We start from the raw sequence: 288,358 nt of genomic DNA, 5'->3' as shown, positions 1-288,358 counted from the left end.
GTTCTGCGGGCTCTGCCCCAGTGGGGATCAAGTGTGGAGGTGGCACAGTTGCTTGGATCCTGGGGAATACGCAGGAGTACCGGTGGCTATTGTCCCAGGAGATACGGTGCTATTACGGCTTTTCCTAGCCTCTAACATTTCTGCCCCAGTGAGAATTGAGCGTGGAGGTGGCATGGCTCTGCTTGGACTGAGGGGACCCTGATGGCATCAAGTGTTCAGGGACACCGACTGCCTCAGCCACAGGAGCTATGGCCCTAGTAGAGTCTTTCTAGCCTCTGGCAGCTGGTGGTCAGAGGGCCTATTGACTGGCCCTTCTCTGTTGCTTGGCCCATTCAGGTACTTAAAGGGCCCCCCCCCACCGCCCCGGCTGGGGTCCTTCTCTGTTGCTCAACACATAAGGCACTCAAAGAGCCACGCTCTTTGGGGTCTACCGTGATGGCTCCAGTCAGCAGGATCCCCTTGCCTCCACAGCCGCCTGGTTCTCCTCCACAGGCATTTCCCACCACGATCTCCTCCCTCAGGTCCCCGCGGGCCGTCTACCTACAGTCAGCAGCAGCCCTCTCCCTGTGATTGCCCTCCAATCCCTGCACTCCAGCTCCCAGCCGCTGTGCTTTCTAGGGGACTTGTGTCCCTGTCTGGGGTAGATAGGGCTGGGGAGAGGATAGTCCGGGTGATTCTCATTCCATTCAGACTGTCACAAATCAGCTCCTACACTCTCCAAAAGCCTTAAATGCTTCCCCTCTGTCCCAAACAGTTGCCCTGATGTAGGGTTCTGACCCCTGCTTCAGGTCCCCCACCCCCCAGGAGCAGTCCAGGCCTGCTCACTCTCTTCTTTTTCTCCCTTCTTCTTTCATCCTCCTGAGTTTTGTGTAGGTCTGTGTGTTCGTCTCCAGTGGTCAGGTACTCCTGCATGCTCTCAGCTTTTATTCTTCAAGATCTTCTGTGTGTGAAGGTGTTTTCCTGATGCATCTGAGGAGAGAGATGTACTCCATGTCCACCCACACCTCTGCCATCTTGTCAAGTCTCCCCAGTTACTCTCAGTTACTAAAGATCGAGCTGTAAATAGATGTGATTAGGTTCTTTGGCAAAATAAATTCCTCTCTATGCAATCATTTGAGAGCAGGGATAGTCTAAAGTAGGATGATAGCATTTTGTGGCACATTAAAGCATGTCATATTTTAATTGAAGAATGACTGTAACAGAATTCCCAATCAGAGACACCTCAAAGATTCTTTTAACTCTGAAATAGCAGCCCAGGGACTTCCCTGGTGGTCCAGTGGCTAAGATTCCATGCTGTCAATGCAGAGGATCCAGGTTCAATCCCTGGTCATGGAACTAGATCCCACAGGCCACAACTAAGAGTCTGCACCCTGCAAATAAATATTCTGCATGCTGCAACAAAGACTGAAGATCCGGCAAGTCACAACTAAGACACGGAGCAGCCAAATAAAATAAAAAATGATAATAAATAAAGTAAAATAAATATTAAAAATAAAATAGCAGCCCTTAGGTATCAGTAATTTTTAGTATTATAAGAAAAACAGTCTTGGATTTTGGGTTTGGATGTGGTATATCTCAGGCTGTAAACGTATTATGTGGAACATATTTTGTAAAGTCATATCATTTAATTTTTCTATTCTCTGGGTTTGATGAAGCCTAGGAAATAGCAATTAGATGACATTTGCTAGCACTCAGATTATATCTACCACAATACCACCTCTCCCCACCATTGTGACTAGGTGCTAAGTGCCCTTGTGTTCAAGTATATGAAGTCATAAATAGGCCCCAAGTGCCACGCGAATCCAAAAGCAGACAAAGCACTTTTCCTTGCATATGGGAACCATCTCTTATGAATTTAATTTCAATCAAGATAGGCAGTTTGATTTGTTTCTCTATTTCCTTTGTTAAGAAACTCTATATTCTTGAAAACAAGCTTTCACTTTTGGTTCTTGTATAAACATAGTGGACAACTTAAATATTTTGCAAACTGGAGAGTTTGGGTCCAATGGTGTTTGTCTCAAGCACTTTTTGAAAGTGTATGAGGATTATTATGACTTTGAATATTTCAGGTGCTGTAAAGATTAGGCTCCACAGTCAGTCCCAGGCTGTCCCTGCGCTGACGTTATTAAGTTTAGGCAAATGTGTGCAGTGAGTGAGGGGAATGTTTGGAAATGGGCCATGCAGAAGGGGTGAGGAAAAGCCAGACATGTAGGCTGTTGCCATCAGCACTTCCTCAGTGCAAGACTATTTAATGAACTTAGCCTTCACAGATTTTTAATAAGTGTCAACATTTTGGAAGGCGTCTGTTTGAATATTAACGCGATTTTGCTTTTCTCATAAAAAAAAGAATTGAAGGAACATTTGCTACATCTCTGGATTGTCAGGACTTTACAGTAGTTGCAAGGTAGCACCTTATTTTTTGTTTATTTTTGCCTGTTTTTATGTTGTACCCTAAATGAGCCTAAGAATATTGTTTCTCTGACATGCAGAATTGCACGTTGATAGTCATTAAAACTTGGGAAATGAGTGGTGTTTGGTATTAACCAGCTGTGGCCTTGAGTGATGAAATTCTGGAAATATGTAGTGTGCCTTCTCAGAAAGCATATGCCTTAAATATGTAGAAGTAATTAAACACATAAGAGCAACCTTCAGGCAAAGTTGGCTGAAGGTGGTATAAGCATTCGGTTCTCGACTCCAGGGACTATGGTTCAGGAGCTGGAGACTTTGATATGTAAATGGTAATAATTGCATAACTAACAATTCTCAAATAAGCAATAAATAAAAACATTCCTATTTTATTTTATATGTAGATATAATAAAAATGAGCACATGCACACACCCAAAGAATGCCATAACTAGGTCAGATCTATTAAAGGAGTCTTGATTTCAGAAAGGTTGATGCAAGATAGAAACAAAGTCAGTGACCCTCGGTATGTATATCTCTTGCCTAAATTCATTTGCTACTTATTATTTCATATTGTTGATCTTTCAAATAGCTTAGGAATTTAGGTTTTGAAGAATCACAATAAGATAGCTAGTCACCACAGCATTAAAAAAAAAATCCAGCATACATTAGTCAGCTAGAACATAGCCACTGACACCTGAGAAGATTCATAATTTACTCCAAGAATGAAAAACATTTTATTGTTACAAGCAGTGTTAATATCAGTATAATCTGAAAGAATAAGAATAGACCAGATAAAAATGTTTCCATTTTTTCTTTCACTTTTGTGAAAATAAAAAATTTATTCTTGAAACGCCCTGTAAATAGTTTTTAGTACATTCTATGCTAAGTCTCTATTAATTCTATGTTCTACTTTATGGCTATATTTACATGGAAATTTTCATTTAAGTACTTTAATGAAAGTATTCCTTTAGCATATTATCAGATGATGTAACAAAAAATACTACTTAGGCACAAGTAAATGTTTTTGTTTCCTTCCTGGAGAATGCATTGGAGAGAGTGGGGTTTTGTTTTTTATGAAATTCTTTACAAATATTTTAAAACATTAATTCATAGATTTTTTCTTCTTTTTTTTTTTTAACTTCCAAAAATATGGAGTCTTTATGTCAACTCAGCAGATGTCAACTCTAAATTTCTCTTGCCACAATTGAAGCCTGTCTCCTCTTCCTCCTGGTTCACTGGAAAAAGAGAACAGCTGTTGGATATTACCATCTAATAATAATAATTCCCCTCTTAACTTTCTCTTTTTCAGCTCATTTGAGAACTCCAAGCCCTAATTTTTCTCATAGGTCATATTATTGTTGCTAAAACTGTTGGATGCAATCTTAGAGTCACACTGCCATGGTCTAACATGTGCAGAGCCCAAAATTGGGAAAAGTTGCCTCACAAAGACCATGTTTATCACAAAGGTACTAAGATCATGGCTTCCGGTCCCATCACTTCATGGCAAATAGATGGGAAACAGTGGCTGACTTTGTTTTTCTGGGCTCCAAGATTGCTGCAGATGGTGATTGCAGCCATGAAATTAAAAGACGCTTATTCCTTGGAAGGAAAGTTATGACCAGCCTCGACAGCATATCTAGGATCTTCCCTGGTGGCTCAGACGGTAAAGCATCTGCCTACAATCCCTACCATGTGGGAGACCCGGGTTCAATCCCTGGGTCAGGAAGATCTCCTGGAGAAGGAAATGGCAACCCACAGTATTATTGCCTGGAAAATCCCATAGATGGTGGAACCTGGTAGGTTACAGTCCATGGGGCCGCAAAGAGTCAGACACGACTGAGCGACTTCACTTTCACTTTCAGACAGCATATTAAAAAGCAGAGACTTGACTTTACCAACAAAGGTCCGTCTAGACAAGGCTATGGTTTTTCCAGTGGTCATGTATGGATGTGAGAGTTGGACTATAAAGAAAGCTGAGCACCGAAGAATTGATGCTTTAGAACTGTGGTGTTGGAGAAGGCTCTTGAGAGTCCCTTGGACTGCAAGGAGATCCAACCAGTCCATTCTAAAGGAGATCAGTCCTGGGTGTTCATTGGAAGGACTGATGTTGAAGCTGAAACTCCAATACTTTGGCCACCTGATGCGAAGAGCTGACTCATTTGAAAAGACCATGATCCTGTGAAAGATTGAAGGCAGGAGGAGAAGGGGACGACAGAGGATGAGATGGTTGGATGGCATCACCGACTCGATGGACATGGGTTTGGGTAAACTCCGGGAGTTGGTGATGGACAGGGAGGCCTGGCATGCTGCTGTTTATGGGGTCACAAAGAGTTGGACATGACTGAGTGGCTGAACTGAACTGAACTGAATGGTTGCCTAGCTCATTTGCATAGCATTTCAAGTTTGATAAGACTATAGAGAGGGCTTCCCTGGTGGCTCAGTGCTAAAGCATATGCCTGCCAATGCAGGAGACAAGGGTTCAATCCCTGACCCGGGAAGACCTCACATGCAGCAGAACAACTACGTCCATGTACCACAACTGTTAAGCCTGTGCTCTAGATCCTGGAAGCCACAGCTGCTGAAGTGAAAGGCCACGCGCTTCAACTACCGAAGCCCGCAGCTTGGAGCCAGTGCTCCATAACAAGAAGAACCACGCAATGAGAAGCTCATGCACTGCAACTAGAGAATAGCCCTTGCTTGCTGCAACTGGAGAACAGGCCCATGCAGCAATGAAGGCCCAGCACAGCCAAGTAGAAATAAATAGAAATGTATGTATATATATAGAATTGTGTGCAGTGCAAGAAACATGGGTTTGATCCCTGGATCAGAAAGATTCCCTGGAGAAAGAAAATGGCAACCTAGTCCAGTATTCTTGCCTGAAAAATCCCATGGACAGAGGAGCTTGGTGGGCAATAGTTCAAAGGGTAGAAAAGGGTTGGACAGGACTGAACAACTAAGCATGCACTTCACCTGTAAAATGGCAAAACCAAAGCTGACCACAATATCACAGTGTGGCTGCTAGAATTAATTTAATTTAATTTAATTAATTTAAATTCATTTAAATTAATTTAATAAATTTAAATTAATTAAATTCATATATATATGAATGGTACATTTAGATTCCATGTTATCCTTTCATTGCTTTTCATGATTTTGTATTTCATTTCATTTCAGTGAGGTATTCTTGTGACTTAGATCAATTTTTTTTTCAAATTATCCATTCCATTTTAGATTAGGTATTTCATTTATAAATAGGGGCCAGAATGACTCATAGGGCACCTCACTTTTCCTGAAAAGGTATCTGATTGACTTAATGAAGTCCTTGCTGGAGTTAGGATGTATAAAAATGATGACATTGTGAGAATAATTTGAAAATGGTGATAATATATCTACATCATTTTCATATACAAACATTGTGAAATACTAGTAACTTTTGAAGTAATTGCTTTCTTCCCTCATCGCTCTCAAACTTATGAATCTATTTTTATTCTATTTGTATTCATAGATGCTAGCAGTATGTATACTATACATATGTGCATGTAGAGTAGTTAATAGTGTGGGTTTTGAGTTTTACCTTTGACATTTACTACCTCTCTTATACACATGGATGTTCTGAGTATTTTTCAACTTTGGATAAAGAATTGTGTGCAGTGCAAGAAACATGGGTTTGATCCCTGGATCAGAAAGATCCCCTGGAGAAAGAAAATGGCAACCTAGTCCAGTATTCTTGCCTGAAAAATCCCATGGACAGAGGAGCTTGGTGGGCAATAGTTCAAAGGGTAGAAAAGGGTTGGACAGGACTGAACAACTAAGCATGCACTTCACCTGTAAAATGGCAAAACCAAAGCTGACCACAATATCACAGCGTGGCTGCTAGAATTAAATTATTTGAAAAACTTGGAAGATACCTGACACAATGAGCATGCAATACATATTATCACAAGCCCTGCAATTCTATTATTTTTATTACTATCATTATCCCCTAAGTGACATCATCACTAACATAGAGTTCTCTGTTACACATCACTCAAGCCAAGGCTGTTGTGTATTAGTGACTTTACAAATATTTTAATGTGGTTGCTTTCTCATCCTACATTTTAATTGCTATTTTATTTGTTGTTTTATTTGCTTGTTTCATTCTGTTGATGGTTCTTTACTATCTTCTCACAAACTATTTGCCCTAGTACAGTTTAAACTGTTATTTCTAACTTGGTTTTATATATATTTTTTCTTTTCTTTTTTTTTTTTTGCACTGCATTTATCTTTATGTGGGTAATTTTTTTTTTTTAAGTTTGATAATTGTATAACACAGGAAGAGGACAATCACCATGGAAAACACTGAGAACAGCTGGATTTCCCACAAAGAAAGAGACCCAATTTCCTCTCTCTGACATTTACACAGGACCTATGAGGAGGCAGAGCCTCGTTTGACAGAGTTGGAAAACTCTGGACTTTCAAACTGACTCTAAAATCTTGTTAGCGTGAGAAACATTTTCTATTTCTATTTGGACAATGACTTCCTGGGAAGTTTGCATATTAGTATTTATATCAATGTGGCCTTGGAGTCCACTTTGCTAAACTACTATTTTTTTTTATTGGAGGATAATTGCTTTAGAATGTTGTGTTGGTTTCTCCCATAGGACAGTGTGAATCAGTCATAAGTATACATATATCTCCTCCCTCTTGGTCTTCCCTCCCATCCCTCACTCCATCCCACCCTTTTACGTCACCATAGACTGCTGGGCTGGGCTTCCTGTCTTAGATAGTAGCTCCCTACCAGCTTTCTATTTTACACATGATGGTGTATATATGTCAATGTTTCTCTTTCAATTCCTGCCACCCTCTCCTTCCCCCATCGTGTCCCCACAAGACCATTGTCTACATCTGCATCTCTATTCCTGCCCTGTAAAGCAGTTCATCAGTAACATTTTTCTAGATTCCACATGTATGCATTTATATACGATATTTGTTTTTCTCTTTCTGACTTACTTCGCTCTGTTTAACAGGTTCTAGGTTAATCCATCTCATTTCAACTAATTCAAATCTGTTCCTTCTTATGGCTGAGTAATATTCCATTGTATATATGTACCACAACTTCTTTATCCATTCATCTGTCAATGACCATCTAGGTTTCTCCCAGGTCCTGGCTATTGTAAATAGTGCTGCAATGAACACAGTGGTACATGTGTCTTTTTGAATTACAGTTTTTTCAGGGTATATGCCCACTAATGGGCATATGGGTCATATGGCCATTTTATTCCTAGTTTTTTAAGGAATTTCCATACCATTCTCCGCAGTGGTTTTATCAATTTACATTTCCACCAACAGTGTAAAAATAATTCCCTTTTTCTGCTAAGCAGCCTTTTTTTTAGAACTTCCTAGGAAGAGTTAGGGTCATCCAGGGGCTAAACTGAGTTATCAATGATGACTGTTGGTTGAGAAAATTGAAATTTTAGTCTGGCAAAACTTAGAAAATAATTCCAACATCCATGTTCCTAAAAGTTTCCTTGCTAATGACTAATATGCACTTATAATCCAATAGTTTCTATGGAAAAATCAATCATTTTACATTTAGCCTGCATGAGTACTAATTATTAATAATACAAATTGGAAAATTCAAGTGAGATATAGGTTCCTATAAACAGTAAAATCTGTAAAGATTTTATATAATTATGAAATAGTATATAACTACATAATAATAATTTTAGTGAGGTATATGCATGCTTGAATAGTTCTCCTTATGTTTAAAGATGATGTTTGATAACAAGACACATTGGTGAGTGTCAGTTGCAAAGTGTCTACATCCCAACTTGGTCTGTTCTTTTCTTTTTCACTATTATATGCCTTAATCTCTGAAAGAAACAAGTTTGTGTGTGTGTGTGATTTTTTTTTTTTTTTTTTTTTTGAGAATTAGTATGCCTGAGCTCTTTGGCAAGAATATACAAGACGTATTCCAGGAAAGAGGAAGTTTTTCCATTTGATTATAATAGGAGGCTTATTAGGTCAGTTAGGAAGATAGATTAGGTATAAATGATCCAAAATCTGGACTGCTAAAGAAGGAATTAAAGTGTACTCTTTAAGTAAAGAATTTGAGTATAATAAATATACTTTATTTTATAAAACTTAAATTCATAAATTTATTTTTAAAGTTTATTCTAGGCTACATGGAAGACATGGAAAAGTATGTGGACTAAATATTAAGGAGTCAGAAAATGTTAAAAGTAGCACAGTAGTTTATTTCTCTTTCCTCTCTTTTCTATAAATGTAATTTTAAACATGATCAGGATAACACTGATTTTTAAAAAAATAAAATTAGGTATTGATATTTGAAAAGGTAATAATCTCTCAAGGTTTAAAATTCAGAAAGCACAGACAGGGTGTGCACTGAAAATCTCCCTCTTAACTTCATTCCCTGGCACCCAGGTATGTCCCCCAGTGTCAATTCACTTGCTTCCCAGGCAAATCACGAGCATCTGTCCTCACAGCACAGACATGCGTCCTGCTAGCTGATGTTTACTTTCTTTTGCACCATATCATTTTCAACTAGTAATGTATCTTCAAGATCAGTCCACATCAATATGAGACCTATCTCATTATCTCATGTTCATATAGAATGTTATTATGTGAATGTTTTGTCCTTATTTAAATAGTACCCCATTGATGGACTGTACTGACCAAGAAATGCTAGATATTATTGTATTGAGAACAACAAAAATCCCCAAGTCTTAGTTGCTTATATAACAGAAGTTTCATCTGGGTATCAAGCTCCATCTATTTCTTCTTCCAAGGACTGAGTTGAAAGTCTTCATCATTTAAATGTGAATAAATGACAAATCTCAAGATTAAGCTCTTACATATTTTTACTTGTTTTGTATATACTAGTTCTATCTATTACTGAGAAAGGAGTGTTGAAGTCTTCAACTAGAGAATAACATCATGAATTCCAGTTCCATCAATTTTTGCATTATGTCAAAGTTCTTTCCTTATGTGTTTGCATTACTTTTCTATTGCTTATAACAAATTACACAAACTTAGTGGCTGCAGTCCACTTCCATTTATGACCTGGAGTCTTAGGAGGGCTCATCTAGGAAGCAACAAGGCCAGGAGGGCTCATCTTGGTTCCAAAGAGAAGGGAAGAAATGCTCCAGTCATCATACATTTGGTGATACTTTCAATTCTGGGTCATTTCTTCTGCCTACCTGGTATATGCACTTTGCAGAGTCCTCCAAGGTGACACATTAAACCTGTGCATTCTTTGTAGTTGTTCTCATGGAGGAAAGCAGGGTGCCATATGTTCACTCCCCTTGTATCCAGAACTTGGACCCCAACTCAGGGTTCTTAGAAGCATCAGGCTAGATGCCATGCTCCAGGGATGAAGCTCTTAATCCCATGATGGAATCCTCCTGGGTCAGGGAACAGAAACTCATATTCCACAGTGGCTGCTGCTGTCCATAGGAAGTCAGTCTCCAAATCCAGAACCCAAACCAATGTTCATCTTTGTCTGCAATGCGTTCTTGCTCAAGCCACTCACTTCTAAATCCATGCTGTCATAGATAAATCTAATCTGTGAGAATTATAACACATGCCTCTATGTGCAAATCAAGTCACACACTTGTTATTTCTAACATTGAAATCCCAGGATGTGGAAGTGAGTTCTAGGGTCCTGCCCTATGAAGGGAAATTCCCCTAGCACACCCAGGGTGTTCAAAATATGCTGGGCAACCAGGATATGTGACAAGTATCTACTGCACTTTGAGTATATTGTATAAAACAAAAGCAACTTTGATCCTGCCTATTTAATAACAATGTGTGATCAATTTTGTAGTTAAAACTATCGATGCTAAAGTGCTTTATATACCTAGAATGTTTAATGAAATCACTTGATATTTTTAAATGCTTTTCTTGTGACATTGAACATAGGTAGATGAGAAAAATATATTAATAGATTTTTGTATTATTTTGCTTAAGAATTCATTATGCCAAGTTTTTATTATAGGGCTGTGCTATAAACAAACAACAAACACACACTGGATTCTTGCCTTCTGAAGTGTTTATGTCTTCACATATTTGTTATTGTTCAGTCACTCAGTCATACCCAACTCTTTGCGACCCTGTGGACTACAGCACGCCAGGCTTCCGTACCCTTCACCGCCTCCCAGAGCTTGCTCAAACTCATGTCCGTTGAGTCATTGATGCCATCCAACCATCTCATCCTCTGTGTCCACTTCTCCTCCCGCCTTCAATCTTCCCCAGCATCAAGGTCTTTTCCGATGAGTCAGCTCTTCACATCCGGTCAGTTCAGTTCAGTCGCTCAGTCATGGCCGTCTCTTGGCGATCCCATGGACGGCAGCACTCCAGGCCTCCCTGTCCATTGCCAACTCCCGGAGTTTACTCAAATCCATGTCCACTGTGTCGGTGATGGCATCCAACCATCTTGTCCTTGGTCATCCCCTTCTCCTCCCACCTTCAATCTTTCCCAGCATCAGGGTCTTTTCAAATGAGTTAGTTCTTCGCATCAGGTGGCCAAAGTACTGGAGTTTCAGCTTCAGCATCAGTCCTTCCAATGAATATTCAGGACTGATTTCCTTTAGGATGGACTGGTTCGATCTCCTTGCAGTCCAAGCGACTCAAGAGTCTTCTCCAACATCACAGTTCAAAAGCATCAATTCTTCGGTGCTCAGCTTTCTTTATAGTCCCACTCTCACATCCATACGTGACTACTGGAAAAACCATAGCTTTGGCTAGATGGACCTTTGTTGGTAAAGTAATGTCTCTGCTTTTGAATATGCTGTCTATGTTGGTCATAACTTTCCTTCCAAGGAACAAGAGTCTTTCAATTTTCAGTTCTTCTTCGCTTTCTGCCATAAGAGTGGTGTCCTCTGCATATCTGAGGTTATTGAAATTTCTCCCGGAAATCTTGATTCCAGCTTGTGCCTCATCCAGCCCAGCATTTCTCATGATGTACTCTGCATAGAAGTTAAATAAGCAGGGTGACAATATATAGGCTTGACATACTCCTTTCCCTATTTGGAACCAGTCTGTTCGATGTCCAGTTCTAACTGTTGCTTCCTGACCTGCATATAGATTTTTCAGGAGGCAGGTTAGGCAGTCTGGTATTCCCACCTCTTTAAGAATTTTCACATCAGACTCTGAAATAAAAAAAAAAAAAAAAGGCTGCCTTATATCCTTACCTGCTACTTAATAGCTGAATAATCTTGAGCAAGTTAGTCAACATCTCGACATCATGCTTAGCTTCTGTAAAATGAGGCTGATAATACCAGTTTCAAGCTTGTAGAATTACTGAGGGGATGAATGGGGATAAAGGTAAAGCTTGCTACATAGAAAATGTTCAGTAAATGTTGTTGCTGCTGCTGCTGCTGCTAAATCACTTCAGTCGTGTCTGACTCTGTGTGACCCCATAGATGGCAGCCCACCAGGCTCCCCCGTCCCTGGGATTCTCCAGGCAAGAACACTGGAGTGGGTTGCCATTTCCTTCTCCAATGCATGAAAGGGAAAAGTGAAAGTGAAGTTGCTCAGTCGTGTCCGACTCCTAGCGGCCCCATGGACTGCAGCTTACCAGGCTCCTCCAACCATGGGATTTTCCAGGCAAGAGTACTGGAGTGGGGTGCCATTGCCTTCTCCAAATGTTAGGTATGCTTAATGTTTTGGGTGCCTTTTTTCTTTTATATGATAATAAAATGTATTCATTTTACCTTCTAAGATACTGAAAAATATCTTCCATGTTGAGTAAAATGAAACCATCTGCTGCAACCAGTGGATATATCCTGATTCACTGTGCACTCTTGAAAAATGATTAGAAATAAATTGAAAGCCTTCTAAATGTTCAACAGGTTCACCTTCTTGTATGTGGCGGTCTTAGCAAGTAGCTAAAATATGGATTCTCTCTCCTGGAAACCTGCTTATGTTTATCTTCAAACACACGCCACAGGACTGTTCAAAGTTAAGAAGCCAGGGCAAAGGTCAATGGATAACCTAGTCTGTATAAACCCATGATGTGCAGAATGTTGAGTCTTGCCCCAAGGCCACAGGTGCAGGACTTTGTACCAAAGCCACAGAAGTGGAGCCCAGAATCAAAGTCAGCTCCAAAGCTGACCGAGCCCCTTTGCAACTGTTGCCAAAAGCCCCCCGATCATCACCAGAAGGCTTCCAGACCCCAAATTAGGCAAAAATGCCCACCCTGGTAGTCACCGTATAGCAACCTAATCAATCGCTAATCCCAGCCTCCCAGCAGGAATCTTCCTGAGGTCACCGGCTCCTAACCCGTGAAACACGTCGACTCTCCCTGGCCTGTCAGGAGCTTGGCCTGCTGTGCTCTCAGTGTCCACACTATCTCTGTCCTTTGTTCCGAATAAACTCATTACTTTCTGAAATGCTCTGTGTCTGGAAATTCTTTTCCAACCCGTGCTTGGACTGCCTCAACACAGAAGTCCAAACTTTTGAAAAAAAAAAAAAAAAATTGTGAATGTTTCTTGGCTTCTGTGTCTCATGTTATGATAAGAGAGATTCAACTGCAATGTCTTTTGGTCCTTCCCCTCTGTCTGTTTAAGGGTGTTTCATGCTGCTTTGGCAGATGATGCTTCCAAAATTATGAAATGTTTAACTGGTGCAGCTTTCTGAACTGGCTGCTACCCATGCAGTAGGATTTGTTTCCTTTTGGTATAAATCAAACGTTTAAGATGATAGCTCAGAGAAAATAATTGGAGTTTTATTGCTTTGGAAAGTATCTGTGTGAGTCCTTCATGCTCCGTTAGTCAGAAAATATTAACAAAGTGTATGAGTCCTGCTATGAATCTGGGATAACGTGTGGACCAACCTCCCATAATAAAAAAAATAAAAACTCTAATCTTTACAAGGCTTTAACATGTAACATTAGATGTAATAACATGTAAGGTTTCTTTTCCCCCCCTTTCACATGGGAACAAGTGAAAAAAAGAGAATGTAACCGCTTTTGCTTAAGGTCTTAGAAAATACCTCCCCTGACTAACTCAGACACTTCACAAAGATCACTGACTTTTGATACTTTGAGTGGATAAAAATGTGGTTTTCCATGAAGAGGGTTAACTTATTACTGAGGACCCTGTGGGTTAATTCTTGAAATGGGAGCCTATTTCTGGCATATTGCACAGTTTAGTTAATGCTGGTTTTAGGCCCTCTTTGTAAAAATTATTTGCATGGCTGGGTCAGGTTGGCCCCATTACATTTTAGCATACAGCTGGGCCTGCAGAGTCTCCACACGATTCAGAACCAAAGAATAGGGTTTATAAAAATGTGTTCCTGTGGAGGGAAAGCTTGGGAGCTGAGAATTTATGAGCACAGGGGTTTCTTTCCTCTGCTTCTCTATGTCCCGTCATTCTCAGAAGCTTATATTCTTGTCAAGGGAGCAGTAGATTCTTGTGTGGATATTATGGGGCCATGTGGCCCTTCCTGTAGGTTTCAGTTATTTAATAATTTACCAACTTTTCCAACTTCATAGTGGCTATATTGCATTGTTTTGTCTTTAGAACTAAATATATATACATTTTGTTGAAAAATAATTCAGTTATAATGTGGTAGTTTCAGGTTTATAGTACTGTGATTCAACTATACATACATGTCTATTTTTTCAGATTATTTTCCTTTATAGATTATTGCAAAATGTTGAATATAGTTATAGTTCCCTGTGCTATGAAATATATACTTGTTGTTCAGTCACTAAGTGGTGTTTGATTCTTTGCAACCCCATGTATTGCAGCACGCCAAAGATAAACATCGCAATGATACTTTCCAATTACTTTGAGAAATTTTAGAATAAGCTACATTTTAAAGAATTATTTTTAACAATAATTTTAAAAACTTCCTTCTGTAACTAGATCAGTTCACAGGACAATCTTTTGCACCACGGCTGAGATTGGAGACAGATGACTTTTCAGTAATGTTTTAATTCCAGTTAAAAGCTCAAGAGGATTTCCCAGCAAGAACAAAAGGAAGGGTTTGGAGCTGGCCTTGGATGAGGAAGCAACTTCCCCAGCTGCAAAACTGTCACATGGGGGAAGCAGACAGATCACGTGCCAGGGGCATTAGCAAGAGAGGGGCGCCCCTTGTTTCTGCCTTGAGTCTCCCCCTAAATCGTATATTCCCCAGTCAACCATAATCTGACTGCCATTTTCCCTGTCTACAACATAAAGGAAATGTGTGCACTTGAAAATCACCTTGTAGCTGCTGTGATGAATGAAAACATCAATGACTCAGCCACGGAGTATATTCTTACTTAACAGTCACAACCCTATTTGGAGTAAATCACATCACCTAACACTGCTGCTGCTGCTGCTAAGTCGCTTCAGTTGTGTCCAACTCTGTGCAATCCCATAGATGGCAGCCCACCAGGCTCCCCTGTCCCTGGGATTCTCCAGGCAAGAACACTGGAGTGGGTTGCCATTTCCTTCTCCAATGCATGAATGTGAAAAGTGAAAGGGAAGTCGCTCAGTCGTGTCCAACTCTTCGCGAACCCATGGACAGCAGCCAACCAGGCTACTCCATCCATGGGACCCTCCAGGCAAGAGCACCGGAGTGGGTTGCCATTGCCTTCTCCATCACCTAACACTATTCACCAAATTTTTCAGTTTCAATTTAAGGAGATAACTGTTTGTCTCAAAAAATCAAGCCAAAATCATCAAAAAGATAGCCCATGAAGCCAAAACTAAAATTCTCTTTCGTGATTTCAATATACATCTATTCCCTTAACATACAGATGTAAAACCATGTAGTAGGCAGCTTCTAAATGGCCCCTTGTATTCATGTCCTTGTGTAACCCCTTCTGCTTGCGTATAGGCTAAACCTATTCACTCACTTCTAAATGACTGTATGTGGTGGAAGGAATAGGATGACACTTATAAGCTTTGCTTATTAAAGCATCAGGGCTTTGTCTTCATCGCTCATTCTTATTCTCCCTCTGGGAGAAGCCAGCGGCCATGTGGGTGAGGGGTTGCTATGTGTGTGGACAGACCAATGTAGGAAAGGACTAAGGGCTGCAAGCGACTATATAAGTGAGCTTGAAAGTGGATCCTTAAGCTAATGAAGTTTTGATATGACTGCAGCCTGGATATTAATCTATACAGTATCTTGAGAGACCTTAACTGAGACACGTTCCGGCTAAGCCTCATCCCAGGTACTAAACCCGGAGAAATTGGTACATACATGTTTGTTGTTCTAAGGCTCCAAGAACAATCAGATCAGATCAGATCAGTCACTCGGTCGTGTCTGACTCTTTGCGACCCCATGAACCGCAGCATGCCAGGCCTCCCTGTCCCTCACCAACTCCCGGAGTTCACCCAGACTCATGTCCATCGAGTCAGTGATGCCATCCAGCCATCTCATCCTCTGTCATCCCCTTCTCCTCCTGCCCGCAGTCCCTCCCAGCAACAGAGTCTTTTCCAATGAGTCAACTCTTCGCATGAGGTGGCCAAAGTACTGGAATTTCAACTTTAGCATCATTCCTTCCAAAGAAATCCCAGGGCTGATCTCCTTCAGAATGAACTGGTTGGATTTCCTTGCAGTCCAAGGGACTCTCAAGAGTCTTCTCCAACACCACAGTTCAAAATCATCAATTCTTCGGCACTCAGCCTTCTTCACAGTCCAACTCTCATATCCATACATGACCACTGGAAAAACCATAGCCTTGACTAGACTAACATTTGTTGGCAAAGTAATGTCTCTGCTTTTGAATATGCTATCTAGGTTGGTCATAACTTTCCTTCCAAGGAGTAAGCGTCTTAATTTCATGGCTGCAGTCACCATCTGTAGTGATTTTGGAGCCCAGAAAAATAAAGTCAGAAAAAAGCCAGAAAAAAAAATGTTTCCACTGCTTCCCCATCTAGTTCCCATGAAGTGATGGGACCAGATGCCATGATCTTCGTTTTCTGAATGTTGAGCTTTAAGCCAACTTTTTCACTCTCCACTTTCACTTTCATCAAGAGGCTTTTGAGTTCCTCTTCACTTTCTGCCATAAGGGTGGTGTCATCTGCATATCTGAGGTTATTGATATTTCTCCAGGCAATCTTGATTCCAGCTTGTGTTTCTTCCAGTCCAGCGTTTCTCATGACGTACTCTGCATATAAGTTAAATAAGCAGGGTGACAATATACAGCCTTGATGTACTCCTTTTCCTATTTGGAACCAGTCTGTTGTTCCATGTCCAGTTCTAACTGTTGCTTCCTGACCTGCATACAAATTTCTCAAGAGGCAGATCAGGTGTTCTGGTATTCCCATCTCTTTCAGAATTTTCCACAGTTTATTGTGATCCAGACAGTCAAAGGCTTTGGCATAGTCAATAAAGCAGAAATAGATGTTTTTCTGGAACTCTCTTGCTTTTCCCATGATCCAGCGGATGTTGGCAATTTGATTTCTGGTTCCTCTGCCTTTTCTAAAACCAGCTTGAACTTCCTGATGTTCAAGCTGGTTTTAGAAAAGGCAGAGGAACTAAGAACAATAATTGGGGATATTTGTTACAGGCCATAATAGACAGCTCAGTTCAGTTCAGTTTAGTTCAGTCGCTCAATTGTGTCCAACTCTTTGTGACCCCATGGACAGCAGCATGCCAGGCCTCCTTGTCCATCACCAACTCCCAGGGTTTGCTCAAACTCATGTCCATAGAGTTGGTGATGCCATCCAACCATCTAATCCCCTGTCGTCCCCTTCTCCTCCTGCCTTCAATCTTCCCCAGCATCAGGGTCTTTTCCAGTGAGCCAATTCTTCATATCAGGTGGCCAAAGTGTTGGAGCTTCAGCTTCAGCATATAGATAGCTAAAAAATCAAAATACTTAAGTTGATTGTTTAAAAATTCAATGTTTTACTTCATAGACATAGGTTTAATAGTATTTTCACTAATGCATATCTGCACGTATGTAATTCATCTCTGTAGATATTTGGAAAGTAAGTTTCTCTCTCATTCTGTGCTCTTCATTCTCCAGTGCTCTTTCCAAGATGTAACCACTGCTACTATTTCATGTATCCATCTGAATATCCTCCATGCTGCTGCTAAGTCGCTTCAGTCGTGTTCGACTCTGTGCGACCCCATAGATGGCAGCCCACCAGGTCCCCCATCCCTGGGATTCTCCAGGCAAGAACACTGGAGTGGGTTGCCATTTCCTTCTCCAATGCATGAAAGGGAAAAGTGAAAGTGAAGTCGCTCAGTCGTGTCCAACTCTTCACGACCCCATGGACTGCAGCCCACCAGGCCCCTCCATCCATGGGATTTTCCAGGCAAGAGTACTGGAGTGGGGTGCCATTGCCTTCTCCAATATCCTCCATACATACAAGTAGTTATGGCATGTAGACATTAAAAACAATAAGGCAATTGATAACTTGATTCAAGAATATGTCAGTAAGCTAGAAAGCAACATGTATAATTGTTATGTGGATGGCTCCTGTTTATCTTTATGATTATACATCTTTTAAAGATGTACAGCAGCCATCCACGTAACGATTATACATGTTGCTTTCTAGCTTACTGACATATTCTTGAATCAAGTTATCAATTGCCTTATTGTTTTTAATGTCTACATGCCATAATTTATCCATCAAATTCTGAACCAATTAACATTTTGATTTATAGTATTTTGCTGTCACAAAAATACCAAAATGAACATCTTGTATTTATTCCTATAGGACAACTTTTTAGAAATAAAACTGCTTTGTCCAAAAATTAAAAAAAAAATTTAGTGTAGATAGATGTTGCCCAGTTTTCTATGTAAACTTTGTTCCAATTTACACCCCCACCGACAAAGTAAGACAATTCCCCACAATTGTATTAACATGGTTCTCCAATTTTTATCTTTGCCAGTCTCAAAGTCTAGATAAATAAGTTCTTATAATCTAATATTAATTAAAAGTGTGGTTGGACATTTCCTAAGATATTTAAAAACCCTTTCATTTCCTTTCCTAAGGACTGCATATTCATATTCTTTGACCCTTTGTTAAAATCTGATCACTAACTTACATTTCTTTGTGGTTTATAGAAGCATTTCATATATAAGGACATCAGTCTTTTATGTTCAAAACATTTGCCCTCATTTTTCATCTGTTTTACTATTGTGGGCATAAGGACATGGAATATTGAGATAACTGAATCAGGCATGAAAACATGGTTAATGGGAGTTCATCTGTGCTTAGATCACTTTGTGTGTTTTAAAGGCTACCTACAAAGTCTCGGTTGCAGGGATCTACGTATGAGCCAGGCCTGGTCGCTTTCCTTTGACCATATCAATGTGTGGGGCATAGTGAAGACCTCAGGAAAGTGCTGTACTTAGCATTGCATTTTGAAGAAGCCACAACAAAAGGAAGACAAAACTGTTCAGCAAAGGGAGAAAAGAACATGTGTACACCCGTGGCAGATTCATGTTGATGTATGGTAAAACCAATATAATATTGTAATTAGCCTCCAATTAAAATAAATAAATTTATATTAAAAAAAAGATATCTGAAGAGACCTGGGCAAACATTAAAAAAAAAAATTAAGAAGAAAAAGCAAACTGAGAGGCATTAAGTACACTGGTTTTATACTTCAGGAAAGTGTAGAAAGAATTCTGAACTACTCATTAATTACATAACTAAACTTACATAACTACTAACTAAATACTTACTAAATATTTGTTAGTCATTCACATATGTCGGGTGCATTACTGAGAATTCAGTTCACTAACCAGTTGTTCACTCAATTGTCTCCTTCCTGAAATAAGGAAGGTCTAGGCCAAATGAAAATTTTAAAAGATTGCACTCTGTGGATCACAACAAACTATGGAAAATTCTTAAAGAGATGGGAATATCAGACCAACTGACTGGCCTCCTGAGAAATCTGTATGCAGGTCAAGAAGCAACAGTGAGAACTGGACACGGAACAACAGACTGGTTCCAAATAGGAAAAGGAGTATGTCAACGCTGTATATTGTCACCCTGCTTATTTAATTTATATGCAGAGTACATCATGAGAAATGCTGGGCTAGATGAAGCACAAGCTGGAATCAAGATTGCAAGGAGAAATTTCAATAAACTCAGATACACAGATGACACCACCCTTATGGCAGAAAGCAAATAAGAACTGAAGAGCCTCTTAATGAAAGTGAGAGAGGAGGGTGAAAAAGTTGGCTTAAAACTCAACATTCAGAAAATTAAGATCATGGCATCTGGACCCATCACTTCATGGCAAATAGATGGAGAAACAGTGGAAACAGTGGCTGACTTTATTTTCTTGGGCTCCAAAATCACTGCAGATGGTGACTGCTGCTGCTGCTAAGTCGCTTCAGTTGTGTCTGACTCTGTGCAACCCCCATGGACAGCAGCCCACCAGGCTCCGCCATCCCTGTGATTCTCCAGGCAAGAATACTGGAGTGGATTGCCATTTCCTTCTCCAATGCAAGAAAGTGAAAAGTGAAAGTGAAGTCACTCAGTCGTGCCCGACTCTTAGCGATCCCATGGACTGCAGCCTACCAGGCTCCTCCGTCCATGGGATTTTCCAGGCAAGAGTACTGGAGTGGGGTGCCATTGCCTTCTCTGGCAGATGATGACTACAGCCATGAAATTAAAAGACTCTTGCTCCTTGGAAGAAAAGCTGTGTCAAACCTAGGCAGTATATTAAAAAGCAGAGACATTACTTTACCAACAAAGGTCTGACTAGTCAAAGCTATGGTTTTTCCAGTGGTCATGTATGGATGTGAGAGTTGGACTATAAAGAAAGCTGAGCATCGAAGAATTGATGCTTTTGAACTGTAGTGTTGGAGAAGACTCTTGAGAGTCCCTTGGACTGCAAGAAGATCCAACCAGTCCATCCTAAAGGAAATCAGTCTTGAATATTCATTGGAAGCTGAAACTGAACCTCCAAAATTTGGCTACCTTATGTGAAGAACCAACTCATTATAAAAGACCCTGTTTTGGGGAAAGATTGATGAGGGGAGAAAAAGGGGATGAGAGAGAGAATGAGATGGTTGGATGGCATCACCAACACGGTGGACTTGAGTTTGAGTAAACTTCAGGAGCCTGGTGTGCTGCAGTCCATAGGGTCAGAAAAATTCGGACAGAATTGACTGACTGAACTAAACTGAAGTGGTGTGAGGAATAGGATGACAATTTTAAGTTTAATTTATTAAAGGATCAGGGCTTTGAATTTACTTTTGAAGTAACATTGTGCTTCCTTGATACTGGTACCATAATACCCTGTGAATGCAGTGAATTAAACAAATTGTGAATTCTGTATCTCTCTGTTATGTGGTCAGAGAATGATATTTCCAAAATGTAAAGAGAGTTTGGTAGCTATTTGATCTTAGAGCTATATTATAAATTGCCATATCTCTGAGAAATGTTTTGGTATGCTTGGAGGTTATTGTGGGGTCATTTACTCTCTCAGGAAGGAATTATCTGGTACCTACGCAGCATAAACTGAAGATGCATGTCTGTGGAACTTCAGGATAAGTCACTATTATACAAGAAAATCAACATGTCAGAAAAATGAAATACATATAAATATATCAGTACATCAGTCAATGAAAATTATACTTCTTGCACACCTCTTGGACAGAGGAAGAAAGAATATGATAGATATCTGAAAGTATGGAAAATTACCAAACTCTAATTACATTTCCTTCCCTCCTCACTTACTTGACAACCACCAATTAAGCAATTACACCAGTTATTTTCTTTAGCTTTCACTTTGACGTCTAAGACATATGTTTCTGATTCTATCTCTATAGACTGGATTGCCCCTTCAGAGAGAAAGAAAGAGAGACAGACAGACAGAGAGATAGATACAGAGAGGAAATAGACCATCAGGTTTTCATTCCTGAGGGTCTTTGAGATAATATCTAATGAAGTCATAAACTATTTCAGTTAGGTGTATCATATACTTCTAATTCATTATTCATTCAATAAATATTTGCCCCTCCCTGCTCCCACTTTCTATTTTTTTTCTGTATCCTCTCTCTCAAGGAATAATATCTTCATACACTAAATTACATATGCCAGAAACATTGGCATGACATTAACATGACATACTCTAACCACCTACATCCATCAATGCATGACAGATTGCTTCTCCCAAATGTCCTTTGATCTCTCTACTTCATTTTGCTTCCCAAAATCGATCAGAATCAATCTATTACTATATGTATGTATGTATGTGTATGTATATATATATATATATATTTAGTTGTATTTATGTTATGAGCTAGTGAGTGAAAGTTGCTCAGTCGTGTCCAATTCTTTGAGACTCCATGGACTCTAGCCCATCAGACTCCTCTGCCTGTGGAATTCTCTAGGCAAGAATACTGGAGTGGGTTGCCATTCCCTTCTCCAGGGGATCTTCCCTACCCAGGAAATCCCACTTGGGTCTCCTGCATGACAGGCAGACTCTTTACCATTTGAGCCACAAGGGAAGCTCATATACATTTAATTTCTGGAGAATTCCATGGAGAGAGGAGCCTGATGGGCTACAGTCCTTGAGGTCTCAAAGAGTTGGGCACGACTGAGCAATTAACACTTTCATTTTTTGCACACACACATTAATAGTATGTGTGTGTGTGTGTGCAGTAACTCAGTCAGTAAAGAATCCACCTGCAATGTGGGAGTCCTGGGTTCAATCTCTGGGTTGGCAAGATCCCCTGAAGAAAGGCATGGCAGTCCACTCCAGTATTCTTGCATGGAGAATTCCCACAGACACAGGAGCCTTGCAGGCCACAGTCCATAAGGTCGCAAAGAGTTGGACATAACTGAGCTACTAAGCATAGCATAAACTCAAAGACAGAAGACAACAATGCTGAGAAAGATGTGGAGTAAAGCATATTCTGTGCACTGTTGAGGGGAATGTAAATTGGTGCAGACATTATCAAAATATGTATAGGTTTTCCTCAAAATATTAAAAATAGAACCACCATATAATCAAGCAATCCTACTTCTTGGTATATACACAAAGGAAATGCAAATTTTGAAGAGATATTCATTGCTGAATTATTCACAAGAGCCAAGATATGGAAACAGACTAAGTGTCCATTAATGGATGAATAGATAAAGAACATTGTACAGCAGGCAGGGATCAAGACCATCCCCAAGAAAAAGAAATGCAAAAAGGCAAAATGGTTGTCTGAGGAGGCCTTACAAACAGCAGAGGCTAAGGAGAAGTGAAAGGAAAAGGAGAAAAGGAAAGATATACCCATTTGAATGTAGAGTTCCAAAGAATAGCAAGGAGAGATAAGAAAGCCTTCCTCAGTGATTAGTGCAAAGAAATGATCAGAAGAAAACAATGGGAAAGACTAGAGATATCTTCAAGAAAATTAGAGATAACAAGGGAACATTTCATGCAAAGATGGGTACACTAAAGAACAGAAATGGTATGGACCTAACAGAAGCAGAAGATATTAAGAAGAGGTGGCAAGAATACACAGAACTGTACAAAAAAGATCATGACCCAGATAACCAAGATGGTGTGATCACTCACCTAGAGCCAGACATCCTGGAATGTGAAGTCAAGTGGGCCTTAGGAAGCATCACTACAAACAAAGCTAGTGGAGGTGATGGACTTTCAGTTGAACTATTTCAAATCCTAAAAGATGATGCTGTGAGAGTGCTGTACTCAATATGCCAGCAAATTTGGAAAACTCAGCAGTGGCCACAGGACTGGAAAAGTTCAGTTTTCATTCCAATCCCAAAGAAACAATGCCAACGAATGCTCAAACTACTGCACAACTGCACTTATCTCACACGCTAGAAAGTAATGCTCAAAATTCTCCAAGCCAGGCTCCAAAGTTTTCAAGCCAATTTTTCAACAGTTTGTGAAACATGAACTTCCAGATGTTCAAGCTGGATTAAGAAAAGGCAGAGGAACCAGAGATCAAATTGAAAACATCCACTGGATCATTGAAAAAGCAAGAGAGTTCCAGAAAAACATCTATTTCTGCTTTATTGACTATACCAAAAGCCTTTCTGCGTGGATCACAGCAAACTGTGGAAAATTCTGAAAGAGATGGGAATACCAGACCACCTGACCTGCCTCTTGAGAAATCTGTGTGCAGGTCAGGAAGCAACAGTTAGAACTGAACATGGAACAACAGACCGGTTCCAAATAGGGAAAGGATGTCAAGGCTGTATATTGTCACCTTGCTTATTCAACTTATATGCAGAGTACATCATGAGAAACACTGGGCTGAATGAAGCACAAACTGGAATCAAAATTTCTGGGATAAATGTCAATGACCTCAGATATGCAGATGACACCACCCTTATGGCAGAAAGCAAAGAAGAACTAAAGAGCTTCTTGATGAAAGTGAGAGAGGAGAGTGAAAAAGTTGGCTTAAAGCTCAACATTCAGAAAACTAAGATCATGGCCTCCAGTCCCATCACTTCATGGCAAACTGATGGGAAACAATAGAAACAGTGACAGACTTTATTTTGGGGGGCTCCAAAATCACTGCAGATGGTGACTGCAGCCATGGGGAGAAAAGCTATGATGCACCTAGACAGCATATTAACAAACAGAGACATTACCTTACCAACAAAAGTCCTTCTGGTCTCAGCTATGGTTTTTTCCAGTAGTCATGTATGGATGTGAGAGCTGGACTATAAAGAAAGCTGAGTGCCAAAGAATTGATGCTTTTGAACTGTGGTATTGGAGAAGCCTCTTGAGAGTCCCTTGGACTGCAAGGAGATCCAACCAGTCCATCCTAAAGGAGATCAGTCCTGGGTGTTCATTGGAGGGACTGATGTTGAAGCTGAAACTCCAATACTTTGGCCACCTCATGCGAAGAGCTGACTCATTGGAAAAGACTCTGGTGCTGGGGACGATTGAGGGCAGGAGGAGAAGGGGACGACAGAGGACGAGATGTTTGGATGGCATCACCAACTCAATGGACGTGAGTTTGAGTAAACTCCGGGAGTTGGTGACGGACAGGGAGGCCTGGTGTGCTGCGGTCCATGGGATCACAAAGAGTCGGACACGACTGAGTAAATGAACTGAACTGAGATAAAGAAAATGTATGTGTGTGTGTATGCACACACATATACTATATATGTGTGTGCTGTGCTGTTCTTAGATTCTTTATCATCTGAGCCACCAGGGAATAGTCCTCCTAACAGGCATGAGGTGATATCTTACTGTAGTTTTGATTTGCATTTCTGTGATCATTAGTGATATGAAACATTAAAAAAAAATGCCTATTCACCATTTGTATGTGTTTTTTGAAAAACATCCAAACAAGTTATTTTCCCACTTTTTAACTGAGTTTTATACACACACACACACACACACACACACACACACAGGCTATTGAGGTAACTTCCTTGTTTATTTGGATATTGACTTCCTATCAGATGTAAGGTTTACAAAAATTTCTTTCGTTCCATGGTTAGCTCCTAACTTGATTATTTCCTTAGCTCTTCAGAAAGCTTTTAGTTTGATGCAATCTCACTTGTCTACTTTTTTTGTTGTTGCCTGTGCTTTTGGGGTTATAGTCAAAAAACATTGCTCAGACCAGTGTCAAGATTCATAGGTAAAAAGAGTTTCATGGTTTCAGGTCTTACACTCATGTCTTTAATCTATTTTGTTTTGATTTTTATAAATGGGGTGAGATAAGGACCTCAGTTCATTGTTCTGCATATGGATATTCACTTTTCCCAACACTATTTTTTAAATAGTCATTTTTCTGTTGCATCTTCTTGACATTCTTCTTACAGATTTCTTTTAAAATCAGAAAGTGTGGCGCCTCCAGCTTTGTTCTTCTTGCTCAAACTAATTTTTGCTAATTGGGGTCTTTTGTGGTTCCATATTGGAGAAGGCAATGGCACCCCACTCCAGGACTCTTGCCTGGAAAATCCCATTGATGGAGGAGCCTGGTGGGCTGCAGTCCATGGGGTCACTAAGAGTCGTACACGACTGAACGACTTCACTTTCACTTTTCACTTTCATGCATTGGAGAAGGAAATGGCAACCCACTCCAGTGTTCTTGCCTGGAGAATCCCAGGGACGGGGGATCCTGGCGGGCTGCCGTCTATGGGGTCGCACAGAGTCGGACACGACTGAAGCGACTTATCAGTAGCAGCAGCAGTGGTTCCATATGAATTTTTGGATTTTTTTTTTCTTTTTCTGTTCAAAATGGCAATGGAATTTTGATAGGAATTTTATTGAATCTGTAGATGACTTAGAGATATCATGAACATATTTAGATTATTCCAGTCCATACAGTACATGGGGTATTTTCCACGTATTCGTATTTTCTTAAAATTTTTTCATCAGTGTCTTATAGTTTTCAGTGTATGGATCTTTCACCTCCTTGGTTAAACTTATTCCTAAGTCACTCAACAGGAAAATTCTAAAAGCTTTTCCTTTAAGGTCAGGAACAAGTCAGGGATGCCTACCCTCACCACTTCTATTCAAAATAGTAGTGAAAGTCCTAGCCAGAGCAATTAGACAAGGAATAAAGAAAGCATTCAAATTAGAAAAGAAGAGGTAAAATTGTCTCTGCTTGCAGATGCATGATATTATATACAGAAAATCTTGAAGACTCCAGAGATACACACACACAACTGTTAAAACTAAGAAATTTGGTAAAGGTTTTTTTTTTTTTCAGTTTTATTTATTTATTTATTTATTTTACCTCACAGTATTGTAGTGGTTTTTGACATACATTGACATGAATCCACCATGGGTGTACATGTGTTCCCCATCCTGAACCCCCCTACCACCTCCCTCCCCATACCATCCCTCTGGGTCATCCCAGTGCACCAGCCCCGAGCACCCTGTCTCATGCATTGAACCTGGACTGGCAATTCGTTTCACATATGATAATTTATGGGTTTCAACGCCATTCTCCCATATCATCCTGCCCTCGCCCTCTCCCACAGAGTCCAAAAGTCTATTCTATACATCTGTGTCTCTTTTGCTGCCTCGCATACAGGGTTATCATTACCATCTTTCTAAATTCCATATATATGCATTAGTATACTGTATTGGTGTTTTTCTTTCTGGCTTACTTCACTCTGTATAATAGGCTCCAGTTTCATCCACCTCATTAGAACTGATTCAAATGTATTCTTTTTAATGACTGAGTAATACTCCATTGTGTATATGTACCACTGCTTTCTTATCCATTCGTCTGCTGATGGACATCTAGGTTGCTTCCATGTCCTGGCTATTATAAACAGTGCTGCGATGAACATTGGGGTACACGTGTCTCTTTCAATTCTGGTTTCCTCAGTGTGTATGCCCAGCAGTGGGATTGCTGGGTCATAAGGCAGTTCTATTTCCAGTTTTTTAAGGAATTTCCACACTGTTCTCCATAGTGGCTGTACTAGTTTGCATTCCCACCAACAGTGTAAGAGGGTTCCCTTTTCTCCACACCCTCTTCAGCATTTATTGCTTGTAGACTTTTGGATAGCAGCCATTCTGACTGGAGTGAAATGGTACCTCATTGTGGTTTTGATTTGCATTTCTCTGATAATGAGTGGTGTTGAGCATCTCTTCATGTGTTTTTTAGCCATCTGTGTGTCTTCTTTGGAGAACTGTCTGTTTAGTTCTTTGGCCCACTTCTTGACTGGGTCGTTTATTTTTCTGGAATTTAGCTGCAGGAGTTGCTTGTATATTTTTGAGATTAGTTCTTTGTCAGTTGCTTCACTTGCCATTATTTTCTCCCATTCTGAAGGCTGTCTTTTCACCTTGCTTATAGTTTCCTTTGTTGTGCAGAAGCTTTTAATTTTAACTAGGTCCCATTTGTTTATTTTTGCTTTTATTTCCATTTCTCTGCTCAGAAATTTCTGATAGATAAACTAGTAGATAAATTGTTTGCTGCTAAATATTGTCCTGCTAGTAATCGAAGCATTAGTGGTAGTAAAATGTTATCAGTGAAAGTAGGGACAGACGTGCCGGTGTCACTGATGGCAATGTTGTTCTTTGTACTAACAATGCCTAGTATTTAGTGAAATTGCACTATATGTCAGGAGTGTGAATTATTTAATGCAATTATTTAATTTCAATAAGTATACTTATCTCATTCAGTAGGTATAATGATCATTTCATGAATAAGAAAACTGAGTAAAGAAAGCATAAATAATTATCACTAATTACAATTAGAATTTACAGAGTAATTACACATGAACTAAAAAAAAAATAGTCTTAATCCTTCAGATACTGGTAAACATCATTTCAGAGTTTGCTTGGGCTGCTAGGAAACACAGATTGAGAAATACAGCTCATCTTTAACAAAATTTCAGACTGTATGGTATAAATTTAGTGCTTATCATACACCTGGCTTTATTTCCCTGTTTCTATTTTTTGCTTGTGTTAATTTTCTAAATACTTTAATTAGTCTGTCTTACTGTATATACTTTTGAAAGTTACCAAGTTACCTTCAAAAAAAAAAAAGAAAAGGTCAGGAATAGCTAAAAATAAAATTTCCCCTTGTCCTATTTCTTGTCATTTGTGCAAATACCCATGGATTAGGTAGGCTTACTATCTACATTTTACAAATGAAGAAACTTAGTTTTCAAGAAGTTCATGTGACTTTTGTATGATAGTAACAGCTGAAAATGAAAAATTTACAACTCGATTCAGTGAACTTTTCTTTTTTTTTTTTTTTTTCTGTTTTTTTTTTAATTTAATTTTATTTTTTAAACTTTACATAATTGTATTAGTTTTGCCAAATATCAAAATGAATCCGCCACAGGTATACATGTGTTCCCCATCCTGAACCCTCCTCCCTCCTCCCTCCCCACACCATCCCTCTGGGTCGTCCCAGTGCACCAGCCCCAAGCATCCAGTATCGTGCATGGAACCTGGACTGGCAAGTCGTTTCATACATGACATTTTACATGTTTCAATACCATTCTCGCAAATCTTCCCACCCTCTCCCTTTTTCTTCTTCTTCTTTTTTTTTTTTAATTTGCTGCTTTGTTTTGTTTTTAGGTTTATTTTTATGGTATTGAACTTCCATTTGTTATTTAAGCTAGTTTGTAGAAGGCAACTATTGATACATTTCTCAGTAGGATAAAGTTTCTGTTTCTAAAAGACTTTTTATTTCCAAAGTCTAGTATCACCTTGTCCTCCTCTGTACTGCAACCAAAAATGTGGTCCCATGATCCAGACTGCAACACTGACATAGCCGAATCAGTTTTGCTGTGCTGTGCTGAGTCACCTCAGTCGTGCCCGACTCTGTGCCACCCCATAGACGGCAGCCCACCAGGCTCCACCGTCCCTGGGATTCTCCAGGCAAGGACACTGGAGTGGGTTGCCATTTCCTTCTCCAATGCATGCAAGTGAAAATGAAAGTGAAGTCGCTCAGTTGTGTCCGACTCTTAGTGACCCCATGAACTGCAGCCTACCAGGCTCCTCCATCCATGGGATTTTCCAAGCAAGAGTACTGGAGTGGGGTGCATTCTCCGGAATCAGTTTTAGACACTGAATTCCAAGGGCAGAGTTATGTGCAACATGGGAAGATGAGCTTTGTAGCTCCACCGTTTGGCAGTGGTAGGGGTAAAATAAGTCATGCCTTGGGTGGCCACGGGACACTCTTCCCTTAAGGCCTCCACGCTGCTCTTTGCCTTGAACTCAAAACGCACTATCATGACAAATGATTTACTCCCAATTCCCTCCTGGGCAATTCTGTCAACTACACTGTACACGTATTATGTGTGCATATCAAATTGTAGGAAAGAGACCAGGAGAACTGCATCGCTCTTCGTCCTGCTCATGACGCCAATGGTCTTGCTCTATCTCATTGTGCACACTGTTCCGTGAACCCAGGGAAGGCAAAATACGAGCTAAGAGGCTAAAAGACTCGATGAGCCGTAGGAACTGCAGACACATTTATTCCCTCTCCTGCCTGACACAGCAGCCGTGGCAGAAGACACACTATAGACGGTCCTCTAGTGGCTGACCCAACTGACACAGCTGTGATGCAGCAATAACAATGCCGCTTATTTAGGTGAAGCTCACCTACGCACCATACACGGTAACCTGAGATGAAGCCAGCTCCTTGTGAGGCACGGGGCAGTGCTATATTTGATCTCAGCTGTTGTAGGCATTATTTACAGAACATGGGAGGAGAGAGCCTGCACACGCCGTTTTAGCTAACTTGCTCTCTCCCCGCACTGCACCCCTTTAGGGTCTCTCGCTCACATTCTATGCAGCGTCCATCTGTGATATTCCCTTGGTGAGTAATGCTGACCCTTGGATTTGCATCTTGCCACGGCAGTAGCCACAACAACAAACAATTACATCCCCAACACATAGCAAAACCCAACACCAGGTATCACTTGGGACTCCTGTTGCAGTCCTTGCCCTCATGGTGCTAGAAGGGTCACCCACCGCATTTGGAGTGCCTTTATGGTTCACGGCCAAGTCCAGTCCACTGTCTGTCCTTGTGAGATTGTAGGAAAGCCTCCAAAGGGGCAACTCCACTCCTGCAGAATTTTATTAAGGACCCGCAAAACCTCCCACAGGCGCTGGGCCCACTCCTTCAAGGAAGGGATCTGTGCAGCCTTCACAGACCACCCACTGATTACACTTTTCTAAATCTGCTAGAGAATCAGAGGTTAGTGTCCAAGGACATAGCCTTTATACATGATAGGATACAGCCTAAATCTACACTACCCATCATAGGATACAGCCTTTACAGTGTACCTTCGCACAAATCAGCCTGCAGTTGCCTCCAGGTAACCTGTACGGCCTGCTTTCGGGTCTTCACACTTTCAAAGTGGGGTCTCGTGTGCCAGCCCTCTACGTCTCTCAGTGAAGTGAAGTGAAAGTCACTCCATCGTGTCTGATTGTGCGACCCCATGGACTATACAGTCCATGGAATTCTCCAGGCCAGAATACTGGAGTGGGTAGCTGTTCCCTTCTCCAGGGAATCTTCCTGACCCAGGGATCAAACCCAGGTCTCTCGTGTTGCAGGCGGACTCTTTATCAGCTGAGCCACCAGGGAAGCCCAAGAATAATGTTTAAGAAAACCTTCACTGGGGCTGGGCCCACCCCTGTGTCCCAGAGTCACAAAAGTCATGCTGCCAAGGGGTCCTCTTGCTTTTTTTTTTGCTGAAACTGCTTACCCAATCAACTCTGCCTGAGTATGTGGCCCATACATTGTGAATCAGTCATACTGGGGACCCCTTGAGGATGACCCCCTTGGCCTTAGGCTGCTCATGCTTCACTTTCTGCTGCACAATGGGCCTCACTGTTGAGTGGGGACCCGCAGTCTCATAACCTTTATCATCAGTCACTTACCGCCTCGCTGTCAGAGATGCTGGGTTCTTCAGGGCCATGGGGTTCTTGCTCTAATGCCAATATGCGTTGTTCTAGTTCTTTCAAGCATCTCTGCACATTGCACACAGGCACAGCACCACGGAGAGTACAGTCCATATTTGCCCTTAGGGTGGTCAGGAAAATCTACCCCACAGTGCCAGCGACAGTCCCCTGCCACCTTGTTCAGCAAACGGGAACTCACCACCTGTAACACCTTTTCAGTGCTATCCAGTGAACCATCCAGCACAGCCCAAGCCCAGATGATAACAGCCACATGGAACCACATGGTGGCCACTGGCTTCCTCCATCCAGGGAGCCTCAGGCTTCTCTACTTGCTGGGTATCCTGCCGACTACGCCAATTGTATTGCTGATCGTCCTGTTCGTGACACCAATTGTCTTGCTGTATCTCGCTGTTTGCTGAATCCGGGTAGGCAAGGAGCCATAGAACTGCAGGCACCTTTATTCTCGAATGGCACAGCAGCCGTAGCAACAGCCTTAGCATAACCTAACACAACACAACCTTTCTTTTGGCTGGTGCAGCAGCCATAACCGTGTTCTCTCCTGGCTGAAGCAGCAGCTGGAGAAGCAGCAGGCAGGCTATATCCTCTCCTCTTGTGGCTGACCCAATGGACATACCAGTGACACAGCAGTAAATGCCGCTGCTTCTTTAGGTGGAGCTCATGGATCCCTTGGAAAAGGCAATGGCACCCCACTCCAGTACTCTTGCCTGGAAAATCCCATGGACGGAGGAGCCTGGTAGGCTGCAGTCCATGGGGTCGCTAAGAGTCGGACACGACTGAGCGACTTCACTTTCACTTTTCACTTTCATGCATTGGAGAAGGAAATGGCAACCCACTCCAGTGTTCTTGCCTGGAGAATCCCAGGGACGGCGGAGCCTGGTGGGCTGCCGTCTATGGGGTCGCACAGAGTCGGACACTACTGAAGCGACTTAGCAGCAGCAGCAGCAGCATGGATCCCTACCGCCCAGAGCAACCCACGATTAAGGAAGTGCCTGGTGGCGTGCATGCGCAGTGCTATCTATAGATCTCCACTGTTGCACAGTCATTATTTACAAATCTGGGGCGAGAGAGCCTGAACACGCCATCTTGGCTAATTTGCTATTTCCCTACAGGAACATACGTGTCATTTTAATATTTATCCTTTGCTTCTTTATCCCGGGAGAAATACAGGAGAGTTGATGATCAAATATGGTCTCAACTCAGAGAATGGTTAGCTAGTTTTCTGACTGAAACATTTAAATGGAAGGACTAATGCTGAAGCTGAAGCTCCAGTACTTTGGCCACCTGATGCGAAGAGCTGACTCAGTGGAAAAGACCCTGATGCTGGGAAAGATTGAAGGGAGGAGGAGAAGGGGGTGACAGAGGATGGGATGATTGGATGGAATCACAAACTCAAAGGACATGAATTTGAGCAAACTCTATGTGATAGTAAAGGACGGGGAACCTGGCATGCTGCAGGGGGTCCCTGGTATTACAAAGAGTGGGATACATCTTAGCAACTGAACAATGAACAACAGGGATGTTCTGAGAAGAGATATGTTTAACATGCATATTTCAAGCAGAATGATCTCTTTGTTTTTGTTTTTCAACTGACTTTTTAAAGTCACTTTTCAAATGTGCTTTTGTGGAAGAAGTAATTTTATTATCACACTTCTTTCAACTTTTCCAGACAACTGAGTCAGGGTTTTAAAAGCTTATATTGCTGCAGGAAACTGCTCACAGCATCCCTCACCCCAGGGAATCTGTCAGACGTGAGTAATGATGCCAGGAACCCTCTTCCAGTCACTTTCTTTTACAGCACTTGTTTCCTTTTATTAAATTTGTTAAACAGTTCATCACCCTGGTTGCTCAACTTTCTTTCTTTACTGTTGCTTAGATTTTGAAGTAATACTATTTGGTCTGTAATTATTATGAGAAAAATACCTGGGAAACCTGGTGTGAGTACAAGGCACCTCTTGGTTTGAAGTCCCCGGAGGCATATTATTCACATGTTAGTTTAACACATCCCCATAGGCAACAACTCATTGCTTGAACTTAAGAAATATGAATCCCATACACTAAGCCATAATCTATTTAGCTTACCAGCCATTGAATTGAAAAGATTTAGGTTGTGAGTCCAGCTGTAACACTGGAAACAAACCATGTATAGTAAGAAGGACATTCAAGGGAGCTAGTAAAGGCAAGGCCAGAAAATATCGACTGCCCGTGGTCAGTGAGAACGTGTTGCTGTGCACTGAACTCATTCTTCACGTCAGCCTTCAAAGCCCTGTTGCTGTCTCTACTGAATTCTATCAAGATCTATATCTGAAGATTGATGTCTACACTAAGCCTGATATTTATATAATATTGCTGACTGACTCGGACAGGAAAGAATCTGCCTGCAATGCAGGAGATGCAGGAGACTGGATTTGAAATCTGGTCTAGAAGATCCCCTGGAGAAGGGCATGGCTACCTACTCCAGTATTCTTGCCTGGAGAATTCCATTGACAGAGGAGCCTGGTTGGCTAGAGTCCATGGGGTTGCAAAGAACTGGACACGGCTGAGCAACAACACTTTCACTTTCACACTGACACATCAAACTTTTCAGTTCAGTTCAGTTCAGTTGCTCAGTCGTGTCCAACTCTTTGCGACCCCATGAACCGCAGCACGCCAGGCCTCCCTGTTCATCACCAACTCCCGGAATTTACCCAAACTTATGTCCATCGAGTCGGTGATGCCATCCAACCATCTCATCCTGTCATCACCTTCTCCCGCCTTCAATCTTTTCCAACATCAGGGTCTTTTCCAATGAGTCAGCTCTTCACATCAGGTGGCCAAAGTATTGGAGTTTCAGCTTCAACATCAGTCCTTCCAATGAACACCCAGGACTGATTTCCTTTAGGACTGATTGGATTTCCTTGCAGTCCAAGGGACTCTCAAGAGGCTTCTCCAACACCACAGTTCAAAAGCATCATTTCTTCTGAGCTCAGCTTTCTTTATAGTCCAACTCTCACATCCATTCACACTGACACATGTTTTTGACCTTCCTCTTGAAGACGGTCTCAGTTTTATTGTAGTTTCTGTGATGTATCCTGAGTTATACTACTGATGGGTTGTGAGGATGAAACACACATCTCCAAAGTCAAGGGTACCAGTGATGATGAGACTCACAGTTTCAGGGTTTCAGAGTGGGATCTGGCCCTATCCAGGGGTCTATGTCCTGTGATGGAACTTCTGGGTGCCTCCCGTAGACAACCATCTGGGTCCGAGGGCAGGAGGTGCAAGCAGACAAGCTACATTCCCAGAGTAGCTTCTGTGCTCTGTTCTTTTGGTCACAACATTTCCCCAAAAGTTTAACCCTGCTACTGTGGTCTCACTGCTTATTACACATCACCATCTCTCTGTATTCAGGGTCAAAAAGCCTAGGACAAAAAATCCTTCATTCAGAGTTTTCACCCTAGCACTTGTGCCCCTTTATTCTGCCCCTGCCACCTTCCCCAGGGATGGAATAAAGAAGAAATCTTGCCAGAAATGCCTTGCAGAGAATGCAAAATGACGGCCCTTTTCCAAAAATGTAAGCAAAAGTGAAAACTGACCCTCTGAAAAAATGGCACGTAATTGACAACCAATACCCACTCCAGTATTCATGCCTGGAGAATCCCATGGACAGAGCAGCCTGACGGGCTACAGTCCACAGGGTTGCAAGAGTTGGACACGACTCGGAGACTAAACAACCGCCCCCATGGATTTTTGAGAAGAAGGTACATAGTCTTAGTAACTTGATATCATCATCAAATCAACTATAGAAAAATAATTTTAAAATATATGCACTTCAGTGTTTTGTTTTCAGCTGGTATATTTCACTAAAACGAGAGGAGTGTTTCTCACAGAGGACCTTTGGCTGGGCTTGTAATACCTGCTCTTCATCATATATAACTTCCGAGAACATCTCTCGTTTTCCTGTATCTGATGTTTTGGACTAAGTTTCAGGTTTCCTTTACCTAGTCAGTGTTTCCCTTTACTCTATAGTTACATAAATTCACAGCTAGGTCTCAGGTGTCTGTTTAGCTTTCTATTGCACACGAATGGAGAGATAAAATTTACTTGGAAAAAAGTTCCATATATTGTTCAATTTTTCTATTTTTGTTCTCAGGGCATACATTTTTTCCCCGCCTGTAAATTACAGATCCTCCAGAATGATGTGAAAACACATGTATTAGAATCAGATCATTTTGTCTATCCAGATGATACAGTTTAAACGTTATGTCTAGGTCAGTTTAATTCCAGTTTGTAGGAACATCCAACATCCCTTAGGGAAAATTAAGTTATTTTATTCAGAGGTCTGTTTACTTGGAAACTCAGGATATGTGTTCCTTTACAGATAATAAACTCAGTTATTTTTAGAATGTGTAAAAATTCTCATCTCCAATTTACCTTCATAGGATGCAGTTTTCCACCCTCTCATTAAATAGTGTTTGATTATATTCACCAAAAGCCCCCTTAGGTGGTGAGCAAGGAAATTAAAACATATTCTAGGGACTAAAATGATCTCCCAAGTAATCTTCCTTTTCTGAGACAGAAACCATGAGCCACAAATGGATGTGTGTTTTATCCAGAGTGCCTCAGGGGTTAGTACTGCTTTAACCAAGTGAGATTTTGGAATTTGGGAGAGACCTCAACAGAGTGATCTAACTGGGAAGGAGGTATGATGTGTTTCCCTTCATTACCACAGACATTCGGCTGCAAAAACATTGGGGAGAAGCATTTTAGTCATTTGAGAAATGTCATTGATCACTTCCATCTACATGGATTAAGATGTTCCAAGTCATTTCTCCAGTTCCTCTTTTTGTCTTAAATTCCTGCTGAGTTCACAGTAGTAATCTTAAAGAAAGAGCACTAAAGTCAAGCAAAAGCATGCACAGGAATTCTGAAGTTTCAGAGATGAAGTTTCTCTTTTATCTCCCCTTCCTTCCCATTTCTTTTACTCTTGCTGGATGTTGTAGCCGAACAGACATTTCAGCAAACATTGCATGCTCGCACACACACGTTGCAGTAAAATTTAGATCTATCCATGTCATTAATTGGGCCTCCCTGGTGGCTCAGCTGATAAAGAATCAGCCTGCAATGTGGGAGACCTGGGTTCTATCCTGGGTTAGGAAGCTCCCCAGAGAAGGAAAAGGCTACCTACTCCAGTGTTCTGGCCTGAAGAATTCCACAGTGTCACAAAGAGTAGGACATGACTGAGCCCTTTCATTCATGTCATTAACATCCGGCATCTGGTTAATGGCCTCCCTCTTTTGTTTTTCCTTTATTTAGTGGCATATGGTTGCTTTATAATATTGTATTAGTTTCTGCTGCACAGCAAAGCTAATCAACCAAATATACCCTTCTATCCCCTATCCCTTGGATTTCCTCCCATTAAGTCCCCACAGAGCACGGAGTAGAGCTCCCTGTGCTGTACAGGAGGTTCTTATTGGTCATCTGTTCTACACATAGTAGCAACAGTGTGTATATGCCAATCCTAACCTCCCAATCCATTCCACTCCCTCTTCCTCTCTTTGTATTCATACATGTGTTCTCTATGTCTCTGTATCTATTTTTTAAATTTTTAAAAATTTATTTATTTTAACTGGAGGCTAATTACTTTACAAAATTGTATTGGTTTTGCCATACATCAACATGAATCCACCACAGGTGTACACATATTCCCAATCCTGAACCCCACTCCCACCTCCCTCCCCATACCATCCCTCTGGGTCATCCCAGTGCACCAGCCCCAAGCATCCTATATCCTGCATTGAACCTGGACTGGTGATTCCTTTGCAAATAAGTTTGTCTGTACCATCTTTCTATATTCTCTCTTTTAAAACCAGATTGGCACTGAATCTAGGATGCCCTGCTCTGAGACCCACTCATCACACATCAGCATTGCTTTCTCCCTTTGACAAAGGGGCTTCAACGCTGGGCTCAGCAAAACTCTCACCTTCTTCCAGCTAAAATGAAGCGATAGCAACACTATAGAAAAAATTAAAAATATAATCCTTTTCTGGGTGTGAAAGTGTTGACAGTAATTAATATATGAGAATACATCATTGATTTGAGTGGAATATTTGCCAGAAGACTGGCTGAAGCAATTGTCCAAATTAGATGTACTGTTAATTGTAAATTTAGTCAGAAAATATTCCCAGCACCTAAGGAAACTGACTTAAAAGTAAAACGAGATTTTTGGCACTTTTATCTCCCCTTCTCCAAATCCAGTCAGCATGATTTGACCATAATTTAATTTTAATGTCTTTTAAATTTGCATATTTCTCCTCACTTCTCATTGCCCATAATTTAATGAGTCATTTCAGAGCTTTTCAAGTGATTATTCTTGCCATAAAGTTGTAATCTCTTGGGTCTGTTCTGTTCACCTACATTGACTTACTTTTTCTAAAACATGTTCTTGGATCACTTTATTTTTTTATGTTTATTTTTCACATCGTTGTATCTTGCCAAAAAAACCAAAATGTTGCTTAATGCCTGGTGTATCAAGGATGAACTTCTTAGACGAACTTTAATGACTTCTTTTTGCATAATATCACTCCTTGAGAGCTTCCTGACTCTACTTTCCATCATTGCATCCTACTTGCATTAAATTTATTTCTTCATTGTTTCATGGTCATCATTCTCATTTTGATCTTTATTCCTAAATTGTGCTGATTTATGTACTTGGAATTCTCTCTTTGCTGATTCAAACACGCCCTTCTTCTGAGACTATGTATATGTCCTCCATGAACAATTAATGACTAGGCAAGCTCATTTTGGCCTAACCATTGTTTTGATTCCTGTAACTCAAGGGCACACTTGACCATATATTAGACCGTAGACATTCTCATATTTACATTGGTGATTTTGACATCTGTGAGATCACACAAGTCCACACAATTTGGTGGGGCAGACCTCTGAATCACCCAGGCTGGAGGCTGGTGTGGGCTAATGAGTCACTCACTAGTCAGCAAATTGGCTGATACCTTCGTCCTTTGCTTTATATTTACACTACAGTCCTTTGTAAAGTAATAAAATGCAATACTCTCCCAAATGAAAATGTTTGCAAATATGGAGATTCAGCTAGGACTCTAGATGATTCTCCCAGAGATGTTAAGAGCCCATGTGCTTTATGTGGCTTCTTTGTTCCTTCAAGTAGAGTATGTGGTCTCCTAGCCAGTCGATAGAATTCCTGGGGAAATGAACTCTGCACCGAAATTCTCTACTCCAGAAATCTCTAGAAGAGTCTAAGGAAGAATACCATAATACCTTTACAGAAACAAAATGTATTGATTATCCACCTGGCATGGTATCTGTTACTGTATTTTATTCATCCTCAGGACCTCAGCTTCCACTTTGATATGATACATGGTATAATATAAAGATGCACAAAATTCACATCTCTCAACTGATGCGGAGTACATCCCTTCACAAGAAAGGTTAGTGCTTCCAGAAAATGTAAATTGACATGAATTTTACTATAAAGAACTAAAATAGAGCAAGAAATCTATTCTGCTAGTTTTATTCAAAGTGTCAGTGTTTCTTTTTTGATCTTTTACACAAAAATACATTTTCAATTAATAAATTATATATAATTTATATATATGTATATATGCATATACATATGTAAATGTTGTTTTCTTTAGCTGCTAAGTTGTGTCTGACTCTTTCGTGACCCCATGGACTGTAGCCCGCTAAACTTCTTCTGTCCATGGAGTTTCCCAGGCAAGATTATGGGAGTAGGTTGCCATTTCCTTCTCCAGGGGAACTTCCCAAACCAGGAATCGAAACTATGTCTCCTGCATTAGCAGATTCTTACCACTTATTAGATTAGATTCTTTACCACTGAGCTACCAGGGAAGCCCATATATATTATAGAGAGCTTTATTTAAAATTAAATACTGATAATGCTTATTAATTAGTAAAACTACATCTATAGTATAGACATAGTAAAATATGTTCACTCAATTAATAAAGATACAGTGGTTATGACCTGATTCTTTAGCTTATTATGACTTGCTACCTTACTCTCCACTATCTCTCAGTATCAAATTTCTTAGATATGATGGATTAGGACTTTATTGCTCTTCTCTAGATTGCTGCCATATGGTATGTCTTTACTAAGGTGAAATGTGAGGAAAGTAAAACGGCCCTCAAGCCTTTTTGTTTGTTTGTTTTAAGTGCATCATGCACTAACCTTTCTCTTGGCTCAAGTGTTACATATTCACTGCTTCTGTATATGGGGGTCTCCTTGAGGTATTGATTTGTTTCAGTCGTAACATCAGTTAAAATTTTTAAAAACAAACAAAAACTTCAGTGCTTGGGAAACACAGGTATTCATAGAGATTGTTCTCAAAGCAGAAGTGTGAGAATGCAAACAAGACAAATAGAATCCACATCCTAGAACTGTTCTGCCCTCTGCTTTGCTATTCTTCAGGATTTCTAAACTACCCTGTCAGCATCAGACCTAACACAAGAGGACAGGGCATAGAAACGTGATTATACCAAACAATGTGCGTATTTAAAATATGTTATTTTACTTATCACCTTGGACTCAAAACACATAAATGAATGCCAGAGTGAATCATGGAGGTGATTCCCAGTAATACTACAAAGGAAATAAATCGTTACTGGTTTTCATATGAATTATTTTATTTTAAGTTTACATTTTTAAATGGAAAAGATGATTGCTGTAACCATAGCACCATTAGTTCTCATTTAGAATCAGGGGACTTCATGGCAGGTGCCCTGTGTGGTAGGGACCCGGGGTGCAAAGGCCAGGTGTGAACTCCCCATGGGACAGCACCACTCTGACTCTGCCTGGCCTCTCAGCTTTGGACAGACAATCGTGATCTTACTGTCTTTACAGTGTTATTTCCTTCCTAGGGAAATTGTTGTTAGTTATAGTGGTGTGAACAGTTCATTGCAAAGTACTCATTAATTCCATGGTTTGTGGAGGAATCAAGTGTATGTCATTGATCAAATTTAAATCTAGGTGGTCTACCAAAATTTCCACTCTTTTGGTTTGAATCTAAAATCTGTGAAAAGGCATTAGAATCAGTTGCCTCATTAACTAGGCAGAAATATAAATTTCAGTTTATATTACAAGCAAAATTACATTTCTTAGAAATGCTATTTTATAGGAAGTATGCATTGATGCATTTATGCACAATTCTTTTAGATCGAAGCAGTTTTCATTACGAGTACTACACGTACTCAGTCTAAAACCCATGCATGCACAGAACCAGGCATGAAAGCTCCCTACTCCCCATCCATGTTTCCAAATGCATCTAGCATCCTATCCATTTCATCTTCTCTGTGCCTTCTGTCTTAGAGTCCTGTCACCTCCCACCTCAGCGCTGCTGGCTTGCTCTGGAGGCCTGCCCATCCCGTAGTCAAGTCATCGTTTCTGAAATCCATGTTTTTCCTTTTTCTGGTTTTACCTTCTTTTTGGAGGAAGCACCTCTTCCAGTAACTTCCTGAGAAAAGTTGAGTGAGAAGTCAGAACTTCAAAACCGTGTACACCTGAGAATGTCATTATCTCCTTCTATATTGGATACAGGTTCACTGGGTGTATAATTCTGGTTGAATGATTCTGATTGAATATTTCTCCTTGGCATTTTTCAATCTGGTTAGTTTTCAGTTCTTTTAAACTTTCAATGGTTTTAGGCTTTTTAATCTCCAGTACACTAAAAAGTTACCTTTGTTACTAAAAAGGTAACTAAAAAGTTACTTTTGTTGCTAAAAAAAAAGTTATTTACCTAAAAATCCTGTAACATTCTCACTCCAAATATTTTGCTTATGAATTTCTCCCCCTTTGCTCCCTTCTCTGTAAATTTGTAGGATCTTTGTTGCTAGAGTTTTAAGATTTCAAAATCATATAATTTATGTCAGTCTTTTTTAAGCCATTGTGTATATTTTAAGCCAATATTTTAAGTAATATTTTAAGCTGATATTTTAATCCAATATTTCAGTAATCTGAAATATTGATGTTCTTAACTTCTAAAATAATTCTTGAATAATTTGAAAATTCCATCTCTATATGTTTTCCTGACTCTCTTTCTTAGATGTTTATTACTTATAATCAGATTCTTAAACTGATCCTCAAATTTTGTTACCCTTTTCTGTTGTTTTTCTGTCTTGTCGTTTTGTATTCTGGAGGATTTTCTCAGTTGTATCTTCCAACGTTTCTATTCAAGATTTCATTTCTGTTATTTTATTTTAAATTTGCAGTAGCACATTTTTGTTCTTAAAGACTTTGTTTCTATAACTGTATCTTCTTGTTACATAGTGAAATATCGTTTCTTATCTCTCCAAGGATATTAAATAAGTTTTCATGGTATTTTATTATGTTTTCTTTACTGGTTTTGTGTTTTCCTCCTGAAAATTTTTTAAAATCTGTTTTAGTCTCAGTTTTCTTATTAAGTGCTTCTTTCATATGTGAGTTAAGACTATCCTTGACTTTTTTTCCTAATTAGAAATTAGCTCCTATATGACTAGTAGGAAGTTCCATGTTCAAAAATGACATAGAAAATAAACTTACAGTTACCAAAGGAGAGGAGGGACAAATTCAAATTTTGAAATTAAAATGTATACACTACTATATATAAAATAGATAAGCATGTCATGTTAGTATTTAATCATCCTGATTATTTTTCAGAACATAAATAACATCATTTGTACAGTAAACAGAAATATTAGTGCTTTCAATATACCTATATGCAACATTATTCAAGAAAACTTACAATACTCTAGTATTTCCACAGTGTGAGTTTTAGAAATTATTTTAGGTGAGACTGGAAAGAAGACAAATTATTTTTCTCTAATTTTCAGACATTAATTGGAGTTTAAAAAATAGGGAAAGAGACAGTATCTCACCAGAATGAGTTAACTTTTTTTCCCTCCTCTTTCTTTTGATGCACTTTTTCTGAATGGTCTTGGCTGCCCTAAGCTCAACTTTGGATCAGAGTTAACTTGGTGTTCTTCTAACTTCTTTTCCATTCTCAACACCTTTGTCTAAATGATCTGATTTTCTAGCAGAAATACAGAGCCGGATTTCCTTTCAATTTGGAGGTAAGCAAGGGGGAACCTAAACATCTGCAAACTTTCCAAACCCACGGACTTAGTCACCAGTAAACTTAGAATTTATCTCTGACAGAGACAAGTGCAGGGTGCTGACTGTTGATAAAGATAATATATGTAACTATGTATTAATGGGACCATGAAGGAGATATTAAAAAACACTCTAAGACTTTTGAAGGAAGGTCAGAAGTTAAGTGCTGGCAATAGATTCTAGTTGACCAAGGAAATGGTTTAGAATAGGACCAACTCTTTATAATAATTGGCAAAACTGAGGAGGCTGCCAAGATTTATATCCTCAATGCTTACTAAAGTAAGAAGTAAATTAATGCATACAAGAAGATAGGAAACGATGATGGTCCAGGAGGAAGAAAGATTAAAGTTAGCTTCCTTGAAAGAAAAAAACATTTAAAAATATTATTTTTCTTATGAAGGCAGAAATCAAAATTGGGGAGCAGGAAGGCTTACTTTCCTTCAACTCACAAACATTTTTGATAGAGAATTTCAAAGATACTTCTGTCTTGCAGGTTGGATTCTGAAAGAAGCAGTTTTTTTGGTTTGTTTTATTGTGTGTTTGGGGGGGAGTTGTTTGCTTTCTGCTTTGTTTTTTGTTTGGGGATTTTCTTTATTTTTTGTTTTGTTTGTCTTGTTTTAGTTTGGCTGTGCAGGCCCTTAGTTGCAGCACGAGGGTTTCCTGGGCTTTCTCTAGTTCACTGAGCAGGCATCTCTTTTTGTGCAGCATGGGCTCCAGAACCTGCAGTCTACAGCTTAGTACTTAGAGCTGCCTACTAAGTAGTTACAGGAACCCCTCAGTAGTTATAGCTTAGCTGCCCCATGGCATATGGGATCTTGGGGGCTACTCAGCTGGCAAAGTGGTAAAGAGTCTGCCTGCCAATGCAGGAGATGCAGGAGACATGGGTTCAATCCCTGGGTCAGGAAGATTCCCTGGAGTAGGATATGGTGACCCACAGCACTATTTTGGCTTGGAAAATTCCATGGACAGAGGAGCCTGGTGGGCTATAGTCCAAGGGGTGGCAAAGAGCTGGGCATGACTGAGCATGCACACAGATGGGATCTTATTGCCCTGACCAAAAACTGAACCAGCAGCTCCTACACTGGAAGGTGGTTTCTTAACCACTGGAACACCAGGAAAGTTCCAGGAGCCGAGTTTAGAGATGTAGTTTAGCTGAAAGATATTTCTTAAGAGTGCTCTTGGGATTAACACGTGGTAAAGGAAGGAGATAAAAACAAGACTAAGTAGAGAGGAAAACCAGGTCTCGTGACAATTACAGCCGACCCCAAGCTCTGGTGCTGGTGGTCTTGGCTTTGTCTCCAGTTGGCAAGGTGCCAGGTCATTATACTCATCCTTTGATGTAGAAATATAGATCAGCCTTTTTGGAGGATACCTGCCAAAAATTCCTTAGAAAAACTTGCTTAATTCTTAGTTCATACTGTGCCAAAGATTAAATGAGGAACTGTGATTAGGTAGTCCCTGAAATGCTGATTGACTAATGAAAGAACTTTGGACTAGGAATTGAGATATTTGCGTTTGAATCTTGCCTCTGCCACGAACTGATTGTGAAAACACACAGTTCTTCGTTTCTCTTTCTAAATGTAAGGTGGTTCATTAGAGGCATAAAATATAACAAGATCTTTTCCTACAAAATTGTAATGGGTTATTTTTCCTAATTATGGACATATGTGCATTTAAAAATCACTGGATGTTTCAAATTTCATGTTTTTTCAAATTGTAATATCCTTCAACCAAAGCTTTGATTAGAGGAATGAACTTCGCTCAGCAGCTCAAATTCTCCCTTCCTGTTTCCCTTAAGACTCTTTTGGCTTACCAGGAAGTGGAGGCCTTACAGAGCAATGAAGTACTCAAAAGACAGCAACAGAAGTATGGAGAAGGATGCTCTTCATATTGGATGACTAGCCTTCCAATAACCTGTGTGTTTTCAATCTATCTAATAAGAACATTGGGCTTCCCCGGTGGCGCTAGTGGTAAAGAACACACCCAACAATGCAGGAGACGTAAGAAACACGGGTTCTTTCCCTGGGCTGGGAAGATCCCCTGAAGAAGGAAATGGCAACCCACTCCAGTGTTCTTGCCTGGAGAATCCCATGGACAGAGAAGACTGGCGGGCTACAGTCCATGGGGTTGCAAAGAGTTGGACACTGAAGCTACGTCACACACACGCAATGGGAAAATTATGAGCTGCTACTAGTTTGTCTATTTCAAGCAAGTAAACATTATAAGTTGTACTGCCATGTGATTTTGCTGGAGTAAAATTGCAAAGCACCTACAATATTGATGAAAACCTAATCCTAAATGAAAACCTATTTATATAATATTTAGGAATGATTTATGAAAAAAATAGTAGTACAACATTTGAAATGGATTTCTAAGGCACGTGCTTGGAGAGGGGATTATGAGAATTGCTGCCTTGGGGATGTGGATCACTCATTACTGTAGAAAATGGCACCTAGAGAATAGATAAGGAGATCAATAATTTTAAAAGATTTACTGTTTGGGCTTGTGGGGAGATTTACAATTAGAAAACTATTGAGTTAAGTTGGGATTAACAGATACACATCACTGTCTATAAAATAGATAACCAACAAAGACTTAATGTATAGCACAGTGAGCCATACTTAATAATTGTCATACTTAATATTTTATAACAATAATCTATAAAGGAAAAGACTCTGAAAATGTTATGCTGCTGCTGCTGCTGCTAAGTCGCTTCAGTCATGTCCGACTCTGTGCGACCCCAGAGATGGCAGCCCACCAGGCCCCTCCGTCCATGGGATTTTCCAGGCAAAAGTACTGGAGTGGGATACCATTGTGCAAATTATTTTCAGATTCTTTTCCCTTATAGATTTTATATATATATATACACACACACATATATATAGTATACATTATATGTTCTCTATCTATCTGAATTGCTGAACTGTGCACCTGAAAATAACATGATATTGTAAATCACCATACTTCAATTTAAATTTTTTCAGCCACTATGGAAAACAGTGTGGAGATTCCTTAAAAAACTGGAAATAGAACTGCCATAAGGCTCAGCAATCCCACTGCTGGGCATACACACCAAGGAAACCAGAATTGAAAGAGACACATGTACCCCAATGTTCATTGCAGCACTGTTTATAATAGCCAGGACATGGAAGCAACCTAGATGTCCATCAGCAGATGAATGGATAAGAAAGCTGTGGTACATATACACAATGGAGTATTACTCAGCCATTAAAAGAATACATTTGAATCAGTTCTAATGAGGTGGATGAAACTGGAGCCTATTATACAGAGTGAAGTAAGCCAGAAAGGAAAACACCAATACAGTATACTAATGCATATATATGGAATTTAGAAAGATGGTAATGATAACCCTGTATGCAAGGCAGCAAAAGAGATACAGATGTACAGAACAGTCTTTTGGACTCTGTGGGAGAGGGTGAGAGTGGGATGATTTGGGAGAATGGCATTGAAACATGTATAATATCATATGTGAAATGAATCGCCAGTCCAGGTTCGATGCATGATACGGGGTGCTTGGGGCTGGTGCACTGGGATGACCCAGAGGGATGGGATGGGGAAGGAGGTGGGAGGAGGGTTCAGGATGGGGAACATGTGTATACCCGTGGTGCATTCATGTTGATGTATGGCAAAACCAATACAATATTGTAAAGTAATTAGCCTCCAATTAAAATAAATAAATTTATATTAAAAAAAAGAAATTATGTGACTTGCAAATCAGAATATGATAATAAGTCTTTAGGATAGACTATGGAATACTAAGTGTGGGCCCTGTGGCTCAGTGGTGAAGAACCTACCTGCACTGCAGGAGACTCAGGTTCAATCTCTGGGGCAAGAAGATCCCTTAGAGAAGGAAATGACAACCCACTCCAGTATTCTTGCCTGGGAGTTCCCATGGACAGAGGGCTACAGTCCATGGGGTCTCAAGAGTCAGGGATGACTTTGCAACTAAACAATAACAATGGAATACCAAACTGAAGCAAAATTAGACTTGAAATAAAAAAAATCATATCCAGTTCAGTATGAAGTTCGACCAATACCTACACATATATCTATAAGAAGGTTTATTGAAAACTACAAAGAGTAACTGGAAATGTGCGTCATAGACAAATCTGTTTCATTATCACTCAGATGTAATTCTCCAGGTTAGGTTCTTGAGAAGCAGATTGGGAGATGGAGTATAGCACATGAGATATTTATCAGGAGTGTTCTTGGAATCAATGTCTGCGGAAGAGAGGAAGAGGAGCAGCCCTGAGTGAAGAGTCAGGCTGAAACACACGGCTGACTGTAGCCTCTGGAGCTAATAGGACTACTCAGAGTTGGCCCATCTTTGACAAAAGGGCCAAGTCTTTTACCTTCGCTCCATCAATCACTGGACAGAGGCTGCCCCTGGGGAGCGTGCAGATCCCTCCAGCTGAGATAATCTTCGCAAGCTCTGCCAACTGAAGTCTTTTTGCCAACAGCATTTCCAGCAGCTGGGGCTACAAACTCTCCATTGGAAAAAATCTGGATAGTAGATCGCTTTGAGCATCACATACACAGCACATGGTGGTTTTAAATATCAACAAATTAAATATTGTAAACAACAGTATATGATCTATGACTAATTGACCATGGGCTTTACTTTCCTCATTTTTTTAATGCTTACTTCTACCCAGGATTATTGAAAATGAATACATGTAAGTATACTTTGACTACTCCCTGTAACGTCATGTCCACTGTATGAAAATGGTGATTTAAAAACAGTAATATAAGTCCCTGTATCCAGAGAGGGTGAAATCTTTATAGCTTGTATCATCCTAATAATTGTTCTGTACATTTAGGTTATCTACCAATTAGAATGTTTTCAAGGAAAGCAGCATTTCATTTATAATTAACTTAAAAACCAGAAAAAAAAAACAAAAACCTTAAAACTGCAAGCTATATAAGCCAGTAGCCCTTGAAATTCCCATTGATTTTCCACTATGTTTATAAAATGTCCCCCTCGTATAAGTATCACTATACTAATATTTAAAAATTTCTTTTGCCTTAATCAAAAGCTTACTAAATGTATAATCTTTGAGAATGTAATTTAAAAGTTATAACATATACACATAGATAACCTGAACAACACAAAAGTTAACTGAAACTAATCTAGAAATACAAATTCAGTCTTAAGGCTTTAAATGTAGTTAATTATGTGTTTGCTACCTAGTTTGGCAGAGGTAGAAGGAGTTTGTTTTGTTTCAAAATAACTATGGAAGTTAAAGCATGTGTGTGATTTTTTTTCCTCAACTAATTTGTATGTAATATTTGTTTTCTGAGGAATTGACTTAAAGGTTCATATTTCAGTAGGAAACTTGGCAAAGACCTCTGCAGATAAAACATTCTCTGCTGGTGGAGCCAGCAGCTACAGGGCCAGCTCTCTGCTGCACATGACTTTTTTTCCTATTTTATTTTATTTTAGTTCTACCAGTTTATTGCTACCAACCCATCTCCCTCCACCCTCATGAACGCATGCTCAGTCAGGTAACTCCATGGACTGCAGCCTGCCTGGCTCCTCTGTCCATGGACTTTTCCAGGCAAGAATATTGGAGTGGGTTGCCATTTCCTTCTCCGACTTTTATTCTATTTTAAAAGGAAAAAGGTGCAGAAAAATTTTGGAGGTGAAAATTTTATGAATGACCGTTCTCCCCACCACTCTAGTCAACCCTACAAATGACTTTTCTATGGAAATAGATATTGAATACACAAAATGCCTTTTGTGTGTAGTTATGGAATAAAGTCAAGTTTAAAAAAATTTTTTTAATTGAATGCTTCTTATGCTACTACTCTTTTGTTTGCCCCTACCAAGAAAAAATAGAACACTCTTGTTGAAGAAATGATAAAATACAAGAGAAATGACTGATTTTTAAGACTAAGAGAAACATAAACATGCTATATAACTTTGGGGTTTTCAACTTAAACAGACAACATAATAACATTCAGACTGCTGAGACATAATAAAACACTAAAGTTAAAGATGAGCAACAGAAAAGAAATCACCAATTTTTATGAAAGAAGACACAAAATTGAGTAAGCTGGTGGCATGAACATTTCTGTCCCCAGATCATGAAGTGAATGAAGCAAATACTAAGGCCAGGCTCTACGTTCTTATGTTGAATGAACCCAGGAGGTCTTATTAACTAAAGTGACAACGTAACTTCTTCCACGTTGAGCAGTGAGAACCCCAGATCTGAATAGATGAGCTCAGGTAGCAAGATTGCTCACTTATGAATCTAGCTCTATCTTATACTTTAAGATGGAGTTTAACGAGAGATTATACCTAAAATAAATTATAACATAAAAATGATAACATAGATAAATTTGAAATAAAGGCACAGCACAAAATACTTGAAGTTATCAACTAGGAATGAGTTAGGGACATGCTACCAATGTTCTAGATGGGAAAATTTTTAAACTTTTCTTGGTTATATCATCCTTGATTGTAGCATCTGCTTTCAGGTTAGCACAGAGAGATAACCTGTTAAGGTGCCTTGAAAATAGAGCAATTTATCAAAAGAAGTGGTAGACTGGAGACTCAAGAATGATGAGTGATAAAATTTTTATTCTGTTACTTCAAGTCCCTCTGAAATCATGCCCTTCACGTGATTCTGATGCAAGCTAAAGATTGAAAACCATTTTTTTTTTTAGGGAAAAATTTCTTTATAAAAGTCATATCATTATATTAAATTATATAGGTATCTCACTTTTCATATGCTTGAACTTTACATAAAATGTACTTTAGACATCAGCAGACTCACTACCAATTGATTTCCCTGTATGGTGATGCCAACAGTTCATTCATCCTTAAGGTCTTTTGTTAAACTATATGCAAATATTTGCTTGTTCAATTGTTGAATATGATTATTTTATTACTTTTTTTTACCTTTTTCTTTTAGAAAGAATGAAAAAATACCAAAGGACTAATGTTACTTAGACTGATGATTGAAACAGAAACCTTATAAATTTTATTTGAATGAAACATTCACCTGAAATTATTTGGTGCATAAGAAATTATGAATTTTTAGTTCCACTTGGATGATTATGGACTTAATCTTATTGATTCTGTGTTTAATTGTGGAAGGAACTACAAAATGACGAGGAAATGCATGAATTGTTGGAAATGTATCATCAAAGATTGTGATTTAATAGAAAATGTAATTACATAACATTTGTTGGCTGAGAATGGAAGCATTCTTAAAACAAATGTAGAAAAAGAATATTCTCTCTTGCAGCTTTAGTTACTAATTTTTGTGTATGCATGTAAACAATATTCAGTCAATTGTTCTCAAACTAAAAGATCATAAATTCCTTTTGGTACCTGATAGCTGATAGAGAACGGTGTCGAATTTGTGATCTCTAAAGGAGAGAATTTTGCTTTGGGACCAGAGACTTGGATTCAGTCACTCAGCTTTGTGTTGCAAAAGTTTTCTGTGAAAAAGGGACAGAGAACGCTTCTGACATACACATTAAAAGGGGGCAGAGAGTGCCCCACTGGCTGGTCTTACCAAGGCCTTATGTATGTTTCAAGTGGCTACTAACAACAGAAAGGCCCTGCCAGACTCACTCCCACAGCAGACCTCTAAGATAACAGGATTAGTCAGAAAGTGAGAAACAGGTCCTCAAGCAAGATACATTGTTGTTATATAATCATTAGTACAGAGCTTAAGGAAAAACATACCCTTGAGCAAGATGAGTTGTTTTGTTGCACAATCATCAGCTCTGGACTTAAAGAAAGTTAGCCTTAAAGATTGTTGTCATAACAACTCAGAGTTTAAGAAAAAAAAGAAGTCTTCTGTGACTAAGACAAAGCAATGTAGAAGAAAAACATGTGTCCCTTTCTCCTCCTTTAGGGCCCCAGACTCCTTATCAACTTACCTAAGAATTAATTCTCTCATACCAAAGAATCAAGTACAAAATGCAGTTCTACACTTCTACAAGCTTTACATGCTTATTTTTTGCTGACTTTATTTGATTAGGGATTTTTAAAATTGTAATCACCATATAATTTATTTAGCAAGCTAAGAGATCTAGAACCAAATGAAAAATTAAAGAAATGACTATTTTATTAATGATATATTATTTCAGATATTGATCCTATTTTAAAATGGATAAGGTTTTGTAGAAGTTACAAAGAAAGGCTTATAAGGGGAAAACAGTAGGAATGAATAGATTTCATTTGACTACACTGAAAAAGACTGTATATCAAAAGTTGGAATCTAGATTGCCAGGAGAAATATCAACAACCTCAGATATGCAATGATACCATTCTAATGACAGAAAATGAAGAGGAACTAAAGAGCCTCATAATGAGGGTGAAAGAAAAGGGTGAAAAAGCTGGCTTGAAACTCAGCAATCAAAAAAATAAGATTGTGGCATCTGGTCCCATCATTTCATGGCAAACAGAAGAGGAAAAAGTGGAAACAGTGGCAGATTTTATTTTCGTGGGCTACAAAATCACTGTAGATGGTGACTGCAGTCATGAAATTAAAAGACACTTGCTCCTTAGAAGGAAAGGTATGACAAACCTAGGCAGCACATTAAAAAGCAAAGACAACACTTTGCCAACAAAAAGCTGTATAGTCAAAGCTATGGTTTTTCCAGTAGTCATGTTTGGCTGTGAGAGTTGGTCCATAAAGAAGGCTGAGCACTGAAGAATTGATGCTTTTGATGTGTTGCTGGAGAGTCCCCTGGACAGCAAGGAGATCAAACCTATCTATCCTAAAGGAAATCAACCCTGAATTTCATTGGAAGGGCTGATGCTAAAGCTCAAGCTCCAATACTCTGGCCACCTGATGTGAAGAAATGACTCGTTGGAAAAGATTCTGATGCTGCAAAAGATTAAAGGCAAAAAGGAGAATCGGGCAGCAGAGGTTAGGTGTTATTACTGACTCAGTGGACATGATTTTCACCTTGAGATAGTAAAGGATGGAGGAACCTGGTGTGCTACAGTCCATGGGGTTGCACAGAGTCGGACATGAATTATCAAATGAACAACAACAAAAAGAAGATAATTGCTAATAGGAAAACATACTAAGTTTAAATCATATTATTTATAGCATAAATATTTATATTGTAAAACTCAAATAATATTACTGTTATTGTTTAGTTGTGTCTCACCCTTTTATCACCACATGGACTGTAGCCCACCAGGCTCCTTCTCTCCATGGGATTTCCCAGGCAAGAATATGGAATGAGTTGCCATTTCCTTGCCAGGGGACCTTCCCAACCAAGGGATTGAACCTAATCTTGCATTGGCAGGAGGATTCTTTACCACCGAACCACCAGGGAAGCCCCCAAATGATATTACTCATGGTTTAAGTATTTATATTGCATAGCCTTTATTTAATGTAATAAATTAACATTATAAAACATACTCATGAAATTTGTTCAAAGTCAGTGATTAATAGCCGAGTTAGTCTTCTTAAGCATTAATTTACATCCAATTCACCTTTCAATCGAGAACATTTTATAATTAGAAAGCGTGCTGACCTACCAAGAGAAAAAAAAAGTTTTTAGAACCAAACTACTTGAATCACTGAATGGTAAATATTGCAAAAATTGTCACAGTTCTCCATTAATTCCTATATTCATGGCTTCTCAGTGTGAATCAATAGCTTCAAGCGGTAATGTCCATATTCTTGCCCTCTGAGTTTGGATTAAACTTGGGACTTATTTTGGCCAATAGAATGGAGTGGGATTCATAGTGTACCAGTTAAGAGACTTTGTCTGTATCCATTGTTTCTCTTTGAAAATTTCCCAACTGCTATGAGAACAAGCTAAGGCTATCCTACAGAATGACAAGACTCTTGTGCCCTAGCCACCCCAACAGCCCCAGTCAATAGTCAGCCAACAGTCAGACAAATAGTGAAACCATCCTCAAACAGCCAGCTCTTAACCTTCCCATTAAGTGCATTGAGATGCTGGAGAAAGCCCACCTAGAATTAGCCAAGCCTGGTCCAGCTCAGCAGAGCCATCCAGCTGACCTGCAGACACACAATTCACAGCATAATTCACACTCTCAAGTGTATGGCATTGAGGTTTGGGATATTTGTGTCCATTCGGGTTGCCAGATTCAGCTGGTAAAGATGCTAGACGTCCAGTTAATTATTTGTTGCTGCTGCTGCTGCTAAGTCACTTCAGTCGTATCCGACTCTGTGCGACCCCATAGATGTCTGGCAGCCCACCAGGATCCCCCGTCCCTGGGATTCTCCAGGCAAGAACACTGGAGTGGGTTGCCATTTCCTTCTCCAGTGCATGCAAGTGAAAAGTGAAGTTGCTCAGTCATGTCCGACTCTCAGCAACCCCATGGACTGAAGCCTACCAGTCTCCTCCATCCATGGGATTTTTACTTGCTCTGTATATTACATTGAGATAAAATTCATGTGGACATATCTATACTAATAGATAAATCTATATTGATTTACCTTCAAAAATTGGGAGTATCTAAATTATATACTCCTTTCTTTTCTTTTTTGACTGTACCACATGGAATCTTAGTTCCCTGACTAGGGATCAAACCCGTGTTCCCTGCATTGGAAGTGTGGTGTCTTAACCACTGGACCACCAGGGAAGTCCTATGCTTCTTTCCTTAATTATGTTTCCCTGAGGTTTGGCTCTCTGGAACAGTTCCTTGTTTGCGTAACTGGTTTATCAAATGCCTTGCAGTTCCAGTCTGTGTTTGATTTCCATTGACGCACAGCTTCTATAACTGTCATACCTAAAATTTGTTCTTTGGGCCATTGAGCATTCATTAATGAGAAGACACAATCAACATTAGCATCATGGGTTAATATACTGAATACTTGCTGTATAAATTTAACACCCTGATACTTGATTTTCAAACCGGAGTCCCTGAAGCACTTAATCTATATTTAATGACATAATTTGTATTTCCGTTCTTCAGGATGACATTGAATATGTTGATCAACAACTTTTTAAAATGTGCCCATTAACTCAAAAGAGTATTGTTATCAATTTTTATTCCATTTTTCTTCAACACTACAATGATTATTTCATGTTCTTATGTTGGAAGAGTATTTACTAACATCCTGCACAAAAATTGAATTCCTTAAAGGATGAAATCCATTTCAAAAAATAATCATGACAATTATGTTGACAATTATACCCTTCATCTCAGATTTCATTTTCCTGTTAAGTGATACTGCTTTTCTTGAGAATAGCCTTGACACTTATCAGGATATATTTTCCATTAATTCTTTATGTAACGTATTCAACAAATTCCTGGAAGTGAAAGAGGACTCCAATAACATGGTTTGTTCTTCTTTCCATTTGCAAAATCCTGCAGTTAAAGAGATATTCTAGGCTTCATTTAATGGATTATTTAAAATGTCATTTAGGATTTGGGGGGCCTTTTCTTCAGAATTAAATTAAAGCATATTGCAGTGTTTCGTGTAAATTGAGGATCCTGTCAACTGCATGTGATAAAGAAACCAGTTGCATAGCGTTTTGATTGTGAGAAAATAATGCTGAATGCAAGCATAATCACAAAAATTCTTTAATCCTTTAGCTTGAACAGAACAAATAATTTTATGATTTTTATAATTTTATAATTACTTCAATGTCAATAAAAAGGACATCCAATGCTGCTTGGGGAGCAGTACCAGAGAAGGGACAAGACAATCAACTCTTTCCATAAAATCATCCATACTTTGCTTCAGCTTCAAATAAACACTGTCTATACCACCAAGCAAACATTCACAAATTTACATTTCTTTCACTTCCTCCCCAAATAGTCGATCTTTTTCTCATTAACTGCAAACTTAGTAAGAGCATCTCTGTAAATTTTTCTATTGATTCCCAAATCTTAGAAGTAAGACTTTTTCTTACTTCTCTATTATAAGAGAAATATTTGATGTGCAAAAGGACAATTTTTTGTGTGTGTTGTGATTACTTGCATCCATGATCCATGCAGTAATAAAGTAAGACATTTATATCTTTGATAATCCTTGTAATAGTAAATGGAGTCAGTACACTTTTATTTTTAATTACTGTTAATTGTTGTCCAGACCCTTGAAAATTTGCCTACAATTTGGCAGTAAGAACATATTTCTGGTAGAAGTACACTGAATGGTGTTTCAGTAATTTGAACTGAAAGACTGGCTAAATATTCAGTGTGGAAGACCATTACAATTTGTTTACACTATCTGAATTTCTATCCATAAAGTTGTTGGTTATTTATCACTTTCATTGATGCTTGTCAAAGATCCTAGCTGGAATATGTTGATTTATTTTAAAATCATATTTTCCATTATTTTCATTACTGAATTAACAGATGCATTCTGTTCAAGGAGTTTCAATTATTTCTTTTCCTTGCTTAATAAAAGTCTGCTGTTCAGAAAGCATTGCGTTTATTTATTTATTTATTTTTTATGCTTCCTTTCTTTCTTTTTAAAATTTTTATTATATTTTAGTGTATAGTATGCATATATAAAAATAGGTAATAGCAATCACCACAAGAATTGATGATTCCATTTAATTATCTCACAGACACAACAGTGCCCAGATTATTTCACGTTGGCAAATAGCAATAACCATAATCAGGGGTTGAGCCATTGAAAGAGTTGCCAGTTAACAGTAGGTGACTTTGAAATCCAGTGCAAGCAATGGTTAACTTCTGGTTCATCTGCGAGAGAACTGTCATTTAAGATAATCTGCAAAGCCAGAGTCGAACTCTAAGGTTTGGAAAGCCTGGTCTTCAGGGATTGGTGGGATTTCAGAGGTGGGCGTGGTTTCAAACGACTTTCATGGGAGTAAGGCTGCTGTTGATTGGTTGACTTTTAAAGTCACTGAAGAGAGGCACTTGCTGATTGGTTGTTGTCTACACTCAGCATTGATTGGCCGACTTTCAAAAGTTGTGGACACTTACTCATTTTCTACCCTTCAGAAGTAAAGCTGTGGTTGATTAGGGGTGGTTTCTGAGATTGTGTACAGATTCCAAGTTATCTTTATTTAGTGATGGTTACTTGTCATGACCTAGAACTCTGAAAAAACTGAAAGAGATTGTCCAGATTTTTATTTTTGATGTATGGCTTTCAGCTAACGTTCTCAATTTAAGTGGTTTAAGTGCCAATTACTGTGACAGAAAACTATATCTCTCGCTCTTTTTTTTGATTTTTGTTTTTTTTTTTTTTTGTAATTTTTGGACAAAACCTGAATAAAGGACATGCAGTGTGTCCAGTCAAATTTAGTACAGGATACAGAACAGAGTAATTAAGTACAAGACATGTTCTGTACATACAGGACACATGACAACCATAATGATATGAATAACTGATAGGCCCTTCTACAGCAAAAGATGAGTTTTGTTTTTAACTTTTCACTTTCCCCACCTGTATTTGACCACATCCAGAGAGGAGAGCTTATATGTCTTATGTGTCCTCAGCACATGCAGGTTAGCAGACCATGCTCTTGTGGGAAACCTATTCTTCATTACACTGAACCTGAATTTTCACCCACTGAGCCAAATTCTAATCTTTGTAGTAACCCACAACCTGTCTCATCCTCCTATGATAGATTTTCCCCAAACATATGCTTTTAGTTATCATTTTCCACCCTGAGCTTTGTCTTATTAAGCTGAAATATCCAGATATTCAACACCATTTCTTTGTCTTACTGGACTAGTAAATCTGAAAAAAGAAAGAAAGAAAGAATGTGTTTATGCCTTGTTTCTGTGCAATTGTGCTGGCATGATTCCCATTTCTATTTTCTGTACTTACAAATTGTCCCATTTGTAATTTAAGTTAGCATCTTACCTATAATTAATATTTTAAGCTCTTGGTTTTGAAGATAATTGCTTCATTTACCATTGTCATTGGTCTTCTTTTCCACCATTCCTCACAGATAATGGAATAAGTGGAGGGATTTGTTTTTTTGAATTTCCATAGAATCCAGACTTGTAATTTTCTGGGCTATGAGCCCTGAGCTCTTACAACCTCTTCCTTTTATGATTTTCTAATATATCTTGTATTTCAATTCCCTCTTAACAACTTCTGTATCCTTTTCAAACACAGCTTTGAAAATCTGGGATTAATTCTTACAAAAGAACTGTTTTGTTATGGAAGAAGCTTTGTCTTTACAGATAGAAAGCTGCCATAAATTGTATTTAACTTTGTATTTAATATGCCTTTATTACTCTTGTGATGAAAAGGGACATCGCATAGAGCCATCATATTTTGAGCTTTATAAAAGTGCATTTGATTCCAAGTTTTTTTCATAATTTTAAAATTAAATTATTATTAAATTTATTGACAGGGTGTTTGTAATAAAACCCCCAAATTACAATATTTTTACTTCCTTATGTTTGGTTCCAAGGAATAGCTTACATTATTCACAACATCTAAATATTGCAACTTGACCGTGAAATAAAATCCAAGTGAAAGGCAGAAAAGCAAATAATACACACATTGTGTTGATGATCCAGAATCATTACATTTCACACATAACATTGTACTTTTTATACACAACATGTTATTTTAATATATTTTTCATTTTGTTGGTAATGTTTAATTTAAAGATCTTTCCATGTTGATAAGTTAACAACTGGCTTTCTTTATGGGCTACGTGTATTTTAGCATTTGTCATTGATTTTCAATATCTACGTACGAAATGGAATTATTACAGCTGTTTTAAATGTAAGATGAGTAACTTGGCAGAAAGTAGTTTAATGCAACATTGAACTTCTAGTGATGTAAGATTCATAAACTAATTGTTGATAACAGATTTGAAAGAAAAAAATTTTAAATATGTATGTAATGCATTAAATATGTACATAGGTAGATACAGAGAACAAACAGGTGGTTACCAGAGGTGGGTTTGAGGATAAGTGAAATATGTGAGGGAGATAAAGAGGTACAAATTTTCAGTTACAAAAGAAAAAAATGAGTCATTGAGATAAAATGTACCGCATGGGGAATATAGTCAATTATATTGAAATATCTTTGTATGGTGACAGAAGATAATAGACATATCATAGTGATCATTCTGTAATGCATAGAAATATTGAATCACTATGTTGTACACCTGGAACTAAAAGTGATGTAGGTCAGTTTTACCTCGATTCCAAAACAATATGTAGACACTGGGAGGAAATGCATCAAGATGCTAATCATGATTATCCCTAGGGGTTGGGGATTAGGGTGATTGTGACTTTTTCTTTATGCTTTGATGTATTTCTACTTGTCTGCAATGAACATGTATTGCTTGCAAAATTAGAAAGAACACAATAAATGTCATTAACAATGAAAATAATAAAATTAAATAAAAAGTATGTCATTTAAAGATATGGGGAAATGTACTTGAAAGGATTTTAAAATGCACATCTGTGAAATTCCAGAACTTTCGTGTTTTCATTAATAGCTTTGCTGGACATTTTGAGTTCAATCAGAATTTCCTGATCTCATGGTTTAAGCAAACATTCCGTATCTTTCTATGCAACAGACTACCTCGAACCCAAAGCTATAAGCAACAGCCACTTCATTGCAGTCATGGATTCTGTGAATGAGTTATTAGTAAAGGGCACAGTGAGGACAAATTGTTCTTTACACCACAAACCTCAGCTGGGAACACTTAGGGGTGACTGCAGCCTTGAACATCTGTGGCAGGGAGATATTCTTCCAAACGGCGTCTTCCCTCATATTCTGGCATCTGGGCTGGATCTGTTGACTGGCGCATCTCCCCATGGCCTCTCCACGTGATGGGGACTCCCCAGAGAGCATGGGGGCTGGATTCTGAAAGGCAGTAACCTCCAAAGAGAGCATGATTGGAGTGAATCAGGCAAAAACTGGGTAGCCTTTCCTGACTTAGTCTCAGAAGTCACAGCACATAACTTCCACTGGCTTCTAATTAGAAAAAGTCAACACAGGTTGGCCCTAAGTCAGGGGGGTTCAGAGACACCACCTCTCAGGATTGGGGTATCAAAGAACTTGCAAATATATTTTAAAACCAGTGCAATGTTATATGTAATATGCAATTACATACCAGCACATTCATTTTTTAATTTTGAAATATCTGATACCATCTTTGTTATGGACAAGCCCTAAGATGATACCCAGTGATTCCCATCTCCTGGGGTCACACCTCTGTGTAATCCCCTCTCTGTAAGTGTGGGCAGAATCTGTGTCTGGCTCCTAACTGATGGAGCAAGGTGATGGAACATCATAGCCGCAGTCCTATTGCACTGTCTGAGGGGCTCTTTCAGCAGCCTGGAGCAGATGCCCCTGTGAGTTCAGTGAAGCCCATGGCCCCGTAGAAGAAGCCCACTGGACAAGGAACTACAGATAGTCTCTGGGCCCTACGAGGAGTCTCCAACCTCCAGCCAGCAAGCGTCGGGATTTGTAATCATATGGCCACAGAGAAATGGGTTCTATCAACAACTCGAACTTGAAAGTGGGTTCTTCCCCAGTGAGCCCTCAGTTGAGGATACAGCCCATTTACTGTGATCACAGTCTTGTAAGATCCTAAGAAAAGGAACGTGTCAATCTGTGTCCAGACTCCTGACATAGAGAGCTGTGAAGTGATAAATGCTTAGCTTCTGATCATTTGTTACAGTGACAGAAATTTGATAAAATTGTATTTCAAGTTCCCGCCTGTGTTGTGGTTTTAATCCCCTAGACTGACCATATGATTTTATTGTCCAAATTGAGACCCTCTTGACTTTGAAATGTGCACTAAAAGTAATTAAAATTATATTTATTGATTGATCAATATAGGCTTCCCTGTTGGCTCAGCTGGTAAAGAAATCTGCCTGTAATGCAGGAGACCCAGGTTCGATTCCTGGGTTAGGGAGATCCCCCAGAGAAGGAAATGGCTACCCATTTCAGTATTCTTGCCTGGAGAATCCCATGGACAGAAGAGCCAGGTGGGCTACAGTCCATGGGGTCACAGTCAGACACAACTGAGCGACTAATGTATCAGTGATCAATACATTGGTGGCAGTTGGCCACTAAGTTGTGTCTGACTCTTGTGACCCCGTGGACTGTAGCCTGCCAGGCTCCTCTATCCATGGGATTCTCTAGGCAAGAATACTAGAGGGGGTTGCCATTTCCTTCTCTAGGGGATCTCCCCAACCCAGGTATCAAACTTGAGTCTCCTATGTCTCCTGCACTGCCAAATGAACTGTTTACCATTATGTCACCTGGGGAAAACATATTGGTCACCTATAAAATAGCTTTAAAAAATTATTTTCAATTTTCTTAAAAAATAAAAATGTACACCCATATGTATTAAACAGATTTCGTTGTAGTCATTTCCTGACCATTTAAAGAAAAAATCTAAGTACTACATTTAATCATGAACTTAATCAATTTGTTAATCACATCTTCCTTTAATAGCATATCACTGACATTTTCCAAAATGTATATATTTCATATTTTTAAAATTTGGATTTAATAGCAAAATCTTCCAAAACATTTCTACATTCATTTCCAAAGTTATATATTTTCTTTAATAAACTAGATAGTTTACCTATATACTGGACTCTTCTCAATGATTAATTATATATTTTAAATTGAGAACATATTTTTTGATACAGTTTTGGCCTGTTAAGCACTGAAAAAGATCTTTCAAATAGAAGGTATTCCTAATTCCTTTGTCTTACTCAAATGTCAAAATATTTTAACCTACTAATTATAAAGTCATGCCTTTTAAACTGCATTCAAAATACTTTTATTCTGACAAAAATTTGCAAGATAAAACTCATCAAGCAAGTTTTCTTTATGAATGTTATTCTGTTCAAGTTCAATATCTATTTTTCAATACCAATATCTGCATGATATTCAGTATTGATTTTGTTGAATATTTTCCATTTTAATTTTTGGGAAAGTATAAACCTTTTCATTTAACACCCACATAAAATATGAATTTATCCAGGAAAGCATAAGAATTTTATCACAAGATTCTTCCCCAAATTCAAGTTATCACAAAACTCGATTTTGGACTTTAATCTTATATATCATTTAACTTTCACATTTAGCTTAAAGATAAATATTAAGGAATTATCTTTGTGAGCTTTCTTTTCTATAATTGCAATTTTCTAAAATTTTCAAAAGTTGAAGTCTTGGGCAGTCTTTTAATTGAACATATGTGTTAAAGATTTCCAATTTTTTTTGAACAAAATGCTATCACAATTTAGAGAAATGTTTTACAAAAACATTCTATATATACTAGAGATTGAAGTTGATTTACAGAGTTGTTCACAAAGGTTCTAAGTTTTTAAAATCAGATCAAAGATAATCAATGAAGAATTGTTATATCATTAAGCTGTAGAATCTTTTTGGTTTTAAATCACTTCATTGAGAAAATTATGGTCCAATGGTATATTTTCTCATATGTGTAAACTTTGACTTCTATATTTTCAGTTATGGTTAGTAGAATATTTCCCCAGTTTGACCATTCATGAATTATTTGTGCTTCACAGCTAATCCCAAGTACATTTTTTCTCCATGTGTTCTTTAGAAAGAACCTAGCTTTTACTGTACTGTTGTGCTCTGCCAAAATTTTATTTTTATTATCATAGCAAGAAAAAAATTGTATCTTCAACATTGAACTTTTGATTCCAACAGCATTCACAGTAAAGTCAGATCTTTTGCCTTGGTAGAATATAGCTTTATCAGATGAAAATCAAAATCAGACTTTTTTCTGTAATAGCTGAGTTGCTTTTCTGTTTGAAAATCTCTGAAGACAATGTCATAATGTAAGGCATCTCTTACAAGTTCTCTTCTCCACGGGGTGAACATATTAACAGCCCTCTCTTTAGTATCCACATGTGCAAATACGCACACACACACACACAGATACAAAAAAAAAGTCTCAGAATGAAATAGGCAAGACTAATCTTAAATAGCAATTTATCTGAATGAAAAAAAAAGCATGCTTTAGAGATTGTTACATATTCCACTTCTACACTTGGGTGTGTTTAAATGTTGTCTTTGGGTATTGTCTTCTTAAAATTTTGGTGCTTGGATTGTTGATTTATATCTTCTGATTTTCATGTGGCCAGTACAGTCTTCATAATGAAATGGTAAATACTGAATGAAACACGTTGTGTTCACATTACAAGTGCATCACTACTTGCTTGAGAAATGGAAATTCAGCACATTACTTTAAATGCATGCTTCTATTTTCTTATGCAATTGCTATCTAAAGACTTTATTTCAGGATGAAAAGTATTAGTCTAGATAAAACAACTAGAAATATAAGCAGCTATAGATTTACATTGTACAATACATTTTTAAAACTCCCACAGCATCTATTGTTCACTACTTTTTATACCCCAAAGGAAGGCTGTCCAGTCTCCATTTCCTGGATAACCTATACTTTTCAGGATTTCCCTCTGACCCATATAACTGATATCCTAACAGCTTCAAGCATCTCACAGAAGTAGGAAGGGTTCACCGGACAGCTAACTAGCTGCCAAGGTCAAGGGAGCAAAACGGGCAGATGGGTACATTTCTTCTTTCACCATCACATGGGACCAGAGGGGATCAGCTGTCCATAGCTGCTTCTCACAAAAAGCAGATTTTATTTTATCAGCTGGCATTCCATATGCTCCTTTGAAAGGGAGATAGTTGTTATCTGTTGCATTTGGAAAAGATCAAATAAATAAAGAGGTTTGTGGCCAGTCATTTTACAGATTTAACCACGTGTTACAGTGAGAACTTCATTCTCAGAACAAATGTCTCCGGCACAGCAAGACAAGATTGTGGCAGAAGCTGGAAGGACATGGAGGAGATTGACTTAACTCATTCTGACTTATTTTAATACAATTATTAAATAAAGTGAAAGTGAAGTTGCTCAGTCGTCTCCGACTCTTTGCGACCCCGTGGACTGTAGCCCATCAGGCTCCTCTGTCCATGGGATTCTCCAGACAAAAATACTGGAGTGGGTTGCCATTTCCTTCTCCAGGGGATCTTCCTGGTTAAACAAAAGTTTTTGTTAAATATGAGAAATTCAAGGAATTAGAAATAGTAAAAGACACCAGGACAAAGATAACCCAGGACTGAATGAAGCAAGCTGGGAAAGTTAGTCTCATTGACACACGGTGTGTGAAAGGTACAGAGGACTCAGATATTTGAGCTAATAGGAAGGAATAAAGAAAATAGGTGAACTGCCTAAGGAAGAGCTTAGAATCGTCAGATTTAAAGCCATTTTTACAATTATTCATTCATTTCTTCATAAGATGAAGCTCTTATCCTCCACTGCCAAGAATTGCACAAATGATACATTTTTAAGGCACCAAGTATATTTTCCTCGTGTGTCAGTGGACGATAGATTTTCTAATTCATTTATCTACCTACTACAATGATGAATAATATTATATGTGGTGATAATTCCCCCTCTTTAGAAGATTAGTATACACAAATGATACCAGCCCAGTTTTGGTGCCAAATTACTTGGGTTTATAAACCAGCTGAATGGTTCCTACCTATTTGATTTTGACCAAGTTCTGTAATCTCTTTGTGTTTTCAATTTTTCTTTCCAAAATAGGGACATTAAATGTACCTCCCTAAAAGGAGTTATTATAAGGATGAAATGAGTTAGCCTTTGAAGAACTGCTAAGATAGTGCATGACACAGATAAATCAATCAATAAATATAAGTATAGGCCATTATTATTACTTCAATCAACTTTTCTAGAAGCTTGAAAGGCCATAATATACACCATATATTTGTTGTTTTTGTTGTTTAGTTGCTAAGTCATGTTCTACTCTTTTGCAACTCCTTGGGCAGTAGTCTGCCAGGGTCCTCTGTCCATGCAATTTCCCAGGTAAGAATACTGAAGTGAGTTGCCATTTCCTTCTCCAGGAGATCTTCCCAACCCAGAGATAGAACCCATGTCACCTGCATTGGCAGGCAGATTCTTTACCACTAAACCATCAGTGAAGCCCTCCATGTATTTAATATTACATAAATTAATTGTGCTTAATTAGATGTAAAACTTTGCTTATCACACTACATTCTTTTTGACAATTTATAGCCAGCCTGGAGCAAATTAAAAGAAGGTTTGAGAGCAAGAGAGAAGATACATTTTATGAAGATACTTACAAAGGCAAAATCTTTGTGAATTATGCTGTGTGATAGTTTTTATTTTGCAAGAAAATAGCATGTCTGCCACACACAGATGCAGAGGTGGAAAAAGAAATTTAATTTTCATTGGCTGTTATTCGCAGTACAAATACTATATGTAAGATAAAATGATATTTGAATGTTAAGGGATGTAGGATAAATGCTATAAGGTAATTTTATTTTCTTCTAAACTAATTAACCATAAAAGGACCCTCACTACTCAAATGATGCTGCTGCTAAGTCACTTCAGTCGTGTCCGACTCTGTGCGACCCCATAGACGGCAGCCCATCAGGCTCCCCTGTCCCTGGAATTCTCCAGGCAAGAACACTGGAGTGGGTTGCCATTTCCTTCTCCAGTGCATGAAGTGAAAAGTGAAAGTGAAGTCGCTCAGTTGTGTCTGACCCTCAGCGACCCCATGGACTGCAGCCTTCCAGGCTCCTCCATCCATGGGATTTTCCAGGCAAGAGTACTGGAGTGGGGTGCCATTGCCTTCTCTGCAAATGATGCTATAAAATAATAAAACATGTAAGCAGCCTTACGATATTCATAACCATGGTTTCGTCAGGATTTGAGCCCAGGAATCTCATTGCTTTCCCTGAGCTGGAAAATCTCTGCCTGGAAAATCTTATCTTTGATAGAATTTCACAAGCTCTGTGAAATAAGAGAATAAGGGAACCTATCTATCTGGAAAGATTTTGAATTTGCAGGAAGTCTATTTTCCAGCGTTTAAATGTTGGCCATCATGGAGAAGAATTTAAACTCAAAATGATCTATGTCTTTGATGGAGTTCATTCTTGCTTGTGTGATTTCAGCAAAACAGCTGTAGGGCTGACAATTAAAAATACAGACGCCAAGTCCCATGGCTTGAATCCCAGCTGTCTGACTCACAAGCCACGTGGTGCTAAGTGACTTAGTAACTCCTCTGTGCTCAAGCTGCCTCATCTGAACCTGGGAACCACAGAAACTTTCTGAGAATTAGATAATGTGCACTTAAAGGATTTAAAATAGTTCCTGGCATGTGATAAGGTCTTGTTATCATCATTCTCATTATTTCAACCAATGGTTCTCAACAAGTATTGACTTGCTTCCTAGGGAACACATGGCAGTCTCTGGAGGTAATTTTGGTTGTCATGAGTTAGTGGAGACTACTGGCATCTGGTCGGTAGAAGCCAGGGATTCTTCTAAAATTCCTACAAGACCTAGGATAGCCCCCCACGATCAAGACTCTAGGCCCCAAATATCAGAAGGGCTGAGGTTGAGAAACACCAGTTTAAGTTATTCTATTGCTGAAAGTGAAGTTGAAAGGCCAACAAACCTTTCAAAATGTTGCAAATAACGCCGATTAATCATAACATTAACTCTCTATCTTCTAAGCACCTGTATGCAAACTACAGATTACCAAGAATCAGAAATCTCCATGAATATATAGTCACAGGGTAGGAAAAAGTTTCTGAGAAAATAATAGGGTTAATAAGGTAGCAAATGAGTTCCCACAACACAGAGTAAGAAGGTAAAAGAGAGGCATTGGAAGAAAATTGGTTGGGAAGAGGAAAATCCCAGGAACATAATTTTAGGGTTCTTGTATTGTTACCCATCAAGGTTTCTGGATCGGGTTTATAACATTTTAGTTAACTTTGAACTTTAAATGAACAAGTGTAAAGTTATACAAATACCACATATGAGTTTTTGAATGTTGTAAAATTAATATTGGATTACAAAATAACTATAGATTATTGCCTTGAAAACTCATATGATTCATATTGATGCATTTGCATTTGTGAATTTAGTGGAGACTTAAGGCTAGAAAAATTCAAGGCATTGAATAATGTCAGTTATTAAAGCACTCTTACGATGTTCTGCCCTTATCATTTTCAATGAAAATGTAGTTGGAATGATGGCATTTTAGTAAGAAAGGGCCTCCATTATCCAATCAATTGCAAATTCTACAGAGATTTGGACTTTGAAGAGAACTCTGGGAAACTGTGGGCAAAGCAACTACTTTTTCCATGATGGAAGACTTCTTTAAGTGGTAGAATAAAAATTAGTTCAGGGAAAAAACAAACAGCATATGATATGTGGGGATATATACTAATAAGTATGCTAGGTTACAGAGGGAAAAAATTGAAAAGAATAAATACATGACCAGAAACTTGAAAATCAAAATTCCCATCATATACACATATATTTTGATAAACTTATAGCCATGATAAGCCATGGCTTGACTGGCCTATAAAAAGAGGAATCCCACCACCATGCATGATTAGGAAGTTGAACTGCTGCTGCTGCTGCTAAGTCACTTCAGTTGTGTCTGACTCTGTGCAACCCCATAGACAGCAGCCTACCAGGCTCCCCCGTCCCTGGGATTCTCCAGGCAAGAACACTGGAGTGGGTTGCCATTTCCTTCTCCAATGCATGAAAGTGAAAAGTGAAAAGTGAAAGTGAAGTCGCTCAGTCGTGTCCGACTCTTAGCAACCCCATGGACTGCAGCCTGCTAGCTCCTCTGTCCATGGGATTTTCCAGGCAAGAGTACTGGAGTGGGGTGAAGATGAACTACCCATCTGCAAATTTTCTTAGAAGACCTGGAGTTGAGTCTTACCCCCTCCAATATGGTAGAGCATGTATGGCTGCTAAAATTAAGAGAGTTCTTTATTCCTGTATCAATCCCATGGACAGTATTTTTAATGTCAAACCTGCAAAGGTCTGTGGGCTCCAAAGAAGAGATTGGGTCTTCCTTATGTTGTGGAATTCTTCTGGAATGCAGAGATAGAAGGCTGAGTTCAAGTTTTGGCTCTAAAGAACCTCCCTTGGAAACAATTTAACCTCTTGGAGCGTGGGTTTTGGTGTCTAAAAGATGTTCTGAGGAATACATGATTGTGTGTGAATGGCTTTGACAGGCACAAATTTGAGTCTGTTTCTGAGACTTACTCTTCTACTTTGGCTTAGTTGTTCAAGGGCTCTGAGCCTCAGTTTCTTCACCTGTTAAATGGGAATAATTCATGCACTGAGTTAAAATACCCAGCAAAGTGCTTCAAAGTTCCAGTCATTTTGCAGTTATGATCTTTGCTCTCCTGCCCATGGAGAACAGAGATGACACACGTAAAAAATCTACAGCTGTATATAAAAGTCTGACTTGCAAGATGGATACTTTGTTAGTCCCTTTAGCACTTCTGATGAATTTATGTGCTTATGCTCATCTGTGACAAAATTAGAAATGATGTTTTTATTTACAATAGCCCAGTGAAATAATCACAGATGTATAGAAGATTATTCAATCAGGTACTTTAATGAAGATTTTCATTTGAAAGTTATTTGCACATTTTGATGGTAATGCAGTTCTTGGTGGTAAGGCAGCCTGTTAGCCCATTATCAACTGATGTGAATGTATCTCTTCCGCCCCCTCCCCCTGCCCGCTTCCTTCCTGCATAATAGGCTCTCCTTGCCCAACCCCTTCACAGGTGCCTCCTTCCTAATGTCTTCGCTTATTTTCCTAACCGAACTTGGAGTTTATTCCCTTTGCTTCGATGGTTCTCGGCTTATATTGGGTTGGCCAAAAAGATCATTTGGGTTTCTGTACCATCTTATGGAAAAACCAAGTATTATCACTGGGCACTGACTAACATATTGCTCATTGTAGATATTGGAGTGGCATCACATTTCACTGTTAAATTAGAAATTTTCTGTGTTGCAGACTTCCTGGTTCATTATTACTTTCCACACAGTATTTAATGCCCTATGTTTATTATGCAATTAATTACTCAATAAACATTTGATAAACATGCAAATTCTGCCATAAACAATGTTTTTTTATCCAGATTTTTCAACTTTGGAATTTAATTTCTTGCATTCCACTGATGAAGATGCATCTGCTACACCTAATAATATTTATAATTAGTTTTCCCCAGACATTGCCACTAGAACACAAGATCTTTAAAGTCAAGAAGGCATATGTTATATATCTGTTCATGTTTATTTTCCCATTAGTTATTGAATATCAAAAATAAAACCTCTTTAGTGAATTGAACTAATACTCTATAGAAGTCATTAAATTTGAGTTTAACAGTTTTCCTCATCATATATCCATTCTTAACAGTGGACTGACTTGATTTGTGAAGAGGAAAAAGAAAGCTAAGATTCACTGAGCATATACTATGTGCAAAGCAAAATGCCAAGTGCTTTGTACCTTTAATCCATTGTTTTGTACTGGTAATGATGCTTTTAATTTTGATACAGATTCCAATGATGATACTGTCCATGGAGAAGAATTAATATAAGCTACCCATTAAGGTCACATCTACTATAACCATCAGAATATATCAACTGATTTGATATAAACATTTTTCAAATAGAGTCTGAGTTTGTAGGTAGTGTAATAAGAAGACACTTTATATCTTTTGGCAAAAATTGTATGCACTTCGGCCATCTAACCAACTCATATTATGAGTTGTTAATGAGCTGTCAATGTCTGTATCTTTTATTTTCCAATACAGTTGGCAAAGCTAATGCTTTGGGATCCTTTTGAATCAGTGAAAGAATAAATAGACTTCTACATCAGGAGAAATGTGGTTTGCAGCTTTGTTCTGATTTCTGTATCTAATGCCAGGTATCCATCACCTGGGGTGGGGTGCTATTTTGGTAAAATAGATCACATTACATATTCTCAAAAGAATGCACTATTTCAGAACAATGCTATTGTTAATGGAACTTTGATTTTAGTGACCAAGAATGTTTTTAAACACTCTGTTATCCTTCCCATCAATTTAGATCAGCCAGACATAACATATGTGAGAAGTTATTTAAATTTTTCAGCATTAAAACTGAGATGATGAAAGCTTTGCTTCCCCTTAGGTATCATCCAATATCGGTAACCAAGATGTTTTCATTCTTTCCTTTTTATTGTTTGAGGCTGGAGCATATTACTCTCAAGATGCTTGCCAAAGTTCTATGGCATCAGTGCTTGAAACTCTCCATATGTGTCTTTGATCCCCTCCTGGTAGGTACCTTGGCTACATGCCGATTTGCATCTATTGTTACTACAAATTTGATTTTAATTTTATCTATCCTGTTCTCTTAGGGACCTTTAAATAGCTGTCTTTCGTACCAAAGAGACTCACACAATAGCCCATTCTAACTGGACCCTTCTCTCCCAAGGACTTGCCACTGTTTTTAAAAGCCTTTTCTTAGGATATAGATAAGCAATGCACAACTCTGTAATTCACTGTTGTCACTTTATGTAGAGAAGAGATAGGGAAAAGAGGAGAATGTAGCTGTGGCTTAGTTTTCTCTCTTGTGAATTCGTCAAGGGGTCAAAACTGTATTGTAAGATGCTCAGGCTCTGAGATAAGCTGAATGTTCTCTTTCAGTTCAGCATCTCTTGATTCCTATCTTTACCTTCCTGAAGAGTAAAGGAATTCCAGAATGTATTGAAAATTATGTGCAAACACTAATCATAGAAATATTTCAAGTTAGAATTCTGATAAATATGCAGGACTAAACTGAAGTGAGATATGCCTCTCCCTCCTCTCAACAATGATATCAAGGAAATATCCAGGAACTTAATATTGCCAAGAGGTTCACAAGAGGACACGGGTCCTTTTAGCCAGAGGCTAGGGTTTTAATCACTTGAGAAAGTGAAAGTGTTAGTCACTCAGTCGTGTCCGACTCTTTGTGACCCCATGGACTGTAGCCCACCAGGCTCCTCTGTCCATGGAATTCTCCAGGCAAGAGTACTGGAGTGGGCTGCCATTCTCTTCTCCAGGGGATCTTCCTGATCCAGGAATCAAACCTGCATTTGATTTCCTGCATTACAGGAAGATTCTTTACCATCTGAGCCACTTGGGAAGCCTAAACCAAATGCCATCTGAGGAAAGGGAGCTAATTGAGCCAAGATCATAAACCACTGGGTCTCTCAAGGCTGTTACATGTATGGGAGATGGAAAAACTTCACCTGAGTCTGTGAGTGAGAAAGTAAACCCCTGCAAAAACACTGAAGTGAAGCTATACTGTGTATAGTTTTAGGTTAGATTTATTATGGGCTTCCCTGGTAACCCAGACGTAAAGAATTCTCCTGCAATGCAGGCAACATGGGTTCAATCCCTGGGTTGGGAAGATTCCCCTGGAGAAGGGAATGGCAACCCACTCCAGTATTCTTGCCTGGATAATTCCATGGACAGAGGAGCCTGGCGGGCTACAGTCCATGGGGTTGCAAAGAGTCAGACAAGACCGAGAGATTAACACTTTCATCCTGTTATAGCCCAAGCTAAGGGGTTAGCAAAATAAATAAATAAATCCTAGAGCTGTCAAACTAAACTCATTAGAAATTCTGGCTAAGCAAACCTGAAACCATTCTTTAGTTTAGTTTAGTTTAGTTCAGTTCAGTTCAGTCACTCAGTAGTGTCCGACTCTTTGCGACCCCATGAATCACAGCACACCAGGCCTCCCTGTCCATCACCAACCCCCAGAGTTCACTCAAACTCATGTCCATCAAGTCGGTGATGCCATCCAGCCATCTCATCTTCTGTCGTCTCCTTCTCCTCCTGCCCCCAATCCCTCCCAGCATCAGAGTCTTTTCCAATGAGTCAACTCTTCGCATGAGGTGGCCAAAGTATTGGAGTTTCAGCTTTAGCATCAGTCCTTCCAATGAACACCCAGGACTGATCTCCTTTAGGATGGACTGGTTGGACCTCCTTGCAGTCCAAGGGACTCTCAAGAGTCTTCTCCAACACCATAGTTCAAAAGCATCAGTTCTTCGGTGCTCAGCTTTCTTCACAGTCCAACTTTCACATCCATTCATGACCACTGGAAAAACCATAGCCTTGACTAGATGGACCTTTGTTGGCAAAGTGTGTCTCTGCTTTTGAATATGCTATCTAGGTTGGTCATAACCTTCCTTCCAAGGAGTAAGCATCTTTTAATTTCATGGCTGCAGTCACCATCTGTAGTGATTGTGGAGCCCAGAAAAATAAAGTCTGACACTGTTTCCACTGTTTCCCCATCTATTTCCCATGAAGCGGTGGGACCGGATGCCATGATCTTCATTTTCTGAATGTTGAGTTTTAAGCCAACTTTTTCACTCTCCACTTTTACTTTCATCAAGAGGCTTTTGAGTTCCTCTTCACTTTCTGCCATAAGGGTGGTGTCATCTGCCTATCTGAGGTTATTGATACAACTTCATTCCTTTTAATGGCTAAGTAATATTCCATTGTGGGCTTCCCTGGTGGCTAAGTGGTAAAGAACATTCCTGCCAATGCAGGAGATGAAGGTTTGATCCCTGAGTCAGGAAAAACCCCTGGAGAAGGAAATGGAAACCCACTCCACTATTCTTGTCTGGGAAATCCCATGAACAGAAGGAGCCTGGGGGGCTACAGTCCATGGAGTCGCAAAAGGGTAGGAAATAACTTAGCAAGTAAACAACAATATTCCATTGTGTATACGTACCACATCTTCTTTACCCATTTCCCTGTTAATGGAAATTTAGGTTGCTTCCATGTCCTGGCTATTGTAAATAGTGCTGGTATGAACATTAGGGTACATGAGTCTTTTTGAATTATGGAATATACACAGTAGTGGGGTTGATTGGTCTTATGGTGGTTCTATTTTGAGTCTTTTGCATTAGAGTTCAATCTTTTGCATTAGAGAATTTTAGAGGCTTTCAAGAATCGCATGACCTCACTTTGGCAGTTCTGATCATGTTCTTCATGTTAATCAACCTTGATCAAAGTGACAAGAGTTCCCTTCATCCTCTTTGCCCTTCCAGTCCTGTTCCAATAAGGATCCAAAAGTTCCCTCTCCCACTCTTTGCCTTGTTCTGTCCTTAACTGCTTTATTTCTGTTCCTAGTGGAAGTCTCACCACTCTCAGAAGCGTGAATGCTGACTTGCTTATTCTGCGTGTTAAATTCCTTAAGTGTGTTTATACTGTGTTGTGCAAAGCAGTCGTTGAATCCTTTCGTGTGTAATAGCACTTGCTGCAGCAGGCAGTGGGGCTGACTGGTGCCCCTGGCCAGGCCACGTGGCCACACGAGGCTGTTCTTGATGGCTGTCCATTCAAATGCAGGTGCTGAACTCATGCTGAAGAGTTTCAGAGTGTGTCGGTGTATTTGTGCTTGAGAAAGAGTGGTAGGAAGAGAGGTGGTCTGTTCCAGGACCATCTCCTCAACTCTTCACTACCCAAGACTAGTCCTATTCTAATGACACAGATGTGTTTACAATTTTCATTTGAATGACTTGAGCCTTTATAGCTTCAGTAATTCTGTGCCCTGGATCTCTTTAAGCAACTCAACTCTATTTCAGTGCTTAACCTGTATTACCCACTTACTGTCAGCTGACTGACTTGCCAACTTATCTGTGACATCTCCCCTAATTGACTACCTTATATCTTTTCTTCCTTATTACACTGCTGCACATAAGGGTTCTAACCTTGAAAATTGCCTTATAATGTTTACTGTTCATATTTTGTAAGTTTTTAATTGAAGGATAGCTGATTTACAACATCGTGTCAGTTTCAGGTGTATAGCAAAATGATTCATATTTTTCCACTCTCCAAGAAATTTATTTTAGCATATGCCATAGATTGATATAATTGATATAGTAATTCTATATGAAAAGAAACCATTACAGAAGTAACTAAGGTGGTGCCCTAACAAGGAAATAAAAAAAGGACATAAAGAATTCTTCCATGTAAAGATTCTGGATCTGCATCATTTTTTTTCAATATATGAAAACAACATTAAAGGCAAAGCAAACAGTAGCAAAGAAAAAACAGAAGCTTGGTATATATATTATATATGTATAGGCTGAGTTATAATACAAATATATATGCATATGTATGTATGTGTGTGTGTGTGTGTGTGTTAGTCACTCAGTCATGTCTGACTCTGCAACTCCATGTATAGCCCACTAGGCTCCTCTGTCCATGGAATTCTCCAGGCAAGAATATTGGAGTGGATAGGCATTCCCTTCTCCAGAGGATCTTCCTGACCCAGGTATGAAACCAGTTTCTCCTGCATTGCAGGTAGATTCTTTACCCTCTGAGCTACCAGGGAAGCCCATATATATGTATATGTTTATATACATTTACATACATATACTTTTCCAGATTCTTTTCTTTTACAGGGCATGCAAAAATATTAAGCATAGTTCCAAGTTCCTCTCATAATACTTATTTTTTATTTATTTTTAAAATTTGTTGCCGTTTTTATTGTTTTTTTTAATATAAATTTATTTATTTTAATTGGAAGTTAATTATTTTACAATATTGTATTGGTTTTGCCATACATCAACATGAATCCACCACAGGTATACACGTGTTCCCCATCCTGAACCCCCCTCTCTCCTCCCTCCCCGTACCATCCCTCTGGATTGTCCCAGTGCACCAGCCCCAAGCATCCAGTATCATACTTAAAAATCAAGTTTTTTTTTTTTTTTTTCCAAATGGGACATTATTGAGACAGTTGGTGAAATTTGCATAGGATATGTGGATTGGATGGTAGTGCTGTACCAAGGGTGATTTTCTGTTCTGGAGGGTTGTTTGGTGGTGATGCAAGAGATTGTCTTTGCCTGGGGGAAATACACACTGGCGAATTAAGGCATCGTGAGGGGTGGAGGCCATATCTATTATTGCTCTCAAACAGTTTAGGAAAAGATTAATAACAATTGGCAGAGAAGAGAGGACAACAAAAGTGGAGGATCCATGGGTTACAGAATGTTCCCGCTTTCCAAATTCACATGTTGAAAGTCTATCTTCTGGTATCTCAGAAGAACTGCACAAAAAAGATCTTTATGACCCAGATAATCACGATGGTGTGATCACTCACCTAGAGCCAGACATCCTGGAATGCTAAGTCAAGTGGGCCTAGGAAGCATCACTATGAACAAAGCTAGTGGAGGTGATGGAATTCCAGTTGAGCTATTTCAAATTCTAAAAGATGATGCTATGAAAGTGCTGCCTCAATATACCAGCAAATTTGGAAAACTCAGCAGTGGCCACAGGACTGGAAAAGGTCAGTTTTTATTCAAGTTCCAAAGAAAGGCAATGCCAAAGTATGTTCAAACTACCTCACAATTGCACTCATATCATACGCTAGCAAAGTAATGCTCAAAATCCTCCAAGCCAGACTTCAAAAGTACATGAACTGTGAACTTCCAGATGTTCAAGATGGATTTAGAAAAGGCAGAAGAACCAGAGATCAAATTGCCAACATCTGTTGGATCATCAAAAAAGCAAGAGAGTTCCAGAAAAACATGTACTTCTGTTTTATTGACTATGCCAAAGTCTTTGACTGTGTGGATCACAATAAACTGTGGAAAATTCTGAAAGAGATGGGAATACCAGACCACCTGACCTGCCTCCTGAGAAATGTGTATGCAGGTCAAGAAGCAACAGTTAGAACTGGACATGGAACAACAAACTGTCTCCAAATTGGGAAAGGAGTATGTCAAGTCTATATACTGTCATCATGCTTATTTAACTTCTATGCAGAGTACATCATGTGAAATGCCAGGCTGGATGAAGTACAAGCTGGAATCAAGATTGCTGGGAGAAATATCAGTAACCTCAGATATGCAGATGACACCACCCATATGGCAGAAAGTGAAGAAGAACTGAAGAGCCTCTTGAAAGTGAAAGAGGAGAGTGAAAAATTCGGCTTAAAACTCAACATTCAAAAAACTAAGATCATACTGAAAAAAAAAAAAACAAAAAACTAAGATCATAGCATCTGGTTCTATCACTTCATGGCAAACAGATGGGTAAACAATGGAAATAGTGAGAGACTTTACTTCTGGGGGCTCCAAAATCACTGCAGATGGTGACTGCAGCCATGAAATTAAAAGATGCTTGCTCCTTGGAAGAAAAGCTATGACCAACCTAGACAGCATATTACAAGGCAGAGACATGACTTTGCCAACAAAGGTCCATCTAGTCAAAGCTTTGGTTTTTCCAGTAGTCACGTATGGATGTGGGAGTTGGACTATACAGAAAGCTGAGCACCAAAGAATTGATGCTTTTGAACTGTGGTGTTGGAGAAGACTCTTGAGAGTCCCTTGGACTGCAAGGAGACCCAACCAGTCCATCCTAAAGGAAATCAGTCAGTCCTGAATATTCATTGGAAGGACTGATGCTGAAGGTGAAGCTCCAATACTTTGCCCACCTAATGCGAAGAACTGACTCACTGGAAAAAACCTTGATGCTGGTAAAGATTGAGGGCAGGAGGAGAAGGGGACATCAGAGGATGAGGTGGTTGGATGGCATCACTGACTTGATGGACATGAGTTTGAGCAGGCTTTAGGAATTGGTGTTGTACAGGGAGGCCTGGTGTGCTGCAGTCCACGGGGTTGCAAAGAGTCGGACACCACTGAGCGACTGAACTGACCTGAACTGGTATCTCAGAATGTGACCTTGTTTCTAGAGATAGTTTTATATAAGTAATCAAGTTAAAGGGAGGCTCATTAGACTGGGCTTTAATCCAATATGGCCGATATCTTTATTTTAAAATTTTTATTTTAGTAATATTGTTGATTAACAACGTTTTGTTAGTTTCCTATGGACAGCAAAGTTATGCATATATAGGCATCTATTCTTTTTTTCTAGTTCTTTTCCTATTTAGGTTATTACAAAATATTGGGCAAAGCTTACTGTACTATACAGTAGGTCCTTGTTGATTATCCGTTTTAAACATAGCAGTGTGCATCTGTCAAGCTTATTCTCATGAAGATAAACTCAGGTGAGTTCAAGGCCAGGCACGTCTACACTGCGCAGGGAAAATCATACTTGGGCATGAGCAAACTCCCCAAAGGAAAACACAGATGCTTCTACTTTGGTGGAGACCTAACCCTTGCTTTATCTATGGGGTCTGAACCTGATGAGAAGCCAGTAAGTGCAGGTGTGTGCCAACTCTCTCAGTCCCGAGTGCTGCGCACAGTGCGGAACGCGCGCTCCAGGCTGTGACTGGCCGGCTCGGGTCCGGGGTGGACCGCGTGTGCGCAGGTGCCCGTCGGCGTCCTGCCCGGCGCCGCCGCAGTGCGCAGAGCGCGCGCGGGAGGCGGGAGGCGCTCCGAGGCCCGCAAGCGGAGCATCCCTGGGCGTTGGCCCCATCGCTCGCCCCCTGCCTGCTCCCTCCCCTCTCCCCGCGCTGCCCGGGCCCCGCCATGGGGAACGTGCCCTGCGCGGTGAAGCACTGCCTCAGCTACCAGCAGCTGCTGCGCGAGCATCTCTGGATCGGGGATTCAGTGGCAGGGGCGCTGGAGCCCGCGCAGGTACCATCTCGCGGCCCGGGGCGTCCCCACCTCTCCCGCCGCCGCGGCGCCTCTCCGCCCGGGGCCCTCCTGAGGCCGTTCTGCGGTGTGAAGGCCTCTCCCCTGAAAAGGGTTCCCACCGTCTCCCCGGGTGAACTTGCGGACCCGCCCCTCGGGGAGGCCCTTTGAATTCCCTACCTTGGCCACGTGCAGGTGGTCTGAAGGAAAGTGTTCCTTTTCTGCGTTTCCCTGGGAAAGGATCCTTCCTGTGATACGCAGCACTTCTCTGAGGACAGCGTCTCTCTTTGCAATTCTCTTATTATTGTGTGACAAAGGCGACGAATTTGTCGGAATGTGAGGCAGAAAAAGGAAGGAAGCCAACACCGAAGGCTGGGAAAACAGGGTGGGGTGAAATCATCCCTTATCTGTAATGTATTTATGCTTCAACACACTTGAACAAGATGGGGGAAGATGGTAAATAGCAGAAGGATTTCAGAGCAAAATGTATTCCCATGTGATGCCTGAAATCCCATTTGAAGACAGCTATGAGGGCAGGTGAATAGTAGCCACATGCCTGCAAGTCAATGCAGTCTCAGCCGGAAATGGCAAGTAAATGAAGAAAATCTATATAAAGAAATTGATTTTCTCTTAAAAGAGCTTACAATTTGAAGTTTCACAGAGAAATAGCAGTGGTAGTTGTTAAGTGAATGTTAAAACGTGGGAAAAGGGAAGGAGACTATGAGAGTTTAGCTATTAATTTTTCAAATTTTGCTGGATGCAAAATATTTATTATACATCTAAGTACAAAATAAAAACTTGTGTTAAATGTAACAAGCGGGTAAGCATAATTTGAGTTTGTGTCTTTATTTATTTTTTTCTTTAAAAAAATATTGTGTTTTTTTGCCATACATTGACATGAATCAGCCAATCAGCTATTCTAATACTGATATTAGGCTCCGTTTTTCCTATAGTTTTACATTCAGTGTATCTTCAATGTATCACCATGTGGATTGTAACCTTAGTTCTACAGATTGGAGTTCAGCAATTGTGGATTCTTTCTAAGATTTCTCCTCATTACCTGAAAGATGGTGGAGGTCGACTAACTCAAAGACTTTTACTGACAATGCAAGAGAAGGAAAATTAGTCTTTATGTTCCCATGTTTGTATGTCTTCTATTTAATTTTTTTGTCTTCTCCTTTGATCTTTGTATTATAACTTTAAACCTTCATATTTACTCGGTTACAGAATCAGAAATCCTTACATTTCAGTGAAAAAGTGTGAGACTGTATATGACTTCTGTTGCCGTGTTAATATTATTTTTCTCTTCTCCCACCCCATATTCAGATTTTGTGGGTTTGGGGACTGTGACAGAGGCTAGACTGCTAGGGTGCCTACTTTTCCGTGTTAGAATGTAAAAGCAGGGTAATTGAAAATGACTAGAATGACTGATCTAGGAATGTAGGAAATAGGGTTTTGGGATATTCACCAGCCTAATGAAGATGTTTTGTTTCCTTCTTGAGAAATTGCTATACCTTCTCTAAACATTGCCTTTTTATCCCTGGACTGATTTGCTTGAGAAACTCCTATTCATTCCTCAGGCACAGCTTAAAGATCACTTCTTTTGATCAACTCTTTTCTCTTTCTTAAGTCAGTATCCTTTTTCTGTGCTCTAGTGGGACTTTATGCATAGTTCTGTTGTGGTTCCAATGTTGTGGAATTGTAATGTAGGTCTCGTCCTGTTGAATTCCCAGTGATACCTGACACTTCACTCTGCAATTTACCTCCTTCCCTGGCTTCTCTGTTTAACATCCTTACTGCTTTTAGCCCTACTGCTCTGGGTCCTCAGGCTGGAACCAGACTGGCTCAGTGGCCTCTGTCTGTCTGGTAAATATTCAGATTTCTCAGGACTTTGAACCCACACTGACAGTTTCTGACACTATTAGTATATCTGTATCTTCCAGACTTGTAGTCCCTTCTGTCTCTTAAACTCCAGTCCTGGTGTCCATCTGCTCAGCTGACATCACTTGAGTATCTCCAAAGCAATTCAGACTCAACATTTGCAAAATCAGACTCACATTCTTCCTCTTCCAACTGCAGCCCTTCTCTATAAGTTCCTAACACAGGGAATACTATCACAATTCATTCTGCCCTGGAAGTGCAAACCAAGAGCCCATTTCCTTCTTTCTGTCATATCCAGGGTGTCACCAAGTCCTGCAGTTTTACCTCTTGAATTTCTCTCAGATCCATCTGCTTTTCCATCTTACTGCTGCTATGGATTTTAAAGTGGCATTTTCTTTCCAGTGAGCTACTGGAGTCTTGTCATCCTTCAACCCACTGACAGCTAGTTGAGAGATGCTCTCTATTTCACATGGTATCATGCTGTTCTCCTGTTTCACAACCTCCTGTGAATTCTCATTGCTTTTAAGAGTGAATAGCAAGCAGAACCTTTAATGTATTCTTGGAAGGCTCAGATGATATCTTCATGGCATCTGTGCAGGATTGTCTTAAGCCAGGTCTTCTTATGCTTGCCACTGTGTCCTTCTTTGAGTTTTCCAATCATCTTTCCTCTGGAAACAGGGCCTTTATCTATTTACCTTTCTGATAGAAAGATTATTTTCAACTAATTAACCTTGAGATCTTAACTCAGATTTTACTTTCTCAGATTCTCAAGCCAAGCATTTCCTGTTACCTTAACGTTTCACAGTGCACTGTTCACTTATATAAACGAATTACTATATTTATTTTTGTTACCATTTTATGTTTCATTCCCTACCTGACTGTAAGCATCATAAAAGTGAGGAAAATTTCCACCACAAAATTCTCAACAATGAATAAAATGTCCAATTAGTTTTTGATAGCCAATTAATTTCTCCTGAATGAACAAAAGAATAGAGGTTTACCCTTCTAGGGCATAAGCATCTGAAGTATATGGGGACCATGAACTCCTTTTGAGGGTCCAAGACAATGATTGGCACATTGTAGTACAACACTAATCTTTTTTATGTGAATTCCAACGTGATGACAGTTAAGACAGATGTCAATAAAGTTTGGTCTTAGTGCTGACGGGTGGATATTATTACTGTTTGTGTTTTACCTTTTTAAAACTGAACTATAATTTATAATGTTTTACTTACAAGTGTGCAGAAAAGTGATTCAGTTATACACACATATTCTTTTTTGTATTCTTTTCCATTATAGGTTATTACAAGATACTGATTATAGCTTCCTATGCTATACAGTACGACCTTGTTTATCTATTTTATATATAGTAGTGTGTATTTTAGAGAAGGAAATGGCAACCCACTCCAGTGTTCTTGCCTGGAGAATCCCAGGGACGGAGAAGCCTGGTAGGTTTCAGTCCATGGGGTCGCACAGAGTCGGACACGATTGAGCGACTTAGCAGCAGCAGCGGCAGCAGTGTGTATCTATTAACTCCAAGTCCTAATTTATGCCTCCTGCCTTTTCCTTTGGTATTTGTAAAATTGTTTTCTATGTCTATGAGTCTATTTCTGTTTTATAAATAATTTCATTTCTATCATTCTTTAAATTCTACATATAAGTGATATATCATATGGTATTTGTCTCTCTGACTTATTAATTCTTCACTTAGTATGATTCTCTAGTTGCATCTGTGTTGCTGCAAATGACATTATCATTTATTTTTTTGGCTGAGTAATATTCCATCATACGTATGTGTGTGTGTGTGTGTGTGTGTGTGTATGCATACCATATCTTCTGTATCCATTCACATGTTGATGGACATTTAGATTGTATATTATCTTTTCATCTGATCAAATTTAGTCATACTTTCATGGGGAAAGAGTTGAAAATTGATTCTGGAGGTTGTTAAATGAGCTTAACTATTTCTCCACTGCTAACTATGGTAGAGGGAATCATGGATAGGGCCCCTAAGATTTGAAATAATTTGGTTGCAGCCGGGACAGACAGAGTGCTCTGTTTTGGAAGAATCTGTGCTAGTCAATAGAAGATTCAAAAGCTAGACTCCTTTCTGCTACCGATAAATTATTAAGATAAATAATGGGAAAAAAATTATTAAGATAAAATAAAATATTATATTTGTGTGTAAGTACAAATACACTCTTTTGGAGCTTAGCAATTTATTACCAAATAGAAAATGAGTCAATGTGCATTAAAGGCTTACACTACAACAGCTCAATATAATAAAATTCTTTAGATCTCTCTCTCTCGCTCTTTTTGTTTCTCTTTTTTGGTAATGGCATTGGTTTCTCAGAAGAATTCCAGGAGGTCAAAACTGATCCTTCTGTGGTTCAAGCTATCGCTTAGGGTCTGTCTTGTTTTTTATTATTCATCTCAGTTAAAATGGATATGATGAAGCTGGCTTAACTGGTGGTTTCAAGTTTTGATTAAAATGAAGTGTCCTTGTAAAATAGTCCTTGTTTGATTCAGTAACTAAATTTCTTTCTATATTAATAAAGAGACTTAAGCAGTAACTAAATCTCTTTATATATTAATACCCTATCACAGCCATAAAATTTCCAATGGTCTAAATTCTATCATAAAAAGCATTTTAAATATGTTTGTTTTGTTTTTTAAAGACACAATTGTAGATTATGTGAGATTAAGTTTATAGTTATTTTACATTTTATCCTGATCCTTTTAAGTTACATTTGCTGTGAGCAAAAATTAAGATTCTAAGTAAAGTATTTAGTGTTAGAGGATCTCTTGAGTTTAACCTGAATATATAATGTTTTTGTTTAAATTTAGTGAAAAGATTAAAGTGACTATATACTTTATGGTTAACAGTGCTCAGCTGTTAACAAACACCTTAGGGTCAGTGGGGAGGAATTGTCAAAAAGAAAACAAACTACCAGCCTATCCCACTGCTTGTTTTCTGTTTGACTCAGGTGTTCTTTGGCCCTTTACATCACCCTTTTTACTTGTTTTATGACTTCTTGGAAATTACATAATTTTTAAAATTCATTTTTCCCCTGCATTAGCTTGGTGGTTATATACTGGGGTTTTTTTGGGGGGGAGGGGGTACCAGTTTATTTGTAGGAATGGTACTAAGAAAATAACTTAAGTAGATGTTTTAGTACAACTTACAGAAAAGGTGGAGGTACTCCAAACATGCGTGCACTGTCCTGGTGACCAGGGAGCCAGCCTAAGGCTTAGCTCTGGCTCTCGTTATCCTTACAGTGTTTCCCTGGGTGTGTTTATCCAGGGGTACTCTGCCCTGCCAGATTCGGGGCCCCCCATCTTGCACAGGTTGGTTCCGTGCTCACCCAGTTCTTTGATGGATTTCACCTACTCTTTCAGGCAGTGAGTGTCAATGAAGTCACAGAAATGGGGGTCATTTTTTGTCAGTGGCCGGTGTGTGCAGTTCCAGTAGTGGCAGATTGACTGCTGGAATCAGAAGTGTAGCGCACATTCCATTGCGTTCAGCCCATTCTTGCCGTCATCCCCTAGGGTCCGGTTTCCTGATATCCCGAAGGCCAGTTCGGCCACCTCCTTAGTTCTGCAGCTTCATCCGTTTCTCAGCATGTTCCCTCTCCCCACGAGACTGGTAAAAGTTGGCAAAGCCTTTCAAAGCCACATAACCGCCGTCCACAGAGTAAGACACGGACAGGCAGACGTAGGAGGCCTCGCGCTCCAGGTCGCTCTGGCGGTCACGGCCGTCTCGAGTCCTGGTGGCCGTTCTGCGCACCTGCGAGGCGGCGCGGCCCTGGGCAGCCGGGAAAGGCCGTGTGGGCTGAGCCGCGCTGGAGGGGCTGGGGGACCCGGAGGGGCGGGGCAGTGAGGTTGGCCAGGGCTGGTTCGAGGGGGTGGGGGGGGGGGCCGGGCAGGATCACCAGGTGCAGTGCAAGCATCCTTGAAGCAGGAAACCACAGGGAACCTCCACGAAGATAGTCCATGGCATACTGTTTCTACAGTACTGCTACTTGTTACCTAGAAGGTGTCAACATGCAAACTTGACTTATTAAAATATCATATAAATTAGTTCTATATTAAAAATGTAACGCCTGTTAGTGCCTTCATCTATTGTTGTATGTATTCATCCTCTACATGCTATATTTGTAATATATACTTATACAGTCAATGTACATTTACATATATGCATGTATTTCCCATTTCCTTGCTCTTCATTACTTTCTAAAGATCCATCCCTTCATTTGGAATTATTCCCCTTCACCCTAAAGTGTTTGCTTTAATATTTTCTTTAATAAAAATCTGGTGGTGATACTTTCAGTTCTTATTTGCTTGAAATTACATTTATGTATTCATGCATACATATGCATAAATATAATGAATATTGAGTTTAAATATATGTTCCATATAAAGAGTTAGGATACATGACATGGCAACCATACAAAATGCAGATTTCTCAATAGATAAATGGAAACCAGGGACAAATAAGAGAGAAATCAGCTGTTGGCTTTATTTTTGGACCTTTGATGATAACCTATCTTCAGTTATCTTCTTGTTATCTTTGGTTTCCAACAGTATGACGATGATGTGTCTAGAGATAGTTTTCTTCATATCTGATAGTGGTTCATAGTGCTTCTTGGGTCTATGACTTGATGCTTGTTGGTTTCTATGTGTTTTGGGAAATTTTAAACCAGTTGTTTTCAAATATTACTTATTTCTTTTTTACCTCCAACTCCAACTTAGACCTACATACAGTTTGAAGAATCTTAGAACATTTTGTTGTGCCCCATTGGTTTCTTATACTCACTTTTGTATTTTTCATCTTTTCTTACCATTGTAGATCTGAATATTTTTCTCAAGTATATTCCATTTCACTAATTCCCAATTTAGCTTTGTCTAATTTGCTGCTAATTTAATTTGCATCCTTAATTTTTAGTTATATTTTTGAATTACTACATTTCTACCTTGTTTCTGAAACCAATTTTTAGCTCTCTGCCACAGTTTTCCATCTTATCAAGAATTCTTGAATGTTTATCAGTTATTTTAAGTTTCATCTCTGATCATTCCAATATTCAAATCTTCAGGGGGTCTCTTTAATTTATCTTCCCTCTTGCAAAGCCTACTAGCTTTTCAGTTTAAGTTAGACACCTGTTATGTAAATATTATAGATTAAATTTGAGGCTTTCAGTCATACTGTCCTTCTCCAGAAAAGATTAACTGTTCCTCCACCTCTTTTTGCTCACCCTCTACAAACTGCCTTTGGAAACCACAAGCCTGTTTTCTCTCTCTCTCTCTCTCTTTATTTAAGATTCTACATGTAAGTGAAATAGTACAGTATTTGTCTTTCTCTGACTCACTTATTTTGCTGAACATGATGTTGTTAGGCCCCATCTGGTAGCAAATGGCATGGTTTCCTTCTTTTTATGATTGAATAATGTGCCTTTGTATAAATATATAGCACATTTTCTTTATCCATTCATCAGTGGACACTTGGGTTGTTTTCACCTCTTGGCTCTTGTAAATAATGCTGCAGTGATCATGGGAGTGAAGATATCTATTTGAGATAGTGATTTCCTACCCTTGGGAGAAACACTTAGAAGTAGAATTGTTGAATCATATGATAGTTTTATTTCTCACCTTTTGAGGAACCTTCATACTCAGAAATGTTTTCTATAGTGGCTGCAGTGCACAAGCTTTCCCTTTTCTCCACATCCTCACCAACAGCACCAACACTTATCTCTTGTCATTTTGATAATAGTCATTCTGATGGGTGCCTGGAGAAATACCAATAACCTCAGATATGCAGATGACACCACCCTTCTGGCAGAAAGCAAATAGGAACTAAAGAGCCTCTTGATGAAGGTGAAAGGGGAGAGTAAAAAAGCTAGCTTAAAACTCAACATTCAGAAAACTTTATGGCATCTGGTCCCATCACTTCATGGCAAATAGGTGTAGGAAAAAAAGAAAACAGTGAGAGACTTTATTTTCTTGGGCTCCAAAATCACTGTGGACAGTGACTGCAGCCATGAAATTAAAAGACGCTTGCTCCTTGAAAGAAAAGCTATGACAAATGTAGACAGTGTATTAAAAAGCAGAGACATCAGTTTGCTGACAAAAGTCTATTTAGTCAAAGCTATGATTTTTCCAGTAGTAATGCACAGATGTGAGAGTTGGACCATAAAGAAGGCTGAGCACTGAAGAATTGATGCTTGTGAACTGTGCTGTTGGAGAAGACTGTTGAGAGTCCCTTGGACAGCAAGGAGGTCAAACCAGTCAATCCTAAAGGAAGTCAACAGTGAATATTGATTGGAAGGACTGATGCTGAAGTTGAAGCTTCAGTTGAGCACCTGATGTGAAAGGTGACTCATTGGAAAAGACCCTGATGCTGGGAAAGATTGAAGGCGGGAGGAGAAGGGGGCGACAGAGAATGAGATGGTTGGATGGTATCGTCGACTCAATGGATTTGAGTTTGAACAGACTGCAAGAGATAGTAAAGGACGGGGCATGCTGCAGTCCATGGGGTCGCAAAGAGTTGGACATGACTGAGCAACTGAGCATCAACAGTTCTGATGGGTGTGAGATCAGTAAGAATTATCTTTTGCTTCTAGCAGGCAATTAGTGCAAGGGTAGCTTTTGTTGTTGTTCAGTCACAAGGGTAGCTTATCTTAAGGCAATCATATATTTAGCTGATTCGAGGCTGGACCTGCTTCATTTGTGAGGGCTTCTCTTTTCTTGTCATCCTAATTTTTATCTTGTCATCCTTCAGGGTTCTGACTAAAGCCCTAGAGTGTTTACCAGAATGTCTTCTCCTTTTTGGGATCTGAACTCAAAAATATTTCCTCCTCAACCTCTCAGGCTCCTGGGGACTCTGATGCTCATCCTAGCTTTTCACCTAATTACGTTAGAATTGGCAAATGCCCCAAGGGGAAAAGTCATGCTGAAAATTAGCCTTAATCACTTCATGTTTTTCTTCTGCATGGTATCTTGGCCACTGAAGTGAACCTACCCTCAGAAACCCCTAAGGCTATTAAAAGGAGTTTTTCACAAATTTTCAACGGATTTTCTGGCTTCCCTGGTGGCTCAGCAGGAAAGAATCCACCTGCAATGCAGGAGCCTCAGGAGACACAGGTCCAATCCCTGAGTCAGGAAGATCCCCTGGAGAAGGGAATGGCAGCCCACTTCAGTATTCTTGTCTGGAAAATTCCATGGACAGTAGAGCCTGGTGGGCTATAGTCCATTGGGTCACAAAGAGTCGAACAAAACTGAAGAGACTTAGCACGCACTCTCACCAGATTTTCTGGTTCTCAGTGACAAGTTTGTTCTGAACAAGCTAATTGAAGGATTAACAATAAGACAGTGGAAATATAAAAAGCACTAATTTTGCAATATAATTTGAATTATAAAAAATATATTCATTTACCATGTTACAAAGCTTTTGAAGTGGTTACATTCCAGATAATATGCAAACTATTGACATTAATAATTTATGTATTTATTTTCCCAGGTTTATTGAGATATCAGTTCAGTTCAGGCACTCAGTCGTATCCGACTCTTTGCGACCCCATGAATCGCAGCACGCCAGGCCTCCCTGTCCAACACCATCTCCCGGAGTTCACTCAAACTCAGGTCCATCGAGTCGGTGATGCCATCCAGCCATCTCATCCTCTGTCGTCCCCTTCTCCTCCTGCCCCCAATCCCTCCCAGCATCAGAGTCTTTTCCAATGAGTCAGCTCTTGACATGAGGTGACAAAGTATTGGAGTTTCAGCTTTAGCATCATTCCTTCCAAAGAAATCCCAGGGCTGATCTCCTTCAGAATGGACTGGTTGGATCTCCTTGCAGTCCAAGGGACTCTCAGGAGTCTTCTCCAACACCACAGTTCAAAAGCATCAATTCTTAAGCACTCAGCCTTCTTCACAGTCCAACTCTCTCCATACATGACCACAGGAAAAACCATAGCCTTGACTAGACGGACCTTTGTTGGCAAAGTAATGTCTCTGCTTTTGAATATGCTATCTAGGTTGGTCATAACTTTCCTTCCAAGGAGTAAGTAAGCGTCTTTTAATTTCATGACTGAAGTCACCATCTGTAGTGATTTTGGAGCCCAGAAAAATAAAGTCTGACACTGTTTCCACTGTTTCCCCATCTATTTGCCATGAAGTGATGGGACCAGATGCCATGATCTTCGTTTTCTGAATGTTGAGCTTTAAGCCAACTTTTTCACTCTCTACTTTCACTTTCATCAAGAGGCTTTTTAGTTCCACTTCAGTTTCTGCCATAAAGGTGGTGTCATCTACATATCTGAGGTTAATGATATTTCTCCCAGCAATCTTGATTCCAGCTTGTGTTTCTTCCAGTCCAGGGTTTCTCATGATGTACTCTGCATATAAGTTAAATAAGCAGGGTGACAATATACAGCCTTGACGTACTCCTTTTCCTATTTGGAACCAGTCTGTTGTTCCATGTCCAGTTCTAACTGTTGCTTCCTGACCTGCATACAGATTTCTCAAGAGGCAGGTCAGGAGGTCTGGTATTCCCATCTCTTGAAGAATTTTCCACAGTTTATTGTGATCCACACAGTCAAAGGCTTTGGCATAGTCAATAAAGCAGAAATAGATGTTTTTTCTGGAACTCTCTTGCTTTTTCGATGATCCAGCAGATGTTGGCAATTTGGTCTCTGGTTTCTCTGCCTTTTCTAAAACCAGCTTGAACATCAGGAAGTTCATGGTTCATGTATTGCTGAAGCCTGGCTTGGAGAATTTTGAGCATTACTTTACTAGCGTGTGAGATGAGTGCAGTTGTGCGGTAGTTTGAGCATTCTTTGGCATTGCCTTTCTTTGGGATTGGAATGAAAACTGACCTTTTCCAGTCCTGTGGCCACTGCTGAGTTTTCCAAATTTGCTGGCATATTGAATGCAGCACTTTCACAGCATCATCTTTTAGGATTTGGAATAGCTCAACTGGAATTCATCACCTTCACTAGCTTTGTTCGTAGTGATGCTTCCTAAGGCCCACAGGACTTTACATTCCAGGATGTCTGTCTCTAGGTGAGTGATCACACCATCGTGATTATCTGGGTCATAAAGATCTTTTTTGTACAGTTCTTTTGTGTATTCTTGCCACCTCTTCTAATAATATCTTCTGCTTCTGTTAGGTCATACCATTTCTGTCCTTTATTGTGCCCATCTTTGCATGAAATGTTCCCTTGGTATCTCTAATTTTCTTGAAGAGATCTCTAGTGTTTCCCATTCTGTTGTTTTCCTCTATTTCTTTGCATTGATTGCTGAGGAAGGCTTTCTTATCTCTTCTTGCTATTCTTTGGAACTCTGCATTCAGATGCTTATATCTTTCCTTTTCTCCTTTGCTTTTTGCTTCTCTTCTTTTCACAGCTTTTTGTAAGGCCTCCGCAGACAGCCATTTTGCTTGTTTGCATTTCTTTTCCTGGGGATGGTCTTGATCCCTGTCTCCTGTACAATGTCACGAACCTCAGTCCATAGTTCACCAGGCACTCTATCTATCAGATCTAGACCCTTAAATCTTATTTCTCACTTCCACTGTATAATCATAAGGGATTTGATTTAGGTCATACCTGAAGGGTCTAGTGGTTTTCCCTACTTTCTTCAGTTTAAGTCTGAATTTGGCAATAAGGAGCTTATGATCTGAGCCACAATCAGCTCCCGGTCTTGTTTTTACTGACTGTATAGAGCTTCTCCATCTTTGGCTGCAAAGAATATAATCAATCTGATTTCGGTGTTGACCATCTGGTGATGTCCATGTATAGAGTCTTCTCTTGTGTTGTTGGAAGGTGTTTGCTATGACCAGTGCGTTCTTTTGGCAAAACTCTATTAGCCTTTGCCCTGCTTCATTCTGTACTCCAAGGCCAAATTTGCCTGTTACTCCAGGTGTTTCTTGACTTCCTACTTTTGCATTCCAGTCCCCTGTAATGAAAAGGACATCTTTTTTGGGTGTTGGTTCTAAAAGGTCTTGTAGGTCTTCATAGAACCGTTCAACTTCAGCTTCTTCAGCATTACTGGTTGGGGCAAGGGCTTGGAACACCGTGATATTGAATGGTTTGCCTTGGAAACGAACAGAGATCATTCTGTCGTTTTTGAGATTGCATCCAAGTACTGCATTTTGGACTCTTTTGTTGACCATGATGGCTACTCCATTTCTTCCAAGGGATTCCTGCCCGCAGTAGTAGATATAATGGTCATCTGAGTTAAATTCACCCAATCCAGTCCATTTTAGTTCACTGATTCCTAGAATGTCAATGTTCACTCTTGCCATCTCCTGTTTGACCACTTCCAATTTGCCTTGATTCATGGACCTAACATTCCAGGTTCCTATGCACTATTGCTCTTTACAGCATCGGACCTTGCTTCTATCACCAGTCACATCCACAGCTGGGTATTGTGTTTGTTTTGGCTCCATCCCTTCATTCTTTCTGGAGTTATTTCTCCACTGATCTCCAGTAGCATATTGGGCACCTACTGACCTAGGGAGTTCCTCTTTCAGTATCCTATCATTTTGCCTTTTTATACCATTCATGGGATATAGTTGACATCAAACATTATAAGTTTAAGGTGTACAGATTTGATATGCATATATTACAAAATGATTACCATAGTTTTGCCTAATATCTGCATCATATCCCATACTTAATCATCATTTAATTAATTAAAAGAAATCACCGTTACTTTTTATGTGGTGAGATTGTTTAAAATGTGCCCTCTTAACAATTTGCAAGCCTATAATATAATATTATTAACTATCATGAAACTTATACCTTAGATTCCTAGAGCTTATTCATCTTATAGATTAAAGTTTGCATAGAAAAATTTAAAGTTTCAAAAATGAATAAAGAGTTGTCTGCATCATGAAAAAAAAATAAGATTTTAAAGAGAAACTGACTTACACTGGTTTTCACTCTAAAAATTGGGAAAGATACAGAAGATATTTTTTAAACATGAAAATTATTATTATGTCTAACTTAAGTATCTGTCTTTAGAGAAACAGTATACTATTATTTACTGCCTTTTATGTATATAGTTCAATAAAATATGTTAAATGAGTGACTGAATAAATGAGTGATTAAGTGGATAGTTCCTTTATTATATTTTGTCTCTATTGATGTAAGATTATTTTGGATCTTTCCACTTAATGTGCATGAAGTTGGTAGCAGTAATTTCTTATTATTAACCTCTTCTTTACAATCTTGCTTTGCCTGGATTCATTCCTGATTCATATTTAATAGGCTCTGGATACTGCCTAACTACGTGACATGCAATTTTGTGGACACAGTAACTGAGACACAGGTTGAATGACTTGCTCATGATCAATAGTTGGTGATCTCGGAGGTGAATTCAGGCAGCTAAGGTTCCAGAGCCCCTGGTTTTCACATCTACCAGTGTTTCCTGACCTTGCTGGTGAGAGGAGTCGACAGAGGCGTTTATTAAGTGTGCTAGGAATTCTGATCAGTAGCAGCTATCGCTGTTGTTTGCTTCAGCTGTCTTTGGGGAAACGCTGGGCTGGGGGACGCTGCTCCTCCTTTGTCCCAGTCTCTGCTTTAGAGGGTCTGCTGTTGGCTCGTGTTTCCTCCAATCTGTCTTTGGAGAGCTCCTGGCTCCAGCCCGTGGACTCCTATGAGTTTTGACTTCCCTTTTCTCCTCTCTGAGGGTGAGAATAGAGTTCTGCCTGGAATAGAATTGCATTGGATACAAAAGGAAAAACAACTTGGTTTCCAATAAATTTCCTGTTCCCTTCCTTCTCCAGTACTTTCTGCCTTTGGATTTCTGTTGGCTTCCCTCTTCCTTGCTTTCTCTCCTTCCAGCTGGCTTTCTCATCCTTCCCTCCCCCAACCCAGTGTTCTTGTTTTTTTCATTAGCTCTGAGCTTCTCCAAGTCTTCTGGCTTCCTTTCTGCTTATTCACTCTGGGCTGCAACTTTCCCTGACCCTCTCTCCTTTCCTCATTTTCCTCCTCTAAGCTTAGCTTTTATTTTCATTTCTTTTGATTTTCCCTCATCAACCAAGGGGCTAGACTGTGCAGACATATAATTTGATGTGTTATGCTTATGGAGCAGATGGTATTTAAAAGAGACCAAGCAAATTCATATATGTAGAGAATATCATTTTAGCAGAAATTCTGATTTGAAACTGATTGTCCAGCCTGCTTGAAGACTCCACAGTAAAATCAACGCATGAGCATGCTTTCCTGGTCTCACGATTGTTAGACTGAGTAGGAGATTCAAATTGACTGCTACATGGATGAGCCATATTAACCTCTGGAAATGTTTTATTTTGTCAAGACTACACTTAAAAGATTAAAACAGATGAATGCCTTAAACAGGATTTGCATTCTTCCTCATATCCTTAGCTGCCTCAGGCATCCAGTTTATCTTCCCTTTTTTTTAATCTTAAAAGTTAGCTCATCTTTCATATATCTATTTACTGTTTTACAAGAAAAAAAATAATAAAGGCCCCTAATCTTATAAACTGCTTTAATATCTTTTTCACCCTTGATTTGAAGATGGATACTCACCTTCTACTGGTGGTGAAACTTTCCTTAAATGTCTTTCTCTGTGTCCCTCATTTCCGCCCCTGCCAACCCCAACTCTTAAGTAGCGCTCAGTGAACTCACGTTTGTTTTCTGCATCAAAGCTCTGTTCCCCACCAAAGATGGTCAAATAGAAACATCCCTCTAGTAAATTTGTAATATTTGGAATGCTAGACTGAGATTTTCTAAAAGGTGAAACTACATTTACCTTTTCTATTATCCAGAAGATTTAAATACTTAGATTCTGGTAAATATTTACAGAATAAAATAGTTTGTAGGTGCTAAAAATCCATTCATAGTGTAAACTCAGGTAGTTTTAGCCAAATTCACTGACTTTGTGACTGGCAAAAAAGATACGTGTTTAATCATATCAAAGATATTATTTTTATAAACAAGAATAAGTAGCTTTCAATCATTTTTTTAAAATATTGGACTAGAATGTTCAAAAATTCATGTATTCATTTTGGAAGTTTGAATATATTTTTTTCTTTCATGGCTATCATATAAAGGTCAGAAGGAGTAGAATCTAGCTTTTCATTCACTTTCCATGTCTAGGTTTTTACTGGGTTAGTTCACAGAGTGTATGATATGCATCTCCTTGTCATCCCACTTTACAAGAGAAGGAATAGAGACATGGTAGGGTATGATGGTACCCTCAGGGTGAAACAGCTTCTCTGTTGCAGTGTGTGAGCTGTGGGCTCGGGTTTTGGATTCAGTGGTGGTGCTGAGTATCCCACTGATACAGCATCAAATGTCTCCTTACGCTTGTTACTTTCCAAGTTATGTTTCCTTGGATTTGTGACGTAGGGAAGTGTGTGTGAAGGGAAACTTCAGCTACAGAAAAAACACCTTTAATACATTTCACCCTGTGAAATCAGCCTTTCAGAAAGTCTTTTCAGTGAACTTTATGAACAACCGATGGAGTCTGGGAAGCTTGGCAAGCAAGGAGGCAGGAAGCCCCAGAGAAATGTATCTGTCAGACGTCTTTCCTCCTGAGGTCTCCTTCCAAGTGATTTTGGATCCTGAAGGAAGTAGAGGGTCTCTCTGTCACTGCGTTTGTACATCTGTAACCCACTGGGTGTGCAGAGTCTGGCATCCACTTTTTAAATTCTTTCCTTGATCTGTGTTTCAATGTGAAATAGAAATGAATTATAGCTGAATGTTGGAGTCAAAATATGAACCTTATTTTAGTTAGACACAATTTCTACTTTTTGAGAATTTTTATTTAAGGGCTAAGGCTTCTCTGAATTTTAAATGCTATGCCACATTTCAAGCCTTGGATTCTACACGGAGCTGTGGACCGAGTCACAGATAAAAGCTGAGGGCAATTTGGAATTCTCTTTGCCCAGGTTTTAGGGCTGGTTTTAAAAGGCATATGCAGGACCCATGGAGAAACAGATGAAGTGATTCAGAGGTTCACTCACGAATGTCTGGTATCACTTAGTTTCCATTCCCGTGTGAAAAGATTTTAATATTTAATTTAATATAATTCTGCTGAATGTATGCTCTAGAAAATACTGAAAGGAAAACTTGAGTTAAAGGAAATAGAACAGAAGCTTGCATAAACACTCATCTCTGGAGAGCTGGATCTCTTAAATCTATTTGGTCTTGAAAGCATGTATATATATAGACCTCTCGATGGGAATGCCATAATGATAACTTGTTAGATAGAATGTCAATCATTTGTTTTAATTTTTTTTTAAGTGTTATTTAGGGGCAGGAGTATTATTTCAGCTTACCTGCACTAAATTTGCAACTAGCTTATTACATAGGGCAAATTTAAGAATATATTTAAATTTAAGAATACATCAGAGATATATTTTGTTAACTGTTAATAGAATATTATTAACAGGAGTTTAGAAATTTATATGATGATGATGATACTACCAGCCACTTTTTTAAAAAAATTTTATTTTATTGGAGTATAGGTGATTTACAATGTTGTGTACAGCAAAGTGACTCAGTTATACATATATGTATACATTCTTGTGGTCTTCCCTCGTGGCTCAGCTGGTAAAGAATCTGCCTGCAATGCAGGAGACCTGGGTTCGATCCCTGGGTTGGGAAGATCCCCTGGAGAAGGGAAAGGCTACCCACTCCAGTGTTCTGACCTGGAGAATTCCATGGACTGTATAGTCCATGGGGTCACAAAGAGTCGGACACGACTGAGCAACTTTCACTCACTCATGCATTCTTTTTCGTATTCATTTCCTTTAGAGTTTGTCCCAGGAGAGTGAATATAGTTCCCCATGCTATATAGCAGGCCCTTCTTTGTCCACTCTGTATTTAAAAGTTTAAACCTGCTCACCCCAGACTCCTACTCTACCCCTCCACCACCCGCCTTGGCAACCACAAATCTGTTCTGTTTTTGTGAGTCTGTTTCTGTTTCCTAAATAAGTGTATTTGTGTCATAGTTTAGATTCCACATATAAGTGATATCATATGATATTTGTCTGACTGACTTCACTTAGTGTAATACTCTCTAGGTTCATCCATGTTTCTGCAGATGGCATTAATTCATACTTTTTTATGGCTGAGTAATATTTCATTGTATATATGTACCACATGTTCTTTATCCATTGATCTGTTGATGGACTTCAGGCACCAACCACTGTTTATCAGCAAAGTTTGGTAAAGGCTTTACATACTTTCTGAATTCTTACAGTTCTGCGAAGAAAATTCTGTTATTTTCACTTTTTATATGAGGAAAGAAAGTGAATAATATTTTTTCTAGGTCAAATCCCTGGTAAAAACACTGGGTTTGAATCTTTGTCAGGTTCCAAAGCCTGTATTTCTTCACTATATCATGTCAGTTGATTGAACACTAGGAACTTCAATTATAAAATTACTTTGTACTCATTTTTTTGCAACGTGTTTTCTTTTAACACATTTGTAAAGTTCTAAATTTATCTATTACTGCAGTTGGTTGGGAATGGCTTAGGATGATACAGCTTAGTTTTTAACCATAGTTTATTTTGAGCCTGAATTCATTTAAAGCCTGAGGTGGATGGACCTGAATGAATCACTCTTCTTCAGAGACAAGTTATTCAGATGTTTTATGATGATTCCATAGATTTTTGTGACCTTTCAGGATCTCCTTCCTTCATTCTTACCTACCAGCCACACTTCTCTTTCTCATGAGCTTAGGTTAATGGTTTTAGAGGGTATTTCTGAGACATACACCCTTTCTTAGTTTTTTAGTAAGTAGCTCAAATAGACACATACAGTCCTATCCAAAAGGTCAGATATTTTAAAAAAGTATTGCTGCATACATACCAAATATTGTGTATGTAGATTTCATATATATACTGAAAGACCCTGCATAGCTTCTGTTGGGAAAATCTGTTTACTTTACTGCAACCATTGGCTCTTTATTCATTTTTTTTCTGAGTGGCCATCCAAAACCATAGTGTGTAGTAAAAAGTTGTACTACAATACAATAAACAAAGTTTTTAAAAGGTCTCAGTGACCTAAAATGTGCTGAAGTGCTCTTGTGAGGTTAATACAATTTTTTATTAATAATTCATGGGTGTTTTGAAGCCTGGACAATGATCATTCTCTGTCAAAAGCATAGAAGAAGTAAAGTTGTACAGAAGTAAAGATCATGTTGTACAGAAACAAGTTGTACAGAATGGATCATAGAACAAAAAGACTACAGATGAGAAAGAAAAATAATGACAAAGCGGTTGTTCTATACCCAGAATGTGCTCTTAAGTAGAAGGATTTCAGTATCTTCCATTTGAGAACCTCACTCTGAATGGCTCAGGAACCAGAGCCATGTTGGGATTGAACACTGGAGCTGAAATTACACTCTCACTCCTCACTTGCCTGCAGTTTTGCCATCCTTGAGTTACTGGTCCACGTGTCTCAAACCTGGGCCGGCGTGCGGACTGGTGAGGGCCCAGGAGCTCCCACAGTCCCTCACCCTCTCCACGAGGCTGCCTTGGTTCCCAGCAGCTGCAGACCCTGAGGCTGCACCATCCACCTCTGTGGATGGCAAGAGTCCCCAGCTAGATGCCGTACTTTTCTTTTTCCTAAAAGTGAGAATGAAAGATGACAAGCAACCCCTTCTCAAACTTGGGGAGGAGAAGACAAATACGATCTTAGTCATTCAATTTGTGTGAACTACTATTTAGCTAGTTTTAATGAAGCCACGTATAAAACTTGATTAAACTACTCAAACTACATATAATAACCTTCTTTTGTTTTCAGATTCATAGTGTTGTTGGAGGCATTTTCTGTTAACTAGTAGAGACAGTAAAAAATGAAAGCTGAGACTCTATTTTATTTTTTATTATAGTTAATTTACAATGTTATGTTAATTTCTGCTGTACTGCAAAGTGATTCAGATACATTCAAATGCATTCTTTATATTCTTTTCCATTGTGGTTTATCACAGGATATTGAATATAGTTTCTTGTGCTTTATAGTAGGGTCTTGTCTGTCCTTCCTATATAAGGTAGCTTATATCTGCTAACCCCAGGCTCCCACTCCATCCTTCCCCTAACCCCTTCCCCTTTGGCAACCACAGGTCTGTTCTGAGAACTGTTTTAGAAAGTTTAAAATGATTAAAGTGAACTGAGGCATGCTATAAAATGGTATCTTATTAATTTCTAGAAGGAAAAATGTGTGAGAAAATTGAATTTGTGCCTAATTGTTAGTAAAACTGGAGAAGGAAATGGCAACCCACTCCAGTATTGTTGCCTGGAGAATCCCATGGACAGAGAGCCTGGTGGGCAAATGTCCATGGGATCGCAAGAGTTGGACACAACTTAGCGACTAAACCACTACCATTAGTGAAACACATGAATCTCATGTACCATAAAATTCACAGGAATTGAAAAATCAGAAAAATGGAACATATTCTTGTACAGTTTTGCTATTTGTATTACTCTCGAGGCCGATCATAAGTATATTTGGTTTATAGGATGTGTTTTATTTTGTCCATTCGGCTTAAAAGTTCTTGCTAAAAACTATCAATACTTTCTTAGAACACTCTAATTTATTATTAGTAGTGAAAAATTTGAATACTTTTCAAATGTTGATAAATTTTAGTTGCTCCAGTTTTTGTGAGTCCAAACATTTATGGCTCATGAACTTCGTGTAAATATATGTGTACTTATCAAATTTGCATGCATGTATACTCATTGAAATAGACACCATCCACATCCAAACATGTTTGAGAGGGGACGGATGTAGATCTTCAAGGAGGTAGATTTATATCTATGAATATAAGTAAGTATATTTTTATTACTGTTGTGTGAACAGGGACATATCAAAGCATAAGTATTGGAGTTAGACCACTCAGGGAAATTTAGACCTGGGGCAATTGAGGACACTCTGTTCTGAGATTGATATGATTTTGATTGATTGACATGAAAATAGCTGAGAGGGACCCCTGAAAAGTGGGCATGTAGGACAAGACATTCATTAGGATAGAATCTTTTTTTTCCCCTCTATTTGTAAAATGGGATTAACACCTGCTTCCTTTTTTCTTTTTTTATCCTTATTGAGGTATAATTGACAGATAAAATTATAAGATATTTAAAGAGTACAGTGCGATTATTTGACATATGTATACATTATGAACGGAGAAGGCAATGGCACCCTGCTCCAGTACTCTTGCCTGGAAAATCCCATGGACAGAGGAGCCTGGTGGGCTGTAGTCCATGGGGTCACTAAGAGTTGGACACGACTGAGCGACTTCTCTTTCACTTTTCACTTTCATGCATTGGAGAAAGAAATGGCAGCCCATTCCAGTGTTCTTGCCTGGAGAATCCCAGGGACGGGGGAGCCTGGTGGGCTGCCATCTATGGGGTCACACAGAGTTGGACACGACTGAAGTGACTTAGCAGCAGCTTAGCAGCATACATTATGAAGGGCTTCCCAGGTGGGGCAATGGCAAAAATTCCGCTTGACGATGTAGGAGACGCAGGAGATGCAGGTTAGATTCCTGGGTTAGGAATATCCCCTGGAGGAGGAAATGGCAACCCACCCCAGTATTCTTGCCTGGAAAATCCCATGCACAGAAGGAGCCTGGCAGGCTATAGTCCATGGGGTCAAAAAGAGCTGGACACAACTTAGCAATGGAGCACATATTTTGAAACGATTGTAAAGCAATGGTTGTTGTTCAGTCACTCAGTCATGTCCAGCTCTGTGTGACCCCATGGACTGCAGCACGCCAGGCTTCTCTGTCCTTCACCATCTCCTGGAGCTTGCTTAAACTCATGTCCATTGAGTTGGTGATGCCATCCAACCATCTTGTCCTCTGTCTTCCCCTTCTCCTCCTGCCTTCTATCTTTCCCAGCATCAGGGTCTTTTCCAATGAGTAGGCTTTTCCCATCAGGTGGCCAAAGTATTGGAGCTTCAGCATCAGTCCTTCCAATGAATTTCAGGACTTATTTCCCTACAGGAAATTGACTGGTTGGATCTCCTTGCACTGCAAGGGACTCACAAGAGTCTTCTCCAACAGCACAGTTTAAAAGCATCAGTTCTAAAGTGCTCATTCTTCTTTATGGTCCAACTCTCACATCCATACATGACTACTGGAAAAACCATAGCTTTGAATAGGTGGACCTTTGTCAGCAAAGGAACGTCTCTGTGTTTTAATATGCTGTCTAGGTTTGTCACAGCTTTCCTTCCAATGAGCAAGTGTCTTTTTCACATCTGCAGTCACCGTCCACAGTGATTTTGGAGCTCAAGAAAATAAAGTCTCTCACTGTTTCTGTATTTTTCCCCATCTATTTGCCATGAAGTGATGGGACTGGATGCCATGATCTGAGTTTTTTGAATGTTGAATTTTAAACCAGCTTTTTACCCTCCTCTTTCATCTTCATCAAGAGGTTCTTTAGTTCCTCTTTGCTGTCCCTCATAAAGCTGGTATCATCTGCTTATCTGAGATTATTGATATTTCTCGCAGCAATCTTGATTCCACTTTGTGCTTCATCCTGCCTGGCATTTCACATGATGTACTCTGCATAGAAGTTAAATAAACAGGGTGACAATATACAGCATTGAAGTACTCCTTTCCAGAATTGGAACCAGTCCATTATTCCATGTGCAGTTCTATTGCTTCTTGACCTGCATACAGACTTCTCAAGAGGCAGGAAAGGTGATCTGATATTTCCATTTAAGAATTTTCCAGTTTATGGTGATCCACACAGTCAATGACTTTAGTGTATTCAACGAAGCAAGGTTTTTAGCAATTATTTTGCTTTTTCTATGATCCAGTGGATGTTGGCAATTTGATCTCTGGTTCCTCTGCCTTTTCTACATCTAGCTTGTACATCTGGAAATTCTCAGCTCATATACTGTTGAAGGCTAGCTTGGAGGATTTTGAGCATGACCTTACTGGCATGTGAAATGGGTGCAGTTGTGCAGCAGTCTGAACATTCTTTGGCATTACCCTTCTTTGGGATTGAAATGAAAACTGAGCTTTTCCCATCCTGTGGCCACTGCTAAGTTTTCCAAATTTGTTAGCTTATTGAATGCAGCACTTTCACAGCATCATCTTTTAGGATTTGTAATAGCTCAACTGGAATTCCATCACCTCCACTAGCTTTGTTCTTAGTGATGCTTCCTAATGTCCACTTGACTTCTGGGCCATTAAGATCTTTTTTTGTAGAGTTCGTCTTTGTATTCTTGCCACCTCTTCTTTTTTTTTTTTTTTTGCCACCTCTTCTTAATATCTTCTATTTTTTTTAGGCCCATACCATTTCTGTTCTTAATTGTGCCTATATTTGCATCAAATGCTTCCTTGATATTTCTCTAATTTTCTTGAAGAGCTCTCTAGTCTTTCCCATTCTATTGCGAAATAGTATTCTGCAGCAAATATCATACCTAAAGGTAAAATGTTAATGATTCTCTTTCAGATCAGAAACAAAGCAATGATGCTTTGTTGTAATGACTTCTATTTGATATTATATTAAATATAATATTAATATACTTTAGGTCCTAAGTCAGTGCAGCTTGTTAAGAAAAAGGAGTGGAAATTCACTTGATGCAGGGGAATCCTGTCACTATGACTATGTATGTAGAATCGTTCACAGTGCTCTTTTCCTCTTGCCTACCTTGATATTGATTGCTTAGCCTCTTCTGCTGTCACCCTCGAGAGTCCTTGAGGTTTTAGTGTATTATCTCAAGTTTTCCGATGACCATTTTGAGCCATCAGATTCATAGTATGTGACTGGGAATGTGACTAGCATGTGACTTTTGGGCTCTTGCTAAGCCGCATTCACCTAAGGTTTGGGGTCCTAGTGCCTTCTGTCCATGAGGAAGGAGAGAAGACCCCTCGAGGACAGGGGCCTTGCTGGTGGGAGCAGCAGATCCCGAGCCTTCTCTGAACTGTCTAGCATTAAAAGTGTCTGTTGTATGTATGTGGAGCCTTGCTGGTGGGAGCAGCAGATCCCGAGCCTTCTCTGAACTGTCTAGCATTAAAAGTGTCTGTTGTATGTATGTGGAGCCTTGCTGGTGGGAGCAGCAGATCCCGAGCCTTCTCTGAACTGTCTAGCATTAAAAGTGTCTGTTGCGTGTATGTGTTTCTTTTAGCATCTCTAATATACATAGATGTTCCTGGTATTGTTATTTCAGAAATACCACTGGTTACTTAAAGAGCAATTAAAAAATGTTTGCCTGACTTGTGAACTTTGTAAAGAGATATACAGAATTATTTGAGAATCTGTCATTATGGTTTAAAATCTCATTTGTTTTTGACTCTAGTGTATGCCTAGAAGACCCACTTGGAATGGTCCACATGAGGAAAGAGAAATCGTTTCCACCTAGAAAGAAAGTAGTATTATTTGAAAGGAAGGAGTTAGAGAGTGCTATTCAAGCTACAGAATTAGATTGGGTATTATTACTATAATGATTGGAATTTTAATTTTTACCAGTTTGATATATTTATAGAGGGGTTTATCAATTTTATCATCAATGGTGATGGGCTGTTACTTAAGAATAGGATATATATATAATATATATAAAATTATATAAAAGTATAATTAATTTACAGTTCTTTGTTAATTTATACCATACAGCGAAAGCATTTAATCATATTGTTGTTGTTGTATATATTCTTTTTAATATTCTTTTCCATTATGGTTTATCACAGGGTATTGAACACAGTTCCTTGTGCTATGCAGTAGGACCTTGTTTATTCATCTTATATATAAATAGTTTGTATTTGCTAATCCCAAACTCACAATCCATCCCTCCTCCAGTCTGTCAGTCTGTTTCACAGTTAATTCATACAGTTTTTTTAAAAGTTAGCTTAAGATACAGCAGAAGTTCTCAAATTTTAGTCCTTGGATCAGCAGCATCACCATCATTTGTGAACTGGTTAGAAATGCAAATTCATTGACCCAACCTGACCCAATGAATCATAGTCTCTTGAGATGGGCCCGAGAAACTGTTAACAAGCTCTACTGGGGTTTGTAGGCACATTAAAGTTTGAGAAACACCGATCTAAAGGAATTGTCTAAAATAAAGAAATGACTAAACGCCATTATGATCCATACAGGAAACAGCTGGAATAAGAGGGATTTGGCTCCATCTTTACTAGAGGGGCAATACTTTTTTATTTCTAAAACAGAACGTACATTAACCAAGATTGTAGAACAACTAAGATCAAAGTTTTAAAAGTGATTTTTATAAGATAATATGGTAATTATATTCAACTTTGTCAATGCAAAGTTTAGGATGTGAATAATTCTTTTTTTAAGTTTTTTTTTTTTGATGTGGACCATTTTTAAAGACTTTATTGAATTTGTTACAATATTGCTTCTGTTGTGTTTTGGTGTTTTGGCTGTGAGGCATGTGAAATCTTAGCTCCTCAACCAGGGATTGAACCCATGTCTCATGCTTTGGAAGGCTAAACCTTAACAACTGGACCACCAGGAAAGTCCTGGAGTTAATAACTTTAATAAACGTTGTACATTATTAGTTTGGAACAAGCAGTTTGTTGAGCTATACCAATGTATCTATTGATTAAAGTAATAAAGCTGAAACAAACTATTTAAATGCAGAATAAAATTAAACATTCTTTGAGCAATGTGATGAATTTTGTTAGAGATTCCATTTCCAAATACAAGCTGAGTTTGCTTAGCTGGAAGGCAGAAGGACTAATTAGTCATTGCATGTAACCTGTTTGTTAACTATTCCTCTGAGGAGAAACTGAAAATCAGCCAGTATGGTTTATTTTTCAATAGAAATTGAAAAGAAGAACATTGATTTATTGCCTAAAATGGCCAAGAAAGTTTGCATCCAATATCAGCAGAACCCTGCACAATTTTTTTCCCTTTGTTTTGATGTTCCAGTCTGCAGATGTTAGCTGTTTTTGTGAGGAAACAATGGTGTTAGCTCTGAGTTTTCTTGGAAAGAAAGAGCATAAAAGCTTTGGAGGACTGGGCTTACAGTCTGCCCAGCCAATTGACCATGATGGAATGTTCGGTGAGGTCTGTGGGGAGTCATTCCCCAGCAGCATCTGGAAGGAAACAATAAGAGGCTGGAGGGCTTACTTTTCAGGCAAATGATTAAGAGGTGATTAAGTGAAGGATTTTGGATTTGAGGGAGGGAAGGAGTAGGGAAGGTGTGTGTGTGTATAACATGGCATAGAGGGATTATGGAAAAGACTTAATAGAATGAACTATAGATCACAGCAGAACTTAGAAAAAGCTGGAATTGGAATTTGGACAGAACAGCTTAGAGGTATCACATGATACAGAAGATGAGATTCACATAACACAGATTCACATAATCACTTGTTTTTTTGGAACAGTAATGGACAGTGATGATGTCTTGTTATTTCGAGCCACTGGAATTCATGTCTTAGAGCTGGAAAGGCATTCTGCTATTACACCTTTACAGTCTTACTCTGATTATATTGGCCCTGCTTTAAAGTCCTAACTAAGAAAGCTCTGAGTTTGGGAAATGGAGATCCAAGGCCTTGATCAAATGAGGGGTTTAACTTGAGCAGTTTGATGCTGATTGGTTCATAATGTGTAAAGACAGCATTTCTTTAAATTATTTTATGCAGTCACATCTTCCTGCTCATGCCTCTTGCCTACTCATAGTTCCCTACTCCCAGCTGCAAATAAATGAGTTAGTGAATAGAGATGAATAAATGAGTGAATAAAGGAAAGAGTGAATGAATTAGAGGATAAAAGGATGAATGAATGGATTAGGGAATAAAGGGATGAATGAATGAATGCATGAAATTCTCTGATAGATGATAGAGGATGAAAGCTAGTTTATGTCTCCCCCAGAGACTCAGGTTTATCCTTAAAAACAAAATCAGGTTTCCTCTGAATGCAAGTTTTTCTTCTTGATGCTAGATATTCGAGCTTCTGGGAAAGTTAGAAAGACAAGGCAGGGTTTAGAAATGAGTGCCCGGCTCCACCCCTACCCCCGCCCAGTCATCCTTCCCAGAAATCACTTCAAGTCCTTTAATCTTGGTGTATGGAGACTCGGCAAACACAAGGCTCCATCTCTACTCAAGGTTCAAAATGTAAGAATTGCATTTCATGAGCAGGATGCAGAAACACTGTAATGCACAACTCCACATTTCCCTGCCTCAAAATCATCACAAATGATCTCTCACTCAAGTCCAGAGTGGATAATTTGGCCATTCAGTGACCCAAAGTCTTTCTTCCTGTGGCTTCACCCTGCTCTAGGTCATTGCCATTTATTATTATTTTTTAATATTTTATTTATTTGTTACCGCTGTATCGGGTATTGATTGCAGCATGCAGGATCTTGGTCGCATCATGTGGGGTCTCTGCATTGTGACAGACGACTCTAGTTGTGCCGCATGGGCTCCCGAGTTCACTGGCTCAGTAGTTGCGGTGCGTAGGCCTAGTTGCTCTTAGGCATGTGGATCTTAGTTCCCTGACCAGGAATCTCATCCACGTCCCCTCCATTGCAAGGCCAATTCTTGACTACTGGACCACTGGGCAAGTCCTGGTCCTTGCCATTTAGAGGGGGGCGGAGAGAGACCAAGGAAAGGCCCAGGCACTTCTTACCACTTTGGAGTGAAGTGACACACTTTGCTTTGTCCCACTGTCTGGAGTTCACTCGAATGGTCACCCTGGATGTAAGGCTGGCAGGGTGTGTGCAGGCCAGCTCTGCCAGGCATTTGACGTTGCTGTCACGGCTCTAGGCAGGATCTTTTTCTGGATGATAAAACAGTGTACATCTAATTGGGCACATTCAAGGACAAACTAGCTGGGCAGATGAAATGTTGGATTGTAGATATAGTATTTGCTTCTCAATAAGACTTGGAAGAAAAAGTCCCATAGAAATTCCACTTAAATACCTCTCTGGCTTCTCCTCCTGGCCAATCTTGGTGAACATCTGGGTCTTTAGACTGGCACTCCCGGAGGACAATCATTTCATCGAGTGGCTATGAGAAGTCAAGACCTAAGGAGGCCCCAGATTCCTAGAGTGTCTCTTGGGGCTGGTTCCACTGGCAGGTCAAATAGATGGGAATGCCCACCTGCCCAACATTGTTCAGCTTTCCCTGCAAGTGTAGTCCTGACAGAGAGATAACCAAGGTTATAGTCCTGCCAGATTATGGACCAGGTCAGCCACATTCTCATGAGATTTGAGAAGGAGCCACCATTTGGATATTTCTGAGGATAGCGGACCCACTGAGGGATAGAAAGAACATTTTTAAAGAAGATGGAGAAGGCAATGGCACCCCACTCCAGTACTCTTGCCTGGAAAATCCCATGGACGGAGGAGCCTGGTAGGCTGCAGACCATGAGGTCACGAAGAGTCGGACACGACTGAGTGACTTCACTTTCACTTTTCCCTTTCATGCTTTGGAGAAGGAAATGGCAACCCACTCCAGTGTTCTTGCCTGGAGAATCCCAGGGACGGGGGAGCCTGGTGGGCTGCCGTCTATAGGGTTGCACAGAGTCGGACACGACTGAAGCAACTTAGCAGCAGCAGCAGCAGCAGCAGCAAGAAACAGATCTTGAGGATGCAAAGTTGAGAACAGGGCTCTTTCCCCCCCACTCCCCCACCACCACCCCCGCCCACCCGACTGCCTGAAGCTTATTCTCATTTCCAGAGAAATGTTCTATAGTAACACAGAGACTGTAAAAGGCTTAGTTTCAGGGAGTGGGGTCCATGCATTGGGACATAGGGGTTCTGGGAGGGATGGCTTTACTTACTTGTGATTGTTCTTAGTCATCATGGTCACATGAGAATTATATGGAGGGGGAGATGGGAACCTTGATCTTCACTGTGAAAACTGTGTACTCTGTAGAGGGAGGGGGGATGTGGAGTATAACTGTCTATATTTCTTCAAGGTAAACTTACAGGGAAATTGAAGTAAGATGATCACATTGTATGGTCAAAACCGGGCATATTAGAGTAACAGGGGATAGAATTAATTTCCCTCAGATATCAGGTCTGTATCAGGACGACCTCAAACCAAGAGGGATGTACCGTCACCTTATTTTTAAGACAGTGTTAATGCATTTATCTAGCAATCAGTGTCCCAGTATTTAAACACAGCCCTCACTTTCAGAAAATCTCATCGTTATATTCAACCTACTGTTTCAAGTAATTCCTGTGTTAAATAAAAAGCAACAGAGACACTAGTCTTTGTAGGGTCACCCTACAAAGTAAGAAGAAAGTTAGAACATTGCCCATCAGTTTCTATACTCAAAGGTAAATATCCCCAGTACTTTCAACCCTCTCTCACTCTTTCTGTAAGCTTTGCAGATCACTTTGCAGACCTTTTCTAAGTTCCCTGTGTCTTTAGATGGGGGCCAGCCAAATCCTGAGTGAGGCACGGGTGTTTTAAGACTGACTCCAACAGGTTACACTTTTATCTAAGAATCCTGTTCCTCCCTTGCTCAACTTGAGACTAGAAGGTTGTGGAATGAATTAAACAGTCTTAAGTATATGAAGTTCTGTCAAATACAGTACGGAGACCAGCTGTGCTCTATTCAGGCAACATAATTTATTGAGTTCACTCTACCCCTCTTTTTCTTGGGAATGGTTGTGTTCACCACCTCCTATACAGTGTCATGAACCTCCATCGATAGTTCTTCAGGCACTCTCTCAAATCTAATCCCTTGAATCTATTTTTCACTTGCACTGTATAATTGTAAGGGATTTGATTTGGTCATACCTGAATGGCTTAGTGGTTTTCCCTACTTTCTTCAATTTAAGCCTGAAATTGGCAATAAGGAGTTCATGATCTGAGCCACAGTCAGCTCCCAGTCTTGTTTTTGCTGACTGTATAGAGCTTCTCCATCTTCAGCTGCAAAGAATATAATCAGTCAGATTTTGGTATTGTCCATCTGGTGATGTCCATGTGCAGAGCAGTCTCTTGTGTTGTTGGAAGAGGGTGTTTACTGTGACCAGTGGGTTCTCTCGGCAAAACTCTGTTCAGCTTTGCTCTGCTTCGTTTTGTACTCCAAGGTCAAACTTGCCTGTTACTCCAGGTATCTCTTGACTTTTTACTTTGCATTCCAGTTCCCTATGATGAAAAGGACATTTTTTTATGAGTGTTAATTCTAGAAGGTCTTGTAAGTCTTCACACAATCATTCAACTTCAGCTTCTTTGGCATTAGTGCTTGGGCATAGACTTGGATTACTGTGATATTCAATGGTTTGGCTTGGAAATGAACAGAGACCATTCTATCGTTTTTGAGATTGCACCCAAGGACTGCATTTTGGATGCTTTTGTTGACTATGAGAGCTACTTTATTTCTTCTAAGAAATTCTTGCCTACAGTACTAGATGTGATGGTCATCTGAATTAAATTCTCCCATTCTGGTCCATCTTAGTTCACTGATTCCTTAAATGTTGATGTTCACTCTTGCCATCTCCTGTTTGACCACTTCTAATTTACCTTGCTTCATGGACCTAACATTCCAGGTTCCTATGCAATATTGTTCTTTACAACATCGGACTTTACTTTCACCACCAGACACATCCTCAACTGGGCACTGTTTCCACTTTGGCTCCGTCACTTTATTCTTTCTGGAGTTATTTCTCCACTGATCTCCAGTAGCATGTTGCCTGGCTCATAGTTTCACTGAGTTAGACAAGGCTGTGGTCCATGTGATCAGTTTGCTTAGTTTTCTGTAACTGTGGTTTTCATTCTGTCTGCCCTCTGATGGATAAGGATAAGAAACTTGTGGAAGCTTCCTGCTGGTAGGGACTGGCTGTGGGTAAAACTGGGTCTTGCTCTGGTGGGCAAGACCATGCTTGGTAAATCCTTAATCCAATTTTCTGCAGGTGGGTGGGGCTGTATTCCCTCCCTGTAGTTGGGCCTGAGGCCAAACTAAGTTAGGGGTAAGGGAAGCAATACCAACCTCCTTCAAAAGGGCTTAAGTGGCTCCCAGGACTGTTGTAGTCAGTGCCCCCAACCCCGAGTCAGGCCACTCTTGACCCACACCTCCGCCAGAGACTCCTGGACACTCACAGGCAAGTCTGGCTTGGTCTCTTATGGGGTCACTGCTCCTTTCTCCTGGGTCCTGTGCATACAAGGTTTTATTTGTGCTTCCAGATGTACAAGCTGAATTTAGAAAAGGCAGAGGAACCAGAGATCAAATTGCCAACATCTGTGGATCATTGAGAAAGCAAGAGAATTCCAGAAAAACATCTACTTCTGCTTCATGGGGCTTCCCTGGTGGCTCAGAGGATAAAGCATCTGCCTGCAATGCAGGAGACCCGGGTTTGATCCCTGGGTTGGGAAGATCCCCTAGAGAAGGAAATGGCAACTCACCCTAGTATTCTTGCCTGGAGAATCCCACAGACAGAGGAGCCTGGCGGGCTACAGTCCACGGGGTCGCAAAGAGTCGGACATGGCTGAGCGACTTCACTTTCTTTTCTTTCTTTCTGCTTCATTGATGACACAAAAGCTTTTGACTCTGTGGATCACAACAAACTGAAAAATTCTTCAAGAGATGAGAATACCAGACTACCTTACTTGCTTCCTGAGAAACAGCAACAGTTAGAACCTGACTTGAAACAATGGACTGGTTCCAAATTGGAAAAGAAGTACGTCAAGGCTGTATGTTGTCACTGTGCTTATTTAACTTACATGCAGAGTACGTCATGCAAAATACTGGGCTGGATGAAGCACAAGCTGGAATCAAGATTGTCGGGAGAAATATCAATAACCTTAGATATGCAGATGACACCACATTTATGGCAGAAAGTGAAGAGGAATTAAAGAACCTCTTGATGAAGGTGAGAGGAGAATTTAAAAAGCTGGCTTAAAATTTAACATTAAAAAACTAATATCATGGCATCCAGTCCCATCACTTCATGGCAAATAGATAGGGAAACAATGGAAACAGTGAGAGACTTTATTTTTGGGGCCTCCAAAATCACTGCAGATGGTGACAACAGACATGAAATTAAGACACACTCCTCAGAAGAAAAGCTATGACAAACCTAGACAGAATATTAAAAAGCAGAGACATTACATTTCTGACAAATGTCTGCCTAGTCAAAGCTATGGTTTTTCCAGTAATCATGTATATGGATGTGAGAGCTGGACCTTAAAGAAGGCTGAGCAGTGAAGAATTGATGCTTTTGAACTGTGGTGTGGGAAAAGACTCTTGAGAGTCCCTTGGACTGCCAGGAGATCAAACCAGTCCATCCTAAAGGAAATCAGTCCTGAATATTCATTGGAAGAACTGATGCTGAAGCTGAGGCTCCAATACTTTGGCCACCTGATGCGAAAAGCCAACTCATTAGGAAAGACCCTGATGCTGGTAAAGATTGAAGGCAGGAGGAGAAGGGGATGACAAGGGACAAGAAGGTTGGATGGCATCAGTGACTCAATGGACATGAATTTGAGCAAGCTGTGGGAAATGGTGAATGACAGGGAAGCCTGGCATGCTTCAGTCCATGGGTTTGCAAAGAGTCAGACATGACTCAGTGACTGAACAACAACAACCCTACCCCTGGTATTTGGAGGGCATTTAAGGAGGACTAGATTTCAGCTTGGCTTCACAGGTGGCTCAGTAGTAAAGAATCTACCTGCCAATGCAGGAGACACAGTAGTGTGGGTATGATCCCCAGGTCAGGTAGATGCCCTGGAGGAGGAAATGGCGACCCACTCCAGTATTCTTGCCTGGAGAATCCCATGAACAGAGGAGCCTGTGGGCTACAGCCCATGGGGTCACAAAGAGTTGGACACAACTGATTGACTGAACATGAGCATGATGTTTTAGCTTACAGAGAATGAATAAACATACCCACGAAATGATTTAGGAAGATAGGAAATTCAGCTGCCCCAGACCACCCTTCACCAGCCTGCTCACAGCCCCATCTTGAGAGACAAATCTGGGGTTCGAGATAGAGCATCTCTAAGTGAAATTGGCTACCTGGAATGAAAAGCATGGATACTAAAGCCAGTTGTGAACTCATTAGCTGGCATAGGGCACTGAGGAAGCACAGCATATGTTTTCTTTAAAAATTAATTTATTTTAGTTGGAAGATAATTACTTTACAGTATTGTGATGGTTTTTGCCATACGTCAACATGAGTTGACCATAGGCATACATGTATCCTCTCCCTCCTGGACTCACCCCCCTCTTCCCTCCCTACCTTATCCCTTCAAGTTGTCATGCAGCACCGGCTTTGAGTTCCCTGTGTCTTACATCAAACTCCCACTAACTACCTTTTTTACATATGGTAATGTGTATGTTTCAATGCTTTTCTCTCAAACCATCCCACCTTCTCTTTATCCCATTGAGTCCAAAAGTCTGTTTTTTATATCAGTGTCTCCTTTGCTGCCCTGCACATAGGATCATCAGCACCATCTTTCTAGATTCTATATATATGCATTAATATATGATATTTGTCTTTCTCTTTCTGACTTACTTCACTGTATAATAGGCTCTAGGTTCATCCACCTCATTAGCACTGACTCAAATGCATTCCTTTTTAGAGCTGAGTAATATTACATTGTGTTTATGTACAACTTCCTTATCCATTCATCTGCTGATGGACATCTCGGTTTTTTTCCATGTCCTAGCTATTGTAAATAGTACGCAATGAACACTGGGGTACATGTGTCTTTTTCAGTTCTGGTTCCTCAGGGTCTATGCCCAGTAATGGGATTGCTGGGTCCTGTGGTAGGTGGTTTCATCCCCAGTTTTTAAAGGAACCTTCATACTGTTCTCTGTAGTGGTTGAATCAGTTTGCATTCCCACCAGCAGTGTCAGAGGGTTCCCTTTTCTCCACACCCTCTCCAGCATTTGCTGTTTGTAGACTTTTTGATTGGAATCATGGCCAGTAGGCATCAGTTATGTTAAGACGTGCAGCATTCCAGCAGTTGATGGGAGAGAAGCCTAGAGGTTAATTACCCAGGGAAGAGCTGGGGGTGCTGATGGCAAGTGCTGTCCTGAAGGATGGAGGTTCCCTGGGCCTCTTGGCATGTGGCTTGGTTGCTGTGAGACAGCCTGGGTTAGCTGTTACAGGAAGCATGAGAAAAGTGCATGTGTGGCTTGGCTTCCAAAAAAAAAAAAAAGTGTGTGTGAAGGTCACTCAGTCATGTTCAACTCTTTGTGACCCCTGCCAGGATCCTCTGTCCATGGAATTCTCCAGGCCAGAATACTGGAGTGGGTAGCCGTTCCCTTCTCCAGGGTATCTTCCCAACCCAGGGATTGAACCCAGGTCTCCTGCATTGAGGGCAGATTTGGAGAATCAGGGAAGTCCAAGAACACTGGAGTGGGCAGTCTATCCCTTCTTCAGTGGATCTTCCCAACCCAGGAATCAAACCAGAGTCTCCTGCATTGCAGATGGATTCTTTACCAGCTGAGCTACCAGGGTGAGCCAAAGAGCATCCTCTAAAGTGGGAAATGGATTTGATACAGCCATATAGTACTTTCAAGCTTAGTAAATGGAAAATAAATCTTTGTGTAAGACTATTTGGTATTGATTTGTAGATGCAGGTGAGCTCTCAGTTTTGGGGGCTAGGGAGTAAAGTAGAACAAAATACTAGTGTCATTAGAGTGATTGAATTTACCTTTACAAAGTGTGAGAAAGCGTCTCAATAGGAAAATATTTGGTAGTATTCTACCAAATATTTGGGAAAGTTAGGAAGGAGTTTCACAGAGAAGCAGATTTTGAATACATTTAACAATTTCCTTTCCTTCTTTTTATATTTGGGACTCTGGATTTTTGTCTTGTACATATTCTGATATTTTTCTGAATTTTACATTGTCAAATGTCCAGGGAGAATCAAGTGTAAGGTTCTCACCTGTCCTGCCTGGCCCAGTAAGACTGACTTTGTCAAGGTGAAGAATTCAATACCCCAGGGTCTCTTCTTCCATCTCTACCCAAACCATCCTAATCCAGGCTGCCAACATCTCTCATCTGGATTATTGCTGTCACCTCCTAATTTTTCTCTCCATGTTTCCACGCTGGCCTTTTTCAGCCTGTTCTGAGTGTGGCAGCTGGAGCAAGTCCAGTACAAAGTCCTTTAGGGCAGTGGTCCCCAACCATTTTGGCACCTAGAACCATTTTCATGGAGGACAATTTTTCCATGAACCTGGGTGGGGATGACGGTTTGGGGATGATTCAAGTGCATTACCTTATTGTGCATTTTATTTCTATTATTATTACATCAGCTCCACCCAGATCATTAGGCGTTACATCCCATAGGTTGGGGACCCTTGTTTTAGATCATCTCTCTGCTCTGGAAACCTCCAGACCCTTTTCATCTGCCCGTGGCTGAGTCTATCTAGGCTTTCTTAGTGCTTCTGGTCCCTTTATCTTTTTTAAAATTAGTTTTTATTGGAGTAAAGTTGATTTGCAATGCTGTGTTAGTTTCAGCTGTACAGCAAAGTGATTCAGTTATACATATACATATATCCCCTCTTTTTCAGATTCTTTTCCCATGTAGGTCATTACAGAGTATTGAGTAGAGTTCCCTGGACTATACAATAGGTCCTTATTAATTATCTTTTTATTTCACTCTTTGCTTACTCTTCCTCCAGCACTTCCTAGAAGAGTTAACACATAGGATGCATTGCCACAATCAATTCAGACAACATTGCATTGGTTGTTGGAAGGCTCTTTCCCAGGATGCCTGTTGAGTTTTGTACCAACCACCATCTCCCACTTCCTTCTTTTCTCAAAGCACATGTTTTTATGAAAAATTGCAGCATGGCCCCTGTCCCAAATTCTTTTTCCTTTTTTTACCTTGATTTCTTTATAATACTTATCACTATATATTTTACATTTTTATGTTTTAATTTAATTTTTATTTTATCCTGGGGTATGTTTGATCTACACTGTTGTGTTAGTTTCAAGTGTAGAGTTAGTCAATCATACATATACAGGTTCTTTTCCCATATAGGTCATTTCATAGTATTAAGTGTAGTTCTCAGTGCTATACAGTCAGTCCTTGTTGATTATCTATTTTACATGTAGATAATGTGTATATTGGAGAAGGCAATGGCACCCCACTCCAGTACTCTTGCCTGGAAAATCCCATGGATGGAGGAGCCTGGTAGGCTGTAGTCCATGGGGTCGCTAAGAGTCGGACAAGACTGAGCGCCTTCACTTTCACTTTTCACTTTCATGCATTGGAGAAGGAAATGGCAACCCACTCCAGTGTTCTTGCCTGGAGAATCCCAGGTATGGGGGAGCCTGGTAGGCTGCCGTCTACGGGGTCGCACAGAGTCGGACACGACTGAAGTGACTTAGCGGTAGCAATGTGTATATGTTGATCCCCAATTCCTAATTTATCCCTCCTTCCATCTTTTACTTCTTTTTTTATTTGTATATGAAATTTTTGGCTACAGTTTGTAAGCTCTGTGAAGACAGAGCTTTTTGTCTGTTCTGTTCACTGCTATATTTTCAGTTCAGTTCAGTCACTCAGTTGTATCTGACTCTGCGACCCCATGGACTGCAGCACACCAAGCTTTCCTGTCCATCACCAACTCCGGGAGCTTACTCAGACTCATGTCCATCGAGTCGGTGATGCCATCCAACCATATCATCCACTGTCGTCCCCTTCTCCTCCTGCCCTCAATCTTTCCCAGCATCAGGGTCTTTTCAAATGAGTCAGTTCTTCACATCAGGTGGCCAAAATATTGGAGTTTCAGCTTCAGCAGCAGTCCTTCCAATGAATATTCAGGACTGATTTCCTTTAGGATAAACTGGTTGGATCTCCTTGCACTCCAAGAGACTCTCAAGAGTCTTCTCCAACACCACAGCTCAAAAGCATCAATTCTTCTGCACTCAGCTTTTTTTATAGTCCAACTCTCACATCCATACATGACCACTGGAAAAACCATAGCGTTGTCTAGACAGACCTTTGTTGAGAAAATAATGTCTCTGCTTTTTAATATGCTGTCTAAGTTGGTCATAGCTTTCCTTCCAAGGAGCAAGTGTCTTTTAATTTCATGGCTGCAGTCACCATCTACAGTGATTTTGGAGCCCAAGAAAATAAAGTCTGTCACTGTTTCCATTGTTTCCCCATCTATTTGCCATGAAGTGATGGGACTGGATGCCATGATATTAGTTTTCTAAATGTTGAGTTTTAAGCCAACTTTTTCACTCTTCTCTTTCACTTTCACCAAGAGGCTCTTTAGTTCTTCTTCACTTTCTGCCATAAGGGTGGTGTCATCTGCATATCTGAGGTTATTGATATTTCTCCTGGCAGTCTTGATTCCAGCTTGTGCTTCATCCAGCGCAGCATTTTGCATGATGTACTCTGCATAGAAGTTAAAGCAGGGTGACAATATACAGCCTTGATGTACTCCTTTCCCGATTTGGAACCAGTCTGTTGTTCCATGCTTTATTTAAGTGCTTGTCAAATGAATGGACAGAAGAAAGCTCAGCTCATCAACAGTCACAGAATTCCATGGAGCCCTTAGTAAGTCCAGTAATTTGATACTGATAAAATGATGTCAGCTCTTCCTCTTCCAGTTTAGGGAACACCTCCTCCTCATCCCCCAGGAGATTTGGCACACTGGTAGGTATTTGGACTCTCAGGGTCAAGACTCTTGATATATTATTTAATATATCAGAGAGCCAGTAAGGCAATGGAGAATTTCTACTGTACTGCATCTTGCCCTAGGGAATCTATACAACAAAAACATGGATATTTCTTTTTATTTTTTTCTCTCTTTTTTTTTTAAAATTTTATTTTATTTTTAAACTTTACAATATTGTATTAGTTTCTTTAAATCATGGGATATTCTATACTTTAGAAAAGCAGTGGTCCAGGTGTGTGGCCCACTTTCCTTGTGTCGAACCTGCCTCACCTGATTCAGTTTGCATTCTGAGCAGTTTGAAGGCCTTCTTTTGGACAATTTGAGTGCAGATAATGATTCCAATTGGTTTCCTTTGAGTTTCTGGGAGCGCTACATAAAGTGGATCGTTGTTGGTTCAGAAAGCCATAATATAACTCCTGTGAACTCTGGTAGGATGAGTCATACCCATTCATTTATTCCACAAGTGTTTATTGAGCATGCTTTATACAGCAGGTTGTGTTCTAATGACTGAGACACAGCAGAGAGTCCTCAAGGGGCTGCTGGTCACACAGGAAAAGATAGACATAGATCAGTGAACAAATACGTATATAACATGCTCGGTGGTGATGATTGCTAGAATCATTACAAAGACTAAGCATGAGATGAGGAATGGAGTGGTGGTGGTACTGTCACTGTGAACTTTTTTCATTTATATTTGTAGGGAAGCAGTCCCCTCCCCCAACCATTTTGGCACCAGGGACTGGTATTGTGGAATACAATTTTTTCATGGCCGGTGGGGGAGTGGGGGTGGTGGTTTCAGGATGATTCTCTAAGGAGTGCTCAACCTAGATCTCTCGTGTGTGCAGTTCACAGTAGTTTTCTTGCTCCTATGAGAATCTAATGCCACCACTGATCTAACAGGAGGCAGAGCTCAGACGGTAATGCCAGTGATCTGTGAGGCTGTACATGCAGATGAAGCTTCACTGGCTCACCCTCTGCTCCCATCCTGCTGTGTGGCCAGGTTCCTAAGAGGCCACAGACCACTACTGGTCTGTGGCTGGGGCTTATGGATGGACCCCTGATGCAGATGTTTTCAGAGAGCAGATGCCTGAAGGAAGTAAGCCACAGTGATACACAGGGGAAGGGCAGTTCATCAGGGGTAGTGTAAAATGCCCAAGTGTGCAAGGAATTCAGTGTGGCTGGAGGCAAGATGCAGGAAGGGTGAATGAGGAGCTCAGGGAAGATTCAGTGCAATGTCATGAAGGTAAAGATACGAGATTTTTCTCTAAGGGCAATGGGGAGTCATGGAGAGTGTTGAACCAGAGGAAATGATGAGATTGGATTTCTGTTTTAAAAGAACTAGGTTTGGAAAGTGGGTATCAAGAGTAGAGGTGGACATTGAAGTCAGTTCCCCACCATCCCACCCCTCCTTTCTTTGTCCTGGAATAAGAAACTAAGATCCAGTTGTTTCTACCCTCTACCTCTCACCCAGGCAATTTTTAGGCATCAGTCTACCTAAATGGGCAGAAGAATGTCCATTTAGTTATTCAGTTCATTCGGTGTGCTTTGGGAATAGCTCAGATGTTAAAACCAATTTGTGACAATCCTGTGTTTTCTACATCAATTAAATCTCTGCAGGTCCATTTGCTACCAAAATAAATAAATAGAGAAACAAATAAATGGGTGGAGGCCGACAGACTGCTTATGAAGCTCCCCCAGTGATCCAGGGGAGACAAGATTATTTTGAAGCTGGAGCATGGTTTGCTGATTGATCTGATAAATGGTGTAAGAAGAAGGTGGGATCAGGGATGAGTCCAGTTGTAGGCTTTAGGGATTATCTTAGTTTGCTTGGGTAGCTATAATAGAATTCCATCGACTGGGTAGCTTATAAGTCACAGAAATTTGTCTCTTTTAGTTCTAGAGTCTGGAAGTCCAAGATCAAGATGCTTGCAGATGTGGTGTGTGGTGAGGTCCTGCTTTCTAGGTGGTTGTCTTTGTGATGTGTCCTCTTTTGGTGGAAGTGGAATGGGAGTTCTCCTGGGTCTTGTCTCTAAGAACTCTAATTCCAGTCGTGGGGATTCCAATCTCATGACCCAATCCCCTCTCCAAGGCATTGACTCCACATACTGTCACATTGGTGATTGGTTTCAACATATCAATTTTCATGGGGATACAAGCATCCAGACTATAGCAACAGTTTAAAAGAAAAGATACACCATCTACTGAGATGGGGAAGCTTGCAGGAGAACAGGCAGTGCAGTGATGAACTAAGTCTTAGGTTGAGACATAACAATTCTTGGACTTGAGCAAGTGGGGCCCCTGCCTTGGGCTTCATGCCTTCATGGGCCTCTGCACTGGCATAACTTCTCCAGAAATGTCTAAGCCCCACTCCATTGTTTTCATTTTTCACAGTTTATTTCATTGCCTTTATATTTTGAATGTCCCAAATGATGCAGTTTCTGAAAATCATGACAGATTTTGAGGTCACAAGGCTTTTCCATTCCATTACCTAGAGTAGCATTGAGAGTAATCAGCATCCTCCAAGAATAATGACAAAATAAGTAATTTAGTTACTTTAAAGCAATGTGAAGTCTCTTTTGCACATGGGTGTGGGTCTACTTGAACCTTATGCTGAGGTTTGAATATCTAACTATTCATGTGCAGGCTCTGATTCCACAAAAAGATCTACAATGAAAAGATGTAGATCTCCTGTAACCCCAAACCACTCTAAAGAATTGCAATGAAATTCCCTGGGGTGAAAGAAGAAATTAAAATCTAGCTTATGAAGAAGATGAGGGCTTTTGGGGTACTCTTGCCTCTGGGCATGTGATGCCATAATCAGAATTATTCATGTATTTAATTTGCCTTTTAAGTTCATATTTTTCCCTTAAAAATATTTCCAAGTAAATAGCTATGACGGTTGTGCTCGTTTGTGGCATCACGATGCCAGGTTTTTGAACATGAGCTCTTATTTACCCTCATGATGAAGTGAGTGCCCCTCTGTTGCCTCTTAAAGGTTGAAACTGAAGTTGATGTTGCCAAGTGGAACAGGATGGGTGGAGCTGGTGGTGTCAGCACTGGGGGTGGAGGAAATTGTTGGCAGGCTCCAGAAAGGGATAATGTCTCCAAAGTGTTTGGAGCTCCTTGCTGAAAAGACCTTGAATAATTTCCATGTATTATTTGGATTGTATAAGGTAATCTGCTCTGCTATCAACAATGAGTTGTTTCATTGCACATTTCAAGCAAAGTAGGACCATTTCGAAATGATGAATGGAATTATTTTAATCCATCCTGTCTTTCAAAGTATTAGAAAATACTTTCCACCTAAATGAGAAGGCAATCCAAAAAAGAGGGGATAAATATGTATATATGTGTGTGTGTGTGTATATATATATAATAATATACAGCTGTATATATATAGCTGATTCACTTTGCTGTACAGTAGAAACGAACACACCATTATAAAGCAACTATACTCCAATAAAATTAGTAATAAAAGATACTTTTCATGTTGTCAAGTTAGCCTTAAGAAAGCAAGTGATAAATATGGATCAGGTGTTAACCCTTAACGAAGCACTCTATGAAATGTTTTATATTCATATCCTCACTTAATTTTCATAGAACAAAAGGCCAAGTGCCACTGGGTGCAGGGAAGACTTCCCACTTTAAACAGAGGAAAATGAAGAGGAGTAATTCAATGATAGAGCCAGGTGGTTGCCTCCAGGATTTTTTGCCACCATGCCAGCTGGCTTCTTACACCTTCGTTTGTCAGGGACTTCTAAGATTTGCTTCCGAAGTGGTGTTAGAAACAAAGCTGCTGGAGTAACTAGGGCTTTATTTTAAGAAAGTTATCACTAGAGTAACACTTCTTAAAGCTAATTTCCATCTCCAAGTGGACATTCTTTTCTTTGATCAAGTTCCATCTAGTATAGGGTCTTGCACATATTGTGTCCAGTCAAAATTAATGATGAATCGATCAACAAGATTGTCTGTACCTTCTAAGAGTCTAATGGCTACTACAGGTACAGCCCTCGCCTTGGCTCTGCCACGACTCTGTGTAGCTAGTGTGCTGTCTATTTTACAGATCAGTCAGTGAAGTACATAGTGGTAAGAGGAACATTTCTACTGCACCAGGGATGGCAAATAGATTTTTTGTCTTGGGTGCTGGGTTCAATCATTGATAACAATGAATGCCTGCAGCTGGATTGCGATACCTGCCTGGGTGGTAGTATCTAACTGATGGTCTTTACCAGGATCAGAGACACTGGAGGAGATTGCTATATTGTGAAGCTCGGAGCCCATAGCTGGACTCATTGTGAGAAACTGCCATTTCTGATCACTGTTTCCCACCCTGACTCTGCAATGGAGGAGTGATCATTTTAAGCCAATACAGTGTCATGCAGAGGTGGGTTTTCTATGGTATTCATCAGACTATATGACACTTTGAGTTTTCATCAATCATTTTTATTTTGTTTTGTTTGCTTTTGGATGGCTGCATTAAAAAAAAAAAAAACCCACCAAAATCTTCTGAATAACTTTCATAATTGAGTAGCCTTTCATACTGTTGGAATTGTGATGAACTCTTCATTGATGCCATGGGTCTGTGTGTTGATCTGAAGAATGTCCAGATAGTTCTGATCCTTTGAAATATATTATACCAGATGGCAAGAGCGTTCTTACAGCCCTAGGAAAATTCTATAAATGTCTAATCTTGTTTGTCCCAAACAAGTGGGAATTATTTATTTTCTCCTTTTCCATCAGGTGTAGAAAAGAATCCACTCTTCTGATCAATGGCTACATACATGTTTCTGAGGCAGTGTTTTTGTTTTTGCAGAGATGCCTCTATTGGCATGATTCAGGTTGAGTTTGGTAGTCTACTGTCAACCTTCAAAATCTTAACATCTTTCTGGTTTCAGTAGATGCTGTACTAGTGATTAAAGAGGGTTTACCAGAGAGCAGAAAAGTGGTTTTCAGGGGCTAAAGGGTGGGGGAAATAAGATGTTGGTAGAGAGTACATACTTTCAGTTATAAGATGAATAGGGTCTGAAGATCTAATGTTTAATGTATGATGTGTTGACTGTAGTTGGTAACATTGTGTTATGTAATAGGAATTTGCTCAGAGGGTAGAACTTAAGTATTCTTACCAAAAAAGGGAGCAAACATGAAATGATGGATGTTTTATTTAACTTGATGGAGGAAATCCTTTCTCAATGTGTAAGTACAGCAATCATCACAGTTTAAACTTTAATGTCTGAAAATATTGTCAGTTAAACCTCAGTAAAGCTGAAAAAATAAGTGGGTTTGTGATGGAGTCATTACTTCTGTGTCTTTTTTATTTAGGTACTTGAGGATGGCAATAATCTCTGCCATTTCTCCAGTTTTCCCAAAATGCTTTTTTTCTTTTCTTTCCTTTCCATTTTCCTTTTCTTCTCTATTTTGCCCTTCCCCCTAACTTTCCCTTCTTCCTTCCTCCCTCCCTTTCATCCTGTCTTGGATGAATAGGAGGAATGAATAATTTCAGAGGTTTCCACTTGCTGTTTTGATATGATGAAAGAAAACCCCATCATAGGTCTTCACACTATAGAACAAGGAATGAATGTGTGATTTGGGCTGTTCCAACTATCAGATGCATCTGTCCTAATTATATGTTCAGGGACTGGAAATGACCATGGGGACACAGGGGCCCAGGGCTCCTTTTGTTATGTTATCTGCTCTACATTCTAACAAGGGGCATAATGACACTTTGGGTCCCAAGTATCAATGTCAACTTGTATCTTATGTCCAGGAAACTGAAATGTCTGGTCTCCCCTTCTCACAGTGTGGTGGTTTGGTTACTAAGTTGTGTTTGACTCTTTGTGACCCCATGGACTCTCGTCCACCAGGCTCCTCTGTCCATAAGATTTTCTAGGCAAGAATACAGGAATGGATTGCCATTTCTTTTTCCAGCGGATCTTGCCCACCCAGGGGTCAAACCTGGGTCTCCTGCATTGCAGACAGATTCTTTACCAACTGAGCCACTAGGGAAGAAGCAGGGCACATTTACTTAAATAAGTGACTGTGGGTCCCTTTGGGAAGCATCAGTTGCTGTAGTGGTACAGGATCTGGAAATCTGGATTTTTCTTCAGGCAGCTGGTTTTTGGTCTGAAAATTGGCCCAGATACGGCAACTAGGCAAAGGGATTTCTATGGAGGCAGCTAATGTAAGCTAACTGGTCAACTATGTTCTCAGTATATTTCAGATGTGTAGATAAACCTACCTGGACCTGAAGACATTTGGGTGGTAATGCTGTTTTGGAGGCCTGTATTGTGCCTTGTAACAGGTCTCCAGCAGTATTCCTCATCTCTGTTCACTAGATGCCAGCAGTGCCTGGCGATTCTGCCAGTCAGACACGTTTCTAGACATTGCCATATGGCCCCTGCAGGGCAGAACCCCCACTGAGAACCAGTGCATCTTTTAATAATCTTTAATCATTGCTGCAGGCTTCCATGGAGTGTTCACATCTCAACTATCTCCATGGATGAGAACCAACTGAAAATAACCAGCAGATAACCAGCATAGTAGCTCCCAAATCCCATTTTAGAGACTGCTTCCTCAGCTCTTTTCTGGCACCAATTTCCTTAGGTCTGGTTCTCAGGAAACAGAGTTTTGATGAAGATCTGTGTGCAGGAGGTTGTGCCCTGTATTCTATACCTGTGGGGAAGCCAGGGACGTAGAACAAATGCGGGGAGGCCTGACTCCATTCCACAGGCATCTGCTAAGCTGAGCTGTCCTCCTTAAAATGAAGGGGCTGGTCTTTTATGTCCCGCATCGACCCCTCCAGGGATGGTCATGGGGGGTGGACACCACTTGTGGGTAAGGTGGCTTTCTTTAGTTGAGGGCAGCTCCTGAGAAAGGGCCCAGTGACATGTCATCAACTGCTAGACCTCTGGGCTTCCGCAGTGGTTCAGCAGGTAAAGACTCTGCCCGCAGTGCAGGAGACAGAGGAGGCACAGGTTCGATCCCTGGGTTGGGAAGTCCTGGAGAAGGATGCAGCAATCCACTCCAGTATTCTTGCCTGAAAAATCCTATGAACAGAGGAGCCTGGCAGGCTACAGTCCAAAGGGTCGCAAAGCCTCTAGCTTGTGGGAATGTCTCAGTCCTGAAAAGGGTATCTGAACAGCACAACAGAACATCCATTAATAATAGAAATAAAAATTTCATAAAATAGATAAATAAGGAGAACCTACTGTATTGCACAGGGAACTCTACTCAGTCCTCTGTGGTGACATAAATGGGAAGGAAATCCAAAAACAAAGGTGATATATGTATATGTACAGCTGATTCTCTTTGCTGTACAGTAGAAACTAACAGAACATAAATATAAAGCAACTATATTTCAATAAAAATAACTAAATAATAAAAATGTCCAAAGCTACAGGCTTTACCTAACTTCACGATCACACAGTGGTGATTCATCCACTTCTTATTCTGCCACCTTGAACATACGATAGTTTAACAAATGTCAGAAACTGTTTATACATCATGAGGTCTGAGACTCCACAATTTACCAATTAGATCATCTGTTTTGGTGCTAGTGTATTTAACCATGCCCATGCTCATGCATTCCGATTGATTTTTCCCAATTAGAAAATGCATATTACATGGGGGAGTGTTTTGATGAAGGGGCTTCATTAAGATCTGAAAACTTTATTCAGAGTCTAAATGGATTTTGTAGATGGCTGAACAGTATTTTTTTTTTTTTTTACCTTAAAAATGGGTAATACTTTTATTTTTTAAAATGAACTTTTATTGGAGTCCAGTTGCTTCACAATGTTGTGTTAGTTTCTGCTGTACAGCAACATGAATCAGACATACATATACATACATCTCTCCCTGCCGGGGTCCAGCCCCGGCTGATCCAGGGTCTTCGAAGGAGAGACGGCTAGGCGGCCTATTCAAATGTTAATTAGATATAATAAAGAGGAATAGAATGAGGATAGCTCAGTAGGAAAATTCAGTGGAGAAAAGAAGCTGAGTGGCTTGGTTTACGCGGAAAATCAATATAACCCATGACACCAGGTTAGCTCTGACCACGGAGGCCGCAGGCGCCCTCTCGAATAGCGGAAGGTGCCCCACCTTAGACACCTTCTCGAGTGGGTCTTAGAAGCCCAGGCAAATAAATGGTCGCAGAGGACATCCACGCTCCAGATGGACACTCAGCTAGAAGTTAAAGGGAAGAATGACATGGGGAGACCAAGCGTTGGTGAGCAAGGCCCATAGCTTTATTTTCAACAGGGGCTTTTATACCCTAAGTTACACATAGAGGACAATAGGGGATGCAGAATCAGCAGTCTTTGATGCTTATCAAAAACCAGGGTTTCTTTCCTGCAGATTTATCGTATACAAATGGTTTAGGTGATTTACATCATCTTCTGGCCAGAGGCCTATTAACATTTTATGACTCTTGACAAGGACTTATCAACAAAGACTTATTTTCTCTAAGAGTAATTATTTTAAGGTTTGGCGCCATCCTCCGAAGATAAGATTACGTTCCTATAGGGTGGATGTGTAATGGGTTTACAAAGGAAAGAATTTACTACCTTAAGGGTCTAAAGTTACTAACACCAAGGCCACTACTTATTTTTTCTACATACCAACTATATTAATTAATGCACATTCAAGGATACAATTCAAGGGATGTGAAAACTTGGCAACAAACATTGGCTCATCAATGAAATCTTTTACTAGTTTTATTCTGACAGTTTCTAATTCTCTGAGAGGCTCTAAGCTATTTGAATATCTTAAGCTTCCCGTGCCTCTGGAGGCTGGGAGACTGTAAACAATCGTATGCATAGCTGTAGGTGTCCGGGTAAACTTGTCAGGCGAGTTAGAGAGCCATCTGAGGGGTTTGGATTTAAACACTCCTAATTGCCCAGGAACTTTATTAATTGGAGCTGTAAGTTAACTCTTTGACAGAGAGAGCGAGATGGTGGTGGGGGACAGCCCCCAGTAAAGTCAGAGGTGAGAGCACAAAGCAATAAAGTAGGCAGACTCTGGTTTTTTGGGGGGTAGATGCTCGAGAATATCCGGGGGCACTCCCGAGGCTCGATCCCGCCTTTGCGTATGCCGAGCCCCCTTCCTCATGACCTTTGTCACGAGTGGAATGTCTCTCGCCGGCTCCCGGCATCTCCCCTTTTTGACTCCCTTAAAATAGATAACTAACGAGAACATACTGTGTAGCACAGGGAACTCTGCTTAATGCACTGTGAATAGTATTACTGAACTTAACGAAGAGCATTATAAAGCTGAAAACTCATGCTGTATGCATGATATGATTTCTGCTTTGTTGTTGTTATAGAACCAACATAGTATAAGTGAAGTTATATAAAGTAATGTAATTGCTTTTTGTCAGTAATAACAATCCAAATTTAAATAACTACTTAGAACAATGAATTGTGTCTTCTTAAATAAATAATAAGCTAAGCTTCCCCAGCAGAAGTGCTGCTATACCACTTGGGAGTAGAAACTCTAAGACTCTGAAAAAATTATATATCCCAATAGTTTTTTATTAACTTTGTGGTTATACGGTCAAGCTGCTTGTATAACTAGCTTAATATAGTTAGTTGCATTTTTAAACTCCTGTTTTCAGAAGTTTATTCAAAATATTTCCATGATGAAGCTTGGTATGTTATATGACATATTGCATTTTATTCTCTGAGATTCAGACTTTCTAAAAACATATATATATATTTTCAATCAATTTGACTGCTTTTGTGTTTGCAAAAAGCAAAATAATCTTACTGGTTTCATGAAAGTTTTATTAGTGAAGACCTTGAGGAAAAGGAAACTTTTCATACAGTATTTCAATTCAGTTTTTTTTTTTTTTTAAATTTTCTAATGAACACTTCTATTACTATCCTAAACTTCAGTGATACTGGTAATAGTGATGAAAAATCTATAGATTATACTGGCAAATTTTCCATACTTTATTTCTCTGATTCTTTTTTTTTAACTTTTAAAAAATTTATTTATTTTTAAGTGGAGGATAATTGCTTTACAGTATTGTGTTCACTTCTGCCACACATCAGCATGAACCAGGCATAGTATACATATGTCCCCTCCCTCTTGAAACCCCCTCATCTCCTCCTCCATCCAACCCTCTAGGTTGTCACGGTGCACTGGATCTGAGCTCTCTGCATCATATAGTGAAGTCGCCCTGGCCGTTTATTTTACATACGTAATGTATGTGTTTCCGTGCTGCTCTCTCCATTCGTCCACCCTCTCCTTCCCCCACTGTGTCCACAAGTCTTTGCACTGTGTCTGTGTTTCCATTGCTGCCCTACGTGTACAAACGACTTTTGATGTCAGAATACAAAGGCCCAGGCTACTTGCCTCAGTTCAGGACAGTTCTAAAGATGGATGGAGGCCTTTGTGGCATCTGCATGGCTGTTTTGTTTCTCTCTTTGCTACCTGCTTTTTTCACTGCCCTTCTCCCAGCATCCAAGGGGTGATGATTCTAAAATACCCTCCAGTAAACTTCTTGCATATACAAACCTATGTTTCTGAGACTATTTCTGGGAGAACCAGCCTCAGAGAGTGAGACTCTAGGACACTGATTGTGGCTTATTTGTTATAGAACTGAATCATTGTTTTTAGGGAAGTTATTTAACTTAACTTGAACTTTTAAAAATTAATTAATTTATTTTAAGTGAAAAAAAAAAACCTTAGACACCTAATAGCAAAGAAACAAAAATACATAAAACAAAAATCAGAAGAAATATGAGGGAAAAGAAAAATATATAATCATTAATCACTGCTGCTGCTACTGCTAAGTCACTTCAGTCGTGTCCGACTCTGTGTGACGCCATAGACGGAAGCCCACTAGGCTCCCCCATTCCTGGGATTCTCCAGGCAAGAACACTGGAGTGGGTTGCCATTTTTGTTCTCCAGTGCATGAAAGCAAAAAGTGAAAATGAAATTGCTCGGTCCTGCCCGACTCTTAGTGACCCCATGGACTGCAGCCTACCAGGCTCCTCCGTCCATGGGATTTTCCAGGCAAGAGTACTGGAGTGGGGTGCCATTGCCTTCTCTGAATCATTAATCACAGTGAGACATAATAACATTTCTCTGAGAATATTTTATCAAGTGCAGAAAAAATAAGAATAAGAGCATCTTGAATGATGTCATTAATAATTTAAATATAATAGATTTATATTTAATTGCCTTATATTAAGCTTATATCCTGGAGCTTCCCGGTGGTGCTAGTGGTAAAGAACCCACCCGCCAATGCAGGAGACATAAGAGAAGCAAATTCAGTCCCTGGGTTGGGAAGATCCCCTGGAGGAAGGCATGGGAACCCACTCCAGTATTCTTGCCTGGAGAATCTCATGGACAGAGGAGCCTGGAGGGCTATGGTCCATAGGGTGGCAAAGAGTCAGACATGACTGAAGTGACTTCACATGCATGCACACAATCTTGTCTTACACAAATGTATTTAAAATTTTATATCTCATATGTTGTTATGAGGTATCCATGGGACATTTAGAAAAACTTGCAAAAAGATAAACATTACTCAGTTTCAAAAAGCAGAATTATTTTTTTTGTGTGATTCAGTTATACATTTACACATATACTATTTTTGAAATTATTTTCCATTATACATTATTATAAGATATTGACTATAGTTCCCTTTGATATACAGTAACCTTTGCTGCTTGTTGCATATCTATTTTTTTAAATTAAAAATCTAACATTTGTACTAAGTCAAATAAGTAGAATCAAAATATAAATTTCTTAGGCAAAAATTCATAAGTTTTCTGAAATATGCATATTATTTATATATGAAAGTGAAGTCGCTCAGTTATGTCTGACTCTTTGCAACCCCATGGACTGTAGCCCAACACGCTCCCCCGTCCATGGAATTTTCCAGGCGAGAGTACTGGAGTGGGTTGCCATTTCCTTCTTCAGGGGATCTTCCTGATCCAAGGATCGAACCTGGGTCTCCTGCATTGCAGACAGACGCTTTACTATCTGAGCTACCAGGGAAGCCCCTTATTTATATATATGTATACAAAAGCTTTTCTACTATGCTTGATAATGATCCAGCAATCCCACTGCTGGGCATACACACTAAGGAAACCAGAAGGGAAAGAGACACGTGTACCCCAATGTTCATCGCAGCACTGTTTATAATAGCCAGGACATGGAAGCAACCTAGATGTCCATCAGCAGATGAATGGATAAGAAAGCTGTGGTACATATACACAATGGAGTACTACTCAGCCATTAAAAAGAACACATTTGAATCAGTTCTAATGAGGTGGATGAAACTGGAGCCTATTATACAGAGTGAAGTAAGCCAGAAAGAAAAACACCAATACAGTATACTAATGCATATATATGGAATTTAGAAAGATGGTAACAATAACCCTGTGTACGAGACAGCAAAAGAGACACTGATGTATAGAACAGTCTTATGGACTCTGTTGGAGAGGGAGAGGGTGGGAAGATTTGGGAGAATGGCATTGAAACATGTGTAATATCATGTATGAAACGAGTTGCCAGTCGAGGTTCGATGCACGATACTGGATGCTTGGGGCTGGTGCACTGGGACGACCCAGAGGGATGGTATGGGGAGGGAGGAGGGAGGAGGGTTCAGGATGGGGAGCACATGTATACCTGTGGCGGATTCGTTTTGTTGTTTGGCAAAACTAATACAGTGTTTCAAGTTTAAAAAAAAAAAAAAAGCTTGAGAAAGAACATCAAAAAAGATGAAGAGTTGGAGAAATTGGAAAACATAAACTAAATGAAATGGGAGCAATGAATATGAAATAGAAAAAGTCAAACAAACTAGATAAAAATAAAAAGATCCTCATATAGTCCAGTTGTTTTTAAACATGACTGCTCATTAGAAACATATCTAGAGCTCTGGAGAAAAAGCAATTCCTTGGCATTTGTATTTTTCAGAAACTTCCAAAATAATTCTGATATGCATCTGGATTTTAAAGAGTGATTACAGCTTTTTCTATTAAATGGTCATTTTGGTGATATAGAATTCCATTATTTTTCTGTTGACCAATCATGATACAATGGTATTAAGTGAGTAATAATTACATAATCACAATAGTAAAAGATGTTTATCAATTTTCACAATCAATAGTCAGACAAAAAATAAAAGATAATTACAATTTCAAGCCATAATGGGAACATGATTAACCTAACAATATAAAATAATTACATGCAATTTGGGGGGTCAAACAGAGTGGTGTGGTAACTGGAAGTGCATACAGGCACATGTTTTCATCTGTTCAGCCAATATACGTCTTTCGGTTGGTGCGTTTAACCCGTTTACCTTTAAGGTAACTAGTGATATGTATGTTTCTATTACCGTTTTTTAATTCCTTCTTTCTCCAGGGGATCTTCCCAACCCAGGGATCAAACCCAGGTCTCCTGCATTGCAGGCAGATTCTTTACCAGCTGAGCCACAAGGGAAGCCCAAGAATACTCGAGTGGGTAGCCTATCCCTTCTTTAGCAGATCTTCCCAAACCAGGAATCGAACTGTGGTCTCCTGCCTTGCAGGCAGATTCTTTACCAACTGAGCTCTGAGGGAAGTTCTATTACTGTTTTCTTAGTTGTTTTAAGTTTAGTTTCTGTTCAGTTCAGTTCAGTTCAGTTGCTCAGTCGTGTCCGACTCTTTGCGACCCCATGAATCGCAGCACGCCAGGCCTCCCTGTCCATCAACAACTCCTGGAATTCACCCAGACTCACGTCCATCGAATCAGTGATGCCATCCAGCCGTCTCATCCTCGGTCGTCCCCTTCTCCTCCTGCCCCCAATCCCTCCCAGCATCAGAGTCTTTTCCAATGAGTCAACTCTTCGCATGAGGTGGCCAAAGTACTGGAGTTTCAGCTTTAGCATCATTCCCTCCAAAGAAATCCCAGGGCTGATCTCCTTCAGGATGGACTGGTTGGATCTCCTTGCAGTCCAGGGGACTCTCAAGAGTCTTCTCCAACACCACAGTTCAAAGGCATCAATTCTTCGGCGCTCAGCCTTCTTCACAGTCCAACTCTCACATGCATACATGACCACTGAAAACCCATAGCCTTGACTAGACGGACCTTTGTTGGCAAAGTAATGTCTCTGCTTTTGAATATGCTATCTAGGTTGGTCATAACTTTCCTTCCAAGGAGTAAGTGTCTTTTAATTTCATGGCTGCAGTCACCATCTACAGTGATTTTGGAGCCCCAAAATATAAAGTCTGACACTGTTTCCACTGTTTCCCCATATATTTCTCATGAAGTGATGGGACCAGATGCCATGATCTTCGTTTTCTGAATGTTGAGCTTTAAGCCAACTTTTTCACTCTCCACTTTCACTTTCATCAAGAGGCTTTTGAGTTCCTCTTCACTTTCTGCCATAAGGGTGGTGTCATCTGCATATCTGAGGTTATTAGGTAGGTCTTTTCCTTCTCTTGTTTCCTGCCTGAAGAAGTTCCTTTAGCATTTATTGTAAAGCTGGTTTGGTAGTGCTGAATTCTCTTAACTTTTGCTTGTCTGGAAAGCTTTTGATTTCTCCATCAAATCTGAAGGCGAGTCTTGCTGGGTAGACTATCCTTGGTTGTAGGTTCTTCCCTTTCATCTCTTTAAATATATCATGCCATTCCCTTCTGGCTTATAGAGTTTCAGTTAGGATATCAGCTGATAGCCTGATGGGAATTCCTTGTATGTTACTTGTCATTTTTCCCTTGTTGCTTTCAATATTTTATCTCTGTCTTCAGTTTTTTTCAGTTTGATTACTATGTGTCTTGGTGTGTTCCTTCTTGGGTTTATCCTGCCTGGGACTCTCTATGCTTCCTGAACTTTGTTGATTATTTCCTTTCCCATGTTAGGGAAGTTTTCAGCTATTATCTCTTCAAATATTTTCTCAAGTGCTTTCTCTCTCTCTCCTTCTGGGACCCTATAATGCAAATGTTCTTGTGTTTAATGTTGTCCCAGAGGTCTTTTAGGCTGTTTTCATTTCTTTTCATTCTTTTTTCTATATTCTGTTCTGCAGCAGTGACTTCCACCATTCTGCCCTCCAGGTTATTTATCCGTTCTTCTGCCTCAGTTATTCTGCTATGGATTCCTTCAAGTGTATTATTTATCTCTGTTTGTTTGCTCTTTAGTTCTTCTAGGTTTTTGGTCAACATTTCTTTCATCTTCTCAATCTTTGCCTCCATTCTCTTTCTGAGATCCTGAATCATCTTCACAATCATTATTCTGAATTGTTTTTCTGGAAAGTTGCATGTCTCCAGTTCATTTAGTTGTTTTTCTGGTTTTTATTATTTCCTTTCATGCTGTTCATGGGGTTCTTGAGGCACGAATGCTTAAGAGGTTTGCCATTCCCTTCTCCAGTGGACCACATTTGCCACAACTCTCCACCATGACCCGTCCATCTTGGGTGGCCCTACCTGGCACAGCTTACAGTTTCACTGAGTTAGACAAGGTTGTGATCCTTGTGATCAGTTTGGTTAGTTTTCTGTGATTATGGTTTTCTTTCTGTTTGCTCTCTGATGGATGAGGGTAAGAGGCTTGTGCAAGCTTCAGGATGGGAGGAGCTGGCTGTGGGGGAAGCGGGGCCTTGCTCTAATGGGCAAGGCCATGCTCAGTAAATCTTTAATACAATTTTTTGCTGATGGGTCGGGCTGTGTTCCCTCCCTGTAGTTTGGCCTGAGACCAAACTATAGTAGGGTTAATGGTGGTAATGGAAACTTCCTTTAAAAGGACTTATGCAAGCATGCCAGGGCTCCCAGGTCTGCTGCAACCAGAGCCCCTGACCCCACAGCAGGCCACTGTCTACCCACGCCTCTGCTGGAGACTCCTAGACATGCATAGGCAAGTCTGGCTCTGTCTCTTGTGGGGTCACTACTCCTTTCGCTGGGGTCCTGATGCACACAAGGCTTTGTTTGCATCCTCTGAGCATCTCTGGTGGGTCTGAGATTTTATTTTAAATGCGATTGTGCCCCTCCTGCTGTCTTTTTGGGGCTTCTCCTTATAGCCATGAGTGTGTTGTTTCACTCAGTCATATCTGATATTACATTACGTTACTTTGCCAACAGAGGTCCATATAGTCAAAGCTATGGTTTTTCCAGTAGTCATGCATGAATGCAACAGTTGGACCGTAAAGGAGGCTGAGCACCGAAGAACTGATGCTTTTGAACTCTGGTATTGGAGAAGACTCTTGAGAGTCCCTTGGCTTGCAAGGAGATCAAACAAGTCAATCCTAAAGGAAATCAATCCTGAATATTCATTGGAAGGACTGATGCTGAAGCTGAAACTCCAATACTTTGGCCACCTGATGTGAAGAGCTGACTCATTTTAAAAGACTGATTCTGGGAAAGACTGAAGGCAGGAGAAAGGGAATGGCAGAGGATGAGATGGTTGGATGGCATCACTGACTCGATGGACATGAGTTTGATCAAGCTCCGGGAGATGGTGAATGACAGGGAAGCCTGGTGTGCTGCAGTCCATGGGGTTGCAAAGATTTGGACATGCCTGAGCGAATGAACAACAACTGGAGTTTTATCTTGTCTCTTCAACTGGGACATAACTTTATGATTTTTCATCCTGATTTCTGTAATGTGGCTTTTGTTTTAGTCACTGTGGGATTATGGTTCTTCTTGCTTCTTCTGTCTGCCCTCTGATAGAGGAGGCTAAGAGGCTTGTGTAAGCTTCCTGATGGGAAGGACTGGTGGTGGGAAAAACTGGGTCTTGCTCTGGTGGGCAGGGCCATGCTCAGTAAAGTTTTAATCTGCTGGTGGATGGGGTTGCACTCCCTCATATTTTTTGGCCTGAGAGGACCCAGCCCTTGGGCCTGTGGGCTCTCTAGTTGGGATAATGGTGACCTCCAAGAGGATTAAGGCCACAGGGGACCTTCCAAGACTACTGCTGCCCATCTCCTAGTCCCTGAGCCCCTGTCGACCCACACCTCCACAGCAGACCCTCCAACACTAGCAGGTGGCTTTGGTTCAGTTTCCTGTGGAGTCACTGTTCCTTTCCTCTGAGTCTTGGTGCATGCAAGGTTTTGTTTGTGCCCTCGAAAACTGGAGTCTGTTTCCCCAGTGTTGTGGAAGTTTCATGGAAGCAGAAATCAAATTCCACTTGCCTTCAAGGTCAGATTCCCTGGGGATTCCCAGTCCCTTTGTCGGGTCCCCAGACTGGGAAGCTTGACACAGTGTTCTGAACCTTCACACAACAGTGGGAGAACTTCTTTGATATTATTGTTCTCCAGTTTGTGGGTCACCCACTCAGTGGGTATGGGATTTGAGTTTATTGTGATTGTGCCCCTCCTACCATCTTGCAGTGGCTTCCTCTTTGTCTTTGGACATGGGATATCTTTTTTGGTGGGTTCCAGAATTCTCCTGTCAATGGTTGTTCAATAGCTGGTTGTGATTTTGGTGCTCTCGCAGGAGGTGATTGCACGCGTCTGTACTCCATCATCTTGAACCGGAAGCCTATTTTGTCGATTCTTAAGTTGCCTTAAAAGCAGGAATAAATACGGTAATGTAAGTTTCCATGTTACTCTCTCCATACGTCTCACCCTCTCCTCCCCTCTCACCATGTCCATAAGTCTATTCTCTATGTCTGTTTCTTCATTGCTGCCCTGTAAGTAAATTCTTCAGAACCATTTTTCTAGATTCTGTATATATGCATTAGAATATGGTGTTTATCTTTCTCTTTCTGACTCACTTCACTCTGTATAATAAGTTCTAGGTTCATCCACCACATTAGAACTGATTCAAATGCATTCCTTTTTATGGCTGAGTAATATTCCATTGTGTATATGCACCGCAACTTCTTTATCCATTCATCTGTCAATGGACATCTAGGTTGCTTCCATGTTCTAGCTATTGTAAATAGTGCTACAATGAACAATGGGATACATGAGTCTCAATTTTGGTTTCCTCAAGGTATATGCCTAGGGTGGGATTGCTGGGTCATATGGTGCTTTTATTCCTAGTTGTTTAAGGAATCTCCATAACATCTTCCATTGTGGCTGTGTCAATTTACATTCCCACCAACAGTGCAAGAGCATTCCCTTTTCTCCACACGCTCTCCAGCATTTATTGTTTGTAGACTTTTTGATGATGGACATTTTGACCGGTATGAGGTGATATCTCATTGTAGTTTCGATTCACATTTCTCTAATAATGAGAGATGTTGAGCGTTACCATATGTAAAATAGGTAGCCAATTGGAATTTGCTGTATGGCTCAGGAGACTCAAACAGGGGCTCTGTATCAACCTAGAGGAGTGAGATGGGAGGAAGATGGGAGAAAGGTTCAAAGGGAGGGGATGTATGTATACCTATGGCTGATTCATGTTGAGGTTTGACAGAAAACAGCAAAATTCTGTAAAGCAATTATCCTTCAATAAAAAATAATTTTTTTTAAAAAAATCAGGAATAAATAATGATATTTCTTGAAATAGATAATGTTAACAACAGTCACCATTTAAAGAAGCATAACTAGGTATGCAGGGTCTCATCATGTGCTATCAATGGATGGAAGTTTTTCTCTTTTGAACTTTTAAGTGAATGTTAATACCTCTATTGGATGGTTAACTAAATACTTGCATTAAAAGCTATTTTAGAATTTGTTTCTTCTTACATGTGCTTCATCTTACTTTTATTTCATTTCTATTATTCTATTACCATCTATATTTCATAAACTCTTTATAAAATCTATCTTAAGGTTCTCTATTTTAAGTTCTCATACACTATTTTAATTAAATTGCAGTTATGTGTTTTTTACTGACTTTACTGACTTTTCTTGATTTATCTAAGTGTTCATAAAATTTGCATATTTCCAGAGGGAATTCATAGTTAATCATGCTATATATCTACACTGACACTAATACTAATTTTCCATTCTGTGCCAAGAATAAATATTAGTATACATACATGCAGAGGAGTGTTCACATTTTAGAGCTAGATTTTAATATCTGTTGAAAAGTTGACCAAATGCTGTTGGAAACAACGATCTTCTGCCTGTCCAATTAAAAGGTAAGTGGATACCTTCCTTTACCTTACAAGTCAGTAAGTAAGATGTGTTGTTCATAGAGTTTAAGATGGCTTAGTCATATATCACAAATTTATTTTCACTTGAGTTAAGTTGCTCAGTTGTGTCCGACTCTTTGTGACCCCATGGACTGCAGCATGCCAGGCTTCCCTGTCCATCACCAACTCCCAGAGCCTACTCAAACTCATGTCCATTGAGTCAATGATGCCATCCAACCATCTCATCCTCTGTCATCACCTTCTCTGCCTGCCTTCAATCTTTCCCAACATCAGGTCTTTTCAAATGAGTCAATTCTTCACATCAGGTGGCCAGAGTATTGGAGTTTCAGCTTCAGCATCAGTCCTTCTAATGAATATTCAGGACTGATTCCTTTAGGATTGACTGGTTGGATCTCCTTGCAAGCCAAGGGACTCTCAAGAGTCTTCTCCAACACCACAGTTCAAAGGCATCAATTCTTTGGTGCTCAGCTTTCTTTATAGTCCAACTCTCACATCCATACAAGACTACTAGAAAAACCATAGCTTTGACTAGACAGACTTTTGTTGGCAAATATATCTCTGCTTTTTAATATGCTATCTAGATTGGTCATAGCTTTTCTTCCAAGGAGCAAGCATCTTTTAATTTCATGGCTGCAGTCACCATGTGCAGTGATTTGGAGCCCCAAAAGTAAAGTCTCTCACTGTTTGCATTATTTCCCCATCTATTTCCCATGAAGTGATGGGACTGGATGCTATGATCTTAGTTTTCTGAATGTTGAGTTTTAAGCCAACTTTTTCACTCTCCTCTTTCACTTTCATCAAGAGCCTTTTTATTTCTTCTTCACTTTCTGCCATAAGGGTGGTGTCATCTGCATATCTGAGGTTATTGATATTTCTCCTGGCAGTCTTGGTTCCAGCTTGTGCTTCATCCAGCCTGGCATTTTGCATGATGTACTCTGCATATAATTTAAATAAGCAGAGTGACAATATACAGCCTTGACATACTCCTTTCCCGATTTGGAACCAGTCTGTTGTTCCTTGTCCAGTTCTAACTGTTGCTTCTTGACCTGCATACAGATTTCTCAGGAGGAAGGTCAGGTGGTCTGGTATTCCCATCGCATTAAGAATTTTCCATATTTTCACTTGACTATAAATAAATTCTTCTTAAATTGTCAGAGATTGCCTTTGAATTGACTTTGGGACATAGATATTCTGAAAGACAGTTTTCAGATATCAGTTTTGTTGATTCAGCCCTTCATTTCAGAAAGGCACCCAGAGAGAGAACCATCTTTAGATTGTTCCAGAGAATGAAAGTTCCTGTGAATATCTACCCGATCAGTGATGATGCTTTATGTGTTTCCAACTATGTTTGGTTAAAAGAGACATTAATATCTAAAAAGAAAACAGACAGCAGAATGTGGAGACTTGTACATTGCTGCAAAATGCACTATGTATGTTTCAGATGAGATGGCAAAATGAGATTCTTTTGGGAAAGTGGACACCTGATGCTCTTTAAAAAATCCAATTTAATTTCAAAAGAAAATCTTGCAATTTCTTGATTCAGACTTTTTATCTCTGTAGTGGAAGCATTTGATTTGGCCGTTGTATCAGTTCTCCAGGGGAATATGGACTATTAAATAGGTTATCTCCATATGCACAAATAGTTTATATGCATGTAGAACTACTCCTCAAGAAATGAAGTGAGTAGAACATTTAAATTATGTCTAGAAATTTCTACTGTGGATGGCATCATTTTCCTAGAGAAGAAAAAGTAGTGTTTGTGGAGTGAATAATGAATCATATCTGTCACCACCAGGAAGGTTGATTGTATATATAGAAGCCACCTATATTGACTGCTGGGAATTAAAATATATGTGTGTTATATAGTATATATAAAACATATAATGACATATTTATATATGTAAGCTTCCTAAAGATTTTGGAGAAATTCCCATGAAAGTATGTCTTCTATTTAATTTTATTTAAGATTGAAAAATGTGAGTTAAAGCAGCCCATTTATGTTCTTCATGAAAGAATGGTTCGTTATTACTTTTTCAAACAAAGCTCAATAGTTGGTGATATATTTAATCTCATCCTAAAGAAAACTAGAACAGGAGCCAGGAAACGTAGTTGAGAACCTTAGAAAGTCATTTAATCTCTCTTTTAGCCTGCCTTCCCCCACAGAGTAGCTCCACAGATGAAATGTAGATAGAAAAGTGCTTTGGAATAATAAGGCAGCACATAAATGTAAGATAGTATTGCTTCAGTTTTTGCCCTATGAAAGTGAACTGTTAGAAATCCGATTCCAGATGTGGGCATACATTCAGGGTTACATTCAGTCATGTAACCCTGGCATTTTGAAACCCTTATTCTGGATAATACATCTTTTGTTGTTCCCTAGTATCATACACTACTCCACATTAAACAGGATGCATTGAGCTCAGTAACAGGGCTTTTAATTCCATAAAAATAAATTTATACTATAGACCTGTTTAAGGACAGTGGCGCCCAGTTCTGTAGACTAGAGCATAATTCCTTGGAACTTATAAGTCATTCATCAACTCTTATATATTCAGTATATAAGAATAGTGCCACATTCCCACCACCCCTTTCCCAGAGGGTAGCACACAAACCCCTATTCCCTTAAAATGTAATCTTGTTATGGGCAGAGATTATTGTGCAGTTGGTTCATTTTCATATATCCAATAACTCTAATAATTCTGGCTAATAAGTTGTATAAATGGAAGGTCATCTTTGCTTTTCTGAATTTTACATGTGAGTTTATTCACTCATTCATGCATTCAGCAGTGTAATTAAGCACTTAGTATGTGTCCATCCTGAAAGATTATAATAAAAAAATGGGCAACAGGCAGGTAAATAAGTAATTACAGATCTGTTTTATAGGACATCTCTACAAAGTGTTATGGATTCGTAGAAATGAAATTACAATTGACTCTTGAACAAATGTCTGAACTGTGCAGGTCCACTTATATGTGGGCATTTTTGAATAGTGAATTCTACAGTGCAACCTGATAGGATGTGCAGTGGGGTTGAATCCACAGATACAGAAGCACAGGTAGGAGGAACTGTGGATGGGAAGGAATTGTGTGCATTTGAATACATGGAGAGGAGGGCTGAAACCCTCTAACTCCCACATTATTTAAGGGTTAACTGTACTTAATTCTCCACGGAGGTCACAAAAGTCCTGAGTAGGTAACAAGTTAAATCTTGAATAATGAGTTAAGTGTTTTGATTGAAGACGGTAATTGAGGTCATCAAAGCATCGAGAAATGATTCTTCATGGGTGTCTCACATTTCTACATGTCTTACTAGCTTCCTCTGAAAATATCTTTGCAAAGTGTTTGTGTAGCAAGTGGCCTTGGGTAATAGTGCGTCTTTTCTTTTTCTTTTTTATTCATTTCTTATATAATATTATACATGTTTTAATGCCATTCTCCTAAATCATCCCCCGCTCCCTCTCCCACAGAGTCCAAAAGTCTATTCTATACATCTGTGTCTCTTTTGCTGCCTCGCATACAGGGTTATCATTACCATCTTTCTAAATTCCATATATATGCGTTAGTACACTGTATTGGTGTTTTTCTTTCTGGCTTACTTCACTCTGTATAATAGGCTCCAGTTTCATCCACCTCATTAGAACTGATTCAAATGTATTCTTTTTAATGGCTGAGTAATACTCCATTGTGTATATGTACTACAGCTTTCTTATCCATTCATCTGCTGATGGACATCTAGGTTGCTTCCATGTCCTGGCTATTATAAACAGTGCTGCGATGAACATTGGGGTACATGTATCTCTTTCAATTCTGGTTTCCTCGGTGTGTATGCCCAACAGTGGGATTGCTGGGGCGTATGGCAGTTCTATTTCCAGTTTTTTAAGGAATCTCCACACTGTTCTCCATAGTGGCTGGACTAGTTTGCATCCCCACCAAAAGTGTAAGAGGGTTCCCTTTTCTCCACACCCTCTCCAGCATGTATTACTTGTAGACTTTTGGATCACAGCCATTCTGACTGGCGTGAAATGGTACCTCATAGTGGTTTTGATTTGCATTTCTCTGATAGTGAGTGATGTTGAGCATCTTTTCATGTGTTTGTTAGCCATCTGTATGTCTTCTTTGGAGAACTGTCTGTTTAGTTCTTTGGCCCATTTTTTGATTGGGTCATTTATTTTTCTGGAATTGAGCTGTAGGAGTTGCTTGTATATTTTTGAGATTAGTTGTTTGTCAGTTGCTTCATTTGCGATTATTTTCTCCCATTCTGAAGGCTATCTTTTCACCTTACTTATAGTTTCTTTTGTTGTGCAGAAGCTTTTAATTTTAATCAGATCCCATTTGTTTATTTTTGCTTTTATTTCCAAGGTTCTGGGAGGTGGGTCATAGAGGATCCTGCTGTGATGTATGTCGGAGAGTATTTATATATGACAAACCCACAGCAAACATTATCCTCAATGGTGAAAAATTGAAAGCATTTCCCCTAAAGTCAGGAACAAGACAAGGGTGACCACTCTCACCACTACTATTCAACATAGTTTTGGAAGTTTTGGCCACAGCAATCAGAGCAGAAAAAGAAATAAAAGGAATCCAAATTGGAAAAGAAGAAGTAAAACTCTCACTGTTTGCAGATGACATGATCCTCTACATAGAAAACCCTAAAAACTCCACCAGGAAATTACTAGAGCTAATCAATGAATATAGTAAAGTTGCAGGATATAAAATCAACACCCAGAAATCCCTTGCATTCCTATACACTGCTACTGCTACTGCTAAGTCACTTCAGTCGTGTCCAACTCTGTGCGACCCCATAGACGGCAGCCCACCAGGCTCCACCATCCCTGGGATTCTCCAGGCAAGAACACTGGAGTGGGTTGCCATTTCCTTCTCCAATGCATGAAAGTGAAAAGTGAAAGTGAAGTTGCTCAGTCGTGTCCGACTCTTAACGACCCCATGGACTGCAGCCTACCAGGCTCCTCTGCCTGTGGGATTTTAGAAAATAGAAAGAGAAATTAAGGAAACAATTCCATTCACCATTGCAATGAAAAGAATAAAACACTTAGGAATATATCTACCTAAAGATATGAAAGACCTATATACAGAAAACTATAAAACACTGGCGAAAGAAATCAAAGAGGACTCTAATGGATGGAGAAATATACCATGTTCATGGATCAGAACAATCAATATAGTGAAAATGAGTATACTACCCAAAGCAATCTATAGATTCGATGCAATCCCTATCAAGCTACCAATGGTATTTTTCACAGAGCTAGAACAAATAATTTCACAATTTGTATGGAAATACAAAAAAACCTCAAATAGCCAAAGCAATCTTGAGAAAGAAGAATGGAACTGGAGGAATCAACCTGCCTGATTTCAGGCTCTACTACAAAGCCACAGTCATTAAGACAGTGTGGTACTGGCACAAAGACAGAAATATAGATCAATGGAACAAATTGAAAGCCCAGAGATAAACCCACGCACCTATGGACACCTTATCTTTGACAAAGGAGGCAAGAATATACAGTGGACAAAAGACAATCTCTTTAACAAGTGGTGCTGGGAAAACTGGTCAACCACTTGTAAAAGAATGAAACTAGAACACTTTCTAACACCATACACAAAATAAACGCAAAATGGATTAAAGATCTAAATGTAAGACCAGAAACTATAAAACTCCTAGAGGAGAACATAGGCAAAACACTCTCTGACATAGTGCGTCTTTTCAGAACAAAAGGCAGACATGTTGAAATGGTCTGGTTCCCCAAGCACGGCTCCACTAATGCTCAGGGAACCAGTACAAAAAACTGTTGGTGCTGTGGCTTCTGCTACTAAGGTGAATAGTAAAGCCTCTTGTCTTTGACTCAAGAGTTGCATGGCCGCTGCCAGCATCCAGAACACTGGCAGGGCTACTTATTAGCTAGTATGTGCGGTAATACCATCGCCTTTCATGGGTTTTGACAGTTTTGTGGATGAACTGGGATGCTGAGAGAGACATGACTTTCTGCAAAAGGAAGAATGAGGGTAGTCAGGCGGTTAATGGAATTTGAGTGAAATCATGGTTTCCCAAGTGGCACCAGTGGTTAAGAATCCACCTGCTAGTTCAGGAGACCCAGGAGATGGAGTTTCAATCCCTGGGTCAGAAAGATCCTCTGGAGTAGGAAGTGGCAATCCACTCCAGCATTCTTGCCAGAAAATTCCAAGGACAGAGGAACCTGGCAGGCTACAGTCTATGGGGTCGCAAAGAGTCGGACACGACAGAGTGCATGCATGCACGCGCGCGCGCGCGCGCACACGCGCACACACACACACACACACACACAGGAATTGGTAACAGACATGTTTCATAGTTGATGGAGCAACAGATGGTCCCCTGCTTTGTTGCTTGTTAAAGATGAGGAACTGGGAAGATGGTTGCTGTCTGGTTTCAGGGAAGTATTAATAGGTTCAAAGATTGAGTGATGCCATACTTGTGCTGGCTCTTTCCAGAGAAGGGGAACTTCCTTAGGTATCTACTGATCAGTCTCAAGCCCATCCATTGCAAAAACTAAGACCAAGATGAGTCCTGGGTGGGCTAAAGGATCTCTTCTGTCTGTCCACCAGTAGTTACTGGGAGTGTTGAAAGAAGAAATTTGGACAACATTATGAGAGGAAGCCACTGAATAGTACAGGGGTGACTGAGCAACTTCACTTTCACTTTTCACTTTCATACATTGGAGAAGGAAATGGCAACCCACTCCAGTGTTCTTGCCTGGAGAATCCCAGGGACGGGGGAGCCTGGTGAGCTGCTGTCTGTGGGGTCACACAGAGTCGGACACGACTGAAGCAACTTAGCAGCAGCAGCAGCAGCTACTGCCTCAGATTATGTATAAGGTGCTGAAAAGCAGCCCACTGGAAAATGAGAAAGGACCCAAAGAATTATAGATGAATTTTAAAGTCAGCCTTGCCACCTTGCAAAACTCTCTTAGGCCTTATACTGTAACTGGATAAAGAGTTAAGAGATGGTATCTTAATAGTGGAAGCATGTACAAGTTAAGCCCTTGTCAGGCAGAGGGAACAAGCTGATGACTCTGTTGGAAACCAGCACAGCTATGGATACTAAGTCCAGGGGTTAGTTACCAAGGTTAAAAGAGATGGCGTCAGAAATGATGATTTTGCTCTCTGGTATAGGGCTTTGTGTAGACCTGAGACATTGCAAGGTCATTGTTTTGAGCCAGTGAACAGCTGCCATGCTGGTCTTTCTTTCTGCACCCCCTCATCATTGCTGTCCTTCCTCCTTAACTGTTTCAGGCAAAAGCTGATTGTTGGTGCATGAATAGCCTCTGAGTATGCTAGGGACCAGTGCGGGGAGCGGGGACTCTTACCAAGTCACCATCCTATCAGTCCTGTGATGGTGGGTGTCCTGATTCAATCGATGGGGTTGAGCAGTATTCCCAGTGGCAAAGGGGAGGTGAAGCAGCCTTGTGGGTGAGGCCTTGCTGCTTCCACTTCTGAATGTATAGTGAAGACTGGAGCATACTGTGATTATGATTTTCTGTCCCATAAATGCCAGAGGGAACCATTTCAATAGGAAGAGCTACAGGTAGTGAAGCAGAACACAACCTTTGGGGGATCCCCCAAATCTCTGACCTTCTGGAGCTCCAAGATTCTGTGACTGGTGATTTGGCAAATTGAGGCTTCAGGCAGAGTCAGGAAGCCTCCTCCTCCTGGCACTTTGGAGGGCTGTGTATCCATTACTGCCATGACACAGCCTTCCAGGTATCTTTGGAAAATCAGTTGTCAGCCTGCCATGGAGTCCTTTTTTTAACTGGACACTTGACTCAGGGAGGTTTCTCTGACTCTCTGGCCCATATTTCCATTCTGGGGATTCAACTTGGAGGTGGTGGCTAACGAGGTCAGACATTTTCAACAGGCCTCACTAATCAAATAGAAATGGTATATTTGAGAAAGCAGTTGGCCTGTCCCCAGTGCAATCTCAGCTTTACACACGAAAAGTAGTCATTGCCCTCTGTTGTCCATTCCACTGCCTGGAACAAAGCTACCAGCTCAGTGGGGACCCTTCTCTTTACGGTGCTTTTCTTAGCGTGGTTGGATGATGTTTCAGCTGAGCTGAAACCTGATGATGACCACTGGGCTCCTGTGGTTGGGAAACCTCCCAGGCTGCCATGCAGAACTGAAAAGGGCTGTGATCACTCTACTCATCCAGTGGAACTGGAGGCCTTTCCCATGTTTTTATTGACTCGTGGGTTGTGGTCATTGGCCTAGCTTATTTGTCTGCCATTTGGGAAACTGTGGACTTAGATGTTAAAGACACCTTGGGGAGGTGCTATGAATTATGGCAATAAATTATGGCTGCCAATGGGTCATCTGAGGCCCATACTCTGATGAGGCACACTGGAATCACACTGCTGATCAAACCTCCATTGCCTGGATTGCCACCATTGCTGCTGGATATATAATAGCACTGAACGTAGTAGCGTACCCACCGTCATAACATAGGTACAGAGTAAACAGCTCCAGGTTTCTGATGCCGAGACCATGCTGCATAGGATTCATTCTGCTGGTTGGCTACAGGACCCTCAGGAGGAGTGGGCATGGCTATTTTTGTATTGTATTGTAGGCTGTTTTCTCCTGTTCCTTGGAGGTCTGGTGAGACTGTTGCTGTTGTTTGCTGTTGTTGTTTTTTAGTTGCTATTTTTAGTTGCTAGATGGTATGCAACTCTCTTGTGACCTCATGGGCTATACCTCTTCAGGCTCCTCTGTCCATGGGATTTTACAGGCAGGAATACTGGAATGTGTTGCTGTTTCCTCCTCCAGGGGATCTTCCTGACCCAGGGATATAACTCATGTCTCCTGCATTGGCAGGCAGGTTCTCTACCATTGTGCCATCCTGGAAGCCACCTGCTGGACTAGCTTTAATTAAATATTTTCATGAGATAAATTGAACTGATTTGGTTCTAGCTCCTGTTCATTTATCAAAGGGGCAAAACAGAATGGTTTATTAATGTGACAATTTGCCATAAACCAAGATGGTGTAAAAATGAAGTGGATGTTATTGGGAAATAATTCTCCATGGGTGTCTTGAATTTCTGTTTGTCTTACAAGCAGAGCCACAAATACCTTGTTCCAAACTCTCTTTCCAAGGATTTTTGTATGCAGAGCAGCTTTCAATGATAGAACTAGTATATCCTTCTGGAGCCAAGGGGGAGTGTTTTTCTCTGGGACCAAAGGCAGGTGAACTCATGGCCAAGCATCATATGTCTACCTCTGTCACTAAGGGGCCATACAGTTACTGCCCATTACCAAAGTTTCAAACTCCATGTGCTTGGAGTTCCTTTCCTGTAATGGAACCCATTGCCTGTGCAAGCGTTACAAGGTCCTCTTTTCTTCCTGGAAATTGGGCTTGGAGAACCACATAAATCCTGATCCTCTAACTACTGTGGTTGTTAGGAGTGATCATACCTTTTTTCCTTCTCTGACCCAGGGTTCTCATGTCTTCTACCAGCATCCATGGCAGGCTCAACTTGTTAGGTTGCAGGTAAAGTAAAACTTCAGGCCCTTCATCTTTTTCTCATAATTAGTAGCTATAAAAGATACACCTCTCAATATTGTAACACAGTTGACGTTTATTTTTCTATGACAAAACAATTGCTTCTTATAGAATTCTTTTCCAAGTAGTGATTCAAGTGTAGCTTCCTTTCTTTTTTCTTTTTTTTTGTCTTTATCAGAGTCCAAGTCTGCCATACTCATCTACATCAAGCTGTCTGGAAGGGAAGGAGCATGGATGTGTGTACATGGGGTATTTTCATGGGTCAAGCCTGAAAGGGGTACATAGCATTCACCTTCATGTTCTGTCAGCTGAACTTGTTCAAATGTGACTCTTAGGGGAGAAATGAAGTCCAATCCTGTGCCCATGAAGAAGAGACATGGGTTTGGTGGAAAATTTCCCCTATGGATAGAAGGTCTTTCCAACGAAAAGTAACTTCATGTGTACAGTCATGAAAGTGAGCAGGACATGACTCTAGCATGGCTAAAATCACAGGATGCTTGGAGTAGATTGTGGTAGAAGGTGAGAGTTAGTCATGCATCATCTTTTACCTTAGGTTGATAGATCTCTCCAAATGACTGGTAGATTCTGAAAGATTTTAATTATGGACAACAAGATTAGGGAGAATACTTAGGAAGCAATAGACTGAATGAAAAAGGATGACCATTTAAATAAAGCCAGTGACAAAAGAGACTCACTAATCAACAAGTACTTAGGACGGACAGACTAAGTGCTGCTGCTAAGTCACTTCAGTCATGTCCGACTCTGTGTGACCCCATAGACGGCAGCCCACCAGGCTCCTCTGTCCCTGGGAGTCTCCAGGCAAGAACATTGGAGTGGGTTGCCATTTCCTTCTCCAATGCATGCATGCATGCTAAGTCGCTTAAGTAATGTCTGACTCTGTGTGACCCCATGGACAGCAGCCCACCAGGCTCCTCTGTCCATGGGATTCTCCAGGCAAGAACACTGGAGTGGGTTGCCATTTCCTTCTCCCAACCAAGTGCTAGATGTTGGGTGTATGCCAAAATAGAACGAGTAATAAATATACCAATTAGGTACCCATTAGATATACATGGTTAGAGACATGGTAATGAATAGAGTCCATAGGGTCTCACAGAATCGACAGGACTGAAGCGACTTAGTACGCATGCACACACATGCTATTTAAAGGGAAATGTTGTTCTTTGAGCTTACTGAACGCATTATAACTTTCTTCTGATTTCTCAGGTATTCAGGAAGAGGGTATACAGATCCATGCCTAGAAGACAATAATAACAATATTTGGTGGAGAATTGTACTTTAATTTCTTAAGATTGTTTGTTACCTCTGCCACTTACAACATTGATGCAAGGGAAGGTCCCTTTAATTATACTCAGCATACTGCTTTCACCTTAAAAATACCATGTTCATATTCTTTGTTAAATGTTGTTGTTTAATAAAGAAATATTCTTCATCCTTTTAGGCTCCAAGCTAATTGCTATTGGAAATGAGTTTCAGGAAACAGTCAACAATAATACCACATGGTTTAAGATTGCCTAGTTTGTTTGTTTGTTTTGTAGTTTTAGGATGTAATAAGAGAGAGGAGTGAGCTTCTCTTTATTTACTCTGCCTTTCCATGCCCCCCTCTCCTGTACTGTTTGGTTGAAATGATGGCCACCCTGTGAATGAGACATGACTCCATGATCACCATCCAAAACTGAGCCTAAGGCTGAGAAACTGCACAAGTCCTCACTCAAGCCTCCACTCTCCCAACTGCATGCATCACAACCTGCTCAGGAGATGCAGGAATGAGAATTCATTTCCTTTTTGGTTAATTTTTGCTTATTGAACTGCCTGATTTCATGGACATTGCAGAGGGTGGTATGTAAACTTTGTAACAGAAACGATCTGGGTTCTTTTGCTGAGTTTAGTTAGCACAGAATGCTAATAAAATCAAGCAACAGCTATGGATCCTCCAAGGGCGGGCAGGGCATGTTCTTCCCTGTTATGGAAACAAACGGAGTCCCACACCCAAAATAGCCACTTCATCGCTGTATGCTTGTGATTGTTACCAGGACGGAGACAATACAAATTGGTCAGCACAGATTAATCATCCCTTATGGAAGGCAAAACAAAAAACAAGAAAGCAAGGAAAAGGAAATGAAAACTTAGAAGCACAGGTTATGCTGATCTGGTTCAATTCTGTTAGCTTGAAGACTCTGGTGATTGATTACTGGTCCTTAACTGTGCTTAGAGATATCAGGAGGTTATGTTTGTTCCGTCTGGAAAGATGTAGCCTATTTCTAATTTTAACTGCAACATGAAGTTGAGGATGTCTGTTTCTATTTCTCCTATTTTAAACTAGTGTCCTTCTAAACATAGTATGTCCATAATCCTTAGTTTAGGGACAGACAGGAATATCCAGGATTGGGTCATCCTGGTGGGGGTGGGGGAGTCTGACCTTCAGGAAGCTGTGTTTAGGTTCTGGTCATGCTGTGTGACACAGACAGGAAATAAACAACACATCTTCGCCAGCACAGGCAAGAAATCTGAATTCCCACTTGGCAAGTGAAAGAAAGTACAAAAGTCTATCAATACAAAGATCTGTTTTTTTAATGAACTCAAATGATGCTGTGTTTATCATCACACACAGAAGTACTCAACAGATGTGATCTTTAGATCCTAAGTCATCTTCTTCACAGTTTTATCTTTGACGTTCATCTTTTGAGTTTTAATCATAATTAGACTATTGCGCTATGCTCAGTCGCTTCAGTTGTGTCTGACTCTTTGCAACCCTATGGACTGTAGCCTTCCAGGCTCCTCTGTCCATGGATTCTCCAGGCAAGAATACTGGAGTGGGTTGCCATGCACTTCTCCAGGGGAGCTTCTTGATCCAAGGATTGAACCCATGTCTCCTTTGCCTTCTGCGTCCCAGGCAAATTCTGTACTACTGAGCCACCAGGGATGCCCAATTATACTATTATTGGATTGTAAGAAAAAAATGACTTCATGTTGTTAATAGCGTAAACTTTGTATTTTGCACTATATCATTGTATTGATTTTTTTACCTTTCTTAACTTTTCAGGGTGAGAACTTAATCTTAACAAAGTGGAATTGTTTGACTTTTCATATAAGCAGCTTTGATGACATAACAGTTATCTCTTTTTCTTGCCTTGTATTTTCCATTTCAGGAATCAGCCCAGCTATCCGGATTCCCTGAATATGTTAAAATAGTAGAAGTTGGACCTAGGGATGGATTGCAGAATGAAAAGGTAGTTTGATGTTTATTTTACACAGTTTACTTAAAATGTTAAATCTAAATATTTACTCAGAGTCTAAAGGCTTATGTGGATTTCATATATTAGATGATTATGTGTGTTCTCAGTTGCTACTTGAATTTATACATCTTAAATAGTATTTACTTTCAGTTAAGAATTAATTTCTATTTATGTGCCTTAGACGCTATGCAAATAACATGTAATTTTGCATGTTTTCTTAGGTTATAGTTCCTACAGATATAAAAATTGAATTTATCAATCAACTTTCCCAAACTGGCTTGTCTGTAATAGAAGTGACAAGCTTTGTGTCTTCCAGGTGGATACCACAGGTATGTAAGTCCATAATTCCTTAACTGGATTCTTAATCCAACACTGCCAAGATTTAGTGACCAGCGTGATATGTATTGTGATATTAACCTGATATAATTACCAGTTTGCTATATTCTTATGAAATTTTAGTTCATACACCTGATGGCTCAGGCAGTAAAGTTTCTGCTTGCAATGCAGGAGACTTGAGTTTGATCCCTGAGTCAGGAAGATCTTCTGGAGAAGAGAATGGCTAAACACTTCAGTATTCCTGCCTGGAGAATTCCATGGACAGAAGAGCCTAGGGGACTACAGTTTATGGGGTCACAAAGAGTCAGACACGACTGAGTGACTAGTACTTTTCACTTTAGTGAAAGATTTAGTGAACAGCGAGATATACATTGTGATATTAACTTGATATAATTACCAGTTTTCTGTATTCTTATAAAATATTAGTCCATACACTTGAAAGTGAAAGTTAGTCACACAGTCTAACTATAGCCCACCAGGCTCCTCTGTCCATGGAATTCTCCAGGCAAGAGTACTGGAGTGGGTTGCCATTTTCTTCTGCAGTGGATCTTCCCGATCCAGGGATCAAACCCGGGTCTCCTGCTTTATAGGTGGATTCTTTACCAACTGAGCTACTAGGGAAGCCCATACACTTAGATATGATTAAATAAAAAACATCTTTAATTAAATATACCTATTAAGTCCTAAAAAGTTATTTGGACTTAGTTGTTCAAAAGCTGTTTGGAACTTCATCCTAAACATCCAAGAGTGTATGGTTCAATATAATGAATAGGGGATAAGACTCTCAATAGTAGTTTAGGGTCCTGCCTTCTGTTTACTTCCATTTACACAAGCAGACATTGTTGATCCTGCTTTATGCTCGTAGCCCACTGTTCACTTGGGAATCTTGGATTTGAACTCTCAAAAGTCTTTTATATCTAGTTAGTCAGTTACTGATACAAAATTCTTCCTTTTCAATGTAGCTTATATTTGTCTCTTTTTTTCAACTCCATGGATGAGTTAGTAACCCACAGCCTTATGAATTAATTATTGGGATAGTCTCTTAAATAATGTTTGTAAGCACTGTCTCTCCCTTCTTTATGCATTTCACCCATTGCTTCTAAGATAACCTCCTAAAATCTACCATTTTACTGACTTTATGAGTGATCTGAGGATACTCAGCTGATTTACTGATTTACCAGCTGATTTACCATTTTTGTCTGTTAGAAGGAAGTGACGTTAAGTGTGGCCTGACACCTTCCCCATATGATCCCATTTTAAGCAGTGAGAAATGTATAATAGATATGTACTCTTTTTTAATGCTTATATTTGCTGATTTATATATATTCATATAATTGACGAAAATACATAGATTCATCAAAGACAAAATGGAGTCATCTGGAATCTTCTCTCGAAGAGAATATAGTCTTATCCAGAGCTGTCTGGCATATGGAGGCAGCCATCACTTCTGAGACTTGGCTCTGATGTTTGAAATGTGATTAATAATTAGCAAACAGTGAACCCCTCTCCCTTCCTAGTCCAGTTCTCATTCCCTGGATCTTCCGATTCCTTGAACCCTGTTCTTATTCCTTGGGTCCCCTAGTCTCTCCCCAGAACTTAACTTTGCTGATTACTTTTTCATCCTGCTCCCTTGGTTTCCTCTTCAATCCTCCTTCACTTGCCACCCTAAAGCTCCTTTTGGCTTCCCAACAACATTTCCCCACCACCAAGTTCCCTCAAGATTCTTTAATAATTTCCCCTGCCTCTGCTCTCCTCTTTTCTGACCCTTCCAATATCAACAGTCACTCCTGAGAGGATGACAAGTCTGTGTTTCCAGTTCTGTCCTTTCTGACGGGCTTCAGCTGGACATGCTATTAGCACGTGAAACTCAGTGGGTTCAAAACCATACTTATTGTTGATCCTACTTTATGCTCATAGCTCATTGCTCCTTTCAGAATCTTGGATTTGAATTCTCAAGAGTGTTTTATACCTAGTCAGTTACTGACCCAAAATTCTTCCTCCTCAATATAGCCTATCAGTTCAGTTCAGCCGCTCAGTCGTGTCCAACTCCTTGCGACTCCATGGATTGCAGCATGCCAGGCCTCCCCATCCATCACCAACTCCCAGAGTTTGCTCAAACTCATGCCCATTCAGTGATGCCATCCAACCATCTCATCCTCTGTTGTTCCCTTCTCCTCCTGCCTTCAATCTTTCCCAGCATCAGGGTTTATTCCAGTGAGTCAGTTCTTTGCATCAGGTGGCCAAAGTATTGGAGTTTCAACTTCAGCATCAGCTCTTCCAATGAATATTCAGGACTGATCTCCTTTAGAATGGACTGGTTGGATCTCCTTGCAGTCCAAGGGACTCTCAACAGTCTTCTCCAATACCACAGTTCAAAAGCATCAGTTTGTCTGTGCTCAGCTTTCTTTATAGTCCAACTCTCACATCTGTACATGACTACTGGAAAAACCATAGCTTTGACTAGACGGACCTTTGTTGGCAAAGTAATGTCTCTGCTTTTATGTAGTAATGTCTCTACACATACATACATGCTGCTGCTAAGTCACTTCAGTCGTATCCGACTCTGTGCGACCCCATAGATGGCAGCCCACCAGGCTTCCCTGTCCCTGGGATTCTCTAGGCAAGAACACTGGAATGGGTTGCTATTTCCTTCTCCAATGCATGAAAGTGAAAAGTGAAAGTGAAGTTGCTCAGTCGTGTCCGACTCTTAGCGACCCCATGGACTGCAGCCCACCAGGCTTCTCCATCCACAGGATTTTCCAGGCAAGAATGCTGGAGTGGGGTGCCATTGCCTTCTCCTACATACATACTACATACATACTAATGGCAAAGTAATGCCTCTGCTTTTAGGTAGCCTATACCTATCTATTATTTTTCAACTCCATGGATGAGTTAGTAATCCATACCCTTATGGATTAATTATTGGCATATTCTCTTAAATGATATTTGTAAGCACTGTCTCTCCCTTTATTGCATTTTGCCCATTGTTTCCAAGTAAACCTCCCAGAAATACCAGCCTCTTCAAACTCACATTCTCAGCTCTTTATAAGCTCCCTTCTCCTTGCTGAAAAAGTTTGGGAACCTGGCCTGGGGTTCAGGCTCTCTCTACATGGCCCTACTTCCTTTTGCAGAAGCTTCCGCCAAACCAAAATGCCTCTTGTTCCTGCTCATGTCCTGCCTCTGTATCTAATTGAGCTTCATTTATGCTTTCTTATGTACATCTCAGTTTCTGCTTTGCTTTTCAGTTATAACAAGATGGTGTAAGAGTCTTAAAACATTAAAAGCTTTTAAGTACTTTTTAAGGTGTTGGAAACAACAGAGACCACAAAAGGATGAATAGTATTATTAATAGTAATCCATCAGTTTTCACAGCTTTGATATTCAAATATCAGGGTTACTTTATGTATCCTTAAAATGAAGGATAACTTTATTTTAAGGATAAAGGGATCCCTTAAAATAAAGGGATGGCTTTTCTTCATCCCAAATTCCACCATTTATAATCATATATATATTTTATAAATGCTGTCTCAGGATCTGCTTCCCAGACTACGAGGGCTAAAGAAACCTTGACCGTGTCTCTGTTGTCTGTCACTGTGCCCCCATTGGTTGGTGCCTAGTAAGTAAGTGCTCAATAAATACTATGAAATGAATAACGGACCTGTTAGCCTGAAATCATAGTAACACATGACTCCATCCTTTGATATGGACAAGTGACTCTTAAATTTTGTTTGTGTATTCAATCTTGTGTTACAAAGGCTACAGATAATTTCCTTAGGAAGACACAAACAGCTTAATGAGACTAGACTTATTTCCTTGACATTGTAATTTTGCAAACTGTGAGCTATTATTATTTTACTTATTATCATGTGAGACTTTTTATCATCTTTTAAGTCTTCATGATATTGCCTATGTATTTTGTTTAGTTAGTGCTCTTTTCATGTATTTGATTATTGTTGGAGAGAAACTAGATAGGCTGGTATAATTTTAGAGTAAAGAAGGACAGGTAACATTAATGATGCCCCACCAAGATGATGTTTCAGATTCTGTGTTTTTCATTAGCATCAGAACAATGAAATCTTCAGAATTACATGATAAGTCAAAATGAAAGTTGCTCAGTCATGTCCAACTCTTTGCAACTCCATGGACGGTATAGTCCATGGAATTCTCCAGGTCAGAATACTAGAGTGGGTAGCCTTTCCCTTCTCCAGGGGATTTTCCTAACCCAGGGATTCAACCGGGGTCTCCTGAGTTGCAGGTGGATTATTTACCAACTGAACAATCAGGGAAGCCCGACATGATAAGATAACCTCCAACTACAACATCAGTATCTCTTCAAGAGACTGTTATTTCCCAATGGTTTTGTAAAGCTGTCTCTCATCTATGGTGGTGTTCAGGAAATTATCTCATTCCACTATACTGGAAATTGCTTGGTAGGTTATTCGTGAGCCTAAGCTGGAACACACCCAGGGCCACTGAGAAGAACGAGGTGAGAGCCCCTTGCACGGAGGCTGCTCTTCTTCTTACTCAGCTCCTAACAAGAGCAAAGGAGCGAAACAGAGGGAGGCCATCCTTCTGTGAGCAGTAATGGGAAAATGACTTCTGGCCTCACAGGAATAATATGATTCATTCTGGGCTTAGTTCTGAGGTGGATTCAGGACTTAACCTGTTGAGAGGTCATGAACTCAACATTTGGCTCAGAGTATTACTGGATAAAGGACAGTTCCCCACACGGCCCGCGAGGACAGCTGTGCGGAGCAGAGGCTCCTCTGTACCGTGTCTCTGTGCCTCGCCTGGAGCTGGAGTGAGTGACTGAGCCTCTTTGAACCCTGGAAGTCCCAGCAATGATGCCTTCAGCACGGGCGGATTTACGCATAAAGCCTGTGAGTGGGTCCCTGTCTGTGGCTGCCAGAGCCCAGGGCACTTGGCTCCCACTACGCTCACCATTGTTACCTGAGCACAAGTCTAACTGACAGACGATTGACTGACTTATCTGCGGCTCCTTTTAAGTCAGTTGCTTTCTCTGGGATAAACAGCCTTTTTCTTAAAGATTGAAATAATGTATTTAGTTTAAATATTGGGTTGGACTCCAGTCTGAAAAAGTAAAGATACTCATCCTTCAAATATTAAAGATTATGCTATATATTCACTTTTAATACTCATCTGGTTACATACATTACAAACAAACAAAAAAAAAAAGGAGTGTTTTTATTAAATAAATCACTGCTCTATCTAAAAGAACAGTGTACCTGGATCAAAGATAATATCAGATTGAACTTTCAAAGTTATACTGGTTACTTATTACTACACATCAAGAGTTTTTCAAAGGCCAGGACTGAGACCATACCATTTTGGCAATTTGATCTCCCATAGTTATGTTTGGATTCTAGATTTTACGAAGTTTGTGTGATGGAGCCTTTTCTGTTGTTATTGTTGTGTTTGTGTGTGTGTGCGCGCACGCTAAGTTGCTTCAGTCGTGTCCAACTCTTTGTGACTCCATGGACCTTAGCCCGCCAGGCTCCTCTGTCCATGGGATTCTTCAGGCAAGAACACTGGAATGGGTTGCTGTGCCCTCCTCCAGGGAACCTTTCCCACCCAGGGATGGAACTCATGTCTCTTATATCTCCTGCACTGGCATTTCGTTATTGTTGTTGGAGGTTATCTCATCATGTAACTCTGTAGATTTCATTGTTCTGATGTTAATGAAAAAGGCCTTAAATAACTTATACTGATAATTTGAAGTTTTATATTATAACTTCTCATTTTTTGAAAGCAACTTATTTTTATCGACATACAGTTGATTTACAGTGTTGGGTTGGTTTCAGGTGTATAGCACAGGGATTCAGTTGTACATCTACCTATGTATATATTTTCCCAGATTCTATAACTTATCATTTTTTTGAGAAAATATCATGACACCAGGCTTGTATAACTCAAAAGAACATCTGAGATTTGTGTCAGGATGATTTTAGTGTACCAGCTTACGTGTAATTGAATAATTTCGAATTCTTCTAAAGATCTTGAGTGTGGCTTGAAATTGGTATACTGTTAATTCTCTGCATCTTCTGTTTCTTTCCCTTAAACGTGGGTCATGGGAAGAGTCCTCTGGTTTATGTTTAGATTGCTGCTTGCTCACTTATTTCTTTTTTTAGCATTTTAAAGCATTTTTACAGCTTCCCTCCTACTGTTTTGTTTGGCAGCAGCTTTTCTAACTAAAGCAGCTGAAAGAAAAGTTCCACGGTAGCAGGCTGCCATATAAAACAGGATCCCACACCTATAATCTAAATGGCCAGAGATGATAAAATGCCTGTCATTAAAAAATACATGTTCTTTACAACTTATCTGGAAAAAGGGTTTCCTTAGAGTGACATATAATCTAAGGACATTTGAAATGAGTCCACATAGCTCATTTGAAATGAGCTCCTTACTTCAATAGAGTGAACAGCGGTAACAGTAGGAAAAAAAAATGTGTTTATAAAACTCTATGGGTTTACTGAAACTTTGGAATGGAACTCTCAGTAATGAGCTACTTAAATCATTATAAATGCAATAATTTTTGAGAGTGAACTTGAGTTTTCCATTATCTTTAATGTGGCCATTTGGTTTTAAACATATTCATTCATACGAGTGAATACCATTTGTTTAAAAATAAAAATGCCTGAAAGGTACAAGACACTGTATGTTTATATCTGTCACATGCAAAGTCTCAGTTATAAATATTTGTTCCCTGTTTAATTAATTTTTAACTGTTGGAAAAGGTGGGTCAGTAAAGGGCAGAAATAGTTTTTCTCTATAAAAGTAGAAAGAAATACACATAAAAGGCTGTAACAATTATTTACAAATCAGTCTAACACTTAAAAATATGGCCCAAACACAGTGTAAGCAAGAAGGAATGTGTAAACTTTTCCCTGTCTTCTTTTTAGTGTGTGAGACAATTAATTCTTTGTTAGGAATGAAAACACATTTACTGGGTTGAAGTTTAAGATTTAGATGGACTTGGATGAGACGCGGGTGGTTGTTGCTTCTGCTCCTGAGCGCCCCCTGGCTGCTTTTCCTTGCTCTGTTTTTTTTTTTTTGTTTTTTTGTTTTTTTTTTTTTTCTCTGAGGGGGATGGTTGTGTGGGGAAGAGGCAGGGAAGCGGGTAATTGAGCCTAGAAGTTGTGTGTGTGTGTGTGTGTGTGTGTGTGTGTGTGTGTGTGTGACAGAGAGAGAGATCCAGGGCAAGAGGGGAAGTGGCAGGGCTTGTGTGAAGAGCTTTTGGGGAGAGCTTCCAAACTCCTCTGTTTATAAGGCACAGTGTCCTGGCAGGGTAATTTCATCCTCTGTGAGTCTCATCCGTGTTTCCCAGAGGAGCTGACCTCTGCCTTCGGCCCAGAGAGGATGAAGTTTATAAGACCGCGGTTCCCATTTCCTGGGGTCACAGGAGCCCTTTCACCCACATAGGCTAGTTTGGATTTCCTCCCAGCGTGGCAGCCTTACATCGATCACATGGTGATTTAGAGTTGCAGAGGTTCCAAGAGGCAAGCACAAATGGTATGCCCTTTATAGCCAAGCCTTATAAATTTTCTAGCATCACTTTTCCATACTGTATGAGTTGATGTAGCTACAAAGGCATTCAGTTTCAAAGGGAGGGATCCATGCCACCTCTTGACTGGGGTGGGGTGTTGCAGAGGAACACATGTGTAGGGGGATATCATTGGACCACTTTTCTAATCTGTGACACTTATGTCTTTAAAAATGATCTAATAATTAATCTAGTTACTTATGTGCTTTTCCTTATGAATAATGAAAGAACAGATTTGAGAGAAAAGCAGGCTCGACATTCTGAAACCCCCAAATTCCAAAAGATTTTAGCACTCTCAGGGCTGCTAGTACTTACCTGACGCCTGCTCACTCCCAATAGACAATTGTGCTGCCTCACGTGGGATTCAGGTTGGTATTGGAGCGGCTAACCTGAAATGCAACATTTTAAAGTTTCATCCTACAGTTACCTCATTTGCCACTGTTATCACAGAGGGTATGCAGATTGCTTAAAGCATAGTCACAGATTTTTTTAAACACTTTCGTCTCTCTCAGGAAAACAATCAGAAATATGAAAAAAATGTACTAGGATTGTGGGCACTAATATTTTTTTCTTTTTTACTTTGCTTTCAATTTTTACCTTGCAAAAAAATTGGGGGAAAACGAGTTGTTAGTCTTGTATATATTACTTGGCATTCTCCAGTAACTTATTCTCTACCTAAGATGTAATTCCACTTCTGTGTGCAAAGCAAAAAGCAAAGCTTACAATGAAAAGCAATAACGTTGCAAGTCAACTAGGTAGATTTTATTTTTTTCACACTGAAGCTACAATTCAATATTTTTTTTACTTTTTCTCCATAAGGACAAAAGCTATGATTCTGCTCAAAGAGTTACTATGCTCAGCATACACTGCTTTTCTAATGACTTGATCTTATCAATTACATTTTGACTAACAATTTGTCTTTTTTTGGTTCTTAGATTTATAAAAAAGGACCTAAAATGTTCAAATACTTTATCTCACTTTTTATTTATTTGAGTCTATCAAATTTTCTCTAAGTTAATCCATGAAAGAAAGAAACTTTCAAAGGCATTTTGATCATATGAAAATTCAATTTTTGTATGTGATTAACATTACATTAAAATTGGGCCTCATAGACTTATCAGTATGCATCGACAGCTTGAAAGGTCTAGCGTATAATAAAATTACATAAAAGCTGAATAGAGATACAGTTTGGCACAGAAAGACTGGATTCTAACTTTTTAATGGTATTTTCTTCATTATTCTGATTAGTTTGTCAGTCTTATTTTAGTGTACTCTAACTCCATTGGCATGGCTCCTGACTAAGCCGCTCTCGTCCACCTGAAGAGGAGCAGTCTGTCCTGTGGGCCAGGCTCCCAGGGACTCACGCTCTTCCTGTGTCACAGTCGCCACGCTCATGGGATGAGTAATGGCCATTAGTGAAAACCAGGTTTAAAGTGTTAAGATTAAATGTCGACTGTTTCGATCATCAGTTTTAAGGCTGCCAAGCAGCAGCACTTGTTTTTAAGAATTCAGGATCCTTATACATTGAACACTGAAAATGAAACATATACTAATTATTTTTAAATTAATTATGGTTTTAAAAGACATACTTTGTTGATATGTTTATAAGAATTATAATTCCAGTTAAATTTTAAAAATAAAAATGAAGTATTTTTTCCTAATTTTTAGATATGCACACACACACACACAGCATGCACACCGATCTAATATTGCCTGGTTAAATTGCTGGAAAGTTCTACAGGAATAATATGTAGTGAACATAGGAAATTAGATAAATCTGAATGCTAAAAGTAGCATTACATTCCAAAAATCATATTAAGCAGTAGGTAAGTTTTACACATTAATGAGAGATACATATGTTAACATTTCACTTCTTCCACATTTGATAAAGTGAAAGGAATATAAATGTGTAGTTTTTCACCTAGAGTAAATATAAAGCATTTATTTTTATATGCTTAAAAATTTTATCCAAATTCATTTATCTTGAATATCCCATTTATCAAATTGAAGGCTAATTGGAATTATATTTTTAGAATAATAGAATATTTTGTAATGTCTATGAATTTTGGCTGTGTGTTCATTGTCAATATATAGGACATTCTTTTGAAGAACGCTGTTCATTTTATAAACATCTTGGGCAGCTTCAAATTTATAATGGCAACAGGTCATAGGTTATAGTTATGCTGCTTTAATTGTTCTAGGCTCTCACATTCCTGTTTGCTTTTCAAACTACTAAATGAACCATTCTTTGAGATAGCAACATACTGAAGCAAATCCATGCTAACAACTTGAGAAAATCAATACTACTTTCTCCAGACCTTGTACTGCTGTGCTGTGGAACCATCAAGAAATTGTAACACTGTTCTTAGTCAAGACTGATTATAATAAGAAACACATCTCTTAGTAATCCCCAAGTAATGACTTCTTCCCAAGTCCTCCAGGTTTCAGGTTTTCTTGAGCTTTCAGTGACAGCATTGTATCTGTTTAGAAATAACAACATACGTATTTTCCAATAGAATGTCTGAGAGCTGACTCTTGTTTCTGATAAGATTTGGCAAAGTATTTTTATTTCTTTATGGCTTGGATTCTTTCTATTCATTTATTCACCCATCCACTGCTCTTTATTATGTCTCTATTAAACACTGCATTGAATTCTTTGTTGAACTCAGATGTTAAATAATGTGTGGTTGATAGCATTATCTGTATAATAAGCCAATTGTAAAGTTAAAAAGGGTAATGGAAATAAAATCACTCAAATCAAGTGGATATCTGTAAGTGAACTATAATAAACTAGAACCTAGTAATCAGAATATGTTAAGCGGTTTGTGTTCAAGAGGTTGTCTGTCCAATCTTTTCAAGGCCTGTCTTCTCTTCTGCTTACTGGATCTTCAGATCCATAAGAGGCCAGATCATTGCAGTTTGATCTTATAGGCTATTGTCCTGATGGCATTACTTGCCAGGGTATTAAGAACCCTTTTGCTACAACTCTTTCTTTTTGCCAGTAAGATAATGTCCCTCAAACAAGGCAGTCTTCCCTTCTTCTCATCAGCACAGGTTTCCACTGTGGGCAGAGGGGCTTCCAGGAGGAAATGTAAATATAGATGAGAAACTCCATTTACAGTCATCCAGAATGAATACAATTAGGCACAATATTTTAAAAGGCATTTCTGCACCCATGCATGAGAAATAACACCGTTGACAGTGTTATTAACAAACACAAAGTCATGATATATGAGACAACACAGTTGAATGAAAAGAAAATTATACTGAGAACTTTGAGACTTGTTTTGACTTGGGAAGACCAGGAGGGTGGTCCCCAAAGTAATTGACCTGAACAAAGAATCACTAATGCATATTTGTTATATTTGCCTTAGGAAATGGTAGCGGCGGTGGGAGGTAGGGTGGTTGGGGGTGGGGGGATGTTAATGAATAAGGTGATTCTGGTTTCTCTGTCTGGAGCATTGGTCTCTCAGTTTATAACACACAAATCCATTGGATGGATTGAATTTATTTTATAATTTAAAAATGAGTATTTGTAGGCATTAATAGATTATGATGAAAATGGCTTGCAGGCATTCACAGTAGAAGAGTGTGGGGTCATTATGCTATTTGCTCAGATCACTCTTGAGAAGCTTGTGCATTCCTTTCCTTAGAGGGCGCTACAGAGGCCCTGAGAACACAAAGATGATGTTAAATAAGGAAACACAGGAAATTATACACCAGCCCAAATTAGTTTTTAGGCTTCTGGACTTAAGAAGTTTTGTGAGTATGGTGTCAGACCATTTTAGCAGCAGCAGCCAAGACAGGGTATTGGGTAGAAAAAAAAAATAAAACTAGATGTTCAATTTTCCAGAGATTTCCTGTGTTTATTATTGTAAGACTGTGATTTATTAAAACTGTCTTACTTCTTCAAGCAGACCAAGATTTCCTCTGTGCTACTGAGGCTAAGATATATGGGGTTTGTGGAAAGGGTCTGTGAATGAGACAGAGCTGGAGGACCCAGTCTACAAGCTGTTCATGGCTGGGTAAAGTGTTTCTACCCACAGTTGTCAGGAAGGGCTCTAGTCCCATTTTTTCCTCATTACTGAATTTACGAATGTGTTACCTTTAAGAGGAGTTACTGCTCAAATTGAGTTTTGAGTTATAGGGTCTGGAACCACGTTATTTACATTTGTATAGTAATCTGTGGCATGTGTTGAAGAAATGGTATATCCTGTATCCATCCCTCCTGCTGTATAAGGAAAAGTATTATCATCAGGGATATCTCACTGGCCAGTGGAGACAGTAGGTGAATACCTTCTGATACTGCCTGCTCATTCCGTGAAGATCTGAATGCTGTCCTGGGTGATGGTGGGGTAAAAACGAGTCCTTCAAATATATTTCTAAGAAATTATTCCACAAAGCATATTATTGAGGTTTATAGATCCATAAGTATATTTCCTGGCAACATTTAAAATGGTATATTAAGCAGACTTTATACAAAATAAATTTACCCAGAAATATGATGGTTGTTCTAAGAATAAGATATTCTCGGTTATACTAAGAATAAGAATCAATTTATGCCAAACTGATCTCAAGTGTTAAGGAAAAGAAATCCCTGAAATCTTTATTTCAGATAGATTAACTACCTTGATGATAAGTTGCTAAGATCAAGGGTAGGCAATTTCATCTCTGTTGGGAGTCTCCAAAATGTTATTTGTTTTAATTTCACCCATAATGTAACTTTATTTAGAATCTCTGTATATGATCTTGTTTTGTTCAATTGCCCAGTAATGTCTGACTCTCCATGACCTCATGGACTGCAGCACACCAGGCTTCCCGTCCTTCACCATCTCCCCGAGCTTGCTCAAACTCATGTCCATCTAGTCGGCAATCACATCCAACCATTTCATCTTCTGCCATCCCCTTCTCCTCCTGCCTTCAATCTTTCTCAGCATTAGGGTCTTTTCCAATGAGATGGCTCTTGGCATCATATGGTCAAAGTATTGAAGCTTTAGCTTCAGCATTAATCCATTCAGTGAGTATTCAGGGTTGACTTCTTTTAGGATTTATTTTCTAGTCATGTGTTTTAGTAAAATTTAGTAACATTAGAGATTTTTTTAAAAGGTTCCCTTCCAAATTGCAATAATTTTGGATCCACAAAATCTGGAGTCACCTCTGAATAAAAATAAAGTGAGGCTTCCCATGTTGAAGTGAGGGCCTCTTGGATGCATTGATTTCTTCTCCCGCCAGCCTAAGTGGCAGTCTTTGAGAATGAAAGCACTGTGATTCCCAGAATTGTTGATATCTTGACATCTTCTGACCTGCCTATTGAGAAACCTATATTCAGGTCAGGAAGCAACAGTTAGAACTGGACATGGAACAACAAAAAGGAGTACGTCAAGGCTGTATATTGTCACCCTGCTTATTTAAATTATATGCAGAGTATATCATGAGAAATGTTGGGCTGAAGAAGCACAAGCTGGAATCAAGATTGCCGGGATAAATATCAATAACCTCAGATATGCAGATGACACTACCCTTATGGCAGAAAGTGAAGAGGAACTAAAGAGCCTCTTGATGAAAGTGAAAGAGGAGAGTGAAAACGTTGGCTTAAAGCTCAACATTCAGAAAATGAAGATCATGGCATCTGGTCCCATCACTTCATGAGAAATAGATGGGGAAACAGTGGAAATAGTGTCAGACTTTATTTTTGGGGGCTCCAAAATCACTGCAGATGGTGACTGTAGCCATGAAATTAAAAGACGCTTACTCCGTGGAAGAAAAGTTATGACCAACCTAGATAGCATATTGAAAAGCAGAGACATTATTTTGCCAACAAAGGTCCGTCTAGTCAAGGCTGTGGTTTTTCCAGTGGTCATGTATAGATGTGAGAGTTGGCCTGTGAAGAAAGCTGAGCGCTGAAGAATTGATGCTTTTGAACTGTGGTGTTGGAGAAGACTCTTGAGAGTCCCTTGGACTGCAAGGAGATCCAATCAGTCCATTCTGAAGGAGATCAGCCCTGGGTGTTCTTTGGAAGGAATGATGCTAAAGCTGAAACTCCAGTACTTTGGCCACCTCATGCGAAGAGTTGACTCATTGGAAAAGACTCTGATGCTGGGAGGGATTGGGGGCAAGAGGAGAAGGGGACGACAGAGGATGAGATGGCTGGATGGCATCACTGACTCGATGGACATGAGTTTGAGTGAACTCCGGGAGTTGGTGATGGACAGGGAGGCCTGGCGTGCTGCGATTCATGGGGTCGCAAAGAGTCGGACACGACTGAGTGACTGAACTGACTGACTGACTGACTGACATCTTCTTAGAATTTTTAGGAACAACAGATTCCTGGGTCCTCAATTAAACAGATTCAGAACAGATTCTGTGCAGATGAGTCCAATAAATCTTTTTTTTTTTTTTTTTCTCGAAGAACCTCAAATAGTTTTGATGATAAATCAAGTGTAGGAGACACTGGATTAGACGAAAACAAATACTCTTAAAACCATTCAACCTGAGGGGAAGATCTTTCTAGGAACTCTTCTCTTGACATTATGATGCAGAAAAACTTTGCAATGGCTAAGAGGAGGAGAGAGAAGATATTTAGAGGATGAGGAGGATGTACTTATCCAGGAGGAATTAGAGAGCCTGCTTGGGGTCCATCCCATCTCCTACACTTACTGGGTGATTTTTCTCATCCTTTCCATCTCTGTCTACTTCTTCTTCCCTGTCATTGGATGGTTAAAAAGTGTTTAAAGAGATAATGCATGCATCGTAACACATAGAGACCTGCCCTATAGACCGGCATAAAGCAAATGTTTGCCTTTATCATTAAAACATTATTAACTAACAATAAAATCTTAGAATTGGTGGAGAATAAGAATCATGATTCAAAGTGGATTGAACTCAAATTGAATGTAAACTAGAATAAAGGGCAAGGGGAAGAGATTTCAGTTCAATTAAACAACCAATTATTTAATGTCCCTTTTATGTGAAGTCTTCATAGAGAAAGAATTTAGTCAGGGAGAGAAATACATAAATCAGTTAAATTATACAAACTTTGGTAAGAGTGACTATAGATAGATAGATATACACAGAGAGAACTATGGTGGAAAACATATGTGGAAATCAAGCTGGTTGTTGAGAACATATTCTAAGAAGAGCTTTTGAGTTGTATGTTATGAATATTGGAGGATGAAGTATATTGACCTGATGAAAAAAGAAAGAACGATATCTCATTAAGAAAGGCTGTCTTAGGACTTCCCTGGTGGTCCAGTGGTTAAGATTCCATGCTTCTAATGCAAGGGGTCTGGGTTCAACCCCTGGTTCAGGGAACTAGATGCCATGTGCTGCAACTAAGACATGTCACAGTCACATTAAAAGAAAGAAAGAAAGAATGTTATTTTCTCTTGCAACAATGACCAAGACTTCTTATTGTTGATAAGGGTCAAAGCGGAGAGTGAAAAAGCTGGCTTGAAATTCAACATTCAAAAAACTAAGATCATAGCATCTGGTCCTATCACTTCATGGCAAATAGAAGGGGGAAAAAATGGAAGCAGTGACACATTTTATTTTCTTGGGTTCCAGAATCACTGCAGATGGTGACTGCAGCCATGAAATTAAAAGACACTTGCTCCTTAGAAGAAAAGCTATGATAAACTTAGCACATTAAAAAGCAGAGACATCACTTTACCAACAAAGGTCTGTCTAGTCAAAGCTATGGTTTTTCCAGTGGTCAGGTACAGATGTGAAAGTTGGACCATAATGAAGACTGAGAGCTCAAGAATTGATGTTTTTGAATTGTGGTATTGGAGAAGACTCTTGAGAGTCCTTTGGACTGCAAGGAGATCAAACTAGTCAACCATTGAGGAAATCAACCCTGAATATTTATTAGAAGGACTGATGCTAAAGCTGAAACTCCAATACTTGGACCACCTGATGCAAAAAATCTGACTCATTGGAAAAGACCCTGATACTGGGAAAGATTGAAGGCGAAAGGAGAAGGGGGCAGCAGAGGATGAGATGGTTAGATAGCATCACCAACTCAATGGACATGAACTTGAGCAAACTCCAGGAGATAGTAGAGGACAGAGGAGCCTGGACTGTGTAGTCCACAGGGTCACAAAGAGTTGGATATGGCTTAGCTGCTGCTGCTGCTACTGCTAAATCGCTTTAGTCATGTCCGACTCTGTGCGACCCCATAGACAGCAGCCAACCAGGCTCCCCCGTCCCTGGGATTCTCCAGGCAAGAACACTGGAGTGGGTTGCCATTTCCTTCTCCAATGCATGAAAGGGAAAAGTGAAAGTGAAGTTGCTCAGTCGTGTCCGACTCTTAGCGACCCCATGGACTGTAGCCCACCAGGCTCCTTCGTCCATGGGATTTCCCAGGCAAGAGTACTGGAGTGGGTTGTCAGTTACTAAATGACCATTATTGGGTATTTGTTGTTATTTTATTTTATATAATATATTTTATAGATATTAAATATATGACAGTATTTATACCAATATTCTTGGAGAACACAGTGTTGTTCAAGTAACAAAGTGTACCTGGTTCACACATGAGTAAAATTAAGATTTGGGGATTAACATCCACACACTCCTATATATAAAATAATCAACAAGGACCTACTGTATAGCACAGGGAAATCTACTCATTATTTTGTAATAACCTAAATGGGAAAAGGATTTGGAAGAGAATATATATATATATATATGTATTTATGTATATATGTATATATATGTACATATTATATAATGGAATCACTTTTCTGTAAATCTAACAAAACATTGTAAATCAACTGTACTCCAATATGAAATATTACCACCAAAATATAGCTCCTGGACCTATCTCTTCCCTCTCCAACTTCATGACCTTCTAAAAGTTGGAAAGGGAAGAGATAGAGGTCCAGGAGCTATCTCTTCCCTCTCCAACTTCATGACCTTCTAAATTACTTAGGTTTTCCTGGTTATCTTATTTTCTTTTTCCTGCCTCTTCTCACCTTCCTCCTTTTACTTCATACGTGATGACAAGGAATCAGGTGCAGGCCTCTTGTTAGATGGCGTGAGTGTCATGTCTGACTCTTTGCGGCCCCATGGACTGTATGTAGGCTGCCAGGCTTCTCTGTCCATGGAATTTTCCAGGCAAAAATACTGGAGCCGGTTGCCATTTCCTTCTCCAGGGGATCTTCCTGACCCAGGGACTGGACCCATGTCTCCTGCGTCTCCTGCACTGGCAGGCGGATTACTTACCACAGTGCCACCTAGGAAGCCCCATCTGATGGCAGGGGAGGGAAAGAATTTGAGCTCGTTAGCAAGTGAGTGGAGGGAAGGGAGGAAAAGTGGTTAAAGCTCACCATCGATGATGCTTGACTTGGTCCTATTGCCTGGACCACCAGGGCAGAGAGGAGAGGAGACAAAGCAGAATTTTATATTTAGGTTACAAGATCCACTGGTACAAATAGTGGCTAAGTTATATAATTTTGCAGATAATTCTGTAAAGAGGGAGTATCTTACCTTTTTTTCTTACATGAATTTTAGATTCTACTCTAAACACATTTGCCATTTAAAAGCAGTACTAACTTCAACTCTGAGTAATTCAGCTCCATCACACAATACAATTACCTCATCTTCACCAGAGCCACCTTGATGCACTGAATAATTTTAAAGATGCATAACAACTCAACTCCACTCAGAAAGTTTGCAGTCGCCGTAATGACTCACCTCTTACTGAGTTAAAAATAATAAAGGTAAAAGTATTATGTGTCATTAATGTGTATGAGACCTTCACGTAAAAATTTTATAGTAAATGCTGCTTTGGTACTTACTGAGCTTTACAGTGTGATATATTTGTCATTGTACTTGTTCTAGGAAGAGAATTAAAAAGTTCACCAGTGATTAGATTTTGCTCCTTTAAAAAAAGGCCTTTTCTCCTTTAAAAAAAGGCCCCTGAGTTATCTACAATTCGCCTAGATAAGGGTTGGCTTAAATATTGGTCATTATTCTAGGTTGAAAAGAAAAATACTTCTTTGCATGTTTCATACAACTTCAGATCACATGGTATTTGTATTATTTTGTATTTTTGATATGTACACACACACACACACACACATAAACACACATGCACACACATATCTTCCACTACTAGCTGATGTGTAATATGTGTTTGGTCTGCATCGCCTTCATTTTTAATGCTATAATATTAAATATATTGTAAGTGTATAACCTTTTGAAATGTTAATATTCAAAAATTGGAAGGCATTTTAGCAGCTCATTTTAAAGATTTCATGATATTTTAAAATTAAATTTTGTATTCCCCAATGACAAATTTTATAGTCTATTTGCAAAATGTATACTCATATGCATTATCTTGAAATTCCAATACTCTCAGGAAATTTGAACAAGCACTTAATGCTCAAACTATACTTTTGCCGTTGCTGTTGTCTGGAGAACACATTCAAGGTATAAGTATTTAGGAGAGATTATTGTATTCAGATAACAACAAAATATTAGTAAGATGTCTAAAAATGTGTAATGTGGAGTATCTGAAGGGTTTCTCAGGTGGCTCAATGGTAAAGATTCTTCCTGGCCGTGCAGGAGACACAGGAGATGCAAACTTGATCCCTGGGTTAGGAAGACCCCTCAAGGAGAAAATGGCAACTCACTCTAGTATACATGCCTAGAAAGTTCAAGAGACAGAGGAGCCTAGTTGGCTACAGGCCAGTTCAGTTCAGTCACTCAGTCGTGTCAGGCTCTTTGTGACCCCAAGAATCACAGCAAGCCAGGCCTCCCTGTCCATCACCAACTCCCAGAGTCTACTCAAACTCATGTCCATCGAGTCAGTGATCTCATCCTCTGTCGTCCCCTTCTCCTCTTGCCCCCAGTCCTGCCCAGCATCAGGGTCTTTTCCAATGAGTCAACTCTTCGCATGAGGTGGCCAAAGTACTGGAGTTTCAGCTTTAGCATCAGTCCTTCCAATGAACACCCAGGACTGATCTCCTTTAGAATGGACTGGTTGGATGTCCTTGCAGTCCAAGGGACTCTCGAGTTTTCTCCAATACCACAGTTCAAAAGCATCCATTCCTCAGGTTCTTCACAGTCCAACTCTCACATCCATACATGACCACTGGAAAAACCACAGCCTTGACTAGATGGACCTTTGTTGGCAAAGTAATGTCTCTGCTTTTTAATATGCTATCTAGGTCAGTCATAACTTTCCTTCCAAGGAGTAAGTGTCTTTTAATTTCATGGCTACAGTCACCATCTGCAGTGATTTTACAGCTCCCCCAAAATAAAGTCTGACACAGTTTCCACTGTTTCCCTATCTATTTCCCATGAAGTGATGGGACCAGATGCCATGATCTTCATTTTCTGAATGTTGAGCTTTAAGCCAACTTTTTCACTCTCCACTTTCACTTGCATCAAGAGTCTCTTTAGTTCCTCTTCACTTTCTGCCATAAGGGTGGTGTCATCTGCATGTCTGAGGTTATTGATATTCCTCCCAGCAACCTTGAAACCAGCTTGTGCTTCTTCTAGCCCAGCATTTCTCATGATGTACTCTGCATATAAGTTAAATAAGCAGGGTGACAATATACAGACTTGACGTACTCCTTTTCCTATTTGGAACCAGTCTGTTGTTCCATGTCCAGTTCTAACTGTTGCTTCCTGACCTGCATATAGGTTTCTCAAGCGGCAGGTCAGGTGGTCTGGTATTCTCATCTCTGTCAGAATTTTCCACAGTCTATTGTGATCCACACAGTCAAAGGCTTTGGCATAGTCAATAAAGCAGAAATAGATGTTTTTCTGGAACTCTCTTGCTTTTTCAATGATCCAACGCATGTTGGCATTGTTGATCTCTGGTTCCTCTGCCTTTTCTAAAACCAGCTTGAACATCTGGAAGTTCACGGTTCATGTATTGCTGAAGCCTGGCTTGGAGAATTTTCATCATTACTTTACTAGCGTGTGAGATGAGTGCAGTTGTGCGGTAGTTTGAGCATTCTTTGGCATTGCCTTTCTTTGGGATTGGAATGAAAACTGACCTTTTCCAGTCCTGTAGCCACTGCTGAGTTTTCCCAATTTGCTGGCATATTGTGCAGCACTTTCACAGCATCATCTTTCAGGATTTGGAATAGCTCAACTGGAATTCCATCACCTCCACTAGGCTTTGTACGTAGTGATGCTTTCTAAGGCCCACTTGACTTCACATTCCAGGATGTCTGGCTCTAGGTGAGTGATCACACCATCGTGATTATCTGGGTTGTGAAGATCTTTTTTGTACAGTTCTTCTGTGTATTCTTGCCATCTCTTCTTAATATCTTCTGCTTCTGTTAGGTCCATACCATTTCTGTCCTGTATCGAGCCCATCTTTGCATGAAATGTTCCTTTGGTATCTCTGATTTTCTTGAAGAGATCCCTAGTCTTTCCCATTCTGTTGTTTTCCTCTATTTGTTTGCACTGATCACTGAAGAAGGCTTTTTTTATCTCTTCTTGCTATTCTTTGGAACTCTGTATTCAGATGTTTGTATCTTTCCTTTTCTCCTTTGCTTTTTGCTTCTCTTCTTTTCACAGCTATTTATAAGTCCTCCCAGACAGCCATTTTGCTTTTTTGCATTTCTTTTCCATGGGAATGGTCTTGATCCCTGTCTCCTGTACAATGTCATGAACCTCATTCCATAGTTCATCAGGCACTCTATCTATCAGATCTAGGCCCTTAAATCTATTTCTCACTTCCACTGTATAATCATAAGGGATTTGATTTAGGTCATACCTGAATGGTCTAGTGGTTTTCCCTACTTTCTTCAATTTAATTCTGAATTTGGCACTAAGGAGTTCATGGTCTGAGCCACAGTCAGCTCCTGGTCTTGTTTTTGCTGACTATATAGAGCTTCTCCATCTTTGGCTGCAAAGAATATAATCAATCTGATTTCGGTGTTGACCATCTGGTGATGTCCATGTATAGAGTCTTCTCTTGTGTTGTTGGAAGAGGGTGCTTGTTATGACCAGTGCATTTTCTTGGCAAGACTCTATTAGTCTTTGCCCTGCTTCATTCCATATTCCAAGGCCAAATTTGCCTGTTACTCCAGGTGTTTCTTGACTTCCTACTTTTACATTCCAGTCCCCTATAATGAAAAGGACATCTTTTTTGGGTGTTAGTTCTCAAAGGTCTTGTAGGTCTTCATAGAACCGTTCACCTTCAGCATCTTCAGCATTACTGGTTGGGGCATAGACTTGGATTACTTTGATATTGAATGGTTTTCCTTGGAAATGAACAGAGATCATTCTGTCGTTTTTGAGATTGCATCCAAGCACTGCATTTCGGACTCTTTTGTTGACCATGATGGCCACTCCATTTCTTCTGAGGGATTCCTGCCTGCAGTAGTAGATATAATGGTCATCTGAGTTAAATTCACCCATTCCAGTCCATTTCAGTTTGCTGTTTCCTAGAATGTTGACATTCACTCTTGCCATCTCTTGTTTGACCACTTCCAATTTGCCCTGATTCATGGACCTGACATTCCAGGTTCCTATGCAATATTGCTCTTTACAGCATCGGACCTTGCTTCTATCACCAGTCACATCCACAGCTGGGTATTGTTTTTGCTTTGGCTCCATCCCTTCATTCGTTCTGGAGTTATTTCTCCACTAATCTCCAGTAGCATATTGGGCACCTACTGACGTGGGGAGTTCCTCTTTCAGTATCCTATCATTTTGCCTTTTCATACTGTTCATGGGGTTCTCAAGGCAAGAATACTGAAGTGGTTTGCCATTCCCTTCTCCAGTGGACCGCATTCTGTCAGATCTCCCCACCATGACCCACCTGTCTTGGGTTGCCCCAAGGGCACGGCTTAGTTTCATTGAGTTAGACAAGGCTGTGGTCCTAGTGTGATTAGATTGACTAGTTTTCTGTGAGTATGGTTTCAGTGTGTCTGCCCTCTGATGCCCTCTTGCAACACCTACTATCTTACTTGGGTTTCTCCTACCTTGGACGAGGGGTATTTCCTCACTGCTGCCCTTCCTGACCTTCAACGTGGGATAGCTCCTCTAGGCCTTCCTGTGCCCACGCAGCCACGGCTTCTTATGATAGAGTTAGTAGCAGGTAAAATAAAATCTCTGTATGTCTATTGCATTCTAATTATGTGACCCTTTGCATATCTTTAAGATGCTTGCAAATTGTTGCACAAATATTGTGACTGAATCCCTATCAAAATTTGAATACCAGTGAAATTAATTCACCATGGTATACCCTGTATGGTTGGCTAGAGAGATATGGAGATTCCCACACAATGGCCAGATAATGGCAAATCCTGTTACTAACCAAATAATGGGAATTCTTAGGATCGTAAATGAAAAGTCACAGCAAAATCTTAAAAATATGCTAATTCAAACCAGACGTAGAAAGGTTTTGTTAAAATGTCAAAATAGTACTGTAAAGGAATAGTTCTATTATTGTTTAAATAACAGTTAAACTTTAGACATTAAAATAACATCAAGACTGAAGTATAACATAAACTCCCTAAGAGTAAAAAAATAAAGTAATGCAAGGGTTATCTACCTTTAATTGAAACCTGCTCTAGTTTATTCATTGTAATAAAATTATATCGTATCACAATTTCCTAAAGCTCTTTACATAATTGTCTTTATTGACCAAAGTTAGAGAGAATACTATTATGTCTTAAATGACCTCATTATATTGTGGCTATTTTTATAAAGGAAAATGTTCTGATTTGTTGGATTCTAATTAATTAAACTCTAATTAATAAATTTTAATTTATCATAATTTCATTAAGGTATCTTCAATGATTATCAAAGTTTAGCTTTCATGACCTAAAATTTGGTTTACATTCTGAATTTGGTTACTGTCATCTCTGCTTATTTTCCAGTTCTACAAATTGAAATATCTATTAAGTCATTGTTTTCTTACATAATTTTCTACATAAAGATTCATGATCTTTGTTAAATTACATGTAGAGTGAATTAATCACTTACATGTTAATATGACCTAAATATCTTGAAGGTTAACATTTGCCTTGTCCCCTTCATACTGTAATGCATTGCATACTTTATTCTCTAACTGTATGTTGGTTAGAGAAGCACTTTTTATTGATTGCTGTTATCATGTTAATATAAATATGTCATACATGTTTAAACATATGACATCTAGTTAGACATAAGTATTAATAATATCAATTAGCATTCACATGGTGTCCTAAAACTAGCAGTAACTTTTCTTTGTGCTTGAAATTAGGAATCAGTGCTCAAAACTTTGTGTGATGATTTGTGAGTGCATGTTTGCATGTATGTGTGAGAGAGACACGTGGAGAGACAGAGACAGGGAGAGAGGCACAGAGCTCACACTCTAGCCCCAGACACAAAGGCTACATTCATGAGTATATAGTCAAGAACTGTGTGTTGAAATATGCTCAGATCTTAACTGCTTTAAAAAGTAGCTCTAAAAGAGGGAAGATTACATTTTAAAGTAAGTCACCTCCTTTATACCACCAGCCTCTGGGTGCTTACTGGTTTGTCTCTGGGGTCCCCTTCCCAGTGCCATTTCTCTGCAGTGAAGCTTGTCACAGCTGCATTCTCCTCACTTGGAAACTGCCTCTCTTTTCTTCCGATTGCCCTTTGCACCTCTCCAGGAGAATCTTTCTAAAGCGCTGCATCTCTCCCAGGTTTTCTCTGCTGATTCAGTACCCACTCTTCATGGCTTTCTAGTGTCTTCACAATAAATCCTGAATTTCAGAATCACATGAGCTTAACTCAAGATACATCACCATGTGTGGCCCCTTTCTTAATTTATAACCTATTCTCTGATTGTTTACTGATACTTTTTTTTCCAGCCAGATAGTGTATTCCTGCTGCTGCACCCTACAGCCATCTCTCCTCCTCTTCCCACCCTATTGATTTCTCAGTGTTTCTGCCTTTATGGCTTTGTCATGAATTATCTGTGGATTGAGTGGTGTCAGTTAACATTTGCCATGCTCATCAAATCTTAACTTTGGAATTTGAACAGGTTGCAGGAACAAAGTTGTCTGTGGTCTACAATGTCTGGGGCCTTGGGCTGAATCATCTGGAGCTCCTTTGACCACAAATTTCGGGCTTAGGGGTAGTGTTGATGTTGGCGGGGGGCTCCTTCCTCTATACGTGGGTCTCTCATGTGACCTCTCCCTGTGACTGCCCTGCAGAAGCTGGTTTTTCTCATGCAGATCTGCAGACTTTCTCATGGTGGCTCCCTCCCAAGGAGAAAGCCCTGTGGAGGCTCTGTCCTTGCTCATAAGCTAGCCTCAGAAGTCACATGGCATGATTTCTGCTGTGTTCTATTGGTTGAAGCAATCACAAGCCTGCCTGGGTTCCAGTGGAGAGTAATAGCATCCATTTCTTTTTTTTTTTTTTTAAATTTTATTTTATTTTAAACTTTACATAATTGTATCAGTTTTGCCAAATATCAAAATGAATCCACCACAGGTATACATGTGTTCCCCATTTCTTGATGGAGATCGGTGGGGTTCTAGAAGAACATGTGGGTTTAGAAATACTGCTGTGGCCATTTAGGAAAAATTATAATGTGTCATAGCAGGGGCTGCAGTTCATATCCCTTATACTCTTTTAGAGTATTATAGGCCCTACCAATCTTTCCCCATTCTGAACTCTTATAAACTGTGCTCTTTTCACAACCAGTGTATAGTGAGTCCCCTACATACAAACAAGTTATGTTCCAAGAGCATGTTCTTAAGCCCAATTTGTTCATAAGTCCAATGAAGTTAGCCTAGGTGCCCACCTAACACCATCACCTATATAGTATTGTACTGTAATAGGTTTATATTTTTCACATAAATAATACCCTAAAAAACAAACACAAAAAATAAAGCATTTTTAATCTTACCTTGAAAAGAAGAGTAGTACAGTGCAACAGCTGGCATACAAGGGCAACTGAAGTTCAGAGAGGTGGGGAATGGCAGAGCTGAGGATGGTCAGCCACAGGAGATGGGGGCAAGCTCCAGCTTCACTCATGCTTGACGTTGACGTCATGGGTTCTGATTTCTTTTTGGAACCAAATGCACATTCACATCTTTGTAAGTTCTCGACTTGAAGATTTGTATGTAGGGGACTTACTGTATTTCTTTGAATTGTGAACTTTTCCTAGTGCATTTCTTGATCTCCCCAACTATACTGCAAATTACTCAGTGCAAGGACTTTACTTTCCTGTATGTATATTTCCCACATGACCTAGCATGGGGCTTTGGACGTAGTTGATGTTCAGTAAACCTTTGGGTTAAAGTGAGATAGGCTTAAAATAAAATAAGCCTTGGTTTTCAGTTCAGTCACTCAGTCATGTCCGACTCTTTGCAACCCCATGAATCGCAGCACGCCAGGCCTCCCTGTCCATCACCAACTCCCGGAGTTCACTCAGACTCACGTCCATCGAGTCAGTGATGCCATCCAGCCATCTCATCCTCTGTCGTCCCCTTCTCCTCCTGCCCCCAATCCCTCCCAGCATCAGAGGCTTTTCCAATGAGTCAACTCTTCGCATGAGGTGGCCAAAGTACTGGAGTTTCAGCTTTAGCATCATTCCTTCCAAAGAACACCCAGGGCTGATCTCCTTCAGAATGGACTGGTTGGATCTCCTTGCAGTCCAAGGGACTCTCAAGAGTCTTCTCCAACACCACACTTCAAAAGCATCAATTCTTCGGCGCTCAGCTTTCTTCACAGGCCAACTCTCACATCCATACATGACCACAGGAAAAACCATAGCCTTGACTAGACACACCTTTGTTGGCAAAGTAATGTCTCTGCTTTTGAATATGCTATCTAGGTTGGTCATAACTTTCCTTCCAAGGAGTAAGCGTCTTTTAATTTCATGGCTGCAGTCACCATCTGCAGTGATTTTGGAGCCCCCAAAAATAAAGTCTGACGCCGTTTCTGCTGTTTCCCCATCGATTTCCCATGAAGTGATGGGACAGATGCCATTATCTTCGTTTTCTGAATGTTGAGCTTTAAGCCAACTTTTTCACTCTCCTCTTTCACTTTCATCAAGAGGCTTTTTAGTTCCTCTTCACTTTCTGCCATAAGGGTGGTGTCATCTGCATATCTGAGATTATTGATATTTCTCCCGGCAATCTTGATTCCAGCTTGTGTTTCTTCCAGCCCAGCGTTTCTCATGATGTTCTCTGCATATAAGTTAAATATACATTGTAAATGTCTGTGGTGGATGGTCTTTGTAACATATGAAGCTGTGGGGCAGGGAATGGTAGCTATGATCCCTAAGAAATAAGTGACCAAGGATCACATTTTGCACAGAATTAAATGTGTTTGGATTGAATGAAAATGAAAGCTTAAATATCAACTAGGCGTGATGGCAGGCAATGGGAAATGCTTTTTTACATCTTAAATATTGAATTTAAAATTTTGAATATATTTAAAACTTCATTTAATGATTCCAAATAATAGTCATTGAAAGTATTTGCATTCTACTGGGATTTAGCTGAGAGTCAATAAGACCAATGGACTAATAAGAGTAAATATTGTAAAATTTCACCTTTTACACCTTGTAAAATTACACCTTTTAAAAAATGTACAGTTGTGTGAATTAAAGTATTTATACTTTAATTCTGTTTTATTTGCTTTTATTTATTTTTTTTTGAAGGGGGAAAAATCTATTTTATTTTTTTTTCTTAAATTTTATTTTATTTTTAAACCTGAATCACTGTATTAATTTTGCCAAACATCAAAATGAATCTGCCACAGGTTAAATTAAAAACAGTGCATGCTTATTTTAATATGCCAAGGTATATAGAGAAAAAAACAAGTCTTCCCTCAACCATTACCACAGCAAAGATACAACTTTTGGTTTAGCACATGTTTTTACAGCTTTCTCAATGCTCATTCTGTGTACTTTTGCTGTTTATACATTATTCCTTATATTTATTGTTCATGCCATAATTTGTTATTCTTCAATATGCAGAACTTGTGGTTACATCAACAGTAATTTCTCTATAAGATGATTATGGAGTTTGACCATCAGTTATTGCTCTAGGAGGCTAAATTACAGACTTTGTGATGAACTGGCAAGTTTGACATTTTAATTCAAAGTTGATTTTTCTTAAATAGATTCATAGAAAATATAGAAAATAAAGTCTTGATAGGATGAGCTTCCTGTTGTGTGCTCCATCGTATTTATTAATATTTGTTCACATTATGAGAACAAATAGTAACTCAAGGATAGAACTACGTAAAGCATTATGATTGTTAGTAGCTAAAACCAATAGTATACTAGGATCTCAGCCTTATTAAATTCTTCTAATGGACATGTGTAATTTACACTTTACTAAACATTGTAAAATTTCACATGTTGAAAATTATCTGAACATAAAATTTCCATGTGGAAGATAAATGCACAGTCTTTGCCATTCAAACTCTCCCTACTCTCAGGGGTATTGGAGGCTTGGCCATAAAATGAAAGGAAGAGAATAAAGATTAGTCCAGTGAAAACACGAGAGTTCAGAATTCCTGAGTAATGGTTAAGTAATTAAGTTAACCAACCAAGTTAAGTAATTCCTAAGTAATCAGTCACTTAACCAGATCCTGTTATATAATACATAAAATCCAGATCTAGTTATGATATATTTATGACATTGAGAACTACTTATCATTAGCTATATTGACATGGTTTTGCTATTTCAAACATGAACTGATAGAATATAATTTCCTGTATATTTATAACCTTCCTGAAAACTAAGAACATGCTCGATAGAATATTCCAATTCTCATGTCTCCATATAACTTATTATGTATTCAAGATGGCAGATCACACTGAAGTGATGAAGGGCATTCATCAATATCCAGGAATTCGATACCCTGTCCTTACTCCTAATCTTCAGGGTTTTCACCGAGCTGTAAGTGTGCTACTAATTTTCCCTAAAATTGATATGCTTGTTATTGTAAAGATTTTTACAAAGTTAAATGGTGTGATACGTGACTCCCTCGACATCCTGCATAAACACTATTGCTATTATACTCATGTGGGTACTTGGCGATCAGTGACTTTGTGGCATTGTTGGGACTCAGATGCTCCACACAAATGGCTCTTTCACTTTAACATCCAAGAATTAAAACACAGAAATACAATTGTCCATTTCAATGAGATTCTTTTGAAAGTATATTTTGTGCTTCCCTCTTAAACAAGGAGTACAAAATAAACATTTCTCAACACAGTGTTGTAATTATTAATGTAACTGTAGCAGACCATTGTATTTGTCGCCTCTTTTGGCCTTGCTGTTGTTCCCATCCTCTTCACGAAGCTAAGCACTGTCATTGGAACTAACAGCTTTCTTTATTGTCTTCTCACTTGTTTCTCCGAATCCCAGGTGACTTGGGAATTTATATGCCAAAAAGCTTTTGTGAATATACATATCCACCTGCTATGCGGGAGACCCCGGTTCGATTCCTGGGTCAGGAAGATCCCCTGGAGAAGAGATAGGCTACCCACTCCAGTGTTCTTGGGCTTCCCTTGTGGCTCAGTTGGTAAAGAATCCGCCTGCAGTGCAGGAGACCTGGGTTCTGGTTGGGAAGATCCCCTGGAGAAGGGAAAGTCTACCCACTCCAGTATTCTGGCCTGGAGAATTCCATGGACAGTCCATGGGGTCTCAAAGTCAGACATGACTGAGTGACTTTCACTTTCACACTAGAAGAATCAGTGCAGCTTTAAGTAAAGGCTTGAGGTGATATGCTTACATGGCTGTATTGTAAAAGCTAAGCAGCAGCTATTTCTGATTTTAATGGATATTTTTCACTTTTGTATTTGTGACTGTGTTGCATGAAGTTGAAGTTCTGGGTCCTAGTTGGGGTATGACCTGTTAGTGTATCTTGTGAAACCACTTTTCTCTTAAACAATTAATACAATTTTTGATTACATTGTAAATAAAGACAGAAATCTTTTAAGAAATTGTAAATATTCTGTGATCTGGTCCTAACAGAGTAGGAAATGTACCTACCCTGAGAAATATATGAAAGGACACCTTCAGGATAGCTTAGAAAGGAATAGAAGCAATCTTGACCTGGGAGGTATGCAAACTCATGTCCAAAACATGGCCCCAGAACTTCTATTGACCTTGGGATCTTCTACTAGAGATTTATCCTCTTTGAACCATAGTTTTTGCATCTATAAATTGGTGTCGTACATGCTTAGTTTAGAAGATTGTTTGTAGATTAGAAATAAGGTGTGCAAAGTACAAACAGCAACATGGGATCAGAGTAGGTGTTCAATAAATAGAATTTTATTTTAATTTATATCAAAACTTTTAATGAAATACAGTTGATTTATGATGATGTATTCATTTATGATGTACAGAAAAATGATTCCATTATAAATATATACACATTCTTTTAAAATACTCTTTTCTATTATGGTTTATCATTGGATATTGAATATAGTTCTCTGTGTTATAGTGTAGGACATCGCTGTTAATCCATAGACTTTTATTTTAAAGGTTAAAAATGTATTGCGGATGGAGGAGTGGAAGCCAATGTTTTTTTCAGTGTTGGAGGAAAGATGACAGAATTTTTGTTTCCTTAAGGTGCTAGGGTATTGGTGAGGAAGGGCAATCTAGGCATGGTGCTGTAGATATATTGATAGAAAGACTTAAGAATCCATCTGGAAATGTAGGAGGCTTGACATTTGACAACAAGTCTCTGGGAAGACTGGAGGAAGGAAGAAAGATGGCAAAGTGGGCAAGAAGGAGAACTGATTAGGTCAACATTTTGGATTTAAAGATTGGCTAGAGGGGAGGGGACTTTCTTGGCAGTCCAGTGCTTAGGACTCCACGCTTCCATTGCAGGGGGCATGGGTTCGATCCCTGGAAGGGAAACCAGGATCTCTCATGCTATGCAGCACAGCCAAAATAAATAAATGAACAAGAATGAAAAGTAAAAAAGACACCTACATTTACTAGAAAACAAAAACAAACAAACAAAAACTGGCAAGAGGGTTAAGGAATTAGACACACAAGGGTTTAGTTGTCATAGTCAAAGTATGAAACAATGGAAGGGAGCTTGAGAGATAGGGAGAAAACTGGGGGCAAAATCCAAGTGATAATTTGGAAAAATGTTTTTCTGATGGGTTATAAGGAAAGAAGAAACCCAGAGAGCATTTACTATCCTCTATTTAAAAATATATGGTCTAAAAGTAATGTTTTCCATAGATGTTGAGAGGTTTTATTGGGATGCTGGTATTTTCCACAATTTGGGTTAAAATACTTCTGAGGATAACTTTAAGGAAAGGCGAAATTAAATTGGAATACCACCATTGTATATTATGTGATTTATGAGTGTTGTAGTTTGTGGAATTATCCTGTTATAAAATATTTTTACATTTCAAAAGAGAGTATATAGCAAGTAGAGAGAAATGTAATTTTAAATTCTAAGCAGAATGCTAAAGAATACAAGTGTTTCTTTATAGAGTAATTAATATTGCTTCTACTGCTCTCACTTATGTTTTTGAAACTGATTAGCTTTTGCCTTTAAATTATATTTTTCAGGTTGCTGCAGGAGCAACCGAGGTATCTGTTTTTGGTGCTGCCTCTGAATCCTTTAGCAAGAAGAACATTAACTGTTCTATTGAAGAAAGTATGAAGAAGTTTGAGGAGGTAGTTAAGTCTGCAAGACACATGAATATTCCAGCACGAGGGTAATTATCAAATCCCACAAATTCTATTTAATTTGTTAATGTCTGATGTTAGAGCTCTTTAAGAACTATTTAAACATTGTTTTACCTCATGTAATAATATACATCTGGAAGTTCATGGTTCACGTATCTGGAAGTTCACGGTACATGTATTGCTGAAGCCTGGCTTGGAGAATTTTGAGCATTACGCCTTGGACTGCAAGGAGATCCAACCAGTCCATTCTAAAGGAGATCAGTCCTGGGTGCTCATTGGAAGGACTGATGCTGAAGCTGAAACTCCAATACTTTGGCCACCTCGTGCAAAGAGTTGACTCATTGGAAAAGACTCTGATGCTGGGAGGGATTGGGGGCAGGAGGAGAAGGGGACGACAGAGGATGAGATGGCTGGATGGCATCACCGACTCAATGGACATGAGTCTGAGTGAACTCTGGGAGTTTGTGATGGACAGGGAGGCCTGGCGTGCTGTGATTCATGGGGTCGCAAAGCGTCGGACTCGACTGAGCGACTGAACTGAACTGAATAAATATACATAGAGTATCTTATTTGCACCTTATGTAATCAGGGCCATCATTTTATAGTTATTGCTATAACTACCTCTATAATATCATCTGAATCCTGAGGGTGTATCTAGCCTGTGGGGCATGATGCATTGAGGTCATGGGGACCAGCATCATAGCTGACACTGTTACTCATTTCATCAATTCCAAATTACCCGAATGCAGCCGTGTGGTTTGGATCTCAGCATACTGTAAGTGGATAGATCGGTATAAACTCATAGTAGCATTTGGAAAGTAATCATTTAATGTGGTTTCCAAATTTTTGACTTTTTTAAGAACCATGCTTTTCCTTCAAAGAATATATTGTATGGAAATTGAATAGCATATGTAAAATGTAAAACTGCACTGGGGTGTAGGTTCATCATACCACCCATTCGGCTGACTTCTGGGCCTTCTCTGTGTGACTACAAAGCAACTATATTTGGTGAAGGAGAGGAGAAAAGAAACCTGCTTTTGTTTTTACCTTCTTTCAAGCAAGCAGGAGAGTATCTCGCGCAGCCAGGCTCTACACCCAGATCCGTGTCTGTGAAATGTATAATAAACTCATTGTTACTTAAGAAAGAAGTTTTTTCTAACACACTAGCTATTATTCTATTTTTATAATTATGGAGGTATGATAAACATGCCATATCATCTTCATAATTTAAAATGCATAGTGTTTGTAAGAGAAGGCTGAATGCTGTCCCTGGGCTTCCATGCTGGTTGTCCTTCCCTTGATTGAGGTGAGCAATGTTCAGAGTGGCAAGAAAGATCAGTCATCAATGAGAAAACAAGTGGACCCAATTTGGAGTGAGGAGATTAGAAAAGGGTTGGAATTCAATCAAGGTCATTTGGAGAGCAAGTAGAATTAGATTACACTGTAGTTAGGTATTTTTGGGGTTTGCTTCCTTTGTTAAATTTCTTTTCCTTTCTCCTTAGTAAATTTCCAACATGACTTTTTAAACATATAATGTTATTTTGTAACTAACATGTATACATAACATGCAGAGTGCATGCAAGAAAATTCAAAAACCAAGATCATCTGTTTCCATAGAAAGTAAAGGATGTTTGCTTTTAAGGCAAAAGTTACATAACAACCAAAAATATAAAAGTTACATGCTACTGCTAAGTCACATCAGTCGTGTCCGACTCTGTGTGACCCCATAGACGGCAGCCACCAGGCTCCCCCGTCCCTGGGATTCTCCAGGCAAGAACACTGGAGTGGGTTGCCATTTCTTCTCCAATGCGTGAAAGTGAAAAGTGAAAGTGAAGTCGCTCAGTCATGTCCGACTCTTAGCGACCCCATGGACTGCAGCCTGCTAGCTCCTCCGTCCATGGGATTTTCCAGGCAAGAGTACTGGAGTGGGGTGCCATTGCCTTCTCTGAAAAGTTACATAACCACCATCAAAAAGGAGAGGTGTCCCGCAAATTTTAAATTCAAACATACATAAGTTGTTTTATTTTCTTACCTTTAAAAAAAAGGGGGGAAAATGAAGAAGCTGTTCTTCTGTTTCAGTGTGTGTTTATGTTTGGAGTATAGGCTATTGAGTAAAGTAATTCTCATTGAAAAGTTGAAAGAACCCAAAACCTTAAGAAGTAAGGTACATATTTCAGTTGGGAGGACTTTTTTTTTTAATGTGGAAAGATGGATGTTCACAGATTTTATGACAACTGATTTTATCACTTTATAAAATAGTATAGGCAAACTTTATAAGGCTAATAGAAACCCTAAATCTCCTTTAATACTGATTGTATTAATAAAATGTTTATAAAGTTCAATATAAAAATAAATAAAATAAAATGTAATAAAATGTTTAGTACTAAATACTAAACATTTAGTATTATCCTATCAATAAAGAAACTTCTAACCGTGCTACAACCTAAGAAACTTTTCAGGATTTGATAAGATGGGTGCAGAAGTACAGATGAACAAGAACTAACCTACAGCCAAATGAAGTCAGCAAAAGTACATTGTAGTTATACTGTAGACAAATGCATGTTTTCCAGTGTAGATTTTCTTCCTTTGGAGCCCAAGTCCTTGATTTTCTGAAACACTAGTCACTTTTAGCAGAGAAGGCAATGGCACCCCACTCCAGTACTCTTGCCTGGAAAATCCCATGGATGGAGGAACCTGGTAGGCTGCAGTCCATGGGGTCGCTAAGACTCGGGCACAACTGAGCGACTTCACTTTGACTTTTCACTTTCATGCATTGGAGAAGGAAATGGCAACCCACTCCAGTGTTCTTGCCTGGAGAATCCCAGGGACGGGGGAGCCTGATGGGCTGCCGTCTATGGGGTCACACAGAGTCCGGCACGACTGAAGCAACTTAGCAGCAGCAGCCACTTTTAGAAATAACGCCTTTCGACAGATGGATGTGAGTTCACTACTTGTGCAGTTGAAAATTATCTTCTTCTCCCCCAAACTTTTACAGGCTTTAAATTAGGTCTTATTTTCACTGGCAATATAGAAGGTAGGTACTGTATTAAAAGGCATGGGCTATTGGTGCTGTTTTGGGGAAAAAGCCATGCTCAGCTAGTCGAACCTGAAGTAGATGCTCCAGCCAGTGTTACTATGGCAACAGCTGCATCAATATGGACCATCATTCAGAAAATGTATGGTGCCAGCTGCTGTCAGCTTTAAAGGCCATACAGCAGGACACATTTTATAAATGCTCACTAAAGCCATTTAAGCTTCTATTAAACAGTAAACTTTCATATGGTCTAAATAGCAGCTTCTATTAAAGTTATGAAGTCTATTGTTTGTATCCTCCCCTCTTGGAAACACACATATACACATGCCTATGTACAGGTCTTTTTATAGATGCTTGGAACTTTATGTAACATCTGGGATACATTGGGAAAGACACCATGCCAGATTGCCGACAGAAAATGCAGAGTCAGCTAACTACTGCTGCTCGTCCATTGTATGCGAGTGAGCAATGAAATGTCTAAATTTTGGACTTCATTTTTTAGTGTGCATTTCACATATGTTTAAAACATCTAGGTTATTTTTCTCTTATCTGTCTAAATCTTTAAAATGTTAAAAAGAGAAAAATAGAAGCCTGTTATAAATTTAGTCATTCTCTTTTTTATCAGTGGATTTACTGAATGAATTATCTCTTGATGTGTATTTAAGATTGAAATCCCTCAGATATGAAGTAGTTTTCTCATCTATCACATAAGACTTTCAGGTTTTATTCCCTTTTGTTTGAAATGAGTATCAGCTTCTCTTTAATGAAGTCATGAGTCACAGGAATCACATGCTGCTTTTAGTGTGGAAATTTAATTTTAGAAGGAAACTGTCGCTAAGGTGACTTGTTTGTTTCGTTGTTAAGATACTTATAAATAGGTTATAAGTTCACAAAGTCAGCAGTTGGACATATCAGAGTGTTTTACCATGATTACCTCTTAGACTTCTCCTATAAAGTGGTCTAGAATGATTGGACACATGATTGACTTCCTGAAGGGCTGAGCCTACTGAAAGTTGAAAGAAGTAGATTGGTAACATTTTTTTTTCCTAGGAGCCAAACAAAATTATTCACCCATTGTTTAAAAAATTTACAAAATGCAAAAAAATATTTCATTGTGAACTGTCACTGCTGAGTTTATTCTCAAATTCTCAGGAAAAAAACCAAACAAACTGAGGTACAAAATAATGAGAACAATGAATAAAAAGCAAATTAGTAATTAAAGTAAGAAAGACAACCATAGATCCCTGGAGGAGGGCATGGCAACCCACTCGAGTGTTCTTCCCTGGAGAATCCCATGGACAGAGGAGCCTGGCAGGCTGCAGTCAATGGGGTCCCAAAGAGTCGGACACGACTGAAGGGACTTCTCACACAGACAACCATAGATAACTTTGAAGTATGAAAAAACAAAGGTGGTTTTAGGTTGTAATAACATTTTGCTTTCATCTTAAATTCTTTATAAGGCGTGATTATTATTTATTCACATTTTGGAGGAGATGAAGAATCAGGCTTTTCATAAAACTCTAATGAGTCTAGGGTGCATATCTTACATCCCTCTTCATCTGTCACCCACATCACTAACTCCCTATCTAAATCAAAACCAAGGAAAACCCAGTCTGTTTTTAAATGCTTCTGAATAAAATTGTATTATTTACGTGAACGACCCATTGTTTTGATAAGACCCTCAATGTTTGGAAATTCTTCCTGTGCTTAGTTAATTTTAACTGGTTGCCTAGCTCTGAATAATTTCTTTTTTTTTTTTATTTTATTTTATTTTTAAACTTTACATAATTGTATAAGTTTTGCCAAATATCAAAATGAATCCGCCACAGGTATACATGTGTTCCCCATCCTGAACCCTCCTCCCTCCTCCCTCCCCATTCCATCCCTCTGGGTCGTCCCAGTGCACCAGCCCCAAGCATCCAGTATCGTGCATCGAACCTGGACTGGCAACTCGTTTCATACATGATATTTTACATGTTTCAATGCCATTCTCCCAAATCTTCCCACCCTCTCCCTCTCCCACAGAGTCCAAAAGACTGTTCTATACATCAGTGTCTCTTTTGCTGTCTCATATACAGGGTTATTGTTACCATCTTTCTAAATTCCATATATATGCGTTAGTATACTGTATTGGTGTTTTTCTTTCTGGCTTACTTCACTCTGTATAATAGGCTCCAGTTTCATCCACCTCATTAGAACTGATTCAAATGTATTCTTTTTAATGGCTGAGTAATACTCCATTGTGTATATGTACCACTGCTTTCTTATCCATTCATCTGCTGATGGACATCTAGGTTGCTTCCATGTCCTGGCTATTATAAACAGTGCTGTGATGAACATTGGGGTACACGTGTCTCTTTCCCTTCTGGTTTCCTCGGTGTGTATGCCCAGCAGTGGGATTGCTGGATCATAAGGCAGTTCTATTTCCAGTTTTTAAGGAATCTCCACACTGTTCTCCATAGTGGCTGTACTAGTTTGCATTCCCACCAACAGTGTAAGAGGGTTCCCTTTTCTCCACACCTTCTCCAGCATTTATTGCTTGTAGACTTTTGGATCGCAGCCATTCTGACTGGTGTGAAATGGTACCTCATAGTGGTTTTGATTTGCATTTCTCTGATAATGAGTGATGTTGAGCATCTTTTCATGTGTTTGTTAGCCATCTGTATGTCTTCTTTGGAGAAATGTCTATTTAGTTCTTTGGCCCATTTTTTGATTGGGTCATTTATTTTTCTGGAGTTGAGCTGTAGGAGTTGCTTGTATATTTTTGAGATTAGTTGTTTGTCAGTTGCTTCATTTGCTATTATCTTCTCCCATTCTGAAGGCTGTCTTTTCACCTTGCTAATAGTTTCCTTTGATGTGCAGAAGCTTTTAAGGTTAATTAGGTCCCATTTGTTTATTTTTGCTTTTATTTCCAAGGTTCTGGGAGGTGGGTCATAGAGGATCCTGCTGTGATGTATGTCAGAGAGTGTTTTGCCTATGTTCTCCTCTAGGAGTTTTATAGTTTCTGGTCTTACGTTTAGATCTTTAATCCATTTTGAGTTTATTTTTGTGTATGGTGTTAGAAAGTGTTCTAGTTTCATTCTTTTACAAGTGGTTGACCAGATTTCCCAGCACCACTTGTTATAGAGATTGTCTTTAATCCATTGTATATTCTTGCCTCCTTTGTCAAAGATAAGGTGTCCATATGTGTGTGGATTTATCTCTGGGCTTTCTATTTTGTTCCATTGATCTATATTTCTGTCTTTGTGCCAGTACCATACTGTCTTGATAACTGTGGCTTTGTAGTAGAGCCTGAAGTCAGGTAGGTTGATTCCTCCAGTTCCATTCTTCATTCTCAAGATTGCTTTGGCTATTCGAGGTTTTTTGTATTTCCATACAAATTGTGAAATTATTTGTTCTAGCTCTGTGAAGAATGCTGTTGGTAGCTTGATAGGGATTGCATTGAATCTATAGATTGCTTTGGGTAGTATACTCATTTTCACTATATTGATTCTTCTGATCCATGAACATGGTATATTTCTCCATCTGTTAGTGTCCTCTTTGATTTCTTTCACCTGTGTTTTATAGTTTTCTATATATAGGTCTTTAGTTTCTTTAGGTAGATATATTCCTAAGTATTTTATTCTTTCCGTTGCAATGGTGAATGGAATTGTTTCCTTAATTTCTCTGTTTTCTCATTATTAGTGTATAGGAATGCAAGTGATTTCTGTGTGTTGATTTTATATCCTGCAACTTTACTATAGTCATTGATTAGTTCTAGTAATTTTCTGGTGGAGTCTTTAGGGTTTTCTATGTAGAGGATCATGTCATCTGCAAACAGTGAGAGCTTTACTTCTTCTTTTCCAATTTGGATTCCTTTTATTTCTTTTTCTGCTCTGATTGCTGTGGCCAAAACTTCCAGAACTATGTTGAATAGTAATGGTGAAAGTGGGCACCCTTGTCTTGTTCCTGACTTTAGAGGAAATGCTTTCAATTTTTCACCATTGAGGATAATGTTTGCTATGGGTTTGTCATATATAGCTTTGATTATGTTGAGGTATGTTCCTTCTATTCCTGCTTTCTGGAGAGTTTTTATCATAAATGGATGTTGAATTTTGTCAAAGGCTTTCTCTGCATCTATTGAGATAATCACTACATAATGATCAAAGGATCAATCCAAGAAGAAGATATAACAATTATAAATATATATGCACCCAACACGGGAGCACCGCAGTATGTAAGACAAATGCTAACAAGTATGAAAGGAGAAATTAACAATAACACAATAATAGTGGGAGACTTTAATACCCCATTCACACCTATGGATAGATCAACTAAACAGAAAATTAACAAGGAAACACAAACTTTAAATGATACAATAGACCATTTAGACCTAATTGATATCTATAGGACATTTCATCCCAAAACAATGAATTTCACCTTTTTCTCAAGTGCACATGGAACCTTCTCCAGGATAGATCACATCCTGGGCCATAAAGCTAGCCTTGGTAAATTCAAAAAAATAGAAATCATTCCAAGCATCTTTTCTGACCACAATGCAGTAAGATTAGATCTCAATTGCAAGAGAAAAACTATTAAAAATTCCAACATATGGAGGCTGAACAACACGCTGCTGAATAACCAACAAATCACAGAAGAAATCAAAAAAGAAATCAAAATTTGCATAGAAACGAATGAAAATGAAAACACAACAACCCAAAACCTGTGGGACACGGTAAAAGCAGTCCTAAGGGGAAAGTTCATAGCAATACAGGCACACCTCAAGAAACAAGAAAAAAGTCAAATAAATAACCTAACTCTACACCTAAAGCAACTAGAAAGGAAGAAATGAAGAACCCCAGGGTTAGTAGAAGGAAAGAAATCTTAAAACTTAGAGCAGAAATAAATGCAAAAGAAACAAAAGAGATCATAGCAAAAATCAACAAAACCAAAAGCTGGTTTTTTGAAAGGATAAATAAAATTGATTAGCCAGACTCATCAAGAAACAAAGGGAGGAAAATCAAATCAATAAAATTAGAAATGAAAATGGAGAGATCACAACAGACAACACAGAAATACAAAGGATCATAAGAGAGTACTATCAACAATTATATGCCAATAAAATGGACAACGTGGAAGAAACGGACAAATTCTTAGAAAAGTACAACTTTCCAAAACTCGATCAGGAAGAAATAGAAAATCTTAACAGACCCATCACAAACACGGAAATTGAAACTGTAATCAAAATCTTCCAGCAAACAAAAGTCCAGGTCCAGACGGTTTCACAGCTGAATTCTACCAAAAATTTAGAGAAGAGCTATCCTGCTCAAACTCTTCCAGAAAATTGCAGAGGATGGTAAACTTCCAAACTCATTCTATGAGGCCACCATCACCCTAATACCAAAACCTGACAAAGATGCCAAAAAAAAAGAAAACTACAAGCCAATATCACTGATGAACATAGATGGAAAAATCCTTAACAAAATTCTAGCAATCAGAATCCAACAACACATTAAAAAGATCATACACCATGACCAAGTGGGCTTTATCCCAGGGATGCAAGGATTCTTCAATATCTGCAAATCAATCAATGTAATATACCACATTAACAAATTGAAAAATAAAAACCATATGAATAATTTCTAACCTTTAAAATGGTAACTGTTTCTTACGACTGTGAAGTCAGGGCAGAGTATTCTCTTTCAAAATGGTCAGCTTTCAGTGGACTTCCCTTGGAGAAAGAACTGATAACACGTTTCTTCAGGAACTTGCAACCTACTTGTTTGTTCATCAAACCATCTAGGTCATGTGAACATGTTATATCTCCTATCCTTCCCTTGCCTAATGCAAAATGTCATTACAGACCCTGATCCTGAAATAACAGGCTTTTTGAGTAGGATAATGAACCTCCTTGCTGAGGGCTCCGAGTTTTAAATACACAGTAAGTGACAGACAGTGTTTCTTATGGCTGATGATGCCAGTGCCTCCCATAAGCTAATTTATCCTAATGAAATTCACTTGCATAGGTGGCACCATTGTCTATAAGTAGAAGCTCATTGGTTAAAGTTTCTTTCCAATTTCTATTGTTAAACTGAGGACTTTCCACTGGTGCCTGGAAGAGGAATTCAACTCATCTACCAAAATATGGCATGTAAAACTTTAAAAATTGAGACATCTGTTAAAATGATTTTCTTTAGTACATATGGTGGTTTTGAGTTGTACTTTTTTTAGCCTTACATATTGCTCTGTCACTGCTGTGTGCCAGATAACACATCCCCAGCTGTAGTTAATATGTACAAGTTGTGTGTGTGTGAAGTCACATCTAAATAGCCTCTTTTAAGGCAAGAATGTGTTTTGTCATTTCTCGTGAAATTCACCTTTTAGAACTAAAGAAGAATTTTAGCAGAATTGCTTCTCGAGACTAAGGGACCATCACTGTATCATCTATCATCCACAGTGATAAGGGCATGATAGGCTCTCAAAATTTATTCATAACCAGCTTGTTAATAATCGGATGCTCTTCTGTATTGCTTTTAGGCTGATATATTCTGCATGGCTGCATCAAATTCAGTCCTCTTTTTAAATGTCTTAATTACCTTTCATTGACATCAAATGTCACCTCATCATTCCTGACACTGACATTGTTTTTCTCTTCTGAGTGTAGCAGTGGTTGATTCTTTATGCTCCAGTATTTGTGACATTTATTAAAGGCTTCTTTTGGTTTCTTTTTGCCAGGATGATTTGAGAAACATGGGAAAGTAGGCCTAGGTAAGGCCTAACTGGGTGATTTTTTCATGATTCAGTTCTTCTAGGTAAAGTTGGTAAAGACTTGAATGCTGCTGTTTTATCATGATTTTGCACAATACTGATAAATGGCCTCAGTAAGCACAAATAAAAATAAAACAACTCATATTTCTATCCAGGGTTTATTGTAATTTTAGTACCAAGGGTTTCAATATCATTGGTGATTTTTTTGTTACTCTGTCATCCTAAATAATGTTTAAAACATGATTCCAAGTCCAAACTCTCAAATATTTGCTGTCCTTTCTGGATACAGAATTTGAACTGTTAAGAACCAGAATCTGGCTATATGTTGATTATAAAGATTAGGAATTGTATAGAAAATCATTCTGAAAGTTAAAATGACATCTTTACTAACATATTTTGCATGAATTCATTTAAGAAATATTGATTGTTTTATATCATGTCTTGTCTTCTGATACCATGTAGAATATAAAAATGAAAAAGTAGCCTAGGGAGTTTCCATTAGACTGGGGAAGTAATTTGTATAGAAATAATGACTATGTGGTCAAAAATGCCAAGTGTTTAGGAGAAATACAGATAAATCCCATTAATTTTTAAAGTAAGACTGTCTTAAATTTCTCAGGAGTTATTTGTAAAACCCGCATGGAGGTGTCAATAAAATGAAGTTATAAAAATGAGTAAAAATATGGAAACATAATCAGAAATAGTGGCCTTTTCAGTGAGAGCAGGAAATTTACAAAGAGCAAAGGCACAGTGAAGAGAAACCTCCAGAAATGTTTGGTAACAGGGAGAAGTTTATATTTCCTGGAATAGGAGCTTTTAAGGCTGTGAAATGGAAGAGAGGTAGAAAGATGAGGGTTCACATACTGCTGAGCTTGAATACCAAGTTTATTTGGTAGACAACAAAAGGCCATTAAAGACTTTCAGAAAAATACCCAATCAGATTTATGCTTAAGGAATATCATTTCAGCAGTCGATACTGGAGTACAAATGAGGGCTTGCCGTGAGACCAGAAGCAAGGAGGGCTCTTGGAGATGTCTGTGGCCATCCCGAAAAGGGCCCGCGGGCACCGCTCTGTCCACGTGAGCTGGGCCGGCAGTTCCCATGCTCTACAGAAGAACCAGCCAACGCTGGTTAATGAGCGTGTTCTTAAAGGTGACCTTCAAGAGATTTAGTGGCTAAAAATGACTATATCTTTTTCTTTTTAAAGGCAAATATGGGGAAAACAGGAATGACCATTATTCTGAATCTATTGAGCTTCATGTGCCATGTGACTGTGTCAAGCAATCAATTTATAATGTTCATAAGAAGACTGGACGTGTGTTTTGTGTAATAGTGAGAAAGAGAGAGATTATGAGGGACTGAGCTGATACAGAGACTCCCTTTTCTGTTCCCTTTACAGACACATAAATATAACAACTTATAAAGCATAAGGTGAAGTTCAGAAGAGAAAAGGAAGTCCTCAGATTCCATCAGAGAAAGTGTGGCAAGGATGCAGTGTGATGGCCCCAGCACATGGGGCGTCTACTCCAGATACAAGCCCTAGTGACTTAGAAATGGGATTTTAGAGTCTATGTGTGAAAGATAGATGTTCTGCTAAGCCTAGGATTGGAAACTGAGTATTTTTGGATTCTGGAAGCACTTCCTTGCCAATGCAGAGTCACTTAAATCTGTGCCAGTGTTATAGGTTGTGGATTTATGACATCGGAGTATTGTGGAAACCCAAATTGAGAAATAAAGGTAGACCTTTGCTTGGGAACTGGTAAAGTCTGCAAGGCAAGGGAAAAAGGAAATTAGATCTCCTTTATAGGAACATTTAAATAACTCAAGACTTTCATGGAACTTCCACAGAAACTAAAGCACCATGAAAAGGCATTCCCAGTAAAAATTACAGACCACATGAGGGAACAAATTACCCTAAGAAAAATAAGCAGAAGAAAAAGAAAAAGAAGGATAAATTTAGCAGAAAAGAAGGACATAGAATAACCTGAATTGAGATGGTGAATTAACCTTTACTATATTTATAGAGGCAAAGGAAGAATATAATAAAAGGACAAGTCTTTATGAAAAAAAAGAATGAAGATTTGAGGAGAAGAAATGGAAGTGAAAAATACATGTGTTAAATAAAAACAGTAATTGCAGAACAGCAGATTAGATATAGTTGAAGTGGGAGTTAATGGTCTAGAAGTGGCCTAGAACTAGGATTTGAGGAAATTGCAATAGTGAATAGAAAAATAATAGAAGTTTTGAAAGTGAAAAGAGAATGCCTAATAGAATTCTCAAAAGGAGAAAATAAGGAAACTAGATATGAGAGATATGTTTGATGAAGTATTATAGTACCTTGAGGATTTTCTAGGAGTAAAAAGCATTAATGTTAATAATGAAGAAGTGTAACAAGTCCTGAAGGACTCATAGTCAAATGCAGGATATTAGCTATAAGTAGATAATGGCACCCCACTCCAGTACTCTTGCCTGGAAAATCCCATGGATGGAGGAGCCTGGTAGGCTGCCGTCCACGGGGTCGCGAAGAGTCGGACACGACTGAGCGACTTCACTTTCACTTTTCACTTTCATGCATTGGAAAAGGAAATGGCAACCTACTCCAGTGTTCGTGCCTGGAGAATCCCAGGGACGGGGGAGCCTGGTAGTCTGTTGTCTATGGGGTCGCACAGAGTCGGGCACGACTGAAGTGACTTAGCAGCAGATAACCCTATAGCAGTAGAGAAGAATTGCGCCCAGTCACTTCAGTCGTGTGCAGCTCTGTGCAACACTATGGATTGTAGCCTGCCAGGCTCCTCTGTCCACGGGATTCTCCAAGACAAGAATACTGAAATGGGTTGGCATGATTTACTATACAGCAATTATGTTTAGAGGGAAATATTCTTATCAGCAAAAACTGAGGTCAGAGATAATGAAACAATATATTCAAAATGGCAAAAAAAAAACAACAAACCACAAAAACTGTCAGCTTAGAATTCCATATGTAACCAGACTATTGGACTAAAAGTTAACAAAACCACTTGTTGACACAACAGTCTGAAAAATTCTACCCTTGCTGGGAAAAAAAAAAAAAAAGAAGAAATTGAGTCAGAAGGGAGGAATGAAAAAAAGAAAAGAAAAAGAGAGGTAGCATGCTGAGGCTTTGGCAGAGCAGAAACCATTTGCAGTAAGTCTGTAAAAACTTATACCAGCTATTTAAAGTGGATAAATGTAATAAGTGCCATGGATTTAATCAGAGATAGATGCTGTAGGGAAGCAGTGAGATTAGACAGTATATGTCTGTGTAACTTACATCACTTTTACATAAAGGCATCAATTAAACAATCCAGGTAAGGAAATATCACCAGAAGTTGAGTGGTTTTCTTTGTTTTGTTTAATTTAAATTTTATTTTTAATCGGAGGATAATTACTTTAAAATATTGTGATGGTTTTTGCCATACGTCAACATGAGTTAGCCACAGACATACGAAGCATGTCTCCTGCCTCTTAAATCTCCCTCCCACCTCCCTCCCTATTCCACCTTAAATAGATTGTCACAGAGCACTGAGTCTGGGTTCCCTGCATCATACAATAAATTGCCAGTGGCCATCTATTTTATATATGGTAATGTATATGTTCCAATACTGCTCTCTAAAAGCATCCCACCTTATCCCTCCCCCACTGTGACCAAAAGTCTATCCTTTAGGTCTGGGTCTCCTTTGCTACCCTGCAAGTAGGATCATCAGTACCATATTTTTAGATTCCATATATATGTGTTAATATATAGTATTTGTCACTCTCTTTCTGACTTACTTCACACTGTATAATAGACTCTAGGTTCATGACCTAACTAGAATTGACTCAAATGTGTTCCTTTTTGTAACTGAGTAATATTCCATTGTGTGTATATATACCATTATTTCTTCATCCATTCATCTGTCAGTGGACATCTAGGTTGCGTCCATATCCTCAGTTCAGTTCAGTTGCTCTGTCATGTCCGACTCTTTGTGACTCCATGGACTGCAGCATGCCAGGCTTTCCTGTCCATCACCAACTCCTGGAGCTTGCTCAAATTCATGTCCACAGAGTCGGTGATGCCATTCAACCATCTCATCCTCTGCCTTCTCCTCCTGCCTTCAATCTTTCCCAGCATTAGGGTCTTTTCCAATAAGTCAGTTCTTCGCATCAGGTGTCCAAAGTATTGGAGTTTCAGCTTCAGCATCAGTCCTTCCAATGACTATTCAGGACTGATTTCCTTTAGGATGGACTGGTTTGTCCCTTGCAGTATAAGGGACCCTCAAGAGTCTCCTCAAACACCACAGTTCAAAAGCATCAATTATTCAGTGCTCAGATTTCTTTACGGTCCAATTCTTACATCCATACATGAGTATCGGAAAACCATATTTTAGACTAGATGGACCTTTATCAGCAAAATAATGTCTCTGCTTTTTAATATGCTGTCTAGGTTGGTCATAGCTTTTCTTCCAAGGAGTAAGAGTATTTTAATTTAATGGCTGCAGTCACCATCTGCAGTGATTTTGAAGCCCAAGAAAATAAAGTCTTTCACTGTTTTCACTGCTTCCCCATCTACTTGGCATGAAGTTACGGGACCAGATGGAGAAGGCAATAGCACCCCACTCCAGTACTCTTGCCTGGAAAACCCAATGGACGGAGGAGCCTGGTGGGCTGAAGTCCATGGGGTCGCTAAGAGTCGGACATGACTAAGTGACTTAGCAGCAGCAGCAGCAGCCGCAGGAGCATGGGACTGGATGCCATGATCTTAGTTTTATGAATGTTGAGAATGTTGAGTTTTAAGCCAGCTTTTTCACTCTTCTCTTTCACTTTCATTAAGAAATTCTCTAGCCATTGTAAATAGTGCTGCAGTGAACATTGGGATACATGTGTCTTTTTCAATTATGGTTTCTTAAGGGTGTATGCCTAGTAGTGGGATTGCTGGGTCATATGGGCTTCCCTGGTGGCTCAGCTGGTAAAGAATCCACCTGCAATGCGGGAGACCTAGGTTCAGTCCCTGGTTTGGGAAGATCCCCTGGAGAAGGGAATGGCTACCCACTCCAGTATTCTGGCCTGGAGAATTCCATGGACTGTATAGTTTATGGGGTTATAAAGAGTTGGACACGACTGACTGACTTTCACTTTCATGATAATTTTATTTCTAGTATTTTAAGGAATCTCCATGCTGTTCTCCATAGTGGCTGCATTGGTTTGCATTCCCATTAACAGTGCAAAAGGGTTCCCTTTTCTCCGTATCCTCTCCAGCATTTATTGTTTGTAGACTTTTTGATGATGCCCATTCCTACCAGTGTGAGATATCTCATCATAGTTCTGATTTGCATTTTCTAACAATGAACAATGTTGAACATCATTTCATGTGTTTACTAACCATCTATATGTCTTCTATGGAGACATGTCTGTTTACATACTGCTCACTTTTTGATTGGGTTGTTTGTTTTTCTGGAATTGAGCTGCATGAACTACTTGTATATTTTGGAGATTAATCCTTTGTCAGTTGTTTCATTTGCTATTATTTTCTCCCATTCTGAGGGCTATCTCTTCTCCTTGCTATAGTTTCCTTCGTTGTGCAAAAACCTTTGAGTTTAATTAGGTCTCATTCGTTTATTTTTATTTCCATGACTCTAGGAGGGGGGATCATAAAGGATGTTTTATGATTTATGTCAAAAAGGGTGTTCTGCCTAAGTTTTCCTCTAAGAGTTTTATATATTCTGGTTTTACATTTAGATCTTTAATTCATTTTGAGTTTATTTTTGTATATGGTGTTAGAAAGTGTTCTGATTCTTTCTTTTACATGTAGCTGTCTAGTTTTCCCAGCACCACTTATTGAAGAGATGGTCTTTTCTTCATCGTATATTTTGCCTCCTTTGTCAAAGACAGGTGTGTGGACTTATCTCCAGGCTTTCTATCTTTTTCCATTGATATATATTTCTGTCTTTGTGTCAGTATCATACTGTCTTGACAACTGTATATAGTCTGAAGTGAGGAAGGTTGATTCCTCAAGCTCCATTCTTCTTTCTCAAGATTGCTCTGATACTCAGAATCTTTTATGTTTCCATACAAATCGTGAAATTTTTTGTTCTAGTTCTGCGAAAAATACCATTGGTAATTTGATAGGGATTTCACAATATTCATGCTTCCAACTCAAGATCATGATGTATCTCTCCATTTGTGTCGTTTTTAATTTCTTTCATCAGTGTCTTATAGTTTTCTGCATACAGGTCTTCTGTGTCTTTAGGTAAATTTTCTTCTAAGTATTTTATTCTTTTTGTTGCAGTAGTGAATAGAATTGTTTCCTTAATTTTTCTTTCGGATTTTTTATTGTTACTGTACAGGCATGCAGGAAATTTCTGTGTACTAATTTTGTATCCTGAGATTTTATTCACTGTTTAGTGCTAATAGTTTTCTGTTGGCATATTCAGGGTTTTCTATGTAAAGAATCATGCCATCTGCAAACAGTGAGGGCTTTACTTCTTTTCCAATCTGAATTCCTTTTATTTGTTTTTCTTCTGTAATTTCTGTGGCTACAACTTCCAAATTATGTTGAAAAATAGTAGTGAGAGCAGGCATCCTTGTCTTGTTCCTAATTTTAAAGGAAATGCTTTCAGTTTTTCACCATTGATAATAATATTTTCTGTGGGTTTGTTGTATATGGCCTGTTTTAGGTTCAAGTATGTTGCTTCTGAGGAGGGCATGGCAACCCATTCCAGTATTCTTGCCTGGAGAATCCCTATGGACAGAAGAGTCTGTTGGGCTACTGTATATGAGGTCACAGAGAGCTGGACACAACTGAGCACAGCTTAAATAAGCACAGCACAGTATGTTCCTTTTATGCCAACTTTCTGGAGACTTTTTTAAAAAAAAATCATGAATCAGTATTGAATTTTGTCAAAAACTTTCTCTGAATTTATTGAAATGATCATATTGTTTTTATCTTTCAATTTGTTAATATGGTGTATCACATTGATTGATTTGCATATATGTTGAATAATCCTTGCATCTGAGGAATAAATCTCACTTGATCATGATATATGATCTTTTTAATGTGTTTTCAGATTCTGTTTCCTAGAATTTTATTGTGAATTTTTGCATATGTTCATCAGTGATATCAGAGAAGGCAATGGCACCCCACTCCAGTACTCTTGCCTGGAAAAATTCCATGGACGGAGGAGCCTGGTAGGTTGCAGTCCATGGGGGTCGCTAAGAGTCAGACATGACTGAGCGACTTCACTTTCACTTTTCACTTTCATGCACTGGAGAAGGAAATGGCAACCCACTCCAGTGTTCTTGCCTGGAAAATTCCAGGGACGGGGGAGCCTGGTGGGCTGCAGTCTATGGGGTCACACAGAGTCAGACACGACTGAAGCGACTTAGCAGCAGCAGCAGTGATATTGGCCTATAATTTTCTTTTTTGTGGCATCTTTGTCTGGTTTTGGCATCAGGGTGATAGTGGCCTCATAAAATGAGTTTGGGTGTTTTCCTTCCTCTGCAATTTTCTGGAAGAGTTTGATCAGGATAGATATCAGCTCTTCTCTAAACTTTTGGTAGAATTCATCTGTGGATTTGTCTGTGGAGTCATTTGGCTGATAATTTTTGTTTTTTGGAAGATTTTTTATTACAATTTTGATTTTAGTGTTTGTGATTGGTATGTCCATAGTTTCTCTTTCTTCCTGGTTTAGAGTGGATAGGTATACTTCTCTAAGAATTTGTCCATTTCTTCCAGGTTATCTATTTTATCCATACATAGTTCTCATATTATTTCCATGAGTTCTGTTATAATTTCTCCGTTTTCATTTCTGATTTTATTGATTTGAGTCTTCTCCTTTTTTTCTCTTGATGATTCTGGCTAACAGTTTGTCAATTCTGTTTATCTCCTCAAAGAACAAACTTTTAGTTTTATTGGTCTTTGCTCATGTCTCTTTCATTTCTTTTTCATTGATTTCATCTCGGATCTTTATGATTCCTTTTCTTCCACTAACGTTAGGGGGTTTTGTCCTTCTTTTTCTAGTTGCTTTAGGTGTAAGGTTAGGTTATCTATTTGATGCCTCTTGTTTCTTCATGTAGACTTGTATTGCTGTAAACTTCCCTCCTAGCATGACTTTTACTGCATCCCGTAGGTTTTAAGTTGTTGTGTTTGTCATTTGATGCTAGGTTTATTTTGATTTCCTTTCTGATTTCTTTAGTGATCTGTTCATTATTCAGAAGATAATTCTTTAACATGTGAATTCAGAATTGAATTTCCATGTGTTTGTGTTTTTTATAGTTTTTTTTTTTATTTTCCTGTAGTTGATATCTAATATTATACTGTTGCAGTCAGAAAAGATGCTTGAAATGATTTCAGTTTTCTTAAATTTATCACAGTCCAAGATGTGATCTTTTCTGGAGAATGTTCCATGTACACTTGAGTAAAAAGTGAAATCTATTGTTTTTGGATGAAATGTCCTGTAGATATCAATTAGGTCAAATGTATTGTTTAAAGCTTGTGTTTCCTTATTAATTTTCTGTATATATGATCTGTCCACTGATATGAATGGGGTATTAAAGTCCCCCACTATTACTGTGCTATTGTCTATTTCTCCTTTAACAGTTCTTAGCATTTGCCTTATGTTTTGAGGTGCCCCTGTGTTGGGTGCATATATATTTATAATTGTTACCTCTTCTTGGTTTGATCCCTTGATCATTATATAGCAGCCTTGTTTGTCTCTTGCAATGGTCTTTATTTTAAAGTCTGTTTTTTATCTGAAATGAGTATTGCTACTCCTATTTTCTTTTGATTTCTGTTTTCATGGACTCTCCGAGCTTCTTGGATTTGAGTGGCTGTTTCCTTTCCCTTGTCAGGGAAGTTTTTGACTATAATGTCCTCAAATTTTTTCCCATGCCCTTTCCTTTTATCTTCTTCTTCTGGGACCCCTATGATTTGAATGTTGGGGCACTTAATGTTGTCCCAGAGGTCTCTGAGACTGTCCTCATTACTTTTTCTTTTTTCTTTATTTTGTTCTGCTTCAGTTATTTCCAGCATTCTATCTTCCAGCTCACTTATCTGTTATTCTGCTTCAGGTACTCTGTGGTTGGCTCCCTTCAGTGTATTTTCAGTCTCAGTTATTGCATTGTTCATTGTTGATTGTTTATTCTTTAATTTTTCCAGGTCCTTGTTAAACTTTCCTTGAATCATCTCGATTTGTGCCTTTAGTCTATTTATCTGTGCCTCCATTTGATTTCCAAGATTTTGGATCATCTTTACTATTATTACTCTGGATCCTTTTTCAGGAAGACTGCCTATTTCCTCTTCATTTGTTTGGTCTTGTGGGTTTTTACTATGTTCCTTCATCTGCTGCATATTTCTCTGTCTTTTAATTTTGCTTAATTTACCATGTTTGGGGTCTCCTTTCTGCAGGCTGGAAGGTCATAACTCCTCTTAATTGTGGAGACTGTACTCCAACTTGTGGGGTCGGATCAGTGCATTGTGAAGGTTTTCTGGATGCGGGGATTTGTGCTTGTGTTCCCATGGGTGGAGCTGGATCTTGTCTCTCTGGAGGGCAGTGCCTTGTCCAGTAGTGTGTTTGGGAGTGTCTGTGGGTTTGCTATGGCTTTGGGCAGCCTGTCTGCTAATGTGCAGAGTTGTGCTCCTGTTTAGCTGAAGAATTGGCATGGCACATCCATCCCGGAGCTTGCTGGCTTTTGAATAGGGCTTGGCCTTAGTGTTGATTGGAAGCCTTTGGGAGGGCTCACACCTATTAATGTTCCATGGGGTTGGGAGTTCTCTGGTAGTCCAAAGTCCTAGAGTCAAGTCCCCTGCCTCTGGGGTTCTGGCCCATCCACTAACAGCAACATCAAGGCTTCACAGGTCACACAGCGCAGAAGACAAGCACCCTGGATTAATGGCAAAAAAACTTTTAATAGGCAAAAACATCCAAAGAGTTTCACATACTTATATTGGAAAAAGAAGAGGGGGGAAGGAGAAAAAGAGGAAAGAAGGATAAATAGAGGGTGATTAAGTGAAGAGAGGAATCAAGCTAATAAGTAAACCCCTAAGTGAAAATGAATACTATATATTAGACTCTCAAAGCTACAGAATTAAAACCAATAAATCAAAAATCAAGCATCAAAAACATGGAAAATATTACTCTCAAAAATACAAAATCAAAACATCACAACAAAGATAAAAATGCATGCAATTGATTTAAAACTAATTTTTTAAAAGAAAAAGTATGTTATAAAAATAAAAAAGGAGTAATAAAGAACCATATTAAGTGGTGCTGGGAAAACTGGTCAACCACTTGTAAAAGAATGAAACTAGAACACTTTCTAACACCATATACAAAAATAAACTCAAAGTGGATTAAAGATCTAAACGTAAGATTGGAAACTATAAAATTCTTAGAGGAGAATATAGGCAAAACACTCTCCGACATAAATCACAGCAAGATCCTCTATGACCCACCTCCCAGAATATTGGAAATAAAAGGAAAAATAAACAAATGGGACCTAATTAAAATTAAAAGCTTATGCACAACAACGGAAACTATAAGCAAGGTGAAAAGACAGCCTTCAGAATGCGAGAAAATAATAGCAAATGAAGCAACTGACAAACAACTAATCTCAAAAATATACAAGCAACTCCTGCAGCTCAATTCCAGAAAAATAACAAAAGAACTAAACAGACATTTCTCCAAAGAAGACATACAGATGGCTAACAAACACATGAAAAGATACTCAGCATCACTCATTATCAGAGAAATGCAAATCAAAACCACAATAAGGTACCATTTCACACCAGTCAGAATGGCTGCGATCCAAATGTCTACAAGCAATAAATGCTGGAAAGGATGTGGAGAAAAGGGAACCCTCTTACACTATTGGTGGGAATGCAAACTAGTACAGCCACTATGGAGAACAGTGTGGAGATTCCTTAAAAAACTGGAAATAGAACTGCCGTACGCCCCAGCAATCCCACTGCTGAGCATACACACTGAGGAAACCAGAATTGAAAGAGACACGTGTACCCCAGTGTTCATCACAGCACTGTTTATAATAGCCAGGACATGGAAGCGACCTAGATGTCCATCAGCAGATGAATGGATAAGAAAGCTGTGGTACATATACACAATGGAGTATTACTCATCCATTAAAAAGAATACATTTGAATCAGTTGTAATGAGGAAGATGAACTGGAGCCTATTATACAGAGTGAAGTAAGCCAGAAAGAAAAACACCAATACAGTATACTAATGCATATATATGGAATTTAGAAAGATGGTAATGATAACCCTACATGCGAGACAGTAAAAGAGACACAGATGTATAGAACAGTCTTTTGGACTCTGTGGGAGAGGGCAAGGGTGGGATGATTTGGGGGAATGGCACTGAAATGTGTATAATATCATATATGAAACAAATTGCCAGTCCAGGTTCGATACAGGATGCTCAGGGCTGGTGCACTGGGATGACCTGGAAGGATGGTATGGGGAGGGAGGTGGAAGGGGGGTTCAGGATGGGGAACACAAGTACGCCCGTGCAGATTCATGTTGCTGTGTGGCAGAACCAATACAATATTGTAAAGTAAAAAAAAAAAAAAAAAAAGACAATATGAGAAAAATAAAAGGAGAAAAGAGGTGAGGGATATATAGAGAGTGGAAGCGAGAGGAATGTCCAAGTGTTTCCCCCTTCTACCTACTCCAGTTGAGCTGCCCACTCAGAACGTCCTCCAGCATATCTAAGAAGGCCTCTAGACCTGTTGGGGGCAGTTCAGAGTCAGCTTGGACTCAGATCTTCCCTTGTTCCAGCTTGCACTTGCTCTCAAACTCTACAGTTGCTCCTAAAGTGCACAGACCCAGACTAATTGCAGGAGTGTAAACTGCTGGACATGCCCTGTCCAGAGTGCTTTCCCCTTCTTTGATTTGCTCATGCAGCACCTGGTGTTCCACTTTGGCTTGGGGCCCACCCTGTTGGTAAGTCTCTCTCCAGTGCCCGTTCTCCACTCAGATGCAAGGAGGTGAACGGAGCTGCTTATTAGGGCTCAGTTGTGCTGAGAAAACCAAGGGTTACCACAAATGCCACTGGGGTGTGTGGGAGTGCTTCCGTGGCGTTGGCCTGTGGAGGTCGCCACAGTCCGAGGCGGGTTGTGAACTTCCCCAGGGGAGTTGGTCTCTGGTTGTGACAACCTGGTCATAGCTGAGCCACTCAGGCTCCCAGAAAGACGTGGGTAGAGACCCACAGCCACTCACAGCTTGTGGTCTTTGGGGTCGAGACTAGAGCAGCCGGCTGCCTTCTGCCTCTGGCTCACAAGCCATCTTCTCTGCCTCTGGGGCTATAGACCCCAGCCACTTTCCCTGCTTCGGCATTCACCAGGGTGGGGTCCTTTGTCCTGTGAGAGTGCAGCGTTAGAACGTGGTATCACAGCCTTCCCATGGGGATGACCTCTTGCTTCTCTGAAGGTTCCAGAATTTTCCCTGATCTGCCTCTGTGGTGTCATGTTAGTCCCCTCAGAGTATCTTCACAGTCAACGGTGGTCCTCTCCTGAGGACTGGCCCTCCAGATCTGAGCCTCTGCACCCAGCTCCCCCTCGCTGTGGGTGAATGCGAGCCTGTGAGCTGCTTCTCAGCAGAGAAGTCCTGTTTGGTACAATCTCTGTGGTGAATTCTCCATTTTGCCTTTGGAGCACCTATCTCTCTGTGCTCCCTTCTGAGTTTCCAAAGCTCCCCACTGCCCCTGCGTGTGAGGGGATTTCCTGGTGTGCAGAAACTTTTCCTCCTTCATACCTCCCTCCCAAGGGTGCAGGCCCCCAACTCCTAATCCTCTGTCTCCCTTCTCGTCTTTATCTTTTTCTCTACCTCATTTCTGAGCAGATTGGTTTGCCTTTCTGGAAGTCGGGTCCTCTGCCAGCATTCAGATGTTCTTCGGGAATTGTTCCACATGCTGAGGAGATTTCTTGATGAATTTGTGAGGGAGAAGGTGGTCTCCCCATCCTATTCCTCTGCCATCTTGAAGGTTTCCTTGAGTGGTTTTCAATTTTGGCAGTGCAGTAATTTTTAATTTTAATATATTGATAGTTCGATTCTATCCCCTGAGCTTCTGATTTAAGTCGTTTGGCTTGTCCTACCCATTAGTGTCTTCTGCTTTTAAGCTCTCTAAGATGATTCTGTATAGCCAAGACTGAGAAGCACTGTAGTAGACTGCCTGGGAAGAGCAGAAGTCTAGAAACTAACATCTGCCACCAAAGCAGGTATGGCAGCCTCTTTCCATGACAGAGGCCTCTTCACATTCATGAAAATGCCTCACTTTTTACCAGGGGTTGGCAAGCTTATTCTATTAAGAGCCAGGTAGTAATGGCAACCCACTCCAGTACTCTTGCCTGGAAAATTCCATGGACAGAGCAGCCTGGTGGGCTGCAGTCCATGGGGTCACTAAGAGTTGGATACAACTGAGCATCTTCACTTTCACTTTTCACTTTCATGCATTGGAGAAGGAAATGGCAACCCACTCCAGTGTTCTTGCCTGGAGAGTCTCAGGGACGGGGGAGCCTGGTGGGCTGCCGTCTATGGGGTCACACAGAGTCGGACACGACTGAAGTGACTTAGCAGCAGTAGCAGCAGCAGTAATATTTTAGGTTTTGTAAGTCAGATGATCTTTGATGCAGCTGCTGCTAAGTCACTTCAGTCGTGTCCGACTCTGTGCGGCCCCATAGACTGCAGCCCACCAGGCTCCCCCATCCCTGGGATTCTCCAGGCAAGAATTCTGGAGTGGGTTGCCATTTCCTCCTCCAATTCATGAAAGTGAAAAGTGAAAGTGAAGTCACTCAGTCGTGTCCGATTTGTAGCGACACCATGGACTGCAGACCACCAGGCTCCTCCGTCCATGGGATTTTCCAGGCAAGAGTATTGGAGTGGGGTGCCATTGATGCAGCTAATATTCTGTTATTATAATGCAAAATAGCCATGGAGTGTAGGTGAGCAGATGGGTATAGCTTGGTTCCAATAAAATTTTTGTTTGCACGAGAGGGATGAGCAGGATTTGGCCTCTGGACCTTCCCTTGCCAGCTTCTACTTTAGGGAGTTAAAGTACAGTTAATGAACATAGTTGAGAGACATTGCATTCACTTTGCAGAACGAAGCCCCACATGTGAATAGGTAATTAAAAAGGTGGAGAAGAATGTGTGAAGATAACATGCAATGGAGGGTGAGGACCGGGTCAAGCACAGGCCAGGGCAGGGCTGGTGGAGAAGCTTGAGTGAGTGAAAATGTACCCTGAGAGAGTTAGGGGCATGGCATGAAAGGGCAGTTGTGGCCAGGCTTTGCCACTGGAGTTAAGAGAATGTAGGTGAGGTGTGTGTGTATTTTACATTGTCTTACGTTTGTTGTTTCTTGCTTGCTTTGGTTTTCACCTTTAGTGGGATGGCAAAACAAGGATGGTTTTTGCCTTTAGGGGGATGTAATTAGAGAGACTGGATTTCATTTTTAATCATATTTAGATATTTTGGGTTCAGAATAAATGTACTTCTATTTTCAACACATTATCATCATTGTAGCTGAATTGAAAATATGTGTCCTTTTACCTCCCTTGCCATCTTCTCCAGGGCTGTGTTCACATCAGAACATTTTCTTTTCCACATATCTTTGTTAAATTTATAAAAATCACTCAAGCATTAAGTTTAAATTGTTGTAATTGAAAGATGGGAGAAATGGATTTCCTGTCCAGCATAGCTTCCAAAGTTTACTTAAATGTATCCTCTTTTCTCCTCCTCTGCCCTCATAATTGATTGCCTGGCTATGGAACTGCTTAGTTATTTTAATTCTAAAAACCCAAATTTTATTCACACATTGATACTTTTGAAATTCATTTGCATCTTTAGGATCAATGGATATATATTGAATTATTGAATCTCTGTTTCATGTTTTTACTCCAAAACCTGTTGTGAAGTTTGTAGTATATCTTCCAATTGACATCTTTTTAAAAAAAAAATTTCAAGTATAGTTGACTTAAAATGTTGTGTTAATTTCTGCTGTACAGCAAAGTGATCCAGTTATATGTATGTGTATATATATATATATATATATATACACACACACACACACACACACACACACACACACACACATATCAAGGAGACGTGGGATCATCTTTGCTCATGTTTTTGCCTCCACCCTTTTGTGGCACCCACTTCCAGAGTTCATGATGAGTTGCATTTTGGAAAACAAATTGGATCTTGTCATATAAGTGTTTCAAAATAATTTTGAGTGATCTTAAAGTTTCAACTCCATGGCATAGCATTCAAGACCTTGCTATCTAAAGCCTTTCATATTTGGTTCCAAAGAACTGGGTCTCCAGTCTTCCCCACCACCACTCTCCCTTGTGTGAACTGCTTAATTCCTGGTGACCAGGCATGTGATGCATTATATTCATAGTGTTGTAAAGTCTCTGAGAAATCTTTAATAAAACAGGATTGGTGTTGAGCTGAAAATAGCTAAAAAGAGACTTTTCCTAAAGTTTCATACTTTCAGATGGAAATGTATCATTCTTGCAGGAAAGGCTTGACTTTTTATATTAAATGGTTGAAGAAGCTTATGGAATATCTTTATTTGGAGCCGTTTAAACACAGACTAGACAGTCTTTGATTGTCTTGGGGATGATTTAGGTAGACCCATGAGAGATAGGCAAGGTGAAGTTTGAGTCTGTGGCCAGTTCTAAGAGTTTTGGAGTGATTAATGACTGTATCTTGGTGAGGTCAAAACATCCAAACAGAAATGAAGAGAAAAGTTCAGTTAGTCATCTACTTGCTGCCTATATGATTCCAAAGACCTGGATATTTAACAGTTGAATGTATGTACTTATTTAAATAAAACAATACATCTCAGGACTCCCTTAGTGGTCCAGTGGTTAAGACTCCATGCTTCCACTGCAAAGGGCACAGGTTCAATCCCTGGTCAGTGAACTAAGTTCCACATGCCAAATGGAACAGCTAAAAAAATTTTTTTAAAAAACAACAAAAATAAAAATATACCTCTCTGGTATTTTCTGCTTTTGTATTATTACTATAATGTAAGCAACCCCAACAGAAAAATACTTATTCCCATCTGCCATCAAATAACATATATCAAATTGTAATTAGAAAAATTTTTTAATTAAAAATATGAGTAAATTGAAAATGTTTCCAGCTGTTTTTGTCTGGTCTGAGAATAAGATAATAAGGAAGAGAGTAAAATAAATTTTTCTAATGAACCTTTGGCTATTTTTTTCATTTTTATACAATGGAAATTAGGAAGTAGCTTATCCACCGGACACATATTTATATGGCTCTGTATTTTAAACTTAGGTACGTATCCTGTGCCCTGGGCTGTCCATATGAAGGAAACATCACACTTCAGAAAGTGACAGAAGTAAGATATACGTCTGCTTTTCTGGTTCATGGTAAAATGATGTCTATTTTTAAAAGTGGGCTCTTTTTCCTGCTGTTTATTACATCTGCACCACAAGGCCAAAAAGAACTGTGGACCTGGAGGCATATTGGATCACTGAGTTAATAGTTGTATTTTAATGCTAAAGACCTAGGTAGTGGCTATCACCGTCCAGAGTTAGCATCTGAGTCTTATGATTTGGGTGTTCAAAGACGGAGGGAATAAAAACATCTGTTTTGTTTTTATGTGAATGGAACATAGTGAGTGGCCTGTCTACTTTCTTTTGGAATGTCAGGGCCGTTTTTGCGCACATCCTTAAACTTTGCCCTGGTTGCCCAGGCGTCCCTCTGCTGTCTCCTGCCTATTTTGACATGTGTATGAGTCCACGCTGCTTCCATGCTTTTATTCTTTTTATATCCCATAGCTCTTTCTGCTGAGATTCAAATTGCCGTTATTCCAGAGGCAGAGGCAGATATACTATAAAATAATGAAGCTTAATTAAAAAAAATTATTGATGTATGGTTTATTTACCATGTTGTGTTAATTACTGCTATACAGCAAACTTATTCAGTTAAAAATATACATATATATTCCTTTTCATAGTCTTTCCCATTATGGTTTATCATAAGATACTGAATATACTTCCCTGTGCTATACAGTAGGACCTAGTTGTTTATTCATCCTATATATATAATATTTTGCATCTGCATACAATTTAAATTTTGCTAGCATCAGACCCTTTGCGGGCATCAGACCCTCCCAAGGGTCTGTTATTAGTTTGTAATCACAGTTACATATTCTTTTCTTAAAAAACTGTTTCCAAAATAATATGACTTCAGACTCCACAAAACCCCAGTCCCACTCTGCCTATACCCCTACCCCTCGCTCTTCTGCCTTCTGCCTCACGCCGCCTCTGGACAGACCTCCCACAGCCTCAGGCTCTTCATTCCTGCTCCACAATGCCTGGGGTGCTGCCAAAGAGAATCACGGAACAGGCAGATCAGAAGTGTTAGGAATTCAGGACCGGTGACCTAGCCTGGGTCTTCTGTTCCACCCCAGGGTGGGGCCAGCTCCTGGTCTCACTGTCCAAAATGACTCTGGCAGACTGTGTCCCTCCACTGAATCCTCCCCTTCACTCACTCGCCTGCATGTGCAACTGCAGAGCCCTTCCTGTTGATACTTGAGCATGCGCAAGCATACTCCATCTGAAAATTTCCTTCCTTCCTTTAGTCGGCATCCTTGGCTGGCTAGTTATTGACAATCCTCTCCATCCCACCACAGCTACACTCCCAAGGGCTGTCTGCATCACTGGTGCCCACCTATCTGTGTGGCATCAACTCTTCATCATGTCCCCAGTGATGTCTAGACCCTTCATGGTGCTGGAATCCCTCTTTGTAAGATCGTTAACTTAGCACTGGGATCAAGAAATGTGAGATTCCCCTTGGTGTCCATGGGTTTCTTCCCTATGTCTGTGTCTGTATTTCTGCTTTGCAAATAGGTTCATCTGTGTCATTTTTCTGGTTCAACATATATAGCACAGGGAGCTCTTCTCAGTGTTCTGTGGTGAACTAAATGGGAAGGAAATCCCCCAAAGATGGGATATATGTATAAATAGAGCTGATTCATTTTGCTGTACAGCAGAAACTAACACAATATTGTAAAGCAACTGTACTCCATAATTTTTTTTTTTTAAAGAAATGCGAGATCCTGTTCAATCCTTCTCTTGACTTCTCAGCATAATTTGGGGCTGGTGACAGTCCTTCCAGCCTGCCATTCTTGTAACCCTGGGATTTCCCTGACTCCATGCTTAGAATTTTCCTTCAATCACTTGGGTGGCAGCTTCACTTTTCTTTACATGGCCATTAAGAAATTCCACCATTTAATAGGCTTTTTGTATAATTAATGACTGTGTCTACATGAGGCAAAAAAAACATATCCCGATGGAATCCAAGAGAAAAATTCAGTCACCTACATGCTTTCTATATGATTCCAAAGACCTGGATATTTAACAGTTGAATGGATATACTTAAATAAAGGAGAAGAAAGACGAGGATCAGCATTACGCTTTTTAATCCAAGTTTCCATCCAGTAATAGTCTCCTACCTGGACTAGGTAGCCCTTCTGAGTGCCTTCAGCCTGTTTTGGATGTTGATTGACACTGCCTTTCTGAAACATCAATCCAAGTATATCACCACCACTCCACATTCAGTCAAGGTTTTCTGCTGCTCTTATGATAGACTCCTCAACCCAAATCCTAAACCCAGTTGGTTTGCAAGGCTGTGTGCTCTTTGAATGCTCTGCCCTGGGCCTTCCTCCCCAGCGTTATGGAGCCCTGTTGCCCCTCAGTTTTTACTTTCTTGTTGCAACTGTCCTTTGCATTTGACCTCCCCCCCCGCCCCCCACCTTACCCCCTGGCATGTGGGATCTTGGTTCCCTGACCAAGGATTGAACCTACATCCCCTACAGTGGAAGCACAGAACCCAGTCACTGGACCAACAGGGAATTCCCTTGATGTTCCTTCCTACTTGGAATGCCCTTCACATTTGATATTTTAGTTGCCTCAAATTCCACCTGAATATTCTTCTCACATCCTTCCTTTGCCACCTCTCCAACAAGTTGATGCTGACTTTATCTCAAGCTGCACTGAGGCCCTTCCTGTTTGACAGATCTAGGTCAATTTCCTTTGCTCCACGCTCTTACAATCTTGTTTCTTTGTTCTGAAATTATTATTTTAGCTGTGTTTACACATTCCCGAGTGGAATTGATTAGGGTCTGTCCTCACTTGGCTCCAGACTCCATAATACCGTGAGCCTGGACATCTGCACCCCTGTCATATCCCACCACGCAAGGCAGTGTCTGGAGTAAAGCAGGCACTGAAGACTAACCTCAGGCATGAGTTTGGGGGTGACCAGGTGTCTGATTTTGCACAAAGTGATTTTTGTATATTCTCATTTCATTTTTACAACCAAACATTTCAACACTAACTTCACCTTATTATTATGATTTCAAAAAGTTAAGTAGTAAGGCTTAGAAAATGTGCTGCATAAAGATGTTTTACTGTTTATATTTTACAGAACAGAGACTGGGGCTTCAAAAACTTCATCTTCTGCCCAGCATCATATGAGGAGCATAGATGAGGTTTAAATCTAGGCCTGTGTGGTTGCACAAGCTGTGTCTTTGTCTACATACCATGCGGCCTTAAAGCAAATTCATGTTTCTCTTTGAAAGTAATATTGTTATTTGACTTGAAGGGAACTTGAAATTTACTAGGCTCAAGATCATCTGTTTATGAGCTAGAAATTTTAAGACAAAAATATTAAGTGTCTGTAATCAATTACAAAGTTACTTGATTGATATCTCTTGACCTCTAGTTTAATGGTTTGAGGAATACTATTAATAGTTTCAAAGTAAATTTCTGATACTTTTGTTAGATTAAAAGGCTGAGAAAATAAGCCTCCCATTATTGAAATTGTAACTTATAATTTTATCATTGAACATACAGTTACACAGATAGATATGGTTCTAAGGCAAACTTGAATGTTAGAAACAGATAATTGCGGGAATATCAATGGACATGAGTTTGAGCAAACTCTGGGAGACAGTCACTGAAGGACAGGAAGCCTGGTGTGCGCAGTTCCTGGGGTTGCAAAGAGTCAGACACAACTTAGTGACTGAGCAACAACAGAGATGTCATTCAAAGTTTTATCTAATGTTTGGGATTCACAAGCAAGGAAAAGACTAGAAAACTAAAATATATGTTTTCTATGAATACGCATGTGATCTTAGTTGTGAGGTTTACCTCTAGATTACGTTTCCTAAGGAACAACGGGAGTTGAGTCCATTGATTTCCATTGTTTTACTTGCTTGCTTTTCCTGGTAGGTGTCTAAGAGACTGTATGGCATGGGCTGTTACGAGATATCCCTGGGAGATACAATTGGAGTAGGAACTCCAGGAAGCATGAAGAAGATGTTGGAAAGTGTCATGAAAGAAATCCCGCCCAGGGCTCTTGCTGTTCACTGTCATGACACCTATGGACAAGCCTTGGCAAATATCCTCACGGCCCTTCAGGTATTCTGTGTGTGTGTGTGTAAAGGTGTGTATACTTACTTGGCATACGAATGTATTAAGAACTTTAGTGAGATAATATTTATAAATTGCTAAGAATATAACATTTAAACAGTAGTCCACACACAGCACACACTCAGGAAATATTTGTCAATTTGCACATGCTGTTTTGGGCAATGGTGTCTCTTATTACAGTTCATTTGATTTGGTAAGATCCCTGAATTTGTTCTTTTAAAAAGCATTAATATTCTCAGGGCTATGTCTGTTTCTTTCAGCTCGCACTTGCGCTCAGCCTTCCTGAAAAATGATGGCGTTGTGGGGGGTGCAAAGCACAGAGATAGTAGCACATACTGTTGTAATCATGTAACATATGCTCTTTTGGATAATTTGATGCTCTGTGATGAGGAAATATGGTGCTGAAATATAGACTATTTCGTTTAAGATGTTTTCCTGTTGTTGGCAAGCATCCTTTTGAAAGGACCCCTGGTTTTTATCAAGTATATTCTGATCAAAATCAAGAGATTTAGAAAGTTGGAGGATCCAGAATTGCTTATTAAATTCTAATGGTACCTCAGTTCTTTTTAATGTATTAATTGAAAAGAACACATAAATTGCATTTTAAAATATTTACTATTGAATCAGTGTTATTTGTTAAACTTGACTAAAAATAGATTCACTGGACGTTCTTTGAACCTAAGATTTTGACAACTAAAGATAAGAGTGTCTGAAAGCTCTTTGGTGAGGCTGGAAATCAATGCCTGAAGCTTAATGTCACCGTCCTGCAGTGCACAGTCGTTTGGCAGAAGTTAAAAAACCCTGTGAAGATCAAGCCCCACAAGGGCTTATTTGGACTTTGTAACATATGTGCACAAATCCTTATTTATCCTTTGGAAGCAGGCAAGGAACACTGTATTGAATTAGAAGAAAAAATGATATCCCATGGACTTTGGGGCGTGGGAATTTTGACAATTTTCTTTCTCTTTTCCAGTTTCTAAAACAATAGAAAACTAGGCACTGCTTCAGGATTCTGTGTTCAGCTGCAACTGTAACTTATTAAGTGTTCCTCACCAGCAAGTTCCTGGAGAGGTCTGTGTGTGTGTGTGTGTGTGCCTGTTTTTCTGTGTGTCTCTCTCATTTCGTATATGGATATATCCTTTTTGAGTTATATTTTATTCATGTACCATATTTATTGCATAATGAGTGATACCTTAGTTTGAGGGAATCCAGGGCTATAGTGGAAATTCTGGAAACTCAAACATCTAATATTTAAAGTTTATGCCTCTTGAAAATGCCCCACAATAGTCCTTGAAAATGGCCAATTGTGAGTGTGACAGTTAGGAAGGCCTATCTGAGGAGTTTAAAATCAGATACAAAGAATGAGAAGAGGGACTTACCTGGTGGTTCACTGGCTAAGACTCCATAGTCCCACTGCAAAGAGTACAGGCTCAATCTCTGGTCTGTGAACTGAGATCTTACATGCTGGGGGTTTTGGCAGAATAGAAAATAAAAAAAAAAAAAAGAATGAAAAGAAAGTAACCTCAATCAGGGGCATGTGGGGGTGTGGGGGCATCAGTGTGTGGAAAGAATGTTCAAGCAGATGAAACACCACTTGGGCAAAAGGCCTTGGAGAGGAAGATGATGTCCCAGGAGCTCTAATAACGTTATTCAGGGGGAAACTGAGCTCTATAATATTTGCTGAGTTAGTTGAGCTGCAAAGTCTCCATTTACAAAGAGATGAGAACTCCATTTCTGGAGCGTTTGCCCATCCATCCTATAACAGCCATAAGGGGTGCAGGTGTAGAAAGAACGCTTGGCCCAAGCAAGATGGGGAGCAAAGGTCAGAACCTGACCCCCACCAAATACCACATTCTCAGTCAAAAAGGATGAACCAGCAAAACTCCCAGCTCACAGAGGGAGAAGGCGGCAAGCATAGTCATTCTCAAGGCCTTGGCTCTGAGTAAGGGAGAAATACAGAAGCTCCCTTTACACTTCCTATCTTGTTGGCTCTGATGTGGATTTAGGATTCAAATTCACGTTGCCTGCAGAATGTGAAAGACCCGAGCAGATGAGTGGCTGTGGATTAGTAATACCTATAGGTGTCAGGAAGAATATAAATCTTGTCAGAAGGAACATATCTTAAATTTAAGCTGAACTGTTTGGAACCTGTGTGTATGTACGTCTGTGTGTGTCTCTGTGTGTATATATGCGTGTGTCTATGTCTGTGTGTGTAGGTGTCTATGTATGTACGTGTTTGTGTATGTGTGTGTGTGTCTGTGTGTGAATGGATATGTGTGTGTGTGTCAGGGGAAGGGTGGATATTCTGCTCTGCTCTTGTACATGTTAGTAAGGGGGCATGTCCTCAAGCACTGGGCATTGTGTGTTTTGTCCCCTTACTATGTACACAAGCTCCAAGTATATGTGGGAGGCGAGGGGCGAGGAAAGTGTGCTTGGAGCCTGGCAGGGGCCTCAGCCCGGAACTTGACATGGAGTCAGTGTGTAAGCAGGCAGAGGAGAGGGTCAGAGCGGTTTCTCTAAGAAGCACCGTGCAGCCCAAGTGGCCGGTTCAAATGAACTTTTGAGGAAATGGTCAGAAAGCAGAGCCCTGCTGGGGAAACTCACCACTCAAGCTGGAGAGTTTCTTTGCTGCTGTCTACTTTCCAACAGTGGTATCCAGTTTGATAAGCCAGTGACAGTGTGAACTATGTACGCTCCTTTCTCTTTGAATCTGTGTGTAGCTGAGACGCTCTGTCAGTATTTTGGGAGGTCTGTGTTCATCTAGACATGGACTGTCTTTGCAAACCCACGTGTCCTGGTCCTCCAGCAGCACTGAGTAAGACAGAGTCAGCCTGGACCCCTCCCCGTTTCTTGTATCCTGTCTCCTCCCCGGTAAAAGCAGCAGCAACAACAATAAGTAGGGTTACCTTGAGTGGAGGAGAAAAAATATGCCTTAGGAAAAAAAGCTGCCAGTGTTTAAATAGAAGGGAAATCAGAGAAAGTTCCACTTCATTATGAAGCAGGCAAACTTTGGCTTCAGGAAGCACCGGCCATACTTCATTCTTTAAAATGGAAATCTTTGAAGTGGCTTCTAGTCAAATTGGTGGTACATGTGGAGTGGATATCATTTGCTTTAATTTAAGGGTTGAGAAACAGTTTACAGTGCTCCAAACTGGAAGTTAAGATGATGGCATGGAGACGTGCAGTGAGTGGAAACTTGGCCACGATGGTCGGAAACAAATGAGAGTTATAAATGGAACATCCCCCCTTGGTCTGGAAAGCACATACTAATCGTGTAATAGAGGGATCTTTCTTGGCTTCCCAGGTTTTATTGTATTTTTTATTATTTAAACAGACTTACTGGACTGTACATGCTTGTATGGGAGTCAATTCATAATTATCAGATATTCTTTAATATAGAGAAATAATTGAGACTATAGATTTGAGTGCGGGATATTTATAACCACCCAAACCCAAAAGAGCAAGAAAATGAGGTGACAAAACGTACCGCATTTCACTAATGGAAGAAACGTACATAGCCCAATATACTTGTCTTAACTTTTATGTAAAAAGTGAGTCTCACCCTTCTGCATATTCCCAAGTACCTAAGTAAAACACCAATGAACAAATTATTTAATCTACTTAATACTAAACAATTGCACAGTCTCTGTTTTTCTCCACTCAGATGATTTGAGTCTTCATAACTGGGTAAAACAGAGTAAAAACAAATGAGTTCTAATACCACAAATAACAGAACCATATTAATTGGTAGCAAAGATAGTAGAACAGGCAATATTTAGCTTTGCCCTAAAGAAATACAGTTTGCCTTTTTTTCTCTTAAACTTAATGTACATTTAGCTAATGTGCCTTTCTTCATGATATTTTCCATATGTTTATTATTCTCTTTTAGAAAAACCAAATCATTTACCTAATTTTTACAATAAAGCATTCTTTTCTTCATATTGACTCTCACTAAACCGCATTTAAATGCTACCAAACAGCAAATATGTCCTCATGTAATTGATTCTTGAGGTTCTCAAAGAAAATTTTTTAGATTCCAAATTCCCTTCTCAGTTCTACACCTATAGAATGTGTGCAATGATTTATATATCCTCAGATTTTGCAAAACTGAGATGAGGTGCAGAGTTTCTAGAACAGTGGTCTTGGTAACAGTGCATGTGGTGAATACTTCATATTATTACAGTCATTGCAATTAAAACTATTGCTACTGCTGATATATTAATAACAATAATAATAACCTTTATTACTCAAAGAGCTAGAGGACAAACCATTGCTTTACAAATGTATACATTTGTAAATACATGCTTTAGATATTGTTCATTTATTCAACATCTATTAAAGCGCTAAGTAGAAATCAGTGAGCAAGAAAGAAAATAAAAAGTTGCAAACTGGATGCCCCTACAGAGGTTTTACAAAATACATCATTAATTTATTCAACAAATATTCATTTTATTAGACACCATTTTAGATACTCGATTCAGATATAAAATCTCTGAGCCATCCTGCTATGAAGAAAAATGTTTTAGTTTAACTCAGTACCTCCAGAAGCATTTTGAGTAGGAAATAGTTTTTTTTTGGGGGGGAGGGTGATTTCTTTTGTCTCTTATTTGTTTGCTTTTTGCTACACAGTTGTCTTTCTCCAGTATAGTATTATGTTGAAAAATATTTTCAGGTGGAATGAGGTGTAGGTTATCATAAAAAAATGAATAAATAATAAAGCAATTAGAATCCAGTTAAAAATATTTTATAAAAAGAAGTGGAAAAAAGAAATAAAAGCGGTCAACTAACTTTATAAATCAACTATACCTCAATTAAAAAGTACTTTTAAGAACAAAATAAGCAAATAAAAGAGAACAAGGAGTCCAGGAAAAGTTTACAGTTCAACTTTTGAGTGTGTGTAATCAGGGCTTTGAGCTATAACGTCAGTAAGAAAAGATGAATAAAGTTCCCTTCTATTATTATTATTATTTTTTTTTTTTGCCAGTGGCTGGATGGCTTGAATCAGTGATGAAAAATAAGAAAATATGAATGATTTTGTTTTGTTTCTCTCCAACATCTTTTTATTAATATAGATATCTCTCTGATTTTGAGTATAGGTCATCAGGTAAGATGGTATGGAATATACCTATGTGTGTGTGTATATATATATATATATATATATATATATATATATATATAATATTCCTATTCTATATCCAGATATTGAAGGGGGCAGTTAGAAAAAACTCCTTCTGAGCTAGATGGCATTTTAAACTGGAATTTGGGTAATCGATATTTAAAAATAGCATGTGTGAATTTGGTTCTAATATGCTAAACATGAAAGCATTTAATCTTTATGTAGTGGGTTACATTTAGATTATAAGCCTGAAACTCACCAAGAAAGAGTAGATGGCCTAAAAGTCTCTGTCTCTCCCAAGACAGTTAAGCCACGCTGGTCAGGTAAGCAATGTAAAATGTTATTACTTGGTGGGATTAGGGCCACGTGTGGCTCTTGCTGTGACGTAAGAAATGAAACTTCAGAACCTTTCTGAGCATCTCTCTAATTCATTCTGTAAATGTCTCATTCAGTTGTTTTAATCTTGTTTTTAATATCTTATTTTCAACCAAGTATTTGTCACATCTTTCTTCATACAACTGTCTTTAATTTGGAAATCTTGCTGTTTTGCTCTGTTGTTCATAGAAAAACACAATAAGCTTTTTAAAAAATACCTTTAATATTTCTTTTTCTTAATTTTTCTCTCATGAAAATTTCTACTTACAAGGAAACTTGTATATACACGCTTGCCCATTAATGTAACTTGACACCGATTTTTTTCTCAAAAATATTGGTTTGAAATTTGTCAATTTGGTATTGAACATAAAGTAGTATTATTCTCATGCCTGTCTTTTGGTTTATTGTAATGTAATCAATTAATAGTTATAGGCTCAGCACTAATAACAAAACAAGTGTGCACACACACATACACACACACATATAGAGACAATTAGAACCACTGATACATATAATAACCAAAATTCAAGAATGCTTGACCTTTATTGTTTGAAAATTTTTCTCATATACTGCCATATATTCTAATTATAAGCTTGAATAACACATTCTAGTTCTGGGAGTGGTATACACTATTAGCTCACACTGGTTCATTTTTTAAATAATCATTTTAGAATATTAACATTAATAGTATCTATAAACGTTAGATTGAAGACCGAAAGACAACAGGGGAGGAGGACCAAGTTGAACATGTGGAATCCCAGACTGGAAGCTACAAAGTTGTTTTCTTTCCCACATATTTATAAATCTCTTCAATGTAGAACAGACTAGAAAACAGAAATTATGTCATCAAAAATGACCATTTATAATTATTTTATGAATTATTTTAGAATGCTTATTTAACCAAAAACATATTCAGTAACTGCTGTTAATAAATCACGCTTATTAGTCATGTTAATAAATCACGTCATCCTGTTCGTGACGCCAGTTGTCTTGCCGTATCTCACTGTGCACTGTTCGTTGAACGCGGGGTAGACGAGGCTCCAGCTCAGAGGCTGGAAGATGAGCGGAGCCATAGGAATGCAGACAGCTTTACTCTCTGCTGGCCGGCACAGCAGCCATAGCCATATTCTTTCGTGGCTGACGCAGCAGCCCTAGCAGCAGACGTGCTGTATTCTCTCCTCGCGTGGCTCACCCCACGGACGCAGCCGTGACACAGCAGTAATACGCCACCACCTTCTAGGTGGAGCTCACATGCATGCGTGCTGCACACAGCCTGTGACCAAGCCAGGAGGACCTCCTGACGTGCCTGTGCAGTGCTAGATTATAAATGATCCCAGCTGTTACATCGTCATTATTTATGAAATGAGAGGAGAGCCTGAACACACCACCTTAGCCAATTTGCTCTCTCCCTACAAATACCTTCTGTGTGATAGTCTGTCTGCTATTAGGAATGAGAAAAGCAAAACAAACAAAAAAAGGAATGAGAGACAAAAATGCAGGATACAATACCATCCTATTTATTATTTTTTCATATATCAAAAAATGTGGGAACCATGGCAAATTGCTTAGGAAATGAGTCAGATTGTTGTTACATAATTTACATTTGTTATTTTCACCTAGGTTACATTGGTAAATTATCCTGACTTAAAAATTAGCAAAAATTATAAGAACTGTAATAATTAGGATATGATTATATATTTCTTTTCAAAGACTTCAAATTAAATAAAACTATTTTTGTAGTAATTGTTTTTTCCACCTTTATTGAGATATCATTGACAGACATTGCTGCATAAGTTTAAGGTATCCGGCATAACAGTTTTACTAAAATATGTTGTGAGATGATTATAGCAATGCACTTGGTTAGCGTCCATCATCGCATATAAAAAGTAAAAGCCAAAAAGGAAAAAAAATTGCTTGTTATGAGAATTTTTAGGATTTACTCTAGCACCTTTCAGATATATCGTACAGCAGTGGTAACTATAGTCATATCTACATTTCACCCCTAGTAATTATTTATCTTACACCTGGAAGTTGCTACGTTTTTACTACCTTCCTCCAAGGTTTTTTCTCCCCACACTGACTCTGACCTGTTTTTCTCTCAGTTTGGTGGGGTTTTTGTTTGTTTTGGTTTCTTTGGTTTTTAGATTCCACCGTGAGAACATACAGTCTGCCTCTATGTGACTCACTTTAGTTGGAGTAATGCCATCAAGGTCTGCCTATGTTTTGCAAATGGCAGGCTTTCATAGTTTTATTTGTGAGTGAATTATTATTCCAATATAAATATATGTAATATTATATGTATATTATATATATACACATACTATACTGTACATTTTATATTATATCACATATTAATATATAAAATAATTAGATCATTTTATATATAAATAAATACTTTAAATTATTTAAATAAATACTTAGTGAAAGTGAAGTTGCTCAGTCGTGTCTGACTCTTTGCCACCCCATGGGCTGTAGGCTGTCAGGCTCCTCTGTCCATGGGATTTTCCAGGCAAGTGTACTGGAGTGGGGTGCCGTTGCCTTCTCCGACAGAATATGTACTAAATTATAATTCTTATATATAGTTCATAAATATAATTAATTTAATATTTTACTTAATTTTATTATATTTTTATATTTTATATATTATATCCAGTATATTTAACATATATAATATACAAATAATATATTAATAATATATAAATGTATAGTATGCATATATGCTATATTATATATATTGAATACATAGAATATAATTTATATAATGTTTATATATTGCATGCTAAGTTGCTTCAGTCTTGTCTGACTCTTTGCGACCTTGTGGACTGTAGCCTGCCAGTCTCCTCTGTCTATGTGATTCTCCAGGCGAGGATACTGGAGTGGGTTGCCATGCACTCCTTCAGGGGATCTTCCTGACCCAGGAATTGAACCCATGTCCCATGTCTCTTTGTCTCCTGAATTAGTAGGCAGGTTCTTAACCACTAGCTCCAATATTTATATATTATGTAGTATATATAATATATTTATATAAGTATAAATGTATTTCTATATTGAATATTATATAATATCTCTATATTGCATAGTATATAATCCAGAAGTATATCATGTAAAATATATAACTATATAATATTTCATTGTGTATATTATATATATATATATATATATAGCTCAACTTTAAAATTTTTTCATCCATCAGTGGACACTTAGTCTCCATGCTTTGACTATTGATAATAATACTGCAGTGAACTTGGAGGCGCAAATATCTTTTCAACTTACATTTTTGTTTCTTTTGGATGTTTTCAGATGTAGAACCCCCTGATCACACAGTAGCCCTATTTTCAAATTTTTGAGGATTCCCCATACTTTTTTGTGTAGTATCTGTACCAGTTTATAAATCTACCAGTAGTGCACCAGGGTTCCTTTTTCTCCACATCCTCACCAGCATTTGCTGTCTCTTCTTTTTTTGCTGATTATCACTCTAAAATGTTTAAAGTGTTAACTCAGAGTGATTTTTATTTCCCTAATGACCATTGATTTTGAACATCTTTTCATTTTGTTGCTCAGTCATTTGTGTCCGACTCTTAGACCTCATGGACTGCAGTGCAGGCTTCCCTGTCCTCCACCATTGCCCGGAGCTTGCTCAAACTCATGTCCATTGAGTCGGTGACACCATCCAAACAACTCATCCTCTGTCATCCCCTTCTTCTCCTGCCTTCAGTCTTTCTCAGTGAGTCGGCTCTTCACATCAGGTGGCCAAAGTATTGGAGCTGCAGCTTCAGCATCAGTCCTTCTAATGAATATTCAGGGTAGATTTTCTTTAGGATTGATTGGTTTGATATCCTTTATGTCCAAGGGACTCTCAAGAATCTTCTCCAACACCACAGTTTGAAAGCATCATTTCTTCGGCACTCAGTCTTCTTTATGGTCCAACTCTGACATCCAAACATGACTACTGGAAAAACCATGGCTTTGACTAGACAAACCTTTGTAGACAAAGTAATGTCTCTGCTTTTTAATATGCTGCCTAGGCTTGTCATCGGAGAAGGCAATGGCACCCCACTCCAGTGCTCTTGCCTGGAAAATCCTATGGACGGAGGACCCTGGTGGGCTGCAGTCCATGGGGTCACTAAGAGTCGGACACGACTGAGCGACTTCACTTTCACTTTTCACTTTCATGCATTGGAGAAGGAAATGGCAACCCACTCCAGTGTTCTTGCCTGGAGACTCCCAGGGACGGGGGAGCCTGGTGGGCTGCCGTCTATGGGGTCGCACAGAGTCGGACACGACTGAAGCGACAGCAGCAGCCGCAGGCTTGTCATTACATTTCTTACAAGGAGGAAGCATCTTTTTAATTTCATGGCTGCAGTCACTATCCCCATTTACTATTCACGTATCAGATCTTTTGCCCATTTTTAAAATGGGAGTATATGGAATTTTTGCTATTGAGTTCTATGAATTTTTCAGTTATACATATATATGTATATGTATTCACACCTATATATATGTGTGTGTGTGTATTCTTTTTCAAATAGTTTCCTTTCTATACAGTAAGTGCTTGTTGTTTATCTATTTTATGTATACTCATGTGTATGTGCTAATCTCCAACTCCCATTTATCCCTCCCCTGTCCTTTCCCCTTTGGTAACCATTACTTTGTTTTTTCTATGTCCATGAGTCTGTTTCTGTTTTGTAAATAAGTTCACTTGCATCATTTTTTAGATTCCACATGTAAGTGTTATAATGTAATATTTTTCTTTCTGATTTGCTTCACTTAGTATGGTTATCTCTACGTACATCTATGGTACTGCAAATGGCATTGTTTCACTCTTTTTATGGCTGAGTAATATTCCATTGTATATATGTACCACATCTTCTTTATCCATGCTTCTGTAGATGGACACTTGGGTGGCTTCCATGTCTTGGCTAATGTAAGCATTGCTGCTGTGTACACTGGGGTGTATGTTTAATTTTGTTATTTGGATTTAGGTGTCATATTCAAAAAAGTCAATGTCAAGAAGCATTTTTTCCTATGTTTTCTTCTGGAAATTTCATATTTTCAGATCTTATATTTAAATCTTTAATCCATTTCAAGTTAGTTTTTGTGAGTGATGTAAGACAGGGACCTTCTTTAATTCGATTACCTGTGAATATCCATTGTCCCAGTGCCATTTATTCAAAAGATTGCCCTTTCTCCACTGAGTCTTCTTGGGTTGTTTGTTAAATATTGGTTGAACTTATATAGTTGGTTTATTTGGGGGCTTTTTTGAAAATTAATTTATTTTTTATTGAAGGATAAATGCTTTACAGAATTTTGCTGTTTTCTGTCAAACCTCAACATGAATCAGCCGTAGGTATACATATATCCCCTCCCTTTTGAAACTCCCTCCCATCTCCCTCCCCTAACCCAACCCTCTAGGTTGATCCAGAGCCCTTGTTTGAGTCTCCTGAGCCATATAGCAAATTCCCGAATCTCGATTCTGTTCCATTGATCTATTAGTCTGTTTTTGTCAGTACCATACTGTTTCGGTTACTAGGCATTCATACTGTAACTTAAAATCAGGAAATATGATGCCCTCTGTTTTGCTCTTCTTTCAAAGGATTGCTTTTCCTTTTTTGTTTCCATGTAAATTTTAGGACTTTTTTCCACTTCTATAAAAAATGTCGTGGGAAACTTGATAGTAATTGCATTGAATTTATAGATAGCTTTTGGTAGTATTATTATTTTAACAATATTAATTCTTCAATCTATGAACATGGGAAACCTTTCCACTTATGTGTCTAAGAAATCTTTAGATTTCTTGAATCAATGTCTTGTAGTTTTCAGAGTAAAGATCTTTCACCTCCTTGTTAAGTTTATTCCTAATTATTTTTTGGTGAATGTTATTGTAAAATGGATGATGTTCTTTATTTACTTTTCAGATAATTTGTTGTTAGTGTACAGAAATGTTTCTTATTTTCTGCACATTCATTTTATATCCTTCAACTTTAATAAATTTATTAATTACATTTAACTGGGCTTCCCAGGTGGCGCTAGTGATGGAGAACATGTCTGCAAATACAGGAGACATAAGAGATGTGAGTTTGATCCTTGGATTGCGAAGATCTCCTGGAGAAGGACATGGCAAACCACTCCAGTATTCTTGCCTGGAGAATCCCATGGACAGAGGAGCCTGGCAGGCTAAAGTCTATAAGGTTGCATAGTGTCAGACACGACTGAAGTGACTGAGCACACACAATTAATTTCATTTAACAGATTTTTAGTGGAGTCTTTAGGATTTTCAATATGTAAAATCATATCACTGGCAAATAGAGATGGTTTTATTTCTTACCTTCCAATTCTGATGTCTTTTCTTTTTCTTACCTGATTACTTTGGCAAGGACTTACAGTACTATGTTGAATAAAAGTGGCAAAGATGAGGCTATGGATTAATTCCCTGCCTGGGTATTGTAAGGGAAACCTCCCTACCCAGTAATAGCTCTGCTCTGTGGAATATCTGCATTGCCTGCCTGCTTCTCAGCTCCAGTCTTGCTAGGCTAAGCAACTTCTAAGTGTTCTCACTAGCCCTTCTCATCAGGTGGGCCCTAGGGTCACACTATTAAGCTTGTTGGACTGTAACTCAGCTACCTTGTCTGGGGATGGGCAAATCAGGTCCTTTTGTTGTTGTTCCGTCACTAAGTCATGTCCAACTCTTTGTGACCCCATGGACTGTAGGATGCCAGGCTTTTCTGTCCTCCACCATCTCCCAAAGTTTGCTCAAATTCATCCCTTAAATCAATAATGCCATCTAACCATCTCATCCTCTGTCATCCCACTTGTCCTCCCGCCCTCAATCTTTCCCAGTTTGGGACTTTTCCAGTGAGTTGGCTCGTTGCATCAGATAGCCAAAGAATTGGAGCTTCAGCTTCAGCATCAGTCCTTTCAGTGAATATTCAGGGTTGATTTCCTGAATATTGACCGGTTTGACTGGTTTGATCTCCTTGCAGTCTAAGGAACTCTCAAGGCTCTTCTCCAGCACAATTCAAAAGCATCTGTTCTTTTGTGCTCAGCCTTATTTATGGACCAACTCTCACATCCGTACATGACTATTGGAACCCTTAGAGCCACCAAAACTCCTTGCTTGAGGATCTGACTCAGGAAGACCTACATCTGTCCTTTTCCCTGGTAAGATTGCAACAGGAACTTTGTTCCACAATTCAGCAAAATTGATGGCTGGCACCACTACTTAGATTCTGCAGGTAGGAACTCGAGCTAATGTTGCAAGCATCACCCACCCTCTTTTCTCTGTCATGGTCAGATTCCCAGTGAAGGATCTCTGAAGATTCTCCTGAAATCTCTGTGGAGCAAGGTCAGAACAGAGGTTCCTACAAAGTGATCCACAGCACTGAGTGGAGACTGGATGTTTCCCTGGGCTCTCTTTCCCACAGGAAGTGTCGTAGGCTCAGGGGGTACCTCTTGGCATAATGCTGCTCCAGCCTGGGGGACAGGCAAGGTGGTCACTGTGTAGCCATTTTTCTTACTATTAATGAGGTCTCTTTTCGTGTGGGTGGTGCAAGGGTGCTCAGCCTTTTCCTTGTGTTCTAGAATTCTCATAACTGTCTTGTCCATGAATAGTTGTTAGCTGTTTTTGAAAGGGGGGACAAAGTCAGGAATGACCTATGGTATCATTATGATGACATCACTCCTATTGGCTTTTAGTAGTTAGGAAATTGTATTGATTTTCAAATATTTAGAAAATATAAATTAGTACAAAGGAAAATGAATTACTTATAATTCTACCTCAGAGGGAGTATTAGTATTAGCTGTCAAAATAGGTCATTTTCATTTATATATGTATGAATATATATATATATATATATATATATATATTTGTGTGTGTGTGTGTGTGTGTACATATATATAATGTCTGTGTGTATTTTATGGGCTTCCCAAGTGGTGCTAGTGGAAAAGAACCTGACTGCCAATGGAGGAGATGCAGGAATGTGATTTTGATCCCTGTATTGGGACGATCCCTTGGAGGACAGCATGGCAACCCACTCCAGTATTCTTGCCTAGAGAATCCCATGAACAGAGGAGCCTGGAGGGCTATGTATGGTCCATAGGATCACAAAGTGTTGGACTCAACTGAAGCAACTTAGCATGCATGCATGTATATCATATTTTATTGCAGTATGCTTTATTATTTATTATTATTTTATTAAATTGAAAGTTTGTGATAATCCTTTGTTGAGCAAGTCCATTGGTGCCATTTTTTCAACAGTTTTATATTTTAATGAAGGTATATACATGATCTTTTTTTAGACATAGTGCTATTGTGTTTGTAATAGCAACAGCATAGTGTAAATATTGTTTTTATGTGTATTAGGAAACCAAAACATTTGTGGGACTTGTTTCATTGCAATGTTTACTTTTTTGTGGTGGTCTGGAACCTGCAGGATCTCTGAGGTCTGCCTCTTTCATGTATGTGTGTGTGTGCGTGCGTGTGTGCATGTATATACAGAAAATGAAAGAATGATTGATAGCATGTTGAACTACATAAATCTGCACTTCATGATTCCTATAACTCCCTCCCTTACATGTCAGCAGTTGGATATATAAGAATTGACGTGGGGAGAGAAGCCTATGCTAAAGGTATGGATTTAGAAGTAGCAGTATTTGTTGTTATTTAGTCACTAAGGTAGCAGAATTTTGGTGGTGGTTTAGTCTCTAAGTCATGTCTGACTCTTGCGACCCCATGGACAGTAGCCTGCCAGGCTCCTCTGTCCATGGGATTCTCCAGGGAAGAATACTGGAGTGGGTTGCATTTCCTTCTCCAGGGGATATTCCCGAAACAGGGATCGAGCCTGGGTCTCCTGCATTGCAGGCGGATTCTTTACTGGCTGAGCTGAGGGAAGCCCATATATAGAATTCAATTCCAAGGGATTCTTGAGATGATAGAGAGGAATGAAAGAGCACCGTATATTTAATGACTAAGAGACAGAGAAAAGTGGATATTTAGGAGACAGAATAGTGACTCATGAGATGGGAGGAAACCAAGACTGTCTTGAGTGTGAGGCTCCTAAGGAAGAAGTCTGTCAAAAAAAGGAGGTGGCCTTCAGTGTAAGATGCTGGGTAAAGGAAAATGAAGACCAACAGTGATAATACTGTCTTCACTTTATGGCTTCTGGCTTCAGAATTTTGCTGAGAAGGAGCTTGAGTTCTTCAAAACTTTAGTACTTACATAACCTGATTACTCGGAGAAGGTAATAGCACCCCACTCTGCCGGGAGCCGGCGAGCACCACTCCAGTACTCTTGCCTGGAAAATCCCATGGATGGAGGAACCTGGTAGGCTACAGTCCATGGGGTCGCTATGAGTCAGACACGACTGAGCGACTTCACTTTCACTTTTCACTCTCATGCATTAGAGAAGGAAATGGCAACCCACTCCAGTGTTCTTGCCTGGAGAATCCCAGGGACGGGGGAGCCTGGTGGGCTGCAGTCTATGGGGTTGCACAGAGTCGGACACAACTGAAGCAACTTAGCAGCAGCAGCAGCAACCTGATTACTGTCTTCTCTTTGACTTCATTTCTTATAATCAAATCTTTCCCTCAACTGTACTGTATTTTCATTCATGGGGCAAGATGAGAATCTATATTTTATATAAACACACTGCTGTCCCTTTATTGCATAACCTACTAGTTCCTCAGAGATACAAAATATTCAGCTATGACACATACTGTCTTGTTATATTCTTGAGTGGATCTCTAGAGTTTCTATGCTGTGACATTAGCTGATATTTTTTGAAATTTTAAACTATGTTTTACATGCATTATTTTATTTTGTCCTTGTAACAATCTTATAAATTAATTTTTTATACCTATAATTTTTTACATGAGGGAACTGTGGCTTTCCAAGGCTAGATTAGTTGCCCAAAGTCCTTTATCTGAAAGGTAGTAAAAGTCAATCCAATTTATCTTACCTCTTCCTATCTCTTTGGTCATTTATTTTGTATAAGTACCATGGATTGGGGGCAGGAGGAGAAGGGGACGACAGAGGATGAGATGGCTGGATGGCATCACTGACTCGATGGACGTGAGTCTGAGTGAACTCCCGGAGTTGGTGATGGACAGGGAGGCCTGGCGTGCTGCGATTCATGGGGTTGCGAAGAGTCAGACACGGCTGAGCGACTGAACTGAACTGAACCATACTTTTAATTAATATGACTTTATATTAGATTTCAAATCTAGTGTATTTGAATGTACAAATGTACAAATCTAATAGTATTGCATGACCCTTTTATGAGTCTTATTATGAAAGTGAAAGTGAAGTCGATCTGTTGTGTCTGACTCTTTGCGAAAAGACCCATGGACTGTAGCCTCCTCTGTCCATAGGACTCTCCAGGCAAGAATACTGGAGCGGGTTGCCATTTCCTTCTCCAGGGGATCTTCCCGAACCAGGGATTGAACCTGGGTCTCCTGCATTGCAGGCAGACGCTTTACCCTCCAAGCCACCAGGGAAGCCCCTGAGTCTTATTATCAACCCTGTTATATTATTTTATGTATTTATTTTATGTAATTGAATTTTAACTGAATTTGGCCCAAATTTCATCCCCCAAATATCTATTTTATTAAATATCTAGACTAATTTAGAAAGGATTGGTTTAAGAATATCATCTCCCCATTCAAGAAATTGGCAAGTTTTTCCTTTGGTTCATATTTTGGTTTGTATAAAAATGAAATTTAGCGATTTTTTTTTTTAATGTAGAAGGCCTACAAATTTTGGTTTCCTCCCTAGTTGAGAATCATTGTAATATTCTCTACTGTTTTTCTTCCTGATTTTGAATTGCTTCTTCCTGTGTTCTATCAATCTCTCTTCCTCCCTTCATTCAGAAATTATCACTCTCACATTAATGGTATAGTAGTGAGCTAAAGTGGTATAACTGCCTTCCAGAAATTAATATAAACCTCACCAAGATTTATTAATTAATTAATAAATAAACCTCATCAAATTTCACAGTAGATTCTTATATTTAGGTGTGTTTGAAACGTTTAAATATATTCATATTAAATATGTGAATACCTTGAGCAATTTCTTTGGGAAAAAAGTTTTCTTGCAGGATATGGAAAATATGTTTATGACATCAATTTCCTGAGGTAAAAAAACGTTGAGGTTTGAATAGGATGCTTTGAGAATTAGATTATTTTACTTTGATCTCATAATAACAACAGATAACTAAATAAAGCTCACATTTCTTAGTAAAACATTTGCAGTTCAGTAAACATTCTTAAAGGAAACATTCGCTTCAGTAACCAAAACCCACTGTTTTCATTGAAGGCCCAAATTAAAAGAATACTGTTTCTATTCTGTAAGGAAAGAAAAATCTTATTTATTTTTCTATGTAGACATTTTGGAACATTTCCCCTTGAAATTACACAAGACTTTATAGATAACAGACCTGAGAGCAAAAAGAATCAGGATCCACATGAGCTGCAAGAAGACCCACAGTGTTATCCATAACAAATCTACTAAAAAAGCATTAAAAACAGGGGGGATTCTTTTTGATTGCTAAGACAATGTCAATAAATAGATAAAGGCAACTTTCTGAAGTTGATCCTACTGTATTATTGCCTTTTCGCTTACCTGTGGCGGATTCATTTTGATATTTGGCAAAACTAATACAATTATGTAAAGTTTAAAAATAAAATTAAATTAAAAAAAATAGACATTAAGCTCCTTGATGACTAATAAGACTCCTCCATGTATCTGAAATCATGTAAATTTAGAGAAAATTGTGATTTAGAAATGTTACTGGGTTATGCAATGTGGTTATCGTGTTTAGTGAAAACCATGCTATCTTACTATAGAATCAGGGAACAAGAAATACATTCCTGTCTGAAATTCCAGGTGAGTGATTCCATGCGTGGTCTAGCTGGGAAGACATACCAAATTTATAAGTGAAAATGAAACCATTTTTTCCTTAAGGAAATTTTTTGTGCTATAGAATGGAGGCAGAAGAAGAAAAGTCTCTCTTGGCCATTTGGCTTGAAATATACAATTGGAAGAGGACATTAGTAAGGAAATTTCATATGGCAACTATGTGTGTTGTTTTTATCCTTCAATCTTGATGCACAAAGTTAGATAAATAGGTATAAAAGCATTGATTACCTTCTTGTAAAAAATCCTGCCTCACTATGGCTTTTCAAAAAGTGCCGACTTGATTATCAAAGTGAGTTCATATTCTGGCATGACAAAAATAGGCTGGAACTAAGCTGAAAATAGCCCAAGAAACAGGGCCAGTCCCTCCAGCCTACACAGACCGACCTGTATGCTCTGAGGTCTTAGATCTCGTTTCTATCTAGTGTCTCACTTATTTCACCCTTGCAAGCATTTTAGAAACTGGATCTGTTTTTAAGGGAGGAAATAGTGGTGGTGGGATTAGGTCATGGTAAATTGGTAAAGAGAATTTGGGGCTTCTTATTAATTCAGGACTCAATAGAGACAGTGGTCTTTAGTAAATAGAGGAATTCTGGATTACATGAGCAGGTATTGGAGATTAAAATGAATTTTGTTGAATTCTGTTGAGTTAAAGTAAATAAAAGCAGTGGAGTAGATCTATCTACAAAGTAGACACCCTCTACAAGGAGTAGAGCATATCTACAAAGTATCTTTGCAGTTATCTTTCTGTGCACTGAAGCAGTGCTTTCTTTTCTTCAGTTTAGAAAGAAAATCATTAAATGTCTACAAATGAGTTTCTACATTGTACTGACCTGCTATGCAAATACAAAAAGCAAAGAAAAGAGCATTGATATCAGAGACAGAGAGTAAGAATAAGATTACATGAGGATCACTTGTGGTTATAGAAATGAAAAAGTTAAGACAAGAATGGCAGGGGACTTATAATTTCATATTCCGTGAAAATGGTTCGGGAAATTTATTCAGCCTGCTCAGATTTTATGAGGACTCCATGTTTCAAATGCACTACACCCCATACTTTCAGACATATGTTAGAATGTAAACGTATCTGCAGCACCAATATACAAACATGATGTAAAGAAAACGGTGCCATTCTATACATTTCATAAGTGTGATTAAGGACAACAGGATTGACCAATTTTTTTTAGCAGATAGTAGAGTGACTGACAGTAAAGGCCCTCATAGAGAATGTGGACAGTCTGGTAAAGAGCTTTTCTGTTGTACAGGAAGTGTCCCTATATAAAGTCCAAGCCAGGCGAAGACTGGCTTGATGTTGCTAAGACAACGTCAATTTATTGCCGTTGCTAAGACAACATCAATAAATAGATAAAGGCAACGTCAATAAATAGATAAAGTCCAAGCCAGGTGAAGGTGGCTTTTACATCCATAACTTTGGTGTCCTTGGGTCTAAGATGGGAGCATTAACTGAGTGATCTCTGAAATTCCTTGTTTTTGTTATTTAGTTGATGAGTCATGTCTGACTCTGCGATGTAGCCTGCCAGGCTCCTCTGTCCATGGGATTTCCAAGGCAAGAACACTGAAGTGGGTTACCATTTCCTTCTCCAGGGGATCTTCCTGACCTAGGGATCGAAATCCCTTGACTGACTGTCAAAAGCATGTAAAGTTATGCATAGTTCCATCCATTAATAGAAGATAAGGAACCAAAGGAGACAAATGATGAAACATGAGGGCATTTCAAATTCATGGTCTTCCAAAGTTGTATATTTAGGTAGAGATTAGAGGAAGATTTCTCTCTTGACATGTTGAATTTCTCTATTTACCATTAAAAGGATTTAAGTGGGATAAAACTGTCTTTCAATCAGTACAGTCCCAAGAGACAATAGCCTACATCAGAATTAGTTTAGGAGGGTGACATCATCAAGATGGTCATGTAGTCATTCCTGGCTTTGTCCCCCCTCACAGGAAGGACAGCCAACAACCTCATAGGCAAGACACCTCTGAGAGAATCCTAGAACAGGAGGTGAAGCTAAAGCCCTGGGTGCTCCCCACACCCCCCATTATCACAGAGGCCATGACAGATTGCATTAGAAGGGTTAGAAGAACAAATGCACACCGCATTGCCCCTCCCAGGTCCATGCAGCCCCATGCAGAGAGGTCTCCTCTGAGCCTATGATACTTCCAGTGGGGAAAGAGCCCAGGGGACATCAAACTCCCCTGCAACATTGTGGGAGTCCCTGCTCCTACTTTGCCCCAAGGGAATCCAAGGGCTCAACCACTGGAAATTCTGTTGTGACAAAGAAGGAGGGAGAGGCTTTCAACAACCAGTGGTCAGTTTTTGACAGACCAAGTTCTTTCCTACAGAGTCTGCACAGCAATCTCAAATCGCGTATTTGCTCTAATGCAAGACCCATGTTGCTGTCACAGTCTGCTGAGAGAACTAACTTGAGTCCAGATTTGCCTAACTTGGGCAAATACCCCCAAATGGAGTTTGAAACCTTGAAAATGGGTTTGCCTTACCTAGGCAGAAGTACTCAATCATAGCCCCACCCCATTACTGCTCTTCGCTCCTGACCATCCACACCCACCAGAAAGCACATTTGGGAAAATTTGGGAGTTGTCTGAAGTGGCCCTCCTACCTGGAGCTTGGTCCCAGGCCAAGCTCCTGACAGGAGGGATTGGTGAGACCACCTGGAAACTGGGAAACCCAGCAATCCTCCAACTGAGAGGTGGCAGGCAGGGCTGACTACCTTCAGAGCAAAGCCAATGGCCTTATTTGGACAGGGAACTTGAGACACTGGTCAAATGCACAGATACCAATGTAAGGAATCAAGGGTTGTAAAAAATCAGGAAAGTATGGCACCACCAAAGAAAAGTAATAAAACTCCAATAACTGACCTTAAAGAAATAGAGATCTATGAAACATCAGGGAAGTTCAGAATAATCCTCTTAAAATACTTCAGTTAATGGAAGAACATACAACTACACAGAATTAAGAAAAAACAAAGAAGAAAGTTAGAAGTTCAACAAAGTAATAGAAAGCATCAGAACAAAGAATCAAACAGAAATCTGAGAGCTGAAGAATACAGTAACTGAACTGAAGTAGTCGACAGAGAGAATTGCATACTCAACCATGCAGAAGAGTCAGTGACCTGGAATACAGTATGCGTGAAAGTATCCAGTCAGAAGTGCAAGAAGAAAAAAGAATGGAAAAGAAGGTGAAGCATGCCTGGGGGATTTATGGGCCACAATGAAAATAAATAACCTTTACAATATGGGAATTTCAGAAGGAGAAGAAAAAGGACATAAAATATATTTAAAGAAACAATGGCTGAAAACTTCTAAAACCTTAGGAGAGAAATAAATATCCAGATCCAAGAGGCCCAAAGGAGCTCGAATAACTGACCCAAATAGGGCAACACCAAGATACTGATACGTTATAATCAAGTTGTCAAGGTTAAAGAAAGAGAAGGAAGTTTAAAAGCAGCAAAAGATCCTGTATCTAACCTGGACTGGCGTTTCATTTCTTATATGATATTATACATGTTTCCATACCATTCCCCCAAATCGTCCCACCCTCTTCCTCTCCCACAGAGTCCCAAAGAACCAATATAATATTGTAAAGTAATTAGCCTCCAATTAAAATAAATAAATTTAAATTAAAAAAAAAATAAAAGCAGCAAAAGAAAAGAGAGACATTACAGATAAAGGAATTCCCACAGGGCTGAAATCAGTGGATTCCTCAACAGAAACTTTTCAGGCCAGGAGAGACAATGGGCTGAAGTTTCAAAATATTAAAGAAATAGAAGCTGTCAAGCAAGAATGCTATCCATAGTGAAACTGTCCTTCACAAATGGAGGGATAAAGATTTTCCCAGAACAATAGCTGGTGGAATTCATCATTGTTAGCCCTGCCTTATAAGAAATGTAAAGTGATTTCTTTGAGTGGAAATAAAAGGATACTAATTAGCATCATGAAAACATAAGAAAGGAGTGTATAAATCACTGGTAATGGAAAATATGTCATCAGAGTTGGATTCTGTAACGTGGTAATAGGGATACCTAATTTGCTTACAACACCACTTTAAAACATAATAAAAATAAACACCAGTACAATAATCTGTTATTAGTTACACAATATAAAAAAAATGTAAATTGTAGCATTAACCTAAAATATGAGGGGGAGAAGTGTAAAACTTAGACATTTTATTGTGATTAAGATGCTGTTACTTTAAAACAGAGGGTTATGGTTTGATTCTTTTTTATTTAAGCTCCATGATAACCTCAAGGCAAAACCTGTACTTATACAAAAGAACATATAAAAAAAGTTAAAGCATTCTGATACCACAAGACATCAAAATACAAGAAAGACAAAGGGGCAAGGAAAAAAGGAACAAGACAAGCAGACACAGTTAACTGCGAATTATCAATGGTCACCATTGAGAGCTGCTCCGGACTTTGGATGCTCATATCAGGACATTCCGTGGGGGCCCAAGACACACACAGTGGCTGGGGGCTCAGCCAAGCCACTCAGCCTGAGATTCTCGTTGCGGCCGGGTGGGTTTGTATGGACAGGCTTGTCCACCTGTAACTTCATTAAGGCTTGCAGTCCATCATTAGTGCTTCCCCTTGTAGAACCTTATAAGAATTCAGCTGGCAAAGCAGACTTGTGGTTTGCAGAGTCCCACTGCCGGCATCATTAAGGCTGATTGGGAAGAAGGGATATGAGTTTGGAACTAAGGGTAAGAATTTAATAACTTGTTCCAGCAAACCGCTAAGAAATAGGGTGTTAAAAATGTTGCCTCAGATCTGTTTTGCCTCCAGTGTTTATGTGATTTTCGTAAGGTGCACGCGTGCTAAGTTGCTTCAGTTGTGTCCGACTCTTTGCAACCCTATAAACCATAGCCTGCCAGTCTCCTCTGTCCATGGGATTCTCAGGCAAGAATACCGGAGTAGGTTGCTGTGCCTTCCTCCAGGGGATCTTCCAGACACACATCGAACCCATGTCTCTTATTGTAAGGTGGATTCTTTACCACTGATTTTGTAAATCATGCGAAATCATATATAAGATTCACAGGTATACCTTGCAATCTGAATCTACTGCATTCATGTCCTGAGTTTGGATAGTAGGAGTCTGGATAGTGAATAGGGTTTTCTACATCTATTTTATTCCTGAGTTTTGGAGAGCAAGAGTGAAAGTTCAGATAATGATGGATATAGTTTTATAGTTTCCTAAAAATTTAGCAGTGTCTATTTGCTTACTGAGTTTATATAAGATGGAGTTGAATACTGAGATGTACCTGCGTTTTATTCCAGGTACAGATTCAGTAATAGCAAAAGTTTACTGAAAGTTTTCCTTAAACATTTGCTTTATGTAAATAGGTAAACACACATATGTATATAACATATTCCACATATCATAGCACTAGACCATTTTAAAAATTTGATTTGATTAAAGCAAAATAAGATTTGAGATTTCTTTGGACTTGTTAAATGGGGCCCTTTCTACATTTCTGAATTGCCTAACGTTGTTGAGGATTGATCTTATGGCGCACATGTGTATTCATCCTAGGACACTGGGTTATCAGTAGTACTTTAAGTATCAATAGTTTTTGATCTTCTACCCAAGATTTCTTCATTATCTTTTTCTGTTTTTATAGTTCACAGTTATCTTTTGCTTCCTGTTGCGCTTCACCCTTACAGATGCCTTTTATTATTGATCCAGTCTGTTTGTTTTGGTTATATTAGGGGAACACATAGGGACCTTTAGCACCAGAGAAAGCTTGTGTGTTAGTATCCCAGATGAGCTTCCTATCCATCTGTTTCCTCATTTCCCTCCGTGTGATATTGAGAACCATGCTGTTTAGAATGGCCAGAGAAGGGTAGATTTATTTTAAGGCTTTTTGCTGTCTTGTTTCTAGTAGCAGAGTTGGTATCGTTAAGGCAGCTCTGGTATGTGGTCTTAGAATTGGGTAGACACAGGTTCAGATCTCTGCCATGTATTATTGATATGCTCTTGGGTAAGTTACTTCATTTCTCCTAAATTTTTTGTAATAGGGCTGTTAATATTTACCTCACTGGCCTGTTTGCATTCATGGGATACATACATAAAACATGTGGCATATGTTTTCCTCTTTTGAATTTCCTAGTAGTAGAAAGGTCTTCCCAGGTGGTATGGTGGGAAAGAATCTGCCTGCCAATGCAAGAGATGTGTTTGATCCCTGAGTTGGGAAGATCCCCTGGAACAGGAAATGACAACATGTTCTAGCATTCTTTCCTGGAAAATTCCATCGACAGAGGATCCTGATAGGCTATAGTCCATGGGGTTGCAAAGAATCAGACACAACTGAGCTATGGTACACAAATTTATTAATAATTACTTTATACATAAATGGATTAAAATTTTTGGTCAAAAGACACACATCTTTCTAAAGAAAGATGCTGGTAATAGGAGAAATTAGATATAGTAACTGGATGTGGTTGATATGAAAACTCTCTGTTCTATGTTCACATTTTTTTTTTAGCAAATATAAAACTTCCCTGAAATAAAAACTTTAATACAAGGAGATTCAATATGAGAATGCAAGAGAAGCTAAAATGTGGGAAAGAGGGAAAGATATTGGCCATTCATGTATCTGACAAAGCAATAGTATACTGACTATATACAGAAATCATACTAATCTGTGAAAAAAAAAGAATAGTGAACAAAAGAAGAGACCTTTCACAAAAAGTGGCACACTGATGGCCATTAATCCACGAAAAGATACTCATCTTCATCAGAGAAATGTCAATTAAAGATACCACTACAATAAGATAGCACTACATAACCACAGGAAATTACCAAGTCACTGGTAGAAAGTGAAATGAATGGAACTCTCACATGATGCTGTGAGAGTTTAAATGTCTTCAGCTTTTCCACCGTTTTGGAACATGTGCACGTTTTAGAGCACAGAAATTCCATAACTAAATATATATCAACAGAAATGCACATACATATTCATCAAAAGAAATGTTTTGTTGTTGTTGTTCAGTCACTAAGCCGTGTCTGACTCTTTGCGACCCCCCGGACGGTGGCACACCACTCTCCTCTGTCCCCCACTATCTCCCAGAGTTTGCTCAAATTCATGTCCATGGAGCTGGTTATGCTGTCTAACCATCTTATCCTGTGCCATCCCCTTCTCTTTTTGCCTTCAGTGTTCTCCAGCATCAAGAATGTTTATCATACCACTATTTGTAATGGCCACAAATTGGAAGCAACTCAAATGTGCATCAGTAAGAGAACTTATGCAGAGATTGTGGTATCTACATCTATCATTTATGAAAAATAGCAAAATACTGCTATAGGCGGCATTGTTAAATTTTAAGAAAAGTTGAACAAGAGAAGTCAGACTTGGTAAAGTATATATTAAGTGATTGTATTTATATAACATTCAAAAACATGCAAACTAATCCATAGTCAGAGATGTTACGATGAGAATGATATAAAGTAGGGGCATGAGAGGGGTGTCCTGTGCTTGAAATATTCTCTTTTCTCATGTGGGTGGTATTTCCACTTTGTGAAATCATTCATTTGTGCTCTGCTCTGTTATGTATGTTATACTTAAAGTGTATCCTTTAAAAACAAGAAAACAAACATAAACCAGCAGGAAAATGGTCAAAGGACTCCCTTAAGTGTTACACATAAAAAGGAACACAGATGCCACACAAGCATAAAATATATTTAACCTTGTTATTAATCAGAAAAAATGCAAATTAATGACATGATTCTATTTTATGTGGTATATTGACAAAAATTTAAAATTCAGACAATATCACATGTTACAAATAATATGGAGTCACAAAAAATCTCACATACTGTTGGTAAGAATATATCGTGATACAACCACTTTTGAACATATTTGACTCCATAGTAATTTTGGGTGTGTGTACCCTATGATCCAGCCATTCATTCCTTGTTATGTACTTAGAAAATCTCTTATAGAAGCATAGCAGCAGTCTCTAGCATCACAAGAGAGTCTGCACCATCACAAGATAATCTGCAGCAAAATTGTTCCTAATAATAAAAAAGAAATCAGTTCCAATTTTCATCTCATATTAGTTAGATAAAGCCTGACACATTCACACAATGAAATATTAAATGGCAACCCACTCCAGTGTTCTTGCCTGGAGAATCCCAGGGACAGGGGAGCCTGGTGGGCTGCCGTCTATGGGGTCGCACAGAGTTGGACACGACTGAAGCAACTTAGCAGCAGCAGCAGCAGCAGCAGCAAGGAATAGCTAGAGCTCTGGGTGATCACATAATTGATCTACAAAACTTAATAATGCATGAACAAAAGCAAATTATTGAAGAATATATAAAGTAATATTCCAGATGGATACAGTTTAAAAACAAAATTAGCAATAATATCATAGTGTTATGCTATAAAGAAAAACAAATTATTTTCTGTGCAGGGGTAGTGGGACATGCTATTAAGGAAGACTCACAGTTATTGTTGATGTTCTAGTTCTTAAACTGTGCAGTAATAGAAGTATGTTTTATATTTTTATTTTTTAAACTGTGTACTTTAAATATACTTTTTATATCAACAATAACAGAAATGAAAAGTAAAAGAAAGAAATATGTCAGCATAGCCGCATTTGGATTTTTGGTCATGAGTTCCTGAACCAAAGCTATCAATTAAAAAACAACAACATTATTTTGCAGTTATTTTAGAAAGTGTTCATCTGATATCTTTCAGCTCATGGTCATTTGAGAACACAGTGGAGGGACCAGTAGGGTGAATCACCAGGGCTTATTTACACAACAAAAAATGTGGCTGTAATATATTCTCCACTGATGTTTCTGAAACCAGAGACCGGAAACGTAGAGTGGAAATGAGACCCTTTACTTTTCTTACGCCAACACAAACAAGAATTACAGTGCCGTGTGAGAAAAGTTGTAAGAAATATTGCTAGGTTTTAGCAGTTCCACCAAGTCAGCAGATTTCTGTAATTGTGGCAGATTGGATCTCAGAAACTTCACAGTCTTCAGCAAAGCATGGCTTTTAGATGTTAAACTGCTCCCTGATAAAACAACCCCAGGGTCATGAGAAGGCTGCTCTGCCAATTTCTTTCCACCGTGGGACCCACTGACATCTGGTTTAGCTGTGGAAGCTGAAAAACTTCTTTAAAATTCTCCTGACAGTAAAAATGGACATGTGGAAATCATTCTAATCTGTTAATCTTCGGTGCTCCTGAAAAAGGGACATTTGGCTTGATATTTCATGATGATAAATATGAAACCTCCAGATCGAGTTGTACTTAACGGCGTTGGAATAAAGATGAGAATTTTCATTTCCCACGTGAGCCAAAAGATGGATATGCACCTGCATCGGGCCCATGACCTAAGGAGCCTGCTGGGTTCTGTGTTTACCCTTGGGCTTTGTCATTTGTCCCGTTTTACATGTGTTCCATTTGGCCGGTGAAAATTAGTGAACAGTAGCAAGTCATTCTTCTTGTTCTCTTCCTCCCTCTCGCCTCTCTCCCCTTCCCTCTGCTCACTCACTCACCCACCTGATCAAGCACTGCCTCTCTTCCTCCCTCTCTCCCACTGCATTACATACTTCAAATAATCAAGGCAATAAAACAGCATAAGTATTCTCATATGTATATATTTGCATGTTATGTTGTTAATAAGTGACTTTTAGGGTCGCTGCATAAATGTCTGGCTGCAAGATCAGTGAAGGTCAGAAGCTTCATGCTGTGTCCACAAAGTATGCAGAGCAGCAGCATATTGTAGCCATAATTTGGACTGGTTTTTCTTCCCTTCAGCTTCTACGATGGTTTGGGCTCCCCACGTTACCTCTGAGCACATTCCCTCACTGTGAACTGCTGTTGGAGGGAGTCTTCATTTCTTTAACATCTTTTGTTTCTCCAGTTTTTGACTTTCAATAAATCCCTCTTTTCAGCATTAATACACATTATTGATTAGTTGGTTAGTTAATTTGGCTGTCCTGGGTCTTAGTGGTGGCACGCAAACTTAGTTGAGGCATGTGGGGTCTAGTTCTCTGACCAGGGATCAAACCCAGGTCCCCAGCATCAGGAGCACAGAGTCTTAGTCACTGGACCACCAGGGAAGCCCTAACATTAATATATATTTTTTTCTGGTGATAAAAATTATCTTAAAAGTCCTGGATTGAAACTAATAAAATGAATTAGTAAATAAAGGAAATATGGACAACTACATATAAGTCTATAGAAGAAGAAATGTTAGTCGCTCAGTCGTGTCCGACTCTGTGACCCTGTGGAACGTAACCCACCAGGCTTCTCTATCTGTGGGGTTCTTCAGGCAAGAATACTGGAATGAGTTGCCACTTCTTTCTCCAGGGACTCTTCCTGACCCAGGAATCCACCTCTCTTCTGTCTCCTGCATTGGCAGATGGGTTCTTTACCGCCCACTAAATGGATGCCAGTCAAGAAGTTTTCTCTACTTGTTTTCAAACATCCTGTGCGGTCTCTCATCAAAATAAAAATGCAAATACATAAATGAATAGATTAATTAATTTAAAGTAATAAACACAATTGTTGCTTCTGAGAAGCCAATTCATAGCTTTTTTCTGGTTCTTTCTCTGTATAGTATCTTTGCCCTTGAATGGGAGGGTGATGTATCCTGGTTGTGAGCAGGGCCTCTGGAGTCTAAATGTCTTGGTTCCAATGTTGACTCTGTGGACCTGGGCAGATTACTTCACTTCTCTATGCCCCATGTTTCCACATCTTTAAATCTGGGGTATTTTTAGCATTTTCTTGCGAGCAATGGCGAGGATTAAATGGATGTAGGTCCCCTGTAGGCCCTAGCAGTGTTAGCTTTTCTCACCCTTCCTCTTGGCTTCATTCCTCAGCTAACAGTCAGTCTCACCTTTATACCAGAACCAGGAACATCACTCAAGAATTCCACCTTTCCAGCGGAAGCTTAGCTTCTACTCTCAACCCTGAATCTAAAATTTATATGGGTATTTTTGTGGATGTGCAGTATTACATTATAAAAGAACTTTGCTGTATTCCTTGCAGGAATTTATCCAGTGTCTACTGAGTGCCTTCTGTAGGATACTGTTCTTTGCTCGGGGCTAGATTTGACTGGCCATTGTGTTACTTTGTTGGATTATGTGTGTGTGTGTGTGTGTGTGTGTGTGTGTGTGTGTGTCTGTGTGTCTGTGCATGTGTGTCTGTGAGATGAGATTGGATCATTCATTTTCAAATAATCCCTGACTCATGAAGCTTGAATCCATTGTTCCCTCATGAAGTATATTGTTAGGCGTAAGAACTCACATTCTACTCAGACTTCCGTGACCCCACTGTACCCTCAATAACAAGTCATCAAAATAGATGCAAACCCTGGGCATGCTGCCCTGGCTGCCAGGCTGACCTCATCTCTAGCCCTGCTCTTCTTTACTCACAAGATCCTACATTGGAGGATATATATTCAATGCAATCTCTGTCAAGATTCCAGTGGCATTTTTCACAGAAACAGAAATACGATTCTAAAATGTCAGTGGGGCCAGAAGACCCCAATAGTCAACACAGCCCTGAGAAAGAGCAAAGCTGGAGGCTTCATGCTTCCTAATTTCAAACTATTCTTTTATCAAATAGTAATCAAACTAGTATGATGCTGACATAAAAGTAGATATGAGGACCAATGGAACAAAACTGAAAGTTCAGAAATACATCCTCACATATACAGGCAACTACTCTTGCCAGGAGAATCCCATGGATGGAGGAGCCTGGTGGGCTACAGTCCATGGGGTCGCTAAGAGTTGGATACGACTGAGCGACTTCACTTTCACTTTTTACTTTCATGCATTAGAGAAGGAAATGGCAACCCACTCCAGTGTTCTTGCCTGGAGAATCCCAGGGACAGAGGAGCCTGGTGGGCTGCCATCTATGGGGTCACACAGAGTCAGGCATGACTGATGCAACTTAGCAGTAGCAGCAGCAGCAGCAGCAGCAACATTTGCTAAGGGAGCCAAGAATACTCAGTGAAGGAGGGATAGTGTCTTGAATAAATTGTGTGGGGAAAATTAAATAACCACATGCAGAAGAATGAAATTAGACCCTTATTTAAATCACTCACAAAGGTTAACTTGAAATGAATTAAACTCTTAACAGAATAACCTGAAACCATAAAACTGCTAGAAGAAAACAGAGGTAAAAGGGTCCTACACATTGGTCTTGGCAGTTAATTTCCTAGGTACGACACCAAAAGCAGCAGCTACAAAGGCAAAAATACATAATCTGGGCTACTTCAAACAAAAAAGCTTCTGCAGAGCAAAAGAAATACCAAAATGAAAAGACAGTATGGGATGGGAGAAAGTATTTGAAATCATATGTTTGGTAAAGTATTAATATCAAGTATATGTGCAAAACTCATACAGGAGAAGAAGTGAAGTCACTCAGTCATGTCCGACTCTTCTCAACCCCATGGACTGTAGTCTGCCAGGCTCCCCCGTCCAGGGGATTTTCCAGGCAAGAGTACTGGAGTGGGTTGCCATTTCTTTCTCCAACTCAATAGCAAAAGTAACAAAGTGACTCAATTTTTAAAACTAATACAATTATGTAAAGTTTAAAAATAAAATAAAATTTAAAAAAAATAAAAAAGCAAAGGAATAAATAAAATTCAATTGGAAAGAAGGTGCTGTACTCCACTAATCATCTAGGAAATGCAAGTTAAAACTATAATGAGATGTTACTCCACATCTGTTACAATAGCTATCATCAAAACAGCATGATGTAACAAGTGTTGGAGTGGTTGTAGATGGAAGGGAACCCTTGTGCTCTGTAGACGGGACTGTAAATTTATGCAGCCACTAGGAAGAGCTCTATGGAGATCTCTCAAAAACTTAAAAATGGAACTACTATATGATCTAGCGATCTTAATTCTGGGTGTATATTTGAAGGAAGTGAAATCATTACCTCAAGGAGATACCTTTACCCTGTGGTAGGTAGCAATAGTCACAATAGCCAACATATGGAACCACCTAAGTGTCCACCAGTAGATGATGGTATGCGTGGGCATGTGTGTGCATATGTACGTGTATGCACATGCGCGTGTGAATGGAATAGTGTTTAGCCATGAGAGAAAAGAAAGTAATGCCATTTGTGAGGATTTGGATGAATCTTGATGACAGTATACTAAGTGAGATGAGTTAGAGAAATCCAAATACTGTAGGATGATAGTTAATTGTGGAGTCTAAGAAAGGCAATATCTGAAAAACAGTAGATTGATGGTTATCAGGGGTTGCAGGGGAGAGGAAGTCAGGAGATAATGGATCAAAGGGTACAAACTTCCAGCTACCAGATGAACAAATTCTGGAAATCATTAAACAGCATAGTGATTATAGCTAATAATGCTGTATATACTTGAATGTTCTCACACGATGTAACTTACATGTTACAAATAACTTAGGTGTCAAAAATCTGGGGAAAACAAAGAGTAAAAGGTAAAAAAAAAAAAAACTAAGCAAATATTTTAGTACAAGAAACTGCCTAATCAAGGGTTTATCAGAAAAGACTTCCTAATGATAAACAGTCTACAGGGTAGATTCTCTCGAGTCCTAGGCAGGCTCACAAAGCCTGGGATGATGATCTAATCAGTTCAGAAAGTCAGTTGTGTCCGACTCTTTGCAACCCCACGGACTGCAGCACGCCAGGCCTCCCTGTCCATCACCGGCTCCCAGAGTTTATTAAAACTCATGTCCATTGAGTCAGTGATGCCATCCAACCATCTCATCCCCTGTCGTCCCCTTCTCCTCTCGCCTTCAAACTTTCCAAGCATCAGGGTCTTTTGCAATGAATCAATTCTTAGCATTAGGTGGCCAAATTATTAGAGTTTCAGCTTCAACATCAGTCCTTCCAATGAATATTCAGGACTGATCTCCTTTAGGATGGACTGGTTTGATCTCCTTGCAGTCCAAGGGACTCTCAAGGTTCTTCTCCAACATCACAGTTCAAAAGCATCAGTTCTTCAGCACTCAGTTTTCTTTAGAGTCCAATTCTCACATTCCTACATGACTACTGGAAAAACCATAGCTTTGACTAGATGGACCTTTGTTGGCAAAGTAATGTCTCTGCTTTTTAATATGCTGTCTAAGTTTGTCATTGGAGAAGGAAATGGCAACCCAGTCCAGTATTCTTGCCGGGAGAATCCCACGGACAGAGGAGTCTGGTGGGGTGCTGTCCATGGGGTTGCACAGAGTTGGACGTGACTGAAGCAACTTTGCATGCATGCATGCCTTGGAGAAAGAAATAGCAACTCACTCTAGTGTTCTTGCCTGGAGAATCCCAGGGATGGAGGAGCCTGGTGGGCTGCTGTCTATGGGGTCACACAGAGTCGGACACAACTGAAGTGACTTATCAGCAGCTAGGTTTGTCATAGCTTTTCTTCCAAGAAGCAAACATTTTTGAGTTTCAAGGCTGCAGTCACCATCTACAGTGATTTTGGAGCCCAAGAAAATAAAGTCTGTCACTGTTTCCATTGGTTTCTCATCTATTTGCTATGAAGTGATGGGACTGGATGCCATGGTCTTAGTTTTTTGAATGTTGAATTTTAAGCCAACTTTTTCACTCTCCTCTTTCACATTCATCAAGAGGCTGTTTTAATAATATCAATAACCTCAGATACTCAGATCTGAGATTCTAAACTTTATTGATCTAAACTTTATTCTAAAAGACTACCAAGAAGACAGGGATAGAAGACCCTCTCTGTGTCAAAACTCTTACTGCGGTAGGAATTCGGTTTTGCCCCTGGAGATCCACACAAGGGAAATTTAGCTCTGTTGCTAATCCTGAGGTTCTGAATCTGAATGAACGTGCATTACAGTCAGAACTGAACTGAAGGTTCATCTATTGTCATGTGATTTGTTTCTGTTTGGAGAACATGTTTTCGATTATATTTATTAGAAAATATCCTTTAGGTAGTTATCCATGTGGATACCTACAGGCCTGAGAGTTGAAATGTTTTCTTAAAAACTCAGAGAAGTTATTGAATCATAAAAAGTCACATTAGTCATTATTATAGCTGCCAAATAGGACTTTTATATCCTTCACTTTGTCCCTTTTTATCTGAATTCTATCTGCAACTAGGAGTCTAATTTTTTTCTCGAATTATCTTGTGAGATTTTTGTAACCAATAAATCATCTATATGAAACAATAATGACAGACAAATTTAATTATGTTATAGTTGATACTGCATATTAGCAAATTAAGAGAATTGATTTCTCTTGGAATTTACTGTTACGCTAAGTCGTTTCAGTCGTGTCCGACTCTGTGCGACCCCATGGACTGCAGCCTACCAGACTTCTCCGTCCATGGGATTCTCCAGGCAAGAACACTGGAGTGGGTTGCCATTTTCTTCTCCAGTTAATACTGCTAGCAGTTACTACCTATAGAAATGTGTCTTGAAAAAAATTTTGATTCTAGGTGATTGTACAAAAGCCTCATTACAGGATAATATTTACATTCTAAAGTATACAAAAAGTGAGCAATAAACAAGTAAATCAAAACAAATATCATAGGTTAATTCATATATATGGAATCTGGAAAATGGTCCTGATGAACTTATTTGCAGGGCAGGAATACAGACGCAGACATAGAGAATGGACTTGCGGACACAGCAGGGGAAGGAGAAGGTGGGATAAATTGAAAGAGTAACATTGAACCGTATACATTATCATGTGCGAAATAGCTAGCTGGTGGGAAGTTGCTGTGTAACCCAGGGAACTCAGCCAGGTGCTCTGCAATGACCTGTAAGGGTGGGATGGGGCGGGGGAGGGAGACTCAAGAGGGAGGGAATATATATTAACATATATACTTATGGCTGATTCACATTTTTTATGGCAGAAACCAGCACAACATTGTACAGCAATTATTCCCCAATTTAAAAATATTTTAAAATTACTAAATGAAATAATACTTTAAAGATCAAAATGAAATAATACATTTCACTGTTAAGCTTTGTTGTGTATAGTTCCTGATTTCCACCTGTTTCGCACTCTCATTTTTAAAAATGCTTCTCTACATATAGAGTATTGCCTTGGAGGTGAGACTTACCATTCCAAAGAACCTAGAAATACTTTATCCTAAAGTATATCCCATGTGTTCTGCCAGGAAAGCAGAACTATATGGAGTGGAAAATTGAACAGCTCAGTCAGAAACAGGACAAAAGACAAAGCTCACTTTCTTTCAGTGATGATTCTCTGGAGAGGTGCCTGGGGCTATTTAGAGGGGGAAAGTAAATATTTTGTTTTCAATACCTGCAAGTCTGCAGTTGCACAGATGTCCCAGTCCAAAATTATGCTTCTGTTGTTATATTTTGAAATACTTGTATCAGAATATGGTTTATTGTCTTACAGGAGTGTGTTGAAAATGTGTATGTTATAGCATAATGTTTCTGGAATTTTCTCCTTAGTAAAGAGTTCTAAAGCAAGGAACCTAAGAAGGCATATGAGTAAATAAATAATGACTCATAGCATCCCTTTTTCATTTGCTTTAAAATAGCTGCACAGTTTTTCACATGGCAAGGACCATTTTCCCCACATGTTCTTTCTCTTCTCAGGCAAAGTTTATATGGACTCAGTATTGCAAACCTGGCATAATTGGTGAATTCTGAGCACAGATACTGCTCCAGCTGAGAAGAGATCCTCTGTATTTTCCATGAACAATGTTGTTCATAAACAGTGGTTTTCACTGTGATGGAGTCATTGTTATGTCTACACGTTCTGTACTTCACTCCCCCTGACAAGCCTATGAACTGAAACTTATATCATCAATAAGAGGCGTAGAAAACTACGCCTGTGCACATGCCAGGCGTGCATACCATGGGGCAAGTGTGCAGTCTGCTGCATTTCAGATAGTCAAACTAATCCTAAAACCATTGTGTGGCAGCTTTTCCAAGGACAGATAAAGATGGCCAGCATTTTCACTCATCATTTGCATGCCCTAGTTTAGATCAATTTTGGAGAAGGCAATGGCACCCCACTCCAGTACTCTTGCCTGGAAAATCCCATGGATGGAGGAGCCTGGTAGGCTGCAGACCATGGGGTCGCGAAGAGTCGGACACGACTGAGCGACTTCACTTTCACTTTTCCCTTTCATGCATTGGAGAAGGAAATGGCAACCCACTCCAGTGTTGTTGCCTGGAGAATCCCAGGGACGAGGGATCCTGGTGGGCCGCCGTCTATGGGGTTGCACAGAGTTGGACACGACTGAAGCGACTTAGCAGCAGCAGCAGCAGTTTAGATCAATTTAAAGAATTTATAGGATTCTGTGGTCACAACATTATAGATTATATTTTGAAACTTAAATCTCTAGCAGTTAAAATAATAAATGTTACTTCAGACAGAGTTGAAGGTGGACACATAAGCGAGAGGATAGCTCTGGAGGTCAAGGACATGGATGGGAAGCTACAACATGTATATATGAACAGAGAAAGTTTATTGCAGGGCCATGAAAGGAAAACGGGTGACTAATACTCAGAAGACCTGAACTCTCCACAAATTATACTCTTACTTAATTTTTCCACTATTTAACTTCCCTCTCTAAAGTTAGAAATATTATTAATTATTAATGTGCTTTAGAGCTAAGAATTTTGGAGGCACAAGAGTGGTCAACTTTCTATTGACTATTTTGAGTACTTCAGTTTATTTAAGGCCATATAGTCCAATCAAGTACATTTAAATGGTGGATTCATGTTGATGTATGGCAAGACCAATACAATATTGTAAATTAAAATAAATTAAATAAATTTAAATAAATTTAAATTTATTAAATTAAATATTTAATTAAATATCCAATATTAAATAAATTAAATATCCAAATTAAATATTTAATTAAATATCCAATTAAAATAAATAAATTTATAGTAAAAAATGCAATCTATTACTTTGTAGAATATCAAAGTAAGTCAGTTTTCAGTAAATGTATTTAATAGTCAAAGTACCATGAAAGAAAAATATAGTTCTATTCTTGTGCTTAACATGTTCCAAATATTCTACCCAACCCTTACTGTATTTGAAAATTAACAGATCTTCTCACATTTGGTTAGAGCACCTCTGCAGGGTTTCTCAGGTGAAGCCAGTGGTAAAGAACCCACCTGCCAATGCAGGAAACATAAGCAACATGGGTTTGATCCATTGGTCAGGAGATCCCATGGAGGAGGAAATGACAACCCACTCCAGTATTCTTGCCTGGAGAATCCCATGGACAGAGGAGCGTGGTGGGCTGCAGTCCATACTGAAGCAACTTAGCATGCACGCATGCACGCAGTACTGATTAGTAGGCATCAAAACACTAGCTAAATCTTTTTTGCGAGCAGTCATATTTGGGAGACATAGTGTTATTTATCTGGAAAATAATAATGTGATTTCTCTTTCTTGTTTTTGAAACTTTCAAAGTATTATGTGTGTGTCACAGTTAGAGATTTTGGAAACCAGGGGATGGTTCCCACGTGTTTCTTCTTTCACTCTCAAAAAAAAACCAAAAGAACAAAAAAACAAAACTTACTGCCTTAAAGAGTGTCTGCTAAGTCACTTCAGTCATGTCTGACTCTGTGCAACCCCATAGACAGCAGCCAACCAGGCTCCCCCGTCCCTGGGATTCTCCAGGCAAGAACACTGGAGTGGGTTGCCATTTCCTTCTCCAATGCATGAAAGTGAAAAGTGAAAGTGAAGTCGCTCAGTCGTGTCCGACTCTTCACAACCCCATGGACTGCAGACTACCAGGCTTTCCCCCATCCCTGAGATTCTCCAGGCAAGAACACTGGAGTGGGTTGCCATTTCCTTCTCCAATGCATGAAAGTGGAAAGTGAAAGTGAAGTCGCTCAGTCGTGTCCGACTCTTCGCAACCCCATGGACTGCAGCCCACCAGGCCCCTCCGTCCATGGGATTTTCCAGGCAAGAGTACTGGAGTGGGGTGCCATTGCCTTCTCCGTGTATGATGCTAGGCAGGTGTAAATATGAGCACCTTGAATGCCATCTTGTTAAAACTTTACATGGAGCTCTTAGGCATCTCTCATTTAATTTATAATTACAAGAGTAACCTTGAACGCTGTTCTAGCTCTGTTTTTTAAGAATATTTTTATAGACTCTAAAAGTAATATCTTCAAGGGGATTCCTTCAACAGCTTACTTTGAAAATGTGGAAAATGAGCCCCAGAGAAGTAAAGTGACTTTTCTAAAGTCAAATATCCAGTTACTGAAGAAGTGAAAGCAATGTCAAAGGCCAATTTTGTTACCAAAAGCAAGTGCCTGTGCCAGACGGACAGTGACGACAAACAAGCGTCAGAGTTTGGGGTAGAGAAAGGCTTACCGTCGGGACAAGCACGGGGACACGGGAGACTGAGATCATGTGCCTGCTCCCACCACTTCATGGCAAATAGATGGGGAAACAGTGGAAACAGCGACACACTTTATTTTTTGTTTTTGGCTGCAAAATCACTGCAGATGGTGACTTCAGCCATGAAATTTAAAAACGTTAGCTCCTTGGAATAAAAGCTATGACAAACCTAGACAGCATATTAAAAAGCAGAGACATTACTTTGCCAACAAGATCCATCTAGTCAGAAGTATGGTTTTCCCAGTAGTCATGTATGGATGTGAGAGTTGGACTATAAAGAAAGGTGAGCACCAAAGAATTGGTGCCTTTGAACTGTGGTGTTGCAGAAGACTCTTGAGAGTCCCTTGGACTGAAAAGGAGATCCAACCAGTCCATCATAAAGGAAATCAGTCCTGAATATTCATTGGAAGGACTGATGCTGAAGCTGAAACTCCAATACTTTGGTCACCTGACGTGAAGAACTGACTCATTGGAAAAGATCCTGATGCTGGGAAAGATTGAAGGCAGGAGGAGAAGGGGACGACAGAGGATGAGATGGTTATATGGCATCACCGACTCAATGGGCATGAGTTTGAGTAAACTCTGGGAATTGGTGATGGACAGGGAGGTCTGGCATGCTGCGGTTCATGGGATCACAAACAGTCGGATACGACTGAGCAACTGAACTGAACTGAAGCAAGGAGGTGGGTGACTCCTGCCTAAAAACAAACAACAACAACAACAAAAAACTAAATTCCTTGAAGGGTTTTAGCAAAGCACTTTTAAAGGCCAGGTGAGGGAGGCATGTAGTTGGTTGTTGTAGACTTCTTGGTGTAGGAATCCTTTGTTCTTGCAGCTGTCCACATAGGTCAGGTCACGATATTCCTATAAACTTCCAACAAGATAAGTATTATTCTCTATTCTGCAGCTTTTTGTTTCTATATAAATGGATGCTTCAAGGTCAGAGCCCTGAGAATGGATTGTCCTATATAATTTAGGCTGTTGGCAACATTCATTCACAAAAAGTGCAGAACCAGCATGATTAAGAACAGATCGCAAGGGTTAAAGTAGAAGGAACAGATCCAATATGGAATCAGATTTGTTCTTCCCTATACAATTTCATAGAGCTCCGCCAAACTTTGTCTGATTTTGTATCATATTTATAAATATGTGGTCGGTGGAAGGGACAAAAACTTGGGTAAAGTGAAAATTGAGCCCTTTCTATGAATTTCAGTTGTCTGGCATTCATCTCTGGTAAAGTCGAAATGAATAATTTTAAACATAAGTGATTCAGTTTAGAGCTAAAACCAACGTGAAAATAGTATTTTTGGTTTTATATATAATGAAATAAATGACAGTTTTTTCATAGATAACTATATTATGTTGTGCCTCTTTTTGCATAAGGTTCTGGATATCTCTCACCCTTAGTGAGACCTGGTACCTGGAAATGTTTCTCCCTGTTCACTTTCTAATACAGCTATCTTAGAGAAACACCCGTGCATTTGTGAGATGACTCACAAACTTTGGTATAAATCTCTCCTAGACATGTGAGATGATTTGAATAATTGATACAAGATTAGGTATTGACCTGAAATACTGAGTAAGAAGAGACACACTTCTATTAAGAAATGCAGTCGTTCTTACAGTTGTCCTGTACACAATAGCCATACTGAAAGTGAGAATTCTAAATTAAACAGCTATTGTGCGTGTGACATAGCTGAAACACATACATACACAGATAGCTAGTATGCATATGTGTACCTCTACATATATTTTTAAATGCTTATTTTTATTTATTTGCTTGGTTGTGCCAGGACTTAGTTACGGCATGTGTGAGCTTTAGTTGTGTTATGAGAACTCTTAGTTGCAGTGAAGTGAAAGTGTTAGTCACTCAGTTGTATCTGACTCTTTGCAATCCCAGGGACTGTAGCCTGCCAGGCTCCTCTGTCCACGGGATTCTCCAGGCAAGAATCCTGGGGTGGGTAGCCCTTCCCTTCTCCAGGCGATCTTACCAGCCCAGGGGTCGAACCAGGATCCCCTGCACTGCAGGTGGATTCTTTACCATCTGAATTTATGTGGGGTCTATTTCCTTGACTAGAGATGGAACCTGAACCCCTGCATTGAGTGCAGAGTCTTAGCCAGTGGATCACCAGGGAACTTCCTCTACATATATTTATGTATGGCTATCTTACACATATTCAATAATGCTCAGACTGAAATTTTAAGACTATATACATGTATGCTGCTGCTACTGCTAAGTTGCTTCAGTTGTGTCCGACTCTATGCAACCCCATAGACAGCAGCCCACCAGGCTCCCCTGTCCCTGGGATTCTCCAGGCAGGAATACTGGAGCGGGTTGCCATTTCCTTCTCCAGTGCATGAAAGTGAAAAGTGAAAGTGAAGTCGCTCAGTCGTGTCCAACTCCTAGCGACCCTATGGACTGCACCTACCAGGCTCCTCCGTCCATGGGATTTGTCAGGCAAGAGTACTGGAGTGGGTTGCCATTGCCTTCTCCAATATATATGAAATATATACGTTCTTATATGTATATGACATACGTATATCCTGATGCTATCTTAAGAAATACATTCTGTTAAGCATCTAGAATTATTTATAATATCACGCCTCACTTATATTTTTGTCCTCCATAATGAGCTGTCCAGAGAAATCACTTAATAAATACGTTTTAATAAACAGTGAATGAATAATATTTGGGATGTCTCTCCCAGACTGTGCTACCTCTGGCGGGGATGAGCATCATGTCAGGGTTAACATTCAACATTAGTAAACAGGAAACTGTTACTAACTAGTTTAGTCACTGGTATTGTTTCTAGTTGTGTTTTAAGAACTGCTCCCCAAGCCCCACACTCTGCAGAATCATCCTATTCCTCAAGGCCAAGTTCAGATGTCATTTCCTCTATGAAACCTACTCTGATTACAACCCAGCCTGAGATAATTTCCTACTCTCTGAACTCTTACAACTTTTTTTCCTAATTGACCAGAACTAGTACTTCTCAGGAGTCAGACACGACTTCACTTTCACTTTCACTTTTCACTTTCGTGCATTGGAGAAGGAAATGACAACCCACTCCATGTTCTTGCCTGGAGAATCCCAGGGACGGGGGAGCCTGGTGGGCTGCCGTCTATGGGGTCGCACAGAGTCGGACACGACTGAAGCGACTTAGCAGCAGCAGTAGCAGCAGTACTTCTCAGAGTCTCCTTTGTAACGGCTTTTCTATTAAATGGTAAGTTTTCTCCATCTAAGCCTATGTCTTAAATATATTAGTATTCTAAGCCTTTTGTGAGTAAAAAGGCAATGGCACCCCACTCCAGTACTCTTGCCTGGAAAATCCCATGGACGGAGGAGCCTGGTAGGCTGCAGTCCATGGGGTCGCTAAGAGTCAGACACGCCTGAGCGACTTCACTTTCACTTTTCCCTTTCATGCATCGGAGGAGGAAATGGCAACCCGCTCCAGTGTTCTTGCCTGGAGAATCCCAGGGACGGTGGAGCCTGGTGGGCTGCCGTCTATGGGGTCACACAGAGTCGGACACGACTGAAGCGACTTAGCAACTAGTCAATATTGGCTGATTGCCTGATTTATTCTTCAACTTACATAAAACTAAATGTGTTTCTAAGAACTATACCCTTTTGTAGTAATTTTGACAGAAAAGTAGGTCTCCATGTAAAATTAGAACTTGTTCAACCTATAGACATTTATGAAATCCATATAGTCCAGTAAGAAACTCAAATCTCCTATGATTAGTACAGGACACTTTTGCTCAAGTAAACATATCTGTTTGACAGAAAAGCATTAAAGTAACCCCAAATGAATCTGTCAGTTGCCTCACATGAGCTTTGGTTCAGAACACGCTCCCTTATCTGTTTGTCATTTACTAATTCAACACTTTGCGGCCTGTCAAACAGCAGAGTGTCCTGTAACGAGAAAGTTCATTGAGCAAAGACATTTTCTAGTCTTTACCTATCATTGAAAAAATGCAGATAGGGCTGCAAACTGACACATTGATTATACTAACCCGATGGAAGATCAGTCCCCCCATCTGGCCCTGCCACGTGTCTGCTGTTATGTTTTCACATTGCCTCCCTGGTCCCTCTGTTCCAGTCCTAATGGTCCCCCCTGTTCTCTAAACATATTCCCCAACCTCCGTGTTCAAGACATCTGTGCTTACTTTGTTCACTTTGCATTAAACACTATTGTGTTAGGTAAATTCTTAGTTCAATTTCGTGCTTAATGCTGGTTTCAGCTCAAATTCCTCTTAACAGACCAGTGTACTTGAAAGAACCACCTACACATGCAACCCGGCCCTTGCCTTCCTGCGTTCTTCTTGTTTGACCATCATAACTGGTTTCCCTCTCTACTGCACAGCTGGCTCCATGAGAGCACAGATTTTATCAGTGTTGTTTTCCATTATTGTATATCCGGCACCCAGAAAAATGTAAGAATTCAGTAAATATCTGTTCCTTGATATTAACAGAATGAGCAGTTGCCACTGCTGCTGCTGCTAAGTCGTTTCAGTCGTGTCCGACTCTGTGAGACCCCATGGACTGCAGCCCACCAGGCTCCCCTGTCCCTGGGATTCTCCAGGCAAGAACACTGGAGTGTGCTGCCATTTCCTTCTCCAATCCATGAAAGTGGAAAGTGAAAGTGAAGTCGCTCAGTCGTGTCCGACTCTTAGCGACCCCATGGACTGCAGCCTACCAGGCTCCTCCATCCATGGGATTTTCCAGGCAACAGTACTGGAGTGGGGTGCCATCGCCTACCCCCTACCACGTGTTAAATCGCATGTTAAATCTCCTAAAACAAGGACTTAAAGACAGGCATGAAAGCCTAACTCCCAATCTTTCTATGGTATTGAACTTTAAAAGGAATGTATTGAGTGGCTTCCAACTGTTCTGAATATTTACTTTGTGGTCTGCTCACAGTCACATGTCCCTTCTTCTAAGAAACTATTCCCTCATCTCTCAACCTTGGGGTTTCTTGGGAGGACCAAGGAACTACAGCATCTCCACCCCCACACTCTCCCCTCCTGGGTCGATTTTGGGCACTGGCTTCAGTGACTGTCCAGGAATGGACATGTGACTCAAAGCAAGTCAGTAAAGACTCCTCTCCTGAGAATTTCTGGCTGGAGCTCATGGAAAAGTGCTCACTTTCTTAGATAAGACTCTGTAACTTTTGGCATAGTAGGCATGAAAGAATAAAGCCAGCACAGTGAGAGGACAGGGGAGAGAGAAGCAGAGATGGGGACAGAGGGAGAGAGGAAGAAGAGAAAGGAAAGGGAAGGCAGGCAAGGGGAGGGATGGGGAGAAGGAAGAAAAGTAGTGTTGGAGTCCTTGGTCTAATTTTTCCCAAGATCAGCTCTGCCAAACTCTTCCCATTTAAGTGAACCCATAAATGTTCCCTCATTTCTTCCCTTAAGCAATTCAATTTAATCACCCTGATTAATACATGATACAATATAGTAACATTAAGGAACAATATCCTCAGCAGATGTTTTTAGAATAAATGAGGGGAAAGATATGTATTTTTAATTTTTCTCTTTACTGTCAATAAATGACAAAAGAATAACCTTAAAAGGGGATTCAGGGAAGCTATCTCTGTAGGAGTCTGAGCTAATGAGATCCAGGTATATTTCTTCCTAGTGAACTAAACTTTTTATATAAAGATAGAACTCAAATACATAGAAGAGAATGGGCATTATATTTCTTAAGGTGTCTTCTTTTAATATTTTCTCAGTCTGCCTCTGACAAAAGCTAAGTGGAAGCAAATTCACAAATAAATTCCCTGCAAGGAATGTTAGTATTTGTCAAGGTCCAGCCAGAAATCAGGCTACCTGTAAATAATGGGATAGAGAGAATTGGTCATGCAGGTGATGGGAGAACTCTACAAGTGAACAGCAGACAGCACCCCAAAGCTGAGCAGGGCCTGGACTTGGGCAAGCAAGCCAGGAACCCAGGGTACAAAATTTAGGAAGCACTCGTGTTCAAGTGCTGACGTTGTTCTGCCCAGCTCTGAGAGTAAGGGCTTCCTTAAATCTCGCTCCCTGGGTGCCTCACGTCTAAGGAGGTGCTCCTGAGATTAGCAACAGCAAGGGGACCCCTGCTGGAACTGCGTGAGGCCCCCAGGCTGGATGGACAAAGGAGGGGAAGTGTCCGTGGGGCTCACCATCAGTCACCAGGAGGAATTTGGAACCATGGTCAGGAGGGCCTTCGGCGCCACAGAGGTACCACCTGAAGCAGTCTGAGGGGACGCTATTCCATCTTCTCCGTCTCATGGAGCCTTCTGTTGGCTGAACCCAGCAGGAGTCCTGTGGCTAATGGGAACTTGAAGATGCAGCAAGCAGCCACCAGTCCCCTGTGATAAGAAACACAAAAGGAACGGACAGGCACGACCTCTGGGAGCCACCCACTTGACTTTCACAGGGCTGTGTCCTTTGAAGAACACAAGTGTGAATGGCACCTTTCTTGTTCTGTTGAGAAAGCTGAGAAGCTTAACTTGTATTCTTGTCCAGAGAGGATAGTTGGCCTGTTTTTTTTTTCCCCCCATGATAGATATTTGGTATATTTCCCTGCGTATCCCCCAAGTGATTCTTTGTCTCATAATGGTACCTCACCTGTGAGCAAAATTGCCCCTGAATGCACTCAGATCTGAAGATTTCCATCTGCTTTTCTACTTTCATACTTAATGAGGGGTGGCATTGAATTTTAGGTGGTTAGAAGTATTAAAGTTAAAAAAATCCTCAAATATGTTATAGGTCATGTGGAAGCTTTTGTAAACCCATGGTATTTGGCAGCCTCACCACAAATACCAAGTCTGTGTGGCTTTGGCACCTTTCAGGAGAATCTTCAACAAATGTTTTTTCTTTTAAAACTGTGTTTTATATGACTTTTTCTTGGCTGTTGGCATTGGACATCCCAGTTGGATGCCATCTGGAGGCTTACAGCATGTGGCCTTCCCCAAAAGTCACTGTCTTGCTTATAATTTTCCTCTCACATGTTCCAAGGAATGGACCTACCTCAGTGATGTGTTGCCTCAACTACAATAGCAGAAGTCCTTGCTTTTAACTTCATTTCACTAGGTCCATAGCTTTATGGCTAAATTAGATGGTATTGAACAAGCTACATTCAACATGCATTTATAGGAAGCCTTAAGAGTGGATAAAACCCTAGAAACCCTCAAAGTCAATAAGCTTCGGTCACTATATAAAGAATTCGATCTACAGATTTTAGATTGTCTTTTAATACTTTCAGTGGCAGGGAGATCGTTATTTTGAGAGTGAACTCATTTAAGTTTGAGGAGCTTTAAATGGCTAGAGAGTTATTTCTCATAATTAACCAAAATCTACCCCTATTTTCCTCTGAAATTATACACAATATGTCTATTTTCTTGACCACATAATGGTCTTGAACTATGTAACTACAGCCATCCCCTACCTCTAAGTTTCACCCAAGATAAATACCAAGAAATGCCTCCTACATTGCTTGTATCATGTTTTCCAGATATGTTGGTTGGCTTCAAACCTCCTTCATCTCCTACATATATAATTGTAATTATACCTACTTTTATTTTCCCACCTTTTTGGAATGACTTGCTTTAAGTGGGGAGAAAACCATTCTGGATTTCATGTGCACTCAGCTTTTTCTCTTCTTTTAAATTGTATTCACTGCTTAGAAAAACGAATACCATTGTTACCATAACTATCTGCTGAGGCATTTTGATCACGGTGGCTCTAGCATAAACAAGGTCCTTGGCAACTCATTTAGAAATCAAGTTGAATTTGAGCTATTGAAAATGAACAATAAAGATGTAAATGGTAATACTCATACAGTGACAGAGTAATATACATTATTTTAAACTCTATTATCCATGTAAATAAATAACAATGTCCAGTTTAATAAATCTTTCCATTTAAATGCCCCCCAATAAATATCTCCTAATAAATGGCTGAATACATTCATCAGCTTCATGTTCATCAGCTTAAGCTTCTGCTGCACATCTTTTCCTCCTATTTCTACAGGAGAGCCAAGTTTGACAGGAGCTAAATTATAACCCTGCCATTGGGCAGGAGTCACCTTGTTGGAGGGCATCTTAGTCCTCCCTTGTTGCCCTGAGATGGAGCTCTCCAACCTGTTCATCCTTTGTCCTTGTGATTGTACCCTGGCCACGGCCTGTGGATGTCGTCCTATTCTCTGCATCATTTTGGTCATGATCCTACTTTGTTCCTGCCCACCAATCCTATGAGGGAAACAAGAAATTATTGTATGCTTTCTATGCCAGATGTGAGTGCCCTATCCTCTTTCTGGCTGTCTTGAGCCCCACTTGCCAGGCACCTCATCTAGCCTTTGCTGCCCTGGCACCCTACAGCTGGATATGAGATTGTGAGTCTTGTCATTTCCCTCCAGCTCATGCCTTTGGAAGCAGAACCAGTCTTCTCTGTTCTAGGGCTCCTCTAAATCTATCTGGAATTTCTATCATTTATTACCCCTAACTGGTACTGAATACCAATACATCCCTGGTACTCAGCAGAGAGGAGGAGCCTTTGACTCTTCTCAGGTACCCAGGAAGCACAACATTATTTTTAAAAATTATTTTACTGCCCATGGAGATCAATACTTTGAGTTACAAGAATATTGAATCATAAGTTTGAGTATTACCAAACCATGACATTACTTTGTTGACAAAGATCCATCTAGTCAAAGCTATGGTTTTTCCACTAGTCATATATGGATGTGAGAGTTAGACTATAAAGAAAGCTGAGCGCAGAAGAATTGGTGCTTTTGAACTGTGGTGTTGGAGAAGACTCTTGAGAGTCCCTTGGAGTGCAAGGAGATCCAACCAGTCCATCCTAAATGAGATCAGTTCTGGGTGTTCTTTGGAAGGACTGATGTTGAAGCTGAAACTCCAATGCTTTGGCCACCTGATGCAAAGAGCTGACTCATTTGAGAAGACCCCGATGCTGTGAAAGATTGAGGGCAGGAGGAGAAGGGGAAGACAGAGGATGAGATGGTTGGATGGCATCACTGACTCAATGGACATGAGTTTGGGTAAACTCGGGGAGTTGGTGATGGACAGGGAGGCCTGGCATGCTGCGGTTCATGGGGTTGCAAAGAGTCAGACACGACTGAGCGACTGAACTGAACTGAAACCATTAGATTAGCTTCAATGCAGATGAACAAGTGGAAATCGGTATGTAACAAAAGATTTACAAAAAGGAGTTAAAGTTAGTTTTCAACCATCAGGAAGGTGTTAAGAAACATTAGGTGTTAAATTTCTCATTTTCTGTATCTGTAATGATTTTCAAGAGAGCAACGTCTGCCTTATACTGGAGGCAATACTATGTCCCACTCCGCTCCACAGATCAGCCTCCATTTAGTTGCTAAGCTAGAAATCACAGAACTTTTGATAATGGCACCTTTTTATTCCATTAGTCTTTTTAAAATTGAAGTATAGTTGATTTGCATGAGCTGGTTTACACTGTGTTAGTTTCAGATTACAGCAAAATGATTCGGATATATTAATAAATGGGCTTCCCTGGTGGCTCAGACGGTAAAGAATCTGTGTGGGGCCAGTGGCAAAGGACCTACCTGCCAATGCAGGAGACCATCTATAATGATAAGACCTGGGTTCAATCCCTGGGTCAGGAAGATCTTCTGGAGGAGGGCATGGCAACCTCTCCAGTAATCTTTTTAGAGAATTCCACGGGCAGAGGACCCTGGTGGGCTATAGTCCATGGGATCGCAAAGTGACAGACACAACTGAAGCCACTTAGCACACACACACACACACACACCTATTAATGTATGTATGCATATATGTATATGTATGCATATATATATTCTTTTTCAGATTCTTTTCCCTTATAGATTGTTACCAAATATTGGATAGAGTTCCCTGTGCTGTACAATAGGTCCTTGTTTATTGCTTTTATATAAAGCAGTGTGTATCTGCTAATCCCAAACTCCTAATTTATCCTCTTCTTCTCCCTCTGGTAACCACAGTTTGTTTTCCAAACCTGGGACTCTGTTTCTGTTTTATAAATAAGTTTATGTGTATCACTTTTTTAGATTCCACATAGAAGGACATCATAGGATATTTGTCTTTTTCTGACTTACTTCATTTAGAATATTATCTTCCATTAGTCTTCATTCATTTAGACACTATTTTAACTCATAAATTTATCTCAAATTTCTTCCTTTATGACAATATTTTTCACTTTTCCTCCATTTAAAATACTCACCACCATTGACCAGATGCATTTCACTGAGTTTCTGACTGGTATTTGTACTTGGATATTTCTCAACGTTGTATCCATCTCAGCTATTATTCCCTTGCTAATAAAATCTGCTTGAAGCAAAAGGCTAACAATGGCATAATTATTCATGAACTTTAAGTAGGTCTTTATTTCCCAGAGAATAAAGTTTAGCTCCTGTAGAATGGCATGCTGGGCCTCCCATGATTGGGAGCTCCACTCCACCCACACCCCAAGTCTCCCTACATACAATAAAAGTCTCCTTAGAATTTCGGTGGACCCTTGACCCATTCATCATCTGTGTATTTTCTCAAGCTGTTCCCTCCCTGTGGACTATCCCTTCTCCTTGCCACCCTCCATGTGTCAACATCCTTCAAGGGCCAATTCAGCACCAAGCCAGTCATCAAACTTCACCCAGCCCCACCCACTTGCTTCTCGACAACATACAGAAACCATCTCTCTGACATTCCTAAACAGCTTTATTTGTAATTTTCATAATAGCTGCCACACTCTGCATCAAGTTCTTTGTATTTGTGAATATCTTCTCTGCCAGGCCATCAGCTGAAGGACGTGTCAGTTAATGTTCTTTGTTTCCAAGCAGCAGTGGCCAACTCAAGCTGACTTAAGCAAAAAAAAAAAAAAAGAGAGAGAGAGAGACGGTGTTGTGAGGAATTAAGGGTGTGAATGGGAAACCTCTTAAAGGCCCAAGACATGTAGAGACCTGAGACTTGGAAGCAGGCACCCTGGCACTGAGCCTCAGCTCTCACCACTTGCCCAGAATGTATCACTGTGTGCGTCGTAGTACAGATTCAGTGGCTCAAGTTCCGCACGTGTAGGATGAGGATGATAGTGATGTGACTGTTTCCTAGCATCACTTTATTGTTTGCTTGGCACAGCTCTCATTAAATGTCATTTCAAAAACAAAGGTGGGGAGACTATGAAGCTGGAGCTCAGGAAGGACCAAAAAACTGTCTGGAATGCAGGTGGCATCTCTCCGATTCAAATATCCCATCCCACCCCCAATTATAGACCGCACTTCTCTGCTTCTCATTGTGCATGTATGTGTGTATGTGTGTGTGTGTGTGTGTGTGTGTGTGTGTGAAAGTCACTCAGTTGGGTCTGACTCTTTGCGACCCCATGGACTGTAGCCCACCAGGCTCCTCTGTCCATGGAATTCTCCAGGCCAGAATACTGGAGTGGGTGATCATTCTCTTTCCAGGGGATCTTTCCAACCCAGAGATCGAATCCAGGTCTCCCACATTTGCAGTACTTGTCTATAGCTCATATGTTGTACATCTCATCTCTTAGATAGAGCCTGTCTTTGTCTTTGCTCCACATTCTGGGGGAGGAGCCCATGATCGACTCAATTTCAGTTCCAATAGCTGCGCCAAGATTAATAGTGACTGAGCAAATAAGCAGGATCCATAAACCTGTCATTATGAGAAGCCATTTTCAAGAGAAGAAGGTTTAGGGAGCAAGCAAAATACGTACTGGTCCGCTGACACGTCTCATTGATTTTGCTATCCTCGACACCTTGCTCTGTCTCTCCAGTTGGATTGGATCAAGTTCAGTTCAAATGTGCTTGCACTCAGGGGTTGATGCTGCTAACATTTTTATTCCATGCACATCATTTGTTCGGTTATTCTTTGATAAGTATTTGAACAGTAACTTTTTCTGTCGTCAGTATTATGCCATGTACTGAGGGCATTATGGAGTGAGGTATCTTGAAGTTCTTGACCTCACTATGTTAATATATATTGTTTGCTGCTTTGACTAATAAAAAAAAAAGTGTAATCTTCCCATACTCACCAACCCTGCCTGGTTTGTAAGTAGTAATAACACAGTTACTTCTTTGTCAGCACCACTGTGCTTTCCATTCTTTTTCTCTGAGCGTTATATTTTTGTCTTTTGAACATTTAGTTATGTTTTCACATGAGGCAGGCCTCCCACTAACATCCCTTTTGAAAGTGGAAATAACTTACCTCCTACCGGTGCAACTTCAGAAGCACAAAGGCCTGAGTGGCACAAAGGCTTGAGTTCCAGACACATCTCTGCTGCCTCTGTGGCTTTTGGGGACCCCCAAAGAGCTCCGGAGCTTAGTTTCTTCCCTTTAAACTGAAATCAAGCAAGCATATATGGGATTTAAAAACAAGTAATTTATTTATTTTAATTGGAGTCTAATTACTTCACAATGTTTGGTTTTTGCCATACATTGACATGAATCAGCCATGCATGTACATGTGTTTCCCATCCTGAAGCCCCCTCCCACCTCCCTCCGCATCCCATCCCTCAGGGTCATCCCAGTGCACCGGCCAAACCTGGACTGGCAATCTATTTCACTTATGATAATATACATATTTCAGTGCTATTCTCTCAAATCATCCCACCCTCGCCTTCTCCCACAGAGTCCAAGTCTGTTCTTTAAATCTTTGTCTCTTTTGCTGTCTCACATATAGGGTCATTGTTACCATCTTTCTAAATTCCATATATATGTGTTAATATACTGTATTGGTGTTTTCCTTTTAGGCACCAGTTTCATCCACATCATTAGAACTGATTCAAACACATTCTTTTTAATAGCAGAGTAATATTCCATTGTGTATATGTACCACAGCTTTCTTATCCATTCATCTGCTGATGGACATCTAGGTTGCTTCCATGTCCTGGCTATTATAAACAGTGCTACGATGAACATTGGGGTACACGTGTCTCTTTCCCTTCTGGTTTCCTCAGTGTGTATGCCCAGCAGTGGGATTGCTGGGTCATAAGGCAGTTCTATTTCCAGTTTTTTAAGGAATCTCCACACTGTTCTCCATAGTGGCTGTACTAGTTTGCATTTCCACCAACAGTGTAAGAGGGTTCCCTTTTCTCCACATCCTCTCCAGCATTTATTGCTTATAGACTTTTGGATCGCAGCCATTCTGACCAGCGTGAGATGGTACCTCATAGTGGTTTTGATTTGCATTTCTCTGATAATGATGATGTTGAGCATCTTTTCATGTGTTTGTTAGCCATCTGTATGTCTTCTTTGGAGAAATGTCTGCTTAGTTCTTTGGCCCATTTTTTGATTGGGTCGTTTATTTTTCTAGAATTGAGCCACATGAGCTGCTTGTATATTTTGAGATTAATTCTGTCTGTGAAAATCTGATATGTAGATTGTTGTGAAAAAAATTCATGGAGGCTCCACCTTTGTAGACATAAGATCTTCCTTGTTTACACAGTGTTAGTCATCCATCCATCCCCTTTCCTTCCTCCTTTCATGTTGTTACCATGGTCTCCATCCATCACTTTTGTGCGCTCACAGAGGCATTGTGAGAGCTCATTGGAACTGGAACTCAATGGTCAACTCTTTCTGGGATTCTCAGCCAATGAACTTAGTTACTATGTTTCTGAGAAGACTGACTATTGATTCTCCTTGGAAGCTTTGAGGTCACTGTTCCTTTACCAGCCTCTGTTGCTTGGCCTGTCCTCTCCTTCTGTCCCACCTCACAGCACAGTTTTCTCCATGAATTTCCTGGCTCAGCTCCATGTTTCTGCCCTAATCTCAAACTCATCCCCACTTCCCTAAGTGTTTGTTTCTTTCCTTTTTTTCCTTAAACAAAAGCAACAGCAAGTCGCTGTACTAGAACTTGATGCCAGGTCATATATTTTGGCCACATAGTATGTGGGATCTTAGTCCCTGACCAGGGAACAAAGCCACATCCCCTTGCGTTGGACCACCAGGGCAGTCCACTGTGTACTTTTTGTTAATTTCTCATCTAGTGCAGCCTCATTCTTTACTCCCACTTGATAAGCTCTGTCCTTTATGGCTTCCAGCTTACCTGTGTCTCCGTTCACATGTCTCCCTTGCTATATTCTGGCCCCAGTTCTCTGCTTCATTTAACACATCCACATCCTCCGTCTGCCTCTATCTCCTTGTCATATGCCTGTGAAAGCCAAGACTTCTCAAGAGTTATGTACCCAGCTATGGGATATGGGTTTTCCATGGAACATCACATTGTATCCTGAGCAAGTCTGTGCATTAGTTCTATTAAATTCATTTTACAGCTGGGCGAACAGAGAGATAAAGTAACACCCTCAAGATCACACAGCTAATGCTGATGGTATTGATTATTTCTCAATCTACTGAAATTCAGAATTTCTTTACCTATTTTTCCATTTTCTTGTGCCTTCCTAAGTATACAGTCTTCTTCTGTCTCAATTTGCAATATACTAAATGAAAGTATGAATATAATCTCTCATTATGTGTGGTGAGGCAGGATAAAAGGAAGCATGGGGGAAAGCCTTTTCAGAGATGAGATACGGTCTATGAAAGCATTGGTAATCCATCATATTAGCTTACTTACCTCAACAGCAAGGCGTCATGATTTACATGCCAATTTTGGTGTATAAATTCTGTGGTTGAAAACAGTGGGCTTTACTCATGTATGCCAACAGTTACTGTCTGAGGTTTTCAAAACGTGGTATGTTCCCAGTGCACATGAATGGCAAGTAGTTGGTACCGTAACTGCATATGGTAACTTTTGAGTGATGGATAGGAAGCATCTCAGGGCCAGATCTGGGCTCCTTGGAAAGAATGCCGTGGCCTCACTAGTGACACTGGTCTGGCCGTTGGGGGAGAAATCGCACTCACGTGTGGATAACTATGATCCTCTGTTGGCAGGAATGTTAGCTGTGAGGAACAAGTGAAGGGGAACAATATTAGGAAGATGGGCATATTCTCTTACATGAATATTTGTCTTTTTCCCCATGAATAACTTAAATCCCCAAATGAATCATTTCCCTATCAGAGATATTTGGAAAATCAGACACATATGGAAGATTATACATTTTGGAAAATGATATCTTTGATTGGCCTTCTCATATTTTTCAGTTTTATTTGGACAATAAGTTCTTACAGCACTGAGAAAAAGTCAAGGTGATATTTTCAGTTAGCATATCAGTGTGATCTGGGCATCTAACCACTATGCGAAGTTTAAAAAAAATTAACATTCCTCAGAGCTTATATGATATTGCAGTACAGAGTGATAATACTCATGCTATATCTACAGATAATCTGCCAGTTTCCAGAGGAAGTAGCTTCTCGTATTTTGCATTTTCCTCAGCCTACAGTCCTAGTATGCATCTGGGGGCTCAAGCGGATGGAGCTCACAACTCTACTCACAAGGCTTGGGATAACCTGTGTCACTGGGTGAACAGCTCTGATCATGACTCTGAGGAAAGTGGGAGCCTCGGTCACCTTCATCCTTTGAGTTTGGGGTTTATTTCATTTTAGGGAGAATTAACTTCCTGAGTTCTAGAGAGAACGGTTTCTCATTTGCTAATAGTGAACTACCTCTCAGTGACAGACCAAATACATAGTAATTTTAATTTCTAACAGTAATCTCCATGTGCTTCAGGGCTGTGTGTGTATTCCAAGTCCCTGGCACATAGACTGTGCTCAATAAACATGTTGAAGTCACAGGAAGAATAATACAAAAACAGATTGATTATATTGAACCACATTTGATGTGTTATACACCATTAGTAAAAGTCTCCTTATTTTAAAGTAAGAAAAATATCTATTTGCATAATATAAAGCCATTTACTTTTGTATTTGTCATTTCTGAGCTGGAACCCAGTGGCATTTCAATGCTTGACTTTAACTTGGTGGATTTTGGTGTTACATCGCCATCTTGTGGTTGTTGATCCAAAAATATTTCTTTTAAAACAAAACCCAAGTCCTTTGTTTTTGCCACATACCGTACAGTGCAGAAAATCATTTGTGCTTGTGTGCTTATATCCACACAGACACACACACACTGGGAAGCTGAAGATCTGAAAGCGGTGTTTTAGGTTTGGAGACATAGATAAAGAAATATCTAAGAATTATCTTTTAATGCAGGTTCTTGTATGGTAAAACCAGCCATGCGGCACATCTACTAACAAATACATGATATTGTTGTAAATGTAATGCGTTTACTATAATACTATGGCTTCAATAGTAAAGTACCATATGTTTCCTCTATTTACCATAAATAACAGATGAGGAGAACAAATAGTATTTTTCTTCCTCCTCTGTTAAGAATTTGTTTACATTGTATGTGTACCATTTCTAATAGGACACGGAAACAGAGATAAAGAAAACATACACAGTGGAATCACATTTTCTTAGATGAGTATGACTAGAAATTTACAAAGTAGCTTGTTCATAAATAAAGCCATCTAACTTACTGTGTGGGTAACACCGTCCATTGAGAAGATCTTTTTTGGGGGGAGGAAAGAATCACGCATTTAATAGAGGTCAGAGTTGAGGGGACAGTGGGTAGAAAGGTTTGTTTTTATATTTTAAGATTGTTTGTCTGTGTCAGGGCTTAGTTGGAGAATGCAGGCATGTGAGATCTTAGGTTCCCAACCAGGGCTGGACCTTTGTCCACTGCATTGGAAGGCTAAGGCTTAACCACTGCACCACCGTGGAAGTCCTGAAAATTCTAGTTTTAAACGATTGTGATTTTTTTTTTAAGAGACTTTAAAAGGAACACATATTTTAGTAGTCTTCTTCATAGGTAAGGTATACTTTAATAAACTCCTTAAATTTGCTATTGAAACTTGAAATCCACATACTGCTTTTAGAATTGATTCAATTAATTTGTGACTAATGCTCACAGAAACATCATCTGTTCCAGAGCGAATGTGATGGCAGGAAAGAAGGAAGGACCATTTTTCAGAGAGCCTTTCCCCCAGATCATGTCTGCTTTCATGAGATTATGCACACACATTAGCCTGCAGTCTCAAATCCTAGTAAGACGAATTAGTTGCAAAATAATGTTGTTAATCAAGGAATTCAGTCTTAGGTTTATTTATTCTCACCCTGATTTATCTACTGTCATTCTGTCACAGGCTACAGTTTGCAGAAGCCTTTCTTATTCTAATTATATATATAATTACATTCATTGTGGGGTCATTGGAAAACAAAGATAAAAAGAATTAAAATAAAATAAATTACATGCAACTCATTGACCACTGATATTATCATCCAAATTCTTTTTTTTTTAAGAAAATGGGATTATGATTGCATACACTGTTATAATATTTTATAATCTGTTTCTTTCCCTTAACTATGCATTTACATAGTATTTATCATTCCATTTTACAACTACACCTTAATTAATTTAAATTAGCCCCAATTACAGACATTTGGATGGTTTTCTAATTTTTATCCATATAAAATATACTGTAATGAGTCTGTGTATAAGGGGATGTATTTCATGTCTGAGACATATACACTCACCCTGTATTTAGTTGCTCAGTCATGTCCGACTCTTTGCAACCCCATGGCTCCTCGGTAGCCTCCAAGTCTCCTCTATCCATGGGATTCTCCAGGCAAGAATACTGGAGTGGGTTGCCACACCCTCCACCAGGGTATCTTCCCAATCCAGGGATAGAACCCAAAGCTCCCACATTGTAGGCAGATTCTTTACCATCTGAGCCACCAGGGAAGCCCATCTACATCTATTTGTTTCTATTTTTCACCTCATTATTTACTTAGGATTTGTGAACTATTCCAAAACAGAACTATTTTGACAGGAATGTCTAGCATGATAGATATTGGTAATTAAGACTAATTATAAATTAATTGAACAATAGAAAAATAATTCTCATTCATCTTCCTACCAGTTTAAGTTTTCCTGTTTACCTTCAGTTCCAACAACACTTCCTTTTTGTCACTGTTATTTATCGAAGTCTAATATACATCCACTTGCTCCTTGGAAGAAAAGCTATGACAGCATATTAAAAAGCAGAGACATTACTTTGCCAACAAAGGTCCATCTAGTCAAAGCTGTGGTTTTTCCAGTAGTCATGGACGGATGTGAGAGTTGGACTAGAAAGAAAGCTGAGCACTGAAGAATTGATGCTTTTGAACTGTGGTGTTTGAGAACACTCTTGTGAGTCTCGTGGATGGCGAGGAGATCCAACCAGTCCATTCTAAAGGAAATCAGTCCTGAATATTCATTGGAAGGACTGATGCTGAAGCTGAAACTCCAATACTTTGGCCACCTGATGTGAAGAACTGACTCATTGGAAAAGACCCTGGTGCTGGGAAAGACTGAGGGGACGACAGAAGATGATATGGTTGGATGGCATCACTGACTCGGTGGACATGAGTTTGAGTAAACTCCGGGAGTTGGTGATGGACAGGGAGGCCTGCAGTGCTGCAGTCTATGGAGTTGTAAAGAGTTGGATATGACTGAGCGACTGAACTGAATACACATACAGAAAATTTTACAGATCATAAGCTCTCCTGGTAGGCTGAAGCGATCTTCCAGCTATCATGCAGGTACTACTTACATTCACTACTTCACATACTTTTGAGAGTGTTCTTTCAAAAGCTGATTTGTTGAAAAGTTGATCCATCATGATTAACTCTGCTGCCTCGGGGTACAGAGCATCTTCAAAATGAAAGCTCACTCATACCCACAGCTGATAACGGCTGAGATGGATGAGAACCTTGCCTCAGGAGTTCCCACACGTAATTACTCAAGAGAATCACCAGGGGGGAGCTTTAAAGAAATACCAAGGCTGACTCACTTCCAGACAGAGATCCTGGGGAGAAGCAGCTTGTGTGTTATTTTTAAAAGGGCCCCAAGTGGTTATAATTGGTAGGGACTGAAAATCACTGAAACTTCTGTCTCCTTGAGTGATAGATTCATTTCAACGGAATAGATAAATTTTAACCCGTGGGTGAAGAATGTCTCTGTCTATTTGATGTACTGGTTGACTCCCAGAGATGAGCCTCTGTCCTAACTTTTGTACTGTCCAACTACTGAACAACTTCACAACTTTCACTCCTAGAGCATAAGTCCTTGTACTTACTATTTATATTCACCACAAATGTGGACTCTCCTAAATGGACCAGTACTTCAGCTGGTCAGTTATTAACACCTGAATACAATTAAACTTTGAGAGAGGGCGTGGTAATGGAAGAAGAGCCATACAGACCTTCCCATGTTGTAGAGGATAACAAGTGGAGACAGACATGCAGAAGCAGACAAATTATATCTGTAAACTTGCATTAGTCACAGAGACATCCATGGCTTTTGGACTATGGTTCTGCTCTTGGGAAAATGGGTAAACAACCTAGACCTCACAAGTGAATATCTAGAAAATTTATTAAAAATGGGCAGCTCTTTAGACCATAATTGAAAAGAATATAAAAAAGAATCTATATATATGTATATATATGCATATATATATATACATATCTGAATCAGTTGTTGTACAGAAATTAACACAACATTGTAAATCAACTGCACTTCAATTAAAAAAGCACAGCCCCTTTAGCATGTCAAAGGAACCAACTGAAGAGCCCCCAGTGGCCAGATCTCAAACAACATGAGTGACAAGGCATATAAAGGAATACTGGAACACCACGCAAAGCCCTAAATAAATACCTCTAAGTCTCTACTGATATAAACACATGTTTGAAGAAATAAATGATGATGGGAGAATAGACAAATCTCCCATATGGCTGACTTATAAATAATTTAGGTAGATATTATCCACTCCTAAATCTGAGCTGCACACAGGGCCTTATTTTTCCCAAAAAGTACCACGTGGGAAACGGGGCATGGGGTCAAGGTGAACATCATCAGTCATTAACCATAACCATGTAGAGTGGCCCTTTGATATGACATGTCTAGACTGGCATCTCATCTGTGTTGCCCTCCTCACAAAAGTTTAGGACTCCAGTCTAACCATGAGAAAACATAATACAAAACCCACATTGAAAGGTATTGTACACATGACAGGTACAACTCAAAATGGCCAAGGTCAATGAGGACAAAGAACGGTGAAAGCTAAGATGTCGCAGCCACAGCATCCTGAGACAAGATAACTAAATGCAATGTGGTACCCGGATGAATTCCCAGAACAGAAGAAAGACAATGGCTTCCAAACTAGGGAAATCTGCATCATGTGTGGACTTTGGTTAATAATGTCAGATGTGTTCATTGGTTGTGACAAGTATACCATAATGATGTAAGATGTCAGCAGTAGGGGAAATGGTATGTAATGTATGGGAATGCTTTGCACTTTCTTCCCAAATTTTCTGAAAATCTAAAACAAAAATGTTATCAAAAAAAAAAAAAAGAAAGAAAGAAAGAAAGAAAGCGCAATTCCCCAGAACATCAGTGAGAACAGCATCTGGAATCTTGTTAAAAATTCAGATTTTCAAGGCCCAGCTCAGACCTCCAGAATCAAACTGAAGTTGTAGCAACAATTTGTGATTCTGCTTCTGTGATTTAGAACCCTTGACCCAGCAGATTGATCAGGGCTCTGCTTCCCAGTGCTTCTTGTTGTAGATGAGGCCATGGCCATTTTCTCCAATGTCCAAGAGCGAAGAATCAGATTAGACCTCAGGTGACTCCTGATTACCCATTTGTCACATGCCATGGAGGGCGTCTCTGCTCACCTCTCTTCTTGAGTTATTAGAGTCTGATCTCAGGGGTTCCTTTTCAGACCCATTTGTGCTCATGTTTTTCCCAGCTTTTCCAGCCCATGGAGACTGTCTGTCTTGGATCTCCCCAGATATAATGTGAACCAACTTGCATGTTTCCAGAGGTTACAGACCAGAGCAGAGTGCGAATCCTCTGGAGACAGAGGTGACCTGGGACAAATTATGTGATCCCTCTGTGCTCGAGTTTCTTCATCTGTGATTTGAGAATGATGAAAGAGTGTCCACCTCATGGGGCTTTGTAGGGATTATGAATCAGCATCATATGGTGTTAGTAATAATATCTAGCACTTAGTGAGAACCCAGTAAATGTGAACTGGTGCAATTGTTGATGGTGGATGTCCTACCTCTTAAATGGCTCTTCACTTCTCCCAAAACATCCAGGTTTTGTGTGCAAATTAATCAAAGCAATCGATCAATAAACACTGGGTGAATTGAGTGGAAGAACTGACCCCACAAAACACAGCTTCAAACACAGAGACATCCCCAACTTGTCTTCTAAGGCATCTTGGTTTTTTGGGTCAGGCTGTTGAAAATATTTCATATTGATTATACAAAGCTGTTAGAATAAAGCTCAAAATTAGATTGGAGAATACACCCTAGGTATGAATTGATCTTACTTCAAGCTTCACCCTCTACCTGTGTTCTGTTATCAATCAGAACACCGTTTCAATTCTGATCTAAGACTATTGTCATTCCTGAGATCTTTTAAGAGTTTCTGTTAGCCTGAAAGATGAGATTAGTCAGACAAGAAGTCCACCTTGGGGACTGTTCCAGCAGCAGGTGGGTAAGGGAATAGAGTGGGATCATGGTTCAGATTTTTCTTATTTGCTCTTTGGAACAGGTTAAACTTACATGCCATAAAGAGACAAGCTTGGGCGTTTGGGTTTGTTTTCCAGATGGGCATTAATGTAGTGGATTCTGCAGTATCCGGACTAGGCGGTTGCCCTTATGCAAAAGGTGCTTCTGGGAACGTAGCCACAGAGGATTTGATCTACATGCTTAATGGCCTGGGGGTTAATACGGTAAGTTAATGTAGCATATTTTAATATTCATACATTCCTTGCGGATTGAAATTGGAATGTGTCTCAGATTTGGGAAGCAACTTTGAGGTCAAGTTTTACTACACTTTTGCTCTTTCCTAAAATGCACAGTGGGAAAATACAATAAAAATTCTTGAGGGGGGCTTCATAAAATAACTTATTGCTATAGCTCAATCACCGATAATGCTACCATTTCACTTTTTTTTTTTTTAAACTGCTTCATGACTTCCAAAGTACTTTTTTATCTAGTATCTCATTTGATGTCACACACTTTGTGAGTTAGATCCTGTCTTTGCTTTTATGATTGTTGTTTTTGCTGTTTTGTTTTCCTTGGAGGAAAACTGGGATCTTGGTTTTCTCACGGTGACAAGTAGGGCTTCTGGAAGAGAGCCCAGGGCCATTTTAAAATGGCCAGTGGAGGAGCAGAGTTTAATAATACTTAGCATGTGAAACACTGGCCGGCAAGAACAGTCTCTTTGCAAGTGGTATCTGAGAAAGGCGCAGGCCCTACAATAACAACACCCACCAGAATCATTACCTTGTTTTGCCACATGCTTGTTAAAATGACCTACTAACCTCTAAGTTAGAGTCTTTTAGGGAAAAGTATAAAAGGCAAAAACGCTGTTCACAGATGATCAGAAAAACGCTGTTCACAGATGATCAGAAATCCCATATGTTTTCTGAGATGTACAAATCACCACCTGGATTAGAGAATGGAGTTGACCTTCCCTCTCTCGCCCCTCCGCTCTTCCCTCGCTCTGCTGAGAGCGCTTTAGTCTGAGTGTCCTCAGCGTCCTTCCCTGCGCTTCCTGTTTCTCAGCTCCGCCCCTCTCCTGCGTTCCCCGACCCCTCAACGGCCTTCCTCCTCATCCTCGATTTCACCCTCTAGTATTTCCCTGCTGATTCCCCAGGTCCACACTGCTGGGTTCCTCTCCTCCGTGTTCCAGTGTTCTTTCATTGTCTTCCTCGGTTGTAGTACCGTCTTCTTTCTGTGTTCAGCTCCCCCTGTTCATCGAAAGACTAATATCACCTGGCATTAAATACCAGAAGCTGTTGCCTCTCTTCTCTGGTTCAGTTCAGGTCAGTCGCTCAGTGGTGTCCGATTCTTTGCAACCCCATGAATCGCAGCATGCCAGGCCTGCCTGTCCATCACCAAGTCCCAGAATTCACCCAAACTCACGTGCATCGAGTCGGTGATGCCATCCAGCCATCTCATCTTCTGTTGACCCCTTCTCCTCCTGCCCCCTTCGGAATAGCTATTACTGAGTAGTCTGATCATTTCCATCGTTTCTATTAGGTCTGACCGTGACAGAACCTGAAAAAAAGTAGAAATATTTTCTATTTTTTCCCAATTTATTTTATTGAAGTATAGTTGACTTACAATGCTGTGTTAATTTCCACTGTACCACAAAGTGACTCATATATATATATATATATATATATATATATGTATATTCACATACACACATTCCTTACCATATTCTTTTCCAATATGGTTTATCACAGGATATTGAATATAGTTCCAAGTAGGACCTTGTTTATCCATTCTGTATATAATGGTTTTCATCTCCTAATCCTAAACTCTTAAGCCCTAGAAGTCCTTTCTTGAAGATTTATATAACTTGGATGAACTCAGTTGATGCTTCACATGAGTCAGGCTGTCTGGGTCCAGCTGCAAACAACCCATGTTTCCATTTCCAAGAATGTCACAATTTAAGTTGTTATGTTGGGTAACAACCAACAAACCAAGGCTCTCTGTGGGACCTGTATCACTGTGGCTCCCATGCCTATGCAGTTAGCAAGAGCTACTGATTTGACTGCTAAACTGTTTTGATTGCTCGTCCCTTCCTTCCTACCCTTGCTGTACCTACATCAGCACAAGTCCTGATATCTTCTGTGGATATTCATCCTCTTTCTTGGTCTGTGGGACTTCCCAGGTGGTGCTAGTGGCGAAGAACCGGCCTGCCAATGCAGGAGACATAAGAGATAAGGGTTCGATCCCTGGGTAGGGAAGATCCCCTTGAGAAGTACACGGCAACTGACTCCAGTATTCTTGCCTAGAGAGGCCCATGGACAGAGGAGCCTGGCAGGCTACAGTCCACAGGGTTACAAAGAGTCAGGCATGACTGAAGTGACTTGGCACATACTTGAGACTGCCTTCAAATTCATCCTCCATGATGCCATGGAAGATTTCATCTAAGATACAAATATGAATATGCCTTGCTTCTGCTTGGACATGCATCAGTGGGTTCCCATTTCCTGAAAAGCAGGCCTGTATTCTGTCACACACTGTGGCCTTTTTTTTTCCTTTTCCAGTCACTTCTGGCCGTTCCTTTCCACGTATCCCATGATATTTTTCAGATGTCTGGACTGATGGTGCCTCATGCCTCCTCCTTCTTCTCAAGGACTCACACTCTCTGTACAAGCCTCGGGTCAGGATTTGCCCTTCCTTGAACTCTCCCCAGATGCACTGCTCTCCTTTCCTTTCCTTTTCCTTTCCTGCTCTCCTTTCCTTTTCCTCAGCGGGTTGACCACCCTGCAGCTCTGCCCTCATGGTCATCTGGATCACTCTCTCTCAGTTACTTTGGTTGCAGTGCAGGCTTTCCTGTTTAGGGTCCACAAATCCTGCTTGACCACAGGCACCCTAAAGACAGAAACTATAGTCTATGTGAAGTTCTTGAAACCTCATAATGTATCACAGTACATTAACATATTTAAGCTCCTGGTTTAAATGCTGAAATGATTTAAGTATAAATGCCACATTATTTCAAAAAGGTATCTTTTCATTGGGCTTCCAGGGTGGCTTAGTGGTAAAGAATCTGCTTGCCAATCCAGAAGAAGCAGGTTTGAGCCCTGGGTTGGGAGTATCCCTTAGAGAAGGAAATGACAACTCACTCCAGTGTTGTTGCTTGGGAAATCCCATGGACAGAGGAGCCTGACAGAGTACAGCCCACAGGGCCGCAAAAGAGTCGGACACAACTTAGTGATTAAAAACTAACAAATAGAAATAATCTGTTAAAGAAAGTTAGAGAAGGCCAAAACACAATTCTTCTTTGCTGTGATACCAACCAATCCCACTGCATAACGGCTATAAATGAAAATTACTGGAAAGCAAAGAACTTTGATGCCTAAAATCTTATGGTCTTTTGTTAGATGTAATTTAGAAATGAAAGACCATATGTAACTTATTACTTACAAAATTTGCATATCACTGCATTAAGAATGTGAAACCAAACTATGTTTAAGGGACACTCCACCCAAAACCAATACAAAACCCAAACAAGCGTTAGTGTCCCCAAAAGCAACTTCACAATAAAAAGAAACAGGAAAATGATTTACATGTCATTTTACAAATTATTTTTGGTGATTGTTAAGCAGAAGTAAACTGCAAAGAAAGCAGTGCTTTTAAAGTTTCTAGAGAGAAGTAACTAGCTATGTTAAACTTATGATCTCTTTATCATCACTGGTATGAAAAGCCCCTGTGAGTATTTATACTTGTTCATTTTAAGAAAACATCAGACTTACATAAATTTTAAAAGCTACTCCTTAACAGCAAGGAGCTTGAGTCAGTTCAGTTTTAAGTCCACGTTGTTTCCAGTCCATGTTGAGTGAAGACATAGCAGCTTACAAAATGCTGCATGGGGGCAAATCTCTGGTGAACCTGCCTACCGCTGTGCCCTGCAGTCCCCGCCAGTGACAGCTCCGTGCGGGTTGGAAACTCGGTGGTGATCCTTGGCTCCGCCAAGCCCAAGATGACGAGCCTGCGCTGAACTTGGCCTTCAAACCCCACTGCCGACCTGTCATCCATGGATTTACCAAAGCCTTTGTTGATCCTGTTTATGCTCCCAGTCAGTACAACCTCTCAGGCAAACAAGTTCCAGATGTGGACTAAATACTACTTCATTTTATTAAACTACCTCCTTCAACTTCATGCCAGTAATAGTGTTTCTGGATGTGGTTAAAAAGTATACATACATTCATCATTCCTATGTGTCTTACAGCTTTACCAGGTTTGTTTATTTATATACTAAGATATACTATGAGATTCCCCTGCCAAGTCCTTATCTATAAACTGCTCCAAAGCATTAGCCTTTTAATTGCCCTTCACTGATATTGGTTCATTCTTTCTGATTCTACTGCTGTCCTTCATAGAGTTCAGGTACCAGCATAATGACACTGGATTATTCAGGTGTGGTTAGCCTAGGGTCAGATTCAAGATATGTTTTAATAAAGCAGAAAAATCTACAATCTATATAATTTATGGAGGCAAATGTTGTCCCCCAATCAATAACAAACATTTGTTTGATCATTTTAAATGGTTAAGTAACTACTAATATAATTAAAAGAAACCTGTTTTGTCTTCTTTCTCCCCACCCCTCCTTCCTACCTGGCACCATCATTTTTATCTCACCAGGGTGTGAATCTTTACAAAGTGATGGAAGCTGGTGACTTCATCTGCAAAGCTGTAAATAAAACTACAAACTCTAAAGTAGCACAAGCTTCATTCAATGCTTGACTCGAATGACTTTGTGACTTAAGTTTGAGAAGCTCCATTTCAGCTACAGATATGCATCTGAAAATCATTACTGTCAACTTGTTCTGAAATGTGGAGTAATAGACAAAAGTGGGAAAAAGAAAGAGAGATACTTTGAAAAAGGGTATCACTGGATGGATTATGAAGTGGACGGGAAGATACACCAGTCATCAGGTAAATTGCAAGCCAAGGCTAAATAATAAAATTTGCAGACGTCCTTTGAACTTGGAGAAAAGTCTACCACTCTTTTGCTCTTATAGAAATAACTTTTTAATTTAGTCGACGTGAAAATTGACTTCAGATTTCCCTAAGTATCAAATACTGTGTTAATACTTAATCAAGCTGGCTTAGCACAACGTACATTTCATCAGTAGTTTATGAGCCCCTGTGTGGTGTGCAAAGTGTGTGGCCTCCGTATTATACATTATACGCCTCTGGATCTCAACTTTGCATTTGCCAAGTCAGTTAAATTATGGACCAAGCGCCAAATCTCCATCTGACCCCACATAATTTTTAGCAATAGAACTTTTATATTTCAAGTATGCTAACATCTGTTAACTATTTCGGTGACTTTATCTTGTTCCAAGAGGCTGTGGTCAATGGCCAGATGCCACATCCTGGAAACATATTACCTCCTGTGTTTGTCACATGCATCCAGTTTACCATGCTTTCCCTTTCATCAGTTGTAGTAAAAACCAGCAAAGTGTTACTCAGCTATTGAGAAACAAAAGGTCCAACTTTCATCCCAATGTCTAAGTTGCAGTGATGAGAATAGAAAGATATATGTACCATAATACACTTTTATCATTTTCAGCTCACTTCCAAGTTGTCCAAGGAATGTCCATTAATGTTGTCCATTAATGCAGTTATTAATTTATGAAAACAGAACATTAATGCAATTATTAATTTATGAAAACAGAACTTTTCCATTGATTCAGGGTAGTTTGATTAAATCACATCTGTTTGGGAGGATTGACATTTTATGGTGATTTTTAATGTTGAAGTGGCTGAAATTTTATCTTCTGTAATAACATTGCCAGAAATAGCAAATATATATCCAAGTTGAGAAGAGGCACAGGAGGGCTGTGTTAAGAAAAATATGTTTCTATTACCTATGCAAATCATATGGGGGCAGTATTATTCCACGTGGATCTAAATTGTCAGTATTTTTATTAATATTTATGTAGACTTTCCAATGATACTGGGTGATCTTATCTTTGAATACATTTGAATAGAACTTGAGATATGAAAGTGAGCATTGTGGGCTTTCTATGAAATATTCATCAAAACCGCAGGAAATAAAAAGTAATTCAAGAAAATAAGAGAATTGCTGATTACTACTATGTTAACTTTAAGGCTACACAATTACAATAAAAGGATTACAAGGGAAACATATTGGAAATTGACAGGAACTAAGTTTTCATGGAGGAGGCTAAGGCTTAGGTTGTGATGGAGCCTGTCATCAGAACTGAGTGGCCCTCTGCATTTGGGTTAGTGCTGGGGCATGGGAAGTGCAGAGAGCAAACTTACTGCGCCTCTTTATGGATCTGTTACATTGGCTCTCTTCAGGAAGAGCGTGGTGCCGCAGTGGGGGCAGGAAGGAGATGCCTGCCCCCCAGTGCACAGCAGGACGCCTCCCTTCCCATCTGAGGAGACTGACTATTCCTCTCTCTTATGCAGCTGTGGAGTTCTTAGTTTTATGATATTTGGAAAAAGCATCAGTTTATGCAGACTGCTTATAGAAACAGTGAAGGGCAAAACTTCGCTGTTTAGAAATGGAAACCACCACGGGCTCTTCAAAAGGCAGAGGGAGCCGTCAGAACCCCAGGTGCAGCTTAGCACACGCACGCACTGCATAGACAGCAGTCCACCTATTCATGTCCCAGAGCACCTCAAAGCTTCCTAATCACACGCCACAGAAGTCTGTGCTTTAGGTGTTTGTTATCCTTCACCAAAACCATCTAAACCCTTCTCTTAAGGAGAGTTTCTTTTCTGGTTTTAAGGGGGTGGGGATCACATAATCAAATAAAATGGCCTAAATTCCAGAGGCAGAATGCCCCCAAAGCTATATTTCCACTAACTAGGAAACTTTGGAGTCACTGTAGGACCTACCCAAACAACCTGCCCACACATAAACCCACACCAGGGTTAGCCCTGGGGAAAGGCTTAGGAATGGCAAAGCAATTATGCAGTACATTTAGAAGTAACCTTTTATGACGTCTGCCCTTTAAGACTACTGTAAAAAGTAGACATTTTCTAAATTCTGGATTCATGAAATTCATAAAGCAAAGAAAAGGAAACTTGCTGAGAAAATTGAGAATGCCCTTTTATGCTGTTTCTTCTGATCACTATAACATTTAATAAATAACCCTTTAGCTGCACTTCTATGGCTATTCATTTCTATATATGTGCATGAATTCTAGACATGTAACAGGATACTTAGCATTGAATACATAAACCACCAATATCCCTATCACAGCAGTAAAGGAGAGATAAAATAAAGCTGGGGCCCCTCCAGAAATCTACATTAAATAGGCATGTGAAACATTGCTGTGAATACCCATAATCATCTGCAAAATGCTTTGTGGACTAGAAGATAGAAGTTTTATGCTTGTGTGGGGCAGGTCTGAGTTAAAAGGATAGTTTTGGAGGTATAGAGCTAGGGAAGAATGGGTAAGCTAGGGAGGAAGGAAGAGAGGAGGGGTACAGAATGGAGTGAGGGAAGAAGGTGAAAAGAGAAGGAGGGAGAGAAAGAGAAGGTTGAGAAACTATTTCCACCCTGCCTTTGAGCAGCTCCAGTGGAAGTCGCCTCCTGCTCTGGTAGAAGTATCCACGAGGCTGCTTTAAACTGAAGGCAATAGAAAACCAACTCATTGGAAAAGACCCTGATAATGGGAAAGATTGAGGGCAGGAGAAGGGACCGACAGAGGATGAGATCGTTGGGTGGCAACATCAACACAATGGATGTGAGTTTGACCAAACTCTGGAAGATAGTGAAGAACAGGGAAGCCTGGCATGCTGCAGTCCATGGGGTCACAAAGAGTCAGACATGACTTAGCAACTGAAAAATAAGAACAACAATAGAAAATTTGTACTCCACAGGCTTAGTTTCAAATATCTCAGAATTACTGCTTTTTCTACATCGTTTAGCTTGGAGACAATTATGTTGCAAGATAAGAGTTTCTGCCCATTTCCCTGTTGACACCTTCAGGCTCCTCCTCTTCTGGGTTGCAAAGTGGTTGTAGCATTTCTGAATCACACCATCCCCACAGGACTCAGCCTCTGCTGAGGGCTTTTGTTTCTGGAATGCCTGTTTTTAATCAATGAAGGGCATTTCCCCCATCCAACCCCAAACTTTCTCTCCTGTTTCACTGGGCAGAACATCATCACGTGCCCATCCCTTAGCTCCTTACTTATTTACGTGAGGAGTAGACCATGAGGATAGACCAGCCAAGGTCATGGGTGACCTAGAGTGGATCTGTGCAGTGGTTCAGAAGATGACCCCAGAGTAGCACGTGTCCTGGTGAGAAAGGGTAGGAGAATGGGAGGCAGAAGACCTAATACCTCTGAAGAAGGAGCCATATCCAAGTTCTCTGAGACAGGAGGAAAGGATGGAAATGGAAAAAGCTTCAAATGTGAAAGGAGTAGGTTTTAAGGGGAAAGTTGTCCATTGTGCTAATTGGTCTCTACATTTGTTTTTCTTCGAGAAAGTAGGAAGTGAGGTCTGCGGGCATTACAAGTGAGGGTGGAGGGAAGGCTTTAGAAAAATGGGAATCTGTGAAACCCACCCAAAGTGGTATTAGAGGTTCACAGACTCTAGAAAATGGTACAGATGAGAAATGGACAGAGAAAACAAAGCTATGGTTCCCAAAGGGGAAACTGGGGCAGCGGGAGGGGGCATAAACTAAAAGTTGGGATTAGCAGATGTACACTACCATATATAAATTAAACAACAATGATTTACTGTATAGTCCAGGGAACTATACAGCATTCTTTCCCATCATAGGTTACTATTCAGTGTCTGCTGCTGCTGCTGCTGCTGCTAAGTCACTTCAGTCGTGTCCGACTCTGTGAGACCCCATAGACGGCAGCCACCAGGCTCCCCCATCCCTGGGATTCTCCAGGCAGGAGTATTGGAGTGGATTGCCATTTCCTTCTCCAATGCATGAAAGTGAAAAGTGAAAAGTGAAAGTGAAGTCCCTCAGTCATATCCAACTCTTAGTGACCATGGACTGCAGCCTACCAGGCTCCTCCATCCATGGGATTTTCCAGGCAAGAGTACTGGAGTGGGGTGCCATTGCCTTCTCTGAAAAAGAATATAGATGTATACATATATACATAAATCTGCATCACTTTGCTGTACACTGGAAACTTCAATACTGTAAATCAACTATACTTCAATTAAAACAAAAGAAGTTAACTTACTTTATAACCATTATCTAGGGCCACTTGTGTGCTAAGTCTAAGTGTACTGCTTGGTCCTCTGCCTTTACAGCTCTGTGTTCCATGCACTTCCCCCTCTTTGAAGCTCTTCTTAATTTCTGTGGTCCTTCACTCCTCTGGCTCCTACTGTATCTTTGATCCCAGGTCCTGCCACATCTTTCATTGTTTGGTCTGTTCCTTCCCTCTATTGTATTTACCTGGAGACTTACAAATGCAAAACTGCTCACAACTCCTATCCTTGACCAAATGCCTTCCATGGTCAGCAGGGTTGTCATCACCTGGGTTTTTTTGGGAAATGCAAACTATGGGGCTCCACTCCAGACAAACTGCATCACCATCTGCATTAAATTTTTTTTTAAATTGATGTGTATTTTCATTTTTATTCAGTTCAAGAAATTTCCTTTCTTTTTTTTTTTTTTTTTTGGTTATGAGGCATGTGGGATCTTAGTTGCCTGACCAGAGATCAAATATGCACCCTCTGAAGCAGAAGCACTGGACTGCTGGGGAAGTCCCATTGTCTGCATTTTTAACAAGATCTTTACAGGACTCATATGCTTGTTAAAATCTGAGAAACACTTGCCAGTTTAGCACTTCCTCTTAGGCATCTAATGGGCATCAAAACCTTCATGTATCCAGAGAACCTTGTAGCACTTGCCTTTGTGTGTTGTGTCCTAGCCTGTTGTCTTTTCTCTGCTCCTGGAACAAGTTAGCCTGGGGCCTATTGCAGGTCCTTTACCTGGTTATTCTCTCTGCCAGTTGTGGGTCATGCTCTTTCCCTGTTTGTGACTTCTGGCCATTCAAGCACCAGCAGCATAAATTTTACCTCCTTAGTGAGTTTCCCCAGACGACTCAGACTAAAGTAAGGCCTCAGATACTCTCTATGACATCAACGTGTTGCATTTTCCTTTTCATTAAATAATATTTAATATTTATTTATTTATTTTATTTCTTTGCTCAACAGAATGCATCTTCCAAGAGAGCAGGGGATTTTCCATGTTCAACATTCATAGTTTCTTATGGCTTGGTGTGATAGGTATCTAATACATGTTGGTTAGGAGCAAAAATAAAAATAGATGAGTTAATTTCAAACAAGAAGGGAAGTATGCAATACATATATCACATCTCCTGCCACCTTCCTTCCCTTGACTCTTATTTCTCAGCAAGATCCAAGTTAACAGGCTCATCATCAAGATTTCTCCAGGATACTTGGATTGGAGACAGATTTCACCAATTTCCTATATGTGATATCCCTCAAACTTATTATAAGAGCAAATTAAACTGAGTACTAGGGACTGCTATAATGAAAGATTAAAAATAACACTTCAGTTGTGGGACGGAGACCCTGACCCAATGCTCAGCCCTTGGAGAGAGGAGGTATCCTGGACTTATTGCCCATCCATCTGACATGAGTTGTCCTTGATATCATCTGATCCATCACTGGGCAGCTATGAAACCTCAGTGAATTTACCAATCCCTTTAAACCTTACTTCAAACTTCACTTCCTTTATGTATAAAACTTGCATGATAATGGTCCTTATTTAGACAACTGTTGGAAGGGCTTCATGAAATAATGCTTATAAGTGTTTGGCAAAGTGCCAGAAAGTGGTCAATAAATGTTGACTGTCATCTTTTTTATTGCCCCTTTCTATGGCACTGCCCTGGAGTGGACCTCCTTTTCCCTTATGAGTGGTTCAACCCCCAGGAAGGCTCTCATAAAAGGTCATCCTGTATTCTGTTCCATGTAAAGATGCATTGTCTTAAAGGGCTCATTGTGATCCTGAAAGAGACAACTCGCCATTAAACCCCATAAATATGTGATCTTAAATTGGCACCAAAGCTCCATACATGGCTTATTACACTGCATCATTGAACTATGCTTCTGAGCTGACTTTTCTATATTTCATGGGACTGTAATTCCCATAGGAACTTACTGTGAGACTTTTACTGAGTAACCCTGTCTAAAGAACATCATAACAGCCTTACTCTCCAGATCCTGTATCACCAAAAGTCAGAAATTCCATGAATATTAGGCATTTATTCCTACTCTTTTGGTGGTTGCATGAGTGGATTGCCCTCTACTGCCATATCGGAGTGTTTTCTTGGTGGATCATCAAATTAGGCAGTCTTCTCTTTTCTTCTTGTTCTAGAGAATATGCTTCCATTATGAAGTCATAAGCTTCTTGAAGAAGACTATTCTTTTGTTCCATGAAAGCCATCCACCCTCTGACCTGAGCCATAGCATTAAGCTTATGTGGCTTAGGGAAGGGCTTATACACTTCTAGGAATTGAGTGGTAATATCACAAAAATTCTGGTAACTGCTTCATCTGAAATTTCTACAGCTAGTTCTTTAAGGTCATTGATAAAGTAGACGAACAACATGCCATGGGTAACTGGACCATTAAACCGGGTTGTTGAATCTTGAAGAGCTGTCTCTCAATCAAAAGTTTTCACAGTTGCCTCTCTATCTACTCAGGATGCTAATGTATTGGATTGCTGGACAGATATTCTGGAAGCTTTCTGAGAAGCCAGAGGCATCACGAAGAAGAGAAACACTAGCTGCTTTGCTTTTTCCCCCAGGAACTTCATCCAGATGTAATTGGATCATCTGGGAGTCAACTGACTAAATTCATATTCTGAATGTGTGTGTATTCCAAAAGTAGAGAGGAAGCAATGAAATTCAAATACAAGTGCCTGGTTCTTTCTTTTTTCTTTGTTTCTCTGTTCGATCGTTTGTTTCTCTCCCTCTTTCTTTCTTTCTTCCATCCCCTCTTTCTTTCCTTCCTACTTTCTTTCTCTCTTCCTTCCTCCTTCCCTTCCTTCCTTTGTCTCTAGTTTATTTAGAAATATTTTCATTATTATATTTATTTTTGTTAAAAACAATGCATGTCCCCATAAATGTCCTGTCTTCTCACTCTAACACAGCTTGTTACTTAGTCTAAAAATCTTCCAGCAAGAACCCCAGTAGTTTTCTTTTTAAAATTCATTTGCTAAACATTTTAAAATCCAATTTCTTTTGGTAAGCTTTCAAGAACAACTGATTTATATACATATGTGCACACACATCCACATGGCAGCCACATATTAGTGCATTTCATTAAAACCTTTTTTTATGGAATTGGTGGATGAGATTACGACCTTAGTCATGGTTTTGTAAGTTTAGTCCCAGACACATTTATGTTTCAAATCACATGTCTTTCATAGCTTGCTTTCTTTTCTTTCAGCTTCAAAGTGTATTCTGTTCCATGTGAAGGGTGCATTGTACAATGAGACAATGTGATGCACTGATATAGTACAAAATGATTACCACCGTAGTGTTAGTTAACAGCTCCACCATGTCACAGAATTGCCATTACCTTTTGTTATGAAAACATTTCCAATCTACTGTTTTAGAAGATTCAAGCATATAATACATTATTATTAACCGTAATCACCATAATAGAATGGTGGTTACCAGGGACTTAGAACAGTGCAAAACGTTAGATGTTGGTCAGAGTTCAAGCTTCCGGTTATAAAAGGCATACATGCTGAGGATGTTACAGCAGCTCTGAATTTTTCTTACAGCAGCCTGTACACTTAGATATCTGTTACATTTGTACAAAGGAAAAAAACAATTGTTATCTGTGGACTTCTCTTTGAAAAAACAGTGTGTCTTAAGTTTATCAGCTCAAGATGCGGAGGAGCAGTGGGGCGCAGGCTAGACCTGTGGCCAGTGAGAAAGGAGGGAGAATGATGTGATGATGCACGTTAGGAGCGTGAGTGGGGGTGGATGTGTTTCTGCAAGGGGTCTGTACACTCGCGGGAAGGATGATGTCCAGCACACTGCTAGGCTTTCAGTCTGCTTCTGCATCCTGGCCTTATACCGCTCTGGTGACTGGAGGCTCTTCCCTGGGCCCACTGGCATTCTGTAGAAGTGTCCACCATTACTACACATTATGTGCAGGCAAGGTTGTCCTCCAAATTTGTAGTTTGGGAAAGTCATCCATTGGTGTCAATGACATTGTAATTTCAAAGCTGGAATAACATTGAATCTCTTCCATATTAACAAACTAAATTTTGTTAATGTATAATCACATTCAGTTTTTATATTACGCTACTCCCCAGCACAGTAAAGCTCACGGCCATTCACCTCTTCTTCCACAAGCCATTTTCAAACCTGCTTGAATATATTTCTCGATCCTCTCAGAAAGACCCTTTATGTGAAATTATAATATGTAGGAATTCAGTTGGGCAGATGAAAGTGAAAGTGAAAGTTGCTTAGTCATGTCCAACTCTCTGCGACCCCATGGACTGTGGATTCTCCAGGCCAGAATTCTGGAGTAGGTAACCATTCCCTTCTTCAGGGGATCTTCCCAACCCAGGGATCAAACCCAGGTCTTCTGCATTTCAGGTGGATTCTTTACCAGCTGAGCCACAAGGGAAGCCCCAAAATACTGCAGTGGTATGTAGCCTATCCCTTCTCCAGCGGATCTTCCCGACCCAGGAACTGAACCAGTGTCTCCTCATTGCAGGTGGATTCTTTACCAACTGAGCTATCAGGGAAGCCCAGTTGGGCAGATACTTGGGGGTTATGTTTAGAGCCTCCAACTTCTTCTACACAGAGGTGCTCAGTAATAAGACATAGCAGTCACTCTTTACATCTATATATTTATTTGATTAAAAAAAAAGGCAGAGATTTATAAAGAACTAAGTTGCTTAATAGGAATTAATTTTACCTTGTAATATGTCATTATTCCAATAAAGGTTCCTCAAACAATACTCAATTCCTTAGGTCTAAATAAATATATATATTAAAAACAAAGAGAGGAGGTATCTTTCCTCCTCCCTATTGTCTGCCTGTTAAGGAATATTTGGAATGAGAATCATATTTTTTTTTTAATTTAATTACCTTGATATTCTTGTAATGTGAGAAGGAGGTGAATGGTCAACTCCTCTCCCATTATTGCCTGTCACTTGATCTTCCCCTGGACGCGAGGGGCTGAAGTAACTAATGCAAGAGAAAAATGGTTGTCTCTTTGGATCTGGATACTGTCTCTGTGAATCAGGGGGTAAAAGGGTAAAATCTGTCCCAGGAAACAAACAGGGTACAGTAACAATCTGGAGGGGCTTCCCAGGTGGCACCAGTGGTAAAGGACCTGCTGCCAGGGCAGGAGACATGAGAGGCAGGTTCCGTCCCTCGGTAACGAAGATCCCCTGGAGAAGGGAATGGCTGCCCACGCCAGTGTTCCTGCCTGGAGAATCCCATGGACAGAGCAGCCTGGTGGGCTAGTCCATAGGGTCACAAAGAGTCGGACATGACTGAAGTGACTTAGCAGCAGCAGCAGCAGCATGAAGGCTAAATGGTGAAAATTCAACACGACTTTGTTGTTGTCCTGCTTTGCACTAGATGATGAACTAAATACAGAAGAATCTGAAAGACTATGCTTGGAGAAGAGCAAGAAAAAAATCATCTTATATTTAGCATTTACTTGACTCTGAGGAATGTTTAGTAGATTTAGCATTATGCAGGGTTCACCCTAGGAGATGAACAGTTGAATCATCTGACGCAAAGTGCATTTATGTATTTGAGAAGAAGAACTTCTATCAGCCCTGGTTTACATAGCCTTAAGTTAAAGTTCTGTGCCTTGTTTTCTAGAAACATCATTTATAGAAATGAAGTGTGTCTTTAAATGTCTCTGTGACCCTCAAAGCACCTAAAACAGTGTCCATAAACTGCTATTGTTCTTTATTTATATAATGTTATTTTTGTCAGTATGTAGGACTTTTTCAGGGATACTGGTCGTATTCTGGACAATGAGCTGTATTAGAGGTTTTCAAATCTACAGTCCTTTGTAGAATCATGTCAAGGTGAACCAATAGCAAGTGCTGAGAATGGAATTAATAAGAGTTTTATTGATTCAAGGTGCTTTGCACCAGCTGTCAGACACAGACCAGAGTCCTTAGCTATTCTTCACTCTGATTTCATAAAGAATAGCATCCCCATAGGACAATTTTAATTGGAAGCATATTTTTCCTCCATAAGGCAAACTCAGGGTCACAACAGGTAACCTGAAAGATTGTTCCACCATATGTTATTCCCAGAAAATATATTCCCCCAAATATCGTGATACACAAGGGGCGAAGATTACATAAGTCTTAAGATAAACTTCCCATCAAGTCAATTTACCATAAACTGAATGGCTGGGTTACAAATGAAGGCAAGGCTCAATTTAGACTCTGGTATACATTAGGAAAATGAAAGTTATGATATCCACCTGTTTGAGTGCCTGTTCCTTTTATGCTAAGCTTCATAGTATGTATGCTTCAAGATATTCAAGGATGGACATAATGTATGGTCATATATTCTGGAAACCAGAAAAGGTAAGGTTTTTTTTATTATAGTAAACTTAAATTTATAGTCCTATTTATTTTCCGAGACTTTAAAAGAAGTCTATTAGTAACACAATTTTAGTTCTCATAAGAAGTAGAAGAAATTTTAACAGAAGATGTTTTTCTACATTAATGTTTATTTGTAAGTACATGTGAAGTCATTTTTGAATGTTGATGTGTAATCTATTAAGTACTAAATATAATTCTTTTTAAATTTCATGAGGAAATTTGTTTAAATTTTAAGCCTTCAGAAATAGTCAGATTCAAGATATAGGTTTTTAATTCTGATAAAAATATTTCCAAATCCCCCCTATATAATTGCCTGGGCATGAATAGATATCATCAAGATTCCAAATGCCTACATTCTATTACATACTATGACTTAATTATAATAGATCTTAGTTTGGGAAGCTGATAACAAAGTACCATAGACTAAGTGTTGTATAAGGAACAGAAATTTATTTCTCACAGGTCTGGAGGCTGAAAATGTTAGATGTGAGCGCTGGTGCATTTGGACTCTGGTGAGAACCCCCAGGCTTCTTGCCTGTCCTCCCATTGTTCAGTGGCCAAGTTGTGTCCGACTGTCTGAGAACTGCATGAACTGCATCACGCCAGGCTTCCCTGTCCTTCACCATCTCCCTGAATCTGTTCAAATTCATGTCCATTGAGTCAGTGATGTCATCTAACCATAATCCTCTGTCCCCTTCTCCTCTTGCCCTCAATCTTCCCCAGCATCAGAGTCTTTTCCAGTGAATCAGCTCTTCACATCAGGTGGCCAGAGTATTGGAGCTTCAGCTTCAGCATCAGTCCTTCCAAGGAATATTCATGGTTGATATCCTTTAGGATGGACTGGTTTGATCTCCTTGCAGTCCAAGGGACTCTCAAGAGTCTTCTCCAACACCAAAGTCCTAGCTAGGGATCCCTCGGGTCTCTTTTATAAGGATACTAAGCACACATAGGAGAAGGCAATGGCACCCCACTCCAATACTCTTGCCTGGAAAATCCCATGGATGGAGGACCCTGGTGGGCTGCAGTCCATGGGGTCGCTAAGAGTCGGGTATGACTGAGCGACTTCAGTTTCACTTTTCACTTTCATGCATTGGAGAAGGAAATGGCAACCCACTCCAGGGTTCTTGCCTGGAGAATCCCAGGGACGGGGGAGCCTGGTGGGCTGCCGTCTATGGGGTCGCACAGAGTCAGACACGACTGAAGTGACTTAGCAGCAGCAACCACACATAAGGAGTCTACTCTCGTGACCCATATTACCTCCCAAAGGCTCTCCCCGAAATACCACCACATTGGAGGTTAGGGTTCCAGCATATGCCTCCTGGGGAGATACAACCAGTCAGTTGATAGTAAAGTTGAAGTGAATACATCTGCACGTTGTTTTCCTGTTGAATTGAGGATACTATGTAAAGAGATATGCTGCCAAAATGTTTTAATGCTGCCGTGACTGATGTTCATTATTATTTAGTCTAAATCACCCCACTTGACTTTCAGCCCTTGGCTGTCACATCCAAGTCCACTGCAAGAACTGGTGTAAAATAGTCTCAATATTTCTTGAATTAATAATGCCTTCATATACTCTCAAGAGGTCATAAGAAATCACAGTGGATACAAATGAACTTATTTACAAAACAGAATCACATACTTAGAGAATGAATTTATGGTTATTACCAGGGGGCAAGGGATAGTTAGAGTCTGCGATGGACATGTACACACTGCTGTATTTAAGATGGATGATCAACAAGCTCCTACTGTATAGCACGGGCTTCCCTGGTGGCTCCGATGGTAAAGAAGGTGCCTGCACTGAAGGAGACCAGGGTTTGATCCCTGGGTTGGGAAGATCCCCTGGAGAAGGGAATGTGAACCCATTCTAGTATTCTTGCCTGCAGAACTCCAAGAAGAGAGGTGCCTGGTGTGCTACAGTCGATGGGTTCGCAAAGAGTTGGACACAACTGAGCAACTAGCACTTTTTACTTAATAGCACAGGGAACTCTGCTCAAAGTTATGTGGCAGCCTGGATGGGAGACGAGTTTGGAGGAGAATGGGTAAATGTATATGTATGATTGAGTCCTTTGCTATCTATCTGAAAATATCACAACATTGTTAATCGGCTGTAGTCCAATATAAAATAAAAAATTTTTTAAAGAAGAAATCATAGTGGAGAGTTAAATGGGAAAGCAAGCATAATTTCGTATGCAAAAAGAAATGGCTTCCAGAAAACCATAAGGCTACCCATTCAACAAACCAAGAAGGGTTTTAAGGTGGGAAAGCACAGTAGTTAGTTCTTTGTTCATTAGGAGGCCCATGATTTAATCTAATTATCACAGTGCTAGGTTTTATTTCATATATGAAAGATGACATCTCAGAAAATACAAAGATAATGAACAGGTTTCACCTTGATTCTCCCTTTGGCTTTCACACATATAACTTATCTTCAGGTACATAATTTTTATATTTTGAGAATCTGGACCTTTTTCAGCTATCCCAGTTGACCCCTCATTTTATTGGTTTTCTGAACACCTATTGAAAAGTGCTCCCAGGCTGCAGGCTAATTAGCTACCAATGACAGAAGACTGTTAGCTCATCTGCAACTACTTTGACCAATTCACTGTTGGTTCCCCAAACAAGGTTGGAGGAAACTGTGTTACCATTAAATTGGATTTTCTTAACATCAGGGTGATAATATTGATCAATTAGCTCCTTATAGGTTTTTTATGGGCTGTGGCTCAGTGGTAAAGAAGATGCTTGCAATGTAGGAGACCTGGGTTCAATGTCTGGGTCGGGAAGATCCCCTGGAAGGGGGCATGGCAACCCACTCCAGAACTCTAGCCTGAAGAATCCCATGGACAGAGGAGCCTGGCCGGCTACAGTCCATAAGGGTCGCACGAGAGTCGGACATAACTAAGCATGCATGCACACGCATCCTAGATGGAGGTTTAAGATCCAACATGTACTTTGTCATAATCTCTAATTTACCTCTGGTAATAGTTCAGAGAAAAGTGGCTGTGTCAGCCTAAATCTCTCTGTGAAGTCAACAGAACAAATTCAGAGCTTCTTGACAGCTCATAGTAATGAGCTTTTAGTGTGAGCAAGAAATAAACCTTTGTCATTATAATCCACTGACATATCCCGATTGCTTGTTACTACAGGATAACCCAGCCTATCCTGTTTGTGACACTTATCACATGGAGTAGTATTACAAATAAGATAGATAACGAGGCAAATTCAAATGTACCCTAGAAAATAAAAATATAATAGGAGTCTGTACAGAGGGAAACTTTCTAATCGTTAGGTGCAAAGGAAACTCTGACTTTCTAGCAGCTGTATCAAAAAGACAAATATATTTAGATACTGGTTTCAGTGTCCGTTAAATAAACATACATCAGTTCCTCAGTGGAATCAAATGATTTCTAGTCATTTCTAGTCAGAAATCTCAAATATGCTTCACGGATTTTAACAAAAAGGATTACATTTGACCAACAAATTAAATCCAGTGTGGGGAAACTGTTGGGGTCTTCTCTGATGGACTTCTGACGAAGATAACTATAATGACCTATAAAATTATAGTGAAGCAGCTACAACCTCCAAAGCCCTAATCTGAATCGGTCTGCAAACATTGTCTCTCGGGTAGTTTTATATCCAGGGTTCTCTCGCTTACCATGCACTCTCTGGTCTTCTGCCTGCAAAAGGGGAGATAATTCAGAAAACTGGGACCAGAGGGAAACAAGGCCAATCTGTCAAATCCGCTGGCATTTGTTGTTGCCTTTTTTTTTTCTTTTCTCTTCTCATTTCTTCTCATCACCTCATTTCTTTTCCTCCCATTTCCCTTGTCCTGGTTTCCTCTCTAATAATTCTGGTTTTTAGTTGAACCATTGTATATCTGTAACAGGAACATAGTGGAATATCTTAAGTCATCACTTTTTTTTTTTTTTCATTTTCCTTGAATCGTGGTTCTCTACAGCTCCAAAGCCAAGCAACAAGTATCCATTACTCCTGTAAAAGACTGGGTAGAGCCTTAGAACAAAGGAGTCATTGTTCAGCTGGAGCTTAAAGTCTAGCCTTTTCAAGCACTTTAAGGAATAATGACATTGAAAGCCAGAGTTTGTGAAGAGAGTAGTGTTTTCTAAATGTTACAAATGTCCTTGTGTTATCATGATCTAATTCTGGCAGATCTGAGTCATAAAGCTGCATTAAAAGTTATAGTGGAAAAGAAATGGAGGCTATGGGGGGAGAAAAGTCTACTTTAGACGGTGACCTTGGAGAGATGGAGGGAAGAAAAAGGTAGAGACAGGAGTTTCAGTTTTGGCATCTTGTCCTGTCTGCTTCTTGACCACTCCCCTCCCCCCGCTCAGTCACCACGCCACAGCATCTATAATGGATCTCCCTGGGGGTTTGGGACCAGGACAAAAATGAGGAACAGTGCTTACACCCATATAAGTTTGGGGGAAATCCCAGTATAAGAGGCCTCACTTCTTTCCTGTCAACAAAGCTGTGCATTAATCATATTACCAAAATGTTATGGCACTGTAACTCCAGCGGGACGGGAGCTATGACTGAAGAAGGATTTGATGTTCCCTTCAACAAAATAGCACATAATACAGCCGTGTGCAGAGAGAGTGGCTGGCCCTTTGGCTCTCCAGAGGAAGGCTGGGGTGTGGAGATCCTCTCTAGGGAGCGAGACGAGGCCCAGCTTTAGAGGAAGAAAACCACCATATATGGGAGCCTCTAAAACTGGAAGCCTTGACAAGGAACCAAGGTGCCCGAAGTAGCAGTGTGGACCGGTCATCCTTGCAGACTCCGCAAAGTACCAGAGACCAGACAGAACAGCGCCTCACAGCGGAGACCAGAGAAAGCACAGAAGGCAGCACTTAACATGCCTCAGAGTGCTCTCCATTCATAAATTTACCCTCCTGGGAAGGAAGAGGAGAGAGACAGGTGAGATGTCCTCCAATTGGGAATTCAAAGTTAAAATATTGATTTGTTTTCCAAGAGGACCAAGTTCATCTGAATAAGTATTTTGGTTTCTTTCTTGGAAAGATGTTTCCCATCCTGGGAGGGAACAGAAGCTTCTGAAAGCTTCTGAAAGCAGACCAGACAAATATAAATATCCATTACTTTTACATACATGTTTCCTGATATTAGGGAAGCCCTGATATGTATTAAAAGATGTTTACTCCTTGGAAGGAAACTTATGACCAACCTAGTCAGCATATTAAAAAGAAGAGACATTACTTTGTCAACAAAGGTCCATCTAGTCAAGGCTATGGTTTTTCCAGTAGTCATGTATGGATGTGAGAGTTGGACTATAAAGAAAGCTGAGTGCCAAAGAATTGATGCTTTTGAACTGTGATGTTGGAGAAGATTCTTGAGAGTCCCTTGGACTGCAAGGAGATCCAACCAGTCCATTCTGAAGGAGATCAGTTGTGGGTGTTCATTGGAAGGACTGATGCTGAAGCTGAAACTCCAATACTTTGGCCACCTGATGTGAATAACTGACTCATTTGCAAAGACCCTGATGCTGGGAAAGATTGAGGGCAGGAGGAGAAGGGGATGACAGAGGATGAGATGGTTGGATGGCATCACTGACTCAATGGACATGGGTTTGGGTAAACTCTGGGAGTTGGTGATGGACAGGGAAGCCTGGCATACTGCAGTTCATGGGGTTGCAAAGAGTTGGACATGACTGAGCGACTGAACTGATATGTATCAGGTATGTATCAAGTGTGTATCAGGGCTTCCCTAATAGCTCAGTTGGTAAAGAATTTGCCTGCAATGCAGGAGACCCTGGTTCAATTCCTGGGTTGGGGAGATCTGCCAGAGAAGGGGTAGGCTACTCACCCCACTCCAGTATTCTTGGGCTTCCTTTGTGGCTCAGCTGGTAACGAATCTGCCTGCAATGAGGATAGACCTGGGTTCGATCCCTGGGTTAGGAAATTCCTCTGGAGATGGGAACAGCTACCCCCTCCAGTATTCTGGCCTGGAGAATTCCAAGGGGTGGCAAAGAGTCGGACATGACTGAGCGACTTTCACTTTACATACGTGTTACATATATGTGGTAAGGCAACAATATAATGCTTGGATCCTTTACCGTTTTGTAAGTTGTTTAGATTACGTTACTCAGAACTGTTTCATATGCTCCTATGTGAAGTCAGTTACCAATTAAAAGATTAGAGCTGCCACTATCATGAATTTAGAGTCTTAATAATAAAGAATATCCCCAAGCAACATACTCAGGGCAACAGAAGATGAAAATGTTCTCTTATACAATAGTATCCTTACAGATAAAGGGGACTATTTGTTTTCTCCCACCCCTAAAATATTATTTAAAAATTTTTTATTCTTTGTATATATTTGCCTCCCTGTCACTCAAGGAAGATGGATAAGCTGATATGCAAGTGGCAAAAGCCAACTTCTCCAAGTGCTGCCTGTGTAAACATGAATTACATGCATTATATCAGACACCCGCACTAATGATGCTCTCACAGCTTAATGCTTAGTCCATAGATTCTGTAGACCCATAACCAATTTCCAGATATTCTTACTAATTTTCTGAATATTTACATCAAAATATGAATTATTTGCCAGTAGTTCTCTCTACTTTCCCTTCTTTCATACTGAATGATTCAAAGATTCAAACATGTAGAATCTATGTTTGGATATGATTGGAAATCAAGATTAATTACTTTCCCCTAGCTTTATTGAGGTATAAATGACATAAAACATTGGGTAAATTTAAGAGGTTTGATGATTATTATGATTAGATACAATTATATACTGAGAAATGGTTGCTACACCATGGTTAGTTAGCACTTTTGTTACCTCAGATAATGAACATTTCTTTTCATCTACTCTCCTATGAAGTTCCAAGTATAAAATATAATGTTAACTATGTGCCCAGAATATATTAATCTCATAACTAGAACTGTGTCCCTTTGACCAGCATCTCTTCATTTCTTCCAGACTCTAGCCCCTGGAAACTACCACTCTATTCTCTGTTTCAGTGAGTTCAGCTGTTTTTCAGATTCCACATAACTGTGAGAACATACAGAGTTTTTGTTTGTCTGATGTTTCAGTTAGCAGAATGACCTCAAGTTCCATCCATGTTGTTGCAAATGACACGATTCTCCTTTTCTTATGGCTTAATAATATTCCTGCATGTGTGTATCTTCTTTGTCCACCATCCATAGATGGGCACTAGGCCTGCTTCCATGTCTTGGCTACTATGGGTAATGCTGTAATCAACATGGGGGTACAGATATATTTTCAAGATGCTGGTTTCATATCCTTTGGGTATACACTCAGAAGTGGAATTCCTGGGTCATATGATAGTTCTATTTTTTTTTTTTTTTTTTTTTTGAGGAACCACTGTTTTCCATAGTGGCTCAATTTGTATTCCCACCAATGGTACACAACGATTCCCATTTTTCCATATCCTCCCCAACACTCATTTCTTGTCTTTTTGATGATGGCCATTCTAACAGGTGTGAGGGGATATCACCTTATGAGATAAGCAATGCATTTATTTTACTTTGTAAGTTATTTCATTTGAAGTGCATAAATGACTAAAAGAATGGATCTAAGTGTTTTTATGGGCAGTGCCTATTTCTTAGCCCTTTCACGGTATTCTACGGCTGATTTCTCCTTCCTAAACTTGTTCCTAGACTTTATAAAACTTTAAAAATTAGAGGGAAAAAGACAGCAGGAGAGGAGGAAGAAAAGATGGACAAGGATTAATAACTGTGATGAAGGAAATTTACAGTATTTGTAAGACAAGCAGATGAATGTGTAAAATGATATTTCCTTTTCTTTATTATCTAGTTGTTTGCTTTAAATAAGAACTACCATCATGGGTGGAATATACCTTATAATTCTTACAATGAACTATCCTGTGCATTTCAATATTTCTGCCTACAGTGCTGAGCTCTGCTCACTCCTTATTCTCACTCCCCTCTTCTGTACCCCCTCCACATTCTATCAATGTTCAGAACAAACATGGAAATGCTAAAGAAACCTTTATGTGTCCATCAACCATTTTGCTCTTCCACATCCCTCAAAACTGATCTTCAAATAGAGGAAGATCTCTACTATTGAGATATTACGGGCATTAACAAATTCTGTTTTCCTATTACATATCTTTAAATTCTACTGTTTTAGTCTAATGCTTATTATTTGCACACTAATTTTGATGACATGATCTGAAAAGGATAGGTATCTCTGAAGCTTGTTCCTAACAGAAATCTACTCTTTTTGAATTTCCTCTTTCTGGAAATTTTGTTTCCCAGCATTTTCTTCATAGGTTGTATCTCACCTTTACCTTTTAAGCATGATCCTTCTGTCCCGATGGTGCACGTGTTTGGCATCAGGGACCTCTGATATTTTATTTTATTAATATTTGGGAACATGATATTAGAATCTGGGAGACATTTATTTAACCAGTCTAGTGCTGTTGAAGCAGAAGTTCCCAATACATAGATGAGTCCTCTGATGAGCACCTCCCAGGAGAAACACAGGTGGTCATGTTTCCCTCATCACTCATTGGATTCTTCATTTTCAGAAGCACAGCCTTCAAAAATTTCCTCTGCCAGTGAATGGATGATCTCTACATTTCTGGAAAAAGTTTTACTGGAGATGAAAAGTTCTTGCCTACACAAAAAAGCCAATATCGTTTTCTATCATATGAAATGTGTCCATTAATAAATAGAAAAAAAATTCTGAATTGATAGTACTTGAACCCTTCGACACACTGAGAAACACTATTTTAAGTTTGTGCTCTTTAGTTCCAAAGAGCCTCGTAAAATATAGAATTTAAGCCTAGACTGATACAGTTTATTTTTTTGATGTCTTGACAGGCATCATTTATTTACAAAGAAGGTAGTTGGAGGTTCACAAGGGAGGGGATATAAGTGTACTTGTGGCTGATCCCCATTGTTATATGGCAGACCCAACACAACATTGCAAAGCAATTATCTTCCAATTAAAAACAAATAAAAATGAAACTGTTAGCTTCCTACCCAAGCTGCCTATCCTCTTCATCCTTGCTAAATATAACTCTGATTTTACATGGGAATTCATCCTTTCCTCGGATGATTTGGGGTCAGTTCTTATTAGACTAAGTCAATTCTGGCAATTTAAATTCCTGTATGTCCATATAGGTTTCCCCCTCAATCAGTCTCTCCCATCAGGAAGCTTCCATAAGACTCTTATGCTTATCCATCAGTGGGCAGACAGAACGAAAACCACAATCACAGAAAACTAACCAATCTGATTACATAGACCACAGCCTTGTCTAACTCAATAAAACTATGAGCCATGACAAGTAGGGCTACCCAAGACAGATGGGTCATGGTGGAGAATTCTGACACAACGTGGCCCACTGGAGAAGGGAATGGCAAACCACCTCAGTATTCTTGCCTTGAGAACCCCATGAACAGTGTGAGAAGGCAAAAAGATATCACAATGAAAGATGAACTCCCCAGGTCAGTAGGTGCCCAATATGCTGCTGGAGATCAGTGGAGAAATAACTCCAGAAAGAATGAAGAGATAGAGCCAAAGGAAAAACAACGCCCAGTGGTGGATGTGACCAGTGATGGAAGTAAAGTCTGATGCTGTAAAGAGCAATATTGCATAGGAACCTGGAATGTTAGGTCCATGAATCAAGGCAAATTGGAAGTGGTCAAACAGGAGATGGCAAGAGTGAACATCAACATATTAGGAGTCAGTGAACTAAAATGGACTGGAATGGGTGAATTTAACTCAGATGACCATTATATCTACTACTGTAGGCAAGAATCCCTTAGAAGAAATGGAGTAGCCATCATAGTCAACAAAAGAGTCCAAAATGCAGTACTTGGGTGCAATCTCAAAAATGACAAAATGATCTCTGTTTGTTTCCGAGGCAAACCATTCAATATCACAGTAATCCAAGTCTATGCCCCGACCAGTAATGCTGAAGAGGCTGAAGTTGAATAGTTCTATGAAGACTTACAAGACCTTCTAGAACTAACACCCAAGAAAAGATGTCCTTTTCATTTAGGGGACTGGAATGCAAAAGTAGGAAGTCAAGAGATACCTGGAGTAAAAGGCAAATTTGGCCTTGGAGTACAAAATGAAGCACATCAAAGACTAACAGAGTTTTTCCAAGAGAACACGCTGGTCATAATAAACACCCTCTTCCAACAACACAAGAGATGACTCTACACATGGACATCACCAGATGGTCAACACCGAAATCATACTGATTACATTCTTTGCAGCCAAAGATGGAGAAGCTCTATACAGTCA

The 288,358-nt window shown here is 39.6% G+C and overlaps 1 protein-coding gene across 2 annotated transcripts; it reads left to right on the top strand.

Annotated features, from left to right (window-relative positions):
* Positions 1 to 74,712: 74,712 nt before the first annotated feature.
* On the top strand, positions 74,713 to 270,197 carry HMGCLL1 (3-hydroxymethyl-3-methylglutaryl-CoA lyase like 1). 2 transcript variants are annotated; one of them, XM_025272276.3, is made up of 9 exons: positions 74,713 to 75,180; positions 143,323 to 143,403; positions 143,631 to 143,738; positions 171,076 to 171,171; positions 173,812 to 173,960; positions 200,028 to 200,091; positions 203,990 to 204,178; positions 262,584 to 262,709; positions 267,142 to 270,197. In XM_025272276.3, the coding sequence occupies exons 1-9, from the start codon at positions 75,073 to 75,075 to the stop codon at positions 267,241 to 267,243; spliced, it is 1,023 nt and encodes a 340-aa protein (XP_025128061.1). In that variant the 5' UTR covers positions 74,713 to 75,072; the 3' UTR covers positions 267,244 to 270,197. The 2 variants fall into 2 exon arrangements, with proteins under 2 accessions (XP_025128061.1, XP_025128063.1); XM_025272278.3 differs by lacking the exon at positions 171,076 to 171,171.
* Positions 270,198 to 288,358: the final 18,161 nt, after the last annotated feature.

This window comes from Bubalus bubalis, chromosome 2 (assembly GCF_019923935.1).
Source record: "Bubalus bubalis isolate 160015118507 breed Murrah chromosome 2, NDDB_SH_1, whole genome shotgun sequence".
Taxonomy (NCBI): Eukaryota; Metazoa; Chordata; class Mammalia; order Artiodactyla; family Bovidae; genus Bubalus; species Bubalus bubalis.
The sequence above is the reverse complement of the archived record's forward strand: the minus strand, read 5'-3'. Positions and strand labels throughout refer to the sequence as shown.

Bases quoted from the DNA above. Each gene is read 5' to 3' on its own strand.
- HMGCLL1 (XM_025272276.3), top strand. From the start codon at position 75,073: ATGGGGAACGTGCCCTGCGCGGTGAAGCACTGCCTCAGCTACCAGCAG. The intron at 200,092-203,989 runs GTAAGATATACG...TTTTCCTGGTAG, and splicing joins CACTTCAGAAAGTGACAGAA to GTGTCTAAGAGACTGTATGG. The intron at 204,179-262,583 runs GTATTCTGTGTG...TTTGTTTTCCAG, and splicing joins ATATCCTCACGGCCCTTCAG to ATGGGCATTAATGTAGTGGA.